The sequence below is a fragment of the Oncorhynchus keta genome, chromosome 31, assembly GCF_023373465.1.
Source record: "Oncorhynchus keta strain PuntledgeMale-10-30-2019 chromosome 31, Oket_V2, whole genome shotgun sequence".
In the NCBI taxonomy this organism is placed as follows: domain Eukaryota; kingdom Metazoa; phylum Chordata; class Actinopteri; order Salmoniformes; family Salmonidae; genus Oncorhynchus; species Oncorhynchus keta.
In genome coordinates, this window is record NC_068451.1 from 6423827 (window position 1) to 6697499 (window position 273673).

The window sequence follows — 273673 nt, forward strand, 5'->3', positions numbered from 1 at the left end:
GTCCCCAGAGTCGAGACAGAGGCCAGGGGGGCCAGAGTGAGGGGACCAGCTTCGACCCTCCACGGCTGACACTGTATCCCCGAAGGGCTCAGCCAAGCTCAGGCAGGAATGTCGGTGAAATAAGCCCCCTAGCTATACCTCCACTTGGGATATGAATTGTGTTAACACAGTCCACCAATCACAGGCTTGAGGGAAAAAGGGAAAGCAGTCTGAAGGTAAAACAATTTAACTCTTTTACTTTCTTTTTTTTCTTCTCCTTCACAAAGATAATTACATTAGAAGTCAGTTTGGGCTATACTTTTGGACACACATTTATATATCCTTTATTTAACCAGGCAAGTTCATTAAGAACAAGTCAATTAAAGGGATACTTCAGGATTTTGGCAATGAAATCCTTTATCTATCTACTTCCCTAGCGTCAGATGAACTCATGGATACCATTTCTATGTCTCTGCATCCAGCATGAAGGAAATTAGAGGTAGTTTGGCAAGCTAATGCTAACTAGCGTTCGCACAATAGTTGGACGTTTATGGTATCTACTTGCATGCTATCAGTTACTATAGACTTCCAGTCAATGTGCTAATGCTAGTTTGCGATTGTGCAGACACTAGTAAGAAACTTCCTTAAACTGCACGCCGAGACATAAAAATGGTATACACAAGTGTATCTGACTGGGGAAGTAGATAAAGGGCTTTCTTGCCAAAATCCATCCTGAACTATCTGTTGAAGAACATGTGCTTATTAACACAGAGTAATGTAGGTACAGTCAATCTAACCTATGACAATGTAAATATGCTTTCTGATTATAAAGGAACAATAGTGTAGGCTGTCCTTGGTCCCTCCAAAGGTTGCACCATTACATTTGGCTACAGTACTTCCCCAGTGACACCCCGGCCAGGAGAAATGTGAGCTCCTTGGCTTAGTAAGCGTTCACATCCTTGGTTTCACATCACCTTCAATTTGAATTTGAATAACCCCAAAACAAGGCGTTACTGTGACTCCTATTTGTATTTTTACTGATATGCTGTTACCAAATATATCTTGCAAGCAGGGGGGAGGCATCTGTCGTTCATTTCATCTGAGGCAATTATGGATTTTTAAGTCTAATATTTCCAAATTGCAGATTGTTATCATGATTTTCTGTCCATTTAATTGAAAAATGCAATTACTGCATACTACCATAGGAAAGCAGTGCCTTGGTAACAAAAAAAAGGGAACAATTGTGTATTTGGGAATTATTGTGAGCACCTATGATTACTCAGCTTTTTACCTCATTCTTATCAATTTTAATATCAGGCCCCGTATTCACATTATTCTTTATTAAATAAAAAGCCAAACTGATCCTAGTTCAGCTGAGACGCTTTGGCTGTGTTTAGACAGGCAGCTCAATTCTTATTTTTGTTCCACTAATTGTTATTTTGACCAATCAGATAAGCTCTGAAAAAGATCTTATGTGAAAAGACCTGATGTGATTGGTCAAAAGACCAATTAGTGGAAAAAATATCAGAATTGGTCTACCTGTGTAAACACAGCCATAGTCTGTAATAATGATAATTATTATTTGTATCATTTTTTCCCATCTACCTAAAGATTGTAACCTTCCACATTCAAAAGACCTATTCAATGAATACTTTACAGCTTACTTGCATGCAGCAAAAATGGACGGTTAAACCACATATATAGAACACTGTTTAATATTGATGGGTTAAACCACCACAATACTGCCGCTGAGCAGACATTTCTATCTAATCAGCTTGTGTAATAAAGCAATTTGCCTAATGGTTGAGTAAATGAAATGTTTGGGGTTTGGTTTCCATGGCAACCAGCTGTCTGTAATTAGTTAATCAAGACAGGCAAGGGTTGAGGCTCAGAGTGGCTACATATGTCAAGAGGTTGTAAGGTACTTGAATCATTTGATCATCAGGTAGTTTGTGTCCATACCACAGAAACAATGCATCGAGCTCTGCCCATATATCTAAGGTAAAACTTGTGGCTCTTGAAAAATGTTTATCTTATTAGATCATGTATTCCTATTGAATTTCTTTCTCTTGCAGTGTCTTTTTGATTAGCTCTGTCTTTGCTGGAGGTTCCTGGTGTGCCAACACGGCAAGAGGTACTCTCCGTGTGTCCTAAATGTTGTCGCTTAATGCCATATTTTGGCTTAAGATGCATACACTAACATTTCTGTTTTGTTGCCGTCTTTTCACTTTAGCCCGAGCAGCTGCCCTGGGTTTGGACCTCCCTAGGACCCAGTTTGTCCCTTACCATCTTCGACCAACACGCCATAGAAGTTTTGATCCCATAAAAACCCACTATGAAAATAATTATGGTCCCAAAGAGGCTGAGTTTGAGCCTATCCTTTCGCACAACGGTGAAATTCAAGGGGCTGGATATCCAAATGACTGGGCCTACGGACAAGTCTTCCCCAGAGGCTTTCAACCCAAACCGTCTACACTAAACCATCACGGTTCTGATCTCAGTTTGGCTGACTCCTCCGTCTACACTCCCAAGGGACAATTTGTTAGCAGCCACAAGCCCAACTTTGAGCAGGTCAAGAATTCTGTGCCTCGACCAAATGTAATGGTAGCCCCTAGTCAGTTTGAGTACTCAGAGAAAGTGGACAATCGAGGCTACTATAAGCCTGTTGTAGTTCAGCCTGTCGCCAGCAGACATAGAACAGCCCAGAGTGTGGTTTCACGACACCAGAGCAGAGGTGCTGTACCCTATGGAAAAAGTATCCTGTGGTCATGGCCACAGTAGACTTTTCCTTTAAATCTGCTCCACCATCCCAGAGTGGACTCACCAGCCCCCGAGCTAAGAAAATTCTGATCCCAGGGCATGATGCTGTCCATTCTATGATCAAAGAGCTGAAATATGAAGCAGTTTGATTAAGTGTCAGAAAAACCAGGGATCCGGTTGGTTAAGATCCTAACGGACAAACTTTCCTTTGCAAACTACCTTTGTCTGAGGAGCCAACCATACCATTGGTGAGCAAATCGGTGACCTTATGCACTTTTTAAGTGCAAAACATGTAAGTTGTGTTTGTGATCCAGTACATTTACTTATACATGACATCACTGTTCTGAATTACTATTTGGTTATGGCTCTTTCCCCCCCCCACTGTGCAGTGTTTATCCTTCAAATAAAATGTCCATTATGTTTTGAGATGGGGGTTTTTATTACTAAGGAAAATTAAACTGCTAGACCAAATAAAGACTAACCATTTGCTACATTTATAGAATTTTGTTTTTTTTAAGACAAATTATCCAGCATTAAGCGATGCACCAGAAGTGTAGTTTAAAATGTACACTTTGAACAGAAATAAAATGTCCTTTTGAAAAATGGTTCAGTTTGCTTGTGACCTTCAACTTTTGATCACCTTAAGTGATTGTGTCCCTGTAAACTCAACCAGAGGTCATATCCAATCTAAATACCTACTCCAAAGATGGTGGATAAATTAAATTGGTTCACTCAAGCTGTTTAAAAATATTCCTCTAAGTGGGTGTTCCCTCTCTCGTGTGAGCATGCTTTCCTATGTGAGCTTACAGTTTCTCCATATCAGAGCCCCACCGTGGAGGTGTCATAGTACCCATGTATATCTCTGGACAAGGTGACTTTTATCAATCTATTTGGCTCGATTTAATTATTCGATAATGCTAATTAGCATCAAAGTAGACATCTTTGCTAACGGCTATTGTTTCAATTTAAAACTTGCACAATACAGTTCATAAAATTGACCATTTAAAGAAATGTAGCCAATTTAGTCATTACTACATTTAGCTAAATTTAGATACAATGGTGTAAAAATACTATAAAGTACTACTTAAATTGTGTTTTGGGGAATCTGTACTTTATATTTTTGACAACTTATTTTATTTCATTACATTCCTGAAGAAAATAATGTACTTTTTACTCCATACATTTTCCCTGACATCCAAAAGTACTCATTTGATTTTGAATGCGTAGCAGGACTGGAAAATGGTCCTATTCATGCACTTCTTCCTCTAATCTGGTCGACTCACTACACATATGCTTCATTTGTAAATTGTGTTGAAGTGTGTTAGAGTGCCCCTGGCTATCCATACATTTTTTTATATATAAAATTGTGGTGTCTGGTTTGCTTAATATAAGGAATTTGAAATTATTTTTACTTTTGATATTTAAGTAATTACATATACTTTTAATACTTAAGTGTATTGAAAACCAAATACTTTTGGGGTCCTATGTGGCTCAGTTGGTAGAGCATGGCGCTTGTAACGCCAGGGTAGTGGGTTCGATTCCCGGGACCACCCATACGTAGAATGTGTGCACACATGACTGTAAGTCGCTTTGGATAAAAGCGTCAGCTAAATGGCATATATTACTATTACTATATATTACTTTGACGCAAGTATTATTTTACTGGGTGACTTTTACTTGAGTCATTTTCTATTAAGGTATCTTTTTCTTTTACTCAAGTTTGGCAACTGGGTACTTTTTCCACCACTGACTAGATAGTTAATCCAGAGATTCTTACCTTTTCCTCGATATGGCAGTCTCGTGTAAATCATCATTGCATTTGTAGTTCTTTCTGATAGCGTATTAGCAGCTAATTAGCATTTTCTTTGGGGGGGATAAACGCAGGTGAATACATTGCTAAAAGTCACCTTGTCCTAAACCTAGAAAGATTTACATGGTTATCAAAATGTCATGGCCAGGGTAAGCCTACACTAAAATCCCCTATGGGAAAATTGAATGTTGGAAAAACGATTGGAACCATTTCCCTATTTGACCGCTAGGTTTTATGGTTAATATGACTCATACTGTACTACTCTATATCTGGTATGCTCACATGAGCGAGGGAACAGTTGGCTCTGGTCTACTTATTGTCCCCAAAGTTGCCAGGATATCATGTGCATCACAGTACATCTGTACACCCGTAACAAGCCAAGCAGTACAAAACTTCTATTAGATCAAATAAGTGACACTTATCAAAATAGCAATATTTTTATCTTGACTAAATTCAACTCTCATTTCCCCCCATACAAAATCTCCTCACTTGCTTAATAATGTCTGCTTAATGTGGGCAGAATTTGAGCAGAGTACATCCTCTCTCTTAGCCTCTTCCTCTCTGCCTACACTTCATTAACCTCAAATGTATTTGCTGTAGGACTCACATCTACTGTTAAATGTGTCCAACCTTACTGATCTCAGAATGCTCGATGCTACCAGAGTGCCATCTATTGGTGCAAGCATGCTGGTGTCATATTGGACTACACTGCTGTCCAACCAGTACTGTGAATCAAACATATTACCCTTGACAAATACCATAATGTCAGCCTCTTGCTTTATCAACAGGATTGTGATGTTAATTTCACCAAGTAGACTTGATCTTTCAAAGGCTCAAGGTTTGTTTTCTGACTTTTAACATTTGAACAAAGGCTTACATTCATTTGCTTTACAGAGTTCTTCAGAAATATCATATGGGATTTCAAGACGTTTGGATTCACTGCATAGGCATTTTACAAGATGTTAAAGGGACATGACACTCCAAAATCAAACTTTGCCACTTTTTTTCAGACCTTAAATTTGTACTTCTGTTAATATAAGTCCACTTCAAACTGGCCATATGTTTAGTAGATCCAGGACAGTATACAGTATGAACATTTCTTTCTGCCTTTTTGAATGGAGAGCAGGCATGAGAAACACAATTTAATTTGCCATTGGTGTGATTAATTAAAGCAAGGCCTCCATTCCCTTTGCCTTCAGTGAAAGGACCTCACACATCACTCCCAGCTTTCATCTCTCCCTGAAAAGCAGTTTGAGGAGTGCAAAGAAGGAGAGACAGATAAGGTTACACTGAACGCGCCATAAATCAATCTCAGGCGCGCAGAGAGCCAGCTATGAACACTCGTCCAGAACGCAAATAGGAAAGTAAGTGACAGAACAAAGTGAAGCAATTAACTGGGTTTTTAAAGGAGGGGTGGGCAGGAGAGTGTGGTAATACATCATTTGTCAAATGGGTGGTGTGTGGGCAGGTGTGAAGGGGTGAGGGACCTGTCATCCACTAGGTGGGATGACTAAGTGAAAAACACCAGGTGAAGGTTCACCTGGCTTGGAGTTATCAAATATAATGTATTTGTATGGCCCTTCTTACATCAGCTGATATCTCAAAGTGCTGTACAGAAACCCAGCCTAAAACCCCAAATAGCAAGTAATGCAGGTGTAGAAGCACGGTGGCTAGGAAAAACTCCCTAGAAAGGCCAAACACCTAGGAAGAAAACTAGAGAGGAACCAGGCTATGAGGGGTGGCCAGTCCTCTTCTGGCTGTGCCAGCTGGAGATTATAACAGAGCATGGCCAAGATGTTCAAATGTTCATAAATGACCAGCATGGTCGAATAATAATAATCACAGTAGTTGTCGAGGGTGCAGCAAGTCAGCACCTCAGGAGTAAATGTAAGTTGGCTTTTGATAGCCGATCATTAAGAGTATCTCTACCACTCCTGCTGTCTCTAGAGAGTTGAAAACAGCAGGTCTGGGACAGGTAGCACGTCCAGTGAACAGGTCAGGGTAACATAGCCGCAGGCAGAACAGTTGAAACTGGAGCAGCAGCACGGCCAGGTGGACTGGGGACAGCAAGGAGTCATCATGCCAGGTAGTCCTGAGGCATGGTCCTAGGGCTCAGGTCCTCAGAGAGAGAGAAAGAGAGAATTAGAGAGAGCATACTTACATCCTTTATCATCTCTGCACCCAGAGTCAAATATTTTGTGAGCTGGCCAGTTACTCCATGTTAAGGCTCTCATGGGAGACTACGTTCTTAATTATACCGACAATATTTAGATGGGTAATTTTGTTGTCACTCACAATATTATCTCACCAAACTTCTGTACCTGTACCTTTCATGTAATCTTAACCAATCATACATGTGGGTTCGTAGACTTCACTTCCTCTAAGAAAATGAATCGTCAACTACTAATTGTCTAATCTCACAGCGAAATTAGTGCCACACAGTATCTACTATATGACACCACCAGTATGCTTCTGTTTCTTCTCAATCAATGAATTAATGACCCGGTTCCCTCCCTCGTACAGCACAGCGAGAGACTACATTGGGGCTGTTGGAGCCAACCTCTGCCTAACCTGAGTGAGGCTAATTAAGCACACTTGTTTCACAAACACGACAAACACTCTTTTATTAGTACTGTGACTCACTCTCAAACACCATGTGACTCATGCTTCAGGGGAGCCCTCCGTGTGTGTGTGTGTGTGTGTGTGTGTGTGTGTGTGTGTGTGTGTGTGTGTGTGTGTGTGTGTGCGTGCGTGCGTGCGTGCGTGCGTGCGTGCGTGCGTGCGTGCGTGCGTGAACACTCGCTTCAAGGTGTGAATGTATTTCCAGAGAGGTAGCAGGCTCTCCAAGCCCTCCAGTGGAGCACCTCTCATCCCCATAACTAGGGAAAGGAAAGGACAACATTATAGACGGAGCTTATTATGTAAAGGACGTTGTTTATTTACTCTAGGCAGGCACACGAGTGGACATAGCCTGAGAGATGAAGGCTGCGTCCCAAATGGTATCCTCTTCCTTATGAAGTGAAATACTTTTGACCAGAGCCTCATGGGCTCTGGTCAAAAGTACTGCGTTATATCGAAAATCAGGTGCCATTTGGACGCTGGCGGAATTTATATGGGCCATATATACACTGAGTATACCAAACACGAGGAACACCTTCCTAATATTGAGTTGCAGCCCCTCCCCCACACATCTCCCCCTTTTGTCCTCAGAACAGCCTCAATTCCCCGGGGCATGGACTCTACAAGGTGTCGAAAGCATTGCACAGGGATAATGGCTCATTTTGACTCTAACGCTTACCACAGTTGTGTCAACTTGGCTGGATGTCATTTAGGTGGTGGACCATTCTTGATACACACGTGAAACTGTTGAGAGTGAAAAACTCAGCAGCATTGCAGTTCTTGACACACACTGGTGCATCTGGCACCTACTACCATACCCCATTCAAATGCACTTACATTTTATGTCCAGCCCATTCACCCTCTTAATGGAACACATATACAATCCATGTCTCAATTGTCTCAAGGCTTAAAAATCCTTCTTTAACCTGTCTCCTTCATCTACACTGATTGAAGTGGATTTAACAAGTGACATCAATAATGGAAAATAGCTTTCACCTGGATTCACCTGCTCAGTCTGTCATGGAAAGAGCAGGTGTTCTTAATGTTTTGTATACTGAGTATTTAATTATATTCCAGCTACCCTCTTTAAGTTGTTGGTCTCTCTTCATCATTTTGAAGAGAGCGGTCCAGTTTGAAGGAAAAGTGAAGTTCAGGTCTGGCACATTGTCAGCATTGGTGTACTCATCTAGAGGTGAAAGCTCAAGTGTGTGTGTGTGTGTGTGTGTGTGTGTGTCCAACCATCCATCCCTGTGTGCGTGCAATATGTGTGTGTGTGTATATATATATATATATATACAGTATAAATCTGGTTCACCCCAAGTTTCTTCACCCTCCTCCTCTATACAGCAAAAATACAATTTGGCCTGTTTCTATTTCCATGTTTTTTATCTGAACATTTGAAGTCAGTTTTGCATTGTAATCAGTCATTGTTGCTCTGGTTTTGGGCAACATTCTCTAACATAGTTGACTCTTTGAATGCACCTTGTCTTTCCTGGAACATGTCGACAAACCCTCAAACACCTCTTCAAACGTAATTATCTTCTTAACACGCAATCCCAGGAGGCACAGTGTAGTTAATAAGACTGTGGTTATCCCCTCTATCCAGGATCCATCCCACACTCCCTACCTCCCTCGTCCCCTCTTTCCTCCTCTTGTCCTCCCTCCCACAGCAGCCTCTCTCTGTGAGCCCACTAGGCTGCCAGTGCCACTGACCTGTGGTAAGGCGGAAATCAATAGTCAATTCCATTTTGCGGCCAGCGTTTGACAGGTACTAGATACGAGTGGATTGGATGCATGTAAGGAGCAGGACCGTGAGTCTGAGCCTGTCTGACCCTCCCTCCCTCTCACCCTCCCCTATGAAGTGCATGCAGCCAAAGTCCTGTTTCCTCTAACTACTGCCAGTTCAAAAACACTAGCCAAGCAGCCGGGGGCGGGGGGACAAAATATGTTTTGATGTCAAACAAGTGAATCACATGTTGTAGTTGTTGTATAGTAAACATGTATAGATAAATCCATGAGGGGAGCTTCACATGTGTATGGGTTTATCTTGAATACATTATGGGTTCATTACCCGTTGCAATAAGAGCTTTGATGTACATGTATCTATTTGGGCTCCCGAGTGGCGCAGCGGTCTAAGGCACTGCATCTCAGTGCAAGAGGTATCACTGCAGTCCCTGGTTTGTATCCAGGCTGTATCACATCCGATCGGGAGTACCATAAGGTGGCACACAATTGCCCCGGGGTTGGTTGTCATTGTAAATAAGATTTTTTCTTAACAGACTTGCCTAGTTAAGTAAAGGTTAAATAAATAAATACAAATAAATGAAAACCAATATACACTGAGTGTACAAAACATTAGGAACACTGTCCTAATATTGAGTTGGACCCCCTTCTGCCCTCAGAACAGCCTCAATTAATTGGGGCATGGACTCTACAAGGTGTCCAAAGCATTACACGAGGATGTACACTCCATGTATTTCACCAGAAAAGGGTCCTGGAAAATATACGGTGCCGAATATTTCCCCTGCAATGTCTAATTTGTTAATTTGCATAAGACGCTAAAGGGGAGAGACAGTCAGTGAGCAGTAAAATACAGTACATACACAGGAACCCCAATCAAGCGAGGACGGTTCATCCTCAGCCCGTGTTCACTCGGGGCCCCAAGCTAATTTTACTGCTCACTGAGGTGGAACATGTAATACCCAATAGATTGAGAGCACGGCGTTCATTAACGCTGATTCAAGAAAATGATCAAGCAAAATATGTCAACTGCACGATAATCAGTTAATGCATTTTTAATTAGTGTCTACTTCTCTTTTCTCTGTTGATTTTCACCCAATGACTTGGTTATGCATTCCTGCAATTCTCTCTCTGGCGCCCTCTGATTAACAGTTAGGATTCATTATGGTTTGTGAGGACGCAGGAGAGCGGGAGAGTGGGGATATGGTAGTTAGATGAAAAGTTGAGTGGGTAAGCCTCTATATTTGAAACCGAGTCCACCGAAAGAAAATAATTTTACAATTTAATAAGCTAATGAACATGACACAGTGATTGCTCCGACTGCCCATGAGGGTCAAGGCACAATTTACAATCATATTTAAGAGCTGTTTCTATTATTAACAAAGCAACAAAAGGTTAGACAGATAGAGAGGGGCCACTACACATTGGAGAAGACAGTGGTGTGTTTGACACTTAATGGAGGAAACTCAAGAATAGGAGTTCATATTAAACTCTTATGTTGTTCCTAGATAATGGAACTGTAGATATGCAACATAGTCTCATGCACTATATGTTCCATTTTAATGTTTATTGCTAAATAGTTAAATATGGAAAATGTGTTTTTTGGTTTCCAATAAAACTTAGCATATGATCGGATTTAAAAATGTTTAGGTTTCTGTCAGAGTTGAGATTTGTGTTCTGTACAATATTACTGGAATCTGAAGCCATGTTTCTTTCTGAAAAATATTGTTTTTAATGTGACAAAGAGGAAGAGCGAATGCCTTTAATGGCCAGTCAATAGTTCTTTTCACACCCTGGCCTTAGTATTCTGTGTTTTCTTTATTATGTTGGTAATGCCAGGGTGTGACATGGGTGATTTATGTGTCTTGTGTTGTCTAGGGGTTTTGTAGTCTATGGGGTTGTGTTCAGTTGAGTGTTCTAAGTAAGTCTATGGTTGCCTGGAGTGGTTCTCAATCAGAGGCAGGTGTTTATCGTTGTCTCTGATTGGGAACCATATTTAGGCAGCCGTATTCTTTAGGTTTCTTGTGGGTGATTGTTCCTGTCTATGTGTTTTGCACCAGTTAGGACTGTTTCGATTTTTCCACGGTTTCGTACTTTGTATAGTGTTCACGTTTTCATCTTTCATTAAAGATGTTTATAAATAACCACGCTGCATTTTGGTCCTCCTCTCCTTCCCAGGAAGAAAACCGTTACAATTCTTATACCTCGTTTCTCTTTGGGAGCAAATATAGCAGCCTTTGTCAAGGCCATACCAGAGAGGAAGAGGCAAAGCGAGATGAGGCTTATACTGTAGCGTTAAGAAGACCAAGTGAGAAGTTATTGTATGGGGGGCAATGAGAGAGTGTCAAATTTGGTAAAGTGTCAATGATGTGCGTACTGGGAGCGGAGTCAGATGCAGGAGAGCAGAGAGTTGTGAACAGGCGCACACTTTATTTAGGCAGGAGAAACCAACAGACAGACGCCACTGCGTTGAAACCTCCATCCAATTGGCAAAAGTACAAACGTACAAACAAACATACCTCGTAAAATAAACACAAAATAAATGCATACTAGTATAGCGCCTCAATATAGACACGTAGCACAAAACAATCTCACACAAATACATGAGGGGGAACAGAATAAATACATGTAGTGTATTGAAAACCAGGTGTGCAGGGAACAAGACAAAGCAAATGGATAAATGAAAATTGGAGCTGCGATGGCGAGAAAGCCGGTGACGTCGCCCGATCAAATACAAGTTTCGTAATACTTATGTTTCGAGTGTATATGTTTATACAAAAGATCATTGGCTAGTAAATGTAATGTAAATGGCTAGAATGTTCCCATCTGATCTCACCTTCTAGGCCATGCTTGTGTGTGCGCATGTGGACATTTTTACTCATTTTGTATTTCATTTTTTACCATTTATTTAACTAGGCAAGTCAGTTAAGAACAAATTCTTATTTTCAATGATGGTCTAGGAACAGAGGGACAAAACTGCCTTGTTCAGGGGCAGAACAACAGAAGCAAATACTTATGTGAAGGTGGATGCTGTATATAACTATTTTTAGATCTGTCGCTATTTTACGAAATGTACAAATATTTCGGATGATTTGTTTTCTATAACTTTCTGGAGTTGGAGCTCGCAGTGTCAGGAGCGCACTGAAGGCTAGGAGCGGAGAAGCAGTTATCGGATTGTAAAACCTGATGCACCTTGGGTGGTGTGAAAATCTACCTTGTTCTACACAACTTCTACTGGTCGTTGCACACCTGTGCTGAAATACGTAATGCCGGTTTTTAGAGGTATCTGTTACAGTACCTGCTCTTTACTCAATACCATCCTGGATTAAATAGGCTGAATGATCAATGGGTGAGTGAATTATCTTTGGCATACTTCAAAAATATCTAACTATTGAATGACTTTGTGTCGAAAGACACTTATATTTTTATTGACAATGGTGCTGGTTCCACTAAATCCTCACGCATTGGCCAACATATATATTGTTATGCTTTTATTGTTGATCTCTGGTAATGTGCAACCAAACCCTGGGCCAGTAGATACCATGCAATCTCTATCGACTCCCTATGATTTAATCCTAGCGCAGGCATTCCACGAGCGGAACACCTCGAAAACATTCCGCTGAAAAGGCAGCGCGCGAAATTCGAAAATATTTTTTTGAAATATGTAACTTTCACACATTAACAAGTCCAATACAGCATATCAGAAACGTGGCTAAAGAAAACTGTGTCAAATAACTTGATTTATATTGATGGGTACATGTTTGTTTTAGAACGGACCGCATGAGTAAACGAGGGGGAGTTGCAATTTATGTGAAATCCGAGTTGAACTCTTCTGAAATTCTCTGGATTGCCAAACATTTTCAATTGCTTACGGTTAAAGTGAACGTGTATAAGGACCCCTGCATCACTATAGTCGGCTGCTACATACCGCCCTCGGCTTCGGGAGAAGCACTTAACTCTCTTTCTGATGTCCTCCACAAGCTGAATGACCTTGAATTCATTATTTTTTTTAGATTTGAACTGGGGACAGGCTTACATCTGTATCGGACTCTTTTAAAGGAAAAAAAAAACAAGTTTGCTGCTGGGTTTTCGCATCTCATTATGGGAGTGACTCTGAATCTCGTTCAATTAATGAATGAGCCTACAAGACTGAATAGCAGAGCACCTAACAAATCAACGCTATTGGACATTATTCTAACGAATACCCCTCACAAATACACATCGATTGGGATATTCTGTAATGATGTCAGTGATAACTGTGCAATTGCTCCTGTTAGAAATACAAACATGACCAAAGCCAAGCCCCGTTTATAATTTAAAAAACAAACATTTTAGACAGTTTGATTAGCAAGCGTTCTTACATGATCTGTACCATAATATTGACAGAGTAAGTCTGATTCCCGATGTTGACGCTGCCTGGGACAATATTTACATGAAATTTGTGTCGATTTGTGATAAGCATGCCCCTGTGAAGAAACTTAGAATAAGTGGAAGGGACAATCCCTGGTTTTCAGATAACTTGGCAGAATTAATTAGAACGAGATATCTCTTAGGCTCAAGCTAGACATACAAATGTTCAATAAAATTGATCTGGTGTGTTAGAAATGCCGGGGACGATTCTGTTCTCAGTCCGCCACTGCATTTAATTAAGCACATAGTTTTGTCATTTGAATACACAACGGAAAACAATCACTTTAGGCTTAGGAAGACAGGTTCAATATGATGCTTGGAGCCTGAACAACATCTCTCCAAACACTCAGAATATACTGCAAACGAAATACATTATTGAAGTGGCATAACTTAATAAAGCAAATATTTTGGAATATTGTCAAACATTGATACAGAAGAACAAACATACCTTCTCACAACACTCGACCACACCCCAAACATTTCTTCAAAAAGACTGCATGGTCCCCAAAATGGCTGCCTTCAGAGAAATCTTTAAGAGGTGCTTTTATATGCCTACATTTGACAGAATGTTCTATGAAAGAGCTCAAAGCAAAACCATTCTCAAGTAATGCATGGATATCTATAGATAACATAATAATCAATAATATCTATTTGACAGTCTTTACTTTCCAGCTCTAAAATGTAAATTTTGTCCTCCACAAGAGTTGGATTAGCTTGTCCTACTTTGAAGAGGACAGTGACAATTGACACCTATGATCCCCCCCAATGTGAAATACTTAAAATATAATAATAACCTTTATTTCAAATAGTTTGACAAATGTATTAATCTCTTGTGGACAAACGCACGGAACATCAAGCATCTGACTAAATTACGTGAGATTTCCCTTCTGGGTTTCCAAGATAACTTAATGAGCAATCTCAAGACGTTTAACTTGACTTCCCTATCTCTACTGTTATGGGCCCCACCACCCCACGTCATGTTATCTTTCCAGTATATGGTGAATTCCAAATAAGGATGTGGCTGGCTGTTCAACTCAAGTGGCCCTGGAACCTGAGCTCCATTCCACCACTGTTCCATCTGATCCTGTCTACACCAGAGTCGGATGGAAGTCTTTCTGGGTGCTGGGGCTGTGTGGTGAGGGGTGTTGCTCTCTAATTGATTTTTCTTTATCTCTGAATCACTCTACCTACCAAGCCTTTCCTTCTGATTCACCTGCATCTAACAGAAGAGAGGGGGGGAAAAGATCACAATATCTGTTATTGGTGAGTGAGTTTGAGAAGCTCCTATTAGGAAATTGAATCGCCATGTTCAACTGTGTGGATATGTCAAATTATTTACTTATTGGTAATTGAATATGATTTAGTGTGTTATATCATCATTATTTGTATCTAATTTGAAATGTTTTGAATCTAACCTGATGCCATGACCTCTTCAGTTTGAATGTAACAATTATACAACAATTTTGGCACTACTAGCTGATCTGCCCTCATACTACTTATACTCTTTTGGAATATTAATGGGAAAAAACTATATCTCTCATTCTGGGATAGGTATAACATGTTTATGTGCTGTGAATATACGCTAAAGACGATTGTGAAAGAGATTATTTTCCTCTCTGACCTTTTTGTTTTTATGACAAATTATTACTGATTGTGAGGTCTACTGTCTCAGGTCACGTTCCAGCAGAGAATATACCTCTAATGGAAAATTAAAGGACAGATTGTCAAATAAGGATTTGTACATATCTCCGATCTGTTCACCACATTAACTAAAAGTACAATTGAAGATTTGCAGAGAAATAGTCATAACTTTAACTTTGTTACCCTGTTAGAGGTTATTGCCTAATTGAGAAAGAGGGACTGTTGTAAACATTTACCACAACGGCTTAAGAGAAGAACATGTTTAAGGAGAGACAGAGGAACGAGGTATAGAACATGTTGAGATGTTGTTCTTGACTCTATTCTATCTTTATCACACATCCATTACACAACAAAGGGTGTCAACATCACTCTGAAACAGTAAGATGCTTTTGTGAGAATAATGTGCCAGTATAGGTAGTTTGGGAAACAACCTTTTTAGGGCACAAAAGTCCACCCCATAAATGACATTATAAAATCCAAAATCCAATCAAATCCAAAATCCATGGTTATAGGCATTCCATAGAATAACCATGGCATCTAAAGGCACTCAAACATTTACATAAATGAAGCTTGTTTATTGAACATTCTGACATTTGTATTATACTGATAAGTTAGCCTATAGATGGAAAATATATCATAACCCTTCAACGGAAAATAGGAAATTGGCATTCTCATTTGCGTTCAAATGTAATAACTTTTTTTTCTGTCCATCTTGCTCTAGGTCTCTCGTTCTCCCACACTCTCTGTCTGTCACTCTCTCTCTCTGTCACTTTCTCTTTCTCTCAAGGCAGCAAGGCACATTTAGGAGCCGAAGGCAATTAGCGCCCTGCAATAATAATTAGGCGAAATACTGCAAAGGAAGAAGAGCGAAGTGGAGGCCTTTAATGCAGACAGCTGATAAGCAGTAAATAGAAGAAGATTTCCGTGGCCTCGCATCATGCATCCACGACATAGGGTGCGTCCCAAATGTAGAGTGTACCTGAATTACAACCCAGCAGCCCCCAGTCAACTCCCAGAAGGGGACAGTCCCACATGACAGACAGGAAATACCCATCCTCTCTTTTTCCTCACAGAACATATGTAAGAACATACACAAGCATGGCCTGAGGGAATCAGCTGGTGGCCACCTTGCCATTGGTGACTGGTGCACTCATCTTTAGACTTTAGAATCAAAGTCTTTAAGTAATTAACACATTTCCTATGACTGTGGAATTGTGAGTATCCCAGTGTTTGTTTGCTTGTTTGTTATAGACAGCTGTCTAATCGTGTTTTTTCCCTCGTGTCAGTTGTGTATGATGCATCTTCTCTCATGTCAGCTTGTAGTGTCAAACAATATGTTCAACAGTATGTTCAGGTTAGAAAAAATATAGTCATTATCGCTTCCATTGCTATTTATACACTGTTGTCCATCAATAACCGGAATTTCAAATGTTGTTTTGATTCCATTGAATGCAATGTAATTTCACCCTTCTTCAAAATCAGTCATTTCACATCTTCCCCTCTCACAGGTTTGTATCACCATGGCATCAGCCTGGATTACAATGTTTGCCACACTGCTGCTGGCATTTGTGAATGGAGCGAAAGATGTGTGTGCCATCTTTGTAATAAATAACCTTCTCTAAATGGCAACACCTTGTCAGCAGTAGAAAAGACAATAGAATAGACACTTCACATCCCAATGTATTAAAAATGTTGTTTTGAAATGTAAATCTTGAAAATATCAATGTAATTTGAGTTTCACTGAGACATGGGAATATAGGCAAGAAATATGGAGCTGTATTTCACAATAAGTCATTTATTTGGTGGCTTAAAGAGCCATTTGTCCACCTCCCTCAATTCTGCTGATGAATTAATCTGCTCTTGGCTCTCTTTCCTTTCCTGACAGAGGTTCACACATCTCCATCTGTGCGGGTACACACTTCCACCCCTGTGGTGGCCTTTGGGTCACCGGTGACTGCCTCTTGCGTCATCAGAGATGACTGGCCCCTCATAAAGGGAGAAGCCATTCACATTGTCTGGCACCTCAACCAACTCTTTATTCCCAGCAGTTCTGCAGCAGCCAATGAGAGTGGTAGAAACACTGCAGCGGCCAATGAAAGTGGTCGCATCTCCACAGTTTTATATTCTGTGGCCAATCAGTGGCTGGAACTCAAGTGTTTATACCTAGCTTCACGGACACCAGTGGATATCTCACGTGCTGTGTCCTCCACACCTTCCCATGCCAGATCGTAGGAGCAGTGGAGATAAACGCTGGATGTGAGAGAGATTTTTTTTCTTTCTTTGTTTCTTTGTTTGTTTATCCCTGTTCAGTGGTGTGCTGTATGTATAGTCTACCATAACTCCATTATCATTCAGAGTAAGGGATATCCCTTACCCCACATAAAAAGATTACAGATGGGGACCATGGTAAAGAATGACATTTCTTTATTTTATAAAAAAAAAATGTAAATGTTGGAATGAAAAAATGCAGGTCTGTCTTGCAGTGCCACACCTCCCTGAGAAATCCACTCCTCCCTGAGAAATCTAAGTATACTGAACACGAAATAAGAATAAATTCAAATGTTTTTACACGGTCACACACAGTATGTGCGCATGTGCACGGGTTCGCCTCACGCTGCTACAGCGTGGTAGCCACAGGACCAAAACAGCTGTGAAGTTGAGCCTCTTAGTTATTGCAGAAATTGACCCACAATGCTGTTTACTTTCTGCATCTACTTCATGTCGCTGAGTCTACCTTTACATGTTTTAAACATACGCTTCACCTCAGATAAAGAATAAAAACCTGAACTGATAAAAACAGTCTGTAATGTAGTTCTGAAGATTTTATCATTTGCTGTTCCAAAATCAAATTAAATGTCATTTTAAGGCTCTATTTATATCAGCAGATGTCACAAAGTGCTTATACAGAAACCCATTCTAAAACCCCAAAACAGCATGCAATAAGTTGTAGATGCACAGTGGCTAAGAAAAACTCCCTAGAAAGGCAGGAACCCCCCAGGGGTGAGCGCTAACTAACTTTAACATTGTTGTGCTCACCCCAATAATTGTTATTTCTATAGTTCCAGCACCATAAAACCTTAGCTGCCTGACTAACCTTACAAAACTGGAAACCCTCTCATGCCAATGGGACCCAGGACAGGACACCCACCTGCCCACACAGTACACTCTTTACACTGAGATCAGGTAACAAGTGGCTATTGGTAGAGAACAAGTGAATATGTTGTATTTTTTAAATATACATTTACATGTCAGATGTATATTGTAATTACGATGCTATTTATTAAATGCTTTCTTGGACAATCTACCTACTTTGCCCCTTAGGGCCACTGTACTATAAATGCCTGTAGATGTGTGGTGGTTATCCAAAGAGAACCTGTTTAGATGTTACTTCAAATATACTTTCTGTGACAACCTACTAATATCACTATGCATAGGTGTGGAGGTTATGCAAAGAGAACCTGTTTAGATGTTACTTCAAAGATACTTTCTGTGACAACCTACTAATATCACTATGCATAGGTGTGGAGGTTATCCAAAGAACTTAAAGTGGAAGATGCATAACTGTTATTTGCTCAAGAAGTTGTATTATTTCTTCATCTAAACAGGGATTTACCAGAGAGCAACACTGACAGTATACCACGTACTGGTTTTGTTCTCTTCTCAGAGATAGAAATATATGTCAAGGTGGTGAATGCCTTGGGTCAAGCCACCTCAACACCTTTGCTTCTGGAGCCAATGGAGTCAGGTAAGGAAGTAGTGATTTGGGCTGTGATTTACAGGATATGGTGTCCATATTAGGACAGCCTCAGTCACACGGACTTGGTGTCACTTGTGACTCTGAAGCTGTCTTAATACAGACACTGTAAAGACAGTTATTCTGAAGCTCACTGTATTCTTTAACCCTAAAAGACAGAACCTTATGTACAAGTACTTTGTGGCATTGTATTGAGATGAAGCTATTCACATCATAGGAGTTTTAATATAACTCTCATATTGCAGCCAAGGTTGACCCTCCAAAAGTTCCGAAGGTCCAAGCAGAGCCAAACAGATATGGCTGCCTAAGGCTCAGCTGGGGTCTCTCTGAACAGCAAGCGTGGGTGACCATTGTGACCTTGGAGGTGCGACTGAAAACAGCAAGCAGTGGAGTGAAGAACCAGTAAGAGAATGTCCATTTCCTAAGTGTCCACATACTGCAACCGTTTGAACAAAAATTATTTGGATTAAACAACATTAACAATAAATAATCATACCAACTGTACTAGGTAACCATAAAAATGATTACATTGTGTGTGTGTGTGTGTGTGTGTGTGTGTGTGTGTGTGTGTGTGTGTGTGTGTGTGTGTGTGTGTGTGTGTGTGTGTGTGTGTGTGTGTGTGTGTGTGTGTGTGTGTGTGTGTGTGTGTTTGTGTGCATGTGTGCATGTGTGTTAGGTCCCAGTGCCCCGCTTAATGCGCCAGAGACCCATGGAGGTGTGTCGTCTGCTCCACGGGACAGAGTACCACATCCAGATACGGGTCGATGGAGCGAATGGAGTAACAGCAATACTGCAGTTACGCTTAAGAGGGGTATGTCCTGCATCAGTTCTGTTTAATGTAACGTCATTTATCACTCCCATGGGACAAATCTTTTCATCTATTTCTTATTCTTCCATTCATTGGGCTTGCTTTTCACTCTATGCTAATGAAATGTCCCACATTTTCTAGCCCACTTTTTACAGCTCTGGTAGAGCTGTATGTATTGACTATGTATTTTACTAGCTCTTTGGTCGTGAATTTCTAGCCTACACCTGTCGAGTCTGGAAGAATTCTCCTCTTCTCCTCACACAACTGAGAGGCACAGACATTTGATGAATTTCAAAATGGCCACTTCTGCTTCTTTTCGGCTCCCACCGGACCACACGACTCTTGGATGAAGGTATCTAGGGAGCAGAGGCAAAAGCATCTCGGTGTATACTTGTTTTGGAAGGTAAGAACAACACACAGAACACACTCAAACTTGACACGTCACAAACTTGAATATGTCCTGTGATAGTGGTACACAATTTGCCTTTCCTCCTTCATCTCCTTTCTTCCTTTTGTAGCCATCGAAGCAGTTCCATGCCAATGGCAAGATCCTGTCCTGTGTTGTCTCAACTCATGACAAAGGGACAGTTGTGCGTCACATTGGATAGCCACTGTGTTTTCTGGCTTGCCAGGGGGGCAAGGGAAGTGTTCCTCGGTGCTGGGAACGCTGCAGGGACATCCAGCCCCTACTGAGGTGGAGGGGTTTCAACACAGAGGTAAAGCTTTATTATTAGATAGATTGTGTATAAAAATATATTTGACTCAATCTTTTAGCATTCTGTTCATTAGTCCACTGTCCACTGTAAAATCCCAATAGTATGTCAGTAGTACATTTTTCAAGATAGAGCACTTTCAGTACAGGGTGAAAACTAAATATCCCTGTTTCTGAATTCCAAATCAACCCTTACCACTCCTGTAGATCTGAGAGGATTGCATATACTGTACCTGTATATCAGCATTATGGTAATAGCTTCATCTGATTGGTTGGGTGGAAATGTCAACATATTTCTTCCACCTATGCATTTCTCTGATCTAGGCTAGGGGTCAATTCAGCCGAAGGTGTTCTGTGTGTTATGGTAGCATCCCAAACACCCTATTCCCCATATAGTGCACTACTTTTGAGTCCTATGTGCACTTTACAGGGAATATGATGTCATTTGGGACTCAATCTGTGTCTTTAAGCTTACCTGTGACATATTGTGTGGTAAATATCTGCATCTGTCCCCAGTTCTGGCAGCAGTCTCTGACGTCAATGTCCTTCCTCATGATGAGAGATCACTGCTGGTCCAGTGGACAAGCATACATTCATCCAGTGTCACAGGCTATGTGGTGGAGTGGAGGCCATTGTGGAAAATGGACCCTTCCCTCATATTGTTTGACCACATTGACAGGAATCAATCCAGCACTCTAATATCAGGTATGGTTTATGTCAGTTATAAGGAATACATACATATACTGTGGTTTCATTCACCTGTCATGTCTCTAGTTCTGTGTTAGAAGTTTGTTGGAGGACTATGTACTTCTTTTATATGCAATTCTCCTGGCTGCACAATTCATTTATCTGCAGGGACAATGACGTTTTAATTGAATTGCATCTACGGTATCAGCATGTGAGTGTGTTCTCTAGTTTGTTGTTTGGGTTGATTTGTGCAGACTTTTTCTTTGCAGGATTTGTCCACATGCTATGAGCTTAAGGACTTGGATCCACTCTTATCTCTTTCTTCTTGTCTACAGAGAGCATCGAGCCATACAATCCCTATGGGATCTCTGTATATCCTAGGTATAAGGACGGAATTGTCCTTCCTCAAACCATCGAGGCGTACTCTAGACAAAAGGGTGAGTCGGTAAACACTAACCCTTACACCTTGGACTTTGTACGATCTTTACAATATCAAAGGAGGTGTTGCAGGCTTCCTTTGAGTCAATGAGGTGTGAATCAGCTGCAAAACATACTGACGAAAGGTGGTACAATGCTTCCCTCTATTGGAGACATAGAGCAAATTACACCTCCGCATACTGCTTCCACCATTTACTATAAGCTTAATCTATTCTATTTATATCAAACACCTACACTATAGCTCTTTGTCAGCATGACAATACCAACAAATCAGAACACTATTAGTGTTATGACATTATATAATTGATATGGTAATCAACACTTTTTTTTATTGCCATTTAATCCATATAGTCCTCAATGTTCTCTATTGTTTCTGGCAACCCCATCTGCCTCCCCAAATCTGAGGGTGCGGGAAACGTTGCATTCTCGTATTGAGCTTACCTGGGAGGAAACGCCGCTATGCCAGAGGAATGGGATCGTGCGGAGCTACCAGGTCTTCTACTGGGATGAGCAGGGAAACACCAAAGGTGGAAAGATGCTTATTGCGATGCTGTTGATGATACAGCTATAGATGACTGACAGTTCATGCAAAAGCCTTATTTTGCCAGGCTGTCATTGTAAATAAGTATTTAGGTCACACTGTATATGGATAGTCTAGAGTAGACACTCTACAGATGCTCATACGATCAACAAACTTGCTGTTGATAACCAACTGCTTTCTAAGGTTGTGGTTAGGATTAGAATAAGGGTTAGGGTAAGGGGTTAAGTTTAGGGTTAGGATAATGGTTAAGGTTAGTGTTAGAGCTTGGGTTGAGGTTAGATAGTTAGTGGAGCATCTACAGATGGACTATCCAAATAAAGTGTTTCCAGTGTTTATTCCCAACTGACTCGCCTGGTTAAATAAATAAACATGTAACCTCAAGCTGCAGTTGCTGTGTCCCTCTTTTACAGTTGTGACTGCTGAGCTGGGAAAGGGGAGGGTGGTTCTAAGAGAGCTCAACCCTTCCTCCTCATACAAAGCCTTTATTATGGTTAGCACAGGTGGTGGGAGTCTGAGCGGATCAGAGGTTACCCTCAAAGCTGAATCAATGGGTTGGTATTAGAATTTTGTCAATGAGACTAAAGTGCTTTTAAATACAAGTCATATGCAGTATTATTTGAGGACTAGTCTCGCTTGCCAAATTCATGGCGCTCCACCCTATGTGAGGTCAGATACCGTATCAGGAAATTGTCTGAAACATATGTCCTAAATCTAAATGCATATATTTTCAGATGCCTTTGCTATCATCTTGATAGTTATTTCCTCTGGTGGTGAGCTGTCATTGCTCATCATTATCTCAGTTCTGGCCTGCTTCTCAACACATGAACGGTGAGAACTCAACATTGACTTCATGTCAGTAAATACTTGTGTGTTTGTGCTATTTAAAAACAATACAAGTTTCTGTTCCCAGCTGAAGGTTGAAAATGTGCTTTTGGCCCAAGATCCACATGGAGCTGATGTTCTGGTGTTTTTACAATCTTATGTCCAACAATGAAAATGCAAAAAAATATATATATTATTATATTATGTCTAAGCTTCTAAGGCAGGGATCTCCCAACTGGCGGCCCGGCCCGTGTGCCAAGTTTGAGCAAAAAAAATAAAAATAATATATTTATTTTTTTGCATTTTCATTGTTGGACATAAGACTGTAAAAACACCAGAACATCAGCTCCATGTGATTTTAATTTGGAAATCTTTTCCCAAGTATTCCCATGCACAGGGGTGCAACTTTCACTGGGGACAGGAGGGTCATGTCCCCCCTACATTCTGAAATATCATTCTTGTCCCCCCAAATTCTATCATTGCAATGTGATACAAAAGTGTGGCCGCGGTGGACTTTAGGACCATGCGGATTCCTCTGAGCAGTTGGGAAGACAAGTTTTTTTCAGTGCAATGTGAGTTTTTTTTTGTTTGGCAATGAAACGTCACTGATCTGTCAGTTTCCCTAGCTAATTATCTACTTTTCACACTGACACAGTAACAAACAGCTTATGCTTTAAATGCTTCACTGCCATGGTGCACAGTAGAGGTCTGTGGGAACGATCTCGTCATCCCACTGCCACCTGTACCTGCTGGCTTTCTGTCCAACTCCCACCCCCTATCAGAAGAACTGGTCCCAAACCCAGCCATGGTCTCAGCAATTTTGCGACCTATAGGCAATATCAAATGAGCAAAAATAACTTAAGTTAAAGGTTAAATTAACAGAAGTTCTCACATGGCCATTATATTGTATTACAGGGCTATATCAGCCAATATGCTAGATGAGGTTTGAAGAGAGCAGAGTTGGAGAGACTTACACTTTCTCTTGAGCTATTTATAAAGCCTACCTTTTAGGAGTGGGAAGATTTTCAGACGAAGAAATATGAAAAATAAATATTTAGGCCTATTTCTAGGAAATGTAGTAAACTATAGCCTATTCATAGGCCTATTTAGGAGGTACATTTCCTTGGAAAGGTAACTGCTCCCCTCATGCATAGGCTATAACCTACTCTATTTGAGACCAAACGCGCACCTGATCTCGCAGGTATGGCTACTTAACTGAAAGTAGCAAGAATGACTGACAGCAACACTTGCTACGTTTTGCATAGGTCTATTGGAAATTGCCTATCTTTTAGGAGGCCGATTTGCAGCCAAAGACAAATAAATGGGTAATGAATATTTATTGAAAATGAAAAGGCACAAAGCTCGCGTCCCATACTAGCCTAACCTATATGCACCTTGTGCTCTTTCCTTTTCAATTATGATTACTTTGTTGTTAATGTACTTCGACTCACATTGGTTGAGCGCCCTCCACACCGTTCCATTAGCAATATTTATTTACAGACACTGTAGTAGACTACAGTCTAATTGGATTGAAGTTGATTTCATATTCAAGTTAACTGCCACGTGATTCTCCGGCCATGTAGGCAGCATATTCTATTTCAGTTAGACCACACATACAAGGCACACTTGAACTCTCATGCCCAACTAGAAGAGGCAGGCTACTGAAGTTGAAGCAGTGAATTCTGAGTGTGTGAGTAGTGCAAAAAATATGTCCTTTTAATACAGTAGGTAGACTAACGTTTCCAAATAAGCTTTGGGAGAACAACAATATTTTCATCCCAAAGTCATCTGTCTGACCGCCTGCTCCTGTCCGCAGCATGAAAAATGCTGACCACACCACAATGATCTCTGTCGGGATGCAGTTCCCTGGGATGTAGCCCTCTAGTGCAGTCAGTACACAACACGAACCTCATCATATCTAAGCAGGATCAGACAGCCAGGGAAGACCCGTCTACGGAGCTCAGGAGAATTTTGCAGCATATTAACAATATCAGTGAATGATACAAAGTTCCATCTGGAATTGATGGGTAGACCTACAGTAGCTACAGGACAGCACTTAAAGCGTAAAGCTACACTCTGGGATCTGGTCATTTCAATTATTGAACCATTGATTCTATTCTTGGATAATATCATGTATAAATGTACTCATAGGTCATTGTTTGCCATGCCTCATTTTAAGAAGATCAGATGGTGACAGTGGACTCAGCAGGGTCGGGCAGCCAGGGAAGACCAGTATGTGACAGAGGTGAGGTACATTTTTCAGATACAACACTTTATTCCCTCTGTGCAACATACACTGGACAAGCCAGATGCTATTTTAAGGCAGTCTAACAAACCTCCAACGTTGATTTCTAAACTGTATCAAGGGTTGATAGAGGCTTTTCTCAATGACACAAAACATGTAAAACAAAGATGTGAGGAAGACCTGGTAGAAACTATTGATGATGATGAATGGATACAGATATGTTTGAATGCCCAGTCATGTCCGCTGCGGTTAACGAATGTACTGTACGTCGGTGAAACTGAATTACATGCACTAAGAAGTGTCATTCCTCTGCTGGAGGTGTAAAACACAAAAGGGGACATATTCAACCAGCCTTCTATATAGGTATGTGTCTGTATATATGTGTATATTTATGCATATGTGTATGTATATGGATATATCTATTTACCAAAAACATATATGGGGGATTGGAAATGATGCAGACAATTACATTGATGGAAGTAACAAGGCTGGCTGCATTCTGGCAAAGACTTTTGTTATTTTATCTCAGCATGTCTACAGATTGTCGTTTCTCCTTGTTTTTGTTTGCTTGGAAATGTTGATTCTGCAAACTGTTATCTGAAGGAACTGTGCAACCAAGCATTTATAGCGGCGAAGAAACAAATGAATGAATGTTTCACTAAGATCCTAAAGCTGAGTGGGGTGTGTTGGGTTGGGGCGCTGCAGGGCAGTGGACCCTTAGGGACAGGATGGGGCGACCCAGCTATATTGTGCGCAAGTAAAAATAGTTATTCAGTACTATTAGTCCTATGAGATGAATTATATGGAGGATTTGCTGATTATGTGTTTGAATGTATAGTTGAGGTATGTGTTTTTGTTTGTTCTTGTTTCCAAACCTTTCCCTTGGGAATGAAACAAAATGTAAGGAGTGAACTGTGAAGGAAATTGTGTTGGGAGAGAGTTGCGTTATTGACTAGACAGGCTGCTCGGGCTGGCTGGTTGAAATTTGATATAGAGGATAACAAACACATTTATTGTATCTTTTCAAGAGTTGTTCATTTGTTAGGCTATTGGTTAAAGGTGCAGCACAATATTTATTATTGAATGACCTTTAATCTCGTTCAGTCTTATTCATCACGTAACCTTTTCATGCTTGAGTTCCAAATATCTCTAACGGTCGCCCCAACATGAGTTGTTTTGTTACACTGGTGTCAGAATGCAGTCACTGTTCCAAAATGTGATAGTTACGCACAGGACAATTATCCCGCGCTGCCTGCTAATTATTTATAGGCTGTTTCAACTTGTGAATTTCTAATTATTTTCTAACAAGTTGTATTTTCTGAACAACAGTATGAATTGAGGTGTATTCCACCTCCTTATTACTTCACATAGAAGTAGCCCATTTCACTGTTGCACGTCATTTATGTTTGAGGCTTTACTGAGCCGGACAAACTTCTGTCTTCAGGAGAGCCCAAGGCCAAGCACTTTCCCAGTGTTTCTGCAGATCAAGCATGCAGACATTTGTGCAGTCTTGCACTAACATTTTCCCTGTGGCATATTCTCTGGCTGGCGCTCGCATTGTTTGATGTTTTCCTTACAAATAATAACTTTGGATATGCGTGCGTTCCTATCAAAGTAAGTACCTTATTTTCTGTATATCGTGTTTCTACTCTAGCATACTGTATATATGTATGGAGCATAATGTATTTAGAGGTTTTTTCATGTTTTCAAGTACTGGTGACATAATGCATTCTGATTCTTGCATAGATTGTAATGGACACCTATGATGTGTGTATAATACTTTTTTGAAGGTTGCACTGATTATGATGAGCTAATGCTAAGCTATTTGCCAGTGGCGCCATGTTTGTTGACATTGTACAATGCATTCTGGGTGTCATGTAAATGTAACATATACGCTGGGAGTCAGGAACCAGGTAAAGAAATGATACCGATGACCCAACATGATAAGCGTACAGAACGTGAGAGAAAACAATACTACTTAATGACTGATGTCAACTGAGGGCTATATAAAGGGGAAGTAATCTCGGACAAAATTTTTATTTTTATTTCTACTTTGCACATTCTTCCACTGCAAATCTACCATTCCAGAACTTGTTCTCAACTTGCCTACCTGGTTAAATAAAGGTGAGAAAAAAACAAATCTGTCAGACCAAAAATTATATAATGAAGTGAAGGAATGGTTCACTCATCTTTCAAGTAAACTTCCCGGAAGTGAATGAAGGGAAGTGAATGATCATAGACGACACACCCCCTTCAACATGCATATGGAAAACAGACCAAAGTCATCTTGTCTCCTCTTATTATCTTTGGTTGACTCTAAGAAAAAAAAACGTAGTGGCTCGCACCAACTACACATCTGCGGATTACTACAATTTTTAGAATGTGATTTATTCAATTATTTTGATAAATGGTGAGCTCACCCGTGATGTGATGCATTGTAAATAGTAATTGCTATTAGATCATTCATATTGTTGTTTCTGTCAGCTGAGAGTTAGCTAAATATGACCGCTTGTCAATCTTTGCTCAGTTATCTCTAGGACTAATGTAGTCTACATTTTCCGGTTTGGATGATTGTGTTATACTACTGCTACTTCAGTGAAAGTCTGAATGTTGCACCCAGAAATTAACTGGTTACTTTCACTCCTCCGCTAATTAGTGAACCTCCACCCATAAAAGGATTGATCTCTGACCTCAGCAGCGATACCAACCCTAATTATGCCATAAGTGAAAAAACAGCCGAAATTGCGAACGCTCTCCAAAACCAACCATCAAACACAGGCTTTGTGACGGTTCTCCCCAATTTCGCACTGATGTATCTCCATAAAAATGTGGCATCAGTCCAATACCACAGTGCACAGCTGAAGCATGTGCCAAGACATGACTAACATGAGGGGACAGGTGGAGAGAACTGAGCAACTTCTGACAAAAGCAGGAAATGAAAACATTCTGCTAGTCGAGGAACTGTGTTTAAAATCTGAACAATTGAAAGTAATTGCAAATACTTATGACGATGAACGAGCACAAACTCTTCAACAAAATAGTTGTCTCCAGGAACAACTCAATTTAGCCAACGAGGTAGTCCACTCCAAACTAGATAAATCTGAGTTATCTAAAAACAGGAGTGTGCAATTTGATAACATGCAGGCAGTTTTGTTGAATGTTACTCAGAGTAACACGGTTCTATTCAAAATTCTGCAGACCAAAGATAATCAATTAGTGAACACAATGACTAAGTTGGATGACAAATCAGCAGAACTCATTGAAGTCGCTGACCAAATGAATGATGCTAGAACTCAGGTGATGAAGATGGAATTCTTGATTTCTAAGCAAGAGGAAGAAATCTCATCACTGAATCTTTCACTCCGTACTCAAGACCTCTATCTGCAAACCATAACAGATAAGTTTGAGACTGAATGGAACAAGTGTGACACTCACGTGTCCAAAATCAGTACTCTAAGCGCTCAAGTGGACTCTGCAAAGCAGCAGAATACCACCCTTAGGTACCAACTGGAGGAAATCCAGAATGGTCACGCTCCACAGCGTGAATACCCATCCAAGCAACAGGAGCCCTGCACTCAAAGGAGTGAAGATGATAGGTTTCAGACATTGCCTCCATTAAGTGTCCCTCAGTCTTCTCCTCTTTGTCACGCCTTGGTCTTAGTATTTTGTGTTTTCTTTATATATTTGGGTCAGGCCAGGGTGTGACATGGGTTATTGTGGTGTGTTTTTGTCTTGGGGTTTTGTGGGGCGTCGACATAGTCTATGGCTGCCTGAGGCGGTTCTCAATCAGAGTCAGGTGATTCTCGTTGTCTCTGATTGGGAACCATATTTAGGCAGCCATATTCTGTGAGTGTTTTCGTGGGTGATTGTTCCTGTCTCTGTGTAGTGTTCACCAGATTGGCTGTAATAGGTTTTCTCATTTTCGTTTGTTGTTTTTGTATAATATAGTTATTTCATGTATCGTCGATTCTTCATTAAAGAACATGAGTAACCACCACGCTGCATTTTGGTCCGCTTCTCCTTCAACTGACGAACGCCGTTACAGTCTTGGCCATTCGGCACTGAGTAATATGGCACCTCTTGGCCAACAAAGCCAAAGCTTGGCTTCTCCTCTTGGCCTTTCGTCCCCACTTTCCCCACAGGATGAAGCCAACCCTCTCCGCCCGCTTGACGCGGAATACCTTGACAAACTCGTCAAGCATTTCCCCACCTTTGACCCCGTTCCAGGTCAGCCAAACGATACTGAGACATTCCTAGCTGACATTACGCATTGGATGGCTATCCGAATGCTACGGGTTTTGACAGGTTTTACCTGTTGAAGAGAATGTCGAATAGACACGTGACAAGGTTCATTCGCCTACAACAGCAACACGTGCTAAATGACTACGCTAAACTTGCCACAGCTTTGAAATGAGAATTCAGTGGTTCTGCAACTCGCAAACACGATAGCTCACTGGCTAACATGGTCAAACAAGCTCGGAACGAACACCCACAAGCTTACTATCATAGGCTTTGTTCAGCTTTGGCCTACTCACTGAAACAGGCATGGAAGTCCTGTTACCATTTAAACAAATGTTCCTGTCAAACATGTATCCTACCTTCATTACCTGCAGCCCACATAGGCAAGCCAATCTTACAACTCAGAGAGCTTGCAAGCACAGCTTTTGAGGCATCACAAGCTCGCAACACTAAGAGCCCTGACCACTCGGTTTTGAAGTTTGACCAGGAGCACTCACTCCAGTTAGAGGGTGCATTATCAGGTATTGGAGCGTTAAGAGATGACGAACAACAACAGTTTCTACCACGAAACTATGATTCCAATAACCTCCGCGGTCGAAATAACTGTAAAGTACATCGCCATCAAAACGACTACCGCTACAATCGACCTTTTCATTACGTTCCTGCACCCAACCCACACAGTGTCAGAGCACAAGGGTAACAAAGGGTTGAAGGATGATAAAAACGTAGACCAAAGATCCACTACATGAAGAACTAAAGCGAGAAACATTTGAGAAAAGGGTAAAAGATAAGTCACAAGGACTAGACAGGGAATTACCGGACACCAGGTCTGCAGGAAATAACACCCATAGCAAGGACGTTAAAATTAAATTCTCACTCTTGATCAAGAAACAAGCCCAAGGGCTTTGTCTATAGACTCTGATACAAAGGTTGCGAAGAAAAAGGTCAAACGCTTCATTAAAGCCAAGCCCTCTCATAATCGGAAAAGTTGATCTGCTTCCACCTTGAACAGAATTGACACATCACATCGTTGCGAACGACCACTCCACTTTGTGGGGAATATGTCCACTAAACACGAATTGAAATGCGCATACCTGGAAACAGTCCTGGAGGACTGCTTAACTTGTCATGCGCTAATTGATTCGGGTGCGACAATATCACTAATCTCTCAAACATTGTTTGATGATCTAAAAGGGCTTTGAAGCTAACTAAACGTTGGTTAAAGGTGGAACGATGCAACACTATACTTCGAGGGGTCACTCAGACGACCTCGCCTCTCACATTGAGAGTCATGCTGAAACTACACTTCCAGGACGTATCGCTCGTCCACCCTGTGTATGTTACCAGCCTCAACTGTACCCCTGCTACTGGAAGCAAACTTGATGGATCGGTTACTCCCATTGATGGATTGGAAAACCAACCAGGTATGGTCACAGGCTACAGTGCCTTCTCCACCAACCACACTGTCCTCCCCTAACGCTAGCTGCAACGCAGTCATTCACGAGGGGTATCTGTCGAAAGCACCCCTTGGGAAAAAGACGTTCAGAAAACACTTGGTGCAGATTCCGATCCAAAGAGATATCACGATATCTCGACACATTCCATCAGCCAACCTGATTGACAATTATTTTCATGATTTCGAGCCAGCTGTCTCTGTGAATGAGCAACTTCCCTCCTCCTTGCAGTCGTGCAATACGGTAGTTGAGATGAACTTCTCTTGCCCTTCGGACACTTCCGCAAACACTGCGGCCGTCTCAGCAAGAAAAACATTGATGCGCAGAGTATACTCTGCTTCTGATGACACCTTCTGCTTTGTGGGGGACTATCAACCCTTACAATGACACTAATGGCGTCAGTCCAGCAACTGACTCGATGACTCCCATTGGTGAAACACTTTGCGATATCACAGACCGATACCCTCGTCTCAGTTTGCAGGTACTGAAGAGGTTGCCACACGCGGACGCGGTGGTGACTGACAGACCTCGACAGCCACTGAGGGTGTTGAAGCACAAACACCAGGAGATTTGGTTGAAAGGTTACAGCCACTCTCATAATAACGCGGCCACTGACAACTCGTACATAGGATCCAAACTTTTAGTTTGCGCCTCGTATACCAACACCCCACGCTGGTGGGGGGGGTCCTGAGACACAAAGGGGGCCCAGACCCATGATGAGCCTTATCAAGGTCGGTGGGGGGGTCGAGACTATGGACAACACCGTACGACGCCGCCAGAGCATAAATCAAATCTAGTTGTAAACTCCCATTTGAGAACAGTGAGGAGCAGACAGGCCCCTAGACGGGGATTATCTTAGAACACATCTAAGATAGTACTGAGGTGTACCACACTGGTCGTAAAGGAAGTCCAGTGGACGTGTCCACCTCCAAAACAAATGGCAACAATAATCATTCCTTGCCATGTGTAGTAGTCACTACACGACAACTAGTAAAATGCTCTAATCATGTATTGCTGTAGAATAACATTTCAGAATAAATTGGTAGGACAACTGGACCCCTTGAGTACCAGTACCAATACCACAGTCAGTCCAGCAACACTCAGTAAGAGAATTAGTAACCTCACAAGTTAAATTGCTTTTGATAACAGCGACATAGGAGTTACTCAGAGTGCAACACGGGGAAGGGAATCTCCATTGCACTCTTCCAATGGTTACACATGCCACTAATAAATAGAAACCTCCATTCAGGAGAAAAGTTATTAGAGTCATGAACCACGATCACACCACGTACTGATTGAATTGACTGGTCTAATACTTAGAGTACTTCCGTCATGAGGTTAGCTCATCTGTGGATAACATAGCTATGAAGTAGACTTCTTCATACCTACCGCCACTACAATAGTGGAAGACAGTGACTGGTAGTAAAACTATTACAGTCTCCCTCGACACTAATTCTGACATCCAGGCATTGACCTGAAAATGACCTGACTACGTCAGACTCATTCTGAACATGTTGTAATCTGCCAGGATACTTGGTTTCCTTCCCTTGACATGTGTGCTTGCGTAAGCATAAACTCACATGCACAACGGAACATTAATTTAGGATTTATGCTAGGATCACTTAAAGGTCCGAGCAAAATACCAGCCTTAGTAAAGTTGAACATTTATTTTGAGGCCTTTAACTCTACAGTTACAGCACTCACCAGTTTTCTTCTCAGAAGTCCATAGGTCATCCCTGTAGACTGCCCAAAACTAGTGCCTTACAGCTGTAGACTTATCATATAGTTATCAACTTAGGATAGTACCCTAAGCAACACCCGGCAAATTACGAAAGCCCTAGATATGACATTAGACAATGCCATTATAGGGTCATTTTGCCAAGACCATGGATGTAGATAGAATACAGTCCAATTAGATGATTAAGGCGGTATAACTATATTTTGTTTATGCTTTCATTCATTTAGTTTAATTTTCTTCAGTACGTAGAAAGTGATAGAGCCATAAGCAACTTCCCCATACAACCATCAGTTAGTGCCACAATGCCGCTCATTTGGGAGGAAATGTGATGATATATTTCATGAGTGTGTGTGCGTGCGTTGTTAACATCTGCCTAAGTTACTGCCCAGATCTTCCAGTCTGGACGACCAGACGACGGACAGGGAACGGCGAGCCCAATCTGGACATCTGCTGTCCAGCCATGAAACGGACTTCATTCGCAGAAACCCTACCCGGGTCGACCACCAGATGGGGACCACAAGAATGGTCCACAACCAGGACAACCCACGGTCATTTTTATGTTGGTTTGCAACATGCAGGTTAAACGCAAGATTGAACCCAACATGGGGGGACTGTCATGACGTTGGCCTGGGGGTAGGTTTATGACAGTCATAAATACCTCTTCCCCCCTTTTTCCTCTCTCTAACCTACTGATGTTACATTTGCAAACCCCTTGGATAACATAGAGATTCTGGGAACATCAGAAGGTGGGGGGAAATGAAATATATTCTGGTAATCCGACCAATTGAACATATGCGGTGGTACTTAATGAATATGATGTCAGTTCGGTTGTCATCTGAGACATTCTCATCGATGATAAGATGACACAAACTCTACAGTGGAAAGTCTACACATCGGAGTTATCGGATTCACATGGAATTGTTGTTCAATTTAAATGTTTGAATATTAAATTATTTTTGATGGGATGAAATGTGATTTTATCTTCTAAAATTTGAGATTTGGGTTTTCATAAGGTTAGGGCTCTGCTCAGTCAGTGGCCCGCCCCTGTGAAGGGACATGGGCTATAAAAAGTTTTAAACACACCCTCCTCTCCCTTCCTATATAAAGCCTTGACAACAACAGTTCCGAGGATGTGAGGACGATGGTCTGATGTCAGAATGGTTCAGATAATAACTACAGAACGAAGCTAACATCGGCATGAGCTTTGGTTGCGAATGGTATGAACTATGGACTCTTATTCACTACAGAAGTGATACCTCCTAGCCGTTGAGTTAGCAACAGCAGCTGAAAACGAGGGTTAGGAAGGAACAGACAGAGTATCCCGTCTATCACACAACGACATTACTACAGCGTATCCAATTGACCACAAGAGACATTCTTGAAAGGACAAAGGACTCGGTTTGGCAACACGGCCTTCCATCTACCACCAACCTACTGAAGCGCAGCTCAGAGTAAATATTTATTGCATTTTCCTTTTCCAAATGGGCGGTAATTTAGAATGCATAAGATACTGTATTTACGACAGCACAGCTTCTTCCTTTGTTACTCAGTCTTCCCGCTCTTTCACTCAAACCCAGCCCCTTTTCTTTTGTGTAACAAGCTGTCATATCTTAACCGCAAGCTAGGGACGTTTTCCTTTATGATGTAATTTGTAATCAAATTATGATTAATTATGTGTATGTGTAATTCTGTGTGATTAGTTAGGTATTTAGTAAATACATAATTAAACCCAATTTTGTATTGCTGATTCAACTTGTTAGCCAGGGTTCGTGAAGATAACCAAGAATTTACAACTTTCAGATGAGACTGAATTAAGGTGAAGATTAATATTGACTGCTATTGCTGTAAAATATTACTAGGTCTTTAAGAGTTTATTCGGAAGTTAACAGCTCTACAAATATTATTTCGTAGTGCCCTGACTCTCTAGTTAATTACATTTACATGATTTGCTCAATCAGGTAATATTAATTACGGATCAATTATTTTATAGAATAGCATGTCATATCACTTAATCCGGCATAGCCAAAGACACAACACTGGTATGGCAACTGCTCAGCCTCCGACTGCAAGGCACTACAGAGGGTAGTGCGTACGGCCCAGTACATCACAGGGGCTAAGCTTCCTGCCATCCAGGACCTCTATACCAAGGTGTGTCAGAGGAAGGCCCTAAAAATTGTCAAAGACTCCAGCCACCCTGGTCATAGACTGTTCTCTCTGCTACTGCACGGCAAGCAGTACCAGAGCGCCAAGTCTAGGTCCAAGAGGCTCCTAAATAGCTTCTACCCTCAAGTCATACATAAGTCTCCTGAACAGCTAATGAAATGTCTACTCAGACTATCTGCATCGCCCCCCCCCCCCTATTTTACACTGCTGCTACTCTCTGTTATTATCTATGCATAGTCACTTTAATAACTGTACCTGCATGTACATACTACCTCAATTACCTCGACACCGGTGCCCCCGCGCATTGACTCTGTACCGGTACCCCCTGTAGTCCCGCTATTGTTATTTACTGATGGTCTTTAATCATTTATTGTTCTTATCTCTTACTTTTTGGGGTATTTTCTTAAAACTGCATTGTTGGTTAAGGGCTCGTAAGTAAGCGTTTCACTGTAATGCTTACTTACAAGTCCTTAACCAACAATGCAGCTGTTGTACACCTGTTGTATTCGACGCATGTGACAAATAAAATCTGATTTGATTTGATTATCTGTTCATAAATTCAGAGCATTTTGCTCTCGGAGTGTACAGTCGTGGCCAAAAGTTTTGAGAATGACACAAATATACATTTTAACAAAGTCTGCTGCTTGGTCAACTGGGGTTGGTATGATGGCAATTTTCATATACTCCAGAAAGTTATAAAGAGTGATCAGTAGAATTGCAATTAATTGCAAAGTCCCTCTTTGCCAAGCAAATGAACTGAATCCCCCAAAAACATGTCCACTGCATTTCAGCTCTGCCACAAAAGGACAAGCTAACATCATGTCAGATATTCTCTCGTTAACACAGGTGTGAGTGTTGATGAGGACAAGGATGGAAATCACTCTTTCATGCTGATTGAGTTCGAATAACAGACTGGAAGCTTCAAAAGGAGGGTGGTGCTTGCAATCATTGTTCTTCCTCTGTCAAACATGGTTACCTGCAAGGAAACACGTGCCATCATCATTGCTTTGCGCAAAAATGGCTTCACAGGCAAGGATATTGCTGCCAGTAAGAGCACCTAAATCAAACATTTATCGGATCATCAAGAACTTCAAGGAGAGCGGTTCAATTGTTGTGAAGAAGGCTTCAGGGTGCCCAAGAAAGTCCAGCAAGTGCCAGGACCGTCTCCTAAAGTTGATTCAGCTGCGGGATCAGGTCACTTCCAGTACAGAGCTTGCTCAGGAATGGCAGCAGGCAGGTATGAGTGCATCTGCACGCACAGTGAGGCGAAGACTTTTGGAGGATGGCCTGGTGTCAAGAAGGGCAGCAAAGAAGCCACTACTCTCCAGGAAAAACAACAGGGACAGACTGATATTCTGCAAAAGGTACAGGGATTGATCTGCTGAGGACTGGGGTAAAATCATTTTCTCTGATGAATCCCCTTTGCGATTGTTTGGGGCATCCGGGAAAAAGCTTGTCCAGAGAAGACTAGGTGAGCACTACCATCAGTCCTGTGTCATGCCAACAGTAAGGCATCCTGAGACCATTCATGTGTGGGGTTGCTTCTCAGCCAAGGGAGTGGGCTCACTCACAATTATGCCAAAGAATACAGCCATGAATAAAGAATGGTACCAACATATCCTCTGAGAGCAACTTCTCCCAACCATCCAGGAACAGTTTGGTGACGAACGATGCCTTTTCCAGCATGATGGAGCACCTTGCCATAAGGCAAAAGTGATAATAAAGTGGCTAGGGGAACAAAACATCAATATTTTGGGTCCATGACCAGGAAACTCCCCAGACCTTAATCCCATTGAGAACTTGTGGTCAATCTTCAAGAGGAGGGTGGACAAACAAAACCCCACAAATTCTGACAAACTCCAAGCATTGATTATGCAAGAATGGGCTGCCATCAGTCAGGATGTGGCCCAGAAGTCAATTGGCAGCATGCCAGGGTGGATTGCAGAGGTCTTGAAAAAGAAGGGTCAATTGACTCTTTGCATCAACTTCATGTAATTGTCAATAAAAGCCTTTGACACTTATGAAAGGCTTGTAATATACTTCAGTATTCCATAGTAACATCTGACAGAAATATCTAAAGACATTGAAGCAGCAAACTTTGTGGAAATTAATATTTGTGTCATTCTCAAAACTTTTGGCCACGACTGTACACTGGAAGCTATGAGTACTATAGGGTTAATCCAAGTGTTCTGACCTCACATAGGTCGTCAAGCACCCAAGCTAACTGGCTAAAGTTTGCTACCTCGCTAGCTACTTCGATACACAAACGAGAGAACACCTCACTCTGACCATTTTACTCCCCCTCGCAGAGCTGGTTGGTCTATTTTCATGTTATGTAGTGTTGGTGACTAACTGTGCTGCTGGCAACAAATTAATTGTGTTTTTTTGACTACGTTTAATGATAACGGTCATATTCAACGGGTGTTATGCTTTCGTAAATTCATCAGTTATTCTGCACTCTGTCAAACTCAGATGAGAGTGCTCTGAAATCGGAGTAGATAACCAGAGTGAATTTATAAACGCACCCTAAGAGTGTAAACTTTCAACACATTATTTCCTCTACCTGATACCCTAGACCCACTCCAATTTGCTTACCACCCCAATAGGTCCACAGACGACGCAATCGCAACCACACTGCACACTGGCCTAACCCATTTGGACAAGAGGAATACCTATGTGAGAATGCTGTTCATCGACTACAGCTCAGCATTTAACACCATAGTACCCTCCAAACTCGTCACCAAGCTCGAGACCCTGGGTCTCGACCCCGCCCTGTGCAACTGGGTACTACTGGACTTCCTGACGGGCCGCCCCCAGGTGGTGAGGGTAGGTAACAACATCTCCACCCCGCTGATCCTCAACACTGGGGCCCCACAAGGGTGCATTCTGAGCCCTCTCCTGTACTCCCTGTTTACCCACGACTGCGTGGCCATGCACGCCTCCAACTCAATCATCAAGTTTGTGGACGACACTACAGTGGTAGGCTTGATTACCAACAACAACGAGACGGCCTACAGGGAGGAGGTTAGGACCCTCGGAGTGTGGTGTCAGGAAAATAACCTTCACACTCAAAGTCAACAAAACAAAGGAGATGATTATGGACTTCAGGAAACAACAGAGGGAGCACCCCCCTATCCACATCGACGGGACAGTAGTGGAGAGGGTAATAAGTTTTAAGTTCCTCGGCGTACACATCACGGACAACGCTGTCTGTGTGGTCCACCCACACAGACAGCGTTGTGAAGAAGGCGCAGCAGCGCCTCTTCAACCTCAGGAGGCTGAAGAAATTTGCCTTGTCACCAAAAGCACTCACAAACTTCTACTAATGCACAATCGAGAGCACCCTGTCGGGCTGTATCACCGCCTGGTACGGCAACTGCTCCACCCACAACCGCAAGGCTTTCCAGAGGGTAGAGGGTAGCAGTGTGAAATTAATAAAAACAAAAATGTAAAGAGATGCCATGGTGGACTCGGTGAAATTTAAAAGTAGCCCAAAACCTGCAACCCGCGACCAATACATTTTCACCCGCATCAGTTTTCAAAGTTGCCCAATTTTGGGAAAACTGCAGACATGGCAACCCTGCTCACACAGCCTGTTCTTTCAGGATTCCTGATAGTTTGAGATGAGAGAAAATGTACACTTTCTTCAATTCTGAGCATTTTAATAGCATGAAAATATTGTGGGTGATGTTTTGGTCATTCAAATGCTATTTTTACTAGGGAAATACGGTGAGTGTGCAGGACCTCGAAAGATTATTCAAGCATCCTTCTCATTTCCCAAATCGACTTCTCCGTCTGATTTAGTTCTGTCTAATCAAAATGGCGATCCTCATGTAGGGGACGAATGCTGTTTACTCATTACATTTTGACCATTAATACCTGACATACATATCAAATAATCTCTGAATCAGCCATGTTATCAAGTATGGCTCTTAAAGTATGGCTCTTAAGAAGTGCTCTTAAATCAACATCTGTCGTTCTGCGAGAATGTGGGGTTTTATCCAGGCTGAAAGGAACCTGTGCGTCTCTCACGTTGAAATATGGGACGTCAACCTCTGTCATCACCTTCACACAGCAACAATGAGACTGTATTGACAGATATATACCCAAATGAAACGTCTTGTCGATGTGCGCGCCTGTTCATTTTCTGCACTTGCTCGCATGCATATCAACTAGCTAGCTGCACATGCCCAGCAAGAATCAATGGAGTCCTTCTGTAGCTCAGTTGGTAGAGCATGGCGCTTGTAACGCCAGGGTAGTGGGTTCAATCCCCGGGACCACCCATACGTAGAATGTATGCACACATGACTGTAAGTCGCTTTGGATAAAAGCGTCTGCTAAATGGCATATATTATTATTATATTATCAATGAACCGTTACTGAAAAAGACGGAATAGGTAGATTTTGCGTGAAAACCCACTTATCATCATCATAACACCTCGTAAAAATGTCAAATAACGAGTACTTCCTTGGGTAGGCCAGGAGAGGGCACTGCAACAATTATCTAGGATATTGAGTGTACAGATAGCTAATCACAACAACAACAACAACATTTATAGACAGGTACACAAGAGTTATTCTCTTTGTGTACACAGTGACACGGGCTTTGTATAGGGACATCAAGCACTACTCCATTGTCCTTATCATCCTGTGTATACTAACTAGGCTAAATATATGGTTACATAAAAATAGATGACATAAAAATAGATCATTATTGTATACTAATGTAGTGATAACTTTAGCTAGTAGCTACCTGTCTAAACAGCTGAAATTAAAGGAATAATTTGTAACCAGACTGGTGGGAAGCTAATGCCATTTTAACCCAGACATATGACTAATCCACTTCTCATCCTGTAATCAGTCAGTCTGCTCGTAAGTGGTTTTTATGAAGAGGATGTGGGAACCAGAGTTATTTTCCCCACAGGCCCCCTGCAATGTGTGCAGCAGCTTTTCTCACTCCACCACTCTTGATCATGTATACAGAACATGACACCCCACTCTTGTTTCTATGATCTCTGCACGACAGTTCACAAAATGTAGGCCTACATCAAAATAAGTACTACTACAGTAAGACATCCTAACTCTTACTGCAAACCATGTTGCTGCTGAACATGCTTTCTCATGCAGGCACATACACCGAACGTACAAAACATTAAGAACATCGTCCTAATATTGAGCTGCACTACCCCCGCCCCTTTTGCCCTCAGAATAGCCTCAATTGGTTTGGGGGCATAGACTGTGTCGAAAAGCGTTCCACAGGAATGCTGGCCTATGTTGAGTCCAATGCTTCCCACAGTTGTGTCAAGTTGTCTGGATGTTCTAGGGGTGGTGGACCGTTCTACACACAGAAAACTGTTGAGCATGAAAAACCCAGCAGCATTGCAGTTCTTGACACAAACTGTTGCACCTAGCACATACTACCATACCCCGTTCAAAGGCACTCAAATATTTTGTTTTGCCCATTCACCCTCCGAATGGTACACATACACAGTCCATGTCTCAGTCGTTTCAAGGCTTACAAATACTTTTTTTGAACCTGTCTCCTCCCCTTCATCTACACTGATTGAATTGAATTTAACAAGTGACATCAATAAGGGATCGTAGCGTTCACCTTGTCAGTCTATGCCATGGAAAGAGCAGGTGTTCTTAATGTTTTGTGCGCTCAGTGTAGTTGCAGGCATAAATCTGGCACCGTCCTATGGTTCATAGAGCAATGGACTAAGAGTCATTATGTATTGTTTGATAATTTGTTTAATTCTTACCAGGTATTGGGAGTTTCACCATTCAGCCTGTGAGAAGCTATACCCGTGCCATAAGAAATAAGAAGCTAGGTATGGAGTACCTAATACCAACTATACCAACTATTTGACCACTTGGATGTTTGATATTTACTGTCTACATTTTTTTTCCATTAGTGATGCAAAGTCAGTTGAGTGATCTTCCTCCGACAATGCTGAAAATGGAATATGCCCCTGTTCCACTCGCTCAAACGTATGTACATTTCATTTGTCCAGACTTAAACGAAGTGTATTTTATGTCATGCAGACATGGCTCATGTATGTTCAACTCTCCCATGTCCAAACAACTACAGCAACGAGATGATGCTGTTTAAAATACTCATTCTTTGTCTTTATTTGCACAATATATAGGCATACTCAGCGGTTGTACTATACCTCTACTATACAGTACATCTCTTCTGTTATCATGTGTTTTACAGAGCTGATGACCTGGTCAAAAGACTTCTGACACTGGAACTAGCAAGCCATGTATGTTCTTTTCACCTTGTTACTATATTATATTCATCTCGTCTTTCTCATTGTGCTCATAAGAATAACTACATAAGAGTAACTACAGTTTGTGTATACCTCTGTTGGTTGCTATAGTTCACATTACGATAAGACCATTTGTCTATACCTATGCTGGATATTGCATAATCAAACCACTATGTTTCGTGTCACCAGAGCGAAAAGTTGAAATTGAAAACAGAGAAGCTGATTGCAAAAGTCTGGAGGGATGAAGCTGACCGCAGCTCTACAGAAGTCAAGGGTAGGTTCCCGTTTTGGACCTAGTGAACAACCGTGCTTTTCCTCTGAGGAACCACCTTATTTCAGCAATCGTTTGTTCACTTCTTAACCCATTTCTTGACCTTCTTAGTGGCCATTTTGACCTCCAAAATCCGAAACTACCAGGAGCACCTGCACAAACATACTAAGGTGGGTATGGTTGAAGGCTAAATGCAAGACTGTGTCATTTTAAGTGCCTATAGTAACCATGACGTGAATGCATATTATTTCCACACGTGTAATTTCCGATCCCCTCCCTGTCTGGTGTGAGGTTTGTCAACAGGATTTCCTGTGTAGTGCGTACACCCACTATGACATTTGACAGAGTAGTAGTGTTGCTGCTGCATGCTGGGAATGTACTGTCACAACGTATACACGTAACATTGTATCCAACATTTCTGCAGACATATTGCAAAATATAACTATCCGTTAGCACAGCTAAAATGTTGAAGCCAAGGTTTGGCAGTCTGTCACTATACTGTATCTCACTTTTAGACCGTTTGGATTTGACAGTCTCAAAATCACTGCTAATTTTAATAAGAAAAGCAACTCCTCTATTATGTAAAATACATGTTCCCAGACTAGGGGTTAGATTCAATCTGTAGTCCTGAAGAGCTCCGTTACAGCACAATACAAATGTAAAGGCAATGTTCCCGTCTTCGCAGAGACTTCATTCACAGTGAGCACTGCATTAGTCAGCTCAATCGGAAATTACCTTTACATTTCAATCACGCTACAGTGCAGCTCTTCAGCCCCACGGTTTGAATCAAGCCTGAAATATTGTTTTCACTTTACGCATATTTTTTTCTCTCCATTTGACCTCTGACTGTGTTTTGCCCCCCACCCCCCCATCTTTGTATCAGGACAAAGCGAACAAGCGATGGATGCTCATGGCCATTGACCGCAGAAAAAAAGCTGCTCAAGCACCTCAGAGTGACGCGCTATGACGCCTTTGAACATGTCTGCTAGCAGCTGGGCATCACCTACACTTTCCCCCCGGACTACAACAGACATGCCACCTGATGCTGGCTGGCCAAGAAGGCCCTGTGCATAAAGGTACACAACAAAATTCCATTCACTTTACTTAGTGCAATTTTCTAGCTTGGTCCCAGAGTAGTTTGTACTGTATGGTTGGCAAGGCGGCACAAACAGATCTGGGACCAGACTAGCAATTGTCTTAATCTTTCTGCTGTATGCAGGGTGTTGAACCATGGCTTTTACCAATAGTCTAATGCATGACTTAATATAAAAGTCAAGGCAAAGTTGAAGACTTTTATAATTTTGTTGTCATTGTTGTTGGGCTTCTTGATGTAGGTTTATATGACTGTGTCCTTTCTTAGGTCTTCAAAGAGGTGCAGAAACAGAAACTGGAGCAAAGGAAGAAAATTAAGCAGACCCCTCCCCCCCAAACTGGCAGAACCAGCCAGGACAGCAGCTACAGGAACCCAATAAACTACTACAGTATCCAATGTCTGTCTTACTCGATGCATTCAGTATTGCACTCAATGGGCAAATTTGTTTTGCATGGCACAGTGCCTCAGGTGGGTGGCGTTTGCTCCTTTTTGACTATTCCATTTGTCCTAAGGAGAAATCTCCACCCACCAATGCCACCAGGCCATGTAAAATACATTTTCCCATGTATTGCTATACTGTTACAAGAAACATTAATAACGTATTGTTTGTAGTACACTAAGTCTTCATTCTTCCTGTCCCCAATGCATGTTGATGCATCATCAAACCACATTTGGCCCAATAAATGCAGTGACGCAGATATGTGGTTTTGGTGTGGGCAATATCTATGTGCTCAGCCGATCAAATAAACCCACAATTAATAATTGAATTTAATCAAATTGATTATACAAAACATTTGTTTGCTCTCTTTTTTTGATTGTTGCGTGTTTCACTTTGATCACGTGTAGTCACTTGTACGGTGAAGTGTAACTACCCCAATTGAAAGAGATAAAACACTACTTGATGCTGATTAAAATACTAATGAAAGATATGAGAAATGAGAACATTACACCCTGTGGTTGAAACGGAAGTGCGAGATTAATCATATGATGACTTCCCTGAACATAGCTTGCAATCGTGTTTACGAGAACTGAAAGAACATCAGATATTGGGTGTTTATCCACCTCATATGTTAAACCAAGGTTACAATCTGTCACCTGTGAATTGACCTTGAAACCTATAATTCTGAGGAATGGTGAGGTTATTAAACAGCTTAGCTGTTCTACTGTGAATTGTTGTGTTTGCACTACTGTTGAGAGTTGTCTTGAGAAACAGTAGGAGTGTGTAACCAGCGCTTGTTCACAGCTTTAGTATCACAACTTCCTGTTAAAGTGTTTGAGTCTCAGATCTGGAGAAGCTCAGCTGCAGACAAGATAGGTGAGTGACATGCTCTTTCCTCTGCTCTCAAGTATGTAGAAAAAGCTACAATAGAGTAACTACTTATCAATAAACTACATAAAATGTTCAGGTTTACATCTTTCTGCGAAAAAGTACAAATTGATCATTACAACATTTGGCATATTTGTACACCAGAGTATACAAAGTATTTGAAGTCGTTTCTCAGAGTCTTAACGTCTTGTCCTTGTACAATTTTGATGATACATAACAGTTATGTAACAGTTATTATTAGTCTTTAATGAAATGCCAATACAACAATGTCTCATTTTACATATGCAATTATATTAAAACCTATTGCAATACATGAGAGGGTTGCAGTATATGAAGTAAGATGGTGGTTCAGAGTATGAATGGACCTGTGTATAAACTTGAGTACCAAAAAATAATAATAACTTGAGTACCAGTGTATGGAACTTTTATGTGAACTTTCCTATATGCAATTATCTCAAAGGAAGGAAAAAACACCAATGAACATTTCCCATCCCACAACAGTTTACATACTGATAGTTTTGTTTTATTGCTGTATTGGGGAAATGATCAAACTTCAACCACTGTGCTCACTGTTGAACGTGGTTCATTTTTAGGTGACTGAAGCTGACCCCATTTGATTGACATGTCGAACCCAGTCATCACCCACCAGCCAGGAGCAGGCTCGTATGGGACAAATGTGCAGACCGGCGAGTGGAGCACTGGGCTGTGCTCCTGCTGCAGTGACATCCTAGTCTGTGAGTATCGAGACAAATAATAAGACCTTAAATATCATCACTAAGTAGGCCTACCTGGTTCCATACCATAGGGTTTAATGGTTGTCAAGTGTTTCAAGTAAAAAGTGTTTCCTGTTTTTTTGGATTTTACAATAAGGTCAAATGTTGTCATACAGGTGCCTTGGGCTTCATCTGCCCACTAGCATTGAGTTGCTACACAGCTAACAAGTATGGTGAGAACGCATGCCTGGCCTGTGTTCCAGGAGGCATGACAGCCATGAGGACACACATGAGATTGACCTATGGGATTCAGGTATGTTACCATTAGGAGCCGAAAGAAATTAGGAATGGTGAGGCATTCATGCATTCAGTATGTCATTTTAATGCACACTAGGGAGAAATGCAACTCATTCCTGTCCCAGCCAGTCTAACCCTTTTATTATGAAAGACAGGAAAGGGACCATTTCATCAGTACACATATTGACAAATTAGCCTAGTGGTTTTCCCTAGCTTGAGGAACTTGAACTGTCAAATATTTGGTTGATTCATTCTCATCATATTGTCTTACAGGGGACGATATGCAACGATGCGGTGATGACCTGTTGCTGTGGATTCTTTGAGATGTGCAGGATGGCCCGTGAAATTCGCATCAGGAATGGCGAAGTTTGACAGTCAATTGAAGACATTTTCAAGTGGATGTTAAATTAACCCCAATGTCACATATTGTTGATACAAATCGTCATTGTTATACTATGTACATTTTAACTTTTGTATTGATTAAATTTGACCCCCTACTCTCAAACAGTACTGCGCAAAGAATTCATAGCACCATGTATGAACCTAAGATGTACAATAAAGTTCCGTTTTTTCTTGTTTCCAATGGCATGTTGTCCTTTTCGGGATCATTTACAGGCTGATGTATCAGGGACGTTCATAACACTGAGGTTTAAATTATCATGAACGGTTACGTCTCAATTTCTGAGGTGAACAAAAACATATCAAATATTTGCACGTTAGCTTACATTCTACCTGATTGGTCCTTTTTCTTCATGACCTGGCAACCAAGTGGAAGCTTACATACGCTTAAACAAGACATAATGGGGATATTTCGCTAGCTAGCTATCCAGCACAATACGACAAATATGTCTTCGAGGACGCTACCCCTGCTTTTTATTAATCTCGGTGGAGAAATGCTCTACATCTTAGATCAACTTCTAAGAGCTCAGAATATTCCAGCTGACAAAGCCAAGAAATCTAACATTATAGTTAGCTAGTTTAGCTGTCTGGTTGTACCTGTACCTGACCAACAGGTGAATCACTGACTTTGTCATGTTCACAAACGGTTGTGTTCACAAACTGTTGTGTTCACAAACTGGTTGCCATTCTTTGGAGTACATTCATTTGTCTCCCTGCCTGTGTTTTAACCTGCAAATTCTTCATTGTACTTGTAGCTGATTGGATAGAGAATGACAGAAGGAGAGGTATTTTGATGTTTCACATGCAATGCATCTCTAGGCCTACATGCTCTGCTTTGAGGCCTTCAAGGAAACCAACAGAGTATTGCATTGGTAGAACAATCTGGATTAAATCTTTGCCCAGAGAAAATCATTCCCTCTGCCCCCAAGATTGTAGAGATTTCAGCCATGGGCTTTATTAAAGAGAAATACGGTTTCTATCTCCCAATCAAATAACTTTGCAAGCTGCTGATGGTTTAAAAGGCTGTTGCTTTCTTGGGAATAGGTGGACGTTAAACCTTGCCTATAGAATGCACATCTGCTTGCTTAAAGGTAGACTCCTTTGAGCACGGGACTTCTTGATTTTAAAGGTAATCGTTACGCCGATTCTATTGCAAAACGTTTTGCAACAGAAACCTCTTACTCCTAACAGAAAACGCAAACGAGAGTTTGTATGGTATAGGTATAATTTGTGGAACGTTCCAACAGGAATCTGTTCCAAGAACGTCATAACAAGGTTGCCAACAAACAAAGCATACAACGTTGTAGGGAGTGGGCTATTTAATTACAGTTTCAACTGTTCTGCCTTACTATTATTGGACCATGCTGGTCATTTATGAACATTTGAACATCTTGGCCATGTTCTGTTATAATCTCCACCCGGCACAGCCAGAAGAGGACTGGCCACCCCACATATGCTCTCTCTAATTCTCTCTTTCTTTCTCTCTCTCGGAGGACCTGAGCCCAAGGACCGTGCCCCAGGACGACCTGACATGATGACTCCTTGTTTGAACTGTTCTGCCTTGTTATTATTCGACCATGCTGGTCATTTATGAACATTTGAACATCTTGGCCATGTTCTGTTATAATCTCCACCCGGCACAGCCAGAAGAGGACTGGCCACCCCACATAGCCTGGTTCCTCTCAAAGTTTCTTCCTAGGTTTTGGCCTTTCTAGGGCGTTTTTCCTAGCCACCATGCTTCTACACCTGCATTGCTTGCTGTTTGGGGTTTTAGGCTGGGTTTCTGTACAGCACTTTGAGATATCAGCTGATGTACGAAGGGCTATATAAATAAAATTAGATTTGATTTGAATTGCGTTTTTCGCAGCTAATTAGCTAGGTGAACTGATCATGCTACTTTGTATGCGTTTGTTTGTTGGCAAACCATGTACTTTCCAAAGTTTTTGGAACAGATTCCTGTTGGAACGTTCCACAAATTACACCCACCCAGTTTCTATTGGACAAATTCAGGTAGGTCCCTCCCCGTTCCATTCTGTTTGCTCAGTTTGCTTCTGTTTGGTTCTTTAACGGTTTCCATATTGAATACACCCCAGTTGTCATAATCAAAAACAAGGGGGCGACTTCACATCTACAAACATCAACAGTTAAAACCAGGGCTCGGATTCATAATACATCTGAGTAGGAGTGCTGATCCAGGATCCGTTTTGCCTTTTAGATTATAATTAATGGACAGGGTGACCTAATCCTAGATCAGTACTCTTACTCAGAGACACTTGTTGAACATGGACCCAGTTCTATCAAGACTGTGTTATATCATGGACTCTTTCCAATTTGCCCGCCTACGTTAGGAAGAGCCAATAATGACAGTCTTGGCAGATTTGTGAAACAAAAAAATGTAATGTATTTAAGTTGGAAAGACCTCCTAATGTTTATGGTGATGATGCCATCTTGATGAGTCTAACTTTACAGACCGACATTATTCCAGTTCCCTAATTGTGACCTGACCTCAACCTTGTGCCCTCACTCTGCCAGTTATGAATGACATCATCACCACCATGTTCAATAAAACGTTTTTGGAGGAGCTGTTCAAGCCACAGGAGCTGTACTCCAAGAAGACCCTCAGGACCGTGTTTGACCGACTGGCCCATGCCTCCATCATGAGACTCAACCAGGCCAGCATGGACAAGGTATGAATGGAATCGTATCACCTGGTTCATGTTCAGGACACGCTGTAGCAAAACATTTCAAAAGGTTTTACAATAGAAAACAAAAATAGGTGTTCCTTATTGGACAAGGATATGTAATCTGTCTGTGTTTGTCTGTTTTCTTCCAATTCATCCCTGTTTAAAAGGACCCTTTATCGGAAGTGAAAGGCCATCGAATTGTTATCCCCTTTCTGAGAAAGGGATTTATCTAACAACATCTAACTATCATTCACCTCATTTTGAAGTCAGCTGAGTAGCTGTCATGACGACATTATCATTTTTATCATTACATTCTCAGAATCACTTCCTCTGTACCCAGTTACGCTTTAATTGTCTTACTTCTAGGTACTTGGGGAAATTGCCCAAGTCACTTAAAACCCCATGTAGACCTATATTTTTTTAAAGCTTTCATCATTTATTGCACCATCATTGCTTGACTATTTTGAAATGTTCTATCTGTTGTTTTTAAAGTTTTATATAGGCTATCAAACAGAATATCTTCAGCATTTTGAAGTATTAATGCTGGTTATAAGCCTAAATGTTGCATAAATCCACCTGCAGAGCATGATCCTAGTTTGTTCAAGTATGCTGAGGGCTCCATCTGGTGTACATTATGAACTGGCTGCAGGTATTTTGGAGCATAACAGTAACCCATCATCATCCATATGACTGTTGTTCATGCACACAGCTAGCTGTATGACTTGATGACCATGGCCTTCAAGTACCAGGTGCTCCTCTGCCCACGGGCCAAAGATATCCTCCTTGTGTCCTTCAACCATCAAGGATTTTGTGAAGGACACCCCACGCGTTCTCAGCCAGGTTGACGAGACATACAGACAGCTCATAGAGGTACAATAAACTTCCCTTCAATTGCTCAAACCTCCGCTGTGTGTTCAGTATGATCTCTTATTCACTGCATGTTTTGTGTTCTTATTTATAGATGTACACACCCTTGTCTAGTGGCGAATTTCAGCTCATCCGGCAAACGCTCCTCATCTTCTTTCAAGACATGCACATAAGGGTGAGTTCATGATCTCGCAGAAGTTTGTCTAGCTTTTTCAACAGAGGATGAGTGTGTTGGGAAGGGGGAGTGTGGCATCTTTTGATGGGTTTCAGAGAATAAAAATGTTAAATGTACCATCACTTTGTGTCAACTGCTAAAATGTTAGCATTTGAAAACAGTGCTAAACCAGGAAGCTAAACCAAATGATGAATTGCTGTAATAAGTTGTCTATAGACTGCTTACAAAGTAAGGAAACCAGTATTTCATTTTGTAATTTGGGTGAACTATCCCTTTACAATGTAATATAACCCCATCATAATGACTTATACACAGTGTAATCTCGGTTAACCCTGAACTAAATTCTTGCGTAATTGGTCAGATCCTAACACCTGCGAAATCTTGATTTGTCAAAAGCACCCCAACTAACGCTGCTCATTATCTCACACATCCCGTTGTATCAGGACAGAACTATGGTATCATTTATGTTTTAGTAGTCTGTCCATGGGAGATTATACAAAGATTATCTGTAACGGCTCTCTTCTATCTCCTCCTCTGACGAAGAGGTAGAACAAGGATCGGACCAAAATGCAGCGTGATGGTGATTCATGATATTTTAATGAAGGAAAACCTATACATACAGAAACTACAAAAATAACTAAATGAAATAATGAAAACCGAAACAGCCCTATCAGGTGCAAACACAAAGACAGGAACAATCACCCACGAAACACTCACAGAATATGGCTGCCTAAATATGGCTCCCAATCAGAGACAACGGTAATCACCTGACTGATTGAGAACCGCCTCAGGCAGCCATAGACTACGTAGACACCCCACAAAACCCCAAGACAAAAAACACACCACAATAACCCATGTCACACCCGGGCCTGACCAAATAAATAAAGAAAACACAAAATACTAAGACCAAGGCGTGACATTATCACTATGTTTTGCTCACCAAATGCAGGTGTCCATCTTCCTCAAAGACAAAGTGCAGAATTCCAACGGACGTTTTGTCCTCCCGATCTCAGCTATAATTGTCCACACCCAAATGACATGGAATCCAACAAAGCCAAGTTTGTTGCAATAGAGCAAAATCTCAATTTAATTAGATGCATTGAATGTCTGTATCCATTGTTGTTGTTTTTTTACTGTGTTTTGTGCTTTTTGGTGGCATCTATTTGCTTTCCTTTCGCAGACGTTGTCGGCTTAATTTAGACCTGCATATCTGCAGCTTATTGCATTACTGAGGGTGTTGAACGAGCAGCTGTCTAAATTTAGAAAAGCTTGCTTTTAGCACAGTTCTATTTGCCAAGGGATTGAGTGCAGCTGTGCTTGAGTTTCTTAAACACAATCAATGAGTTAAGCTCATGTGGCGAATTTTGAGATTGAACAATGTGAAAGTGTAGACAGATGATGTCAGTGTTACGGTTTTCTTCTGGTGAAGGAGAGGCGGACCAAAACGCAGCGTGGTTATTTATCAACATCTTTAATAAAGATGATAACGTGAACAATATACTTATACAAAGAAACGTGAAAAACCGAAAACAGTCCTAACTGGTGAAACAAACACAGAGACAGGAACAATCACCCACGAAATACTTAAAGAATATAGCTGCCTAAATATGGTTCCCAATCAGAGACAACGATAAACCCCTCCAGGGGCCTGTTGCACAAAACTAGGATAAGGGATTAAGCCAGGATATCTTGGTGATCCTGGCTCAATTGATCCGTAATCCGGTTGCACTAAAGATGGATAGGGGGCAGGAGGATATGTTATGGTATAAATTACCATGGAGATTTATTCTGTGGAGCTAGCCTGCTCCAGACCAGGCTAAATTCCAGGATCTATTTAATCTCATCCCTAATGTCAGTCAGCAGTCACCACAAATGGAAACCAATAGTTATTTCACTGCTCACTATACATTGTTATCACATATAACTAGACCCACTGTCATTATTTAAACGTTTGTGATCATTAATTTCAATGATTTTGGATAAAAAATGATTTTTAGATGTTGCTATCATTAGATAATTTACAGTTTCCCATAGACTATATATAAAATGATAGAATATTAGGGCCACAGAGGGAAAAAAAAGACAAGTCATAATATTGTAACCAGTTGTTTTAAAGGAGGACAGTTGTTAAAATGACAGATGCGGGGCATTTCGTGAAATTGTACTTCAGTATGGTTTCATAAACAAAGACATGCTGATGTGCCAGAATATTAAGTATCACATTGTCATAAGTATCAAAACTGTAAAAACAATATGTAGCTTTTCTGCAGAAAGAACCAGCCTCATAAATTTATGACTTTATCCTTTTTCTTCAGTGTGGCCCTAGTACTCTGTCATATAAACAAATACACATTCCATATGAATATAAAAACACAATGTGTAACATTATGTTCCTTTATTGAATAAGGACAAAACAAAGCAGGTAAACCATCAGCTCCTTTCGAAACTGAAGTCACAGTGACTCTACAAGATGGAAAGCACAGAATCCAAGCATATTATACAAAATGATACATACACATTCAAAGGTCTGTATATAACACACCCTGCATGTCTGCACACTAAAATAAATGCAGGACAAATCCATACACATCAACTGAACAGACAAATGAATGGATGCAGTAGCCTCCCTGCAGCCTTGTATTACACACAGTATACCGCACAAACATCATAAGAGGCCAAATTCGTAAAAAACGAACCCAAAAAAAAAACAAATTCCTCTGCCACCGCAGGACATATTTAACCAAAATTGAAAGCACACATACTAACTAAAATAATTCAACACATATTGGTCCCTCAGCAGCCGACCACTGTCGTCATCAGGGAAGATTGCCGGATTGTCCCAGTCCATGGCTGGTGGCACTCTGGGGGCCCTCTCCTTCCTCAGGCAGGCCACATTGTGGAGGACAGCACAAGCCACAGTAATATCACATGCCCTAACAGGGCTGACCCTTAATTTGTGAAGGCAGTGAAAGCGTGCCTTCAGGAGGCCAAAGGTCATTTCAACTCTGGCCCTGGTCCTGGCATGGGCATGGTTGTAGGCCTGCTGTGCTTCCTGGGGGTCTGTGAAAGGTGTCAGGAGAAAAGGCTGGCAGCCATACCCCCTGTCTCCCAGCAACACACCAGAGAATTCACCTGTCAACACAAAATCTCATCATTACTACCTCATAAACACAGTGATATTCTTGACACAGCCATGATGGTTATAAATAGGGGTTGTGTGGCTTACCTTGTGATAGGCACTGATAGATTTCAGAGGCCCGAAAGATTCTGGAGTCATGGACTGAGCCAGGCCATTTTGCCACAACATTGCTGATCACACAGTCAGCATTGCAGACCATCTGAAATCATAAGATGAGGAATATTACACCAATCAATGCACATCACTGGCAGATTTTTTTGCTTATTTTCCTAGGTAATTTTGCTCAAGAAAATATTCAAGATGTTTTTTAGATATTTTTTTTTTTACTGAAAACAAGACAAAAATACTAAGTAAGAAATACATTTTTGCAGTGCAGTGAGCAACCGACCTTGGGTCCTTTGAAAGGCGCTATATAAATTAAAGTGATTATTATTATAGCTATCTATTTATTCAATTAAATTTTATTTATATAGCACTTTTCACAATTGTTTCATTCTGTCAAAGCAGCTTTACATTAATGAAAGCAGGAGAAACAAAAAAAACGGTGGACAACATAAGAAGCAGAGTACAACGGCTAAGATTAAACCGTACTGAGCGTAGTAACGTTAAATAATAATGTAAGGCTTTAATAATAATTTATCATAGCTTTATACAGTGTGATGGACTTACTTTACACAATTTCACTCATATCTGCAGTGCATTTCAATTAAAAATTTAACCGTTTCATAATTACAGTACAACTGCGTTTTTGGAGATGTGAATTAAATATTTGAATTGTAATTGTGATGTTTCAGCGGAGCGGTGAGTGTGTAATTGTGCACTACTTACGCATTCAGGCGGTCTGCAATACTTTGCCACGCTTTTCTCTTTGCTTTATCACTGTGGCGGTGTTGCCTTTCTTCTTAATTATATCTTTTACCTCCTCGTATGCCTCCATGAGGATTTGTGCTTCCGACGGGGAAAAGTACGCGGCTCTAGTTGCCATGGTAAATCAGTTAATCTGTGATCTGTGGCGGGGTCTATTTGAGTGAGCCGTGAGCGCGCACCTATCCAGGATTGGTTTCACCCGGCTTAATGAATCCGTGTCTGCTCATCCTGGCTTGGTCTTTGTGCAACCAATTAAGCCTGGACGCACATGTTTTGGCTTCATTGAGCTCAGTTTAGTCATTTATCCCGGATGTCTTAATTCTACTTTTGTGCAACAGGCCCCTGGCAACCATAGACTTTCCTAGACTACTTCACTAACCACAATCCCATAACCTACAAAAAAACCCTAGACAAAACACACGACATAAATACCCATGTCACACCCTGGCCTGACCAAAATAATAAAGAAAACACAAAATACTAAGGCCAGGGCGTGACAGTCAGACTAGTGACCACTCTGTTACAAGTACATTGCAACTGCTTAGCTAAACATCTGAGACAAGTTCCATCTTGAACAGTAGACACATTTTTAGACGTATCTTCTGGGAAATTATCTTTAGGAAAGTCAGTGAGTTGGAATTATGCTTAATCGCTATGCTGTATTTATTTTCTTACAGGCATTTATCCTGCAAGGCCTTGCATTTTTGCTCATAAATGTAATTTTACTTTATGTCCTACAATATCATATTTTGACAAAGGGTCAAAATAGTATTGATATCTGTATTATTTCATCGTTGATTAGGCTACAGTAAGGACAATTTGTCCAAGTCAGACTAAGCTTAATCTGTAATTAAGCCTTAATTGTAATGGAAACCCGCCTTAAATTCAATGGGAAATGCCCTAAACAGCTAAATCATGCAATTCATGTGTTATGTTAATGATTATGTGCACCTTCACTGTGTATACAGATCAACACAGCTCCAAACCCCCTAGCCAAAGAGGAGCTGAACATGTTGGCCAGGTTAATGTATGTAAGTCCAGAAACCAGGAAATGCAGACAGTGGCTTTCGAATCAACCTCTTTGCCACAGATGAGGAAGAAGAGTAAGTCCTCTTATGTTATGAGCATTGTTTTGTTGTATTTATGCTTCATTGTGGATAAATTTAAATATGGAATTACAACAGTATCGGGCCTCCCAAGTGATGCAGTGGTCTAAGACACTGCATTGCAGTGCTAGCGGCGTCACTATAGATCCGGGTTCGATACCGGGCTATGTCGCAGCCGGCCACGACCGGGAGACCCATCAGGCTGTGCACAATTGGCCCAGCGTCATTTGGGGAGGGTTTGACCGTCCGGGTTGTCCTTGTCCCATCGCGCTCTAGCGACTCCTGTGGTGGGCCTGGGCGCACACACGCTGACATGTTTCTTCCGATACATTGGTGCAGCTGGCTTCCAGGTTAAGCGAGCAGTGTGTCAAGAAGCAGTGCGGCTTGGTGAGTTGTTATTTCAGAGGACGCATGGCTCTCGACCTTCGCCTCTCCCGATTCCGTATGGGAGTTGCAGCAATGGGACAAGACTGTAACTACCGATTGGGTGTCATGAAATTAGGGGGGAAGGGGTAAATAAAAAAAACATTCAAAAAGGAATTACAACAGTACTCCTCACAACATGAAGAAACAAACTGAACCTGATTGTTGAATTATGATAAGTTAGACTAGTGTTAAAAATCAATGTCATTGTTAAGAATCAGTATCAGTGTTAAAGGTCCAGTGTAGCCATTTTCATCTCAATATCAAATTGTTTCTGGCTTACAATTAAGTACTTTACTGTGAGTGTTTCCAATAAAAATGGTCAAAAAGAAACAAAACTAGCTTCTTAGCAGAGCAAATTCTCAACCTAGAATTGTGCTAGGACTGTCTGGGAGTGGTCTGAGTGGGGAGGGGAAACTGAAAACGGGCTATTATTGGCAGAGAGGTTATGAACTGTCTTTCTTATTGGTCTATTAACTAATTTACGCTTGGTGATGTCACCAGGCAATCCAAAACTCTATCCCACCAAAACAGGCTGATATTTCAGCCAGTCTTTTCAAATTGCTCTGCCACTAAAAGGGCATTATTGTAATTTTTACAGTATTACTGTGGAAATGTATACAAATGTATGTGGACGCCCTTCAAATTAGTGGATTCGGCTATTTCAGCCACACCTGTTGCTGACGAGTACAAAAAAAAACAGCCATGCAATCTCCATAGACAAACATTGGCAATAGAATGGCCTTACTGAAGAGCTCAGTGACTTTTAAAGTGGCACCATCATAGGATGCCACCTTTCCAACAACTCAGTTCGTCACATTTCTGCCCTGCTAAAGCTGCCCCGGTCAACTGTAAGTGCTGTTATTGTGAAGTGGAAATGTCTAGGAGCAGCAACGATTCTGCCACGAAGTAGTAGGCCACACAATCTCACAGAACAGCACCGCCAAGTGCTAAAGCGCTTAGTGCGTAAAAATAGCCTCTGGAAGCAGTTTGGAGCACAAGAACTGTTCTTCGGGAGCTTCATGAAACGGGTTTCCTTGGCCGAGCAGCCGCACACAAACCTAATTTCACCATGCGCGATGCCAAGCGTCAGCTGGAGTGGTTCAAAGCTCGCCGCCATTGGACTCTAAAGCAGTGGAAACGTGTTCCTTACTGATGAGTCACGCTTCACAATCTGGCAGTCTGAAGGACGAATTTGGGTTTGGCGGATACCAGGAGAATGCTACCTGCCCCAATGCATATTGCCAACTGTAAAGTTTGGTGAAGGGGGAATAATGGTCTGGGGCTGTTTTTCATTCGGGCTAGGCCCCTTAGTTCCAGTGAAGGGAAATCTTAACGCTACAGCATACAATGACATACATTCTAGACGATTCTGTGCTTCAAACTTTGGCAACAGTTTGAGGAAGGCCCTTTCCTGTTTCAGCGTGACAATGCCCCCGTGCACAAAGCGAGGTCCATACAGAAATGGTTGGTTGTGATCAGTGTGGAAGAACTTGACTGGCCTGCACAGAGTCCTGATGTCAACCCCATCGAACACCTTTGTGGTGAATTAGAACGCCGGCTGCGAGTGCCCGACCTCAGTGACCCACTGCAATGTTCCAACATCTATTGGAAAGCCTTCCCATAAGACTGTTATAGCAGCAAAGGGGGGACATACTCCATATTATTGCCCATGATTTTGTAAGGAGATGTTAGATGAGCAGGTGGACATGTACGTTAGGTCATGTAGTGTATAAAACACAGGGGGGGAAAAAATCACGTTTTTCACTGCACTGGGCCTTTAACAATAATGTTGATTTGTCTTCCTCTCAGGGAGGCCTTGATATCGAGACCAGACGAGTTTTCATATGACGTCATAAAATCCAAGCGACTAAGGTAAAGTTAATTCTAACCTGTATTCTTTCAGTCACAGAGGCTAGATAAATATTCAACCATATAACATGCCTTTATGTAACTTGAAGGGATGATATGGAAGCATTTCATAGATTGAGACTGTCCTAATGTACATGCTGTGGTGTAACTGTCAAAATGGTCCCCCATGAAAACCTGTCACAGGAGACTTACTCCCTCCGTGCAGTCATCTCTTAGCACTTACGAACAACCCATGATCAGACCTGCTGCCCAGTTTGAATAGCTTCTGTAATTGACAGGCTAAGGACTGTAAGTTATCTGACATGCACTAGGATCATGATGGGCCAGTCGAACAAGATGTACCCTAATCGAACATAAGCCCCTCCCCAAACGAGACCTTTCAGATCTGCCATTGGTGGCTTGCCTTCTCTTTCAGAAACATCAAGCCAATGGAGAGCTGGTCAAGATCATTGGGGACTTCACGGAGGAGGCTGGCGAACCGTGCCTGTTGAGTGCCAGCAGTAAAGGGGATGACCTTCTGGCCATGTTGGATGGGCTGTGATAGTTACCATGGTGACCAGAATCCGAGGGCTCAAGGCTGAGTTGGTTAGGAACGGTGTGTTCTACTGTAGGACAGTGTCTTGTCTGCTCTGCTGTGCTGTGCTGTGCTGTGTCGTCTGTCTCACTCTGCAAATATGGCAGCTGTCCAACAAAAGCACACACAACACAAACATCATCTTTGTTTGTCTGTCAAGCTTTTCGATGCTGATGTGACGTGAGCAGGTCACTTAATTTGTTCAGCAAGGACCAACTGTAAACTGTCTGCAAGACTGTGCATTTTGCAAAAGAGAGAGTGGGGAAACTTCATAATCTTGAATATACACTCGGTGGCCAGTTTTGTTTTAGTTACACCCATCTTGTACCGGGTTGGACCCCTCAGTAGCCATGAAGTGATGCACCTGTTTAGCAACAATGTTTTGATACGCTCTGGCATTCAAATGTTGATCAACTGGTATCAAGAGACCTAACTTGTGCCAACTTGTGCCAGGAAAATATTACCCACACCATTACACCACCGCCACCACCCTGCACCGTTGACACCAGGCAGGATGGGGCCATGGACTCATGCTGCTTATGCTAAATCCAGACTCTGCCATCAGTATGATGCAACAGGAAACGCGATTCGTCGGACCAGCCAACGTTTTTCCAACTCCTCGGTTGTCCAGTGTTGGTGATCGCATGCCCACTGGGGCCGCCGATAATTTTTTTGTTCAGCTTATAGGAGTGGAACCCGGTGTTGTCTGCTGCAATCCCTGACAAGGATCGACATGTTGTGCACAGAGATGTCGTTCGGCGTTCAGAGATGCCCTTTGCCACGTAACTGTTGTACTGCTCTGTTATATGTCTGTTTGTGGCCCACCTGTTACCTTGAACAATTCTTGCCATTCTCCTTTGACCCCTCTCATCAGCGAGCTGTTTTTCACCCGCAGGACTGCTGTTTTTACTTTGTTGCACCATTCTTGGTAAACCCTAGACACTGTCGCGCATGAAAAGCCCAGGAGGGCGGGCGTTTCTGAGATCCTGGATACGGCCAATTCAATCAATGGTTTTGGCTCTGCTGATCCTGCTTCAATCAATGGTTTTGGCTCTGCTGATCCTGCTTCAATCAATGGTTTTGGCTCTGCTGATCCTGCTTCAATCAACGGTTTTGGCTCTGCTGATCCTGCTTCAATCAATGGTTTTGGCTCTGCTGATCCTGCTTCAATCAACGGTTTTGTCTCTGCTGATCCTGCTTCAATCAACGGTTTTGGCTCTGCTGATCCTGCTTCAATCAATGGTTTTGGCTCTGCTGATCCTGCTTCAATCAATGTATTTAAAGGTGACATTCCGTGGATGTCACGTTAAACAATATTTCTTGTTACTTTTCCTCCCAGATAAATGGCAACTTTCTCTTTGGGGCGGCAGGTAGCCTAGTGGTTAGAGTGTTGGGCCAGTAACCGAAAGGTTGCTAGATCGCATCCCAGAGCTGACAAGCTGAACAAGGCAGTTAACCCACTGTTCCTAGGCAGTCATTGTAAATAAAAATTTGTTCTTAACTGACTTGCTAGTTAAATAAAAAATACATTTTTTATCACCTCATGATGTTAATATAATGCTGTTTTCTCTATCACATATCTGCTGTAATACAGTATTTACAATTTTGCTAATCTGATTTACTCTGTCTGACTGAGTAATTAAATAATGAACCTAAACTAGAGGGTGTCAAACTCAATTCCTGGAGCGCCTTGTATCTGCGGGTTTTCGCTCCTCTCATCTAGTTCTCTAGGCCTTAATTTGACACACAATGAAAGAAAATTACAACAAACAGCAAACACACGACCTTCCAGGTATTTAGTTTGACAACCCTGAGACTGGTAGAACTGAAAGAAACCCAAGTGCACTTGTCATTGTAATTCAAAACCATGGATCCCAAAAAAAATAATTTGAGAAAGTTCTACTGTACCTATATTTGTATTTTTGTATGGGATAAATATATACAGTATGTTTAGGGTGACCTTAAGTGTCTTCAAATAATGGAAGACAAATAATTTGTAAATATATTGTATGTGAATTGTTACAATATGTCACCATCAAATGGGATGCTATAGGTTAATGGAGTAAGTGTGACACAACACTAATGTAACCACAATGTATCGAAACAGCTGATTCTTTAATGCAGTATGACAGATGGACCAAGATGTATATTTATGGAATTATTTACTTATTTATCATGAGGTGTACTTTTGGATTTTTTTTCAGGTGAAATATTAAATATTACATTTTTAAAAGATATATACAGTTGAATTCAGAAGTTTACATACACTTAGTTTGGAGTCATTAAGACTCGTTTTTCAACCACTCCACACATTTCTTGTTAACAAACTATAGTTTTGGCAAGTTGGTTAGGACATCTACTTTGTGCATGACACAAGTAATTTTTCCAACAATTGTTTACAGACAGATTATTTCACTTATAATTCACTGCATCACAATTCCAGTGGGTTAGGAGTTCACATCCACTAAGTTGACTGTGCCTTTAAACAGCTTGGAAAATTCCAGAAAATGATGTCAGGCTTTAGAAGATTCTGAGGCTAATTGACATAATTTGAGTCAATTGGAGGTGTACCTGTGGATGTATTTCAAGGCCTACCTTCAAACTCAGTGCCTCATTGCTTGACATCATCAGAAAATCAAAAGAAATCACCCAAAAGAAAAAAATTGTAGACATTCCCAAGTCTGGTTCTTCCTTGGGAGCAATTTTGAAACACCTGAAGGTACCACGTTCATCTGTACAAACAATAGTATGCAAGTATAAACACCATGGGACCACGCAGCCGTCATATCGCTCAGGAAGGAGGCGTGTTCTGTCTCCTAGAGATGAACGTACTTTGGTGCAAAAAGTGCAAATCAATCCCAGAACAACAGCAAAGGACCTTGTGAAGATGCTGGAGGAAACTGGTACAAACGTATCTATATCCACAATAAATTGAGTCCTATATCAACATAACCTGAAAGGCCGCTCATCAAGGAAGAAGCCACTGCTCCAAACCCTCCATAAAAAAGCCAGACTACGGTTTGCAATTGCACATGGGTACAATGATTGTACTTTTTGGAGAAATGTCCTCTGGTCTGATGAAAAAAAATAGAACTGTTTGGCCATAATCGTTATGTTTGAAGGAGAAAGGGGGAAGCTTGCAAGCCGAAGAACACCATCCCATGGGGGAGGCAGCATCATTACATTTACATTTAAGTCATTTAGCAGGGTGCATTCACCTTATGACATCCAGTGGAACAGCCACTTTACAATAGTGCATCTAAATCTTTTAAGGGGGGTGAGAAGGATTACTTTATCCTATCCTAGGTATTCCTTAAAGAGGTGGGGTTTCAGGTGTCTCCGGAAGGTGGTGATTGACTCCGCTGTCCTGGCGTCGTGAGGGAGTTTGTTCCACCATTGGGGAGCCAGAGCAGCGAACAGTTTTGACTGGGCTGAGCGGGAACTGTACTTCCTCAGTGGTAGGGAGGCGAGCAGGCCAGAGGTGGATGAACGCAGTGCCCTTGTTTAGGTGTAGGGCCTGATCAGAGCCTGGAGGTACTGAGGTGCCGTTCCCCTCACAGCTCCGTAGGCAAGCACCATGGTCTTGTAGCGGATGCGAGCTTCAACTGGAAGCCAGTGGAGAGAGCGGAGGAGTGGGGTGACGTGAGAGAACTTGGGAAGGTTGAACACCAGACGGGCTGCGGCGTTCTGGATGAGTTGTAGGGGTTTAATGGCACAGGCAGGGAGCCCAGCCAACAGCGAGTTGCAGTAATCCAGACGGGAGATGACAAGTGCCTGGATTAGGACCTGCGCCGCTTCCTGTGTGAGGCAGGGTCGTACTCTGCGGATGTTGTAGAGCATGAACCTACAGGAACGGGCCACCGCCTTGATGTTAGTTGAGAACGACAGGGTGTTGTCCAGGATCACGCCAAGGTTCTTAGCGCTCTGGGAGGAGGACACAATGGAGTTGTCAACCGTGATGGCGAGATCATGGAACGGGCAGTCCTTCCCCGGGAGGAAGAGCAGCTCCGTCTTGCCGAGGTTCAGCTTGAGGTGGTGATCCGTCATCCACACTGATATGTCTGCCAGACATACAGAGATGCGATTCACCACCTGGTCATCAGAAGGAGGAAAGGAGAAGATGAATTGTGTGTCGTCTGCATAGCAATGATAGGAGAGACCATGTGAGGTTATGACAGAGCCAAGTGACTTGGTGTATAGCGAGAATAGGAGAGGGCCTAGAACAGAGCCCTGGGGGACACCAGTGGTGAGAGCGCGTGGTGAGGAGACAGATTCTCGCCACGCCACCTGGTAGGAGCGACCTGTCAGGTAGGACGCAATCCAAGCGTGGGCCGCGCCGGAGATGCCCAACTCGGAGAGGGTGGAGAGGAGGATCTGATGGTTCACAGTATCGAAGGCAGCCGATAGGTCTAGAAGGATGAGAGCAGAGGAGAGAGAGTTAGCTTTAGCGGTGCGGAGCGCCTCCGTGATACAGAGAAGAGCAGTCTCAGTTGAATGACTAGTCTTGAAACCTGACTGATTTGGATCAAGAAGGTCATTCTGAGAGAGATAGCGGGAGAGCTGGCCAAGGACGGCACGTTCAAGAGTTTTGGAGAGAAAAGAAAGAAGGGATACTGGTCTGTAGTTGTTGACATCGGAGGGATCGAGTGTAGGTTTTTTCAGAAGGGGTGCAACTCTCGCTCTCTTGAAGACGGAAGGGACGTAGCCAGCGGTCAGGGATGAGTTGATGAGCGAGGTGAGGTAAGGGAGAAGGTCTCCGGAAATGGTCTGGAGAAGAGAGGAGGGGATAGGGTCGAGCGGGCAGGTTGTTGGGCGGCCGGCCGTCACAAGACGCGAGATTTCATCTGGAGAGAGAGGGGAGAAAGAGGTCAGAGCACCGGGTAGGGCAGTGTGAGCAGAACCAGCGGTGTCGTTTGACTTAGCAAACGAGGATCGGATGTCGTCGACCTTCTTTTCAAAATGGTTGACGAAGTCATCTGCAGAGAGGGAGGAGGGGGGGGGGAGGAGGATTCAGGAGGGAGGAGAAGGTGGCAAAGAGCTTCCTAGGGTTAGAGGCAGATGCTTGGAATTTAGAGTGGTAGAAAGTGGTTTTAGCAGCAGAGACAGAGGAGGAAAATGTACAGAGGAGGGAGCGAAAGGATGCCAGGTCCGCAGGGAGGCGAGTTTTCCTCCATTTCCGCTCGGCTGCCCGGAGCCCTGTTCTGTGAGCTCGCAATGAGTCGTCGAGCCACGGAGCGGGAGGGGAGGACCGAGCCGGCCTGGAAGATAGGGGACATAGAGAGTCAAAGGATGCAGAAAGGGAGGAGAGGAGGGTTGAGGAGGCAGAATCAGGAGATAGGTTGGAGAAGGTTTGAGCAGAGGGAAGAGATGATAGGATGGAAGAGGAGAGAGTAGCGGGGGGAGAGAGAGCGAAGGTTGGGACGGCGCGATACCATCCGAGTAGGGGCAGTGTGGGAAGTGTTGGATGAGAGCGAGAGGGAAAAGGATACAAGGTAGTGGTCGGAGACTTGGAGGGAGTTGCAATGAGGTTAGTGGAAGAACAGCATCTAGTAAAGATGAGGTCGAGCGTATTGCCTGCCTTGTGAGTAGGGGGGGAAGGTGAGAGGGTGAGGTCAAAAGAGGAAAGGAGTGGAAAGAAGGAGGCAGAGAGGAATGAGTCAAAGGTAGACGTGGGGAGGTTAAAGTCGCCCAGAACTGTGAGAGGTGAGCCGTCCTCAGGAAAGGAGCTTATCAAGACATCAAGCTCATTGATGAACTCTCCGAGGGGACCTGGATCATCATGTTGTGTGCGTGCTTTGCTGCAGGAGGGTGCACTTCACAAAATAGATGGCATCATGAGGGAGGGAAATTATGTGGATCGATTGAAGCAACATCTCCAGACATCAGTCTGGAAGTTAAAGCTTGATGGCAAATGGGTCTTCCAAATGGACAAGACCCCAAGCATATTTCCAAAGTTGTGGCAAAATGGCTTAAGGACAACAAAGTCAAGGTGTTGGAGTGGCCATCACAAAGCCCTGACCTCAATCCTTTAAACATTTTTGGGCAGAACTGAAAAAGCGTGTGCGAGCAAGGAGGCCTACAAACCTGACTCAGTTACGCCTGCTCTGTCAGGAGGAATGGGCCAAAATTCACTCAACTTATTGTGGGAAGCTTGTGGAAAGCTACCTGAAACATGTGAACCAAGTTAAACCATTTAAAAGCAATGCTACCAAATACTAATTGAGTGTATGTAAACTTCTGACCCCCTGGGAATGTGATGATATAAAAGCTTAAATAAATAATTCTCTCTACTATTATTCTGACATTTCACATTCTTAAAATAAAGTGGTGATCCTAACCTAAGACAGGGCATTTTTACTATGAATAAATGTCAGCACCTGTGAAAAACTGAGTTTAAATGTATTTGTCTAAGGTGTATGTAATCTTCCGACTTCAACTGTATGTTATTAAACTATATATATGAGAGAGAAATGTCATAATAAATAGATTGAAAAGTAAATAAATATGAAACTCTCATTGGCTTTGTTTAATTTATGTACTGTGTTAATTTATATTTAAAGGGGCAATCGGCAGTTGATACATCCTGTGTTGGACTTATACATTCATTATATTTACCCATTGATTCTACATTTCTCCTGACCCAATCCTGAGCTTTTTACCAAAGCAGGTGAGGTGCCTGCTTTGTTATTGTTTCAATTGTGGATTGGCCCTTTTATGTGCCCTTGATGATGCAATAGAGTGCTTCTCTACAGCTGATTGGGTACTAATGGGGCTCCCGAGTAGCGCAGCGGTGTAAAGCACTGCATCTCAGTGCGAGAGGCGTCACTACAGACACCCTGGCTCAAATCCAGGCTGTATCATAACTGGCCGCTATTGGCGACGCACAATTGGCCCACCAGAGTCGTCCGTGTTTGGCCGTCATTGTAAATAATAATTAGTTAAATAAAGGTTACATTTGTTGTAGTAGAGGAGTCCTGTCGCTAGAGGGAGCTGTTGCTTTATAACTTTTTGCATTTAGTCATGTCTATACTGCTTGACGAGCAGCATGCGAGTGCAGAAAGTCTTTTTTTTCATGAGTTTTCGTTACCTTCAGAGTACAAACAGTTTGCCTTGAGGCAAAATCATGATTCAGCACATTCATTCAATCCCTCCATGTAATTTTCAAGGCAAGAGAGAGGATAATATTGCTCCTCATTTCTTGTCATCTCGTTTATTCTCGCCCACAATGTGACCTCCTTGCCCACACACTGCTGATACATTTAGTTTTTAATTTGTTTTGAATCGAGCAATACTGAAAAAGTTGTTCTCGTTACAGGGGTGACAAGTCTACTCCCACTCCCTGGTTTGTTACTTTATCACTCATTTACCTTTGCATAAAGACACCCACATTGCCCATCTAAAGTCAGTCAACTCATAATACTGGCACCCAGAAACAAATCTGTCACGGAAGACTGTAGTCAACTCGTATCTATAAAAACATCACAGGATTATATGGAACATGGGATTAGTCATCATAACATATAAACATAATATTGTCCAAAACAAACACTGTCCAAATCTCACCCATCCCAAATGTGGCCTCAACTCCCTCCTTGTCTGCACCTACAATTAATATTGCCATAGAAACAGCACAATGCTTTACCTGCATGGGTTTGGGTTATTTGAGTGCCTCCACAAATCAAGTCAAAGAGAAACAGATAGTCTGGGCATGTCTCTGAAGAACCCTCTCTGTCAGTCAACTACTCACCCACACATTCTCTCTTTCAATCACTCACACACACACACACACGCACGCACGCACGCACGCACGCACGCACGCACGCACACACACACACACACACACACACACACACACACACACACACACACACACACACACACACACACACACACACACACACACACACACACACACACACACACACACACACACACACACACACACACATACATACAGAGAGAGCGACACAAGATCAGTGCATACCAAGCAGTCAAAACATGCTGAGACATGGCTGTGCTGAATGGACCTGAGGGTGGGGGATTCAGGTGACGCCTTCCTAACAGTCTGCTGGGGAGAGAGAGAGAGACGTCAGACCAGCGCCTTACCCAAGGGCATGGTTTCTTTGGAAAACAAAGTCACTGAAGCACTCCCTCTCCTCTGCTACTCAGCTCCAGGTTGTTCCTGTGTTCTCAGTCTGATTATTTTCTTAAACAAGGGTTAAATAACAAACAAACCAAGAAAAATATACATTATATTCCTAAACCAATCATTCATTATGTTTCATGTTTTAATTAAAGCATGTAAAAAGAGAATGTGCTATATCCATGGATGCAAATTGCAGCCTCTTACAAGGCTGGGTGACTTCCCACAGAATTCAATAGAACACGAGAAGGACATGGTATGTCCCTCTCTACCTCTAAGCTCACCTAAGGTATGATTCACAGTTTCCTCATCAAAAGCTGTGGGCTGGACACTGTTAACCACACAGGCTGACAAGTGTTTCATGTGGCCAGGGGCATACGCTGTGCTGAGTCAACACTGGAAGACTAGTGCAGCCCAAATCACTTTGTGCCCTTTATATCCCCTGTACCCACCCACTGGATTGAAACTAGTAGGTGGGGGAGGGATTATTGTTCCAAAAGAGGGATACTAAATTTGGATCAGCATGGGAGGATCTGCTTGTAGAAGGATTCATTTTTTGGGGGCCAAAGGAAATGTTAGCATAACAGGTCAGGGAGGAAAGGGAGCACATTTCAGACACATGGAAATATTCTTTTTTCAGAGTGGATCTACACCTATCATTTATGCTTCTAAGATTGATAATCAATCAAATACATGTACTGTATGTATAATTGTGTAATACTCAAATGATCTCGAACAATATGTACGATACGTACGACAGGCATGGATTACAATGAAGGTGTAGATATGTTTGGGAGTTAAACCAAAAGCATGCTATCCATCTGAGTAGAGATGGGGATAATGAAAGGAGTATAACGTTATTGTAGCCTATTCCATTCTCAAGGGACATTCCTCTCCCTTGCTAGATCCTTTCTCACGAATGGAGGAATTGTCAGCAATCAAGGATATAAGGTTAGAATTTCACTAAGGCACCAAGATATCACAGCATGTGAATGGAGTGTAATGCTGGGCTTTTTTGTTGCCACTGATTAGTTATGAATGGATACAATATTTGCCTCCTAGCTCACAATTTACTTTTTCATTTGTGTAAAACAAAGTTGTGAAACCATATGTGCATTTTGAAACTATATAGAATTCGACACAAAGTTGAACACTGAACCACTGCTCAACGTCATGTCATTCCTAGTAATATTATCAAACACATTTCATCAGACGCTCAATCAATCAGCTGCATCTGCTAGACAAAACTACTAAATCAAATTATGTTTTTATTTTTATTGGCCGGGCAAGTCTGTCAGTCATGCAATTTGCGTCATTTCCGTTGTCAGGTGGCGCTGCTATGGAAAGATGCGATCAGAAAGCTGACGAATGGAAGCTGTTCCCGAGTGGTCATTTCGGTAATAGTGGCTAAAACAAACATTGCGCGATATCAACCCTCCATATACGGTCTCCTTTGGTTGGGGGCAACAAACTGCGTATGCACCGAACAAATACTTTTAAAGAAATGTCCATGCTGTAGCATTACAACGCAGACTTTCCTCGGCGTTTTCAGCTCGAGGTAAGTTGTTAAAGAAAAAAAAAGACCTGAGTGAGCGAGGTGGCGAACGAGCTTGCTCTAGCGGTAGTAACGTTAGTAGTAGCTAGCATGTACTTTGTTTAAATGGACTCCCCGTTCTGCACAATGTGTATTATTTTTTTTAGCAGACAATGGGTAAATTGAAAACCGAAAATATTAATTAACACATACATGCACATTTGTCATTGGGGTCGTTCCGATGTGTGAACGGTGTACATTGTTGTAATTCGGGCGAGCTTTGGGTTGCTTGTGCCGAATGGAATTTAGCAGATTTAGCTGACGTTATTTAGGCTACCTAACAGTTTCGCTGACGCCGAGTATCGTACATTATTTTGAAATTAACATAACCACTGTTCCCATGCACTGTATATGCGCTGTGTTTTACTAATTTGTATTCGTTTCGTTTGAGAACTTATTTTGCTACAACATTGCGTTCGGGCGTGGGGCTCGTTTGTAAACGCTCGTGGGTTGTCGGTACTATAAATGGTACCTATTTAGATTTTACTCATGTCATGACACAAGATCAGGATGACTCAATGGCTTTGGGCAAATGGTGATTGTTGGCACTCGTGTCCGTGGTAGCAGTCAAAAGGGGGTCGTGTACACTACACTTGGGGGATTGCATCCCTGCGATGCGTGCTCCTTTTCATTCGTTTCAAATGATCGCCTGATACAATGTTGCAACTGACACCCCCTTTGCAACATGCTGTCGTCGTTCCTGTCTCTAGTTATTTTTTTGGTGACCTTGTATGGCCAAGTGCATTCAAAATGTAACAATAGGCAGCCAGCTGCAAGATGGTATAGGTAACCATAAGAGCGCAGAAGTCAGTTGAGGTTTCATCCAGGTACATCATCATGCCCATTACGAGCTAGCTAGGTATATTTATCATGATGTCCGATATAGAGGGTGATTGACTTGTGCAACCTCAAGTCAAGAAATCCTTTGTTCAACATCGACCACACGTGATTTGTATGAATCATCTCCTCTGACAACATTGTGATAGCTTGGACTATTATTTGTCAATTATTTATCAGGATATAGCCTAGGTTCCCCGGTATGAACGTGTAAAAACTGATATTTGGTTCTATTAGATTTATTTAGAGACGGCTCCTTTAGCTAGTGCTTTAGCTAATTATTTTGTTTTGCAACAGAGCACGGTGTGAAATGCTTGATTCATGCTGCTATAATAGGACGTGAGTGAATCTCCAGTCATCTATGGTGGCCGTGTGTGCTCTCTCTAGCTATTTAAAGAGCGCATGTTCAGCGTGGGAGATTCTCTCTGGTGCCTTGTGTCTGATATGATTCAGTAGGCTATGTTCCTACTCTCTCTCAGTACAGTCAGCATCAGATAAAACTGCATCTTAGCATGCCATTGCGCTGAAGTTATTCTTGCCAATCATTGTGCTTTCCTCGGGTGGTTTGACCTTTTGGTTCTTGAACTATTGGTAGTTGGCTTCCATCATCAAATGCCAAACTAATCTGAAGTCATGTTGTGAGCTGCCCATTTCAGGCAAGCCTAAGGTGCATGCGTTACAGTAAGGTAATTGTTTTGTCAAATGGTTTTAGGGCAGTACAGTGCTCTTGTAGAAATGCACATCACAACCTGTCGGCTCTTATTCAGTTAATAATAGTTCTTGTTGTACAGTCATTTTAGCAGCATACCCTGTGTACCATTCCATCTTTGCAAATTGCAATGGCTAACATTTAGTTTAGCCGACTCGTGTAAATAAATGTTATGTTGATTGATAGAATATGCTGCTCTCCTACAGTTGCACATGTGACTGGGAGTCATGAAAAGCACTGTTCATAAGCCTCCCTGGGTGATTGATGACTGGTTGAGATGGTGAAAGACATGATTACGACACAGTCTGCTGTTTGGTATCTGAAAAAATCCTCATAGAAGTGAGAATTTGTGTAGGCCCACTTTGACTGCTGCAAACTGTCCTGTCCTCACCGGAGCCAAACTGTGACCCATGGTGGAACAGTTTCAAAATGGAAAGATGTCTTGTTTTCCGTGGCTTCGCTGTGTTGGCTAATGTGTGAGTATTTTGACTAGTGTTGCCAGTAATGCATTGAGTTTTTTGGGTGTGTGTCAGTTTCCAATGTCTACTCATGCAGGTAATTCAAATGAATTGTTATTGCCCTCTATGCTCCCACTTTTATCAGCCTGAATCTTCTCGCTCTGGAACATCTGTAGTCGGGTTGAACTTGTACTGGCATGTGTCCACTAAAGATCTACTGTCACCACAATCTTGACCTATCACCTTTGTGCTGTAGTTTCACTACAGGAAGTCGCACATTGTTTTCACTCTGAAACGATGCCTCCTTTTTTACACTCTAGGACATGTCAGTTTGCACTCTTATTGGTGTCATTCCTCTGACATTTTAGCGTTTTTGACAAAACCTACTCCATGATAACCCTGGGGTGACTGAACTGAGTGATTCACCCCCCCCCCCAGTTGGTTCTGAGCATTACTTTACTGTTATGGGAACCAGAGTGTGTTTTATCGCTTAGGAACTCATTTTAGACAGGCAGCAAAAAAGCAAATACCTCTCAAAGATAGAATACCGTAGGTCCTATAGAGGTATGTTACTGTAAATAGATGTCACGATGTCACACACGGGTTCCCCTGGCATGTGCCTTCAGTTCCTTATCGGAAATGGTAGGGTTGGTATTTAATTTTCTGTCATGAAAAAAGCCATGAGCCCAACCTTTTATGGGAAACTGTCTTCTGAGAGGAAGTAGTATCCTTTTACTGTCAATGGTTATAACTCACCACATAGCCTAGGCCACCGATTTAGAGAACCACAAACCAGTGCAGATTAAGTTTCAAGTTTTAATGTCACGTGCACTAGTATAGTGAAATGCCTTTCTTGCAAGCTCCAAACCAACAATGCAGTTATCAATGTAGTACTAAAAATGTCATAGAGAGAAGCTATATAGTCATTTCCGATCAGGATATATCAGTAACAGAGTAGCGGCAGCATACATGCTGAGTGCATGTGTGTGGTGTCCGTATAAATATGTATGTTGGAGAGTCCTGTGAGTGTGTGTGTAGACAGTGCAAAAATAAAAGGGTTAACCCAGTCAGTCCTCGTAGCCATTCTGTTAGCTATTTAGCAGTCTTATGGCTTGGGTATAGAAGCTGTTCAGGATCCTGTTGGTGTCAGACTTGATGCACCGGTACCACTTGCTGTGTGGAAGCAGAGAGAACAATCTATAGCTTGGGTGGCTGGAGTCTAACAATTTTCCGTGCCTTCCTTTCACACCGCCTGTGTGAAAGAGCTGCAGCAGGATTTTCAGAAAGTAATTGCAAAGGATAAAATGAAAAAGCATGTATGCGCAAAATAGCATTCAGCCTAGCCCTATTACATGTTTTGCCATCTTTAGCATTTCACCAGAATTACACCCTTGCAGGATTTTATGTTGCAGTAATCCTACTGCGTTCCGCATCGAGGCATTTGCCATTCAATGTCAGTACATGGATGTTTTGTTTGCTTGCCACATTGTGAGGATTTAAAGCTGAGGTGCCATCTCTCTCACCAGAGAAGACATCTGAATGGACCTATAATGGCTAGCCATTCACACTGTGTTAGTAAACTTGTGGGAGCGGTTTTCTAACGTGGTTGGGCGGGATTAAACCCTCCTCTCTCATACCACAAGACCGTCTGCTGCATTAGCCAAGTCAATAGAGAACTTCTGGAGAGACCCAGGTATAGTCATGCAGTTTCAGGGATGATTGAGAACTAACGTACTTTCTACTGTATGACACATTGACAATTTTGGTCAGAATCTTAGTGTTGGAATTATGCAACTCAAGATGTATTTTTTTCTAGTGGCCTGGAAGAATGTCAAGACCGTATCAGTTTGAAAGTTTTGCTTCCCTATGGTCACATTTCTGTCCCAACACCACTTAATGTGCCTACCTTGATCTGATGTTATCTGATTAGCATTTTGTCTCTGTTCTTCCTGCAGAGCTCCAGCATGTCTAAGCGGCGCTCATTGGAGAGGGGGGCCGGAGAGACCTCAAGCAGGGCCAGCAAGCTCCTCTGTCCTGGAATAGCTGGAAGCAACGCCAAGAGGGCAGGTCCCTTTGTCCTTGGTAAAGAGATGGGGTTTACGCAGGGGCAGAAAAGGGGAACGGTTGGCCTCTTACAACTTGTGCGCAGGAAACTAGGAAAGAGGTGGGGGGGTTCAGTTAGCTTGAGGCAAGAATGTGAAGAATTTTTAACATTGGGTAGATGGCTCAGAATCTATTAAGCAAAGTTGCTATTTCTTCAATCTTTTCCGAAAAATGTCAATTTAACTTTGTTAAATGTTAGCATAAGTTCTCCTGCTGTCTGCTAGATGACGTGTAAAAGAACGTTATGTTAGGGGGGGGTTGAAGTTTGCATGCCTCCTAATGGTTTGCATTAGGACACACACACTCTTTACCTTTTGGTCATGCAGCTGTTGCCACTTCTTCCTTACAGGGCCTCGTTTGGGGAACTCGCCCGTGCCAAGCATAGTGCAGTGTCTGGCCAGGAAGGATGGGACGGATGACTTCTACCAGCTAAAGGTGAGTGGACACACTCAGACTGTTTCTTTTGAATGATTTATTTTCACTGTTTGATGGAGATGAGTTAGTGTCTTCAAACAATAGCTAGTTAGCTACAGTGTCCCAATACCCTTCTGAAACTTTGACCTTCCTAAACAGACATCTTTGTTAGTGTTCAGTTATTTCTTTACGGCCCTATTTGAGTGCAGCAGCCTGCTCGTGCTTTTGGGCGGAAGACAAACTGTAGAGGCAATTTGTTTATTGGGGCAATCCAATAATCTGTTTTACACACAAGGTGTTTTAGGAGGAGGAGTGAAAAAGTGGCCTGCCTCCTGAGTGTGTTGACCGTAGTATATAAGGATGTGTTTTTGCGCTGGATAAAATGAAACCAGCATGAAAAAACATTTTGTTTATTTTAGTAAATACTTTTAATTTTTTAAAATTAAATGATAATTTTCTTAACTGCATTGTTGTTTAGCTTGTAAGTAAGGGTTTCACTGTAAGGTGGAACACCTGTTGTATTCGGCACATGTGACAAATAAAATTTGATTTGATGTGCCAAATATGCAGGCCTGTTTTGTCCCCTCTGGCTCTCAACCCCCTCTTCCTATGTTCTTTCCCAAGGCCTAGATCAGCTGCTGGGGTCAGCTGTTATGGTACATCTTTAGGCATTGTTGTGGGGTGACGACTTCATGTGGTTCATTGTTCAGGGATTTCTCCCCAGTCCCAGAGCGTCTGTGCTTGTGACCTCGGGGTCAAATTCATTAGGGGACACAGTAGTAAGATGTTTTGCAATGGGAAACCAAAAACCAAGTGTTTCTTATTGGACAAATCTAGGTAGGCCCTCCCTGTTTCAGTCAGTTTTCTTCCTTTTAGTTCCTAATGAACACGACCTTGCTGCTGCTTTCTGTTGTAGATCCTGACGCTGGAGGAGCGGGGAGACGCGACCGGGGAGACCCAGGAGGAGAGGCAGGGGAAGATGCTGCTGCACACCGAGTACTCCCTCCTCTCGCTGCTCCATAACCAGGATGGAGTGGTGCACCACCATGGCCTGTTCCAGGTAAATAGCAAGAGTTTACTTGGTGCACCACAAACGTTCAGGTACATCGCTTGGCGCTGCAGCCAATTGTAATGTCTTTCAATGTTGAGAACTTCACAGACCTGTACTGAATTACTGTGATTGTACATTATTCTTTCTGATGAGAGACTTGCATAGTTTTCTACCAACGACCCAAAGACACCCCTTCAGGGAAAAACATTCTATTCCCACCCCCTCCCTACCAACCGCACTGCACGATCCAAGTCAAGTGGAGCTTAGAGATACTTCTGTAGAGATATTGCACCTTTTTTTTTCTAGCATTCACTTTCCCAGCCATCCACTCTCACAGTGACTCAGCCCTCCCGCCCTTCCAATATCTTTATAACTTTGTTATTGTTCCATCTGTCGCCTCTCTTTCACAACCCTATTCCTTCTCGACACGCTCTTCCTAAAATAGCTACATTGAGCCGTGAGGCTGCAGCGTGATTCATTCAAGGCTTCAACAATGGTATTGATTGGTTTATTATAGTTCCGCCTCCAAGCGGACCAGTTAATAATGATTTGTCTCAGAAAGCCTTTAGAGGCCCAGCCATCTAAATCTGGACAAACCAATACCATTGGGGACGGGGACAGTGGTTCGCTCTGAGGTGAATAGAGAAGAATGACCTTTGTTTTTCATCTAAACCCCCCCCAGACTGTGTTCTAATCACATTGGAGATGGGATGGTTGTACACATCACTGAGCCCTGTCATCTCCTCCACTGTTCTCTCTCTCTCTCTCTCTCTCTCTCTCTCTCTCTCTCTCTCTCTCTCATAGCTGATTGAAGCCAGAGTGGAATTTCACTCGGCAATGGAAGAGGTGATGGCTTATGACTCATGCGATTTGGATGCCGTTCAATTGTCATGTCTTTTGTCAGAATCCATATTATTTCTTACATGCTTCTAAAGAGATGCCTCAGAGTTGTATTGTTCATGGCACACCGTAGCAAAATGTTTTGCAATAGAAAACCAACGTTTTATTGGACAACATTTTATTCTGTTTCGTGGCTTTTTGTTTTGTGCTCACTGAACACTACCCATATCAACCGATTGTAACACGCACAGATAAAGGATAGTCTCCTCTCTAATCACCCTAACCAACCCGCTCTCTTCCCTGTCCACTTTAGGACCGGGCGTACGAGATTGTGGAGGACCCGGAGGCCAACAATGGCAAGGTGCGCCGACTGAAGAAGCGGATCTGCCTGGTGCTGGACTGCCTCTGTGCGCACGACTTCAGCGACAAGACTGCGGACCTCATCAACCTGCAGCACTACGTCATCAAGGAGAAGCGGCTGAGCGAGCGCGAGGCCATCGTCATCTTCTACGACGTGGTGCGCGTGGTGGAGGCCCTGCACAAGGTGAGACCGACCAACAAAACACGTACAGCACGTTTGAGGGGATCAGTTTGAGGAAGATGAGACGCAGAATCGCTAATCATGATCACAATGCGTATGCCTAATTATTTGGAATGTGAGGGGATTTGTAGATCAGTGATTTCAACTCAGTCCGACTACAATGTAGCTGTTTTGAACGTTCCATCTGCTTCTTGACTAGGGTTCAGTCTGCTATGTACTTTGCAGATTTCCCAGATTTTTCATTATCTGATGGCCATTTGTTTTGGAAGTTTAATGATTTGTAGATCAGATTATCTGGTCAGTGCCTATTGCCTTCACAGGCTGACCTTCAAGATCAAGTAATTGGTCACTGACTTGACTGTATAGTCATCGAGAGCCAAGATGACGCATAGCTTTGACAATTTGTTTTTGAAAGATGTATTATGTAAGTGTGTTTTCTTTACGGTCTCCAACTTAAGTCTTGGGCCTGTTCAGACAAGTCAAAATGTTGTTACATTTTTGTTATGGAGCCCCTCCGATGAGTCATCATCCAAGCTAAACCGCTCCTATAGAGCAGTAACAGCATTGACTTGAGTTGCTTTTGTACCAGTGCTTCATTCAACAGCAGTCTGATAGTGACATATCTGATCCGTCTCTACCTCTTTCACCCTGCAGAAAAACATTGTGCACCGAGACCTGAAGCTTGGAAACATGGTGCTGAACAAACGGTAAGGACTCAGTCACGCTTTCATATTTGGTTCAGCCATGCAAGACGCCCCATCCAGTGTGTATCCAGTGTGCAACTGGCCTTCATCCCGAGCAGGGTCATGTCCTCACAGCCTCAAGGAAGAGCGAGATATCCCAGCCCAGTCCCCCTTCACCCCTTTCTTTCTCTTGCTCTCTACATTTTCTCCCCCCCCTCTCACGTACGAGTCAGTGACTCATTCCCTGTGGTTGGGTTTTGGAAGGCAGTGATGGGAACCTGGTGAGGAAAAAGAGGGTGCGAAGAACGTGCCCTCTTACTTTGTTCTCTCTGGAAGAGAGGGGAGGTGGAACCGCACATGGTTGGAACTCTGGCTTCGAGTGCACATCCGGTCACAGTTGTGCTGCCGGGATCTGATAGGCCCTGCAGAATGCAGCCAGCTCCTTATCCATAAAGCCCCCTTACCAACCCCCCACTTTCGGTCTTATGTTCCAAAATTTGAGGTTGTGTTTCACATTGAATAAAAGTACAGACTATGGGATTCAAAATGGTATATCATACACTGTAGTTGGAAAAATAAACGTATCCTGTTTAGGAGAAGGGCATTCAAACATTTGGCTGCGATTTCACGTGCTCTACATTAATCCTTGGAAAACGTGTATTTAGAAAAGGAATACTTTCACCGATTCATTGCCAAATTAATTCTATGTACATCTCACCAAGTTTCCTGATTAGGCAAACCATTAACAGTATTAGATTGCCTATTGTTGTAATTTAAAAAACCTTTTACATGGAACTACAGTGCTGCTTTGTTTTACACCCGTTAAGCCTTAAGAACCAACCAAGAATTCACGTCAACACGCGACTGGAAATATTTCAAGATTAAAGTACTTTAACTTCCAAGTGCTAAAGGTAGTAGCCTAAAATTAGAGAACTTAACACAAGGGCTTAGGTAAAACAGTATCTAGGCTTTTATCATGAGATTGTTTGAGTGAATTTTTTTCAAGTTATGTTATGAACAAACTGAACATATTTCTCTCTTGCTCTTTGGAGCAGGATGTGTAATTGTCTGGCCTTTTCATTGCAAAAGTCCTGATCTTCTCAAAAATGTGTTTTGCCTGGTTGTGTCCAGTCCAGAGGATGCTTGCTCATCTCTGGGAGGAAGGACATCATTGTTACGCAGCAGCGGAAACCTAGTTCCATCAGAGTGAAAGCTCCGTGGCCACAACACCAGGCTCCAGACAATTTTAAGCTGTAAAGGAGAAAGGCAGACACAAATAGATGAGGCATTAAAACCTTGCATACCAGCAATAACATTCTTTGAACCCCAAGCAATAAGCTCAAGTACAAAGAAAAAATACCTGAAGTGCTGCTTGTTCGTCTCCTTACACTGCTGAAAGACGAATTCCAGAACAATAGGTAAAAAAAACGAATTAATTCCCCTCCTGTAGCTTGTTATTGCCTGTTACTAAAATGCCCGGTACACACACAACCGGCTTCCAGCCAAACAATGGCATTGCAGACATTACAAGACAATTAGCAGTAGGCTAGATGTATATGGTATTCATCTTGCCTAAACAGACTTACCATGGTTACTCCATGGATTCTTTTTGTCTGACTGAAGTCGCCCTAAAAAACAATGCCATATTCTCTACAAGCCAGAATGTTGAATGAAATTATATTTACACTTTTACCGGTTGTATATGCTGTTGATAGGTGGTGGAGATAGTGATGTTTACCTGACTTTTTGCTGTGCCGGTAGTTTCTGTCACTTGCATGTTCAATCTCTTGACGTGATACACTATGTAAACAATAACCAAATGTAACCGGAATGTTGTCCTCTGACACGTTCCCTCACAATCAGCTGGATGTGTTTGGGGTTTGTTTCATGTGCGAATCGCCTCAGTTTAGAAAATAACAACTGGAAATACAGACGGCGTACTAAAGGTTGGGTTGATAACACTTCCCTGTGGATATTTTGCATCAAATTACCTCTGACATAGGGACAACATCGGTGGACAGCTGGTAAAGTAAGTTGAAATAAAGTCTGTTCATCATTCTGACATTTTAATGGGACTGTTCTGGAATGCTGAGACTACACGTTAGAGACTAGTAACTATTTCACTCTCAAATTCTAAACGAGGCTAGTAATTAAGCTAGTTGAACATGTGTAGATAGCTAGTTATTTAGCCATTTAATGTGTCCCTGTCACTTAACTTGGGGTTTGATTAGCTTGCTAGTCGATTAGCATTCGCATCACAGTGGCTATTTTCGGTAGCTAGCTAGTTAAACATAATAAACTGACACGCATATTATCGTCATGGCTTTGCACATCAGCAATCGACTAACTGCAGAATGCAACTGGCCATCTCAGCTAGCTAGCCGCCTATTACGCTACCTGTATGCAACTGTCTAGCTAGCTAACAATGTAAATTACTTTTTTTATACAGTTGAGACTAACTCTTGGTTTTAACTGTAAGCTCTTAACTGTTTGAATATGATTCATGACAGACATAAAAAAAAAATATATATATATCCTTCCCACTCTGTTTTAAAGCAGAATGCTTTTGCCACAGAAGAAAGAGCTGTGTCGAGACCAGCTGTATTCAGGACCACTGTTATTTAAAGCTGTAGCTACACTTTGCATGTCATTGAAAATTAGTTAATCCAAAGGAGTTTACAAATATCTGCGGTAGCAGAGAGGACGTGCCATGTGACAGGGAAGCCTCGAGTGACAATTGCTCTTTCTTGGGAATGACCCACACCCTTTATCTCAACCAATCATGGCTCGCCAATATTCTGTATTTTCTCCAGGGCGAAACCGCTTCATGATTTCAGTTTATATATATTTACAGGTTACGTACAAGTTTCTTATTAAGGAAGTTGACATTTTCAAAAAGGCATTTCTGCAACAACAAAAATGCATGGAGAAGAGAATTGATTTTTTAAATTTTTACTTTTGAATGCCTCGTGTGATCGGGGCACACATGTGCAGAGTGTGTGTGTGTGAACGGAGTGCATGCTAGTGAGGACGGTGGGGGGTTGTGCACTAGTGATCTGGGAACAAATCAAAAGTTGCATATCGAAGACACATTTCAGTTGAACCCCCTTTCCATGTCAAAATATTATTTTTGACGGTATTGTATCATTTTGACCTTCGCAATATTGTTTTCTTGCTAGTTTGCTGTACCTGCACCAAAACGGAAGCATTTTTCCTTCATAGCTAGTTCTCCTTTCTGTGAATAGGGAGACTATTTGTTTTCAGCACTTATTTCCATGGCTGATCAGAACTTGTTTACTCGTCCTCTCGCTCGTCCCTCTGTAGCAGATATATTTGGAGCATTGAATCACAATACATATCGTATCGGCACCTAAATATCGTATTGTGAGGTCCCTGTCAAATCCCAGCCTTATTGTGCACCCAGAGCCTCTCAACCCTGCTGGATGTCTTTATTTTTGTTGTTGTATGTTTTTAAAGACGCAGGTTTCTTTTTTTTTTTTTTACAGTGAATGTGTTTTTAGCTGTTATCTTGAGCCCATGAAATGTAAGAGTATGCTAGTGACTGTTTTGTAACTGATCAACAGAGTGCTCATAGTATGTCTATGTGGGCACTTGGAATGCAGTTTTGTTTGGTATGACAACTAATGGGAAAAGGGGAGGAGTTGGTATGACAGTAGGAACCAAAGTGTTGGTCAGGGTTTCCCATGGGACCCTAATTAGATTTAAATCGGTACATTCACAAAATTTAATATTCTTTATCTTTTCCTCTCTGATTTTAAGAACAAGCTGTTGTACAACCAATGCTGATCTACTCCCACTGGTACCAAGCTGTATTAGAGCAAAAGTTTGCTAGCAAGATTTGCCTTATCTCAGTGTAGTTACCTAAATTCAGCAGCTTGGTAAGACCAACAAACTTGTGTTTTGCAGAGAGCAAGTTACACAAATGAATAATAGAAAATGTGGATTTGTATATAAGTGAATAGCTACATCGTTCATGTTTGGACAAATCTGAGCTTTCTGTTCAGTCAATACATGCATAGATTGGTTGGTTGTTTAGCAACAAAATAAAGGCGTGCGCAACTATGGAGGGTGGAATAGAAGGGGTTGGCTTAGGAATGACAACATGTAAGCTATATTTCATCTGTTTATTAACATTTGCACCATGAGCAATTCTCTCAAATACATTGTTAGTTATTGGTTAGCTAGCTAGTGATGATTTTTTTTAACCATATTAGCATTAACATGAAATCAGTCAAAACACCTCCAAAACAAGACATTGTATCAATAACATGAAACAAGCCACTTCATTCCCCACATGGCCGTTTTTTATTCTTTCTAGCAATCTGGCCGTTTTTTATTCTTTCTAGCAATCTGGCCGTTTTTTATTCTTTCTAGCAATCTGGCCATCCAGAATTTCAACAACACGCTGACTTCTGCACTATGGAGGCGTGTACATCGTTTTCGTGACGTTGTCAGCTAACCCATCTATAGTGAATCTAGAACGATATGGCAGCCTCTTGCGACGTGGATGTCAATATCGCAATTTTATATTAATCGTGCATCCCTAGTGAGCACCATTCGGCAGCCGTAGTGGTGATGAAACAAACTGTTTTGTTCTGGCCGGTGGGGCTGCTGAACGGAGCAGACGAGTGGAACACTGTCCCAGCTGGAGACAAAAGGAGAGGCCTGCCAAAGGCCCTCCATAGCTCAGGGCTGACTCACCATGGACACACACATCTTTCACTCTCTCTCACACACACACACACACACACCCTGCCCTCTATTTACTTTCCCTCCCTCTGTCAGAAGCCTTTTTTTTCTCACACACTCTGCTCGTTACTCCTTTTTCTGTTTTTCATGATTCCTTTCTTCCATTCCTTGTCATTGTCTTCCTTTTTTGTCTTTCGCCTTTGCTCTACGTGTTTCACGTGTCCTCGCTGAGTGTGCATGCATACATCTCTATCCATCCAGCCCCCATACTGTATGGAGGAAGGCCTCACCCAGATTTGGGATATGCAACAAACCATTTTACACCAGACACTTGTACATGTGTGAAACAGGACAAATGTAAGCACCCCCTATTTGATCTTGGATTACTGTGCACTTTTACCACCCTGTGAAGTTCATAACTTATTTCAGCTGTTGCCTAATAAACTCCATGCTTTCCCCAGTCCTAGTGGTAGGACGACACAACATAGCCTATCATCGTGTGAATCCAAGTTTACATCGATATGATTGCTATCATATAAATATTTGTGTGTAAAAGCTGCCATTTCTCGCATAATTAATTTTAGACACAAAAAAGAACCAACCTTGTCGAACAAACAAATTGCATGCCAACATTTAATGTACCTGCATTTCCTGTTTCCATCAGGAAATGCAGTTCAGGTAATTTATCTGCTTGAAATGGATGGAATGAGGATGTTATTGCATCTTGCCAGCAAGTTGTTTTAAGTAGCTGGTGTTTTGTAGGCTAGTAATTTTTAAATTAACTGTTACCTTGCGGGTGTACTTTAGGCTTGTACGATGTTTGGTTGATTGCAAACTAGAATTTAGAGGCTGCACTTGTCAGGTCATCCCTCTCTCTCTCGCCCGTCTCTGCACAGACTGAGTTGCGAATAGTGCTTGTTTGTCAGCATGCATGCAGTCAGTCAGCTGACACTTGACGATGACATCAACATCTCTGCATATATTCCCACTGACTGTGCTGAAGATCAGTTTACACCTGTACAATCTTCTTCCCTCCACCAACTTCTCCCTGTCCTGCAAAGCTCAGTGTGCTGTATCATTGTCAGGAGTTTGCTTATGCTGGAAATAAACTTTGCAAATCAAATTTTTAAAAGGGTTTGGTTGATGGTGCCGGGTTCACAAATAAGTAAAAAAGCAACATTACAAAAATAGGAACATCTTTTAGTAGATTTTCGAAGTCCATCTGTGTTTAAACCTGGAAAGCGAAGTTCACTTTTTTATAATGTAAATCGTTTGATGGGACAAAAGTCATGCACAGGTAAATCCCCAAAATGTTTGAGAAGTCCTTGACCTCACCAAACTGTTCTGTTTTTCTGAAAATTAAATCTCAAATATGGCTTCAATTGAGGGACACTGCTGCTGAATTTATTTTTATTTGTAGTTTATTTTTTTTTGTGCAATTTGTTGAGCTTCATGTGGAGCCAGAGGATGCCATATTCAACCCCTTTCCCACCAGTCAAGTTATTTTGGGCAGGATGGGGGGAGTCACTGGGGATGTGGAGGTTTCTGGTTTCCTGTCTCCTGGGGATCACATGACCAGAAAGTGGAGACGGTGTGGTTCTTTTGGTCCCTCCAGTCCTAAGGGTCCCTCTCACGAGGCGAACACGCTATCTCATTCATGGAGAGGATACAGAGTAAGAATAGCAACCGCAGTTGTGTGATGCATGCAGGCAAAAAGAAAGGCCCCCTTCATAAAGCAGCTTTTTATCGAGAGCCCTTCAAGCGTCACCTCCTGTCATTGTGAATTCATTATAGACGGCTCATTTTCACAAATCCTTTTGAACAGCCTCAGATGGTAGACTGTAGACAGGTTTCCTCTTCAAAAATGTTTTTACAATGTGGCATTTTCTTCACAGCAATTAACCTTAGCCCAAATGTGGCCTTCTGTCTGTGTGAGCAGAATGTGAACTGAATACAGTGTGCAAGTGGGAGAGAATAGGGGAAGCTGCGTTGACCTCGGTCCTTGGAGAAACGGGATGTGGGTGAGACCGTGATCTTGAGTAGACCATGGTGCTAAATTGCAGTTGTGATTGTGTAGCCTGTGCATGCTTGCGTGTGTGGGTGGACTTAAGCCTGTGTGTGCACTTTTCCTTATGTGCTTTGCATACACATTCGTCAACCCAATGGCATGCAGGATTAGTCATCGAGATAATTATCCCAAACCACAGGTTGACTCACATGTTTGTCAGTGTAGCCTTTTTAAAATTCTCTTTCTCTCCATGTTCTGGAAAGGACAGAGATACTGTATGAAGGCCTACCATTAAACCCTGCCCCCCCCCCCACACACACACACATATACACACACAAACAATTTATCTACGATGACTCATGCAAACATCTGATAGGCCTATGATGTTTCCACAGAAACCAATATGATGTCCCTAGCAACAGTGCTTGAGCGCCAGACTGTCTGGAGTTTACCCTAGCAACGGTGCTTGAGCGTCAGACTGTCTGGCGTTATCACTGTCCTCCTGGTTTGGAGTTGTCCCTTCAACTGGTGGTGGTGGTCGTATTGTCTTGTTTCTTTTAAACTTCCTTAGGTTTCTTTTAAGATGATGCAAAAGAGTCCATAATGCTATGGTCAGAACTGTGATGGTCAAATTAAGCAGTGGGTGAACTATGCCTCCCAATTATTTCATGAAGCTCCCTTTGTCTCCCAGGCCTAACAAACACTTATTTTTTTGTGTGATGAGGCAAACTTTAACAATCAGGAAGTGAAGTGGAGTGGAGTTTCCTGGGTCATATTAGAGCAGTGGTTCCCAAACTTGTTATAGTCCTCTACCCCTTCAAACATTCAACCTCCAGCTGCGTACCCCCTCTAGCACCATGGTCAGCGCACTCTCAAATGTTTTTTGTCGTCATTGTAAGCCTGCCACACCACACACACTATACAATACATTTATTAAACATGAGTGAGTTTTTGTCACAACCCGGCTCGTGGGAAGTGACACAGAGCTCTTTATAGGACCAGGGCACAAATAATATAATTTAGCTTTTTATTTAGCCATCTTTCATATAAAACCTTATTTGTTCATCAAATTGTGAATGACTCGCCACAGGTTAATGAGAAGGGTGTGCTTGAAAGGATGCACATAACTGCAATATTGGGTTTTTGGAGAGAGTCTCAGTCTTAAATAATTTTCCACAGTCTGTGCCTGTATTTAGTTTTCATGCTAGTGAGGGCTGAGAATCCAATCCAAACTCCCAGGGCTTATTTTTTCAAATGTTTATGTGAGTGAATGTTTCGTGTTGCGAGTACTTTTGCGTATACTGTACAGTCACACTGTGGCTGATGAAGGGCACTACTCCCAATATAAGTGAACCCCAAATCAATGTAGTTCTCATATTTGCGCCTCTTTAATGGTCCAACGTCCCTGTCTGTTCGGTGGAGGAATTGATGCAGCTCGGCTAAATCAGATTAGCAACTGTCGGTGTCCATGCCAGCTGGGCTAACAACAAATGTAGAATTACTGATGCTAGCATTGGATGTGCTCATGGAAGCAGAACCACTTGTCGTCGACAGGTGTAATACTGCTTGTAGTAGCAGTACTACCATTAGAGCTGGTGGTACGTGTCTATGGACGCGGGCCTTACATTTTTAATTTTAACCATTTTATAAATTTTCGCCCAAACTGAATGAACAGCAGCTACGTTTTGACTACATAGTGGAATTCCCGCGAGAGAGTGACTGTTTAATGTGATTGGATGTTAATTATTTGACTAGACTACATGTATTTGACATTGTTATTTCGCTGAACACTAGATGGTTTTATTTTGGACAGTGAAACGAGCCTATTCAGGCTGTTTGAATGTTTAAATGGACTGTTTGAAAATGTGAAGAGAATTTTATTGTTGTTTATACCAAAACACAAAATGTGAATCTCATTTTTATTTGGCGTGCCCTTGACGGCATTGCGGGTACTTGTACACCTGTTTGGGAATACCTGCATTAGGGCATACTGTGCTGCATTTTGGTCTTTCGCTCAGTTTCATTCATCTACTGAATATGACCCTGCTGTGTGTTGGTGTGTCTGTACCCTAGAACTCATCGGATTACCATCACCAACTTCTGCCTGGGCAAGCACCTGGTGAGTGAGGACGACCTGCTGAAGGACCAGCGAGGAAGTCCAGCCTACATCAGTCCTGACGTACTGAGTGGTGAGAGGACACACACACAAACACACAGATGGCATGTGAAGGGGAAAGGAGGAGGAAGTTCTCTCTAAGTCTGTCACGAATGCTACTGACTGATGCCAAACACAATCGCATAACAGTTCAATTGAAACTTCCATATCTCCATGCTTACTTTATGTAACAAGAGGATGCAAATCATGTAGGCCTATTGATTTCCAAGGGTAATTCACATGTTATTTTTGTAATGTGGTTTGACTGATAAGCTCCTGTTATATATTTTACTGTTCTGTTGAAAATAAGGGTCAGTCTAGTTTAATCTGGGTCGAGCTGGGAATCTGCGAGTCAGTCAGGAGGCTTGCGTAATGTTTGGCAGTCCACTGTTGGTTTTTCCGGTTATTAGGCAACACCGCCTATTTTGCAAATTTGGAACATTTAGTGCAGGCTGACAGTGGCTGAAAGTATCTCAAGGCTCTTTTTTTTATTTATTTATTGACTTGATCATCTGTGTTGTTGATTTGTTTGGCTTTTTATTGCAAACATGTTACTGTGCTACATTTTGCTATTAGTTTAATTGCTTGCTGCAGAGACGGCACACAATATTCCATCACTCGGTAGTTTGTGCAGGAACGTCATGCATACACTGCAGTTCTAACCATTTGAACAGTTATTCTCAGCCCTTCGGTCTAGACACAATTGGCGGGAAATGTGTGAAAAGAGCAGATTTGTCTGGTGTTTGCTTCCCCTCTCTCCATTAAAACACAACCTAGGCATATATGAGCGGAACATTGACAAGTTGAAAACAGAACAATGAAACTGACCTAGTGAGTCACACTGATGACTCACCGAGAGGGAAACTACTCCAAAGCCCTCCCCCCTGTGTGTGTGTCAACTGCATTACCTTTATTGCCCCATGGGCGGAGGGAGGGAAGCAACTGCCGCCACCTCTTTATAACAACACGGGCCTCTGCTCTTAAAGCAGAGCACCATGCTCATTGCTCCTCCCTTACCATCACTGGCTTCTGACTCATCATGCTTTTACTGTTTCATAGGTTTAGACATAATGGCCGTATGGTATTGCCAGATGTGGTTGGGATTTTTTTGGGAAAGATAAGCCTAAACCTGCAGTTGGAGAGTGGTAGTCGCATGGTCTTCTGTTTGTGTTCCATTGGTTAATCATTCGTTACGTGGTTGATAATGAGATATTCTGGGTATTACGCATGGTTTTAGAAGAGGACAGTGGGTTGAGCAGTAACAACAGACGATGTTCGTGGTTGAATTAAGATTTGAGTGTGATTGTACTGGTTGGTGCATGCATGTACATGCACCATACTGTTACATGATATGTAAGCCTATATGCAAAACATGTTTTTAAGGAAGCGTCATTTTCTCAGTTGCAAAACGTCAAACATTAACCAGGTTTCCATACAAACTTTTTGTGAGAGCATGTGACATTGTCTGACAACAGGCCTGATGGAAATTGTCAGGAAAATGAATTAAGTGAAATGCTAGTTGAAATGCTTTTATGCTCATTAATATAATAACATATTGATAACTTGGACTCAGGCGAAGACATTGTTTGGTCCCACTGACTTCCCACAATGACTGCACGCAGAAGCATGCAGTTTATTAGGCTACAGATGAAATAAATGATTAACTTCACAGGATGGTGAAAGTGCATAATGTGCTTGCTCCTTTCCAATAAATATCAAGGGTCTTATTCTCGTGTCAATATTGTTGATGCTTGGCTGCCGTTTGACTAAAACTTGCAAAATTTTTGTTGTTCAGAACAGTAATCTCATGTAGGCTGTCGCCAATTGAAAAGAGACCGAGCTCGCGAAACATTTTAAATTAATCCAACGTCTTCCTTTGCAGGCCGGCCATACCACGGAAAGCCCAGTGACATGTGGGCCCTTGGCGTGGTGCTGTTCACCATGCTCTACGGCCAGTTCCCCTTCTACGACAGCATACCTCAGGAGCTATTCCGCAAGATCAAGGCTGCAGAGTACTCCATCCCAGAGTAGGTCAACATACAACCCCCCCCACCCACCAATGAAGTACCACATCCCATACAAAACCATACAAGCATTATTGTTCCATGCACCCCCATACAGTGTTGTGTGCTACATGTCATACGACACCTTCCATTCAGCGCCACACAGGCATTGCTCAAGGCCCTTTTTTATACTGCGTTGGTGTGAATTGGAAGACTCTACAATGATGCTTATGACAGTTGGTCTACTCAAGGACTTTGGCAGACTTCTGTAAAAGTTCTGAACTAATAGTAATGTATGCCATTTAGCAGATGCTTTTATCCAAAGTGACATTTTACATACAGTTGGTCCTGGGAAATGGAACCCACTATCCTGGCGTTGCAAACGCTACGCTATACCAACTGAGCTACAGAGGACCATGCTTTTGTTGGTTCCTCCTATGTATTATTCAACAGTTTCTCCTTCTGGTACTGAAGACCATAAATATAACCCTTCCCCCTTTATCCCTCTCTTTCTTCCTTTTCCTCCCTCTCCCCTCAGGGACGGGCGTGTGTCGGAGAACACTGTGGGTCTTATACGGAAGCTGCTGGTGCTAGACCCCCAGCAGAGGCTGACTGCTGCCGAGGTCCTGGAGTCTCTCAGCGGCATTATTGCCTCATGGTGAGTCACGGCCTCCTGGTGGACAGGGAGAGAACTGTAAATATTGGCAGTAGTGGTTTGTGGTTGAAAAAGTGCTTAACAATATACTCATCTGGTGTGAGAATATCATCTATAATGCCATCAAGATGTTTAACTTGGTGCAACATAGCATAATAGGATCACCAGTCAACCCTTGCTGTGTCGATAAACTGTCTTTTGTGTGTGTGCTTTGTAGGCAGTCGGTATCCTCTTTGACCGGTCCTCTTCAGGTTGTACCGGACATCGATGACCAGGTCAGCCACCCAGAGCATCTCCAGGAGGTGAGATCCCTGTGGTCAACAACCCCCTGACCCTCCTTCAGCCTTTAGCATTAGTGCATGGCTAATCCTCAGAACTTCAACTCACCCAAAGCCTTCTGGGGAACAGAGCCAAATGCTCCTCCTTTATTGACTGGTGCCTTGGTGTTTGTTCTCACAGTGCCACCATGAGGCAAGCACTTTCAACACATTTGAATCCAGTCTTTTTAAATCTAAAGGTGTTGTAAGAAATACAAAAGTGTGTACAAGTGTGGCTTGACAAACATTCTCAGTCATAAAGCTGTATTTTCAAATCACAATCTAATTTTATTTGTCACACGTGCCGAATACAGCAGGTGTAGACCTTACAGTGAAATGCTTACAAGCCCTAACCAACAATTCAGACATTTTTTATTATTATATAATAATAAATAAAAGTAACAAATAATTAAAAGGGCAGTTGTAAAATAACAATAGCGAGGCTATATACAGTTGGCACCGGTGCAGAGTCAATTTGCGGGGACACCGGTTAGTTGAGGTAATATGTACATGTAGGTAGAGTTAAAGTGACTACGCATAGATAATAAGAGTAGCAGCAGTGTAATAGTCTGGGTAACCATTTTATTAGATTTTCTAATAAAGAAGTCTTCTGGCTTGGGGGTAGATGTTTAGAAGCCTCTTGGACCGAGGCTTAGTGCTCCGGTACCGCTTGCCTTGCGGTAGCAGAGAGAACAGTCTATGTCTAGGGTGGCTGGAGTCTATGACAATTTAGGGCCTTCCTCTGACACCGCCTGGTATAGAGGGCCAAATTAGTTTGTTGGTGACATGGACACCAAGGAACTGGAAGTTCTCAACCTGCTCCACTACAGCCCCGTCGATGAGAATGATGGTGTAAGTTAATCAGCTCTGTTTTGACAAGGATGCTGATCTCTTGATCATTAACCAGGCTCTCTAACTTGTGTTTATTGTGTCACAGTATCTCTGTGTAACAGCAGGGTCGTGTTCAGTGGGCACCAAACAGAAGACAACTAACAAACTGGGAAGGGACTACCTGGACTTGGTAGACCTGGTCCAACCTGTTGGAATGTCTTAAGACATTTTCCATGTCCTCTAATGCAGGGGTTTTCAAACCTCTCCTCAGGGACACCCACCCATTCCATGTGTTTGAGCTATACCAGATCTAGTACACCTGATTAAACTAATCAATAACAAAATTGTAAAATGTCGGGGTCACTGAAGAGTTTTGAAAGCCACTGCCCTGATGAACACGACCCAGTGTGTAACTAACTAATAAGCATTTGTCTCTCTATCCCAGGTGAAAATGACGGAGGAGTCGTCACAGTACGAGTTTGAGAACTACATGCGCCAGCAGCTGCTGCTGGCCGAGGAGAAGAACACTATTCATGAGGCCAAGGCCAGTTTCCTTGCCAAGCGCCAGTTCAGCGCCATCCCGCCCGTGCGGCGCCTGGGCCACGATGCCACACCCGTCAGCCCTCTGGACGCAGCCATCCTGGCCCAGCGCTTCCTCCGGAAGTAGCCCCTTCACCCATCACCTTGCCCTCTGGGGGACAAGTGGGGTGGGGGACAAGGGTTGGGTCGGGAAGGTACCCTGAAACTAGTATCTATGGGAGCTTAGCCCGACCCTCCCTTGGGTAGAGGGATCCCTAGCTGTGGAGAGTTGGGTAGGTGGAGTGGGAACAGGGGGGGGGGGGACTGATCACTCACCTGACAACCTCTCATAGTTTTCACACTTCAAGTCTGGGTGTCGATGGTGTGCACAGGAATGACATGGCTGGAGAATCTGAAGATCTCAACCAAAGGCTCCCACTGAACCAACCCCTCAGCCAGCCAGCCAGCTATGGGCACATATGGACTCAGCCAGCCAGCTATGGGCACATGTGGACTCAGCCAGCCAGCTATGGGCACATGTGGACTCAGCCAGCCAGCTATGGGCACATGTGGACTCAGCCAGCCAGCTATGGGCACATGTGGACTCAGCCAGCCAGCTATGGGCACATGTGGACTCAGCCAGCCAGCTATGGGCACATGTGGACTCAGCCAGCCAGCTATGGGCACATGTGGACTCAGCCAGCCAGCTATGGGCACATGTGGACTCAGCCAGCCAGCTATGGGCACATGTGGACTCAGCCAGCCAGCTATGGGCACATGTGGACTCAGCCAGCCAGCTATGGGCACATGTGGACTCAGCCAGCCAGCTATGGGCACATGTGGACTCGTACAGGCCAGGGGGATACCAGACACGCGTGTGTGTTTGGACATGGAAAATCCCCCCCCCATACGTTTCTCTCTGCTGAGACCTGGCCATCGCCCTCCTACCTACCCCCATTTATTCTTGAAAACCCTGAGCAATACAGGGCCAGAAGAACCATGTAGCAACCTTCCTCTAATCTCCCTCTCCTCAACTCTCCAAACTAAGATCACTTGATCATGGATGTAATTCACTCTCTTTAGTTTCCTCATAACCAAAATGATCTGGACTAGTCCCGTCTCTAAGCTGAAGACTTCAAATCTACCTCTCTCAATCTTTACTTTGATTTTTTTTGTGCATTTTAAACCATGTCCACCATTCTCAGAAAACAAGGAATTGTCGGGGTAGTGTTGTCACCGTAGACAGAAAGCATTACTATGTTTTGGTGCATAATGGTTTGGAATGTGGAATATGAATAAGCTTTTCCCTTATGACTAATAAGTAGCATTTTATCCTTCTATCTATTCTACATTGAAAATGCTAACTATCAAAGGGTGGCCAAATCGACTACTTCTGTCTTTAAGTCTAGCAGATTATATTGTTTTCTTGCTTTCGCTCTCATCCCCATTTTTTTGCATTTAGGTGTCAAGTACCTGGAAGAGCTGGATGGGGCGACGTTTATTAGATGTTTTAATGTTGATCCTCTCCTGTTATTGCTCTTCTAATTGGCATCTTTGGTTAATAATCACGACGTGGACACTATAATTTTTGGGGGGTGGTGAAATCATGGCGCGTCTTAACTGATTGTTAGCCAAGGAAATGATACCTCCCCCTCGTTCACCACTGAACAACTTCCAGGTATTCAACTTCCCGTTTTATCCTGTGACATCATCATTGTGAGACAGGTATTGGGCATGAACTTGAGTGAATGGTAATGCCAGTGATTGTCATTGTGTACATAAGTGTGATTTGGGCCAGGGGTGTATTAGACTAAGCCAGAGCCTTTTCAGTGGTAGGTGCCGACTAGAGCCACGTTATTGAAGCCCAGTGAGTCAGTGCAGATCCTTAAACTAACCATCCTTCCCAATCTGTTTATCTTGCCTGCCTCAGTTGCTCGCACACACTGAGAACATACAGGTTTTTCTAAGACTGGCTGGACTGCATGTGTCCGCTATGAAAGATGGGCATCCCTCATTTTGCCCCGGTCTTAGTCGTGAATGCTCTAGTGCGTAGCCAAGTTTAAAATCAAACAAAACCGTGATGATCATAGTAGCTCTCCCTTTTAGCTGTTGTAAGTTATATTGTAGTAGCTGAGCATGAAAGACTTACTATGGTGTTGATCTTGGTAATTGAATAGTGTAATATTTCATAGAGAAACTCAACAGTGAGGTTGTCTGTCGCGTTATGCACGTTCTCAAGCCTCCCTCTGCTGGCGGTGCAGTAGTGGTGCCAAACGTCGTGATCAATCCAATCATTCTGCACAGACGCTAACGGCTGTTTCGTCTAAAGTACACTAGTGTCCTTGAAATACGATGACATCGCTAAAGTAGGAAGATATTTAGTATGAAAAATGTTTGCCATTATGTCGGCAAATTTACTTTAGACAGATGGCAATGTTGTCATTTGTTAGCAAAGTTTGTCAAAAATAGCTGCCAATGTTGCTAAGCTACTAACTCGTGAACAATATTAGTCATCTGTTCACATAAGCTTGCCCATCTTTATGGGAATTCGCATTGCTTAGACCTTCACCCTATTTGTATCCAAATTGATCAGGAGTAGAAACTCGAGAGTCAGTTTTGTCCTATTTCATTGTATATTGTCTTTTTCCTTTATTTCATGTATGTTAATTTTGTTATTTATTCACTGTCCATTTTCAGGCATCAAATCTATTTTCCATTTTTATCTTTAAGCAAGAAGTGTTCTGGTTTCATTTGTTTCTCCAAACATTCAAACTTGAGCCGACATTGCAGTTTTTTCTCTATCAGCCATGTTCATTAAAGATCTCTTTTTATATTTTCTTTTACCATTGCCACACACTCGTGGTCGATTTAAGCTACACTAATAATGAGACTGACTCTGCATAGTTCTATTTTTTACACAAATAATCGTGCATTATGATGATTTATGGTAGTGATCTGGTTATTACCCAGATCCCAGTTCTGTTTGTGCAGACTTGCCAACTCCTGTTTCCTTGACAATGACCAGCACAAACCGATCTGGGACCAGGCCAACTGTTTATCGCCCCATACCAGACTTTTGGTCAGTATGTAAGTATAATACCATCATTACAGCGACATCACCAGTAGAGCTTCCATCTAGTGGAACGATGCCAGCTCTGATCAGGGGTACATTCAGTAAGGTGATATGTTGCAGATAGGAATGTGTTGAATAGAACTGACATGATTCCAAATTCAACATGACAGGAAATCATATCTTCATCTGAACGTTTTGTAACATTGCACACTCTTGAACAGCCCCGCTTTAACACAAATTCTATATAGACATGCATTAGAGGCAATGCTAGCCACCACCTTTTGAGAAAAATAAATAAATACATGTAAATTAGATTTTGAGATGTTAGCTTTTTTCCCACCTCAATGTGAATTTCTGGGTATAAAAGCAGTATTGTAGTTGATAGTGTGTCAGTAGTTCATGAGAAAATAGTATTTTGTGAACTCCACGGCCCTTGCTGAAGTTGAAGGCAAATTTGTGATCCAGTCTTACTTGAGGGTGACCATAACCCACTATTGGATATAAATATGCAGGTTTATTAGGTAAGACCCTTGATAGTAATGTATTATCTGAAGCATTATCAAGATAGTGTTCACATTTGGCTGTTGGGCTTGTCCCATTTGTCTATGAAAGTTGTCCCCTTCATAGATGTTCTGTGGACTGAAAGCACCATACGAAGCATGATCTTGAGCTCTTTGTAAAAATGTGATTTTGCATGATTTTTATTTTTTACTTGCAAGGTGGTCCCACAATTATTATTGCCTGAAATCAACCAACCAGGAAGATTTGGGAATTTGAGTCTTATAGAAAAACCTAATGTTTTTCATAATGCATCCGATTTTTCAGTTAATGAACATTCAACTTAAGTTTTCATTTTTACTATAATTCAAAAATATGGAAAATATCTGTCAGTTTAACGATTTATTTGATTTGCTGAATATTACAACTGGAAAATAGATGGTGTATGATGTGGTGGTAAAAAATGGTTGGAAACCAGCAGGATTTGTTGTAAGCTGCTTTGTTGGATATATGAGCATCTAATACAAAAACCTGGCTAATTGTACAGAGATGGGGGAAAAAAAGTTTGTATAAAAGACATATTTTTGTACTTCATCAAATCTCTACATGCATGTTGGCAATAAACTTTGATATGGAAAAGTAAGCTATTCCTACCATTTTATTTCATGTGAAACGTTGAATGTTGACAATACTTCCTGTCATTGCCAGTGGGTGGAGTACTTTCTCAAAGAATAGAAATGCATTTGCTCTATCTATAACCAAGAACACCAGATATTGTGTAGTAATGATAACCCCAAGTGTTGAATCCTAAATCGTCAATGAAACCCTATGTATTCAGTTCACAAAATGGAAAGGAATGGTTATCTTCCTGTAGTTATTACTCTTCAGTCTGTCTCATGCCGTTTACAGAATGTGTATCGACTCCCTGCAGAGAGGTGTGTGTGTGTGAAATACTCAATTGAAACAGTGTCTTTTCTCTCTGAGGGAGTTTTGGACCATGGGCCAAGGTAGATTTGCTCCAACAGGAAGGCCCCTGCTGGTCCCCCTGCACCGCGTGTGGTTATGTGCCCCTTATCCGCTGACTCACCTCAGCCCTTTAAACACACATCCTAGCGGGGGATTAATTTCTTTACACGTCTTTGCATTTGCTAATGCACACAAGCTCCTGATCGGTCCTGTAACATGGATTCCGGTGAGATAATTTAGAGTTATGGATGGGCCTTATTTTATCTTATTTATAGTGGCGGCTGAGCTGGTCTCTGGGATAGGCCACAAGCTGTGGCCAAAGACTCCAGTGACAAAAGATTTTGACTACCTTATGTCCCCATGAGATGAAAAGGACTAAAGTAAATTATTGTTACACTGATTGGATAGCTTACGTCTTTCAGTTCCTGTATGTACAAGAACTCCGCCATGAGGCTGCTTTTCTTTCAACTTGCTCTGATGACGTCCGAGGGATTTGAAACGGAGGTCACCTAAGCTCCTGCCAAACCTCGCATCACTCCGTGACCTAGCAGTCTCTCAGCAACGGCACAATGTATGTGTGGACGGACGAGGGGTTTGACACGCTACAGAGCCTTGCCCATCCCTCAGAGACCCCTAAAACTAGAGTATGTCATGGTTGGCTGGGCCTTGGCCACTGGAGGCTTGGCTGTACCCCACCCTTTTTTCCTTAGCTGGGGGAGAAGGGGGGGTCTCCACGAGGGTCGGCTCAATATCTCCGAGCTGCCAACCATATTAATAGAATTACTAGAATGTACGTCCCCGTTCAAGCGGACATTCTGAGGGTGCAGCCATATTTGTTGTATGAAGATCTTTTATCCCTCCATTCTAGTAAGTAATTTATGTTTCACTATGCAGATGCGTTTCAATTGAAGTGTGTGCGTTTCAGCTGTCGATCCTGTTGGGCTGATGCATTCTCTGGCAGGCTCCCGAACAAAAGGCATTACGCTTTGGCTTCGCCATTGTCATGTCCTGATTTAGCTCATAGGGGTTTGGCTTTCATGCCACTCCAACGTCAACAAAGATGATCTCATTTTGCGGAGTCTTAAAGATGCCACAACTGATCATGTTGAAGTCTATTGTAAACACTTCAGTGTCCAAGGTTGGAAATCAACAGTCGGGTAGTTTAGATTAGAATGATTGACTTAACTGACTACAGGGTCCTATTGATTAGGGCAAACCGTTGAAAACGAAAACAAGCGTTTCTTATTGGACAGATTCAGGTAGTCCCAACCTGTTTCAGGACATTTTATTCCGTTTACATCCCAGTTTTGATGTGTCCTGTGTGTCACCCACTCATCTTATCGTCAGTGTTTTGATGACTTTCCTCTGAGCATCTACTTTGTGTTGCGGAGGTTCTGTTGCTGCTCGAGGCATCTCTTCTTCGTTCAGGATGTGCATAAGGTTTCCATGTGAGCGGCCAGGGAAAACACTTGGAGAAAAGATTCCTGCCCTTAATTTGTTCAAACAACTATCCCTCTAGTTTCATATATTTCTGTCATTTTTTGTTGCCTCACTCTAGTAAATACAGGACATAAACCCAAAGATCTAAGACTGGATTAAGACGCAATAAACTGAAGCATTCATTGTCCACAGGGGAGTTTAGTTGTACAGTCACTGCGGTGACTGAGTGACTATGTGCGAATGAGTTTTTATTTGTTTAGTGATGGTTTATAGCCACAGAATGACATCTTCCTGTTGATTTAATCAGACCTAGATGGATGGACACAGATCAAGTCATCATTGCTGAAGTTGATACCACTAATGGTGTTCTGAATTCCACATTAAATAGGACCTATAAATCCAGCTGGGTCTCTCATCCAAACCACAATGGCTTATTTCTGTCCCCACATTAAAGGGGACAGACAAATCCAACAATGGTTACTGACTTTCGACACATTTGTAAAGCTGGTGCCAGCTAAAATAAATACTTTGTGGCATTGGAGTCAGTTATGGGATGTAGAAATGGGGAGTGTCCAATCGAAATGAATGAAGACAACTGCATAGTCCAGTGTTCACCACAAATCACTGCTCTCAGTGAAATACTTGTTCTGCACAAGACAAGTAAACATGACATGTAAGTGTTTTTTTTTTTTTTAATTGCCTGGTTCCCCAAACTCCTTGCTCCGATCACACCACGCTAGTTCCTTCTCCGCAATGAGTCTGGATCTGAGTACCTCCCCACCGATTTCTAGAACGCAAACAGAACATTCTAACTATTCTGATTGATCCATGTAATGAATGGGTTCGGCAAGAGCCAAAAAATACGTGGGTAAAGCAGTGTTTTGAAAATTCAACATTTTGGCTTTGATACTTTGATTGGTTAGAGATGATCCAATCGCTGATGACTTTGTTTTGTACAACACCCCTCATTTTGATGTCACCACAAACGACTTCAACAATGACAGTCTCCGAATGAAGTGCAGAGGAAGAATTCAGTTTGAGTTGTCAGGCAATGGTTTTGAAGGTGAATTCCTAGGATTTTACATGGTCTGTATCCAGAGTGAGTTTTACCTATTCCACCCCTGATTACAACAGACTGTCTCAATAACTGTGTAATTGACGTAATGTGATACAACAACGTTTTAAATAGGAGAATGTCCAGAGAATATCGAGTGTAATCAATCCAAATTTCCGATCTGTTTTAGCCGCTCATGTCCAATCACAGGCTGATCTTCTCTTCCTGACACATGAGTCCAGCATCATCCCCACCACCCACCTGACTGAGACCAGGGTTGTGATTACGGGCACGAAATGAAGGAAAATGGTCCGAAGCGGAGTGATGGGGCAAGGTACTGTTTGAACATGCTCGTTTTCCGTTGCAGCGTTTTGTTATTGTGTGCCCTCATGAACTCTAGGGATTTTAGAGGCAATTTTTACTAAACCTACACATGGTGTACCTGCAACATAACCACTAAGTCATCATCATCTGAAACACATCAGTAACGGCCTCTTCCCATGACAGATGATAGCTTTCAGCTGCTCCCTCCTGCGCTCTCGCTCTCTCTCTTTCCCTTTGTATTTTTCTGTCTGTTTCTCGCTCAATCTTTTGCTCTCTCGCACTGCAGTGTAGCTATTGCAGCGGCCCTGTATTTGGCCAACTCGGCACTTGTTCTTGTCTGTTTAGAGTGGGCATTAATGATTCTTTCTCATCCCGTTTTGTGCAGCACAGGCACACAGTGTTCGTGTTTGACATGTTGCAGGGCAATGGGGGATGGATGTCCTTTCCTTTCATATTTCTCTCTGGACTCCACTCTGCTCCACGTGGAGAAATGTACTTCTTACATAACTCTCTGGGGTGAGAGATGAGCCAACTGAACTGGGCCGCTCTAGGAATTAGGATAAACAACATGTTTGATTCTTCAAAGAATGGCGCACCGGAGTCTGGTCACTGTGCTAGAGAGGATTGGAATTTGGGCAATAAAGAGACATGTTTTATTTAGTCCTCTGAAGGGGTGAAGATTTTTCGTAACTCGTGCATTCTACCGGTCACTCCTCTGTACCATAGAGATTCATAGATGTCAATTCACTTGTCGATTTCTGCATACAGCAATGTTAGGTATCTTAATACGTGCCACTTAGTGAGTGCATACGTTTTTAGTATGTCTATGTGATCCCTGTGGGAATTGAACCCTTGACATTGCTAGTGCCACCAACTGAGTCACACAAGACGATCCCATCCATTTAGCATGTGTGGTATGCATGGTTTCTCTTCCTTCTTTGCCTGGGATATCTAAAATGGCGTGTGAGCGTATCTGTCATTGTCAAACTGCCCGCTAACTGTGAACATCTGCCAGGGGGGGAGGAGAAGAGGGAACTTTTCAATGGGAGTCCTTGTCCGCGCTGTCAACGCAGGATACCGGCCCACCACAAGCTGAACAAGGAGGTGTGTGTGGCTGTGTGTGCGCACGCTCTGGCTGCCTGCCCGTGTGTGCAAATGAGTGTTTGTGTCTCTGTGCGAACATGCAAGCATGTGTGCACAAAACACGTACAAGAGTATGCATGTTTGAGTTTCTATACATGTATAGGGACACTGTGCATGTTCATGTGTACATTTGTGGAGTGGTGTTTTGTTGGTGTTTGCACTTTTACCAATAGTATGTCTTAGGACTGGTGAAGTTAATCATACAGGTGTGGGCATGCTAAAGTTTACCTGCAGTTCAGAAATGTATTTAACTGCATAGGTTATTGCTCGATGTTCGCTGATGAAGTTGCTGCTTGGCGTCACCCAGCAAGAGAGTTTGTCACAGTAACATTGGACCGTTGCTGCAACAGACATTTTTAAAAGGAACCTTTTTAATATCCACAACTGTACTACATAACGTTGGTGTCTTGTCTCACTTTTGCTCCTCCTACCATACTGGGGTTGGGTTTATTGGGGCACACCGTAGCAAAACGCTACGCAACGGGAAACGATAACAAGTGTTTCTTATTAGACAAGTTCAGGTAGTGCCCTCCCTGTTTGGGTCTGTTTTATCCCATTTGGTGCCTACTGAATATGACCCAGTTCTGTTTCACTTCAGGAATGTCTATCCTTGCCCTTACAGGAAGCCAGTGCGATGGTTCCCAACTGTAATGTATGAAGCCTCACAAATGCAAAGCACCATTCAAATCTACTTTTCTTATTACAAACACATGTTCATGGATAGTTACATGTACCCACTCACATATTTAACACTATGCTGAATTCAAACTGAGGCACATTTTGTGATGACTTGAATATGTATTGGTTGAAAATAACTTTGCTTGAGTTTTCATTTGGAATGAGACACCCAAGCCGATAGAAAGTGAACTAAATTAATCGAGTCTGACATTAAAAAGTGTTTTGAACAAATGGGCCGTTGATGTTTTCCAAATACCAAATGTTGAAATAGGATGGTATCACATCCAAACTTTGTCGGTTTGAAAATAATTTTTTTGGGTGCCAAAAAAAGACTAGCGGTCTCGCTGGATGATAGACCCAAGTGCAGCCCAACTTAATGGATATAGACACACACACACACTGTTACGAATCCCTTTTGGCCCGACGGTCTAGGGGGGATGGTAATGAGACCCGTAACATAACTCATGCAAATTATTATTGTGACAAAGTAAAAGTGTGAACGAAATAACCACGACAACAGAAATCTACCGTCAAACTCTAGGTTTATTTATAAACACACGGTAATGGGGGAGCAGGAAAAGGGGCTGAGCTGGACCCAAGAAAAGAAACAATAAGTATACAAAAACACACCCCTAAGCTAGACTAGCCTACTTTAACAACAGCTAACTAACTAACCAAAAATACAGTGGGTGGTCCGCCCAGTTCTAACTAGTGTATTTAACAAAGTTCACCTACGGGTAGTGTATGCCCATGGGCGACTTGTCTTGGTTTCCCCCTTTTCCCACCAGCAACAAACAAATACCATAACCAAAAATAATACTCACAGGTGATGACAAAGTGCTATGAAGTGCTTTAAAAAAAAGAGAGGTTAAGACACAAAGCGAGAGTGAAACACAGAGACCTACAGACATGGCATTACAGAGAGATTGAGCTGAGCTAAAACAAACAAATGATGGGGTTTTTAAACCATGGGGAAGGAACTGTGATAGGTCAGGAAATAGGAGGTGTGTCTTCTGATTGATGATTGATTGTTGACTGATTGGGGAGTGATGGTTTTCACCTGTGAGGGGAGAAGGAGAGAAAAGAAACACACACAGGATAACTGTATCCGTAACACACACACACACGCCCTCACCTATCCCACAGAGGTCGAGCTACAACCAAATGTGGGGAATGTCTTGGGAAGGCCTCAGAACACTCAGTGATTACGACTCTAACAGCTGGCCCCATTCACACCGTCAGCACACCACACACACACGCACTGCTCCCAGGGAATGGTTCCAGCCAGGAGCATTGGGAATGCTGCGGGAAAGAAACTCTGCTGTCTTTCTTTCCACACTTTCCCTTCCTAATGATGTGTAGAAGCATACTCCCTCAACCTCTCACTTCTTTCTCACAAATTAGATGACACGGACAATTCAATTACTGTACATTCACCTCGTTCGCCAGTGAAATATGTGATGTTTTCATGATGTTGCCGAGCTTCAACATTTTGAATGATGACGTCAATGGTTGCCTACGCTTGGTCCAGTCTTGTTTTTGTGATGGCTGTACATTGCGTGACGTGAATGGTACTGGGCTTGTTCAACAGACAGCCTGAAACAATTGACTGCTAAAACAGATTTAACACCTTTTTATTTAGTTATTTTATGCAAGTGCTCTCTTTGTCTTGGGGCTCATACTTTTCACTTTCATACTCTGTCATGGAACAGTTCTATTCACATGAACCTAATTTACTGGCACCAAATTTAAGGAAAGCTGATATGGGTCTGTTGAATAGATTGAGCACTTTGAGGTGCATGCGGCTCACACTGTAGCTTAGCCTACCGTGTTACCTTCTCACCTTGGGTGACTGTAAGAAACAAAAGGGGAATGGCGACCATATCACAAGTGATTTTCTTTTAAGTATATACGTTGCTTTATTACTTTCACTGGGATGAACATGTATCATTAGCAGCAGAACTGAAGGTGCATGGATTTTCCAACCGTGCCGCTGAGGCTTTCCAGGGCTATGGATGATGGAGTCAGTACAAACAACCAGGGGTGGAATTGGAAGGACAGAGTTATACGATATATAAAAAGTGTTTTTCCTAGGATGTTGCATTGGGAGATTCATGGAGTGATTCCAACCCCCCCTAATTCCACTCCTGCTCTTAAACCAACCTCCTTTTCTTCCCCTCTGTCTAGTGATGGGAAATAGCCCTTGTACTTCCTCTGTCTCAATCTGCCCCTTCAAAAGGAGGCTTTGGTGTGGGTGGGAGGTGGTAGGAGCACATCTCCCTGTAACATGCAGTAAATAGTCTCTAATTAAAGCCCCCAAACTTCAGAGCCCAGCTTATTCTGTTAAAGCCCATCACTGCAGCTCTCATCAAAGAACAGGATGAGCTTGGCACAGGACTGTGTATGTGAGTTAGTGTGTGTGGCCAGCTGGCTGCGTATGTGTATGGTTTTGGGAGGTACATTTTACTGCAACTCAGTTGGCTTACATAATGTGACTATTAATAAGTTACATATTTACCATACATCAACCTACAGTGGTTCCTCCTTTGAAAGTTGCAAGCTCATGCCGTGGGACTTAAAGGTCATTTGTGGTTTAGTACGGTACCCTGCGTCACCACTTCATTGCTCCAGACCAGCACAAGGGGGGAGTTAGAGCACTGATTATGTTTCTGAGTCCTACTGTGTCTCTAACTGACAATGAATGGGCGACATAAACCTAAATAGAAACTGATAATTGTACACGACTTCAGTATTACTTACTAAAACTGTTGTTACAGTACGGTTTTTCTTATTTTATTTTATGATTATTTTGCTCTTACTGTAGTACTGTAGGCCTCTCCCGACCAGTGTTGTTGTACAGTGCCTGAGTGGTGCAATGGTCTGAGACACCACCAGCTGTGTTGCTACAGATCCTGGTTCAATACCCGTGCTGGCCTCACCTGGGAGACACATGAGATGACTGTAGGTTTTTGATATTTCTCCCTCTAAAAACATAAATAAATCATTCTAAATAACAAACTGGATTTATTTACAAATTAGTAACGATGTCTTACCCCATGTTCAATAATGGCCTTTTTCTCGCTCATTTTACATTATTTGAAAACGAAATCTCCAAAATATTTCAAGGGGATTGCACTAATAATGGAGCTGATTCGGGAAACGTTCCCGCTGTTCTGTTCTTAGTGCCAGTCTGCACTTTGAAACTAAAACAATGTAACTAATAATGGCATCTTTATGCTTTCATAAAAAAAAAAATGATACAAATTCTCTTTCAAAATGCTGATGTTTATTTAGTTATGGATCTCTAAATAATTACTATGGGAATAAATATCACTAAATTACAGAAATATCCTCTATTTAATTATTGGCGGAGAGTCACGTCATATTTTTCGATATACTATAGGCCTACCGTAGTCAACATGAGTCTCTCTAGTGTTGAGTAATGTGCTGTTAAAAGTGGTGTAGGTCATATTTATTTAAAGAGCATATTGAAGTTAGAAGCAATAGCCGACAACTATTTTAGCACCGTTTTGCCCTGCTCTGAAACAAGCATGGGGACTGGTCTTGATAAATCAATGAGATTTTTTATTTTAATTTCATCTCCGTTTGGGTATTGGTTAGACTAGAATAAAACAATTAGGTTGTAGAAATACTATGCTCTTAGTGTAACCTTTATTTAACTAGGCAAGTCAGTTAAGAGCTAATTCTTATTTTCAAGGACAGCCTACTCCTTACGCCCATCAGGGAATTGAACCCGTGCGTGCCCGCATTCTCTAGTACAGCCATTATTGAGGGTACTTGAGGTCACCGAGAAAGTCTGGACATGGCCTGCTCTCCCTTATGTAAGGAATTCTACACTTTCCCATGTTTACTACAGTATGTATTGTAGGCTATGTTTACTTGTCAGACTGCACAGTAGCCTAATAAACAAATGCAGGTGGCATATCTCTTCTAAATGCTGTATTATCCAAATATAAAAGCATATACAGTACACTACTGCATTTCTTCATCAGCATCTTTATGCTTTCGTTAATAAAATAAGGATAAAAATACTCTTTCAAAATGCAGATGTTGATTTAGTTATGGATCCATAATGAATTACTATGGGAATAACTATCACTGAATTACAGAAATATTGGAACAAAGTTTTTCTAATGAAGGCAAACAAATAGTTGCTTACTGGAAAGTACTCTTTCAAACACAGATCACACTGTACAGCATCATCATGGCTATTAGCAGGGCTATATTTTGGCCTTTATTCAGATTACAATCGCTCACTGTCGTTTAAAGAAAATTAAATTTAAAAAATATTATGCAGTATATAGCCTTCCCGCTGTGGGTGTCTATTTCAGCACCGTTTCGTGCTGCTCTCAGACAAGCATGAAGAAACTCAAATGTTCAATAATATTCTTAAGATTACAGTTGAAGTCGGAAGTTTACATACACCTTAGCCCAATACATTTAAACTCAGTTTTTCACAATTCCTGACATTTAATCCTAGGTAAAAGTCCCTGTCTTGTGTCAGTTAGGATCACTACTTCATTTTAACAATGTGAAATGTCAGAATAGGAGTAGAGTGATTTATTTCAACTTTTATTTCTTTCATTACGTTCCCAGTGGGTCAGAAGTTTACATACACTCAATTACTATTTGGTAGCATTGCCTTTAAATTGTTTAACTTGGATCAAATGTTTTGGGTAGCCTTCCACAAGCTTTCCACAATAAGTTGGGTGAATTTTGGCCCATTCTTCCTGACAGCTGGTATAACTGAGTCAGGTTTGTAGGCCTCCTTGCTCACACACGCTTTTTCATTTGGAAGACCCATTTGCGACCAAGCTTTAACTTCCTGACTGATGTTTTGAGATGTTGCCTAAATTATGTGGATATATTGTCCTTCCTCATGTTGCCATCTATATTGTGAAGTGCACCAGTCCCTCCTGCAGCAAAGCACCCCCACAACATGATGCTGCCACCCCCGTGCATAACGGTTGTGATGTTTTTCGGATTGCAAGCCTCACCCTTTTTCCTCCAAACATAACGATGGTCATTATGGCCAAACAATTATATTTTTGTTTAATCAGACTAGAGGACATTTCTACAAAAATTACCATCTTTGTCCCCATGTGCAGTTGCAAACCGTAGTCTGGCTTTTTTATGGCGGTTTTGTAGCAGCGGCTTCTTCCTCGCTGAGCGTCCTTTCAGGTTGTGTCGATATAGGACTTGTTTTACTGTGGATATAGATACTTCTGTACCTGTTTCCTCCAGCATCTTCACAAGGTCCTTGCTGTTGTTCTGGGATTGATTTGCACTTTTTGCACCAAAGTATGTTCATTTCTAGGAGGCAGGAATGCGTCTCCTTCCTGAGCGGTATGACGGCTGCGTGGTTTCATGGTATTTATACTTGCGTACTATTGTTTGTACAGATGAACATGGTACCTTCAGGCGTTTGGAAATTTCTCCCAAAGAAGAACCAGGTTTACACTTTTGTTTCTGGGGTCTTGGCTGATTTCTTTTGATTTTCCCATGATGTCAAGCAAAGAGGCACTGAGTTTGAAGGTAGGCCTTGAAATACATCCACAGGTACACCTCCAATTGACTCAAATGATGTCAATTAGCCTATCAGAAGCTCTAAAGCCATGACATTTTCTGGAATTATCCATGCTGTTTAAAGGCACAGTCAACTTAGTGCATGTAAACTTCTGACCCACTGGAATTGTGATAAGTGAAATAATCTGCCTGTAACCAATTGTTGGAAAAATGACTTGTCAAGCACAAAGTAGATGTCCTAACCTTCTTGCCAAAACTATAGTTTGTTAACAATACATTTGTGGAGTGGTTTAAAAACGAGTTTTAATAACTCCAACCGATGTATATGTAAACTTCCTATTTCAACTGTATGTGTTTACTGAATATAAGCAAGTGATGTCTGCTAAATAATCAAGTTAGGTTTCTCCAGAAATAAATCATTCTAATAACAAACTTGCTTTATTTACGAATTAGGGCGAAAGTCTCACGCCATGTTCAAGAATTGCCTTTTTCTCACTCACTCCAGGTTAAATGAAAACGAAATCTCCAAAATATGTTACTTTTTAAACAAAGCATTGTTTAATTTATTTATTTTGAGGAGAGAACCAGGGGAGTGAGGGAAGAACAACCAATGGAGCTCTGTGGCTGGAATAACTACTATCCAGACAGTGTTGTGGGGGTCACCTGGTGCAGTATACGGTCTGTTATGAGGTCAAGCCGTCACTGTCAATCATTTTAAAGATTTGGCTGAGGAGAAGGGGCTCGGTCTGGGCGAAATCATTACAACCCAGCTACCACAGTGGATCTGGGCCGATTCTGGCTGATAGTCAGACTCGGCCAAAGTCATGTGGCCCGAGGCTGGGCCGCCTTCGGCAGTATTACTTATGGCTAGGATGCGGGGATTGAGCTTGGGCCGATTCCGGTGAGCGTTTCTGGCCCAAATATATTACTTGGGGCTCGGGCCGATTGAGGCTACTCTCTGGCAGATGATTACACAGGCTGCTTTATATAATTCATATTTCATTATTTGTTTTTCCATAGTTTGTCATTTTCTGTGATCAAAAAATACAATTAACATTTAATTTAAATTATTTAAGGGTGGTGTAGTATTTTTGTATTTTGATACTTTGTGCAAGGCAATTGATAAGCATTAAAAACTTTGGATGGAGCCTCCTGAGTGGTGCAGCGGTCTAAGACACTGCATCGTAGTGCAAACTGTGTTGCTACAGATGCTGGTTTGAGACACGTGCCGGCCGCGACCGGGAGACCCATGAGGCGATGCACAATTGTTAGGGGAAGGTTTGGCCGCCCGGGATGTCCTTGTCTCATCGCGCTGTAGCGACTCCTGTGGCGAGCCAGGCGCATGCACGCTGACACGGTCACCAGGTGTACGGTGTTTCCTCTGACACAAAATGTTTTCTTTGTGGATGGGTAGAATTTGTATGTATAACATGTATAGTAGTAATATTTAAAATGACTTATTTCGGCTAATTTTGTCTACATTTATTTACATTTGCATGTGGCCGCTTCTGGGGAGATTCTGGTAAGATGCCGGCAAAGTCTGAAGAATTCCGGTAGACGGAAATGGCCCGATGTACTTCGGCCGTTTCTGGGCAGTCATTCATTTTGATTCCGGGCCGAGTCCAACACCCGATTCCGTGTCGACTCAATCAGTTCATGCCCCCCGGAAGAGGGGCGCTTCTGGGCCGATTACTCATTGCTAGCTGGGATGCCTCCTCGACAGTGTCATCACCTCTCTAGCCAAAGTAAAGAAGTGTGTTTATGGGTTCATTCCAGGCGTGTGTAAAAGATGGTGTCTCTGTAGTGTAAAATATGTGCTGTCTTACTTTGCTGAACTGAATGGCACGATACCATTTATATTCTATATATCATAGCTTTCCACATAACCTAGGGTCTAACTATGGAAACATATATGAAATCTTTCAAATACAATCCCAAATAGTTTTAATTTAGATAATTAATTTGTAAATGTTCAGTCTATATCCAATGAGGAGTTGCAAAGTGATCCAACTTCCTGATAGCAGTATATCGCAGTATATTACAGTACATGGGTGGTGTGCCACGGACCTTTGTCAGATTTGGAAAATAAAAACCTTGGAGTTTGATTTAGACATTCTAAGAGCAGTAGAGTTTTATTTTACATTTTGAGTTTTTTTTTTAGGCTGTCGCTTTTGAATTCCTGACAGTCTATAATTTGTTTGCGTTTGGAAGACGTGGTGGAAAGGTCATAACTTTATATTTTCTCTGGGTGGTGACGCAGTCTCAGACTGTTCCATGTTAAGAAACACTGAAATAACAAGGAGAAATGAACTGTTTCTGTCAAAAGCCCAGAATATTAGGCCAATAACATATCTTCCTGCGTTAATTGAATTCAGCTACCAAAGAGGGTATTTCAGCTTCAGCAAACATGAAACCCGATGGGTTTTTTCTCTGTTTGATTTGAATGTGATTGAACTGAATTAAAACCCTAATCAGACCTTTGCTCAACCAAAGAATGGTGTAAGCCGAGCCATGTACGCAAAACGATTTAGTTAACACATTCCCTGAAGAAATGAAAGTACAGGGCTCAGGACAGACTGAAGTTCTGCACATGAAAGAAAGTCAAACCTAGGATTTGAGGCGCTTCACATCTCTCCAAACGGTAATAAAATAAGCCTGTACGCCTGGGCAGTATATCTATCTTCCGTCTGTGGAAATGCTTTGGATATCTTGGCACTGGGGCGAGATTGTATTTTTTGCTGTAGTGCTTTTGTTGAAAAAATGAGAACCCCATTGTAAAATGGAGCTTTAAAGGCAGAGCAGGGTGCTTCTGTTATTTATTAGGCTCCTCCACCAATCACCCTCCATCATCCACATGGTCACCTCTGTCCTCCATCACTGAGGTGTGTGTGTGTGTGCTCATTACGTGAAGTTACGTAGATACCCTCATTCAAAACACCTGGTCCATCCACACCAGCTGATAAACATTGCAGCACAGTAGGCCTGCACACAATGGACGATGTGGAAGGCTCTGCAGGAGAGAGGGGGGAGGAGAACGAGGCACTGTGGTTTACTGCAAGACCTTCAATTCTCTATCAGGCACATACAAGAGGGTGGAGCATACCTATGAATGGACTGTGTGTGTGTGTGCCGGTCTTCATATGTGTTTCTTCGTGTGTGTGTGTGTCTTCATACGCCTGTGTGTGTGTGTGTGTGTGTGCGTTCGTGCACATCCATCCCTGATGATTTTCAGGTTGTTTACAGTGGACCCTGCCAGAGCAGGTGTCAGCTGTGTTTATGCTCTGGCATAAAACTCAGGCAAACCCACCTGGGGAGGAAAGACTTGAAGCTTTACTTATTGCCCCAACAAACAAGCTTTTAGTTTCCAGGGAGTTATTTGTGAGGCCATTTTGTTTTTGTCTGTGTCCTGGAGTGAACTCACCATGTCCCCATTTCCAGGCTACGCGTCTGACCGTACATACGTTTTATTTTTGGTTAGAGATAGAACAACAATGATTTCAATGTGACAAACCCTTTGAGACACAGTGTTACTGTTTTGAATGGTTTGAAAACTGAGAACTGAGAGTTTTGTCTGACAACTTCTAAATATGGATGCTGTAGAACTCATTTCCACAGAACATATTGGGGGTTTGTCTGAAAATCTAATTTGTTTAAATTCTAGGCCAAATAATTTTAGGATGAGCAAAGCTTAGTTTAAATTAAGGAGACACGGGACCGACAGTCCCAGACTATCGGGAATGACAGTGCCAGATCTGACCTGGCAACTGGAGGGCTGCTAGGCTTAGATCCTGACATTGTTTTCCTGAAAAAATATATAAATAATAATGTAATAAAACTATTTTTTGGGGGTGCGGTCTCAATTGACTGTTGAGAATGAGAATAGTAGAATACACAAGGTGCAATTTAAAAATGTGGATGTGCATCAGCAGTTTCTCTTGTTATTGTCAGTCACTGACAAGTTTTAATATTTTTAAAAATCTGCACATTTTCCCACCAGAGATGTTTCCATCTAATTGACTTGTTGAGGATAAAAGGATGTGCATGATGACATTATGCACATAATGACTTTTGCAGGTTAAATTCCCATTTACCCAATAAAAAATACAATTGAAATGGGTTTCCATTGCATTTTCAACTCTGCTAATGGTTTTGTCAACAAATATTTTTTGTTATATTTTTGGTCTTGGTACATGCACTCCAGCGAACAGCTCACAGATAGTGTGTGTAGGTTTTCCTACATGATGAGATTATTTTTTATTTGTCAAAAGGAATCCAAGCATTGATCATAATGTCACCAGAATAAGAATTTAAGATCCTCAGTATTTATTGGAAAGGAGCATCAAGTTCATTAGATGAACTTTAATAATTGATTTAATCTGTAGCCTAATATGCTTTCCCGAGTCGTCGTGGGAGGACAACACAACGATTGAATCCAAAGTTTACTTCGATACGATGATTATTATATCAATATTTGCTCATAAAGGTTTTTTTAAGCCATCATTTCTTGCATAATTAAGTTGACGGCTATCTGAACTTGTAGTTATCCTGGTCGAATTACCGACCAGGGGGACCCCAATGATCTTGTCAGTCACTCGCACTCAGATATCATATTAAAAACTGCAAAAACGTATCTCAACCCTATGGCAAAATTTGTAGAAGTGCATGAAATTTGCTATAAAATTGCTAAATCTTCTCTCCGCCCCATGGCAAAATGTATAGAATTGCAGCAAAATTACGTTAGAACTGCAACAAAGTTTTGCTCAGGGCCCCCAAAAGGCTACAGACTGCTCAACTCTGACTGCATGTGTGGGAATGGATGTGGGTACGAAGACCCGCAAGCCACTGGGCCCCTGATGATTAGTTTTGATTTTTTTGTGGTCCCCACCCTCATAAAAAAATCGACCATTAGCTGGCCAGGGAATGATCCCCATCTTTACTGATCTCAGACATGTGAAATAAAAGCCACTGTGACCAGTGACCTGTCTGTAATACTCTGAATAATTTTTAAAAATGTTCATAATAATATAATCATGTCATTGAGTGTCCAAGCTGTAGGCTGGCCTTTAAATCAAGAATCAAGATTCCATAGACGAATGTAATCCGGGAGTGATGTTTGGTTTGGACTCTGGTTTTCCGCTTCGAGTCACCGTACTACGATACATTCTTAACCTCCCAAGCATTAATCCTGGACTAACTCTCAAATCACATCTTGGCATTTCCACCCAATTTTCCATTTAATGGTTTAGTCCAACTTAAAGGACCAGTGCAGCCGTTTTTATCTCATTATCAACAAATGTCTGGGGAACAATTAAATACCTTACTGTGATTGTTTTCAATTCAAATGTTAAAAAATTTCGTAGCAAAGAGCAATTTCTCAAGGAAGAGTTTTGCTAGGACTGTCTGAGTGGGGAGGGGAAAACTGAGAATTAGTTGTTGTTGGCAGAGCCGTTTGGAACTCTTTCTTGTTGGTCTATTAACTAATTTACTTAATGGTGATGTCACCATGTAAGGCCGAAACTCCATTCCAGCAAAACAGACTGACATTTCAGGCTTTTCAAACAGCTCTTACATTAAAATGGCATTATCATAATTTCCACAATGTCACGGTATTATTACATCCTCATTGTGTGGAAATGTATATAAAACACAGGAAATCACATTTTTGACTGCACTGGGCCTTTAATGATCTATATCCAATATAAATATCACCCTATAGCACCCTCGAGAAATATGGTGTTTAAGTGATGGGGACATATGGACTTGTGCTATCGTTACAAACGATTCAAAGTCAATAAGTGTTTCCTTTGACCTGCCTTGGATGGCAGATGGAAGGGGTTTGCACTTTCCACTGTTCTATTGGTTCCATTGGGCCAGGCAAGCTCAATCAAGCCCAGCTAAAGTGTTTGAAATTATTTGAAATAGTATATGAACCCAGGTCTGTTCGTGAAACTGAGGCACATATGCATCACTAAAGCCAGGCCTGCTTTGTAGATGGTGGCTACAGCTGCACGGATGGAATGCGTGTGCTGTAACAAGAGATGTTTATTATATTTCACCCAGTGGAGCAAAAGGATATTTCCATGGATTGTGTGACTGAATGAATGCCATAGGGTTCATTGTACTGTATGCAGACAAAGCACCCTGGAGGCTCTGCATTCTTTAATAATAAAGAATCAAGGTGTTTCATAGCCCATGCACAGCCCTCTCAAGACTCCATCTCACTTTTGAAAACTTTAGAAGGATAGAACTATACTGAACAAAAATATAAAGCCAACATGTAACAATTTCAATGATTTCACTGACTTACAGTTCATAGAAGGAAATCAGTCAATTGAAATTAATGTATTAATTTAGGACCTAGGAGGCCATTAGGCCTACCCACTGGGGAGCCAGGCCCAGCCAATCAGAAGTTTTTCCACACAAAAGAGGTTTATTACAGACAGAAATTCTCCTCAGTTTCATCAGCTGTCCGGGTGGCTAATCTCAGACGATCCAGCAGGTGAAGAAGCCGGATGTGGAGGTCCCGGGCTGGTGTGTGGTTACACGTGGTCTGCGGTTGTGAGGCCGGTTGGAAGTATTGCCATATTCTCTAAAATGACATTTGAGGTGGCTTATGGTAGAGAAATGAACATTGCATTCTCTTGTAACAGCTCTGGTGGACATTCCTGCAGTCACAGCATGCCAGTTGCAAGCTCACTCAACTTGAGACATTTGTAGCATTGTGTTGTGTGACAAAACTGCACATTTTAGAGTGGCCTTTTATTGTCCCCAGCACAAGGTGCACCTGTGTAATGGTCATGCTGTTTAATCAGCTTCTTGATATGCCACAACTGTCAGGTGGATGGATTATCTTGGCAAAAGAGAAATGCTCACTAACCAGGATTTAAACAAAATTGTGCACACTTGAGAGAAATAAGTGTGTGTATGGAACATTTCTGGGATCTTTTATTTCTGATCATGAATCATGGGACCATCACTTTACATGTTGGGTTGATATTTTTGGTCAGTATAGATGTGACATGCTAATTGCTCAAATAACAATTTTGTATTTTATCTTCATTTAATTAATTTATTTTCTTGTTCTTTTTTAAAAATGAATTACAATGTATCACTCTATGAAATCATATCTTAGTTATGTGTGTTCACATTTCCATCCACTATTGTAGATTTCATTTGATGCCATAAATGATATGGATTGGCAGTTAAAGTCTGATGTATGTGGACCCTCCACAGCAGTTAGAGGTGCCTATTAACACTACCATGTTTCTAGGCAGAGCTTGACCCTAAACATGAAGTCATTGCTGATAAGCAACACACAGCATAGTTAGGGTGAATAACCTATTTGCCAGCATGCGTGTGTGTGTGTATCTTCATATGCAGTGGTGTAAAGTACTTAAGTACAAATATTTTAAGTACTAATTAAGTCGTTTTTCGGGGGTATCGGTACTTTACGTTTTATATTTTTGATTACTTTTACTTCACTACATTCCTAAAGAAAATAATGTAAAAGTACTCTTTGAATGCTTAGCTGGACAGGAAAATGGTCCAATTCACACACTTATCAAGAGAACTTCCATGGTCATCTCTACTTCCTCTGATCTGGCGGACTCACTAAACACAAATGTTTGTTTGTAAATTATGTCTGAGTGTTGGACTGTGCAATCTGTAAAGAAATTTAAAAAACAAGAAAATAGTGCCTTCTGGTTTGCTTAATATAAGGAATTTGAAATGATTTATACTTTTACGTTTACTTTTGATAGTATAGCAATTACATTTATATTCAATACTTAAGTATATTAAAAACCATATACTTTTAGACTTTTACTCAAGTAGTATTTTACTGGGTGACTTTCACTTTTACTTGGGTCATTTTCTATGAAGGCATCTTTAATTTTACTCAAGCATGACAATTGGGTACTTTTTCCACCACTGTCCATACGCATGTGTGTATCTTCATTGGTCTGTGTGTATGTGTCTGTATGTGTGTGTGTCTTCATTGGTCTGTGTGTATGTGTGTGTGCTCTCTGTGTGTGTCTTCATTGGTCTGTGTGTATGTGTCTGTATGTGTGTGTGCTCTCTGTGTGTGTCTTCATTGGTCTGTGTGTATGTGTCTGTATGTGTGTGTGCTCTCTGTGTGTGTCTTCATTGGTCTGTGTGTGTGTGTGTGTGTGTGTGTGTGTGTGTGTGTGTGTGTTCTCTGTGTGTGTCTTCATTGGTCTGTGTGTATGTGTGTGTGTGTGATCTCTGTGTGCATCTTCATGTGTCTGTATGTGTGTGTGTGTGCTCTCTGTGTGTGTCTTCATTGGTCTGTGTGTATGTGTCTGTATGTGTGTGTGCTCTCTGTGTGTATCTTCATTGGTCTGTGTGTATGTGTCTGTATGTGTGTGTGCTCTCTGTGTGTGTGTGCTCTCTGTGTGTGTGTGCTCTCTGTGTGTGTCTTCATACGTCCTGTGTGGAAATTGATTCATGGTGGAGTCTGAGGGTTTTTCAAACTGCTCGGTCTCACTGTAAACACTCTGACACGGCACAAGCCGATTACAAGTGAAGCAGATGGTTGGACTTGTGTTTTTGCATTCCACTGTCACGAGAGAGCTGATAAATGCAATGTAAACCAATCCCCCCCCCCCACACACACACACACACATGCACCCCTACTCAGTGCAGAAAATATGGCCTTCACGTACTGTACTCCGAACTGGTACTCAGTTGATGTATTTGGTGTGCACAAGGGAAGCCTATATCTATCTGAGTTATGGAATTATAGTTGTGCATTCCCTGGAGTGGATCAAGGAGATCTATCTCAGTAAAAGTTGGCTGTGTGTACTACTTCTGTTATGAAGTGATTTGTCGTTAGGCAAAGAATGCTGGATGGTCTGGGCCTGGGGGAAAGTGCCGCACCGGGCTCTATAATGGGTTGAAAAGATGGGTTTCAATTCCCAGGTTTTGGATGAAAGTGCTCAAATTGATATCCACATGCATGGGCTGTGAATAAGGCCTCTTAATATCTTATAAGGCCAATACTATCATTGCATGTACCCTCTGAACTCTCTAAACTTCAGCCCTCCCTCCTAATAAGGACACCGTATGAATACATTCAGTTGGACAACTGACTAGGTATCCCCCTTTCCCTTTATTGGACAGTAATCAGTGGAGGCGGGTCCAGGTAGAGGAGGGAAAGGAGATCCCTTGTAAATGTGATGGACAGTAATGAATAGGCAGTGTCTATTCTCAGCAGGAAGAAGAGCCTATTCTAGAGTAGGCGCCATGCTTCGACATGGGCTAACTGTACACAAAGGGATGAGTGGGTGGAGCAGAGGAGATACTGATTAAGTCATTTTGGTATGAATGCATCCTTTGAGGTCTATGCATTGATGATAAAGGTTCAAACAAGATGTGGCTATGATGGTGATGTGTACATGGCACTGTCAACCCCAATGTGCTGTCAGAACATTTGAGGAAGTTCGTTGCACTTAATATATCTGAGTACAGTTACTTAAAGTGATTTTGTAGTCTGCCCTACAGAGTCACTGTGACCCTGTAGGGCAGAGGTGTCAAACTCTTTCTGTGGAAGACCTAATGTTTGCCGATTTTCCTTTCAATTAAGCCCTGGATTTTATTTTCTTAAATTTCCGTTTCACCTTTATTTAACCAGGTAGGCTAGTTGAGAACAAGTTCTCATTTACAACTGTGACCTGGCCAAGATAAAGCAAAGCAATTCGACACATACAACAACACAGAGTTACACATACAGTAGAAAAGGTCTATTTACAATATGTGCAAATGGGGTAGGATAAGGGAAGAAAGCCAATAAATAGGCCATGGTGGCGAAGTAATGACAATATAGCAATCAAACACTGGAATGGTAGATGTGCAGAAGATGAATGTGCAGTAGAGATACTGGGGTGCAAAGGAGCAAGAAAAATAAATAAATAAATACAGTATGGGGATGAGGTAGTTGGGTGGGCCATTTACAGGTGGGCTATGTACAGGTGCAGTGATCTGTGAGCTGCTCTGACCGCTGATGCTTAAAGCTAGTGAGGGAGTTATGAGTCTCCAGCTTCAGTGATTTTTGCAGTTTGTTCCAGTCATTGGCAGCAGAGAACTGGAAGTAAAGGCAGCCAAAGGAAGAATTGGCTTTGGGGGTGACCAGTGAGATATACCTGCTGGAGCGCGTGCTACAAATGGGTGCTGCTATGGTGACCGGTGAGCTGAGAGAAGGCGGGACTTTACCTAGCAGAGACTTGTAGATGACCTGGAGCAAGTGGGTTTGGCGACGAGTAAGAAGCGAGGGCCAGCTAACGAGAGCGTACAGGTCGCAGTGGTGGGTAGTATATGGGGCTTTGGTGACAAAACGGATGGCACTGTGATAGACTGCATTCAATTTGCTGAGTAGAGTGTTGGAGGCTATTTTGGAAATGACATCACCGAAGTCAAGGATTGGTAGGATGGTCAGTTTTACAGGGGTATGTTAAGCAGCATGAGTGAACGATGCTTTGTTGCGAAATAGGAAGCTGATTCTAGATTTCATTTTGGATTGGGGATGCTTAATGTGAGTCTGGAAGGAGAGTATACAGTCTAGCCAGACACCTAGGTATTTGTAGTTGTCCACATATTCTAAGTCAGAACTGTCCAGAGTAGTGATGCTGGATGGGCGGGCAGGTGCGGGCAGCGATCGGTTGAAGAGCATGCATTTAGTTTTACTAAGAGCAGTTGGAGGCCACGGAAGGAGAGTTGTATGGCATTGAAGCTCATCTGGAGGTTAGTTAACACAGTGTCCAAAGATGTCCCAGAGGTATACAGAATGGTGTCGTCTGCGTAGAGATGGATCAGAGAATCACCAGCAGCAAGAGCGACATCAGAAGAGAGTCTGCCCGAGAATTGAACACTGTGAAACCCCTACATAGAGACTGCCAGAGGTCCGGACAACAGTCCCTCCTATTTGACACACTGAACTCTATCAGAGAAGTAGTTGGTGAACCAGGCAAGGCAATCATTTGAGAAACCAAGGCTGTTGAGTCTGACGATAAGAATGTGGTGATTGACAGAGTCGAAAGTCTTGGCCAGGTCGATGAATACGGCTGCACAGTAATGTCTCTTTCGAGGACCTTCGAAAGGCAAGTTAGGATATATATATATATGTCTGTCTGTATATATATATATATATATATATAGGTCTGTAGCAGTTTGGGCCTAGAGTGTCTCCCTCTTCAAAGAGGGGAATGACCGCGGCAGCTTTCCAATCTTTGGAAATCTCAGACGATACGACAGAGAGATTGAACAGGCTAGTAATAGGGGTTGCAACAATTTCGGCAGATAATTTTAGAAAGAGAGGGTCCAGATTGTCTAGCCCGGCTGATTTTAGGGATCCAGATTTTGCTGCTCTTTCAGAACATCAGCTATCTGGATTTGGGTGAAGGAGAAACGGGGGCAGCTTGGGCAGGTTACTGTGGGGGGTGCAGGGCTGTTGACCGGGGTAGGGGTAGCCAAGTGGAAAGCATGGCCAGCTGTAGAAAAATGCTTATTGATAGTATTATTATATTAATGTAGGTAATTAGGTGTGGGGAGTTCCTTACTAATTATTGTCCTTAATCCATCAATCAAGGACATGGAAGGAGCGGAAACCCACAGACACTCGTCCCTCCTTGGAATGAGTTTGAAACCTGTGGTGTAGCGGAGCCAAATTTGAGTTATCAGCTTGAAAAGCCTCTCCTCCAATATCATTTATTTTTCAAGTTAATTGTAGAGTTGCCACCCATGACTGAATTTGTTAGTGGCCTTCACCATGTGAGTTCCAAAGTGAATATTATCATTATAATTTAACTTGTTATGTCAGTACATTACATATTGTATCTCATAAGGACTTATTTTGAGGCATATCTTTATCCTAATACAGTGGCCACATCAGGCCTGCAAGTAGGGTTGCATAATTCCAGTAATTTTCCCAAAATTCCCAGGTGTAAAAAAAAAAAAAAAAATCCTGGTTGGAGGATTTCCAGGAATCTTTCAACTGGGATTTCTGGAAACCCTGGGAAATTTACCCGCATTTTGCAAGTTACATTAAGCTGCCTTGCAAGGTGATGTGTAATTCCTATTGGAATCCAGCCAGAGTTAGGATAACCAACAGGTGGAATTTTTATTCACCTGGAAACTACATTTTTATTAACTAACAGGATTAGGAACAGTGTGAGTGACTATAGACAATGGGCCTGATTGGAAAGCTCAGTGCTTCTGCTCTTGTCTGTCCGTAAAAACAAATGGATGAGTGGAACAAGCAAGGTAGGCCAGGAGAAAGGAAGGAGGGTTTGGTCAATCAAGGCAAGGAATATGTAGAAGACTAGCTGCATTGGGTGCAGATGACTGAACTGCTCACTTTGGTGTCTGTGTCGGCAGGTATACAGATGAGGAGGCATACGAAGGCATGTCAATTGGTATTAGTATGTGATGCAGATCACATGCACCATCCTTCTCCTTTACTTCTTCAATGACAATCCCATAGGCCTCTACATTATGGACAAGGTACTGTTTCTGTATGATAACCATGATCAAAACAGTTATTTTTAATTCACATTTACCACAAAAATCAAGGAATGGAAACTGTTGTGTGCATGTTTGGTTAAACGTCTGTATAATAACTGTTCTTTGGATTCCCTCCTAACATCTGTGATGAATATAACAGGAAACCTGTTCGATCACCATGCACTACAAAATAATTCTGGCAATGGATACAGAGAACATCAACACATTAACATCAACACGCCAGAGGATATACCCATTGGGGCTCTGCAGGGAGTTTTGTCACACCTGCTCCAGAGCGCCAGGCTGCCCATCATTACGCACACCGGTCACCTTCATTACGCGCATCAGCGCTTCATTGGACTCACCTGTACTCTGTCACTTCTGCTCCCCCTTCATGGCGCTCGAGGGCGCCAGGCTGCCTGTCATTACGCACATCGGTCCCCTTCGTTACGCTCATCAGCGCTTTATTGAACTCACCTGTACTCCTTCACGTTTTGATTGCCTTCTCTATATTTGTCTGTTCCTCTATTTCATCCACGTGTCAGCATTATTGTCGTTTATGTTTTCCCTGTCCACACGCTGTCCGTGGTCTGTTTTGTGCCCGTTGTTTATTAAGTGTTCACTCCCTGTACTGGCTTCTCGTCTCCCAGCATCTGTCCTCACAGGTTTACCTCATATTTGGATGTCTTTATGTTTTGCCACTAAAATCATAATAAACACTGACAGCTAAATTATTGTTATTGTTATGGGTATTATTATTAATAATAATAATAGGGGACGGGGGTAGTACCCCAAAAGGTTCTTCGAGTATCCATTAAGAGGAGTTATTTGAAGAACTTATAGGGGTTCCCCCACAGTTCAAATTTGAAGAACCCGTAAAGGATACTCCAGGAACCTTTTATTTTTTTACAGTGTGTATATGTGAGTAGGGGTAAAAGTGACCGGGCAATCAGGATATAGAATAAACAGAGTAGCAGAAGCATATGTCAAGTGTGTCTATGAGTCAGTGCAAAAACAATTAAGATGAATAAATAATAAAGAGGTCAATGTAAATTGTCAGAGAAACCATTTGGTTCCAACTGTTCAGCAGTCTTATGGTTTGGGGGTAGAAGCTGTTCAAGAGCCTTTTGGTCACAGACTTGGTGCTCTGGTACCGCTTGCCAGGCGATAGCAGAGAGAACAGTCTGTGTCTTGCTGCACTTCTAACATCCAGGCCAGTGTCATATACATCCAAATGAACTCTTGATCTGTGAACATTTGAGGGTTGGAGTTAAAAATCTAAATGAATGGGGATTGGCCATTGTGGGTGACAATCTAGCACTTGAAGAAAGAGGAAATTAGGAATACATGTATAATTATTTAACTGCAGGTACTGAAGATGTGAGTGAAATAGCTGTAAGTAGCAGTGGAAGATGTGTCCTTTCTAGTTTAGTCCAATTAGGGTAGGGATGGTACGGGGAGGAAACTATTTAGAGAAAATATAAATTGGGAACAATAATGATGTAAACAATGAAATTGATAGAACCTACAATCTATCTGCAATATTAAAGCTGATCTAACCTCCATGTAAAAAAAGGAGACAATTGGTCCATAGGATTTTAGACTGTGTTTTATCTATAAACTACCACGGTGACAGAGTAAAATACGACATTTGTATATCCTTACTACAGCCATGTGTAACTAAAACCCATGGTTCTTTGTTTGCAGTACTCTTGCCCTAAAACCCCATTTGAATTACAGTATGTTGCTCATTGGAAAATGCTCTTCACCCATTTCTAAGAGGCCAGACTCCTTTCGCACTTGCCGTATGTCTAAACCCCAATGATGAATGTGGAGTGTCAATCTTTGCCTTGTGGATGGACTGTGATGAAAAGCAGTGCTTCCTGTTGTCATTAGTGCTAGTGTCCTTTGAGCAGCACTCCTGGGTCGTTGAACTGGTGGAGGCCAAATGACCGAGCAGCCACCGTGCAGTAATGACTCCAGCCCAGGAGGATGCCACTAACTAGGTCTGTTTATTTTAATTAACTCTGAGTCAACAGTTACCGGCAGAGGGAGGAAGGGGAGGGTCACAGTGGCGAGGGATTGCATGGGGATTGAGTTAGCCAGCAGCCGTCTGAAGTTGAAAGGAACAGTAAGAGGAAATCTGAGTGATTCAGAAGACAAACATTTTGAGTGTTTCAAATAATTTGGGGATTGGAGATGGAGACAGTTCAGGTTAAATATCTCAATGTCTGGACTTGTTTATACAGTAAGAATATTGAAATACCACACCGAAAAATGTGCATATTGTCTGTCTACAGTGTAGATGTGTGGAATACAACTATTGTAGACTACAGTTTGTGTGTGAGAGATACAGACAGAACACAAAGTTGAGGAACATCCGGATGGGCATGTCCTCTCACTCCCCTCTCCTAGCCTGGGCTTGTTGGGTCCTGTGCTGGGGGAAGAATATGCAGTGAACCTGGTGATCAACTGCAGTAAATGTGCAGTGGGCCTGGTCTGTTAGGCAATGGATGCCAGAGCCAGGTTATCATCAGTATGTGTGTCACCCTGTCATTATCCAGATCATACTCCTCCTCTCTAGCACGCTCATGTAGGCTCCATCTTAATGAAAGGGAGAGTTCTGGTGCTAATGGGTCTGTACTACGTCATCATGACAGACAGACACAGACGCATGCACGTATGCACACACACACAGACACAAGCATGCACGTATGCACACACACAAGCATGCACGAATGCACACACACAACAAATGCCCCAACAAGTGCCTCCAGCACACACAGTATAGTCTACATTAATTTATCGTATAAATGCTAGAATGTGTACACATTTTTTCTGTGTTATTTCAGTATTCATACTGTATACACTATGCACAAGTCCAGGCATTAAACTGTGGGAAGCGGATGACTGGAAACAGATTGTTTGTTATCGGAATCAAATTGTTGCTGCCAGTTAGTTTCCATGTCATTATGTGGAAGGCTGTGTTGTGGTCGTTTGTCTCCTCGGCTGTGGTGAGGCACGCATCCATCCAGACCTGGGTTCAAATACTATTTTAAATCATTTCAAATACTTTACCTGTGCTTGATTGATATTGCCTGTTGCAAAGGAACCAATAAAAATGTCCCAAATGTGCAAACTCGTCTACCTGGTACAGGCTAAAGCCAACGCTGGTACAGATCTGGTCCTGTGAGGTTTATCTCTGTGGCTTTGGCAAGGCATGGGTCTATCCCTTTATACAGTTTATAATCTGCAATGGGGGTATTCCTTTATACAGTCTATGGTCTAAACCGGCAACCCTCATCTGATGCATATGATTGCCTTTGGTTAACATTTCACCTCTTCATCTCTTTCCCGTAACAGATGTGAGAAGCTAAGAAAGAATTAAGAACTCCTTGACCAAAAGACACCCTGTTATAAATGAGCTCTATCAGCAAGGAAATCCTCCTTTGATAAACAAGGACGTTTGCCCCCAGGTGAACGAAACTAAAAGATTGCGCAAGGTTTCACAGCCTTAAAGTCCTACTCTGATATTTACAGGCATTTTTTTTAAACAATTGAATGAATGATACCCATTGATTATCATGTATAAACGCCTCATGATCTTAAATCATAATCCCACTGTAGCCTTGAACAGGGTACTAGTAGACAGTCGAAAAAACACTTTTTTTTGTGGTAAATTCTTTTTTAACATCCTCCTTTTTCTTTGCCATAGACCAGGAATAGCTGGGAATAACTGGGAATCCAAAACATGCTTTGACTTGGTTGGCAGGAAGGCTTGTTTACGTGTTAACCAAATTGCATCCCGGAGTGCCACAAGGCACCCGCATATTGTTCCTGGGGTTCCTGTCTAAGTGGAGGCAGTAGAGTAGAGGGACTCAAACTTGGTGACTCATATACCGTATAGGACATCAACTGAGAGGAGGAGGCTTGGGGGTTGACTTCGCCCGGTGCTGTATCCACTACTTCCACAATTTTTTCCTAGAGATCTACACAGCCTACTCCACATTTTCAAAGTGAAAGAAAGTTATAAAACATATTCTAAATTCTTAGGGCAACATACACTGAGAATACAAAACATTAAGAATATAGGGTGAATGGGCAAGACAAAAGATTGAAGTGCCTTTGAACGTGGTATGATAGCAGGTGCCAGGTGCACCGGTTTGTGTCAAGAACTGCAACAATGCTGGGTGTATCAAGAATGGTCCACCACCCAAAGGACATCCAGTCAACTTGACACAACTGTGGGATGCATACGAGTCAACATGGACCAGCATCCCTGTGGAACACTTTCGACACCCTGTTGAGTTCATGCTGTGATGAATTGAGGCTGTTCAACTCAATATTAGGAAGGTGTTCCTTATGTTTGGTATTGCTCAAGCTCATTCAATTTGGTTGGGAATCATTGATGGACAGCATCACAGCCATATTCAAACCAATATTCAAACCTACTCAACACCACTTGGAAAGCCATTCGGGTGTCTTTGGCATTAAAATTTCAGAAAAATAAAACTCGGGGTTGGTTTTCAGAAGACTGATCCCCCCCTTTCCTCTAACATTTTACCTGAGCTTTGCTCCATTCATATTTATTTTGATCCTGACAAACTCCCCAATCCCTGAAATTACATGCATAACCATGATAACCCATTAAATAGAGGGGGTTTCACTCTGTGTTGTACTGGAATTGACCCAACCATGTAGTTTTTTAATTTATGGCAAAAAGTTTATTTATTTGCTGTGTTGTCTTGCTTGTATTACTTAGCAGCATTTTTGCAAACGTAATGGATGATTTGGAGTGGATTATTTAACACAGGTGTCTTTCTTTTCACATTGTCATACAGGCTGTCACGACTTCTGCCGAAGTCGGTTGCTCTCCTTGTCCGGGCGGCGCTCTGCGGTCAACGTCGATGGTCTCCTAGCCATCGCCGATCCACTTTTCATTTTCCATTGGTTTTGTCTTTGTTTCCCACACACCTGGTTTTCATTTCCCAATTACTGGTCATGTATTTAACCCTCTGTTTCCCCCATGTCTTTGTGTGTGATTGTTTATGGTTCAGGTCGGTACGTTTCCGGCTGGTTTTGTCCGGGTGCTGTTTTCACCCGTGTTTTGTGGCAACCGTTATTGTTCGCACATTGGTACTGTTACTTGTGCTATTTCTTAAGTAAAGTGCGTTGTTCACTCATCTCTGTTCTCCTGCGCCTGACTTAATGCACCAGCTACACCCACCGCCTGACACAGGCCAGTAATATGGAGTGAATGCAATATTGTTGATCCCTTTGTATTTTCAAGTATTGTGGTGGCAGCATCATGTTATGGGTATGCTTGCCCCCGGCAGAGACTGGGGAGTTTGTTAGAATATAAAAGGAGCAAAACCCACATAAAATGTATTCTGAAAAACTAACCCTGGCATATGGTTTTATTTTGTCTGTGGGACAATTACACACATTGTTATGCAAAAGACACACCAAAATGGCTTTCCAAGTGGTTTTGAGTGATCCCGAGTGGTCTAGTCTCAGCCCTGACTTAAATCTGCTTTAAAAAGTTAGTTAGAATTTGACTATCCATCAATGATTCCCAACCAAATTTACTGACCCTGAACAATTTGACCAAAACGATGAATATATGTTGTCCTAAGAGTTGCAAAATTGGTAGAATCTTAATGAAAATGATAACACATCTGTAATGGCTGCTAAAGGTACTTCCAAGTATTAACTCAGCGGAGTGATGACTTATCCAATTATGATATTTCAGTTTTATTATGTTTTCTTAATTTGGACAATTTTCCATAAATTTCTTTCACTTAGAAAATGTGGAGAAGGTTGTGTAGATCTATGGGATTTTGTTTTTATTTAATCCCTTTTTAAATGTAATTTTAAGAGCAAAATGTGAAAAAAAAGTTCAAGGGGTGTAGACTTTCTATAGGCCCTGTATACATGTCAGTAATATTATTTAGCTTGTAGAATATAGAAAAAGTCAATATATAGAGTTTAATGTCCGCAGGAATCAAATTAGCATAATACTTTAATTGACGTTTCATTCATCGAAATCCATGACTTTAAGCTAGAGACTTCTGGTTGGGTTGCGTCTCAATCTACTGCATCCGCCATTGTCGGCCATTTGGTTCTGCGGTGGAAAACAGCTGACATACAACAGAGTTTGTGGGACGAGGAGACAATCCGGAAATAGGTCTTCTCATGAAAACATGTGTAAAGTCTGAACAGTTTGAGATTGTAACTATTTTAATTCTATTTTGCCAGGCTAATGATCTGTTATGTCCCTGTCTTGTGAAATTTAAGTGAGTTAGTTAAAGGCACCAGAGTTCAAAACACAGGTCAACACAGGCATGTGAGCACCCCTCCCTCCCTCCCTCCATGTCTGTCTCCCTGTCTCCCTCCCTCCCTCCATGTCTGTCTCCCTGTCTCCCTCCCTCCATGTCTCCCTCCCTCTCTCCCTCCCTCCATGTCTGTCTCCCTGTCTCCCTCCCTCCATGTCTGTCTCCCTCCCTCCCTCCCTCCCTCCCTCCCCTCCCCCTCCCTCCCTCCCTCCCTCCCTGTCTCCCTCCCTGTCTGTCTCCCTGTCTGTCTCCCTGTCTGTCTGTCTCCCTCCCTGTCTGTCTCCTGTCTGTCTCCCTCCCTCCCTCCCTCCCTCCCTCCTCCCTCCTCCCTCCCTCCCTCCCTCCCTGTCTGTCTGTCTGTCTGTCTGTCTGTCTGTCTGTCTGTCTGTCTGTCTGTCTGTCTGTCTGTCTGTCTGTCTGTCTGTCTGTCTGTCTGTCTCTGTCTGTCTGTCTGTCTGTCTGTCTGTCTGTCTGTCTGTCTGTCTGTCTGTCTGTCTGTCTGTCTGTCTGTCTGTCTGTCTGTCTGTCTGTCTGTCTGTCTGTCTGTCTGTCTGTCTGTCTGTCTGTCTGTCTGTCTGTCTGTCTGTCTGTCTGTCTGTCTGTCTGTCTGTCTGTCTGTCTGTCTGTCTGTCTGTCTGTCTGTCTGTCTGTCTGTCTGTCTGCCTGTCTGTCTGTCTGTCTGTCTGTCTGTCTGTCTGTCTGTCTGTCTGTCTGTCTGTCTGTCTGTCTGTCTGTCTGTCTGTCTGTCTGTCTGTCTGTCTGTCTGTCTGTCTGTCCTGTCTGTCTGTCTGTCTCCCTCCCTCTCTGCCTCTTTCTCTCTGTTTCCCTTGTGAGTTGAACACAGTATGCCTTTGAGAGATTCATTGTAGCCTCTTTTTTTAAAAGGGAAAGAACGCATCTGTCTAGAGTTTTGAGGGAGTCCATTTCTCAGCTGCAGTGTCAGCGCTATCTAGGAGACAAGGTTGAAGAGGAGGGAAGTAGGAGAGTTCAGGGAGGTAGTTTGGGGTGGAGGAGGTCTGACTGAGGCCAAAGGAGCATAATGTTTTAGTTGGGGGGCGACTACAGACGTACTATGTCATTATCACAGGTCAGTCGCCGGTGGGGGGAGGGGAGGGAGGGTAGGAGAGTTAACTGGCTCCAGCTTGCAGGCCTGGTGCTTTGTCAAACCCAAACCACCACGCTTGCTGTTTTTTGTGTTAACCTCAAACAATACATTTGGTATACAAATGTCATTGGCCATGGTTATGCTTAATATTCTCTATCATTTCTTTTTACATCTAATATGAAAGATAATACGGTAGAACTTTTCGTATTGGTTAATTACAAGTTAACTGTAAAAAGACCAATCTTATGTGGTACACAAATATCAAATAGATAAATGTACAGGCTTATATTCTATATCTATGGTGGTAAACAAGATGACACAAGTCAAAGACCTTAAAAATGTTAAAGTCCTTAAGAATATGGAGTTCAATATAAAAGGGCCATGTATAATGGACGCTGCCCAGAGGCATCTCACAAGGTTTAACAAGGAGGATGTACGTCAGACAGAGTGACCACGTGTCACACACCCAAGAAACAACACCCTAATACGCTTTCATCTGTGTGTCTGTGACCAATATAACGATGACTGTTTTCAAGGGCTCTTTGACTTAACTTTGATGATCGTTTATGGCTAAACTGACGACAACTGATTTCAATGGTCAATTGTGTTCAGTGCAATGTTCCAGTTGTCATCTTATCTCACATGTTTATATAAATCATTGCTATGAACTTGTGTTTGTGTCATACTGTATACAGAGCATAAAGTAGTCCAGCTAAGCAGGGTTGGAAGATGTTTACTTACCAATGGTCCAGGTCATAGATTTCGGAATGTGAAAGACACGATCTGTGAATAGGCCTTGAGTTTATTATTAGCTGTAGGCTACAATGAGTGGTGCTGCAGGACAAATGTGGAAGTTAATTGTTTACTCCCTCAGTGTGGTTCACCAGGGGTGTTTTCATTAGCCACGCTCAAGGTCCTAAATGATATCATAACCACCATCATATTCATCAACCTGGCCAAGGCTTTCGACTCTGTCAATCACCACATTCTTACCGGCAGACTCAACAGCCTTGGTTTTTCAAAGGATTGCCTTGCCTGGTTCACCAACTACTTCTCTGATAGAGTTCAGTGTGTCAAATCGGAGAGCCTGTTGTCCGGACCTCTGGCAGACTCTATGGGGGTACCACAGGGTTCAACTCTCGGGCCGACTCTTATCTGTATACATCACTGATGTCGCTCTTGCTGCTGGTGATTCTCTGATCCACCTCTACGCAGAAGACACCATTCTGTATACCTCTGGCCCTTCTTTGAATACTGTGTTAACTAACCTCCAGACGAGCTTCAATAACATACAACTCTCCTTCCGTGGCCTCCAACTGCTCTTAGTAAAACTAAATGCATGCTCTTCAACCGATCGCTGCCCGCACCTGCCCGCCCATCCAGCATCACTCCTCTGGACAGTTCTGACTAAAAATACCTAGGTGTCTGGTTAGACTGTAAACTCTCCTTACAGACTCACATTAAGCATCTCCAATCCAAAATTAAATCTAGAATCGGCTTCCTATTTCGCAACAAAGCATCCTTCACTCATGCTGCCAAACATACCCTCGTAAAACTGACCATCCTACCGATCCTCGACTTCGGCAATGTCATTTACAAAATAGCCTCCAACACTCTACTCAGCAAATTGGATGCAGTCTATCACAGTGCCATCTGTTTTGCCACCAAAGCCCCATATACTACCCACCACTGCGACCTGTACGCTCTCGTTAGCTGGCCCTCTCTTTGTACCCATTGCCAAACCCTCTGGTTCCAGGTCATCTACAAGTCTCTGTTAGGTAAAGCCCCGCCTTATCTCAGCTCACTGGTCACCATAGCAGCACCCACTTGTGGCACACGTTCCAGCAGGTATATCTCACTGGTCACCCCCGAAGCCAATTTTTCATTTGACCGCCTTTCCTTCCAGTTCTCTGCTGCCAATGACTGGAATAAACTTCAAAAATTACTGAAGCTGGAGACTCTTATATTCCTCACTTGCTTAAACCTCTTGAAGCAAGGGGGCAGTATTTTGATGTTTGGATAAAAAACATTCCCAAAGTAAACTGCCTATTTTTCAGGCCCAGAAGCTAGAATATGCATATAATAAACACTCTAAAGTTTCCAAAACGGTCAACATTTTCTCTGTCAGTATAACAGAACTGATATTGCAGGCGAAAACCTGAGGAAAATACAACCAGGAAGTGCTGTTATTCTGAAACTACTCTGTTCCATTGCAAGCCTATCCTCCATTTAAAGGGATATCAACCAGATTCCTTTCCCTATTGCTTCCACAGGGTGTGAACAGTCTTTAGACGTAGTTTCAGGCTTTTATTCTGAAAAATATGTGAGGATGATCACATCGCGTCAGTGGATAGCTAGGTGTCCCCAGATTTGTTAATGCGCGCGACACAGGAACGAGACTTTTTTTTCTGTCTTGTATTGACAAGGCTACCGTTCGGTTGAAATATTATCAATGATTTATTGTAAAAACACCTGAGGATTGATTACAAAAAAAGTTTGACATGTTTCTACGAACTTTACGGATACTATTTGGAATTTTCGTCTGCCCGTCGTGACCTGCACGAGCCTGTGGATTACTCAACAAAACGCTCCAACCAAATGGAGGTTTTTGGATATAAAACCAATCTTTATCGAACAAAACAAACATTTATTGTATGACTGGGAGTCTCGTGAGTGCAAACATGTGAAGATCATCAAAGGTAAGCAATTAATTTTATTGCTTTTCTGACTTTCGTGACCAATCTACTTTGTTGCTCGCTGTTTGTAATGTTTTGTCTAATGAGAGCTATACTCACATAAACGCTTGGTTTGCTTTCGCTGTAAAGCTTTTTTTTTACCTCCCTTATCCTACCTCATTTGCGCATACTATATATAGATTTTTCTACTGTATTATTGACTGTATGTTTATTTATTTCATGTGTAACTCTGTGTTGTTGTATGTGTTGAACTGCTTTGCTTTATCTTGGCCAAGTCGCAGTTGCAAATGAGAACTTGTTCTCAACTAGCCTACCTGTTTAAATAAATGTTAAATACAAAATAAATAAAATAATGTGCAAAATGTTTTAAAACGTTTTGCAACGGAAAACAAATAGTAGCATTGAGTTAAATATGGAACTTTCCAAACTGTGCACTGTGACTACTGGGTCAGACGAGAATGCGCTTGTGGAGAAAGATTGTGTTTAAAGACTTTGCAGTGAACAGTCAATGTTTAAAGAAATATGTATATAAAACATGACAAACAGGATTAGGGGTGTGGCGGTCACTAAATTGCGTCAGCCGGTAATTATCAAGCAAATAACTGTCTCACGATAATTGACCGTTAATTAACATAAACACATTTAGTATCTCCACACATACTGTAGCCTACAAGCCATTTTAAAAAGTATAATAAATCCATGTAATATAGCCTACACCTTCACAATAAACCCATTATTTATTTTAGAAAAGTCTAAAGAAACATGATATGAAGAATGTGTCGTCTATTTCAGAAGAAAATAATAGCATACTCTGAGTTGTGCTTATGTTTGGTCCTGATGTGGCTATGCCAAATGGCTGTGGGCTACACTTGTTCATTTAACAGACTTGGTTTGCTTATAAATTTTGGCATTATTTTATAGCATGAAGAATACATTTGAACAAAGCTGAATATATAATCTTATAGGAGTACCAATTTCTTTGTTAACCACTCAACACAGATAGCCTTGTGTGCAATATTAATGTAACCTTAGTTGTTCTACAAACGTTGGGCTGTATGTTTACTTTTTTTTTTACATTTTAAGGCTGCATAATGATGATTTGAAAAAAGTTGCTTTAAAGGCATGAGCACTGCTTTGTGTTTTTGCGCAGGCTGAACACACTCCAATAGTCTCTCATTCACAATTTGACCAGCACTTGATAATGCCTCGAACTTCACAGTGGCATCCCCTTTGTGGCCGTAATGCTCCCTAACAAAATCCAAGCCTTTTGCGCCCAGAGTGCTGCATTGTGCCCTTCTCCCTGAGGGATTGTGTCTCTCACTCACACAGCTCTGCGTCAAGTGATCAGGTCTTTCAAAGGTGCATATTGAAGATATTGGAGGAACTGTCCACATTTACTTTTTGTCTGCTAACAAGATGAGCAGGCCTAACCAACAACAAAAGCACTAGCCTATGTCAATCTACTGTTCCCCATTGTACAAAAATCAACCTATTCTATTCTGTGAGATAAATAAATATTCCAAACAGTCTGGGACAGTTGTGGGATGCGTTAGATCCCAAATTAATACAACCACTACTATTAAAAAACATGTTTTAAGCAATGTGGCTGACGCAACAGATCAGCAAGTTTAGCTTAAAATGTTGATAAACTATTAGGCTATTTCTTCACATTATAAGCGCATCAATGCGCACATGGTAGTAGGCTATAAGCGGGGATGTTCCGTCAGCATAAAACACCATTATCAAAAGTGACTGCAAATGCAATTATGCATTTAATGATTATATTATGAAGGCGCATTGTTATGGTGGAAATTATATTCCCCCAAACTTGAAACTCACACGCTGCTTATATATGCCAGCGAGACTTTACACCACTTAATTAGTGTGCTTAGTTTTAAGAAGTTATTTGTCCACTTCAGTTGTGATACAAACCTTATTAAAACATATAGGGCTATGGTAATAATAATAATAATAATATATGCCATTTTATCCAAAGCGACTTACAGTCATGTGTGCATACATTCTACGTATGGGTGGTCCCGGGGATCGAACCCACTACCCTGGCGTTACAAGCGCCATGCTCTACCAACTGAGCTACAGAAGGACCATGGTCTAGGCTACATGAGGTGTGTGACAACTAGCAAAAGAGGGCATTGTTTCTTATGCTGGGCATCATTCACAAGTGATAATCTAATATTGTCACCCATCAGACTATTCTTGATTTAATCTTGTATTAACAAATACTAAATAATGTATGTGTGACATTTGTTTTGATTTAGAATGGACCATTGTCATGCACCTGTATGAAAACAGGGGCAGCAGGAAAGAATTACATGTCATCTAAGCACTTAAATAGCAAATGGAAGACACTTTTCCCCGTGGTTTAGTTTCATGCCAGCCAGGTAGGCTATACTCCTGATGTAAATTAAGCAATGTGCTTAGTATTAGGAAAGTTGATGAATAAATATAGTAGGCCTAGCCTTAGCCTATAGAAAGCTGATGGGATCCTCCTCTTTTTATTAACGGCCATCACTCTGTTTTCTTCCGCAATTGCATAGCCTATAGAAATGTTGCGCAACTTGAACTCATGTGCTCTCATGAAGTGTTTGATTAGATTTCGTAATATATTTGCATTGATGTCAGAGTGATTAGAAGGACAATAGAGTGCTGAATACTAGGCAGTTAGCAAGTTTGATAGGCTACTAATGACCAGCAGCAGCATCAGAGCTTGGAGAAGCCTAATTACTGCCTTCATGACTGGTGACCGGCAGTGTGGCGGTAATACAGTCACCACAACAGCCTTAAACAGGATAGAATAAATTTACAAAACAGAAAACAAATATGCAGGAATTAGTAACATTTAACCATTACTCACATACAGTGGGGAGAACAAGTATTTGATACACTGCCGATTTTGCAGGTTTTCCTACTTACAAAGCATATAGAGGTCTGTCATTTTTATCATATGTACACTTCAACCGTGAGAGAGGGAATCTAAAACAACAATCCAGATAATCACATTGTATGATTTTTAAGTAATTAATTAGCATTTTATTGCATGACATAAGTATTTGATACATCAGAAAAGCAGAACTTAATATTTGGTACAGAAACCTTTGTTTGCAATTACAGAGATCATACGTTTGCTGTAGTTCTTGACCAGGTTTGCACACACTGCAGCAGGGATTTTGGCCCACTCCTCCATACAGACCTTCTTCAGATCCTTCAGGTTTCGGGGCTGTCACTGGGCAATACGGACTTTCAGCTCCCTCCAAAGATGTTCTATTGGGTTCAGGTCTGGAGACTGGCTAGGCCACTCCAGGACCTTGAGATGCTTCTTACAGAGCCATTCCTTAGTTGCCCTGGCTGTGTGTTTCGGGTCGTTGTCATGCTGGAAGACCCAGCCACGACCCATCTTCAATGCTCTTACTGAGGGAAGGAGGTTGTTGGCCAAGATCTCGCGATACGTGGCCCCATCCATCCTCCCCTCAATACGGTGCAGTCGTCCTGTCCCCTTTTCAGAAAAGCATCCCCAAAGAATGATGTTTCCACCTCCATGCTTCACGGTTGGGATGGTGTTATTGGGGTTGTACTCATCCTTTTGATCTCTCTCCGTTGATTAGTGATGACTCCTGTAAAAGCGAAAAGTGTAACTATCACACCACTGAAGATTGCAAATGTGTCAGTCAAAACATTCTAAACTTACAGTAGACACACAGACCTATGATCCCAGCCAGTAGGAAAACACACAGGAGCCCCAGCAACTCTTGAGGGTCTCTTCCACCACAAAACATTTGCTAAATCACAGGGTATTCTCATATCAGATCGCTGTGCCCTATCTGGTTGTATTATGTTTTCAGTTTCTCAATTGATCATTAAGAATAACATGTACCACAGTACTCTCACACGTGTCGTCAGCAATATCCATCATCTTCCCGTGTGGCGCAGAAGGCACTGCATCTCAGTGCTAGAGGCATCATTACAGACACCCTGGTTCGAATAAAGGCTCTACCACAACGTGATTGGAGTCCCATAGGGCAGTGCATAATTGGCCCGGGTTTGGCTGGTGTAGGCTGTCATTGAAAATAAGAGTTTGTTCTTAACTGACTTGCCTCGTTAAATAAAATCTTCATTGCTCTAGTTAGATTCTTTACTTTCAATTCCACCTGAATTTGCATAGAGTTTTCTGTTTTACACTCAAACATTTTTACACTTAAATGCATAACAACACAAATTACGACACCCCCATTTAAAACTTCTAAACAGCCAAATCCGAATTCCAATGTTCAACCTAATATGACATCTCCACACGTCCAGTCAGCCATCAGTCAAATTGCTCAATGACAGTGACATCATTCACTCGTAAAACTGAAATTAACCTCAAGGGTTAAATTTAGGCATTCATTCTGAGTGGTTAAGTTTAGAGTAAAGGGTTGGGTTAAATTTAGGCATTCAAATATAAAAACTCTAATAAAAGAAACTTGTGCCTAGTACTGGGATTGAACCAGAGCTGTTTGAAGCCGTAGCTCACGATTGAGTCCTTCCTCAACCCCATCCACAACACCCTAGATCGCTGTGAGAGCAGCCACCTACCGATTTGGCAGTTCCAACACAGTCACACCTCTGACATTGTCAAAATCTAAAATATGCTATGCATTTTCCCTGTTACCTTAGGCTAAGGCAGATCTGATTGAATCTAGGCCTAACTCAAATACTTGAGGTGAGCTTGACTTCGCGAAAAAGTACAAAAGACCCAATGTGCAAACTATGCCGAACAAGTGACACAATACTCCTATTAGATCAAATATTCATATTTAAAACATTAAGTTCTATATGTCTAAAACCCATTGCCCTGTTTGCATTTTGTTCACCAATCAAGCGCAGTCAATACATAGCTACAGTGCATTCGAAAAGTATTCAGTCCCCTTGACTTTTCCACATTTTGTTACGTTACAACCTTATTCTAGAATGTATTAAATTGTTTCCCCCCTCATCAATCTACACACACTAGCCCTTAATGACAAAGCAAAACAGGTTTTTAGAAAAATGTTACTAATTTCTTAAAAATAGGAACCTGAAATATGACATTTACATAAACATTCAGACCACACAGCAAGCAATGAGGAATCGGCCCAGAACTGATTGAATTAAAATTAATGACTGCCCAGAATCGCCCCAGGTACATCAGGCAGTTTCCATTCAGCTGAATTTGCTGGCATCTTACCAGAATCCCCCCAGAAGCGGCCCGATGCAATTTTAAATAAATTAATACTTATGTAAATGCTACAACAGGCATTTTTATCTCTAGGTTGTGGCCAGCACAGGTCTCGAACTAGCATCTGTAGCAACGCAGTTTGCACTACGATGCAGTGTCTTAGACCGCTGCACCACTCAGGAGGCTCCATCCACAGTTTTTAATGCTTATCAATTGCCTTGCACAAAGTATCAAAAATACTAAAATACTACTTAAACAAGACTCTTAAAGAATTTAATTTGAATGGGAATGACATTTTTTGATCATAGAAAAAATGAGAAAATATGAAGAAATACATTTTGGCTAGATATCTCACACCGGAATTGGCCCGAGCTCAATCCCCGCATCCTAGCCATAAGTAATACTGCCGGAGGCGGCCCAGACTAGTGCCACATGACATCGGCCGAGTCTGATTCTCAGCCAAGTACCCAGAGTCTCAGCCCGGAATCAGCCCAGATCCACTGTGCTAGCTGGGCATTTACTCAGTACTTTAATTGTCTTCATTTTCAATGCTGCAGAATGTTTTTGGTCCCCTTCCCCAGATCTTTGGCTCGACACAATCCTGTCTCAGAGCTCTACGGACAATTCCATCGACCACATGGATTGTTTTTGATTGTTTTTGTTGTTGTTGACATGCACTGTTGTTGACATGCACTGTTGTTGACATGCACTGTTGTTGACATGCACTGTTGTTGACATGCACTGTTGTTGACATGCACTGTCAAATGTGGCACCTTACAGGTGTATGCCTTTCCAAATCATGTCCAATCAATTGAATTTACTCCAATCAAGTTATAGAAACATCTCAAGGATGATCATTGGAAAATGGGCCGGCAGGGTAGCCTAGTGGTTAGAGCATTGGACTAGTAACCGATAGGTTGCAAGTTCAAATCCCTGAGCTGACAAGGTACAAATCTGTCGTTCTGCCCCTGAACAGGCAGTTAAACCACTGTTCCTAGGCCGTCATTGAAAATAAGAATTTGTTCTTAACTGACTTGCCTAGTTAAATAAATAAATAAAGGTAAAACAGGAGGATCTGAGCTAAATTTCAAGTCTTTATAGCGAAGGGTTGGAATACTTCTGTAAATAAGGTATTTCTGTTTTCGCTTTGTCATTATGGGTGTGTAGATTGCTGAGGAATTGTTTTTACTTAATACATTTTAGAACAAGGCTGTAACAAAATGTGGAAAAAGTCAAAGGGTATAATAATATATTAAATGCTGCCTGTCTGTGGTCCGGAAATATAAATATAAACTATAAATAGCATTTTAATTTACCAGACATTTCATAAATGTACTGAACCATGCATTGGGTGCTTAATCTGATTAGGACATCCACCCATGGTTCTCAGAATGACAGAAATCACATTTAGATTATGGTCATTCATCTTAACAGAACATGCAAGTGAGGATGCAACGAAGTGCGTCCTTCTTACCGAATTTCGATGTGCCCTTTGAAAATGTTAGAATAACTGTCCACATGTACTTGTCCACAGCCAACAAGACTAGTAACGAACAGCAGAATCACTAGCCTATGTCAATGTACTATATCCCATAGTAGAACAGTTGACCTATTCTATTGTTCAGCTTGTCGAGAAAGAAAATCCTATTCCCAACAGACTCTGGGACAGTTGTGGGACGGTAAGATCCCAAATTCATACAACCAGTGGGCCTAGGCTACATAAAAAAAAAGTTCAAAAGCAATGAGCCTGATGCAGCAGATCAGAACGTTTATCTTAAAACGTTGATAAACTGTTATTTCTTCACATTATAAGCTTAGCAATGTGCACAAGGCCGTAGGCTACGCGCGAATGTTCGTTTCAAAGTACAACAGGCGGAAAAAACACCATTGTCAAAGTGACAGATAAAAAATATCCTTTAGAAATGTAGAGAGGGGAGATCTAAAGATGCAACAACCATGGGTTGCTAATATGACCAGGATTATGCCTTTGGCTACCGGACAATGAAAGAAAGTTGAAAACCAATAGAACATGAGAGAAATAGGCTGGTGGTTTCAATAGCATATGGAAGTCTATTTTCCTCCACAGATACTTTTCCTAGGCTACTTTGAAGCAAGGTAAAACATACCTCATAATGGGCTGGAGTAGTAAAACATTCAGGATTCAAATATGATTTCAAAATGCATACCACCTCCAGCTCATTGTGAAGTAATGTGCGACGCACTGATGAAGCCTGCCTTCCTGGTCGGATATTTTCCTTACCCTGCTAAATAAAATCCCCATGCCTGGAAATCCCAAAAAATGTGTGTGCTCAAATGTATGCAAATGTATCCTATCCAGCACCCCTAACTCACTGTCATGCACTCCACCTGTTATGTCAACATCAGCATCTCCTTTCGATATTTGGCCCAAATAGTTATGAACTAATAGAGCACTGGCTGGTAGGTTCAGATATAAGGTAACAACATGTGGTTAACTTTTCCAGAAAATTGTTGAAAACAGGCAGTATGTGTAACTAAAGTTTAGTCAAGCTCAAGTAAAACTGAATGTTCAAGTTACACAACACTGCACAGAAGTGTTTCATATCCCTCCTCCCTCTAGCACAAATGCTAAAGGGGTAAAAGTTATACTTTCAGTGAAAACGAATGGTTCAGCTACTCCAAAATTCCAACGCTTGGAAGACTTGGAAGGGTGAATGGCAACATGTATATCTTACTTTTAAGCCCTGTCAACTGCCATTTTATAACAATGCTAAGTGTTCAAACTTCGTTCTGAACTTTCTAACCTTGTCCGTGTCCCGACCTACAGTAAATCAGTAACTGGTTGTTGAACTCCTTTCAGGAAGGGGTTTCTAGAATGGTTTTAATCAACAACTGTGTGACCGAACGGCCCATGACAGGCATAGCTCGTAACATCACAGTCATTCAGCAGACAACGTTAATCGTATCCCCATTCACAACAACATTTGAAACCAAGTTTATTTTCAACACTTTCAAAAGTGTCATTTTGACACCAGTACAGTGAGTTAATTCAAAACAACACAGAAAAGTATTAAATGACAAGGGAGTTATTTATAAAATGACATGGAAAAGTATGGAATGGCTTTTAATGTCGTTTTAACTCTAAACTAAAATCAACCCCATGACCAGAGTGGTTCTTGCGCTTTTACTGTGAATCCTAAACTGTTTTCTTCCCTTTGGTGCCTAATGAACATGACCTAGTATTCCCTCCCTGGAATTCCATTCTGCAGGCGTAATAATGAGTGTTTTGGCCTTGTGAGTGTTTGATGCCGGTCCCCATTAAATACTGATAATGACACATACTGTACGGGGGTTCAAAGGTGCCAGTCTGCACCTCCTGCCTCAAGGCTGAATGGAGAAGTAGTCCCATCACATCATTTCCTCACAACGCACAACACACACACACACTGATCTATTTTTGTATGCTAATCTAGTTCTTTGGAAAATGTCATTTTGACAATATCTCAAAACATATGTTTCAAATTGTCATATGAGTTTAGTCCCTGCGCAAACGAAGACTAGTGATGACTGAGATGTGTCCAATCTCTTGAGCTCATTCTGTAGAAAATAAATAGAATGCACGCATTACTGCTGCTCTTAGGTACCATTTCACCCCACAAAGAGTAGTGGATGTCAATGGCCTACAAAGCTCTCAAAATGTTTTCCTTGGGCAAGCTAATTGTTGACAATCCACTCTGTTGAATGAAACAGTTAATACCAAGTAGTATGACGTTAGCCTATCATCTGGACAAGCTGAAGCACAGGAATGTAGGGAGTGCTTCCAACATGCCTGCTGCAACCTTGCAGGGGCCTACAGCCCTGGGGGCTTGGCACAGGGCCATCAAGGAGAGAGATGGAGGGGGATGGGAGAGATGGGAAGAGGTAAATGGATGTCAAGATGCCTAGCTGCCAGGGTGTTGAAGTGTTTATGTAATCCCACCCCACTCTCCTTCCCCTCCACCCTCTCTCCGGAGGGGAACACAGACCTTCACCTCCACCCTCTCTCCCCCAGACCTGTGCCTGGCTTGCACCAGTTCAAACTCTGTCACCCCCTCCTGAGGAGAGGGGAACACAGGGGCCTTATATTCGGCACTCAGCCCTGGGGTTGCATGACGGGACCGCTGCCCACAACCGTGCAGGGGCCGCCCTCCCCAGTCTTCCCTGAGCCATTTCCTGTACCAGCCTACCCAGCCTTTCCCGCCTAATAGACCATTTCTTCAGTCCTGAGGCTTACTGTATCTTTTCCTCCTTCCTTCCACACTGTATGGGTATGCCAGAACTTTCACAGTTCACACCCATTTCTTAATAGATACAGTCCTTCCCCGGAAACATATAGGACTGTAAAACCCCAATGGCTGGGTAACACCACAATGTCCCTGATATATCACAATATGGTCAGTTCACAAGGGGTTAAAACTGGCTATAATAGAAGAATTCAGGCTTCTGTGAGGCTTCTCACTTAGGAGTAGAGGCAGGGGAAGGAGTACCGAGCTGGCTGTAATCACACCTCTAGAATCACAATGTAAGCAATGGCTCAGCAGGGAGTCAAGAGGTAGAGAGTGGAATCTGTGTGTGTGTGTGTGTGTGTGCATGTGCAGATGTTCTGTGTGGGTTCTGCGTATGTTTGTTTGTGTGCATGTCAGCCAACATGCGTGCGTGTATGTGTATAGGAGGAGTTGAAGCAGGGGGAGGTGGAGCCCGCAGATCACAAAACAAGCTCCACGTATGGAACATGGTGCCACTGCCATGGAATCCCATGTGTGTCATAAAGTGGCTCCTGGCAGATTCCTGCAGTTGGTTTAAAGAGGGACCTCCAGGGCCAAAAGACAAAGAAGTGTCTTTATGTACTGGGTGGAGGGTGTAGGTGTGGGCTCTACCTGCAGGGAAAACTGCAGTGCTGTGTGCCAAAGTGTACCTGAGAACCCTTTCAATAGAGGCATGGAGGAGAGGTATATGCCTGCCCACCTTAGGAAGAATGTCAGTGACCCTGTGTGGTTGGACAGCTGGCAGCCCTCCGGTTGCTCCAGCCCCAAACTGTCCAGGCCCACCTAGGTCAAGTCCCCCAAGAGCTCCCCCTGTCTCCGCAGGGCCACTTTGGAGACTGTAGCCAGAGAGGCCACCTACAGGGCAATGGAGGAATTTGGCTCCCTGAACTGAGGCGCAGATTGGCAGCCTACAGCCCAGAGAGAAGCCCCAGCCTGCCTCGGTACTACCAGCAGCAGCCCCGCTGCCAGTCCTGGGGTGGGTCCCCGGTCCTGCCTAGGGGTGCCGAAATGCCGCCAGTCAATGCACGCCTCAGACTCAGACAGGAGCCGTGGTTTGTATGGCCTCACCAGTAGCCCAGCTTCTCACCAGCTCTCTGTTCAAGCCAGGCAGTCCTACTACAACTACACCATGTCCCCTTCAGGGTGGGGCTGTGCTGGAGAACCCTGGCCATGGAGGGTGGCATAGGGTTGAGACTCCCTGGAGTTGTAGCCAGGCTGACATGGTAGAGTTAGCCTGGGACGGGGTGGGGGAGGGAATGAACCAGACGAGAGACAGAAGAAGTATTTCCCTGGCCACTAGCCCTCACATGACTCGTAAGCTGGCTGAGGAGGTTACCAAGCTGTCCACCATCTTCATGGACAGGAGGACTCCCTCCCCCACCCCATCCCAGGCTAACTCCATCAGGCAGAGAGCCCCAAGCCTGGCTACATCTCCAGGGAGTCTCAACCCTACTCCACCCTCCATTGCCAGGGTTCTCCAGCACAGCCCCACCCTGAAGTTAACACCCACACACACCTACAGGACCATAGAAGCTGGACCCCACTCCAGAGAGTCCAAACCAGGTAAAGGACAGGGGCAAGCCTTGCCCTTCTGCTGAAGGAGGAGATCTCCTCCCCTGCTATGCCAGATACGCTGCACCTATTGGTGGCGTCCCACACTCCTATCATAGACCCTCGGCTGCAGAGAGCTGAGCTGCTGACGAAAGACAGCCCCACCCTGCACCGCCACCAGCCCCCACAGTACATGGGAGACCGGGACTCCTCCAGCCTGGAGAGGACACCGTATAACACCCGCTTCAACAGGGGCATCCGAGGGACAACCTGGACAGCAGCAGCCGCCTGCTTATAAGACTTGACATGGAACCGCCAGAGAGCTGGAGCTCCAGGATGCAGCAGTCTTTAGCTAATGAATGGTTGCGAGGTGCCAAGGCATTTTGTTGTATCTTGACATGCTATCTTCATCTTATCATGTCTGACAGTCCATGTAAACTGGGAAAGGAACATGCTTTTTCATTTCTCCTCCCTCCATTCCTTCCATCCTGCTCACTTTTTAAGATGTATATCATTTCAGTGTCAGTCAAGATAAGCAATCACAGATTGAGCCGAGGCTGAGCAACATGTGTTTGGAGTTTGAAAATGTTTCATAGGTTTATGATTTATAACAAAGTATGCTAATTCCCTTAGGGAGCTCTCCCATGATATTCATTTCCAGGGTACTGCATTTTTACAGATGACTATTACAGTGGTGTGAGGTGTGTTTATCCCATGGATTTAACTGTCTCACTTTTGTCTGGGATTTTCAATGGCCATTGAAACTTGACTGATGAAATCATTATAGTCAATTATCAGATTAGTGGCTGTGTAGAAAAATTGTGCAGTTGTTTATTACGATCTATGTTCCTCATCTTGACGCTAGCTACTAGCTAGCAAAATAGCTAACCATGAAACCTTAATCCCTTGTTCTGTTCATGTATGTATGTATGTATGTATGTATGTATGTATGTATGTATGTATGTATGTATGTATGTATGTATGTATGTATGTTGGCTCCAGTGTTTGCCAGACGTTTTTTGTCTTTGTGTGAATGTGTATGTAAAGCAGCCCAGCCCTTCATCACCCGTGTTCCCCAGTACCATTCACACATCCACCCACACAATACAAAGCATCAACAAATGAGTTTAATGGAAATCTTTTGGATCGCGTGGGCGAATCCTTATTCCTTTCTCTCAAACACTGTTCTATGAGGATTAATGTGAGCTAAAGGCTATACTTTCATAGTCTTTGTTCTTCCAAAACCTGCTTAACATTTATCGTCAACCTGGACTCAGGGGTGGACGTAACAAAGTAAACGTCTGTCTCCCTCCATTTTATGATTTACATTTCGTATGGAATGTAAATGTATGGAATGTATTCATTCAAATCAATTGTTATTTGTCACATACACGTGTTCAGCAGATGTTATTGCGGGTGTAGCAAAGTTCTTGTGTTTCTAGCTCCAACAGTGCAGTAATATCTAACAAGTAATATCTAACCATTTCACAAAAATACACACAAATCTAAAGTAAAGGAATGGAATTAAGAATTTGTAAATATTTGTGCGAGCAGTGTCAGAGCGGTGTAGACTAACATACAGTAGAATAGGATAGAATACAGTATATACATATGAGATGAGAAATGCTAAATTTGCAAACATTATTAAAGTGGCCAGTGATTTCAAATATATACGGCAGCAGCCTCTAATGTGCTAGTGATGGCTATTTAACAGTATGATGGCCTTGAGGAAGAAGCTGTTTTTCAGTCCCTCGGTCCCAGCTTTGATGAACCTGTACTGACCTCGCCTTCTGGATGATAGTGGGGTGAACAGGCAGTGGCTGGGGTGGTTGTTGTCCTTGATTATCTTTTTGGCCTTCTTGAGACATTGGGTGCTGTAGGTGTCCTGGAGGGCAGGTAGTTTGCCCACAGGGATGCGTTGGGCAGATCTCACTACAATCTGGAGAGCCCTGCAGTTGCGCGCAGTGCAGTAGCTGTACCAGGCGGTGATACAGCCCGACAGGATGCTCTCAATTGAGCACCTGTAAATGTTTGTGAGGGTTTTAGGAGCCAAGCTAAGTTTCTTCAGCCACCTGAGGTTGAAGAGGTGCTGTTGCGCCTTCTTCACTACACTGTCTGTGTGGATGGACCATTTCAGGTTGTCAGTGATGTGTATGCCGAGGAACTTGAAGCTTTCCACCTTCTCCACTGTGGTCCCGTCGATGTGGATAGGGTGGGTGCTCCCTCTACTTTTCCACAATCAGCTCCTTTGTTTTGTTGACATTGGGTGAGACGTTATTTCCTGGCACCACACTCCCAGGGCCCTCACCTTCTCCCTGTAGGCTGTCTCGTCATTGTTGGTAATCAGGCCTACTACTGTTGTGTTGTCTGCAAACTTGATGATTGATTTGGAGGCGTGCGTGGCCACACAGTCATGGGTGAACAGGGAGTACAGGAGGAGGCTGAGCATGCATCCTTGTGGGGCCCCAGTGTTGAGGATGGGGGCGGCCTGTCAGGAAGTCCAGGACCCAGTTGCACAGGGCGGGGTTCAGACCCAGGGCCTCGATCTTAAGGATGAGCTTGGATGGTGCTATGGTGTTGAATGCAGAGCTATAGTCAATGAACAGCATTCTTACATAGGTATTCCTCTTGTCCAGATGGCATAGGGCAGTGTGCCCATGCGATGGCGATTGCATCGTCTCTGGATCTATTGGGGAGGTAAGCAAATTGAAGCGGGTCTAGGGTGTCAGGTAAGGTAGAGGTGATATGTTCCTTGACTAGTCTCTTTAAGCAATTCATGATGACAGAAGTGCGTGATACGGGGCAATAGTCATTTAGTTCAGTTACCTTTGCTTTCTTGGATACAGGAACAATGGTGGACATCTTGAAGCATGTGGGGACAGCAGACTGGGATAGGGAGCGATTGAATATGTCCATAGACACAGTGAAGTTATTTGAGAACCGTCATAGTATCAGCATGAGGGGGAATATACACGGCTATGACTATAAACGAAGAGAATTCTCTTGGCAGGTAATACGATCATCATTTGATTGTGAGGTATTCTAGGTTCTGTGAACAAAAGGACTTGAGTTCCTGTATTTTCTCACAATCAACCCATTAGTAGTTAATAATGAAACATACACCCCCGCCCTTCTTCCTGGAAATATATTTATTTCTGTCTGCACGATAAACTGAGAACCCAACTGGCTGTACGGACTCAGACAGTATATCCCGAGAGAGACATGTTTCCGTGAAACAGAGTATGTTACAATCCCCAATGTCTCTCTGGAAGGAAATCCTTGCCCTGAGCTCGTCAACTTTATTATCCATTGACTGAACATTACCGAGTAATATACTCCGAAGCGGTGGGTGGTGTGCGTGCCTACTGAGTCAGACTAGACGTCCACTCCGAGTACCTCTCCTCCACCGGTGGTGTTTTGGATCAGCCTCTGGAATCAGTTCAATTGCCCTGGGGGGTACAAACGAAAGAAGCCGATTCAGGAAAGTCGTATTCATTTACATTTTTTTAAACATTTAAGTCATTTAGCAGACGCTCTTATCCAGAGCGACTTACAAATTGGTGCATTCACCTTATGACATCCAGTGGAACAGCCACTTTACAATAGTGCATCTAAATCTTTTAAGGGGAGGGGGGGTGAGAAGGATTACTTTATCCTATCCTAGGTATTCCTTAAAGAGGTGGGGTTTCAGGTGTCTCCGGAAGGTGGTGATTGACTCCGCTGTCCTGGCGTCGTGAGGGAGTTTGTTCCACCATTGGGGGCCAGAGCAGCGAACAGTTTTGACTGGGCTGAGCGGGAACTGTACTTCCTCGGTGGTAGGGAGGCGAGCAGGCCAGAGGTGGATGAACGCAGTGCCCTTGTTTGGGTGTAGGGCCTGATCAGAGCCTGGAGGTACTGAGGTGCCGTTCCCCTCACAGCTCCGTAGGCAAGCACCATGGTCTTGTAGCGGATGCGAGCTTCAACTGGAAGCCAGTGGAGAGATCGGAGGAGTGGGGTGACGTGAGAGAACTTGGGAAGGTTGAACACCAGACGGGCTGCGGCGTTCTGGATGAGTTGTAGGGGTTTAATGGCACAGGCAGGGAGCCCAGCCAACAGCGCGAGTTGCAGTAATCCAGACGGGAGATGACAAGTGCCTGGATTAGGACCTGCGCCGCTTCCTGTGTGAGGCAGGGTCGTACTCTGCGGATGTTGTAGAGCATGAACCTACAGGAACGGGCCACCGCCTTGATGTTAGTTGAGAACGACAGGGTGTTGTCCAGGATCACGCCAAGGTTCTTAGCGCTCTGGGAGGAGGACACAATGGAGTTGTCAACCGTGATGGCGAGATCATGGAACGGGCAATCCTTCCCCGGGAGGAAGAGCAGCTCCGTCTTGCCGAGGTTCATCTTGAGGTGGTGATCCGTCATCCACACTGATATGTCTGCCAGACATGCAGAGATGCGATTCGCCACCTGGTCATCAGAAGGGGGAAAGTATTATTCATGGTCGTAATGCTGGTAAAACTGGTGAGTTAGCGTCGCTTTGACATCCAAACGTTCTTCCCGGCTGTATGTAAAAACACAATAACGTCTCTGGGCTAATAATGTAAGAAATAACACAGAAAAAAAAAATACTGCAAAATTTACAAAGATCTATAAGCACGGCAGCCCTATCTGTCGGCACCAAGAAGGCTTGGTTTTCGCTAAGGTGTGGACAGGGGTGGCGGATGGGTGTAATCCCATGACTCTGTATCAGAAAGTTGTGTGTTTGATCCCAATGATGACATTTATATTTAGTTTTTTTTAATCCTCTCCCAAACCTTAACCCTTAAAGGAGAAGTTTACCCAAAATACAGACACTCCCAAGTGATTCCATACATTGAAGCAAGTTCAGTGGAGTTTGCCCTCTCCTATTACATTTGAGGTAAGACCCAGATGCAGACAATGTCAAATTAACAACCGTTTATTAATCCAACAGGGGCAGGCAAAAGACAAGTCAAGGGCAGGCAGGGGTCAGTAATCAAAATATGTGGGGCAAAGGTACAGGCAGGCAGGCAGGCTCAGGGTCAGGGTCAGGGCAGGCAGATAAGGTAAAAACCGGGAAAACTAGTAAACAGGAACAATCAAGAGACAGGAAGAGAGGGGAAAATGCTGGTAGGCTTGACGAAACAAACAAACTGGCAACAGACAAACGAGCACACAGGTATATATATACACAGGGGATAATGGGGAAGATGGGAGACACATGGAGGGTGGTAGAGACAATCACAAAGACAGATCAGGGTGTGACAGTAACCCCCCCAGTAGTGACTACCTACCTGGGCACATACCTGGTTGACCGGGGTGTCTCCGTTGGAAATCTGTGATGAGGCCTGGGTCCAGAATGTTCCTGTCGGGGACCCAGCACCTCTCCTCCGGGCGATAACCCTCCCAGTCAACCAGGTACTGGAACCCCCTGCCCCGAGGTCAAACCTTCAGGAGACTCCTCACAGTGTATGCCGGTTGGCCGTCGATGAGACGGGGAAGACGGATGGGCCTGGAAACAGGAGACAAAGGACTGTGAGTCATGGGTTTAACTCTGGACACATGAAAGGTGGGATGTATACTAAGGGTACGGGACAACAGAAGACGAACAGCAGAGGGGCTAATCATTTTTGAGATGGGAAACGGGCCGATAAACTGGGAGGAGAGTTTGCGGGATTTATCTCCCCCCGATAAACCGCAGGGAGAGATCCCGGGTGGATAACGATACCTTCTGCCTGAGACAATACAGGGGAGCCGGGGTCCGATGGCGATCCGCTTCTCGTTGATACCTGGAGGTGGTCTTGAGGAGGGCCGACCAGGCTCTCCTCCAGGTCTGACAGCGGTGGATAAACATCTGGACAGAAGGTATGCCGACCTCTTCTTCCTGCTCGGGGAAGAGCGGGGGCTGAGACCACAGGGAACACTCAAATGGCAATAGGCCCGTGGCAGAGCAGGGAAGGGTGTTGCGGGCATATTCTACCCACACAAGCTGCTGGCTCCAGTTGGTGGGTTAATGAGCCTGCCAGGACGAGAACTGAGGTCCCCGGTCGGAGACCATGTCCACGCGCAGTCCATGGATCCAGAAGACGTGCTGCACCATGAGCTGGGTCACCTCCTTGTCCTTGGAAACAGAGATGACAGCAAGAGCTAACTGGTGTTCGGTCCCTGGCTGCACTTTATATAGGAAATCAACGGAAGAAGGCACCAAATTCCACTGTTTTCCGATAAAATATGTCAATCTTACATCGCTGTGTATGCGTAACTAGCACTTCAGCAATAATCCATATGATTGAGATATGTAATCTGAAATTATGGAGAGAGACAATAGACATTGTGTCACCTTACATTACAGAATAGAGTATCATAAAACCATTGTGACAAATAAACATAGGCTATATAGTGTTTTGGGCTAATGTGAAAACATAACCCTGATAACGGTCCCGCTCATAGAGATTTATGATAAGTAATCATTCAATAAAGTAAAGTTTAGCTACTTATTCATTAAATAATTGTCCATATAGCCCATCTGGAACAGGGTTGCGTCACCAATACATTTTTGGTATTCTGAAAATTGTTTCCAGGACACCAGAGTTTATATGGGCAGCACAATACCTGTGGTCGCAAAAGCAACCTTACCTCTCCTCATCATCATAACGTTCCTCTATTTCTGTATGAATTGTAGTCACGTACTCAAATTCTCTTCAGCTCAAACATTCCTCATTCGCTCCATTGGTGCACCATTGCCACATCTGCACCACCAGTCTGTGTTGATCCTGGGGATGGGTTGCGGCTTTGGTCCAGCTGCGGCTTTGGTGGCTAAGGTGGCAGCGACCATTACATTTACATTTACATTTAAGTCATTTAGCAGACGCTCTTATCCAGACCATCTGAAGCTCAATTTGCCTCAATTCTTTGTTCAAATAATCAGGCTTATATGAATACGGTTCAACAACCTTCATCGGTGCCCCTCCAGTAGCAAGTATGTTGTTGTCAGACATTTGTAGGTTGTGGTTTACTTTGTATAACTAACGTCTAACACTGTCTTCACTTCTCTGCCCCCCATAAAACGTGCATCTGTGAATAAGGGCATATCGTGCAGTTTCTACATGGCAGGGATTCCCCCGAGAGCACACATGTGCAGTTGTTACCCATCTCCACTGCTGTGGCAGTCAGCTACATGAAATAATGTTATAAAATAATCACAAATGTTAGTACTAAAACCGACAGTACTTTTGAAAATAATTGCTCATTGTAAGCTTTCAATAAAAACATTTGTCTGAATTGTAAATTCACTGGCAACGGAGCAGAGCGAGGCCTGCATCCTGCAACATTTTTGCAGCTGTTTCAGTACAGCGATACAGGCAGAGAGACGGGAGAGGGCAAACTCCACTGAACTAGTTTCAATGTATGAAATCACTTGGGAGTATCTGGATTTTTGGTAAATTTCTCCATTAAACTTCTAAATTTGACTTTGGAGCAACCTCGGAATTTTCCGTTTGGAGAAACGGAAAATAAACGTCTAATTCTGGAGTGAGACTGTGAGAGCTTGTTGAGCTAACCTTAGCTAGGTTATGGTTAGGGTTAGGGGTTAAGGGTTAAGGTCAGGGTTAGGGTGTAAGGGTTAAGATTAGGGTTAGGAGAAGGGTTAGCTAACATGCTACGTAGCTGTAAAGTAGCTAAAACGTTGTACGGTGTTGTAAAGTTGCTAATTAGTTAAAATGCAAAGGTTGTCCGTGATGTGATTTGAACACGCAACATTTTGGTTGCTCGACGTTCGCATTATATGCCCACCATCTTCCCCATACCAAACGTAACATATCATACTAATTTTAGTGTCACAGATGTACTTTTACTTTGTTACGTCTCGTCTATGAGGCCAGGCTGTTATAGTTTATCACCTCAAGCAGCAGCTCGCTCAATGAACAAGTGCTATCTTGTCTGAGATCTTCCCCTCCTCCTTCCTTCATCCACCCACCTCTCATTTCATTGTCCTTCGTTCATTTAATTCTCCCACCTGGTCTAGAGATAGAACCTTCACATCTCTGAACAAAGTCTCACCCACTCCTTCTTCCTGTGACAAAAGCCTCTCATAATCTATGGTCTACACAACCTTGACTCACTGCGCCCCTCTGTAAGGTATGCTTAAGCAACAGCCCGGAGGCTTCCATAGATTCTACTACCTCTCCACCCCTAACAGACACACATGGTCACACACACACACACACACACACACACACACACACACACACACACACACACACACACACACACACACACACACACACACCCCTCTCTCTCAGTGTTGGAGTGTAAATCAGTCCCAGGGACAGGGGGACATCTGCCAGCCATGAGAAGATCATCCAGGCAGGAATGCGATCAGGGATGGAGCTGCCTGGCGACCTCAGGAAAAAACACAGAGATCCTAGAGCTCAATATAGTATGTGTGTGCCCACGCACGTACGGGACTGCAGTCTTAAAACCAACTGCTCCAACCCAACCCACCCCACACTCCTCCTCTCATCTCCCCCATCTCTTCAGTTGACACGGGGGTGGGGGGTGCTGGAGAGATGCCTTCTGCTGTCTCTTTTTCTTCTCCAACTTTTTGTTATTAGGGACAAGGGAAAAGCAAAACATCTGGGAAGAGAGGCAGAAAGGGAGAATGTTTGAACTGGAGTGGCGAAGGAGTCCAATTGAACTGAATCCATCTCCAGAGCATCCAAAGAGCTTGTGTCCCTTCATGGGTTGTTAAGTTCTGCTCTCTTGTGAGCGTGGGTTAATGAGTGAAATATGTGGACAGAAACCACGGCTACATCCCAAATGGCACCCTAATCCCTTTATAGTGCACTATTTTTTTTACCAGGGCCCATAGAGCACTACATAGGGAATAGGGTGCTATTTGGGACGTATCCCAATACCATGTTTCTTTCTTTTTCCACCTCAGCAGCAGGGTGTATCAGAATAACAGCTTTGCGCCGACATTGACCTCATTGAGAAATTAGGAAACTCGATGACGCACTTCTTAATGCAGCTTCTCAATATTGATTTCACAGCACTTTGTAGAGAAGTCTTCCCCTCCCTTGATTCCCATGGAGGCCTGGTCCATGTTGATGGGAAATACTGTATCTCCATGCCCACCCACTCCGTCTGGCTTAAATTAAATCTGGTCAAGGCTTTGCTTGGTGGCCCAGTGTATTTACTGCTCACTCTCTTCAGTTGGTTGGGGGTTTCCTCCCTGCTAGTAAGTCTGGGTTACAAAACAAGATGAGCATGTGCTGTGAGCCCGTAATGTAGGACTTATGGCCATGTCATGCTGTCACGGCCAAGTGCTAAGCCTGAAAAGTAGGCTTTTTCCCAAAAGTGTTCAAAAGACTATGGATACTTACATGGTTTTGCGTTATTTTGTTATTCAGCAAGGACAGTTACTAGATAGATACCACATTTTATGCAGTCAAACCTCTTCAGTCTTCATTTTCTTCTCTATAATGGATTATAAAATCAAATTGATAGCCATATGTTTATGAGTGTGGCTCACAACTGTGAGGAGGTTGTCATATTTTTCAGACTACATGTTTACTCCTACCCCCCAAAAGTCCCACTTTCCCATTCATCTTCAAATCAAAAAGGCTTAAGCTGCAATACAGTGTGTTTTGTTGCTTATATACAGTTATTATTAATAGCTCCAAAGGTAAACGACAATCCATCACTGTCATGCCTCGTGTTTTGTTTTTGTTCGTGTTTTCTGTACTCAGTGTGGAAAATCAACCTTCATTTGTCGGGGGTTGTGTTTTTCCTGCCCATTTCCTTAACAGAGGGGACGAGGGGGAAGAACTCCCTTCCCAATACTCCCTCCCTCTTTCCTTCTTCCCTCCCTCTTTCCCAAACCCTGCTCATTTTTGGAGGTTCCTCATTCCTCCTTTTTTCTCTCTCTTTCTGAGAGGTTGTATGACAGCTTTTCCTGCTGCTGGCAGAGAGTGGAGACCGTGAGGGAGAGGGAAAGTCTGTTATTCAGAGCAAGCTACCACCTCTTCCCTATAGGTTTCTCTACACGCTCCAGGACTGGAGAACAGCAGTAGTCACACACAAGGAACGAGCAAGATTGACAAAGTCAGGATTGCTTGTTGTGTTGATTTTGTCAACCTGGATGCGAGAAGTGGACTGTTTTGACTGAGGCTAGCATTGAGCCTTACCTTATCTTGACAGGAATGAACTTTCCTAAGAGGACACTTTGACAGTACTACTTACTTGGTGAGTGTGACAACCCCAGTCTGTGTATGTACAATAACATATGAACCTCAACGAGGTATTTAAATCACTGTATTTACAATGTAAAGGCTGTAACTTTTTGCGTTTCCCTTTAAAACCCATAAGCCCTGCTTAAGCCGGGGGAGGGTGTTCTACTAAGCTATATGGAATTCTTTTTGTTTTTGAGAAGGTCATACCAAGGATCATTTTGCTATTTGATTTTGAATTTTAATACCCCTTGAAGTATGCCCCAAAAATATGTTTTAAAATATTTTGGGCCGTCCTGCTATTAGCCCATACAAACGCGTTGAATGACAGATTCACTACATGGAACAACAGATAGTCCCCCCCAATAAATCTAAAGGAAGTGTGTTCTGAAATGTCTCCCCTATATCTGAGAGATATAAGAAAGATCAGGAAACATTTGTAACTTATTTTTTTGCGTGTATTTAACCCTTACTTTTGGCACTAAACAGTCTTCACATATATACATACTTCCATTCATTTTTTCAACTGGTATCATATTAGTGTGTAGCCCAAACTTTTCGGACTCTCCAGACAGAAGTCGACAGATCGGCTGTACTGACTTCAGACGAGTCCCAAGGCACTTATTGGGGTCGTAGAGCAAAACGGAGACCACCATCGTGTTCGTGAAAGTCTCATCTTTCCATAGAGGGGTCATAATAGTTTGGGAAGACTGATTTTTGTGATGTCTCATGGTATGACAAACACCATTCTAGCTCTTTCACCTTTCACCACAGATGTGGAAGTGTGACATAGGCAGATGCAGTGGATTGAGATGCATCTAATGCAAAACCTGATATCTCTAGCTTAAACCGACTGATTTTTTTATGGGGGTGCGACCTGCGGTGTGTGTCTATAGGTACAGCGGGGTTTCAATGAGTGTCTGCTGTTTCATGTTTTGCCGTTTTTGCAGTTTATGTTCCTTCAGAACTCTGCAAAGCAGTACTCTTGTGGTTGCAAGAGTTTGGGAACACTTTAAAAACTCTAATGACGACTAGAGGTTCCCTTTCTGTCAGCGCACTCAGCAGAACACACAGCTATAGGTTCCAGCGCTGTGTGTTGTAGCTCGTTTCCTTCCTTCCGGGAACAGTAGCTATATTCATATCTTTACGTGATCCAAGCTCATTTATAGGGGTTATACTGTTCTTGTTGGAGTGTCCTCAAGAGAAGCAATGCTCACCTTTGAGTGTCTCAACAAGTGTCTCAATGTGAGCTCTTACGAGAGCTAAGAGCTCACTGCCCCAACATGTATCTGATGGATCAGTGCCAGAGAGCAGGGCTGATGCAGCTCGCTGCACAGTGGCTAACCTTGCGGTGATAGATGACTTGACTTTCGCCGCAATAAATGCAAACATCCTGCCGCATTCTGTATTTTGGTGAGGGCCGCATCAACAGCGTAATACGATCTGGGGGAGCCGAGGTGGGAGTGTCATGCTTCACTGATGTGCAGCCCTCCCGTTTCATCAACATATAGGGGTCCTGTGTGTGTGCGTACGTGTGGGTGTGGGTTTGAGAATAATGGTTTTGTCTCACACATGCACACACCGTCTCTACTGGAGTGCTGTGGTCAGCTCCTCTTATCAGTAGGAGATAGCCATTCTCAGAGGTCCCCTCTAATTAGCATTTCTAAGTGGGCAGGCAGCTTGCTGTCCCTCCCTGTGTCAATCTGATAAAGTGACAGATAACAGAGGATAAGTGTGAATGCCTTAAACCCTCAAGCGTGTTTTGGGACAGTTGACTTGTATCTGACCTCTCCCAGCTATGTTCCCCACCATCCTCTTGTTCTCCTCAATCTCACTGCCCAATGTTTTATCACTGGGGTTTTTGCCTTATCTGTGGCCTCTAAGGAGTCACAGGTCAATCCTTGACTTGAAACACTTGTCTAAACTCTAAACCATTTGCCTGGCCCTCTGCTGCACAGGAGACAACAAAGCGTTCAGAGTGCTTTTACAGACACACATACTGTACAGTGCCTTGCAAAAGTATTCATCCCCCTTGGCGTTTTTCCCATTTTGTTGCATTACAACCTGTAATTTAAATGGATTTTTACTTGGATTTACATGTAATGGACATACTCAAAATAGTCAAAATTGGTGAAGTGAAATGAAAAAAATAACTTTATACAGAAAAGTATTTACCTCCTTTGTTTTGAAGCCCTTAAATAAGATCTGGTGCAACCAATTACCTTTAGAAGGCACATAATTAGTTAAATGAAGTCCACCTGTGTGCAATCTAAGTGGCACATGATCTGTCACATGATCTCAGTATACATACATCTGTTCTTGAAGGCCCCAGTGCCTGGAGCAGTTTTGCCTTGAAGAATGGGGAAAAAATCCCAGTGTCTAGATGTGCCAAGCTTATAGAGACACGCCTCAAGAGATTTGCAGCTGTAATTGCTGCAAAAGGTGGCTCTACAAAGTATTGACTTTTTAAATAGTTACGCACGCTCAAGTTTTCTGTTTTTGTTGTCATATTTTGCATCTTCCAAGTGGTAGGCATGTTGTGTAAATAAAATTATACCAACCCCCCTAAAATCTATTTGATTTCCAGGTTAAGGCAACAAAATAGGAAAAATACCAAAGGGGGTAAATACTTATGTAAGCCACTGTAGCCCTGGATCAAGATGAGTGGTGTATTTTATGAGTGGTGTATTTGCTTTATTACCACTACAATCCTGTAATGATGCCTTGGTATTGCTATTTAAGCCATTGGCTTGGTCTTGCTGTTCTCGCCTAGCAGAAACTGATAGAGTAACTCACATCTGACAACTTCTTAGGGTGAGTAAACCATTACTCTCACATGTGTTGGTATAATTTTTGTTTTGTTGTGTAACATGAGAGAGAGTTTGAGACATGCTACCTAAATGAAGTGGGAGGCACAGTATATTATATTTTGTAGACCAGTAGCCATTAAATGTTATAAACAGGTTTTCAAAGAGACACAGAAGCTATGAACTGCCTTGTCCAATCAGATGTAAAGCCAACGAGACTGTATTCGATTCAGATTCGCCATTGACAAATAATTGGATGATGAGTGATTTATCTCTGAAGCTGTGTTTAGCAAGACTCCAACTAAAAGCACTGCTGTCTCATAAAGCCTCAATGCCTTCTAATGACTGCTTCTCCCTGGTCTCCTTAGACTTAGGGGGATGTTTGACATGCTAAATCCACTAGGGTTTGCCTAAGCCTCTCTATCTCTGTACACATGTGAATGTCCAAGAACATAAAGAGCCCTGCAATTAAGGTAGAATTTGTTTAAAACTTTACATGGGAATCTGGGGGAAGAGAGGAACCATATGGTGAAAAAGGAATAAAAACAAGATGACAGGGTTAAGCACACAGGAACTGGCCGAGGTTTGGACCAAGTCATTGTTTTACAAGTTTGAGTTTCGAGTCCGAAACAAGTCATAATGTGCTCTTCACCAAATGTAATACAATTTCATATTTTTAACGAGTAATAGTTAGTATATTACGTTTATGTAAATCATGAATGATTTTAAAAATATATATATATTAACTACTTTCCAAATAAACGTTATATTTCCATGGTCTCTCTCTCTCTATCTCTCTCTCTCTCTGTGTGTGTGTTTACAGTAGGCTAACGTATGTCAGTGGATTTAGGAACAGCAGTAACATCAGGCAGGATTTAGGCTACCAATTGTCTAGCCAGTTGAAGCTCAATCTTGGGTGCAATGATCACATTCCCGCACTGACTGACTGACTGTGTGGAGGCTCATTGATTGAACGTTACGTTTGCTACAAGATACACTAGTAAATTAATCAAATGTATAGCTGTCGGCTATATTAGCCACGACTTACTGTTCTTTGTGCAGCTTCAAATGTCGAACAACGTTGGAAATTGTTGCTCCTCCGTCTGTAATTTTCTTCCCGCATGTTTTGCAAGTTGCAATCCATTTTTTTGTTGATACAGCGTCGTCTTTATATCCAAATGTAATTATTTTGGGTATCATCTTTCCAAGGGCTCCATCTGAATTCACCCGCCGACATTCCTCTGCACTGCAACTTTTTCTCAGCTGACACAATTTGATTGGCTGCTGTCCGATTCAAAAAGTAATGCGCTGCACACTTTTTTTAATAGGATCATTTTTAATATTTGGGCTTGGGAAGGGTATCAAGTCAGGTCGAGTCATAACGCTCAAGTCCAAGTCAAGTCACGAGTCACTGGTGTTAAAGTCAAAGTCGAGTTTCAAGTCATCATATTTGTGACTCGAGTCTGACTCGAGTCCTAGTCATGTGACTCAAGTTCACACCTCTGGAAACTGGTACAGTGACGTTTGTAAAGTATTTCTAGTATTCATTGATTTCACATTAAATAAGAGACACTTGACTCAGAAGCTCAATCTTATGATTGATTCATAGTTTACGGTCGGTTATCAAATAAATATCAAATATTTATGGTCTACACCAAACAAGTCGTTTGTCCAGCCCCTGACGAACTAAAGAGTTCATACCATACAGACTAAAAATGACAGCACGTGTCTGTTTCCCAGAAGACTAGGCTTAATTTATGTCCAGGAAACCAGCTCTACTTGCTTGTGAACAGGACATGGTTAACTCTGCCCAGCCACTCATGGAAAGGGTTAACACATTTTGTGTCATAGGGTAATCACAAGTCTTGTGTAATGAATGCAGTGTGTGGTTGTGGTCGGATGGTACATGCTGGCCCAGATCGATCAAAGATCACAACTCTATTTTTGGAGTTTGAGGTTGTGGATCACCTGAGGGTTACTGTGCTTTAAGAAAGCACAGGGGTGAATATGAGGCAAAAATTAACACACATATGGGTGTATGCATGGACACACATCATCACGCTCTGTCTCACACACACATTCCCGCGCGGACACACACACACACACACACACACTTACACTCTCTCGCACACACACACACAAACTCATTAAGTTCCAATTCTGAGCATCAATGTCCTGGGCCCTGTATGTACAGTATTTTATTAAATGTTTCATTAATTTCACCTTAATTTAACCAGATAGGCTAGTTGAGAACTGCGACCTGGCCAAGATAAAGCAAAGCAGTACGACACAAACAACAACAGAGAGTTACACATGGAATAAACAAATCATACAGTCAATAACACAATAGAAAAAAATATATACAGTGTGTGCAAATGAGGTAAGATAAGGGAGGTGATGCAATAAATAGAACACAGTGGCGAAATAATTACAATTTAGCAATTAAACACTGGAGTGATAGAGACTGGAGTTATAGATGTGCAGAATATGAATGTGCAGAGATACAGGTTAGAGATATTGGGTGCAAAGGAGCAAAAAGATAACAGTATGGGGATGAGGTAGTTGGATGGGCTATGTACAGGTGCAGTGATCTGGGAGCTGCTCTGACAGCTGGTGCTTAACTTCTCTGCGATATGTGGGACGGTAGTGTCCCACCTCGCCAAGAGCTAGTGAAATTGCATGGCGCCAAATTCAAAACAACAGAAATCCAATAATAAAAATTCCTCAAACATACAAGTATTTTACACCATTTAAAGATAAACTTGTGGTAAATCCAGCCACAGTGTCCGATTTCAAAAAGGCTTTACTGCGAAAGGACACCAAACAATTATGTTAGGTCAGAGCCAAGTCACAGAAAAACACAGACATTTTCCAGCCAAAGAGAGGAGTCACAAAAAGCAAAAATAGAGATAAAATTAATCACTAACCTTTGATGATCTTCATCAGATGACACTCATGGTACTTCATGTTACACAATACATGTATGTTTTGTTCGATAAAGTTCATATTTATATCCAAAAATCTCAGTTAACATTGGTGTGTTATTTTCAGTAGTTCCAAAACATCCGGTGATTTTGCAGAGAGCCATATCAATTTACAGAGATACTCATAATAAACATTGCTAAAAGATATGTGTTATGCATGGAATTTTAGATCCACTTCTTCTTAATGCAACCGCTGTGTCAGATTTTTTTTAAACTTCACTGAAAAAGCACACCATGCAATAATCTGAGTACAGTGCTCAGACACAAAAACAAGACATACAGATATCCACCATATTGTGGAGTAAACAGAAGTCAGAAATAGCATTATAAATATTAATTTGATGATCTTAATCAGAATGCACTCCCAGGAATCCCAGTTCCACAATAAATGTTTGATTTGTTCGATAAAGTCCATAATTTATGTCCAAATACCTCCTTTTTGTTCGCACATTTAGTACACAATCCAAACTCTCGAGGCGCGGGCAAGTCCAGGCGAAAGTTCAGATGAAAAGTCATATTACAGTTCGTAGAAACATGTCAAACGAAGAATAGAATCAATTTGTAGGATGGTTTATCATATAAATCTTCAATAATGTTCCAACCGGAGAATTCCTTTGTCTTCATAAATGCAATGGAAAGCAGGTCGCTCTCACGTGAGTGCGCGTGATCAGCTCATGGCACTCTGCCAGAGCCCTGACTCATTCAGACTCCTTCACAGTAGAAGCCTCAAACAAGGTTCTAAAGACTGTTGACAACTAGTGGGTGCGTTAGGAAGTGCAATATGACCCCATAGACACTGTATATTTGATAGGCAATGAGTTGAATAACTACAAACCTCAGATTTCCCACTTCCTGGTTGGATTTTCTTCTCGGGTTTTTGCGTGCCATATGAGTTCTGTTATACTCACAGACATCATCCAAACAGTTTTACAAACATCAGAGTGTTCCCTATCCAAATCTACTAATTATATGCATATCCTAGCTTTTATGGCTGAGTAGCAGGCAGTTTACTATACTCCCCCCCAGTCCCAAAGAAGTTAAAGTTAGTGAGAGAGATATGAGTCTCCAGCTTCAGTGATTTTTGCAATTTGTTCCAGTCATTGGCAGCAGAGAACTGGAAGGAAAGGCGGCCAAAGGAGGGATTGGCGTTGGGGGTGACAAGTGACATATACCTGCTGGAGCGTATGCTATGGGTGGGTGCTGCTATGGTGACCAGTGAGCTGAGATAAAGCAGGGCTTTACCTAGCAAAGACTTATAGATGACCTGTAGCTAGTGGGTTTGGCGACGAATATGAAGCAAGGGCCAGCTAACGAGAGCATACAGGTCGCAGTGGTGGGTAGTGTATGGGGCTTTGGTGACAAAACGGATGGCACTGTGATAGACTGCATCAAATTTGCTGAGTAGAGTGTTGGAGGCTATTTTGTAAATGACATCGCCAAAGTCAAGGATCAGTAGGATAGTCAGTTTTACGAGGGTATGTTTGGCAGCATGAGTGAAGGATGCTTTGCTGCGAAATAGGAAGCCAATTCTAGATTGCATTTTGGATTGGAGATGCTTAATGTGAGTCTGGAAGGAGAGTTTACAGTCTAGCTAGACACCTAGGTATTTGTAGATGTCCACATATTCTAGTGTCAACATATTCAAGTAGTGTTGCTGGACGGGCGGGTGGGCAGGTGCCTGTAGCGATCGGTTGAAGAGCATGCATTTAGTTTTACTTGCATTTAAGAGCAGTTGGAGGCCACAGAAGGAGAGTGGTATGGCATTGAAGCTTGTCTGGAGGTTAGTTAACACAGTGTCCAAAGAAGGGCCAGAAGTATACAGAATGCTATCGTCTGTGGAGAGGTTTATCAGAGAATCACCAGCAGCAAGAGCGACATCATTGATGTATACAGAGAAGAGAGTCGGATCGAGAATTGAACCCTGTGGCACCCCCATAGAGACTGCCAGAGGTCCGGACAACAGGCCTTCAGATTTGACACACTGAATTTAGTCTGAGAAGTAGTTGGTGAACCAGGCGAGGCAGTCATTTGAGAAACCAAGGCTGTTGAGTCTGCTGATAAGAATGTGGTGATTGACAGAGTCGAAAGCCTTGGCCAGGTCTATGAATACAGCTGCACAGTATTGTCTCTTATCGATGGAGGCTATGATATCGTTTAGGACCTTGAGCGTGGCTGAGATGCACCCATGACCAGCTGGGAAACCAGATTGCATAGCAGAGAAGGTACGGTGGGATTCAAAATGGTCGGTGATCTGTTTGATAACTTGGCTTTCGAAGACCTTAGAAAGGCAGGGTAGGATAGATATAGGTCTGTAGCAGTTTGGGTCTAGAGTGTCTCCCCCTTTGAAGAGGGGGATGACCGTGGCAGCTTTCCAATCTTTGGGGATCTCAGACGATACGGAAGAGAGGTTGAACAAGTAGCAATAGGGGTTGCAACAATTTTGGCTGATCATTTTAGAAAGAGTGGGTCCAGATTGTCAATTCCTGCTGATTTGTAGGGGTCCATATTTTGCAGCTCTTTCAGAACATCAGCTATCTGGATTTGGGAGAAGGAGAAATGGGGGAGGTTTGGGCAAGTTGTTGTGGGGGGTGCAGGGCTGTTGACCAGGGTATGGGTGGCCAGGTGGAATGCATGGCCAGCAGTAAAAAATGCTTATTGAAATTCTCAATTATCGTGGATTTATCGGTGGTGACAGTGTTTTCTAGCCTCAGTGCAGTGGGCAGCTGGGAGGAGGTGCCCTTATTCTCCATGGACTTTACAGTGTCCCAGAACTTTTTGGAGTTTGTGTTGCAGGATGCAAATTTCTGTTTGAAAAAGCTGCTTTCCTAACTGCCTAACTGTTCCTGGTTCAATTTTTTTGAATGGGGCTTGCTTATTTGCGATTGTGAGGAAAGCACTCTTAAAGAATAACCAGGCCTCTTCTAGTGATGGGATGAGGTCAATATCCTTCCAGGATACCCTGGCCAGGTCAATTAGAAAGGCCTGCTTGCTGAAGTGTTTTAGGGAGTGTTTGACTGTGATGCGGGGTGGTTGTTCGACCGCAGACCCATTACGGACACAAGCAATGAGGCAGTGATCGCTGAGATCCTGGTTGATGACAGCAGAGGTGTATTTGGAGGGTAGGTTGGTTAGGATGATATCTATGAGGGTGCCTGTGTTTACAGATTTGGGGTGGTACGGTGGTAGTTGCATTGGTAATTTTTGTGAGATTGAGGGCATCAAGCTTAGATTCTTGGATGGCCGAGGTGTTAAGCATATCCCAGTTTAGGTCACCTAACAGCACGAGCTATGGAGATAGATACGGGGCAATAAATTCACATATGGTGTCCAGGGCACAGCTAGGGGCAGAAGGTGGTCTACAGCAAGCGGCAACAGTAAGAGACTTGTTTCTGGAAAGGTGGATTTTTAAAAGTAGAAGCTCAAATTGTTTGGGCAGAGACCTGAATAGTAAGACAGAACTCTGCAGGCTATCTCTGCAGTAGATTGCTACTCCGCCCCCTTTGGCAGTTCTATCTTGTCGGAAAATGTTATTGTTAGGGATGGACATTTCAGGGTTTTTGGTGGCCTTCCTAATCCAGGATTCAGACACGACTAGGACATCCGGGTTGGCAGAGTGTGCTAAAGCAGTGAATAAAGCAAACTTAGGGAGGATGCTTCTAATGTTAACATGCATGAGCTAGATTGCGATGGAGCACGTATGATAAAGTTGATATGGTGATAGAGCATGTGTTTTCTCTTCTGGATTTCCATAGGAGAGCAGCACTTTGTCTCTGTCTAACATCAAAACCATCAACCCCACATCTGGCCGCTATTAACATCCACCCCCATGGGCCCATATCTCCATTACTCCCCATACCCCCACCAGCCCAATCCTCATGGGGTAAAGAGATTGCTCGCTAGATAATTTCTTATGTCACTAAAATACATGCTTCGGTTTGTCACGGATTGCAGTTACATTCGCACTGAAAAGCATAGAGGCTTCTCTGCTGAACCAAGTTGGAGTGGAGTTGAAGATGACACTCTCCATTTAAATTAAATCATCACATAGAGAAGTATGACATAAAGAAACCAAAATAATTTCCTTATTGAGTACCTGCCTTGTGAATTAGATCAGAATGTTTAGTAATGCCTTGGATGAGAAGAAGGTTCTGGTCCTTGAAAGCTACAGTGTTAAAAAGCTGTTGTTAAGTGAGACTAAAGTCAAATTCAACAACTTATCAAAACTGTCCACCCACTGTGCACAAATGTCGGTACAATGTCAATTTTGGATTTATATATGTTTGCTTTGTCAATGAGCGTGAATTGAAAGTGAAATCAAAACAATCTTTGAGCCATGTAAGTGCATTTTGGGTAAAATTTGGGAAAAGATTATCTACAAAAATGGTTGATTCTCTCAGTTTGTGCCTGGTGGGCAGTTTAAAATGGCTCACTTATAACCCAGAGAAAGTTAATCCAAGGCTAATGTTTGGAAACCACCTTCACTGGGTGGCAACCCTGCTCGCTGTTCGGGAGGAGAAAACGAAAAGCAGATTTTCTACGTTTGAGTCTCAGCTCAGTGGAGCGCCCCATACTCTCAGCTGGCAGACATCTTTGGGGTCAGCTCTACCTTGTGCTCCGTGTCACTGGGCCTGATGGCAAACACATGTCTGACTGGGCTCAAACTGAAATAATTCCCCCCACAGTACGAGCCCATGGCCAGGGCACGGTGCAATGGCAAACAGCACCAACACTTAGCACAGCTTGATCCCCGAGATCCCATGTCAAGAGAAAACAAGAAAGGAAGACACTCTCTTTTCTCTGAAATGCCCTTACAACCCTTTACTGTCGTCAAGAAAGACCGGCCGCGCTGGACAGAAAATGCCTTCACCAGATACCTACCCTCTGAATGCTTTTACAGGCCCCGGCGAACAGAGCCCAAGCTCTTAGGAAAAGTGTCCGTGTTTATTGGGTGGAACATTACCGCCTGCACCTCTGCCTGTCTTTCTCAGGGAGAGGGTCATGGCTAGAAGGGATACAGCTTCTGTTTAATTAACATCAAAAGTTTTTGGGGGTGGGGCATTTTTCCTAACCCTAACCCTTTTCTTAACCTTAATATAAATATCCTAACCTGCTACGTATATTCTCCTAACCTGTTGCATATGTTCTAACCTGATACAAAACAAATCTAAATGACAAAATCCCAGAGGGAGCTTGAACTTGAAGTTCAGGCTTTTCTGGACTTGGATGCTGTCCTGCCTTGGTTGGTGGTCAGGGGATCTTGGTTGGCTGGGTTTAGGCTAGAGAAAGCCTGTGAGACCATACACTGCCGTGATTGAAGCCACATGGTAACTCTTTTACAGAAATCTGTTGAAATAGGAAAAGTATGGAAAAATAACATCCAGTAGATATTGCTGTGATACAACTTCAGTTTATGAGCATCTAGGGAATAGCCATTAACCTGCTTTTCTGCTACTTACAGAATCTCACATCATGGCTTTCGGTGAAAAATGGAAAAAAAAATAAGAAAAGCAGTAGCTCTACAGGCTGCACAATTCTAGCATACAGTATTTATTCACGTTGCAAAAGTCAAGTGGAGTATATTGAGCTTAGAACTGCCTCCATGTGCTAAAAACAATGAATAAATTACTCCTCAGTGGTCCATTTGATCCCATGGATCATTAATCACAGACAGATTTTCTCCCTCAGTAGCAGAAATAAACATCTAAGAAACAAGGATCATTTTAATTAACATTGTCAGGGGCAAAGTTGATGAATGCTATAAAATTGTCCTCACTTTGCACTCAAACTCAAAGTGACACCAGCTCTCTCTCTGATCTCCCATGCCAGAGTTGTTGTATAATAGGCTATATCTGTGCATAGAAACAACAGAATGTGATTAAATTCAAATCTGGGCTTTTCAACTCACTGAAGACCTATGCCAGGCAAACCACAGAAAGAGCATCCATTGTGCCAGGGAAAAATTACAGCAGCACAGAAATTCTAGGTATCAAAAATATCCCTATCCCTCTGTGGTTCAAAGTGCGTCATTATCATGAGGAAGCAGGTGTACTCGCTCCCTTGTGGGATTTGTATTTTTTCATGCAGTTTCTCATTGTTATTCAATGATGGCTACACTCCCTGGATAAATTCCTACTCATGGGTTGTTAATGTGATTTCTCAGACGCGGCAGAGGAGTACTATGGTTAGATACTTTATGAATGGTTTATAGTGTACATGTATCTAGGGAAAAGGGCTTCTGTTTGGTAATAGGAGCGAAAAGTCTTGCCTCTGAGGTTGGTCCCTGTGGCTAGTCAATCATTTAGGAACTATCTTTATCTAGAGAGACGGCATAATCAGCTTCTCCCCACAAGACAATAACAGCATGATTATTTCAGACAATCAGACAATGTTATCCTTCACTTTAAAGCTATCATGTTGACTTTGTGGACAGTCAGTCATTGTTTCCATACCTCCATCTATGAATTCAATTTTTTTTTTTTTTTCTTTTACCCAGCTTTATAGCAAACCAAGTGGCGGGGCTGCCGTTTAAGGAGTGGGAGTTAAGGGCATTTGTCTGGACAAGGTTCCGGACTGACAGTACAACCGGATGTAAGGGGGGAAATTCGGTAGGAAAGGAAAAGCTATTGTGCTCTTCTGCAGGATGATAAGAACAAAAATATCACAACTTAACGGACAGGGTTTTCCTTCATTTGGTTCCTCTGTCCTCCCAACCAAAGCAAACAATTGTCAGTCAGAAATAGAGAATGAACTCTTCCCAGGCCTCACAACACCACATGTTGTTTACCTCAGCGTCAGTCTCAGCACTATTTGCCTTACAGTTATTTGAGACTTGGATGAACTTTTCATTGTTTTTGTATCTTGACATGGTGTCAAGATACACTCTTAAGTACACACTGATTGGCTTCAATGTGAAGTCATTGGTTGACTGATGCTGCCCACCATGTGACTGAGGACACAGGAAGTGGATTGTGTGTTCAAATTGTTTGACCTGAGGATATGAGGTCAGTTAGGATTGAATGGCAGGCATTATTTGGTAACATGCGAGGTGACGTAATCTATGATTGAGGCCTTCAAAGCTGAAGCCTTCTCACACAACATTAGCTTAGAGTGTGCCTCCATTCTTTTTCCTGTACCATAAAGGGTCTTTGGCATGTAGGTGTAGGAAAACCCTGTTTGGTTTTATGTCCATTTTTTTTTGTAGTGGCATAATGATCCCGTTAGCATTTGAACCCCTTTAGAGGCTCTTGAAGGGAGTAATATGCCAGAACATTTTCAGCACAGCATTCAAGGTCCCCAAAACTGCAGAACCACTGAAACATATGTGAACAGTGTTTTTCTCTCCAGCAGTGAAGGGGCATGGCAACATCTGCTATTGAATAGAAAATTAAGTCACTTGGAGAACATGACTGAAATTTGAGTCATGGGATTGAGGGAGGTGGAGAGCACGTCTGTTCATAATTTATTCCTCAGGGCAAAACAAAAACAAAACAAAACAACAGGCCCAGGTTAATTATTGTTGAGATTGGCTTTAAACGAGTCTCCGGTTGTCTTTAACCACCCTTCTCAGATGCCTGAGTTTTGACTAATTCCATTCTGGTGCATTCCACTGTGAGAAAAGAGCAGTTAGGCCCAGTTAGCAGTCCAATCATTAGCCATGACCTTGGAAAACTGGTGAAATCACTCGGACCTTACACTTTATTACCTAAGCTCTTTAAACAGTATCCTATGCGGGTACTGGCTGCTTTGCCTAGATGATGCATTGTTTCAAATAGCTCAGCAAGGATCAGGCCAATGTGGCCTGGTCCAAGATCTGTTTTTGTTTGGCAATTACAATGACTGTAGTTGGCTATACATACAACACAAACAGATCTGGGACCAGGCTACAGGAATGATGTGCTGGGGGAAAGTTGACCTTGTCTGTTCAAACACAAGTTGTAGTAATTGAAAAGGAAGGAAGTAAAAACAGGAAGTGTGTGCGGATGGAACCCGCTTCTGTGGTCCAAAACAAAAGGCTCACTGACCATATGACTCTGTGGCCTGGAGTGGAGAGATGCTGTCATGGCGACTGTTCCCTGGGTCCCTGCTAGCCCCGAACACTCTCTCGGCCCAGCATTAGTGTACATAGGGTCTGGCAAGAGTCAGCAAGATCAAAATCTGCACTGGGAAGCAAAGAGGCCCTGCTAAACCAACTCAAACTGGCACTGGGCTTTTTCCTCTCAACACATAAACGGTTTGTGAAAAATGTTTGAATGTTTTTCACGGTCCTCTTTCCCCACCTGGCATTTAAAGAGCTGCTCATATTCTGTGAGATATACGGTGGCTGTCAGGTTTATAGACTAGGATTTCTACTTCTTGGAGACAAAGTGCTCTGAGGATATTGCAGTGGTTTGATGTGTCAGAGATGGGATGAGACTTAAGTTTATGTGTTAAACTGTTTCCAGGGAAACATCAGCCTGTGACTTTATCAGAGATATTTTATATACTTTCATTCATTGTAAGCAGCTTTGACTTCACTTCAAACATATCAGTGCTTAGGAATGCACACAAAAACCTAGTGAGAGTTCAATCTTTGTCATGTTACAAACACCATGGACAAATCCCCCACCAAAAAATGCCTCTTCCTCCTTGCACATCATTTATTGTTGTGTACCCTCCATACATGAACAAGTGCAGTGTTTCAGTGTTTACTTACATGCCTTTTGAACATATGCGTATGTAAATTGTATTTATACAGTATGCACTGTATATGTATGCGTTTGTGTATCGAAATATGAACTTTTGTACTACTGAAAGCAAAGCCTGTATTTTGTCTGCTGCCGGACTGTGTATCCCTCGGCAACAGCAAAAGGCCTGTCATTGTTTGCATTGCCAACGCCTCAGTGAGTTTGGATCTGATGTAGGCTGACGGCTGTGTGAGTGTCTGTGTGTTTGCTCTTGTCTCAGGGCGGCCAAATGAACTGTTCGGCCTGAGGAGCGAAGGGCACGGGCGTAGATCCAGAGAGACAGAGAGAGAGGGTAGCTCAATCATTCAGCAAACCTCTCCACTTCCATCATGAGCTGGGACTGAATAGTTACCACTACAGCTTCATTCTATGGTAAGGTTTATGATACAATACAAGGTGTACATATGTCTGTGCTTCTTATTGCATATCTTTATATCTTAGAGAAAGAGAATTGTGCTTTTTTTTTAAAGAGTCAGGCATGTGCAATGCATATGGTTGACCAATGTTTTTGTTGCATTTTTCAATCCTTGCTGCATTAACAAATGAGCGTGATAACAACAGTATAATATCATCGGGATTCACATGAGTGTAAAATCCATAGACTGAAGAGATCAGCCAACAATGTTTGAGGTGACAGAACAAAAACAGGTGGCCTGTGCCATTTTTTTATGTCAATGATCTGTAGGCTATGAGAACATCACGCCATGTGCTATGACTTAGCTTGTTGTGAGCAATTCCACGGGTTAGTGCTCTATGTGACTGTGCTATAGAGTCAGCCATCTTGTCCTACTTGAACAACATGTTTGTTCCCCTGGGTGCCATAACACAGAACACGTGTAGAATGAAAGGGATCGAAGGCTAATGCTAACACATTGAAGGGTTCAGGGAGACTCGTATTGGCTGGGCCCCTGTGTCACTATCTATAGCGTCTTGGTTTTCCTGTGTCATGTGACTTCCGTGTACCATGTGAGGATGTCATCAAGGCGGGTCGGGGGGAGAACAATAGTGGAGCGGACGAGAAAAGGGCAGAGTCAGCAGGAAAGGGCTATGACAAGGGTTGAGGGTGAAGGGAGGGGGTTGCACAGGAAATGCAGGAGAGACCCAGCAGGGCCTTGTGGATAGAGTGTTCCATATGGGAGAATCCACCCAGCCTCTCACTCTGATTGGAAACAGTCTCTCTCTCTCTCTCTCTCTCTCTCACTCTCTCTCTCAAAAGCACAGGGGCTTGCCTTTATAGCCTAGCCTATGTAATTGACAGAAAATAAAAACAGACCACATAGGAAAAGAAGCAGGACCAGGCGTCATACTTTTGTTGTGTGGCGAGGCGTGGCGCCGCAAGGTTCTCTGTGAGGGAAACTTGAGACTTCCTGGGGAGTCTGAGGTGAGGGAGTAATGACCGGGCCATCGAGGGCCTGCGGGAACACAATGGAGCCAAACAGAGCGTCAGGAAACGCTGAGGAAAAGACTCAGACGACCAGAAAGCGCCACCAGGGATAAGCCCAGTGGCCAAAACTTAAACCAATTAAATTACTTGTCTAAACTCAATCATTCACATTTGGTTCTGCTCTCCAGGCAGAGCTGGAGAGCAGAGCTAAAAAAAGGAAAACCCAGTGACTCTGTTTCAGTCAGGGACAGTAAAAGTGTGACTAAAATACATAGTTAAACAATAGCAACAACACAGGTCTTCCAGGTATTCACCTATTTGTGTCAGTCAGGGAAATTGAAAGGGTGAACTAAACAGGTACTGTAAAAACAACACAGAGGGCCTTAGGCCTTTTAGGCCTTGCCCCCATTGATCCGGGAGGCTCGTTGGAGGAAGTGCTGTTCATTGGCTTCTGAGGAGAGAGTTGACCCCTGGACCCTCACTGTAGAGGCCTGTCACGGCTCACAGGCAGGACCATGTTCCAAATGCGTCATGATCCCAGTTTGCGCTGTTGGTATTTGAGGACGAATAAGTGGAGCTTTTGTTTGCCACAGTTGGACCAGTTAGGCCTGGTCCTCACCCACCCAAGGACATATGTGACCGACTGGCTCAATTCGGTCTTATGTAGAAAAATGTAGTATATCATCCACTACAGTTGAGGAACAATGTGAAAGAAATTCTGCTTTGAAAGCTGATAAACTTGTAATACCACTTTTGAGAAAATGTCTCTATGGAGATATTCTGTGGTCAGTGCGTTTGGCGCGATAGCAAATAAGAAAGCATCTAGTGTGGCACTAGAGGCACTCGTAAAACACTTTAACTACATTTTAAAGGGGAGGGGAATATAGGGGTTTGTGGTAGCAGAAGTGTTTCGGTGGGGTGCATGAGGGTAGCATGTGTCTTTTGGCCAAGTCTCGTTGTGTCAGTTTGTTTGTTGTGGAACTTTCTGTGGTACACAGTGGGAATAACTGAATTCATGCATACATTACTGCATACAGTACTTGGCATTGCATGCATGGCATTGAAGTTGAGATCGCAAGGAATTCTGATGCAGAGGGTGGTGTTTATTTGTTCTAGGTGTAAGCAAAGGCTACTGGACATATCGTCAGCATGGACGCAAAGAGGAAAGAGATGGACCTCCTGAGCAACAGCATAGCTGCCTATGCACACATCAAAGGTCAGTCAATCAATCACTTTAACATCAGCAGTTCTCACATTGCTTTTAAAGTACCACAAAATGAATCAATGAAACAAAATCACCAATGTGCCAGTCATAACAATATTGATTTAGGCTACTAGCACAATGCCTTTTTGACATATTGTGGGGTTTTGTTATACTAGGTGAAATTACCAGTTATCTTTTTCTGTCCTGTAGAGAACCCAGAGAGCTTTGGGCTGTACTTTGTGATTGGGGTTTGTTTTGGCCTGGTCCTCACCCTCTGCCTCCTGGTCATTCGGATCTCCTGCAAGCCCCGCACCAACATCCCGGCCTCCACGCCCGAGAAGAAACACCTGAAGGACTTCAGTGAGGACGAATGTGATGAAGATAGCGAGGATGAGGATGAGGAAGAGGAGGGTGACGTTGAAGCACCTGCCCCCATGCCCACCACAGAGATTCCCATTGGCAACCACCACAACCACAGCCAATCGGACGGGACACTGAGCGTTAACGTGTTCACGTCGGCCGAGGAGCTAGAGCGGGCACAGCGATTGGAGGAGAGGGAGCGAATCATACGGGAGATCTGGAGGAATGGGCAGCCTGATATCCTGGGTTCAGGAACAGGCACTATAGGTCGGGTGCACTACTACTAACGTCCAGTACTACTGGGCCACTGAATGGACATACTATATAGAACTATGGTGCTATGGAATCAGGGGGTACACTGTGGTCCACACCCGCCAAAGACAGATTCCCATGAGGGGTGTCACTCATGCTGTTGTATACAGACAGGTCACAAGTGGCGTGCTACTTCGATCTGGGGTGTATTCAGTGATGTGAAATCTTATGAATGTTGCAGATAGAAATATAATGAATAGAGCTGACAAAATTCACTATTCTACCTGAAAGACAAACATATCTGTTCTGCACGATAAGTTTCTATCTGAACATTCTGTAACATGACATCCCTCTGAACAGGCCCTTGAAGTGTGAGTCTTGACTCTAACACTATGTGATAGTGGTGTGCTGTGTGAATGTATTTCCCCCATCAACATTTGTCACCTACTACCACTGCCATAATACCACAAGGCACCTTTGAGACCAGTTCTGCTGCTTTGTGATTTAGGCATGTGAATGGGAACGTTTATCATAATTGGAGTCTACAGTGTAGAGAGATGCCTGAATAAAGTATTGCCCTTAGAAAAACACAAAGGGAGTAAGGAAGGACCTATACAGACATTGACAAATAGCCAGAGATACTGTAGGGAGTAGGGACCAAGTATTTTGCAATGAGAGGTCACTTTCTTTTGTTTGCTATGGGGCCATGTTTCCCTCAACACTGGTGAGTTTACAGCGGGACAGTGCCGTGAGCTGTTTGTCATTATATTAGGAAATTATCCTCAATGCTTTAGAGTGGTCTTGGAACCTTCTGTGAGAAAATAGCTTTGCCTAAGTAAGAAAATAGAAATAGATTCGGTGAGACCATTTTTCACCTGATGTCAAGTCATTTTGGAATTGGACTGCTCAATTTGCTCAGTTTAAGAACACAGTTTTAGGCTGTTTTCAGAACCAATTACACTAGGGGAAATTAAGTAATTAAAGTGTGAAACTCAAAAGGCCTTGTGGTTGTTTCTGTTACACTTAATGTCTTTCAGACAAACAATGCTCTTTCTTAAAATGTTCCTAGACTATGTATTTTGGATATACTGTACAATATAAAGATTGTCTAGGGCTGAAATTGAACAACTGAAAAACCTCAGTTGAACCATTTAATTACAATGGATTGTAAGGTCACTCATAGTGAATTGTTATTCTTAATCAATTGCTCCCATGTGTGCCTTGAAATGTTAAATAGATATGATTTTTATAGTACAATACCTTGAAAACTTGTTTACTAAATGTTTTGGCAAAACCCAGTGGTCTATCTAAATGAAATAAAGTCTTATTTTATTGTTGGAAATAAAACACAGCACAAAAGGATATTTGATTGCCAACAGAATCATGTTGAATGTTGATGAATAACACAAGCTGCATATGTATCTTGGGTATGATCATTATCCAGTTTGGTTCTCTTGGGCTTTAGCTGTACAGGTTATTCAAATTATTAAAAAACTTCTTAGTGCTATGCGTCCCATCAGCGGGACACCCGTTGACAATTTCGGGTGAAATTGGAGGGCGCGCAATTCAAATAAATCATCTTAAAATTCTGGATATTAAACATCTAGGTACATACAAGTGTCGCATATAGGTTAAATGCCTAAATTCTTGTTAATCTAACTGCATTGTCTGATTTACAATAGGCTTTACAGCGAAAGCATGCCATTCGATTGTTTGTGGACGGCGCCCCACATCAACGTATTTTTCAACCAGCACAGGCTTTATAAAATCACAAATAGCGATGAAATAATCACTTACTTTTTGAAAATCTTCCTCTGATTTGCAATCCAAAGGGTCCTGACTACAACATGCATGGTCATTGTGTTAGATATACAATCCTTCTTTGTATCCCAAAAAAGTATGTTTAGTTGGCGCCATCAATTTGAGTTCAACATGCAGGAATTCAAAAAAGCTACCACTAAACTTTGTTAAACCAAGTCAAACTACGTTTCTATTTAATCATCGGGTACCCTAAAATGTAACTAAACTATAATATTTCATACCGGAAAGAAGTGTTCAATATAAAACATTAGCAAGTGCGCGTCCTCTTAGTTGCACGCCCACATGCTGGTTCACAACTCATGAATCCCTGTAACAAAACTCAAAATTCTGAACAAGCCTGAAACCTTGAACAAAGACTGTTGAGATCTAGTGGAAGCCATAGGAATTGCAATCTGGGAGCTGGAATTGCATAGGACCCATAGCTTTCAATTGGAAGAGCATGGGATCTCAAAAACAAAATTCCAGTTGGTTTTTCTTTGGATTTTCTTCTACCGTATCAATTGTGTTATAGTCTCATACATTATTTTAACATTTCTACAAACTTCAAAGTGTTTTATATCCAATGATACAAATTATATGCATATCCTGGCTTCTGGTCGTGGGTAACAGGTAGTTTACTTTGGGCATGTCAGTCAGGCGGAAATTCAGAAAAAAAAGGACCCTAGCCCCAAATAAATACCTGGCCCTCCAACTAAATATAATTATCAGTGTACCAACTGGGCACAGACATCAATTCGACATATATTCCACGTTGGTTCAACGTAATGTGATTGAAATTACATTTAACCAATGCAGTAATTTATATTGATTACTGCATTGTTGGGTTTACAGCTTGCAAGAAAGGCATTTCACTGTACTTGTGCAGGTGACATTAAAACTTGAAACTTGAAACAACATAGATTCAACCAGTGTGTGTTCAGTAGATATGTCTTCTATCCATTCGACTTTTTGACCAACCTAGCAGCCAGAAGCCTTAATACTGGAGTCTGACTGTGCTCGACACCCATGCATAAAGAGGCCAGGCTAACGTTGCGAGGGGGAAGGCATTGCTTGTGGAGGAAACCAGCCAAGAACTTCTGTAACATGTCTTAAACCTCCTCGAAGTACACAATGTGCTGGAAGAGCAGACAGGGTAGCAGGTTTGCCTTGGCGAGGTTTTCTCTTTTGAGGTCAGGGCTAAACCCTTATGTGGTCCGGGCCGTAGCTACATATAATGACACCGGGGTCTGGACCTCTGGAATTTTTTCGAATTAGAATGAATAATAATTGGGGTCTCAACTTGCTGTTGAGAGTTATAGAAGAATAGACAAGGTGCAATTTCAAAACTTTGTTGTGCGTCAGCAGTTTTCCTGTTTTTATATGTCACTCACTGACAGTCACTCAATTAGCCCATATCAATAAAAAAAAAGTAGATTGGTAAATTAGTATAGTTAGTCTAGCCAGCTATCTAAACTTGAAGCAATCATGTTCAAATTACCGACGGGGCACGAAGGGCACGTCCCCAGGTGCCCTGACCTCCAGAGGGCCCACATTGTTTTTGTAAGTCACTCTCACTCAGATATCATATTAAGGGCTGGATTCAATCAGTATCGCAGAAGTATCACAGAAAATCTGCGTTCAAATGTTAAGGTAATATCCAACAGAGCTGACCGATTGAGCTCTCCGTAACTGCGGGAACATTGCCTTAACATGACGTAAGTCATTAGTCTGGCTGACACCTAACTCAAACTCCTCCTGACTTCTGAGTCTGGAATGGCTCTTTTGTTGTTGTCAGCAGGATGCATCGATAATGAAAGGGGCTGTGCTTCTATACTGATTGGTGCACCTCTGTGTCTTCCTCACTCAAACACCCACATGGACAGCCACTGAGGGGCACCCTCTTCCCAAACCAACTACTTTTGCTGGCTTTTCTATTCCAATGATTTTATTTGTATTTTTTTGTGATCGCTTACTGTGTAGTGGGCCTAGAGGTCAAAATCAATTAAATGAATATATCTTAATATAGTAATTCAGCTAAACTCCATCCAATATATGCAACTACTTCAGAATATTAACAAATAGGCTTAAGCTATATGATGGAGTGGCCCAAAGGTCAGTATATCAAAAACAAATACTGCTTGAACTTCAATAAGCACTTTCCATCAAATTCCGCCCAGAAATTCATCTAATTTCAACCTCATAACTTGACCTTTAACCTTCAATAATTTACAATGACACAGGTCATTATTTTCATCTGCAATGTGCCCACGTGAACTAAAAAAGTAACAATCACAGACAAAATTGCCACCTTTAAACCCCTTTATTGGTGAAATTTTGACATAATTTCAAGATGATGACCATCTAACTCCTCTTGACATGACACAGGTGAAACAGACAGAGGGGAAAGTTTTTACCATCTATGGTCTGAACCCAAGCTACGGGGATGTTACGTTAGCTTTACTGGGGGGGAGGAGAGCCTTGGTCTGGTCAACCACGGTCTGGAAGACCTGCTCCATCTGGTCCTGGAAGTCGTCAGTATCTTGTCGACCAGGGCCATTAACTGGGCCTGCAGGTTGTCAGCCAGAGGACTGAACGAGGCCTGGATGTTGTCAGTAATGGGGTGGCAGTGGACCTGCTTCTCGAGTTCACTGATGAAGGGCTTCTTCTGCTCCTGGATCTTCTCAGCATGCTCCAAGATCTTCTCAGCATGCTCCTAGATCTTCTCAGCATGCTCCTGGATCTTCTCAGCATGCTCCTGGATCTTCTCAGCATGCTCCTGGATCTTCTCAGCATGCTCCTGGATCTTCTCAGCATGCTCCTGGATCTTCTCAGCAGGCTCCTGGATCTTGTCGGTCAGAGGCTTGATCGCAGCCTTACCTTCTGCCATGTAACCCGTATGGGGAGAGTGACACACTTCGTGAGCCATTTTCCAAAAGCTGTAGGCCCATGGAGCAAGCTAGCTTTATAGCGGACTGGTACTGATGTGAAAACTGACATGTTGATTAAAATGTAATATCCTTGTCGGTTACAATGCTATGTATAAATGAATAGCAATATAATTTGAATGAGTACTTATTTAGAATGACTTGATATCTTATTGTGGCTTATACAAGTAAACTGAAATTCCAATTCAATAATTGAAAAGGGGCATCTATTGTCAATGAGTTCTCAATAAACTGAAAATGAGACACTATTTTTGCCAAACGTTTTAGAATTTGTGGATATTAAATTCAAATTACTTCCTGAAGTCACTGAGTTTCATTTGAATTGACCCCAACCCTGGTGTAAACCCTCTTCTAAAGAGCTAGGGCTCTATTAAATCTGTAACACTGAAGCTTTACAGAGTCCGCAACAGAAATGTAAAGGTAATTTCCAATGAATGTCGTCTGGTGAAGCGAGAACATTGCCTTTAAATTTCAATCACACTGTAAAGCTGAAATTCCACGATGCGTAATGAATAGAGCCGTTAGTCTATATTACACGGCCATTGAACACACATTTCTTAGAAAAAGACGGATAGTAACACGACTAACAATGCCTTTTCTACTTTTCAGACCGGACATTCCCTTAGAACAGTAATGGAGAGTGGGGTAAGCTGAGCCAAAGGGGTCAGTTGAGCCATCTTGGTTTCTAGGAAACCATACACAAAATGTATAATTTGACCAAACATTTAGGAACAGGTCATAATTCCATGGAGAGGGTTCATGATGCTTGTATCTAAACCAAAGTAGATCATTGTAAAATTGTTCTATACATCAGTTGGGGCCTATATAAGCTCCAATACGAGCTCCTAAATCTAGCATACAAGTGCATCCTTCTATCTGTGTGGGCTAATGTAGCCAGAGTGTTTGCCTTGGGGTAAGTTGAGACAATGGTTGTGCCAATGGCAAGTTGAGCAATATCCTGAAATATATGTAGATATCTTTGTTAGAAAGAATACTATAAATCAAATCAAATGAGAGGGTATGTCAGTACATTACAGAACATTAAATTAGATTAAATAGTATGGCAATTAAACTGGAAATATATGAACGTTATTCAGTACAATTTTCACGGTCCAATGTTGATCATCGAAGACACTGAGGTATTTATTTTCATTGAATAAGGCCTTAAATGCTTAATGTATAATCGAGTGTCACACCATATAAAGGGTGGCAGAATGGTCATGCCACAATTTGCAAAGTACCAAATGTGCAGACCTGTTATATCATCACCCTTACTGTATATAGTGACATTTGCTTGTAAATGATTTGTGACGCATCTACGTAGGGCTTCATCAAGCTGAATAAGTTATTGTGTGACTAAATGTGAGTCAATTGCTATTTTCTTTCCATCTGACATGTTATCAATCTCAGTAGTAGTCATTGAGTTGAGTTGAGAATAGAGGTTCTTCCCAGCAAATCTTCCCAGCAGACAATTTCTGGTTACCTTCTTATTCCCAGAACATTAGCAGTTTTGAGAATGTTAAAATGACAACGTTTGACAGAGGTTCCCGGGGACGATCCCATGACATAGCTATAACGTTTTCCCCATTAATGTCTCTGACGTTGTAGTTGTTAACTGTTTGACTCATACCGATTATACGACTGTGAAGAAAAACACATGGACAAAAAAATCAATGAATGAGACAAAGAGGAGTTTCAAAACGCTAAGATGAGGAAACTCCAATCAGGATGGACCACACAGAGAACCACAACGCTGCGGGAAAGTTTCTGACTCGCACACCGAGAGGATCTGAACATCGTAGAAAGGGTAAAACAACAACAGCAGCACACGCGCTCTATTCCTCCCCAATGTAACGGGTTAACCCCTTCATGTTCTTCACCGAACCACAGACGATTCTATAGACTAGCATAATCGGGCAATTTTGCAATTGAGAATCAAATCAAAATGACACAAACCATACATCTCTGGAGTTCCATTGTTTCCTTGGAAACATCCTCCCTTCCTCGTTTCCTGGAGGTAAGCACAGATCTATAAGTGATTGGATAGGTGGAAGCAAGGTTACCACCTTATTAGTTTCACCAATGCAACCAAGTCAGATCTGTGATTACTTCAAGGAAGATAGGAAGGAATGTACTTTTCTTGTCTTTTTTTGGGGGGGGGGGGGCAGCTCCCTTGGAGTTTGCCAAAAGGCACCTAACGGATTCTCAGATCATGAGAAACCAGATTCTCTGGTCTGATGAAACCAAGATTGGAAGTAGCAAAATGGATCAGATTTGATTAGATTTTGATTGAATTATTTGGCCTGAATGCCAAGCATCACGTCTGTAGGAAACCTGGCAACATCCCTACGGTGAAGCATGGTGGTGGCAGCATCATGTTGTGGGATTGTTTTTCAGCGGCAGGGACTGAGGGACTAGTCAGGATCGAGGCAAAGATGAACAGAGAAAATTACAGAGAGCTCCTTGATGAAAACCCGCTCCAGAGTGCTCAGGTTCACCTTCCAACAGGACAATGACCCTAAGCACATGACCCTAAGACAATGCAGGAGTGGCTTCGGGACAAGTCTCTGAATGTCCTTGAGTGGACCAGCCAGAGCCTGTACTTGTATCAGATCAAACATTTCTGGAGAGACCTGAAAAAAGCTGTGGAGCATGTAAAGGGTCTGAATACTTATGTAAATGTAATATTTCTATTTTGTTATTAGCAAACATTTCTAAAAACCTGTTTTTGCTTTGTCATCATGGAGTTGTGTGTAGTTTGATGAGAGGGGTAAATTATTTAATCCATTTTAGAACAAGGCTGTAACCTAACAAAATACATACATACATATACATACACCACCACTCAAACGTTTGGACACACCTACTCATTCAAGGGTCATCAAGGCAAAGGGTGCCTGCTTTGAAGAATCTCAAACATAAAATATATTTAGATTTGTTTAACACTATTTTTGGTTAATTCATGATTCCATATGTGTTATTTCATAGTTTTGATGTCTTCATTATTATTCTACAATGTAGAATATAACAAAAATAAAGAAAAACCCTTAAATGAGTAGGTGTATCCACATTTTTGACTGGCACTGTACATACATACATACATACATACATACATACATACATACATACATACATACATACATACATACATACATACATACATACGCACATACATACATGCATACATACATATAAATACACGTACATACACTACGGTTCAAAAGTTTGGGGTCACTTAGAAATGTCCTTGTTTTTGAAAGAAAAGCAAATGTTTTGTCCATTAAAATAGCATCAAATAGATCAGAAATACAGTGTAGACTATGTTAATGTTGTAAATGACTATTGTAGCTGGAAACAAACGTCTCACAAGGCGTCAACTGGCAGCTTCATTAAATAGTACCCACCAAACACCAGTCTCAAAGTAAAGCGTAAAGAGGCGACTCCAGGATGCTGGCCTTCTAGGCAGAGTTGCAAAGAAAAAGCCATATCTCAGACTGGCCAATAAAAATAATATAATGGCAAAAGAACACAGACACTGGAGGAACTCTGCCTAGAAGGCCAGCATCCAGGAGTCTCCTCTTCACTCTTGACGTTGAGGCTGGTGTTTTGCTGGTATTATTTAATGAAGCTGTCAGTTGAGGACTTGTGAGGCATCTGTTTCTCAAACTAGACAGTCTAATGTACTTGTCCTCTTGCTCAGTTGTGCACCGGGGCCTCCCACTCCTCTTTCTTTTCTGGTTAGAGCCAATTTGCGCTGTTCTGTGAAAGAAGTAGTACACATTGTACGAAATCTTCAGTTTCTTGGCAATTTTTTGCATGGAATAGCCTTCATTTCTCAGAACAAGAATAGACTGACGAGTTTCAGAAGAAAGTTCTTTGTTTCTGGCCATTTTGAGGCTGTAATCGTACCCACAAATGCCAATTCTCCAGATACTCAACTCGTCTAAAGAAGGCCAGTTGTATTGCTTCTTTAATCAGAACAACAGTTTTCAGCTATGCTAACATAATTGCAAAAGGGTTTTCTAATGGTTGCTGATAATGGGCCTCTGTACGCCTATGTAGATATTCCATTACAAATCAACCGTTTCCAGTTACAATAGTCATTTACAACATTAACAATGTCAACACTGTATTTCTGATCAATTTTATGTTATTTTAATGGACAAAACATTGGCTTTTCTTTCAAAATCAAGGACATTTCTATGTGACCCCAAACTTTTGAACGGTAGTGTATATATATATATATATATATATACATCTTTTTTTCCTGTATTATTTTCCTCTAACCCTCCCACCCCTCCCCTAATTGGAGTAAACTATTGAAAGACAACCCTTAGGCTTCTACTTCCAGCTTATACATACTATATACATTTGACAGGAAACAATCTATATTACAATAGTTATATTTTGTTTGTTTTTAGTCCTATTCTTCCTCTACCCTCAACCTCTCCCATCTATTTCTAATGTTTGACATTTGACATATATTTTTAACTATTCTGTTTCACAAAAGTTCTGAACCTATATAGGAAGGAATGATTGACAAAGGCATTCAAAAAGGGCCCATGTCTTTTGAATGAAATGACAGTCACCAGTGACAACTGTACTGTTTGTGACTTGTGGCTCCTTATCAACGCAATGACACATTTAAAAAAAAAAAAATCTTTGTTGTCATTTCCTGGAGGTTAACCAGCTTATCTATGTAGCTCGTGCCCTCTCCTCATCCCTCATTTCCTCTCCACAGAAGAGGAAAGCTGTTCTCTTTCTGTCCGTATCAGACCCTTTTTTATGAAGGCTAATTTTAGTTTACATTTGACCCTCCTCCAAATCTTATATCTGGCTCCATGCCTCCATGCCTGATACCATTTCCCTCCTCCCAAATCCCTCCTTTTTAACAGTAACTGTTTCCCTTTAAAAAATATTGTTCTGGACTAATGAAAAGGCTGTCTATTTTCTCTTTGGTTGATTATGGGGTTTCAAGAAGTTGCAAAATGTATGTGTTTAATGGAAATGCCTGTGCTGTAACAGTTATGATTAGTGTCCTATCATATACGTTTCATGAAGTCCAGTTTTCAGTTGTCTTTGCAGGTCCGTAAGGATGAAGGATCACTTTCAAAAGGCCTTATGTGAAAGAAATTATGAAAATCCTGCCGTACCAACAAACCCTATTTATTTACTTTAGTTTATTTCATGTTACACTAGCAGTTTTAGCCCAAGAGGGAATATGCAGTCCATCACACGTATTCAATGCCATTTTTAAAAATAGTTTGTTCCCATGGCAGTTTCAGAAGCCCACTCTCTCTAATGTGTTCCAGATGCTCTCCAGATGTGCTTTCCAGCTCACAGACTTCCCGGGCAGTGCCAGAAGCATGTCGCCAATGCCGAGACGGGGGAAACAGATCTATAGGGCTCACTCAAGAGAAGCCAAAGGCCTAAAATGGTAACAACAAATACTGATATCTCATCAAATATCCGACAGTAAATCTCTCCTTGTTTCTCTTCCTTCATCCTCTGTTTTTGTTCATTGTGATGAGTCAACTTGTATTCAGTTTCAGTATGCTGGTATGATGCTTTCGGTATGCTAAGTTAATGTTCTGGTGTGACTGACGCAAACCACTTTTATCCAGCTGAAAAAGTATAATACCGACATGCTTCACTGGCGGATCACTTCATTTCAGTGTGTCTGTATTTTCAAGGTTTTAATTAGTTTCCCTTGACCCTTTATATGACTAATTTAACATTTAGATCACAAGTGTGACCTCCTGGCACCTATTCTTAAAGACACATCCAAAAAAGAGAAAAGGGTTCATTTACACAGAATTAACTTGTATAGTTTTGTTTTTGTGGCCTGAAAGCCAACTACAATGCAGCACTGAATTCACAACAGTAGTACAAAGGTGCCTCCCAATGGATGCATGCAGCATTGCAGAATAGTTGCTGAGTCACTGGAGTATTTTGGACAGGTATTATTTTATATTTTATAAAAGAGACGTAAAATAGTTACTCTTATATACAATGTTTACACAAAAGATACAAGTAGTTTGTTAAGTTGACTCATGTTCCGCAAACACAGTGCTTCAAAATATGGCAAACACTTGTTCTTCAAAACATGCTCATAAAAATAAGAGATATGCTTTTACAGGAAAATAATCACTGAGAAACGTGGCCCACATTCAATGTATAAAACCAGTCCTCTGTATTTTCGGTTGGTGTTGTTCTTTCAATGAAATATACAATATCATCAATATAAAATAAAACATATTTTCTATGCCAAAGGCCGGGATTCAATACAAGGCATTGAGTGTGCCGTGTTAAAACACTATAGCATACTTTTAAAAGTGATTTAGGCTTGGTCCAACGTGTGCAGTTTTACCATGTAAATATTGGGTGAAAGTCCTTTAAAAGACACATTATCAGTTGTATTGTGCACTGCGCTGTAACCCACCTTGAATTGAATCCCGGCTACAAAGTATTTTGGTCGATCTATACAAAGCATTTTGGCCCCCTGCCAATTTTGGTCCCTTGCCAATCAAGTCCAGAATGCCCTCAAACAAAATGGAAGACTACAATCTATGTCTGTATTCACTCGTTATCGCGAAAGTATCGCGGAAGGTCCGTGTTAAAATGTAAAGGTATATTTCGGGATTTTGGCAATGAAGCCCTTTATCGATTTCCCCAGAGTCAGATGTACTCAATGTTAGAGGTAGTTTTGTGAGCCAGTGCTAACTAGAGTTAGGCCAATGGCTGGAAGTCTATGGTATCTACTAGCATGCTAGTAGATACTTCCAGTCATTGCACTAACGCTAGTTAGTAATTGCACTAATGCTAATGCTAGTTAGCAAATTCTTTCAAACTGCACATAGAGACATAAACATGGTATCCACAGGTTCACCTGATGCCGGGGAAGTAAGATAAAAGACTTCATTGCCAAAATCCCAAATTATCCCTTTAAAGGTAATTGCCGATGCAGCGTTTACCTTAAATGCAAACGTTGGAACATTGCCTTTACATTTTTAATCGAGCTATAAAGCGGATCTTCCGTGATACTTCAGAGATACGGATTGATTCCAGCCCTTAAAGTGGCCTCAGCTGGTTTGTCTGCAGAGGAAGCAGACATGCATCCTTTCTTTCTTCTCTTGCACTCCAACGCCAGGAACATTTGAATTTCACTTCAAGTTTGTGTTCAAGGGAATGACATTACAGAGCCTGACTTAGATGTACCGCCCGGTCATTATGTCAGTTGGGATTAATGTTTAGTCCTAAGACCATGTACCTCCTCCTGCACAGGGGAAACATTGTGATAAGATTCAGTTAAGTCAAAAGCTTGTGTTTATGCTCCAAACATTGTATGTTCAAAACAAGTCATGCTAACCTCTCACTATTACAATAACAGGGGAGATTAGCATGTCATGGGGGTATGCTATTTGTGCGATATTTGTGCAATATTTATGTGCTATTTAACAGTCTGCACTTTAACCTCATAGTCATAGTATCATTTCAAATTCAAAGTGCTGGAGTACAGAGCCAAAAGAACAAAAAATGTGTCACTGTCCCAATACTTTTGGAGCTCACTGTAAATATTCCACGTACCTGCAGCGCCACACGTTTGTTTCTCTCGTCTCTCAGTTCCTCTTTCAGTTCCTGTATGTCTCGTCTACAAGGAGAGAACAGAAAATATATCAATCGATGCACTAAGAGGTCAAAGAAGAGTTCGAAAAGGATGGAATGGTTTACATTTTTGGCAGGAGAGATGTAGCCTGGCTAACCCACACTGAATAGTTTCGACAATGGTGAGCCCAGCATTCAGTCTGATTTAACCAGGCGAGGAGAGGTCTGACTGGAAGTGTGCAGAGACTTTTTCCTGTGTTTCCAGTTTTGCATTTTGCCTTCAGCACCTTCAATAATCGTTTTTTGGGTGTGCTGTAGATTCCACCTATTATCAAAATCGTTGAAAATAGCTTGGTGGAACAATTGAACCAACGGGTTATTGTCCCAGATTCCTCAAGTTTTTTCCCCCTGGTTATCTAGAAGTCTGAATAAATGGGTAATACTACTTACTCATGTCTGTTTTGCAGCAGCTCCAGAACCATCTTCAGCTCCCTGACCTCAGCGTATAGGCTGTCCAGACATGGCTTCTCCTCCTGGGTTGCCCTGGCCTCCACTACAGCCTTGGGAAGTGCTAGCCTGGAAGGTACTGGATTCTTGGTAGAATGCTCAGGCTTGGATGGTGGTGAATGACTTTCTGAAATCTGCAAAGTATAGGCAAGGTATCTCTCAGTTTGATTGTCAAGGGTTGACAGGTCCAGAATTCAAGCCCTTTAAAATCTATTCAATCCCAGTAAGCCTATTTAAAGTCAGTTGTTACTTTGTGGCTAATTGATACTTTGAGAGAGATACATTGCCGTTATGTTAATTTTGTGGTCTATGTACTTGCCAGCAAGGCCTAACATGATGATAGAGTATTCATGTATATGGAATCAAAGTCAATTTTGCAAACCTCCAGCAGTTTAGGCAATTGTTCTGCTTCTGTCTGGTCCCTGCCACTCAGAGCCTAGGGTTAGAACAACAACAATGACCTTAATGACGATTTCTTTTTAAGAGTCATTCCTCACATCATGGCCTCACTAACCCTTCATGGCATGCAACTTGTCAAGCCACTTATGAACAGGCCATCTCTCTCTCTCTCTGGGCGGGTGAGTTCAGACTTAGTGGGCCAGATGGGCCACGTCATACGAGCGAATAGTCCTCAGGGAAACTATGGAGGAATGTAATCTAACAGGGGCCACTATTCTCCACTGATATGCCCCTATGACTGTGATGACAATGATTCCTCTAGGCAGATATGTACTTGTGGCGTGACATTAGAAAATGACATCAGACTAACCAGGGAATGTATCATCATCTCTATGCTAACCTGGGGTTGTGGGTTCATAATGTCACAACATGATGAGTATTGGGCCACACTGCCCCCCTGTGGTTTCAGAGTGGATGTGGAGTATAGTGTGCACCTTTGGGCAGATAGGGACTGGTAGCGTCATGACAATAGACAAATCGGGGATTGTATCATCATTGCTTTGATATCCTAAAGGTTGGGGGGGTCTACTGTCATGCGTCATGTGATTAAGCCCCATTGTCTCCCTGTGGTTTCAGAGGAAACATAACTGTGTGTGGTGTCCATGTTAGGACACACATACCACAATGGCACTAACTCAAAGTAACTCTGACAGATTCCATGGATGTGTGACTGTTCTAACATGCGATCTGTCCTAAATCAAATCAAATACCATTCTTTTGGTTGCATACACATATTTAGTAATTGTCATCATGGGTGTAGCGAAATGCTTCTGTTCCTAGTATGTCATAATATGTACACTGTACAGAGGTGCATTCTGTACCATAATAATATTAATAATAATACAATATGGAATACTGTCGCCATACCTGTGGACTGGTGACGAGGGCTGATGGGGGTCGTCTCTGTGGGGGTTTGGCTCTGTTGGCTGTGGGGTGACTCAGTTTCTCAGGGGACACCTCCACTCCGTCAAACTGGTCTGAGTTGCTGTCCTCTGAACATTTTGGTGAAAGAGGAAGGAGATCACCATTGGCTCTAATGGGGGAAAATAGGCATTTCTTTCAGAGAAATTAAACTTTCATTATTTCAGGCCTACACTGGTTGATTCATAAGGTTAACTAGACCCAAAAATCTATGATGTAAAGAAAGAAAAATGAAACATATGCTTCATATTCTACAGTTGAGATTTTCTTTTGATGAAAATTGTTGTGGTTCAGTGTGGAAAAAGTGGCATCCTGTTTCCTGTTGCATGTTTTAAGAGGCAGGTGGTGATATACTGCATATTGAAACCTCAGTGAGTTAATGTTTAGCCAAGCATTAAGACTTCCCCTTTCAACTACCAAACACCCTCACTAGAACAAAAAGACGCAATAGCTTTTAATAAAAATATACAAACTTGTTTGACCTGATAGTCGCTCTGGATAAGAGCGTCTGCTAAATGACTTAAATGTAAATGTAAATAATCCAAAGTGAATTTGACAAATAAGCAAAATGCTTTTAGCCAAGGCCACACTATCATTGCATTGCCGCCAACATTTGACAGTTACTTGGAAAGAACAGTCCGAATGGCTTTTTCTTCTTTGTTTTCCCAGTCGTGTTTGTGTGTGTGTATGTGTGCGTGTGCGTGTGCGTGTGCGTGTGTGTGTGTGTGTGTGTGTGTGTGTGTGTGTGTGTGTGTGTGTGTGTGTGTGTGTGTGTGTGTGTGTGTGTGTGTGTGTGTGTGTGTGTGTGTGTGTGTGTGCGTGTGCGTGTGCGTGTGTGTGTGTGTGTGTGTGTGTGTGTGTGTGTGTGTGTGTGCGTGTGTGTTTGTTCAGGAAACAGGAAATGGGCTGCTCTCGTCTGTTTAGGCCCACACTGACTCATCCGAGAGTTTCCAGTGAACCACTCAAGGTTTGGGAATCCTGGCAATTCAGCATTAAGACATGAAGACTATGTGCTATAGTAACCTAGGCACGAACCAAAACTCTCCTCCACACTCTCCTTCCTTGCCAGTTTAAATAGAATCAACAGTTCCTGTCTTGGCAGAGACCTTTTGCTTTTCTTATTAATGGCTTTTGCAATTATATAACTACTAAGTCTTCCATATGAGTGCCCTATTTGTACATTCTGATCAGAAACAAAGTCTGAAAGCAATCCTTCATTTACAAGTCTGAACTATTTACATTAATTCTTGATACTATGGAGTGATATTAGTGTCAACATTGGATTAAGCTTGCATTCATGTTGGCACTACTATACCTCCATACTCTACCTAAATAGTTGGTGTTGACTGAGAAAAAATGTAGTTTGTGAAACAGACGCCTCACAAGTTCTCAACTGACAGCTTCATTAAATAGTACCCCGCAAAACACCAGTCTCGATGTCAACAGTGAACAGATGACTCTGGGATGCTGGCCTTCTAGGCAGAGTTCCCCTGTCCAGTGTCTGTGTTCTTTCGTCCATCTTAATCTTTTCTTTTTATTGGCCAGTCTGAGATATGGCTTTCTCTTTGCAACTCTGCATAGAAGGCCTGTTCACTGATCAATTTTATGTTATTTTAATGGACAATGACATTTATAAGTGACACCAAACTTAAAAACAGTAGTGGATATTCTAGAATCACTCACTTGCTACTACCAAACTTCAGAGGCTTGTCCTTCACTGGAGGTGGTTGTGCAGGTCTACTTGGAGCAGGGAGCTTGACTTTGGTTGGGGGATTGCTTCTCAGGTCTTTACTCTCTGGTTTCTCATCTGTGTGCACATGTGCACATTTAAGCATTGCTAGTAAGCAAACTGTACTCATATGTACTTATTAACAACACACACAAACCTTGGTACAATTGTAAAGCCTCATCTCCTCTGTATTTTAAAGTATCATCTAATACAACATCTGGTTAAATGAGACTACAGACACAGTAAAACTGTACTTTAATTGAATGGTATCAACATACTGTATATTACCTTTTGCTTTTGCAGGGCTGCTCTTCTCCATCGCTGAACCCTCTGCCTTGACTAGAAGACCATAAGAGCACAGAATGCACACCATATTATACCCGGCCACAGCTATCTATCTTGCTACTGGTGTGTTGTTCTCTTCGCTACGACAACGGTGAGTGTACATCAGCATCAAGACGCAGACCTCCAGGGTCAATAATTCTCTGCAAAAATGTACTTAGCATAATTGCATTAAAATGCAAATGAATATTCATGTAGCGCAGAAACTTTGTTCATTTTCTTCCATTTGAGTTTGATTCAATTACAACCAGTATAGTGGCATGCGAAGCCAAGATTCTGTATGTCATAGGAGCAGGCTAGTTCACAGCTGTGTCCAATAGAATCCTACAGAATCCAACATACTGTAGTTACTGTTCCCAACAATCTCCCTTGAGAAGGCCTTGGCTTGGAGGGTGGAACTAACTTATCACAAAGGAGATCCCTCAAGTGTGAACAGATAGGTATCATAGACTTATGGGAGTGTCTTTTGACAAAGCACAATATTCTGCCTTTCAATTACCATTTAGAGTTAACCAAGCAATTATAGTGTTTAATAAAAAGAATATTTAAAAAAGATCAACTAGAGTGCAGTTAAGGGAACTGACCACAATACAGCCAAGTCAATAATAACATGAATCTGCATTATAGCTTTTAGCACATCTCTCAAGATACAGAGGAAGAACATGCTGAGTGTCATGCTGACATGTAAGACAATAAACCACCAAAAGAGACTGGTGATGATGAATTCCACAGACTGACCAATAGTAAATGAATGGGAATAGAGCCTACCTTCTCAGTTCAAAGCACATGTACAACTCCCTGACCAAGCCCTTCCACCAATGTGAAGCACTAGAGTTGTTGCAGAGTTGGCTGCTTGGGCCGCTTGTGAAAAGCCACTGTGACAGACAGAGCTCTCTACGGTCCCCCACCCACTGGCTTCCTCCAAGGCATCTCAGCCAGGTCATGTGACCAACTGTATTACATTCCCCTCTCCATCATGGTGTATGACTTCCTGTGACATAACTGCAACCCCCCAGTGACACTAGACGCCAATGGGGTAGTAGGAGCGATGGGGTTGGGTGGAGGGATTCAAGTGCAGTTTTGAGTTGGGATGATATTATCTCCAAATGACTGCCAGGCCTTTTAATGTTTGAACTCAAACAGCAAGATATGCACGTTTGTTATTGTTCAGCAAGAGCCAGTGCCTCAAAACATCAATCAAAGGGGTCTTGTAGCAATAACAAACTTTTATTGAGTATTTGTGCACAGATTTCATTATTAAAATACATTATGTGATTGAAATATTGCATCTTAATGTTGTGTACTCTTTGTATTCAATTAGAAAGGCTTTATTTATTTAAAGCTGGGACGAAACATCCAGCAGCCTAACAGCTAACTAACAGTTAGCGTCTTAAACACAAGTTGTACCGTCAGCAGAAGTGTGTTTTGAAGCCATATCTGGTGCACTTAGATAAAACCTGCATGTGAACCACATCCTGTTATGTATGCTACTGACAGTCTCAAGATTGGACACCCACATCCTCCTGTTTTAGGTAAAAACATGTGTTACATGCGGTCTATCCCTCCCCACTGGGAACAAACTGGTTGAATCAACGTTGTTTGAATGTAATTTGTCAGCCTATTGTGACATGGAATCTACATGGAAACGACATTGGATTTGAAAGAAGTAATCCACGTCAACTCTAGTTTAGAGGGTTTACAACCACAGGATTATATCATCGGCAAATTTCAACATCAAATATGTCGCATTTGTATCTTTAAAACAATTTCAGATCATTATGGTTCTTCTGTTGCAGTCATGGGTTGCTTTAAGGCAGAGATATGGTTCTTCTGCTGCAGTCATGGGTTGTTTTAAGGCGGAGATATGGTTCTTCTGTGTTGCAGTCATGGGTTGTTTTAAGGCAGAGATATGGCAGCACCTCCTGCTGGATAACTTATTTATAGCTCCCCTGTGGTCTCCCATCCAGGGTTTAAACCAAGCCCTGCTTACAGTACCAGCCAAAGGTTTGAACACTCCTAATCATTCAAAGGTTTTTCTTTAGTTAAACTATTTTCCACATTGTAGAATAATAGTGAAGACATCAAAACTATTAAATAACACATATGGAGTCATGTAGTAACCAAAAAATATATATATTTTAGATTTTTGCCTTGATGACAGCTTTGCACACTCTTGGCATTCTTTCAACCAGCATGGGATACAGTTAATTAAGTATGGGAGGAGAACAAATTGAAGAAGTGGCAGAAACCAAACTATTGGGAGTGCAGCTAGACAACTGCTTATCATGGTCGTCTCAAATAACTAATCTATGTAAAAAAATATATATATTAAAACAGCATGCATAATCAGAAGGATAGCTAAATATTTACCAGGGAAAATCCTTTAGCAAATAACACAGGCATTGGTTGAGAGTCAAGTGAACTATTGTTCGGTGGTCTGGGGAAATGCATCATCTAGTGAAGTTAGGAGGCTGCAGAATGCACAGAATAAAGCTGCAAGGATTGTTTTAAGGCGGAGATATGGTTCTTCTGTTGTAGTCATGGGTTGTTTTAAGGCAGAGATATGGTTCTGCTGTTGCAGTCATGGGTTGTTTTAAGGCAGAGATATGGTTCTTCTGTTGCAGTCATGGGGGTTGTTTTAAGGCAGAGATATGGTTCTTCTGTTGCAGTCATGGGTTGTTTTAAGGCAGAGATATGGTTCTTCTGTTGCAGTCATGGGTTGTTTTAAGGCAGAGATATGGTTCTTCTGTTGCAGTCATGGGTTGTTTTAAGGCGGAGATATGGTTCTTCTGTTGCAGTCATGGGTTGTTTAAAGGCGGAGATATGGTTCTTCTGCTGCAGTCATGGGTTGTTTTAAGGCGGAGATATGGTTCTTCTGTTGCAGTCATGGGTTGTTTTAAAGGCGGAGATATGGTTCTTCTGTTGCAGTCATGGGTTGTTTTAAGGCGGAGATATGGTTCTTCTGCTGCAGTCATGGGTTGTTTTAAGGCGGAGATATGGTTCTTCTGTTGCAGTCATGGGTTGTTTTAAGGCGGAGATATGGTTCTTCTGTTGCAGTCATGGGTTGTTTTAAGGCGGAGATATGGTTCTTCTGTTGCAGTCATGGGTTGTTTTAAGGCGGAGATATGGTTCTTCTGTTGCAGTCATGGGTTGTTTTAAGGCGGAGATATGGTTCTTCTGTTGCAGTCATGGGTTGTTTTAAGGCGGAGATATGGTTCCTCTGTTGCAGTCATGGGTTGTTTTAAGGCGGAGATATGGTTCTTCTGTTGCAGTCATGGGCAATGTTCTTGGTTGGTCATCAATCGACAAGATAATTGAAAAAAACATGCTTATCTTGTTTTATAATATACATAATTTAAAACGGCCAAGTTCTATTCACAGTGGTATTCAGTTGGTAAGAGACAGACATTCCGTAAATACTAGGAATAGATTGTCCACCATCCATGCGTTATCCAGACAGAAAAAATAAATGGGCAAAAGAACATTTCGATTTAGAGCAATAAAGAAATTGAATAAATTAACTGAGCAAACTAGAAACCTTTCAATATATAAGTTTAAACATTATTTTAAAACAATTTAAATATAGTATATAGAAATGTTGTGGGACTATAGTAGATGAAGAATCAATATTTATTTATATATTTTTTAAAATTTTAGTATTTATTTATTTATTTATTTATTGGGTCATTATGCTAGTGTATTATGTATGTTTGTAATAGTGTGTTATATGTGAAAGTGTGTTTGTATTATAAATTGTATTTTAATGTTCAGGACTCTTGGAAGATTAGTCCAAATGGGGACTAAAAGAGATCCTAATAAAATCAAATAAAATCATGAGGAATGATTTTCCAACCGTCTTAAAGGAGTTCCCACATATGTTGGTTGCTTTTCCTTCACTCTGCGGTCCAACTCATCCCAAACCATCTCAATTGGGTTGAGGTCGGATGATTGTGGAGGCCAGGTCATCTGATACAGCACTCCATCAGTCTCCTTCTTGGTCAAATAGCCCTTACACAGCCTGGAGGTGTGTTTTGGGTCATTGTCCTGTTGAAAAACAAATGAATGTCCCACTAAGCGCAAACCAGATGGGATGGCTTATTGCTGCAGAATGCTGTGGTAGCCATGCTGATAAAGTGCCTTGAATTATAAATAAATCACAGACAGTGTCACCGGCAAAGCACCCCCACACCATCACACCTCCTCCTCCATGCTTCACGGTGGGAACCACACATGCGGAGATCATCCATTCACTTACTCTGCATCTCACAAAGACACAAAAATCGCAAATTTGAACTCATCAGACCAAAGGACAGATTTCCATCGGTCTAATGTCCATTGCTCGTGTTTCTTGGCCCAAACAAGTCTCTTCTTACTGGTGTCCTTTAGTAGTTGTTTCTTTGCAGCAATTCGACCATGAAGGCCTGATTCACGCATTCTCCTCTGAACAGTTGATGTTGAGATGTGTTTGTTACTTGAACTCTGTGAAGCATTTATTTGGGCTGCAATCTGAGGCTGGTATCTCTAATGAACTTATCCTATGTAGCAGAGGCAACTCTGGGTCTTTCTTTTCTGTGGCGTTCCTCATGAGAGCCAGTTTCATCATAGCGCTTGATGGTAGAAACGTTCAAATTTCTTGACGTTTTCCATATTGACTGACCTTCATGTCTTAAAGTAATGATGGACCGTCATTTCTTTTTGCTTATTTGTGCTGTACTTGCCATAATATGGACTTGGTCTTTTACCTATGGCTATCTTCTGTATTTCACCCCTACCTTGTCACAACACTACTGACGCATTAAGGAAAGAAATTCCACAAATTAACTTTTAACAAGACACACCTGTTCATTGAGATGCATTCCATGTGACTACTTCATGAAGCTAGTTGAGACAACGCCAAGAGTGTGCAAAGCGGTCATCAAAGAAAAGTGTGGCTACTTTGAAGAATCTCAAATATAAAATATATTTTGATTTGTTTAACGCTTTTTTCGTTACTACATGATTCCATATGTATTCATAGTTTTGATGTCTTCACTATTATTCTAAAATGCAGTGGTGGAAAATGTACTACGGTAAAGGTACCTTAATAGAAAAGTGACCTAGTAAAATACTACCTGAGTAAAAGTCTAAAAGTTTTTGGTTTAAAATATACGTAAGTATCAAAAGTAAATAGAATTTCTGAAATATACTTAAGTATCAAAAGTAAAATTATAAATAATGTCAAATTCCTTATACTAAGCAAAGCAGACGGCATCGTTTTCTTTCTTTTTTTTCTCCAACACTCAGACCTAATTTACAAATGAAGCATTTGTGTTTAGTGAGTCCACCAGATCAGAGGCAGTAAGAATGACGAGGGATGTTCTCTTGATAAGTGTGTGAATTGGACCACTTTCCTGTCAAAATGTAACAAGTACTTTTCAGTGTCAGGGAAAATGTATGGAGTAAAAAGTACATTATTTTCTTTAGGAATGTAGTGGTAAAAGTATCCAACAAACTACTTAAGTAGTACTTTAAAGTATTTTTACTTAAGTACTTTACACTACTGTTACAATGTAGAAAATAGTAAAAAAAATAAAATAAAGAAAAACCCTGGAATGAGTTGGTGTGTCCAAAATTTTGACTGGTACTGTAGCTATGTAATTCATCACTGACTATTACCAATGTGCTATCGTGAGAACGATGGTCGAGTGTTCTCCACTTAGAAAATAAATAGATTCGCTGTTGCTATCAAAGTCATTCCAAAGGGTAGGTTAAACAGAGCAAATGAAATGTGACCATACTTTACCACTCATTTAACATCAATGATGCTATTTATGCCTATAGCATTTGCAAAGTCATCAACAGCTCTTGTTGCTGATTGGTTTCAAGCTCTAGTTGATTTCAAATGTAATGTAGAATTGAATTGTGTTTCGTTGTCAACGCAACCAAATATTAACATTTGAAGGAGAGTTTTTTTTGCTTTGCTTCCATCTGTGCGACTGACTCTGTGCGACTTCATTCCAGTTTGTCTGATATGTCTGATATGTTGGATTCACGACTCCATCTCAACCAAAAATCTAAGTTAAAAAGAATAGGATTAAATCAAATCAATCTTCATTTAGTGCGTTCAAATTTTTATTTTATTTCATTTAGTCCTATTTTTAAATGTAGATGTTTGGTTGAGATAGAGACGTGAATATAACATATCAATTATTCATTTGTAGACAAACTGGAATTAAAGTCAGAAGTCAATGGCACAGATGGAACTATCCAGGTGTTGACAACCGAACACAATATCATTTTTGAAATATAATAAATGAACTTGTCGACAAGTTAACAAATGATATGTTGGATTCACATCTCCAATTCAAAAATAAAAGTTAAAGAATGGGATTAAGCTAGTGGCTCAGATGGAACTATCCAAGAGGTAGATGCATTCTCTTTTAAATGTTAATGTTTGGTTGCGTTTGGCTACACATTTCTTCTTATGTAATCACATGTTCAAGATTGCATGCATAAGTTGTCGCAGGTCTGTGGAGAGCTTCACAATCGCTATAATCATCTGTTCAGAATCTTGAACGCCATTGAAAACGTCTTATCCACATTGAAATGATGTGGTGTGGCCAGTGGGTCTATTCCTTCGTTGAACAACATGCAGTCATCAAAATGTTGAGACTAAATATACCACATATTAAAATGCTAGAACTTCAGGCCAAGAAAGGTCAACTTGAAACATTTGAACAGCTTTGAAACTTCAACAATGAACAATCATTTATCCTACCCAACTTCGTTGTATGATGCATAGCTATAGATAATTGAGAGGCAATAAAAAACTAGTATCTGAAATAGGGACGATTGGGAGCTTCCATTAATATCACACAAACCACATTTTAGATTGTCAAAGCATCTAACCTGTTACCGGTTACATCCGTGAATTTAATATAGGTGTGGTTGTGTGAATTTGACGCCAAAATAACTGAGTATTCTGGGGCTTTCCTGCATTATATTGATCTTTAGGGGGGAGGTTTCACTTACATAAGATTTGCATATGTAGTCTGGACTGAAGAAATGTGAGTGTGTCTGTGGTCTGGTTTGCTAATAAAAACCTCAGTGTGGTTCAGTTACAGACAGCCGACAGATGGATTGAGTGGATGTTAGCACAAGGCCAATATGAATCATCATCCTATATTCAAGTGTTGATGTCATAACTTTCTTGGGGAGAATAATATGATGGTCTCTGTGAAGTAGCCAAGATCCTGATGTGGTTTCAGTCTTTGCAGGATTTCCTGTAGGTCTTCATGGGTGTTAAGGTTCTGGATGTTTTGGTTGAGTAGAGAGGAGGTGAGGTATCAATGGCACAGGTGTCTCCCTGTGCCATTGTCACTCAATTTTAAAAGCTACTGTAACTTGACCGTTAGGGTCACCATACTCCCTCAACCTGAGTACAGTATTACATGTTTTGTAACATGCCTATGTTAATGTCTGTTTTCCATCCACAAGAACAGTATCTCTAAAATACAAAGACCTTGATTTGGAAATATTCAGGAAGCCATTTGGACCACACAAAATCATCTCATATTCGGCTGCTAAAACAACAACCTCACACACCCTAAAACATGAACACCGTGCCAGACTGAACACCGTGCCAGACTGAACACCAACAGTAGCAACCGTAGCCATTTCATTGTGTGAGAATTCTCTAATTCATCTCCCATTAGCATCTCTAAATCATATTGGTGTTCATATTGGTGTGTCACAGATTGGTGTCACCATAGAATTAGGAATTAAAATACTAATACACTAATACTAATTATAATAGTAATTTATTGTGAGCTCTATGGGTGTCACAGTATGTTTTGTTGCACCAGCTATTCTGTTAAACCTCAAAAGCTCCATCGTCAGCATCTAAATCACAAGACATTCTGTACTGTCATATTGGTATCATGGATTAACTTGTGTAACCGTATATCCTATTGCACTGGACTCTTTGTTAAAACAGGAAATTGCTGTCTTTACCTGAGCGTCTTTCCGTGCCACGGCGCGCAGGTGGTTGGCTGGTGCTCCCAGACTGGAGGAAAAGGGAAGGAACACACTACAGGTTGGCTCAGTCTCTCTTTACTGCCTATTTGCAGTAACACACACCCACTGATTAGAGCACCCAGTGATGCGAGCGGCCATTCGTACTGTCTTGTATTGTTTTATATATATATATATATCTATATATATAAAATGAATACAATTAAAATTAAACTAACACTTTCCACAGGCAGAAATGTTTGTCAGTGACTCCTACACTGCGGATGTTGAAGAGATCTTTGAGTCAGAAACCTTTATAGGTTAGTTATATAAGAAAGACCTGACTGGAAATGTTTTTTTTATTTTTATGTCAGTCAACTGTAGATGAAGGGCTTTGTTTTTATTGACCTGTTGCGGTCTAATAAATACTGGTTGGTGTCATAGCTGCTTAGGTCCGTGTAATGTAATGGCTAAAACCACCTGGAATGTGTGGGGGGGAATTCCCATTCACAGGGCGAAAGCAAGACTATTGCTGAGAACGTTTCCCTCACTCACTTGGAGACCATCTGTCGTCGGTATCACCATGACAAAGTTGTCGGGGAAAAAACCTCTGCGTCCGTTCATCTCTCCCTCCCACCAGCCCTCGTCCTCTGTTTCCTTCAGAAGGAGACATTGTGTAAAGAGCAACTCAAAAAACTACACATAGTTCAAAAAACGACAATGTCCATGAGGACCATGGTCATTGCCCACAGTGGACACTAATATTTGATCTTCAAAGTTATCATAAATCTTATAAACCTTCCACTTATAATTTGGCAGTGTGGAAAAAAGTACTCAATTATCATACTTGAGTAAAAGTAAAGATTCCTTAATAGAACATTTCTCAAGTAAAAGTAAAGGTCACCCAGGAAAATACTACTTGGGTAAAAGTCTAAAGGTATATGGGTTTGAATAAACTTAAGTACAGTGGTGGAAAAAGTATTCAAAGGTAAAAAGTAAAAGTTAATGCTAAACATCAAAGTGCTTATTTTTTGCAAACCAGACGGCACGATTCTCTCTTTGATATATACAGTACAAGTCAAAAGTTTGGACACACCTACTCATTCAGGGGTTTTTCTTTATTTTTTTTAACAGTTTTCTACATTGTAGAATAATAGTGAAGAGATCAAAACTATGAAATAACACATATGGAATCATTTTGGAACCAAAAAAAGTGTAATGATGGACTGTCGTTTCTCTTTGCTTATTTGAGCTGTTCTTTTCATAATATGGGGGCTTTTTTCTGTATACCACCCCTACCTTGTCACAACACAACTGATTGGCTCAAACGTATTAAGATGGAAAGATATTCCACAAATTAACTTTTAACAAGGCATTAATTGAAATTAATTCCTGGTGACTGCCTCATGAAGCTGGTTGAGAGCATGCCAAGAGTGTGCTAAGGTGTTATAGAGGGTGGCTACTTTGAAGAATCTCAAATATTATATATAACATATTTTAATTTGTTTAACACTTTTTTGGTTACTACATGATTCAATATGTGTTATTTCATAGTTTTAATGTCCTCACTATTATTCTACAATGTAGAAAATAGTAAAAAATTATGAAAACCCCTTGAATGAGTAGGTGTGACGATACATTATTTTGATACTGTACATGCGTGAATTGGGCGACATTATTGTCCTACCATGAACATTCGAAATGTAACAAGTACTTTTGGGTGTCAGGGAAAATGTATGGGAGTAAAGTTGTCAAAAATATAAAAAGTAAAGTACAGATACCCCAAAAAACGACTTAAGTAATACTTTAAAGTATGTTTTACTTAATGTAGTTACTTTACACCACTGTAATTTGGAATATAATTTATACCATCAGATTTTTGTATGTTTTCCCCACTTATGTAATTGTGCATGCTTTGTCGTCTAGTGGCACATATTTTCACGGAATTGCTCACAAGTCACTTAACAGGTTTGTCTGGTTGAAGAGGAGAAAAAATATTTATGAAATTGTATAACCATGTTTATACTAGTCCAAAACTGGAGCAGAATATCCTTGATTTTGGTCCCAAAAGGCATAAAGTCATGAAGGTACAGTATATTGCATTGGGGAACATGGATGACAGCATTCGTACAAACCTTGGTGATGATTGTAACAATGTCTCCCTTCTTTAGATTCAACTCGTCCTCGGTCAAGGCTCGATAGTCGAACATGACTTGACAACATTCCTTCACTGAGTAGACATAAAAGAGAAGGGAGTGTTATATAGAGAACCTAAGCAATGCATTGGTTGTAAGATCATGTTGAACAGACGCTGACAGTAATTTATCACAATACCTCATCATGACCAGGGGTAGGAAAAGTACCCAATTGTCATACTCAAGTAAAAGTTAGTCACCTAGTAAAATATTACTTGAGTAAAAGTCTAAAAGTATTTGGTTCTAAATATACTTAAGTATCAAAAGTAAAAGAACAATTATAAATAATTTCAAATTCCTTATATAAAGCAAACTAGATGGCACCGTCGTCTTGTTTTTAAAATGTGAAGATAGCAAGGGGTACACTCCAAAATACATAATTTACAAACAATGCATTTGTGTTTAGTGAGTCTGACAGATCAGAGGCAGTAGGGATGACCACTTGTTCTCTTGATAAGTGCGTGAATTGGACCATTTTCCTGTCCTGCTAAGCACTCAACATGTAATGAGTACTTTTGGGTGTCAGGGAAAATGTATGGAGTAAAAAGTACATTCTTTTCTTTAGGAATGTAGTAAAGTAAAAGTAAAAATTGTCAAAAATATAAATAGTAAATTAAAGATACCCCCAAAAACGACTTAAGTAGTACTTTAAAGTATTTTTACTGAAATATGAGATTAACCTGTTTAGCCTGTTTGAACCATTTACTTTTTCCCACATGAAACTGTGACATCAGGCCAGGGTGAACGTCAAAGTTTCTGTGGGCCAACACCCACATAGCCTATTAGGTAAACAGTGGGAATTACTGGCAGTCACATGCCAATGATGTGGCTGTCTATTATTTGTGGACACCTGCCTAAAGTGGTAGTTGGGTCCAAAAATAGAACACTTGTCACAAGCAGAGGTCTCACTGTTGTTGTAGTACATCAGAACATTTCTATATTCAGTGGAGACATTGCTTTGCAGTTTCATTCAATGTATCAAAAAGTCTCTCCCACAAGGAGGATGAATTTGATGAGGGGTACAAGGATGGACCTTTTATTTGACAATTTAAAATGTATTTCAAAATGCAGTCCACTCATTTATACAACATACATAAAGTAGGAATAAGAACTATAAAAACTTACCATTTTTTGTTTTGTTCCTAACACTCGTCCTCTGAGGTAGCTTTGTCTTAAAAAAGAAAAAAAAATGTATTAAATTCATCAATGGCATCTCACACCTACGTTTTCAGGAGAAAAACATCCCATGTGTATTGTATTTTGATTTATCTTGCATTCCATACCTCTTTACTAAACATTGTATCTGAGAGTTTGGGTCTGGTTTTGCTCTCGTTATGCTTGACATCTGAAAAAGATTGAGAAGGAAGTTCTATAAGGGTATATTGATTCAAGTCCACTCTCAGAACATGTACAGTAACTCCGCAGTGCAAAAAAAACAAAAAGCCATTTGAAAATCCCACCTTTTGGAGAGACAAATATCTCTTTGGTGAAGTTTGATGGAAACGCTCCCACTTTACCACTTTTCATTCCCATCCACCATCCATCTTCAATCTATCAGGTGTTAGAAGAGAGAGAAGAAAAAAGAAGAGAAACAGAAATATAAGAATAGCACCGTGTAACAGAGAATGTTTCACCAATCATCCACATGCATAGGAATTCTCAAAACAGGTTTGGTCAGCATAGCGTTTACAGATGTAGGATCTTAATTTGATCGTCCGGTTGCAGGAGAACATTTCCAGGTGTGTGTTTGAGGTTTGAGGTTTAAAAAGGTGTCTGAAGTTTGTAATTTGTTGTGAAATATCCATGAATTATATATGAGGGGAGGACGGCTCATAATAATGTCTGGAACGGTGAAACCATTACCACGCCCATGCTCCCCAATTAAGGTGCCACCAACCTCCTGTGATCCACATAATAACTATAATTTCCTGTTACTGCTGCAGGATTATTTTCCTGCTGTAGCAAACTGGCTCAAATGAAGAGCCTACATCTGTACACACCTCAGAGTAAAGTTGTTATGTGTGCGAGAAACGTGATTTCTTCTGGATAATCTTGGGGAAATATCACAATGAATATGCATTGCTGGAAGTGTCTGTGCGACTATTTGTTTTTCTGAGCTTTTGGAGGTGTGACATTTTAATATCATATCTAGCTAGGCAAACAAGATAAATGATTTGTGGTTGTTTCCTCATGCTCATGAATTTGCCATTAGAGATATGATACAACGAAAGTAAATATGATATGCCACTCCAATTATGAAGCAAAAACATAAACATATCCTTCTAAAGAGAGCAGCTAATGTTCTCTCCAACAAACCTACAACTCATTTACACTGACACTATAGAGCAGGGGTCTCCGAATAATTTGGGTCTAGGGCCTCGTTAAATTGCCTTGTGGGATATTTGTTGGAGATTCCTCCTCTAGTATGTTTGCAAGTGTTTTCCCATCCATCGATAGTCTAGCGTCAGTACTGATAAAAGCAGCACTTTACCTCTCTGAGGATCTCAATGGTCTCCCCGACAACCAGCTCCAGCTCGTCCTCATTCAAGGGACTGTAGGCAAAGGCCACCTCACACTTCCTTGTTTGTTTAATCATCCTCGCTGCTTGAACAAAGCATTGTACCAGCCACAAGATTAGTCAAAACTCTTCTTATTTTTCTAAAGTAATAGTTCAAACTAATGATGAATAGAAATTCAGTAGAGAAATGTAGAAGTCAACAAATACAGACGTCTCAACATGATCACTTATAGACTCCAGACTCAGAGCATGACTAGAAGAATTGACGCTTCGTCGTGTTGTAACTAATTGAATCCCTCAAAGGGACTGTGCCTTAACAGTAGACTCTGTGTGCATTATAATTAAGCTTGGTACTAGCAGGCGAGGCTGTATATCTGCACAAGGCCTTTAATTACTTGTTTGAGCCTGTCGTGCTGACAAAGTGTGTGTGTATCTCGATGGGCACGAACCAAAACACTTCCACATTTCAGCACAACACAGGGTTTGTGTTCGATAGACTGGGAAACATATCTGGATCCAGTTTAAGCTACAGATCCAAGTTATGGGAAACACAATGAACAGAGTGACATGGTAGTGGAGGTTTAAAGCCATTGGAGAGTGACACATACATTTCCGTAGGCTTCTTGGTTCCCTCTTGCTGTCACCAATCAAATACACTGGCACCTCCTGTGTGGGAAATAAAAGATACAGACACATACAATGAAAAAGCTAACGAGTCAAGTAATACAGTATGCAACGGGTAGTTCATGAAAATGCACAAACAGTAAGCTGATCAGAGATGTGGTCGAACCGATTTCAAATCAGTCAAGGAAGGAAGTAAACTGAAATGATGGAATTTCAGTTCCTTGACAGAATATCATTTCATCTGACTTCCTTGGTTGACTGAATTGAAATGGTATTAATCCTAATCCTGGGACTGAAGGCATGAAGGCAAACTCTTGATTGACATACCGTACCTTGACGAAGTTAGAGGGGAAGATGCCCCTCTTGCCCCTCAGTTCCCCCTCCAGCCAGCCCTCCTCGCTGGCATTGGAGACACTCGTCACTACGTCTCCCACCTGCACCGTCATCTCATCTCCCATTGTGCCCTCAAAGGCTATCAGCACCAGCACCTCTGAGACACACAAATAGGGGAGGAGGGGGAAGAGAATATGATGTTGCAAGTTTCATTCTCTTTTCAAACAGACCTAACAACATTGCTTGAGGAACTGCAGTTAATTAGAGTCATTTAACAAATAATGTGGCCCAACATCTAGAAGGTTAACACCATAGTCTGGTAACTCAAACACATGGGGAGGGGGAGAGAGATTACGTGGACCCTTTTCACACTATTGTGCTGATCCAAACCGTACTGTGCTGGCATGGATATTGCTTTTCACATTGTCCTCTCTAGCATGGTTTTGGCAACTATGGTGGGTATATAACCAGCTTGTTTGACTCAGCTTGGCTGCATAGTGTGAGAAGGGTAATGGTATTGCGAGATTATTTGGACTCATTAGACAGGTAATGTGCCCCAACATCTAGAACGGCAATGCTTGTTTCAACAGGCTATGTGGTATGTTCCATGCAAGGCTGGAGGAGAGTAGTAGAGTTGCAATGGACAGCAATGTGATTTCAAGGTTATTGTGCTTGGAACATACAGCAAATCATAGGCAAGAAAAGCTTTTATTTTTTCTGACTAAACACCACGGCCTTTGTAAACCAAATCAGTCTCCTGTAGCATATTTGTGTTTGAACAACATGTACAGGTATGTAAACCAAGGTTACAGTACAGTACTGGGGCAGCAAAATGGATATCAAACATTACAGTTTGGAATTTGCCCTGGGATAGTGAAAAGATGTCTGTTCAAGTCGTTTTTATTACCACACACACCCATTGCCTACACACCCATTATCCACTGCTAGTACTAGTGCTAACCTGTTTACCTGGCTTTAGGCATTTATGTCAATGTTAGCTATGAAGCAAGCCTGCAACACCAACTGCAAAAGTATAGTGGACACCCAGAGACCTACTACCCCTTTGTTTTCTGGATAATAAATAAGAAAGATCATTATCTCTGTTGTCTGTTTAATGACAAACAGGGTGTTTAAACTAGACACACGAACAGGCTCTGGTATACTAAAATCACCTCCACTCGCAACTATTATTTGGGAATACAAAATGACCATACATTTTCTAAACTATAGTTCTTGTCAATTGCCCTGAACATAACTGATTGATTGACAGACATTGTAAACATTCCCCAAAACCCTTCTAGACCCTGCTGAATGGACCACACAGTTACAATGCACTTACCCATGACTTCTTAGAAAGCTTTACTCTCTCTTCTAGACGTTTATGTAAATCCTCTTCAGAGGACAGACAGACACCTCATGCTACAGAAGGAGAACTGAAAGAAAGTATTGCCCAAGAAGCAAAGCTATATATGGCTAGCCAGGGCCCTCCTTCCCTCTAGTCATTCATTAACATCTACTTCAGCTAGTCATGACAAGCCACCAGCCAGGAGGACGACGGGTCAGAGAGAGCAAGCGAGAGAGTAAGAGGAGAGAGAGCAGGTGGGACAGGTTTCTATTTGGAGAGAGACAATAGGCTAGGGTGAAAAAGAACATGGCCACATATTTTCAGCTGTAAAAGTAACTGTCATACATTGTATGGGAAAGAAACAAGACAGTCACAATATGTCAATGTGATGCAATGATGTGTGTACTGTGTGTGTGTGTGTGTGTGTGTGTGTGTGTGTGTGTGTGTGTGTGTGTGTGTGTGTGTGTGTGTGTGTGTGTGTGTGTGTGTGTGTGTGTGTGTGTGTGTGTGTGTGTGTGTGTGTGTGTACTCCTTACGGTAGAATAGGTGTCCATTCATAGAGAAGCTTACATTGGAGATGGCAGATTTCGGGGCGGCAGGGTAGCCTAGTGGTTAGAGCGTTGGACTAGTAGCCCAAAAAAGTTGCAAGTTCAAATCCCCCAGCTGACAAGGTACAAATCTGTCATTCTGCCCCTGAACAGGCAGTTAAACCACTGTTCCTAGGCTGTGATTGAAAATAAGAATTTGTTCTTAACTGACTTGCCTAGTTAAATGAAGTTAAAATAAATAATAAATAAAAGAAAACGAGCATGCTTGACTGAACAACGTCTGCAATGGCGTGCATGAGAAGGACATTGCTGCAGCAAAGAATAAATCAATTGCATTACTCTGTCAAGGTATTGAACATGTGTCTTGGAGGCTCCAGCCGCAATATGTGAAAATGTTCACCCTCCATTGCTAATACTGTTTCACCACATCGAATGGTTTCCCGTTAAATATTATCTAGCTCATGTTTACTCATGTTGACCTATATCGTCACAGAAAGAATACTACAGCAACAGGATTGAAATGTTTAGTCCATAACGTTGATTGAATGGTGGCTAGTAGGCTACGTGAACGCGCAATACTGGTAAAGACGTCCTACAGCGATTTTGAACTTTTCCTGTTGAAGAGCGATATCCCAAGCATAAATACAGTAAAGTACACACACTAAAGGGTAACTGCAAACTTCAAGGAGTAGGGCATTCAAGGAGTTGGTTTGATGGGAATCTGTGGATGTCAACAGCTGCTTGAGGAACAATAGAGTAAAAGAGAAAAGGCCCACCGCGTGCTATGTATGTCATGTAAATCAGGTGTTAAATGAGGTGAACAGGAAACTGGAGTGCCAACTGTGTTTTAGAGTGGGGTTTCAGTGAATTTATGGAAATGATGAAGCTTATCTGCAGCGCAGGAAAATTCTCAGCGACAAAAAGAGGGATCGAATTAAGATCCTACATCTGTAAAATCAAAGCTTTCACCACTTCTCTTCCCTATACACAGAATGCAATAATGAAAGTGAGTATAACGACTTATACATCTCTGCACTTTTATGTCTTTTGTGTCTAGTGCATGTACTGCGTGGCTCTTACAACCTTACCTTTCCAGTACAATAGACAGGTGTCAATAATGTAAATGTTAGATTTTCAACTCCTTATTGAATAAAGATACATAAAATAAGCAACACAGAAGTACATTTAACAGATGTTAAATTAACCAAAGTTCTTTTTAATTTACATCTGAAAAACATTAGCTACAGGAACCATTTAAAAAAGTTATTGCCCCCAACCACATAGAATTGAACATGAATGTGTCAACCACAAAATGTATCATGCACATTAAAGAGTGCACCCCACACAGTCTACTCTGCAATCCAAACTTAACATAGACGTTACACAAGGGGGAAAGTCCCCATTCAATGAAGAAAACCTATCACATCAAAGCATTGAGTGTGCCATGATCTAACCAATCACCAATTTTTCTTAATATACAAAGGAAGCTTTAATTACTACAAATGATTACAAATTGTGTCGTCTAATCAAAAGTTGAATGACTTTGCACAGGTATTTCTGAGGCACAGACTTCCAATGGTGAGACATTAATAAGTAGTACACACCCAACCCAAGACCAAGTTAACAGTTCTGAAATGTACAAGATATAACAATCCAATACAGGATTCTGAACAAACTAGACATGATAACAAACATCCAGGTAGCCTATTGTGACTTTGCAGACAGGGTATGCCAATTCATGTTATTTAACAGTCTCTGTTTGCCAGTGGTGTAAAGTATTTAGGTAGTACTTTAAAGTATTTGTATTTGTTTTTTGGGGTATCTGTACTTTACTATTTATAATTTTGACTTCACTACATTCCTAAAGAAAACAATGTACTTTTTACTCCACACATTTTCCCTGACACCCAAAAGTACTCTTTACATTTGAATGCTTAGCAGGACAGGAAAATGGCCCAATTCACGCACTCAAGTAGAATTTTACTGGGAGACTCAACTTTTACTTGAGTCATTTTCTATTAAGGTATCTTTACTTTTACTCAAGTATGACGATTGGGTACTTTTTCCACCACTGCTGAGCCTCTTGTTTCACTCCACAATGCAGGTCTGTAGAATAGAACCTTTGACCCGATTTGGTCCCATTGTCAGAGGGGTCATTTGCAAGATGCTGGACTAGCAAGACCACTATAAACCATACGATCTAAACCATATAGACCATTAGGAACTGGCCCAGTTGTCATGTAAAAAGGGGATTCGATTGCCTCTTGCTGTACTTTAGCATGTTTTTAGATTCTACCAGGCTACAAAGTTGAATGTTACGTAGTTGAATTTGAAAACAACTACGTATGTCACGTAGTTGAACATGCAGGTTACGTATTTTAATCCATAGGTTACATTGTTGAAACCTAAAACAGCATACTGCATTTTCTGAGGTTGATGGCTAAACTAGTCTAAAAATATATCTACTGTATAATAGTGTATGATTTATCACTACTATATAATAAATAAATAAACTGTTTATCTTCTAGTATTAATCGGTTTGGCCTCAAAAGTAATTTAATTAGATAAATATATCTGTCTGACATATTTGAACAAATCTATGGCACAAAAATATCCTCTTGTCATGCTCTGCAAAAAGGTGTGACATTCTCGCAACAAGATATAAAAAAAGTGTTATGCAATGTTGCATCAGCCCTGTACTAAGAGGCATAACACCCCACAATGCAGTGTTCATAGTGCTAACCTATCAAGCGCAGAGGTTGGTTATGTATATTTCCTATTCCAACACAGCAGTTCACTGTCTAACAGTGTTTCTACTATAAGCAGATAAAACACAAGTTAGCTATACCCTGACAAAAGTATAACATAATGTTGCGTAAAGATATTGTGTCAAAGAGAGTCCTGATTGATTCCTAATGTGTGTATTTGTGCACGGGCAACTCTCCCCAAAGTCCGGCCATTTGATGGATAAAGGCTGAGAGCAGGGTCTTTTCTTATTGGATAAGTCCAGGTAGTTTCTTATTGGACAGTGTTCGTTACTGGACAAGTCCAGGTAGTCCTTTCCTCCCCTGTTTCAGTCTGTTTTCATCCATCTGAACACGACCCAGATGACTTGAGACAATAGAACATTGCCACTGCGTTGGTACAATGTTTCACTCTCCCTGAGCTCCCTCACTGCTCAGTGTTTTCCATGTCTTCAGACTTCTCCTGGTCTTTGTGGTCCTTCTCCGTTTCCTCCTCCTGGGGCTCGCCCTCCTCCTCCCCCCTGTTGACCTGGAACTTGTCATGTGTCAACTTGGGGCTGCTGTTGTTGTTGGTGTGGTTGTTGGGTGGGCCAACGCTGGCCTTCCGGATAATGAAACGGCCCCTGCTGCCACGCAGGAAGTTCCCCCGTCCTCGGTTGTCCACCCACTTCCTCTCGCCCTCCCTGTCATCATGCTGAAGGAGAAATGGAAAGACAGGAAAAGACAGAAAGAGTTAATATCTTGAAGTGAGCTTGAAGGTAGTACCATTATTAGCAAGTTCAAAGGAGCTGTGAATTTGGTGAATTCACCGATTTGGTTTGAGTAATGAATTAATTTGAGTATGGAATTGTATATATAGGCAAGGGGAAACAAAGATATATTTATAATGGCATGGGTACAAACCTACCAAGTAGTATTTTCGGCTCTTGGGGGTGTACTCCGGGTCCCAGTCCTCATTCTTGGGGTGAACTGGTATGCCCATGTTAGGGGGATTACCGTTGGCATTGTTTTCCTGGTAATTTCCCCTGTTCCAGCACCTTCCTCTTATTCTAAATTGCTGCAACATGAGTCAAACACAGAGAACCCAGATCACACAAACAAGAAGACAATTATTGCACAAATTAAAATAACTATCCATGAGTTTGATTTCCCAGAAAAATCTTTCCAAGTGCAAAGCCAAAGAAGAAAATAAACTGCTAATCATGGCATATTTTTTCGATTTCAAATGGGGTTTTCTTTTCAGGTTAGTTGTGGTGGTACTTTGTCTTGTTCTCTTGATGATTCTATTCTTTATCAGATCCTTTACTTTCCAAAATTAATATGAGTGCACGTCCATGAGCAAACTTACAAAGCCTCCGCGTCCTCGTCCCCTCTCCATGGGGCTGCCATAGTCCCCCCGAGGCCCCAGCCTGGCCTTGTTAAAGCCCTCGTCTTTGAGCTCAGGCTCCTTGTGGGGATAGTCTCCTCCCCTGTGAGATTCGGCAGATGAAGAGGAGGAGCGAGAGCGAGATTGCTTCTTCTTGTTTTTCCTGGAGGAAGAGCTTAAGGTTGAGGGACCAAAATAACTTTAAAAGTCAGTTCATTGTTAGCTCCATTGCTTGTCTTGTAAGACCCTGGCTAGTTGCAGATATGTACATGACTTGTAAAGTAAATGTGGTAAAGTAAAGTGATTGTGATGCTTGTGATAGAGAAGTGGTTCTAAAAACTCTCAGGGACCATCAGACCTTTCACAATTTTGCTGTAGCTCTGAACTAACTCACCCGATTCACATTGTCAAAGGCGTGATAATTAGTTGACAAGTTGAATCAGGTGTGCTAGCCATGTAATAAATAAAATACATGGAACTGTTGGGGGCCCCGATGAGAAGTTTGAGAACCACTGCTATAGAGTGTGAGTTGGTTGAACATACTTGGACTTCTTGTGGTGCTTGGAGGATTTCTCAGCGGACCTCTCCATGCTAGCCTCTGGGGAGTCTCCTGAATCTCTCCCCCCGTCCTGTTTATAATCTCTCTCCCGGGTAGAATATTTTTTACGGCGCTCAATATCCAGACGAAGGTCCATTGAGTCACCCTTCATTTTTTTACCTTCGTCCTGTGCAGGAAAAATAATAAAAAGAACACAAAGACATATGGACATGCTATGGGTTAGCATTGAGATGTGCCGTCAGTCTGCAATCAGTCTTGTTTGCACACTGCATGCGAGGGGCCGGGAGAACTGTTACAAGACCATAACTAACCAACAAACTCTGGGAACGGCCCGTTTAACGGCTGCTGTGTAACATTTGACCGGCATAAGTGAAAACAGACCATTCTGGAACTACACTGAACACAAATCAAAACGCAACATGTTTCATGTGCTGAAATAAAATATCCCAGAAATCTTGTATACGTACAAAAAACATATTTCTTTCCAATGTTTTGCACACGTGTTTACATCCATGTTAGTGAGCATTTCTCCTTTTCCAAGATAATCCATCCACCTGACAGGTGTGGCATATCAAGAAGTTGATTAAATAGCATGATCATTACACATGTACACTTGTGCAGGGGACAATGAAAGGCCACTCTAAAATGTGCAGTTTTGTCACACAACACAAAGCCACAGATGTCTCAAGTTTTGAGGGTGTGCAATTGGCATGCTGACAGCAGGAATGTCCACCATAGCTATTGCCAGAAAGTGAATGTTCACTATTGCCAGAAAATGAATGTTCATTTCTCTACCATAAGCCGTCTCCAATGTCGTGTTAGAGTACATCCAACCGGCCTCACAACCGCAGACCACGTGTAACCACGGCAGCCCAGAGGACTTCCACATTCGGCTTCTTCACCTGCGAGATCGTTTGAGACCTGCCACCCGGACAGCAGATGAAACTGTGGGTTTGCACAACCAAAGAATGTCTGCACAAACTGTCAGAAAACATCTCAGGGAAGCTCATCTGTATGCTTGTCGTCCTCACCAGGGTCTTGACCTGACTGCAATTCGGCGTCGTAACCGACTTCAGAGGGAATATATTCATATTGCCACTGACAAGCTGGAGAATTGTGCTCTTCACAGATTAATCCTGGTTTCAACTGTACCGGGCAGATGGCAAAAGGCATGTAAAGGCGTCATGTGTACGAGCTGTTTGCTGATGTCAATGTTGTGAACAGAGTGCCGCATGGTGATGGTGGGGTTATGGTATGGGCAGGAATAAGCTACAGACAACAAACACGACTGCATTTTATTGATGGCAATTTGAATGCACAGAGATACCGTGACGAGATCCTGAGGCCCATTGTCGTACAATTCATCCGCCACCATCACCTCACGTTTCAACATAATCCGTACACAATTCCCGGAAGCTGAAAATGTCCCAGTTCTTCCCTGGAAACCCATTTCATTAAGCTCCTGACGATCAGTTATTCTGTATGTATAGTATATCTGTGACCAACAGATGCATATCTGTATTCCCTGTCATGTGAAATTCGTACATTTGGGCCTAATTCATTTATTTCAATTGACTGATTTCCTTATATGAACTATAACTCAGTAAAATCTACAAAAGTGTTGCATGTTGCGTTTATATTTTTGTTCGGTGTCCTTTCCCAGGTCTGCACAACACAATGTTGAACCTCTGCAACACAACTGAACATAATGCGGTTTCAAACTCCTGGAGGAGCTGAGTTCATTGACTTTCACACGGTTTCATTCCCCTAAAATGTTTCCGTTTTGAAGAGAGTTCAATGTAGCCATACCGCAAAATGGTCTCAGTCAGATGTCATCAAGTAACTAGGCCTAGAGACTGTATAAGCACTCTACAAGTACAACAGGTTTTTGCTTTTGACTATATTTCCCCTTATTTGTTGAAGAATAATACTTACTATGACATTTGTTTTAGAGTCCTTTGAATGGCTTGGACACAGGAGCAATTGGCCGTTTCCATTTCTGACCCCTCATGTTTTTCGACTCAATGGCCTCAGGCAGGCTTGTACCCACAGTATAACCAAATCATCATACGTGGAGGGGGAGTATATAACACACAACAAATTGAATGTGCCTCGTTTTGCATTTGCTTTGCTTTTAGACGTTATGCATCTCCCTTCAAAGACAAGCACAGGCTTAGACGGAGAACGCAGTCTAAAGGTGGATGGCTCGCTCGCTCGCTCGCTGTTGTTTTTGTCAGTTTTCCCAAAATACTTCATATTTCAAAATGTTCAGTCACCTTGTAACTGCCATCCCCGGAGCTTTTCATCCCCTCAAACAGGTGAGAGTGTTTCTTAAAAGCACCGAGAGAAACATCAATTATCCTGCAAGAGAGAAACACAATGTCTAACTTTGCCACAGCTCAGGTGGCAAATACAACATAAGCAAGATTACTCTAAAACATTTTTAGGTCAGTGCTCTTCAGATGAGGACTGAAATGACTGCCAAGAATTACTCTTAGTTTCACGTCTGTGCTGCTCAGGTGAGTACTGAAATGACTGCAAGGAATTATTCTTATTTTCAGTGATGATCAGATGAGGACTAAAATGAATTGTCTACGAGCAATGTATAGACCCGGATGACTCCAGGATATCACATAGCAAACAAGACCACCAGTGAACGTGCACCGATTGACAAAAGGCAAGACAAATACCTTTGCAAGCTTTGATAAACAAAAGGTGATGCCACAGCACACTGAAGGTGAGATGGTCACTCAGAATGGAGACTCTACCTGTGTATCTCTGGGCTCTTTCTTGGCTTCATCATTTCCTTTTGTGCAGCTCTTCTTTGGTACATGGCAAATCGCTCATTTAGAGTAATTCCGTTGGATGGAAAGTGCTGTGCTGTAATCAACAGGAACCACAACTTGTTACACAACAGATATGACAGTACATGCTGTGCCAATGCACTTTTTTATTACTTTAAATTCATAAGTTACACACAGTGTTAGCTTGTGACCATATAAACAATATTTTCAGCTGTATCAAAGGTTATATATATATTTTAATGTGCGTTTATTAGCCTCATAGTATCATAAACGGTACAATACCCATGCAAATGTTTCATAGCAATGAAGAACATTTTTGGAAAACTTCTCGAAACCAAATTCCTTTAGATAACATTTGTGCCTGAAAAACCACTCCATGTTTTTTTGGTGAACAGCAATATTTCTCCATAATCATTCCCACACAGGATTGCAGGGCTAGATAGGCATACTGGCCAAGCTATTTCACAAGCATTTGGTAACCCTTTTCAGATTGACCTATTTAATGATATACTGTATAGGCTATATAAACCTTTTGATATCGCAATTGCACCTTAACTTGCACCTGTGTTAAAGCCCAGCTAGCAGAGAGACTGGTCAGTTGCAAAGGATCAGGGGTGAGAGAGGTCAGTCACCTTTTATGTAGTGGACAATGGTGACAATGTGCTGTGCAAACAGCTCTGAGGGACTCCTTTGTAACTGTGTGGCCTGAATGTGCTGGAAGAAAGAGCGAAACTCCTGCTCCTTTTTAGTAGGATGCACAAGATCCCGTGATAACCGTCGCTCACCAACCATAACACCAGAGGAGCTGGGGAAGAGACAAAACAACAACAACAAAAATGTCATTTGATGTTTCACCTTTGCCCTTTATGCCGGAAAATAAACAGAGAACAAAGAGAATGGGATCTTTCTCATGAGACTTTTATAAACGACACCTGAAATATTTAATCTGGAGGGGTCATTTCATTATCTCAATTGTCATAGCACACATCTTTATTCATTTTGATAAAGCTCATGGTTTCATAGAACTATGACTCAAAGAGGCTATAAAACATGGCCCAGGCCTGAGCCAAAGAGTGTGTCTCATGATTCATGACTTCCTGCTAATGGAGATTGAAACCTATCCAAGGCGTTAAGGCATCAGAGTCCTCTGTGTGAATCTATGTCGTGATGGTGCATACTGCTTACCTTGCCACGTCATCTCTGAGAGAATCCATTCTGACACTGAACTCCGCTCCTCTTTTCTCAGAGGCCCTTGGGGGAGAGTCCTCCCCCCTGACCATGAACATCTCTCGGTCAGAGTTCCTCCGTGGTGCGGGTGTGGGGGACGGGCTGGAGGCAGCTTTCTCCTTCCTCCTGTCTTTGCTGACGTTCTCCGGGGAGAAGCCTCTGATCATGCCCGCTATGGCCTCTCTCTTGGCCAGGGCCGCAGCTATGGCCGCAGCCTTCTCCTGCTTCCGGCTGCGGTAAATCTCCTCCGCCATGGCATCAAGATCATCATCTTTGGCAGCCACCTGCAAGTAGGCCAGGTCCTCCCACTTGCCGAAGCGCTCCTCAAATAGCTCGCGGGCCGAGAGGGTGACTTTGCTCTTTGGCTTGGGCGACTCATCGTCCTCCCGGTCATGCTCTTTGCGGAGCACCTTGGGATGGGGCTTGGGTATCAACTCCTCTTCCTCGCCACCGCAGGAAAAGAAAGGGGAGGCTTTCAACAAGCGGTTCAACGACACATTCCCCTCATCGTCAAAGTCTTCCTTGTACTTCTCGTTCTCCCCTTTGTCGGGCTCTCTGTCAAAGATGCCCCCAGAGGCCTTCATGCCATTCCCTTTCTCCCGCTCCACATCCTCACCATTGGTTTTCATCTCTCTGCCATTCTCCCAACTGGACTGCGTTTTCTTATGATTGTGCTCTTCCAAGAACCTAGACAATGGCGAAGAGAGAAAGAGAAACAACTGTGTTTAAATGCATCTTGAACAACAGTTCAGGTGAGTGCCCTGCAACTTCATTACAAAACCATGCGAAATAAATAAGGATGCTTGTCAATGGTGTAGGTAAAAATGGAAGACTTAGGGTAATGGAGGATAAAGTTATAAACATAGAATATGACGGCCAGCAAAAGACCTCCCTTCTTCAAAGGCCCAAGCCATGAGGGATTTGTCATGGTTAAGTGCAGCGTTGACTGGCCAAGAAAACACACACATCTCAAAACTCCCAAGGGCCTGTAATGCCTTCTCAACTTACAAACTCCTGTTTCAGCATGCTATGACGACGACCACCACTTCCCCAAGGGCTTAGGGCCAAGAACAAATACCAGGGACAAATTATTCTATGGTGCATGACGCATTGGGAAAGAACCATGAATTCTAAATACATTTTTTTTTAAAGACCCACATTACAACTATCTACTAACCTCACTAAATGAAAGGTGTCAATAAATATGACAGATATTTCCAAGCCATGAAAAGGGTATTTGTCCAAAATGTTGACAATAATCATGTGCTACAACGTGAACTTGGGGGCAGTAAATTCTTGCACCAAAAATGAGAAAAACGTGGTAGTGTGTGTGTTAACCTTTCACTTCTAAAGATATTTCATAAGTGGCAAAGAGAAAAGGAGACAAATAATTGTATTACCTTTTGAACACTGAAGAGATAGCTGCTTTATCTCCTGCCAGGTTGTCGTCTTTAGAGAAGAAGCCAAAGCCAGAGAACACAGGTGTGGGGCTTTTCTGAGAAGGGCTTTTGGTGGAAGGTGAACTGCCCACTGTCTGAATCTGCCATGAGGGGGCACCATTGGAATTGGGGCCATTAGCATTAGTGTTTTTAGGAGAGGGACTAGACAGGGTCGAAGCTGGAGCGCCCTGACCAATGATAACAGCTGAGCGCACCTGAGGACTTGACCCCTTGGGGCTGGTGCTGTTGCTGTGATCCGTCACGCCCTGCCAGTTAGCCTTGGGCCTGTCCCCACTGGCGCCCCCATCAGGCCCTGCAGACCCCCCTGTGATCTCCACAGGCTCACCATGTCCTCCTCCTCCTACTCCTTTCTTCTGGACCTCCTTGGAGGCAGAACGCTCCTCCTTGACATCCTTAGAGTTCTGCGTAGCCGACCCAGATCCCGACCTGCGTGTGGGAGAGGAGGAATGTGAGGAAGAGGAGTGGTTGGAGCGCCGGGATCGGGGCGAGGAAGAGCGGTCCGAGTACTTGGAGTGGCTGTGGGAATGAGGGCTACCAGAGCGCTTTTTAGGGGTACGGGATCGTCCCCGTCTCGGGCTGTGGGGTTGTTGCTGCTGCTGTTGTTGCTGTTGCTGCTGTTGGGGGTGCTGCCTGTAGTTCTGCCAGTTATTGGGGCGGTAGTTGTTATAGCCGCCTCCACCACCCCTCTGGAAGCGTCCCCGTGGGAAGTAGCCACGCCCTCGGCCTCTGAAGTAGTAAGGCCTCCGGAAGCCTCGGTGGTAGCCCCGGAACTCGCGGTTATTATTCTGGTACTCCCTCGGGTAGTTCCGCTCTCGGTTATTGTGGGATGGAGAATGAGATCTGGAGCGCGAGCGAGTGCGGGACCTAGAGCTTTGAAAGTGGGAGAAAGAGAGAAGGCAGAAGGGATACAGAGATGAAAGGGAGGGAAGACGAAGAGAAGATGACTGATTACACCTTCCATTGTATAAATATCATTAGAAAAAAGTACTTTGAGGAATAGGTGTGCAATGCTGTTTTTCTCAAGACTATAAACAACCTTATAGCCTGAGCAATACATTTGTTTGTGTTGCTTAAGAAAGTGATGCTGTCCTCCTTCCAAGACCTTCCAAAACAACTAGGCCAACACATTTTGTTTCCAGTTCACATGGGGTCTACAGCTTAAAAAATGATCAAGTGCCTGTTGGTTACAGGGGGGAAAAAAAGAAAAAGTGACAGATACTCATGTACTTAGCTGTTTTGTTTCAGTAAAGTACATCATAATCCCATGTACATGGCACACTGTGACACATATGTGTGCATCTGACAAATATATTAACAGAGGTATAGCAAAACACATCTTAAAATGTAACTGCTGGGAAGTGGGAATACATGGGTGCACAATGGAAGCAATGGAGAAAAACAGACTTCAAGATTCGTCTAGAGAATATGGCTGTGAGGTCTACCCAGTCCACATGGTGGCTCCATAGCACCATGGACAGTAAAGCATAACAGAAGAAGTTTCTCCAGTTTCTAAACAATCTATCGCCTCTAAGTATTAAAAATGAAGTTGACACCTATGGTCCTCTTAGCTACAGTAAAGGAAACAGTCTCGTTTAAAGAGGATACATCGGAGACTACTCATATATCAGCACGATCCAACAATACATAGCCTGGCAAATAGTCAGAATCCTTTGATAACACGAGTTAAAAGTCATTAAAAATCTCAAAGTGCTCAGCAGCTTTGCACTGCAGTCAATATCCCTACACAGGCAAAGATGGGTAACTTGCACAAATATCAAGGAGAAATTCAAACTACAGTCAGCATTACAGAAAAATACCTACAATTACATCACTAAAAGCACACAAAATCGAAAAAGAAAACCACCATTGACAGAACAATCTAGTACGCCTAAGTAAGAGGCATCTGGAAACCTTTGAAGTAAACAACAAAGCCCTGCGGTACTACTCACCCAGTGTGTTTTGTCATTGGAATAAAGAGTGAGTTGAGAAGGTAGTGCACCGAGCAGCATTGCACACTCACATTGAAAGCAAGACACTCGGCATCTCTTATGCTGAGCACTAGTGGAAAGAGGCGGTCACATGGGCCATATGGGAAAAATGTCTAGTCTAATCCTTCAAAGCAAAAGGACTGGGCTCGGCTTGCCAATTACTCTGGCTGGCCAGTCTGCCCAGAAACATAGGCTAAAAGGAGAAATTCAGTCAGCCAGCTACTATATACAGGGATTTAGGACAGCTAAAATCACAGTTTTGTGATGGAAATGGCCTAATATTACATAATACAGCATTTTCAAACCAAACAATGTAGGCTATCTTTACATTGGATTTCAATTTCACTTGAAATGCTAAAGATTTGTGGGTAAATGCAGTACTTTTGATGAAGGAACATTTCATGGAATGCTTACATCTAAAATAAGTCATGTTTGTGCGTGGGCCGTCTTGTACTGCGAGAGGGTTACATTTCATACACTGTACACAGTGATAGGCCGATCCAGGTCCAGCATTGACTTGCAGGTTCAAGCCATCTCTTTTCTGAACTCATAGAACTCAAGACCATGGCTTAATAGTGCCATGCAGTGCCACTCCAAGGAGAAGAGCTGCCATGCATTTCAGACTCCACAAAACAATTCTGCCAGCAGCAAGAGTGGCCGGTGGTGTCACACTCAAACTAGTTTCCCTTGCAAATGAACATTGTAGCCGAATGACAGATTCATTTCCATTTAGGGCTACACATCATAGTAAAAGCACTAGGTAGATGTTGAACATGTAGCCTATTAAGGAATGCCAATATCGTAGTAAGGGAAAAGGGGATACCTCCCGAATCAGAGAGGTGCGGGTAATGCAAATCATTCTGAAATGTTTCTGGTGCAAGTCAAAGGCCTGTGTAGTAGTGGGAGAACTCGTTACAATAGCCAAGAACCAAGTCTCACTGAGGCAAGTGTGCCATCACAGCACCAGAGCTCTTTCCCAGACACATCAATTTCCTTTGTATAAAGTGCACTAGATCCTGGGTAAGTCCATCAGAAAGCTGTTGTCGCTCTGCAGTTAATATGAGTGCCAATTCAACATAAAGCACAGGAAATGCATGGGTTGAGGCAGGAAATCAGAAAGTGTATGCTTCAGCACCACTGCAACCCCTTCCAAGCACACTCAAATATAACACCATGGACAGCTGCAGAAAGACTGGGGTGTCAGCTATGACATGACACCTTGACTGTACGAGTCCGCTGTGCGTCGGGAAGCAAGTTCAGGGAGTGAGTGAGTGAGTGTTTTAATTCATTAATAAACCAACCAACCAACACTAAACACAAACAACGCACCGACATGAAACAGAGTCAATAACACCTGAGGAAAGAACCAAGGGGAGTGACAGATATCGGGAAGATAATCAAGGAGGTGATGGAGTCCAGGTGAGTGTCATGAGGCACTGGTGCGCTTGGCGATGGTGACAGGTGTGCAGGATAATCAGCAGCCTGATGACCTAGAGGCTGGAGAGGGAGTATACGTGACATTGACTTTGAAAAAAATCTATTTTGGTTATTGAACTACACTAAGTGAAGTGGATTTACACCCATTAACAAAATTGCCTTAAAGGAATTTCATCATGGGTCTCTGATCTGACCTACACATAAATGCATAACTATGGATATGAATGTCATTCTCTTCATGGTGATGTATCCTGAATAGGTACACAAAGGTGGAAATATGCAGTATCCTCCTTTGCATATTTGGATATTATTTTTAATGAGCTCCGCCACCAAACAAGCCCCTATTTGGTCGGTCCGGACCGGACCAAATCTGAACCAGTCATTGACGTCTATGTTTCACAAGTTTGGACATCAAAGTACAGCACAGTAGAGCTCAGTAGAGTATAGTAAAGTACAGCACAGTAGAGCTCAGTAGAGTATAGTAAAGTACAGCACAGCACAGTAGTGCTCAGTAGAGTATAGTAGAGTACAGCAGAGTAGAATTCAGTGCAGTACAGTCGAGTTCAGTAGAGTAGAGTATATTAAAGTAGAGTAGAATTTAGTAAAGTAAAGTATAATTCAGTTCAGAACATTATTCGGAAGTGTACAGTTCAGTACAATACATTATAGTGTACTCCACTCTAGTGTGGTCTACTGTGTACTGTACTGAACTCTACTCCACATATTCTCGAGTACCTAACAATACACTGCTTTTCTTTTACTTTACTGTACTCTACTGTGTTCTACTGTACTGTAATGCCTTCAAATTTTGTGTAACATTGATATCTATGATTGGTTCAGATTTGGTCTGATCTGGGCCAAATGAAGGATGAGGATGCTGCTGGTTACAGTAAATGGAAAGAGAGGTGGCTCATGGGTAGATTTTTATGTCAGTAAGAGCTGTGAGAGGTGACATTAATTGTAGGTAGAGAAGGAGAGAGAGAAGGGGAGAGTTGTCCGACTCTTCACACTCTTGCCACCACCTGACGACAGAAATAGAAAGGAAACCGTTCTCAGCTGAACATAACCATATTCCAGTGGAAGGAAGGACAGTAGCAGGTGACCCAACCGTGGTTTGTGACTACTATGATTTCCCATTTTTGCCTATTAAAATAGCAGAAATTCTGTTACCGATCTTTCTGAAATTCTGTTACCGATTTGGTCGCAGAATTACACGTTTTATCCACTTAATAATTCGTAAACAAAGTGTATATTAGTAAAAACACTATAACTCATTGATAGGTCTACCTTTACTTGTTATTTCTGCGAATTTTAATTATCCTCTCTCCTCTTATTAGAAATTAGAAAATATCTTAAAGTTAGAGTATGTGGGATATTGGTAACAGAATTTAAAGGCCCAAGGCAATGTTTATTAAACTTACTGAAGGCAGAAAACATGTTAAGTGTTGATATTATTTGGCAGGGGTCTTCAACATTATTGTGTTTTTATGTATTTCTAATACCTTTTATGACTTTTTCTGGTAGACGTTTTATAAGACCCCCTTTCCATGTTTAACAAGAAATCAAACCCTTCGCTTATTCCAGCTTTAAATAACGTGCAGCTTATAAAGGCTTCATAAAGCATTCATAAACACTACATAAATGTGTTACAAATAATCTATATATATATTTATTTTTAACCTTTATTTAACTAGGCCAGTCAGTTAAGAACAAATTCTTATTTTCAATGACGGCCTAGGAACAGTGGGTTAACTGCCTTGTTCAGGGTCAGAACGACAGATTTGTACCTTGTCAGCTCGGGGGTTTGAACTTGCAACCTTCCGGTCCAACGCTCTAACCACTAGGCTACCCTGCCGCCCCCAATAACTATATGTCATGCCTTATGAAGGGTTCATAAATGTGGCATAGCTGTGTGACATAACCCCCAATGTCATATTTGACATAAACCTGTACATTATAAAAGGTGGCATAAGCACAGCTTAATAAACGCCTTATATATAATATTAAATTGAGGCTTCGCAAAGCATTTATAACCCTGTCAAGCATCTTGGTAGAGCATTGCAATGCCAGGATAGTGGTTTCGATTCCCGGGGCCACCCATACTTAAGCAATATATCAAGCATATTCAAGCATGACTGTAAGTATATTAAAAGCATCGGCAAAACTTGATATATTACATTATTCTAAAACATTTCTAGGATGGCCCAACTTATTTCCCTATATTGGACCTGACCTCAACTTCCCACAAAATGCAGTCACGCACAGCCAAAAAAACATTGGTGTGGCCTTTTAAAATCAGTTAGAATTTTCACCTAATTCCATTTTCTCAGTTTAGTTTTTCCAGGATTCAGATGTCCTCAATATTTTCAAGTTTTTCCTCAGTTTTTCCCCCACTTTTTTAATAGAAAAACAACAACCTTAGATTTTCTGTGTCCACAACAATGCTCAAACCACATCAGGGGATGAGTTTAGAGGTCTGTGAAAAATCTAAGAAACGTACATTTTTTTGTGTAGTTGCCCTGTAATTCAGTGCTCATGCCCTGCACTGTTGTTTGGTTAGAGGGTTTTCCGTAGTGCAGTCATCGCACATGTGATGATTCCATATACAATGATTTGTATTGTGACCGCCAATGGAATGGGTGGAGTAAATGGCCAGCAACACTTCATATTATTCAGAACCCCAAGAAATGACACCATATATACAGTAACAGTCACCAACTCATTCAAGGGTTTTTCTTTATATTTACTATTTTCTAAATTGTAGAATAATAGTGAAGACATCAAAACTATGAAATAACATCATGTGGTATCCAAAAAAGTGTTAAACAAATCAAAATACATTTTCTATTTGAGATTCTTCAATGTAGCCACTTTTTGCCTTGATGACAGCTTTGCACACTCTTGACATTCTCTCAACCAGCTTCATGAGGTAGTCACATGGAATGCATTTCAGTTAACAGGTGTGCCTTGTTAAAAGTTCATTTGTGGAATTTCTTTCCTTCATGAGGATAGGGGGCAGTATTTTCACTTTGGATTAATTGCGTGCCCATAGTGAACTGCATCAAACTCTGTCCTAGATTGCTAATATATGCATATTATTATTACTATTGGTTAGAAAACACTCTGAGGTTTCTAAAACTGTTTGAATTATGTCTGTGAGTATAACAGAACTCATAGGGCAGGCAATCTTCCAAACAAGGAGTGAAATTCTGAAAGTTGGAGCAACTTTGACGTCATCGTCCCCTCCTTTCTCAACAAGATATGGATCTGGAAGCACTTCCTACGCCTTCCACTAGATGTCCTCATTCAGTAGAAAGTGTAATGGAGCATTTGCTGGGAACTTTGACCTAATGGGAGGGAAAGTAGTCAGTGTCGCAACAGAATGCCATTTTGCTGTGGCACATTTCTCTGTGGGTGCTACGGCTGTTCCATTCGGCCCCAGATGAAAACGTATGATCCGGTTGGAACGTTATTGGATATATATGATAATAACATCCTGAAGATTGATTCTCTACTTAGTTTGACCAGTTTATTCGACCTGGAATATATCTTTTGGAAGTTTTCGTGCGAGTTATCTTGGATCAGCAGTCAGTTTTTGGGCACGTGAGCTGAAAGTGATAGCAAATGCAGCTACTTGGACACTAGTATTGGACATTATGGAACAAAACAACGATTTATTGTGGAACTAGGACTCCTTGCACGACATTCTGATGAAAGATCATCAAAGGTAAGGGAATATTTATGTTGTAATTTCGTATTTCTGTTGACTCCAACATGGCGGTTACGTCTGAGCGCCGTCTCAGATTATTGCAATGTTGGGCTTTTTCCGTAATGTTTAAAAAAAAATCTGACACAGCGGTTGCATGAAGAACCAGTGTATCTTTAATTATATGTAGAACATGTATCTTTAGTCAAAGTTTATGATGAGTATTTCTGTTATCTGACGTAGCTTTCTATAATTCCTCCGGATATTTTGGAGACAGTTCTGAACATGGCGTAAATGTAAACCGAGATTTGTGGATATAAAAATGCATATTATCGAACAAAACATAAATGTATTGTGTAACATGTTATATGACTGTCATCTGATGAAGATTTTCAAGAGGTTAGTGATTCATTTTATTTCTAATCCTGCTTTTGTGATTTTATCTTTGGCTGGAAAAAATGGCAGCGTTTTTTCATTGGTTTGGTGGTGGTCTAACATATATATATATATGTTGTGTTTTCGCTGTAAAACATTAAAAAAATCTGACATGATGGGTAGATGAACAAGGTGTTTATCTTTCATTTGAGGTATTGGACTTGTTAATGTGTGAAAGTTAAATATTTCTAAATAATATTTTTGAATTCCCTGCGCCACCTTTTCAGCTGAACGGGGGGATGGAGTTCCCTGGTTGCCCCAACAGGTTTTAATGCGTCTGAGCCAATTAGTTGTGTTGTGACAAGGTATGGGTGATATACAGAAGATAGCCCTATTTGGTAAAAGACCAAGTCCATATTATGTTAGCTCAAATAAGCAAAGGAAAACGACAGTCATTCATTACTTTAAGACATGAATGAACATTAGACCGGTGGAAATCTGTCCTTTGGCCTGATGAGTACAAATTTGAGATTTTTGGCTCCAACCACCGTTTCTTTGTGAGACAGAGTAGGTGAACTGATAATCCCTCCATGTGTTGTTCCGACCATAAAGCATAGAGGAGGTGTGATGGTGTGGGGGTGCTTTGCTGGTGACACTATCAGTGATTTATTTACAATTCAAGGCACACTTAACCAGCATGGCTACCACAGCATCTTGCAGTGATATGCTATCCCATCTGGTTTGCGCTTAGTGGGAAGGCCCTAGAAATTGTAAAAGACTCCATACATCCTAGTCATACTCTTCTCTCTGCTACCGCACGGCAAGAGGTACCGGAGCGCCAAGTCTAGGTCCAAAAGGCTTCTCGACAGCTTCTACCCCCAAGCCATAATATTCCTGAACAACTAATCAAATGGCTACCCAGATTATTTGCATTATATATAGCATTGCTACTGTTATTTTACTGCTGCTCTTTAATTATTTGTTACTTTTATTTCTTATTTTTTACTTATCTATTTTTTACTTAACACATGTTTTTCTTAAAACTGCATTGTTAGTTAAAAGCTTGTAAGTAAGCATTTCACTGTTGTATTCAGTGCATGTGACAAATACAATTAGATTTTTATTTGTATTTCAACAGGACAATGAACCAAAACACACCTCTAGGCTGTGTAAGGGCTATTTGACCAAGAAGGAGAGTAATGGAGTGCTGCATCAGATGACCTGGCCTCCAAAATCACCCGACCTCAACCCAATTGAGATGGTTTGGGATGAGTTGGACCAAGGAGTGAAGGAAAAACATCCAACAAGTGGTCAGCATATGTGGGAACTCCTTCAAGACTGTTGGAAAAGCATTTCTCATGAAACTGGTTGAGAGAACGCCAAGAGTGTGCAAAGCTGTTTAACACGTGCTATTTCATAGTTTTGATGTATGCACTACAATTCAACAATATAGAACATAGTAAAAATGAAGAAATACCCTTGAATGAGTAGTTGTGTCCAAACTTTTGACTGGTACTGTACATTCTATAGACCCTACAGAGTACCCCCTACAATACTGCGGCACCCAGAAAAGTTCTTGCTCTATAAGCCAATATGAATTCCATAAACAGTGATTTGCATTGGGGGCATTTATTTGACCTTGGAACATGTTTTAAAACCCAAATTTAATGCATATTTCACTTAAATATGAACAACTGTTGTTAATGTTTAGACAATCATTTTTTCATATATCATTAATATCATTAATAAAATGTATGTTGTTGACACTTTTATACTGTTATGTCGGGGGACTTTTATTTTTAAACTTTTTGAAATTCAGTTACTCTGAAGTACTTTTTTAGTGTTGCTGATGAGACGCTGGTCATGTGATCAGTTTGCAAATCAAATGCCCCATTGTGGTGCCAACCGGACAGCAAAAAACAAGCAAATAAACCTTTATTTACTGTAATTTAAAGTAGTTTAAGGGTTGAATTAGATTATATACTGTAGCTACCTCAGTCGTTATTTAAAATAATTTTGGGGACTTTACGGCAATTGCTAGCTAGATTAAATTTAGGAAGCTAGCTAGCAGGCTCAGCTAAATAAAAATCCCATTAGATACATCCACATCTCATAGTTACGTCATGAAATGTGTAAATGAAAGAGGAATATAATAATATGAATCGAATGGAATTTCCCATCTCCCCATTTCGTTTCTGGCTCTGCACAGAAATGCCCTTATCCAGATGATGTGACAAAGACATTTCCTAACAGACATGCTAACTTTCTTTGTTGTTACTTTTAAGGTAGGAACCAACATCCAGTACCTCCATGAGGCAGAGAGGCAAGAACCATTTGTCCGCCATCTCAGGGACAAGCTGCACTATTCACAGTTCTGTGTAATGTTCATTGCTGGACTTGAAACTTAAGGAATTTGTATTGTTTAAAAAATGTGCATATGAAAGGACATGTATGTGTTAAACATGTCTTTGATGTTTATTTGTTAGTGATAATTCATTTGCGTTTACATCATTAAGCCTTGATGTATGCGTTAGGAATGACCAAAGGTGTCTGACTTTATAGTAAGTACAGCATCATATGACTTTATTGTTATTTAACTAGGCAAGTCAGTTAAGAACAAATTATTATTTATAATGACGGCCTAGGAACAGTGGGTTAACTGCCTTGACAGATTTTTACCTTGTCAGCTCGGGGATTCGATCTAGCAACCTTTCAGTCACAAAAAAAATTCTGTCTTTAAATTAAGTAAAGCATCATGTGATGTAGTCTTAATGGATGTGCTATGAATGACCGAAGATGTCTCACATCAAACAAAGTATTACAGGACACTACATAGTGTCAATCAATAAGTTATTAACGTTCTGCTGATTTATGAAGGTTATCTCATGATCCACAGGTTACTGTAAGGTATTTAAATGGGTTAATGGACCTGCAAAGCTTTTGTGTGTGTCAGAGTCTAAATGATTTGGAGTAAGTCCAACCTGAGACCATCGCAACAGGCATTCCTCTTCTGTTCCCATGCTGGAGACCAGGGCTTGATTACAACCTGTTACAATGGTGCCAACCTTTTGTGGCTGATCTTTCAGAGGGGGAGTGGGTGAATGTGTCAAAGACCTGATGGACCCAACACCGCGCGGTATGGCTCGTTTTTGTTGTGTGCGTGTTTGTGCACTGAGGAACATGTAACTTGGCTCCAGAAGAAAGACACTTTCAATTTCTTTAGGTTGGGAGCTTTCATCAAGATAAGTGTTTCTTGGTGTACCATCGTCTCCAGGCTACTGCACACACAGCACATATAAGCCTGGGATATCAACCATTCCAAGTGGGATAAGACTGACCATTTCATTCTAAAGGAGTGACCTGACTGAGTAAACTATTTGTCATTGTCACTAGCTAACACAGTAAAAAAACAAATATTATGGCAAAACCCTGCCCACTTCCACAATTTATCTCCTTAAAATTAGATTTGAAATCTAACCATAACTAATAAAAGCCACGTTTGATGCGTTGGTCCTCCAGAACTTCCTCACATTTTGGGCGGAATTGTCTGCGAATGAGATTAGGGGTCTTGTGACTAACATGACTTTATTTTAGATCGTAATCCAATCCTTCGACCCAACACCCTTCATAAAGCACATGGTTATATCACATTCGACATAGTGATTTATGCTACTTTTGACATTGGTGATTATGTCACACAGTCATGCCACATTTATGGACCCTTTATAAAGCATGATATAAGGTAATAGATACTTTGTAACACATTTATGACTCAGCTTTCATTTGACACCCAATTAGACATACTCCTATGAACTTCACATGTTGGTGATGACAAATTCAACATGCCATGCACACAATTTGACATGCTCAAATCAACTTCACATGTTGGTGATGACAAATGAAACAGGTGAAACAAATGAAACATTGAGGCCCAAACATAGCATGCATAGTCCACACATAACTGTTGGAGGTCAGCAACCAATCAGGAGCATTTAAAACATTGACTAATCAACATAGCAACAACCGTTGTCGGGTCAAAAGCATTTCTTACAATCTATGTGTAGCATATCTGTCAAGACGCTGTCAGCAACTCTTATCTCGTTTCGATTTATCACTCGTTGCTTTCCAGATAGACAAGACGGAAACAATCTTTCTCAGAAAAAGTGTTCCCTCCCCTCTTGTTTCTGTTTCAAAATCTTCTTCAGGCTCTCTACGCATGTGATAACCTTTTGTGAAATGTATTGACAGAAAATAAATACTTCATATGTCCTTATAAGGTGGAATATGTTGCCTCATCCCTCTTAACCTGACAATTTATAGACAAAATAATATGAATTCATCACAATGCCCTAGTTTGAGGTGGTCCTAGTTTGAGGTGGTCCGTAATTTGTAGGTAAGCAAGTTAGATCAGTTACAGTAAGTTACGTTGTTAGCCACCTGTAGCGATGCTTCCGAGATCTGGATCGTGAGCTGCTTCTGGAGCGGGACTGGGACCGAGACTTAGAGGCTGACTTCATTGCCTTGGACATCACTGCAAGTTACCTCTTTGAGACAACAGCCTGTCAGACAAACAGAGGGGAGTCAGTGATCATGAGCATCTACACAATTTCAAAATTTCACCCACCTTTTAATAGGCCCACATAGGCAACATTGAATAAGTAGAACAAGGAAAAATGTAATCAGCTAAAGTGCTGGGCATAGGATTAATAAACATGATTGACTATGATTTCATTTTTGCGTACAAAACTGATATTCTTCAATAAGGCCTACTACATAGGAGATACCCACGATTTAATACAATTTAACAAGATCAAGGATTCTTCACAACATATTTGAAGATTTAGAGCAAAATGGCTGTCAATGAGTAAAAGTGGGCAAATCTGTAAATCACTGTGACCGAAGTGTCAGGTGGCAAACTACAAACAGACGGCTAGGCCGCTGAATGATTATCTACAGTCACTGCAGAAACAGAGGGATTAAGATAAAGAGATGTGACTCCAGAAAACCATGACAACGATACCTCCAAGAGACAAAGCTTTTGCGCAAAAATGTACAGTGAAGCAACTTTAAAAGAAGTGCAAAAAAGCTACTAGCGTACACTAACTATTACTGCCAAAAAACTGTTGGAGAACAGTGTGGATCCTGCAGCAAGTAACATAACCAGTTTCATGTAGTCAGTCAAACCAGTTTCATGTAGTCAGCCATTTGCATTAAGGAATCTGTTTCATTCCAGTGATGAGACTAAACATTTGACTCAGACTCAAGCGGAACCTTGCAACCTTACAGTTAACTAGTCCAACGCTCTAACCACCTGCCTCTCATTGCACTCCACGAGGAGCCTGCCTGTTACGCGAATGCAGTAGAAGCCAAGGTAAGTTGCTAGCTAGCATTATACTTATCTTATAAAAAACAATCAATCAATCATAATCACTAGTTATAACTTCACATGGTTGATGATATTACTATCAATACACAAAAGTATATATTTTTAAACCTGCATATCTAGCTAAAAGAAATCCAGGTTAGCAGGCAATATTAACCAGGTGACATTGTCACTTCTCTTGTGCTCATTGCACGCAGAGTCAGGGTATATGCAACAGTTTGGGCAGCCTGGCTCATTGCAAACTAATTTGCCAGAATTTTATGTAACTATGACATAACATTGAAGGTTGTGCAATGCAGCAAGAATATTTAGACTTAGGGATGCCACCCGTTAGATAAAATACTGAATGGTTCCGTATTTCACTGAAATAATAACGTTTTGCTTTCGAAATGATAGTTTCCGGATTCGACCATATTAATGACTAAAGGCCCGTATTTCTGTGTGTTATGTTTTAATTAAGTCTGTGATTTGATAGAGCAGTCTGACAGAGCGATGGTAGGCAGCAGCAGGCTCGTAAGCATTCATTCAAACAGCACTTTCGTGCGTTGTTCCAGCAGCTCTTCGCAAGCACAGCGCTGTTTATGACTTGAAGCCTATCAGCCTAATGGCTGGTGTAACCAATGTGAAATGGCTAGCTAGTTAGTGGGGTGCGCGCTAATAGCATTTCAAACATCACTCGCTCTGAGACTTGGAGTAGTTATTCCCCTTGCTCTGCATGGGTAACGCTGCTTCAAGGGCGGCTGTTGTCGATGTGTTCCTCGTTCGAGCCCAGGTAGGGGCGAGGAGAGGGACGGAAGCTATACTGCTACACTGACAATACTATAGTGCCTATAAGAACATTGAATAGTCAAAGGTATATGAAATACAAATGGTATGGAGAGAAATAGTCCTATAAATACTATATTAACTACAACCTAAAAACTCCCACCTTGGAATATTGAAGTCTCATGTTAAAAGGAACCACCAACTTTCATATGTTATCATGTTCTGAGCAAGGAACAGCTTTTTTACATGGCACATATTGCACTTTTACTTTTCCAACACTTTGTTTTTGCATTATTTAAACCAAATTGAACATGTTTCATTATTTATTTGATTTTTATTGATGTATTATATTAAGTTAAAATAAGTGTTCATTCAGTATTGCTGTAATTGTCATTATTACAAATGCATTTTTTTAAATCGGTATCGGCTTTTTTTGGTCCTCCAATAATCAGTATCGGTATCGCGTTGAAAAATCATAATCGGTCGACCTCTACCGTGTATACCATCCCTGGACAATAAAGTAAACAAGTTCAGGGCGAGGATCTCCTTTCATAAGAGACATCAGGGAATGTAACATACTCTGTTTTACAGAATCATGGCACTCTCCAGATATATTGTCCCCATCCATTCAGCCATCGGGGTTCTCCATCCATCGCGCAGACAGGAAGAAAAAACTCTCAGGGAAAAAGAAAGGCGGAGGGGTTTGTTTCATTATTAACAACTCATGGTGTGATTGTGGTAACGTACACAAACTCAAGTCCTTTTGTTCTCCCGATCTGGAATACCTCCCCATCAAATGCCGACCACATTACCTCCCAAGATAATTTTATTTGGTTATCATCACTGCAGTGTACATTCGACAGTACAGGGACAAAGTGGAGTTGCAATTCAAAGGTCAGGATTTGGCATAAGCAGCATGAATCCATGGACCCATCATGCCTTTTACAGGCTGGTGGCAGTGGTGTACTAGTGTGGGGAATGTTTTCCTGGCACACTTTAGGTCCCTTGATATCATTTGAGCAACAAAAGTTTCCAACACCTTATAGGCCCCGAATAATTTAGTCTGTTCTGGAGGCAAAGAGGGATGCGACCCGGTACTACATGGGCGTACCCAATAACTCTGACATTGCTCGTTCTGATATTTTTTTATTTAACTTTTTGGATTATGTGCGTATAGTTTCATATTGCTAGGTATTATTACTGCACTGTTGGAGCTGCATTGTTGGAGGATTTCGCTGCACCTGCGATAACATCTGCAAATACGTGTACGCGACCAATACAATTTTATTTGATTATGCAAAGTTACAAGACATTACTGGAGAGCTTTATACGTTTCACAACCTGAACTGGGCTGCCAATAAAGAGAAGGGAAGAGGTCATTCTGGCTCACCTTGAATGTCAACAATGTGTGAAAAACAGTCTCCGAAATAAACTAAATGAAAGGATAATGGTCATATGGTGCCAGACCAGCAAGTGGATTGGCTCATGAGAGTTGAGAAGATGATCTTATTATTGGGCCTAATGCAACTGCCAATCAGTGGCCCGAGAATGTCCATTCTAGAATACCACAATCAATGCCTAACATCTTAACATGTTCCTTACCCCTGTGGAGGGTAAATACGATTCTGGGGATTCTGGCTATATTCTGAGAATGACTCATATGATCCAGCAGATGAGGTTATTCAGTCTATGGACACTCTCCATGGCATATGATCTTCGGTCTAAGTGAGTAGGGATCAAAACATTTACTTTTCATTTTGAGGAGCATCTGAGGGGGAATGCCGTGAGGAGGAAATTGCAGACTAAACATTGGGAGGACTTCAACAACGGTGCACCAGCATCAAGCTGCACATGCTAGTCACGGAGTATATCCCTGCTACTATTTTGGTGAGTACTGAAATGGATCCCTCCTCCTGCTACTCCTCTATGGTGCTCCTTCCCTCGCTTTTCTTCATTGCAGACTGCGCTTGTTATTTTTGGCTTCCAGGGCTAATTTCCTGAAGGCACTGGAATATACTTTTATTCTTACCGGGCACATTTCATGACCAGCATTCAGAGCGTGCTCCCGCATCCACATTTGGAAAATAAAGGGAACCTAAACCCTGGTCAACAGATGGTATGGCATATTATGAAATTAGACATTTTGCAAAGTACTCTCCGCAGAAGACCTTTATCTCCTAGTCATACACAGTTGACTTAATACATGTAGCCTATGGCTGTGTAAGTGCATATACTGTAATACCAAGAATTTGTTTCAAACTCATTAAACAATCAAGAAAAACATATATTTTAAGGGTTCTCTCGGGACAGATTTCATATGGCTGAGAATAAACCTTTCTGAAAGCTCTCAAATGCCTGTCAAATGAAACAAAACAAGATAGGGGCCATAACTGTGCATTCATCCACTAGGTAACTAGAGTATAATCACTTCCTTCACTTAATTTTGTGTGACTGGTTTATCTTACAGGTAAAACTGTGTAGCGCATTGCCAGGGCCAAAACTGGGCAAACTGGGCATTCACTAGGTAGCTCTTGTATCATGTATCATCATTTTTAGCTTAAATAGATGCTCCCCTGAATTGTGTGTGACTGGTTTATCTTACTGGTCAAATGGCAAGGATATGTGTAGCCCATTCCAGGTGTAGTTAACTGTAACTTAATAAATAATAAGTGTCAGTAAAGTGGGATGAATCATGGGTCCATTTCAGTCAGAGCACAGTGACCCACTTCCAACTGATAACCAGAGGCAGCTGCCTGTCTCCTCCTCACAGAGTGTGCTTCCCAGCCTAATCACTAGGATTTAAACATCCAAAAGGCTGTAACAAGCATCTACACTAATTATGTACCCTCTACTGGCAGACACAAAAAAACACCCACCCTGGTGCAAAGAGTGACAGCTGCTCAAGCCCGGTCACCTGTTCGTTTTATTTAAGGGCAGAAGTTGTTGCGAACAATGGTTGGGCAACTCGATACAGCAGCAAGAATATAAGCAGACACACCCCGCTCAATCAACTACTCTATCATTAAGACCTGGATGCCTCAGAAGCAGCTGGAATCACATTTGGCAACTATATGGACCACTGAGACAACTCTCTCAACAGCAACTGTCACTGAAATGTGGGCATCATTGTCAGAGTGTCAGAGTTTTCCCTCAAGACGTGGCTTTGTAGAGGCGGTTCATGGATTGCCAAGCGGACTCTGCTGCTGGAGTCAAGATACACTGTGTTAGCTTCCTTCCATACAGTTCCATGGACATCAGAGGATAATTATTATCTTTCTTAAAGTTGCCTTATTACCAAATAGGCTCATTGTAACTTGATTTAGGCCTATTGATGATGGAACTCTCAGATAAGAATTAACTCAACCAACGACTGCGACATTGTGATTTTCTGAGGCAAACTCAACACTGACCGAAGCTGACAAACCAACATTGAATTGGACAATGCAACAATAATCATTAATACCAAACAAACAAATAAAATCACTTAGTAACTGAAAGCCTGAGAAAGTTATGTGGTTTATTTTCTCAGACTGAGAAAATGCAGGGCCCCATAGCAGTGTCCTCACTGAAAGTGCAGTGTCTGTCTACGTGAGACAGTCCCTCTATTGGATGCAAACCGCCACAGCGAATTCACATCCACTCCCACCAATGGAGTCGGATCCATGTGCAGTACATATAATCACTCTTTGTTCCTACTTGAGATTTCTTAAAAACCTCCTCAGTCAGCACTATAATCAGTATGTTTATTTCTTGCTGTAAATAGGTGGAAAGTTCATATCTGTGTGAGCTTTTGAGTTACACAACTGTTGTCCTGAAAATACATAGCAGAACATTACTGAGGCATCCTCAAAATTGCGAGGACATGCTTCTCAACTTGCTGCTATCAAGATGGAACTCAACAGCTAAAGGTTCTCTCTATTTTGGTCCGTTGTGAACAGCTTGGCAAGTGGCCAGCTATCGTTCCTTATATCAGCAATGTGATTAGATGATGTATATGTTAGGTATTGCCCATTGACAGACATCTTCATTCAAATGTAGTCTAAAGCTGTAGATATCTCATGTATTTGGTCAACTTTCAGTGTCAGCCATTCTACCAGGGCCAGAGTCGTTACATTCACACACAAGTGACGTTACCCCAGAGTTGACAGAGTCAAAAAACGCCATATCAAATTGTCGACTTCTACTGTGAACTCCACCTTTTCTCATCACATTTTGCGACTGTCTGAAAAGAAATATCACGTAAGTTGTGAATCCTGTGAAAAGACAAGTGTTGACACAACATCCTGTAGATACAACACCTTGACACTGGAGAGTGCCCATTACAGGGGTGTCCTCAAATGTACACCACACAGAATAGAAGGCGTCACCCATGCATTCACAGCATCAACTGCAGACTAGTCAACAACAGAGCATACAAACTGTAAAAGACCACAAGGCCGATTACTGTAAATCCTATTGCTTTACAATGATCCCCATTAACAGCAAATAGAAGTACAGCAAGTACAGCACAGCCTCTTTGTTATAAGGACCTGTGTCAGGATACAGGTGGGAATGTGGCTACACCTTTCTTATCTGTGTACATTTGAACAAATATTATTTGCATTAAGAGAACAATAAACCAGGATCTTAGAGCAAACTGCAACAGGATATGCTATGATGTAGTGATTATTTACATAAAGGGCGGCACAATTAAACATGTCCCATTTTTTACTCATAAATTATTAGAAATTATAATTAGGGGGTGAACTATGAACTATGACTGGGTTTTGCTCTATGCAACTGATGCATTTATGAAGAAAGCTGGATACCTCACTGGCTGACTGAGCTCTATCATTGCTGATCAATCAATTGACAACATGAAATGCATTTAAAGTGACATCGAGCTGTTGACTTTCTGGGGCTTCACGTGATGGTCATTCCGGTTCTTTTCAGTGAGCCGGCTCGTTCGGCTCAGCTCACCAAAAAGAGCAGGCTCGTTTGGCTCCCAAACGGCTCTTAAAAAAAAATGTTTTGTATTGTTTCAAGTCAAAATAGTTTGCGATAGTTTGACTATGATTGGTGTTAAAACAATTCTAATTAAATTTTTAAATGAAACCACCTCTACCTTAACCACAATGTATTTAAAAATTCATTGGTTTGCTATGAAAAAAAATGCTATTAAACATTTGCATTTCAAGTATAACTTTTTAATGTATATAAACAAAGTGCATATAAATCTAATCATTCAAAACAAATACAATCTGAACATCATATTAATAGAATATTGCACCATATCAAAAAAGAAATACATAACAATGTGCAAAACTGCAGCACACCACTTAAAACATTAAACTGGTCCCTCTTTTCTCTCTCTTCTTTATTGCCATGTTATAACCAGCAGCACACAACAATGCTGACCATATTTTGCTTTTATGAGAGATTTGCATTCAGAAATGCAAGCTGCCTCACTTTCGAGGGGCTGATGCGGTTGCTTCTCTCAGTAATTATTTGTTTCAAGAAGACCCTCTTGAGGTTACGGATGTGGCAACTATTCAGTCTCCCTGTCATGACTTTAGTAAGCCGTGGGTAGACAGAGGCCTTGTTCAGAAGATCTGCAGATCTTTCAGAACGAATGTGTGCACTTGAGTATTTAGGACTACATTATTTTATTTATTTATTCGTTCTTTGAATTAGTTCATTTTATTCATTTAAATCTTTTGATCATTCATATCTTATTTTTAAACCATTTTTATAAATAGATTCGGCTCTTCTGATATATGAGCCGGCTCCCAACGTTCACCAACAAGAGCCGGCTCTTAGAGCTGACTCGTTCGCGAACGACCCATCGCTAGTAGCTTGACAATGGTGTCGAAGAAATGAGAAATACAAACATAACATTACACTCTATCATGCCATGAGAATAACCTCACAAGTAATACATTATAGCATATATAGTAGCTGGTGGGAATAAAAGGACATACTACAAGCAGGGATAGACAGGCTATAGCTTACCTCTGATATTTCTGTTTTTGTTTTCACGCTCCTCTGGTGGGTCCGGGTCGTACAGCTTCTTGGTTGACAGTCGGCGGAGGATCCGTTGCTGTCACACTGTCAACCAAGTAATTTTCGATGATAGGTTGCAGTCCGAACAAACAGGCCAGTTGAGCTAACTTTGGTTACTGTGTGTCAAGCATCTTATTGACCGAAAAATGTGCGGGAATGACGTTTATCAGCTCGTTCAACAAGCCTTTTATCAGGTCCGTTTTGTATTCATGTCACATTAAATAACTACAGCAGTTGTAATGCGACACTGCGCTGTGCGCTCACGAGGAATGAATTCAAAGTGGAGAAATTATCCGAGAACGCATACAATACGAAGCTATGGTACTGGCTACAGTAGAACCTTCCTTCGCAGCGCAGCAGGGGGTGTTAGTGCTGTCAGTGCACGCAGGTCAAATTTCCTTCCTGGTATTCCCTCGTCAAACATACACGGAACAAAAATATATACGAAACATGTAAAGTGTTGGACCCATGTTGCATGAACTGAAATAAAATATTCCAGAAAATGTCCATATGCAAAAAAAGCTTATTTTCTCTCAAATATTGTGCACAAATGTGTTGACATCCCTGTAAATCAGCATTTCTCCTTGGCCAAAATAATCCATCCACTTGACAGGTGTGGCATATCAAGAAGCCGATGAAACAGCATGATCATTACACAGGTGCACCTCTTGCTGGGGACAATAAAAGGCCACTAAAATGTGCAGTTTTGGCACACAATGCAATGCCACAGATGTCTCAAGTTTTGAGGGAGTGTGCAATTGGCACGCTGACTGCAGGAATGTCCACTAGAGCTGTTACCAGATAATTGAATGTTAATTTCTCTACCATAAGATGCCTCCAACGTTGTTTTAGAGAATTTGGCAGTACGTCCAACCGGCCTCACAACCGCGGACTACGTGTATGGCGTTGTGTGGGCAAGCGGCTTGCCGATGTCCACTTTGTGAACAGAGTGCCCCATGGTGGCTGGTAGTGTTATGGTATGGGCAGGCATAAGCTATGTACAATGAACACAAGTGCATTTTATCGAGGGCAAATTGAGTGCACAGAGATACCGTCACGAGATCCTGAGGCCCATTGTCATGCCATGCATCCACCGACAACACCTCATGTTTTAGCCTGATAATACACAGCCCCATGTCGTAAGGATCTGTACACAATTCATGGAAGCTAAAAATGTCCCAGTTCTTCCATGACCTGCGTACTCACCAGACATGTCACCCATTGAGCACGTTTGGGATGCTCTGGATCGACGTGTACGACAGCGTGTTCCAGTTCCCGCCCATATCCATCAACTTCGCACATCCATTGAAAAGGAATGGGACAATATTACACAGGCCACAATTAACAGTCTGATCAACTCTATGCAAAGGAGATGTGTCGTGCTGCATGAGGCAAATGGTGGTCACACCAGATACTGACTGGTTTTCTGATCCACGCCACTACTGTTTTTATTAAAGATATCTGTGACCAACAGATGCATATCTGTATTCCCAGTCATTTGAAATCCATAGATTAGAGCCTAATGAATTTATTTCAATGGACTGATTTCCTTACATGAACTGTAAAACTCCCTAAAATCTTTGATATTGCTACATGTTGCGTTTACATTTTTGTTGAGTATAGTTACACGTTAGCAAAATGTTTTCTGTTTCAACTCCAGCTGCGAGTTACACTGTAACAAAGTCCACCACAACTGTTACAATTTGCAGTCACTACAGCGCTTCTGCAGAAATGTCATTGGTCATGTACGCTGCATATACAGTATAAGAAAGAATCGTATAGGCATGTTCCATCATTTGTTGCCATACTACAGCAAGTTATCTCAGTCCTGGCAGAAATTGGACAGGAGGAAACATCATTAGTCTTGATTAAGATATATATCATAAAGACTGAAATGATGAAGGTGGCATAAACTTTGCACTAATTGTTCAATATCTACCATAGGCACTCGACGTATTCATTTATCAACAGACCTGAGTGCTTGGACCAATTGGCTGCACTGACAGTTCAGATGCCGGGGTTACAATGACATTGCCTTTAGCTGTGTATTTGCAAGGCAAACATGGGTAGACATTAGGATGAATCAAACTAACACCGTCTGGAAAAACAGGAAACAAAACAACCCCTTAGGCAAAGTTCTGTTGAGTAGTTCTGAGCCCATTCAAATCACAAGAACCAGAACCCCAACTACGGAATTATATTACCGGGGGATGAGACAACACAATGAATCCATCTAATCCTGGGAAAGGGAAAACACCTGGCCCTAGCAATACCAAAGACAGTAGCCAGATGAATTGAAGCCAAATGAAATGAATAAAAATAAAATAACAGGAGATAGAGTTATAACATCAGCATAATGCACGTGGAACTATACTTTGCAGTTGGACTATTAACTGTAAACATCCATTGCTGTGAGATCTTTTCATCAAGTTGGCTGTCACACTTCCTTTTCATCTTTGTTCTTTATCTTGACATCGACCAGATGGAATGTACAGTACATAGTGATAATGTTCCCGTGCCAAGTAGGCCTACAGCTTTCCAGTGGTAAGCCTACAAGTAACCCACAAGTAACCCACAAGTAACCTACAAGTAACCCCTTGCGTAGACCCAGCTAGAAGACAATACCCAAATAGTAACTAGGCAGTGTTGGAATAAGTACCCAATCGTCATACCTGAGCAAAAGTAAAAAATAACAAAAAAATTTAAAAATGACTCAAGTAAAAGTGAAAATCACCCAGTAAAATACTACTTGAGTAAAAGTAAAATAATATTTGGTTTTAAATGTGAGTATAAAAAGTAAATGTAATTGCACAAATATACTTAATTATCAAAAGTAAAGTATATTAAGCAGACCAGATGACACAATGTTCTTGTTTTTACATTTACAGATAGCCAGGGGCACACTCCAACACTCAGACATCATTTACAAACCAAGCATTTGTTTGTATTGAGTCCGCCAGATCAGATGCAGTAGGGATGACCATATGTATTGGGGCTTTCTCCTATAGGGCTCCATTTTTATGGAACGGTCTGCCTACACATGTCAGAGAAGCAAACTCAGTCTCAACCTTTAAGTCTTTACTGAAGACTCATCTCTTCAGTGGGTCATATGATTGAGTGTAGTCTGGCCCAGGAGTGGGAAGGTGAACGGAAAGGCTCTGGAGCAACGAACCGCCCTTGCTGTCTCTGCCTGGCCGGTTCCCCTCTTTCCACTGGGATTCTCTGCCTCTAACCCTATTACAGGGGCTGAGTCACTGGCTTCTGGGGCTCTCTCATGCCGTCCCTGCAGGGGGTGCGTCACCTGAGTGGGTTGATTCACTGTTGTGGTCATCCTGTCTGGGTTGGCGCCCCCCCCCCCCCCCCCCCCCACTTGGGCTGTGCCGTGGCGGAGATCTTTGTGGGCTATACTCAGCCTTGTCTCAGGATGGTAAGTTGGTGGTTGAAGATATCCCTCTAGTGGTGTGGGGGCTGTGCTTTGGCAAAGTGGGTGGGGTTATATCCTTCCTGTTTGGCCCTGTCCGGGGGTGTCCTCGGATGGGGCCACAGTGTCTCCTGTCCCCTCCTGTCTCAGCCTCCAGTATTTATGCTGCAGTAGTTTGTGTCGGGGGGCTAGGGTCAGTTTGTTATATCTGGAGTACTTCTCCTGTCCTATTCGGTGTCCTGTGTGAATCTAAGTGTGCGTTCTCTAATTCTCTCCTTCTTTCTTTCTCTCTCTCGGAGGACCTGAGCCCTAGGACCATGCCCCAGGACTACCTGACATGATGACTCCTTGCTGTCCCCAGTCCACCTGGCCATGCTGCTGCTCCAGTTTCAACTGACCTGAGCCCTAGGACCATGCCCCAGGACTACCTGACATGATGACTCCTTGCTGTCCCCAGTCCACCTGGCCATGCTGCTGCTCCAGTTTCAACTGTTCTGCCTTACTATTATTCGACCATGCTGGTCATTTATGAACATTTGAACATCTTGGCCATGTTCTGTTATAATCTCCACCCGGCACAGCCAGAAGAGGACGGGCCACCCCACATATGCTCTCTAATTCTCTCTTTCTTTCTCTCTCTCGGAGGACCTGAGCCCTAGGACCGTGCCCCAGGACTACCTGACATGATGACTCCTTGCTGTCCCCGGTCCACTTGACTGTGCTGCTGCTCCAGTTTCAACTGTTCTGCCTTGTTATTATTCGACCATGCTGGTCATTTATGAACATTTGAACATCTTGGCCATGTTCTGTTATAATCTCCACCCGGCACAGCCAGAAGAGGACTGGCCACCCCACATAGCCTGGTTCCTCTCTAGGTTTCTTCCTAGGTTTTGGCCTTTCTAGGGAGTTTTTCCTAGCCACCGTGCTTCTACACCTGCATTGCTTGCTGTTTGGGGTTTTAGGCTGGGTTTCTGTACAGCACTTTGAGATATCAGCTGATGTACGAAGGGCTATATAAATAAATTTGATTTGATTTGATTTGATTTTATGTACTCTTGATAAGTGCGTGAATAGGGCCATTTTCCTATTCCTGCTAAATATTTGAAATGTAATGTACTTCTGGGTGTCAGGGAAGTGTATGGGAGTAAAAATTAGATAGATTCTTCAGGAATGTAGTGGAGTAAAAGTAAAAGTTGTCAAAAATACAAAGAGTAAATTAAAGTACAGATTCCCCCAAAATCTACTTAAGTAGTGCTTCAAAGTATTTTTACTTAGTTACTACCACAGTAACTAGCAAAGGGAAGTTAGACTTTTCCACTCATGGCAAAAGCTTTTTGTTCAAAATGCAACACAGCCTATAACAGTGACTGCTAGCAAATCACCTAAAGACAGTAGTTGCTTTTGTCTTTGCGTCCTGTTTTCTACGGTGTAACACTTGTTCTGCCAATATTTGAAGAGCAGGGCCTGTATTCATAAATCCTCTCAGAGTAGTAGTGCAGATCTACAGTAGTAGTGCAGATCTAAAATGTTACACATTTTGATTTTGAGGGCAAAACTCCTACATCAACACTCCTACTCTGAGATATTTTGTGAATATTATCAAATTATCCTCATGTGTGATAAAAGAAGAGGCCTTGAAAGGTTTAAACCTTGAAACAGACGTTGGACAGCGATGATGAACCAATTTTTCCTTTGCAAACACAAATACCTCTAACCAAATGTGTGGCATGTATAGCACAAGTCAATCTCAAAACAAATAGTGCTATCTGAGAGCTTATTTGATTCATTTAAAACAGGAAGCCAAAAGCAAATGCCTACAGTACATTGTTCACCTCATGAGTAGATGTGAGAGCAGGCAAAGTAGAGGTCAGTGGTTGTAAAGTGGTTAAAGTGTCAAAGAGAGATGTCTCTCCATCAAATAGGGGTTGTTATGCAGTGTTTGCGGTTGGACGGGGTCACCAAAAGGCCTCACTATCCTACCCTTTATCCACCAAAGTAATTTAGCTGCAATACTTTATTTAACAAGCTGTATCTCAGAATATTTTTGGGGGTTGGGAGTGAAATGTAGTGTATAGGTGTTAAACTGTCTTCAGGAACACCTTCCAAAAACGTTTAACACTTGAGTTTTACAAAGTTTTGTGTACTCATATCTAAACAAATATTGCATATGATTTTACGATCCAATTGACAGAATTCATTTGTATGTGTTCAGAGCCCAGTCTATGGTTCAGAGCAGCTATAACACAAGTATTTTACTAGTTCAACACATTTCAATACATAAATGGAGACACATTTGTCTTTATTGTAAATTAATGAATAGCTATCCAGTGATATATATCGATTCCAAGGATATTTGGGTTCTCTTTGACTGAACAGAGCACACTTTACAAACCTTTTTGGACAAAATCCCAAACACAGGCCACATTCCCTCCTCAACTGTGGTGTGTGTATGTGTATGTACTAAAGAGTGGTTTTGCATTAATCCTTACAGTTGAATAGTTGCTCCCTGAGTCACACCCAATTCGTGGACTGTGACCCACAGAATTGGTATAACCCACGAGTGTGCAGACAGCAGGGAGGTTTATTTTTGGGCGACCCCTCTGACACCACTTTCTTAATCTGTGTCTGGATAAAAGAGGTCCCACTCCCCCACATACAGCCCACCTGTTGGAGCCGTTTGCTCCCTAACTGACAGGTCAGGACACACAGGTCTTTACAATATCCAAACTAAGTTCTATATAACTGCCCTCATCTGCAGGGGGCCACAGACAGTGCAGCTTTCATAGTAACGAATAATATAAGATACTGAAGCAGGAGATGCTTATGGACAACAAGCACAGACTCAACCAACACCTATTCTGAACCCCAAGAAGAAAATCATCTCAACTCTACTGTGCAACTCTACTGTTCAGAGTGTAGTGTATAATGTCAGAACACCTGCTGTCTCAGCCACTACCTGTCACCAAGGTTGTACCCCAAGGCTCGATCTTTGGCCCCACGCTCTTCTCAATTTACATCAACAACATAGCTCAGGCAGTAGGAAGCTCTCTCATCCATTTATATGCAGATCATACAATCTTATACTCAGCTGGCCCCTCCCCGGATTTTGTGTTAAATGCTCTACAACAAAACGTTCTTAGTGTAAAACAAGCTTTCTCTGCCCTTAACCTTGGTCTGAACACCTCCAAAACAAAGGTCATGTGGTTTGATAAGAAGAATGCCCCTCTCCCCACAGGTGAAATTACTACCTCTGAGGGTTTAGAGCTTGAGGTAGTCACCTCATACAAGTACTTGGGAGTATGGCTAGATGGTACACTGTCCTTCTCTCAGCACATATCAAAGCTGCAGGATAAAGTTAAATCTAGACTTGGTTTCCTCTATCGTAATCGCTCCTCTTTCACCCCAGCTGCCAAACTAACCCTGATTCAGATGACCGTCTTACCCATGCTAGATTATGGAGATGTAATTTATGGATCATCAGGTAAGGGTGCTCTCAAGCATCTAGATGTTCTTTACCATTTGGCCATTAGATTTGCCAACAATGCTCCTTATAGGACACATCACTGCACTCTATACTCCTCTGTAAACTGGTCGTGTCCGTAAACCTGTCACAAGACCCACTGGTAGATGCTTATTTATAAAACCCTCTTAGGTCTCACTCCCCCCTATCTGAGATATCTACTGCAGCCCTCATTCTCCACATACAACACCCGTTCTGCCAGTCACATTCTGTTAAAGGTCCCCAAAGCGCACACATCCCTGGGTCGCTCGTCTTTCGCTGCAGCTAGCGACTGGAACGAGCTGCAACAAACACTCAAACTGGACAGTTTCATCTCAATTTCTTCATCCAAAGACTCAATCATGGACACTCTTACTGACAGCTGTGGCTGCTTTGCGTGATGTATTGTTGTCTCTACCTTCTTGCCATTTGTGCTGTTGTCTGGCCCAATAATGTTTGTACCATGGTTTGTGCTGCTACCATGTTGTGCTGCTGCCATGTTGTGTTGCAGCCATGCTATGTTGTTGTCTTAGGTCTATCTTGTCATGATGTGTCTTTTGTCCTATATTTTAATTTTTTGGTATTTTTAATCCCAGGCCCCCGTCCCCGCAGGAGGCCTTTTGCCTTTTGGTAGGCCGTCATTGTAAATAAGAATTTATTCTTAACTGACTTGCCTAGTGAAATAAAGGTTAAATCAACTAAATAATAAAATACTGATTGAGACCAATGATTAAGCAGTACCTTTGCTAGGGATCAAGGACATACTTTGAATAGAAAGTGACGTGTTTGGCAGGCTGTGTAATTTCCCAACATTGCTGTGTGGACACAAGTATCATAAATGGGCATACAGTCTGAACCAAACATGTTTTCTCGGAAGCACTTCTGAACTCAGAAGCACTTCTCAGTGTCTACGTGCCAGTGACTTTGCATGATATTGATTTTAAAGCCTTTTGACCATCTGTTAATGGTTACCGCGTGGCGGGATCTACAGTTCAGCAGTACAGTTGGCCATGTTTCGATTATTAAACTACAAAGCATTGTGATGACATGAAGGCATTATAATGACTGTATGTCATTTAACAACGTTCTCAACATTCACATCAATTTATCCGTAAAGCCCAAACTATGTAAGTGATGCATAGAGCAGTCATACATAGAGCACATAGTGCTACAGGCTTGAACCGTTTCCTGCCCGGTATTGGCGGCGTGGGGAGATGGGGTTGGTTGGAGCCATGAGGCCATGCTATCGTCAAATCACACGTCAACTCCCAAATCCAGCCTCTACTCACTTTCCTACTCCAAGCTGACACAACCATGGCACCTGTTCCGCCCTCGACAGAACGCTGCTATTCAATTAAAGGCCTTTTTATGTTCTCCTCTTGCAACTATCCAGCTACCCAGGAGCCCAGAAAGATCAGCTTCAAAGGAGAGGCCAATGAATTTCAATTGGATTTAAAGGATTCAAGGTGAGGACCCATAAAGGTAAACCATTTCACCTAAGTACAGAGGCATTTAACCTTTCTAACCAAGATTAGAACAACTACAAGGTGAAATCCACAGATTTCACAATGTCCCATACAAATGAATAAGAGAAAACAAACAAATGAAACACTAGTTCAATGTCCATTACCCTCCATTGACTGTCACTACTATTCAGCCCCCAAACGACATTCGATTATGGTTGTCTGATCTGCTGTTGTTTGCAGTGCATTGAAGGATGGGTTCTTTTTGTGCCACAAGGCTAGAATTAGTGACTGCAATAATATAAATGTCAGTGTGGAGGAAAGTACATTTCATCATTTCAGTTGTAAACTCCTAAAGCCACAGACCTCCATCAAATGTGTTAAAAATCTTTATATTTCAGGATGGTAGAGTTAGTTAGATGTCATATTTGTTCATAATGAGTCCAGTAAATTGATATGCGATGTCTCTACCATCTGGCCAGTCCTATCGTAGTCATTATAATCAACAGTCCAAATTTGATGAGAAGACAGATGACAAGTAAAGTTGAAAACGCAGATTTACGATCATCTTAATTGACGCAGTTCTTTGCCATTCCATATAAAGAAATGTGGAACAAAAATTAAACCTGGTATATGCTCCCAAAGAGATAGTTTAATCGGAAAATATTTCAACCCTAACTGGGTCTGCACCAGCATAAACTGGTCAGCAGCATACCATCATAAACCAGCATCGAAGTGCTTAATTATTTAAGACAATACATTACATACAGCGAATCATGAAAATATTCAGACCCTTTCACTTTTTCCACATTTTGTTACGTTACAGCCTTATTCTGAAATTCCTCATCAATCTACACACAATACCCCATAATGACAAAGCAAAAACAGGTTTTTAGAAGTGTTTGCAAATGTATTAAAAACAAAAAATAGAAATATCTTACTTACATAAGTATTCAAACCCTTTCCTATGAGACTGTAAATTGAGCTCAGGTGCATCCTGATTCCATTGATCATCCTTCAGATGTTTCTACAACTTACAACTCCGTGACAGGATTGTGTCAAGGCACAGATCTGGGGGATGGTGACAAAAAATGTCTGCAGCATTGAAAATCCCCAAGAAGGCAGTGGCCTCCATCATTCATGAATGTAAGAAGTTTGGAACCACCAAGACTCTTCCCAGAGCTGGCCAACTGGCCAAACTGAGCAATCAGGGGAGAAGGGTCATGGAGGTGACCAAGAACCCGATGGTCAGCCTAACCAGCTAGACCATGCTAGTCAGACCAGCTTGACAAGCATAGACCATTATGAACCAGCATAGACCAAGCTTGACATTTTGGCTAGTCTATGCAGTTTTTTCAGCCTGGAAGTCTGTCTAAGTCGGTTGTTGTGAGTTGGTTATTGTTCCGTCGCTGGCATTGCTGTGGTTCAGATTCCCAAAACGGCCCAAATTTCATGCTGCTGTAAATCTGGATTACATTTGCATAGCGCCAGATTAAATATGAGTCTTCATTAACATGGCTACCCTTTTTCCTGAAAGCTCATTCAGGAGTCCACTGGTGAAGGTAATTAAAGGCCAGGCAAATCACTTACATTTTTTTACCGTGCTACACTTGTCCAACCACTCTGAATCTAAAGACTTTTGACAGACATCATTGCTGTTACAATAGTTTCGGAATTGTTCTACTTTGCTACATTCAAGGCATAACAGTAAGACGAGTGAGTACAGCTCAGCTGTAATGGCATATGAATGTCAGCAAGTCTGCTATTGTGTAAACGGTTACATGCAGTAGAAACAAGAAATAAATGTATAGTACTGTCTGTATGTACAGCTGTGAGGCAGTTTTGGCCAGTCATTAGATGGATGGACTGCCTGAAGATGCTTTCATCCAGGGACGTGGTGTTAAAAATATTTTTAAAACTTAAGTGGTTTGACAAATGTGATAGAAGCTCTTGTCAGCAGGAAAGAAAACAAAGGACGCGACTGTATTTAACTGGGCCAAGGACAGTGTATACAGGTGGACACAGTATCAGTAGGTTTGTGGATTAGCACTGGTTTCACAATTTATTCCCTCATGAGAATAACCATCATACCAGGGTTTTAGAACTCTGATGGAACAAACAGAACTTGTTTCATGTTTTTTTCGCATTGGAAAAAAACTGTGAATGATGTTTCTGTTTCTAATTGTGACAGGGATGAAAAGGGCTAATATATTCCAAGTAAACAGCGTCATTAGACAAAGAATAAGAAGTCCATACAAGGGAGCTAATGTGTTTTCCAAAGTATGCCCTTTGCATTGGAAACACGTGGGAGAAAATGAAAAAATAATCATGTTTTGAAGAGAACCGACCAACGCATAATAAGACAGGCATTTTATGCACCTTTACAATATTTCATTTCCTCTGTAGACTAGACCCACCTAGTTTGTATTTCAGACTTAAACAATAGACTTTGTCACGTTGAACCTGAGCTACAGTGCCTTTAGAAAGTATTCACACCCCTAGACTTATTCCACATTTTCTTGTGTTACAGCCTGAATTACATTTGGGGTTTTTCTCACCCATCTACACACAACACCCCATAATGACAAAGTGAAAACATGTTTTAAGAAACTTTTGCAAATGTATTGAAAATGTAATATGTCATTTACAAACGTGTTCACATCCCTTAGTCAATACTTTGTAGAAGCACCTTTGGCAGCAATTACAGCTGTGAGTCTTTCTTGGTACATTTATAAGAGCTTTCCACATCTGGAATGTAGAACATTTGCCCATTATTCTTTAAAAACATATTCAAACTCTGTCAAATTCATTGTTGATCATTGCTAGTGTAACGGATGTGAAACATTTACATTTACATTTAAGTCATTTAGCAGACGCTCTTATCCAGAGCGACTTACAAATTGGTGCATACACCTTATGACATCCAGTGGAACAGCCACTTTACAATAGTGCATCTAAATCTTTTTTTGGGGGTGAGAAGGATTACTTACCCTATCCTAGGTATTCCTTGAAGAGGTGGGGTTTCAGGTGTCTCCGGAAGGTGGTGATTGACTCCGCTGTCCTGGCGTCGTGAGGGAGTTTGTTCCACCATTGGGGGGCCAGAGCAGCGAACAGTTTTGACTGGGCTGAGCGGGAACTGTACTTCCTCAGTGGTAGGGAGGCGAGCAGGCCAGAGGTGGATGAACGCAGTGCCCTTGTTTGGGTGTAGGGCCTGATCAGAGCCTGGAGGTACTGAGGTGCCGTTCCCCTCACAGCTCCATAGGCAAGCACCATGGTCTTGTAGCGGATACGAGCTTCAACTGGAAGCCAGTGGAGAGAGCGGAGGAGCGGGGTGACGTGAGAGAACTTGGGAAGGTTGAACACCAGACGGGCTGCGGCGTTCTGGATGAGTTGTAGGGGTTTAATGGCACAGGCAGGGAGCCCAGCCAACAGCGAGTTGCAGTAATCAAGACGGGAGATGACAAGTGCCTGGATTAGGACCTGCGCCGCTTCCTGTGTGAGGCAGGGTCGTACTCTGCGGATGTTGTAGAGCATGAACCTACAGGAACGGGACACCGCCTTGATGTTAGTTGAGAACGACAGGGTGTTGTCCAGGATCACGCCAAGGTTCTTAGCGCTCTGGGAGGAGGACACAATGGAGTTGTCAACCGTGATGGCGAGATCATGGAACGGGCAGTCCTTCCCGGGAGGAAGAGGAGCTCCGTCTTGCTGAGGTTCAGCTTGAGGTGGTGATCCGTCATCCACACTGATATGTCTGCCAGACATGCAGAGATGCGATTCGCCACCTGGTCATCAGAAGGGGGAAAGGAGAAGATTAATTGTGTGTCGTCTGCATAGCAATGATAGGAGAGACCATGTGAGGTTATGACAGAGCCAAGTGACTTGGTGTATAGCGAGAATAAGAGAGGGCCTAGAACAGAGCCCTGGGGGACACCAGTGGTGAGAGCGCGTGGTGAGGAGACAGATTCTCGCCACGCCACCTGGTAGGAGCGACCTGTCAGGTAGGACGCAATCCAAGCGTGGGCCGCGCCGGAGATGCCCAACTCAGAGAGGGTGGAGAGGAGGATCTGATGGTTCACAGTATCGAAGGCAGCCGATAGGTCTAGAAGGATGAGAGCAGAGGAGAGAGAGTTAGCTTTAGCAGTGCGGAGCGCCTCCGTGATGCAGAGAAGAGCAGTCTTAGTTGAATGACTAGTCTTGAAACCTGACTGATTTGGATCAAGAAGGTCATTCTGAGAGAGATAGCGGTAGAGCTGGCCAAGGACGGCACGCTCAAGAGTTTTGGAGAGAAAAGAGAGAAGGGATACTGGTCTGTAGTTGTTGACATCGGAGGGATCGAGTGTAGGTTTTTTCAGAAGGGGTGCAACTCTCGCTCTCTTGAAGACGGAAGGGACGTAGCCAGCGGTCAGGGATGAGTTGATGAGCGAGGTGAGGTAAGGGAGAAGGTCTCCGGAAATGGTCTGGAGAAGAGAGGAGGGGATAGGGTCAAGCGGGCAGGTTGTTGGGCGGCCGGCCGTCACAAGACGCGAGATTTCATCTGGAGACAGAGGGGAGAAAGAGGTCAGAGCATAGGGTAGGGCAGTGTGAGCAGAACCAGCGGTGTCGTTTGACTTAGCAAACGAGGATCGGATGTCGTCGACCTTCTTTTCAAAATGGTTGACGAAGTCATCTGCAGAGAGGGGGGAGGGGGAGGGGGAGGAGGATTCAGGAGGGAGGAGAAGGTGGCAAAGAGCTTCCTAGGGTTAGAGGCAGATGCTTGGAATTTAGAATGGTAGAAAGTGGCTTTAGCAGCAGAGACAGAGGAGGAAAATGTAGAGAGGAGGGAGTGAAAGGATGCCAGGTCCGCAGGGAGGCGAGTTTTCCTCCATTTCCGCTCGGCTGCCCGGAGCCCTGTTCTGTGAGCTCGCAATGAGTCGTCGAGCCACGGAGCGGGAGGGGAGGACCGAGCCGGCCTGGAGGATAGGGGACATAGAGAGTCAAAGGATGCAGAAAGGGAGGAGAGGAGGGTTGAGGAGGCCGAATCAGGAGATAGGTTGGAGAAGGTTTGAACAGAGGGAAGAGATGATAGGATGGAAGAGGAGAGAGTAGCGGGGGAGAGAGAGCGAAGGTTGGGACGGCGCGATACCATCCGAGTAGGGGCAGTGTGGGAAGTGTTGGATGAGAGCGAGAGGGAAAAGGATACAAGGTAGTGGTCGGAGACTTGGAGGGGAGTTGCAATGAGGTTAGTGGAAGAACAGCATCTAGTAAAGATGAGGTCAAGCGTATTGCCTGCCTTGTGAGTAGGGGGAAGGTGAGAGGGTGAGGTCAAAAGAGGAGAGGAGTGGAAAGAAGGAGGCAGAGAGGAATGAGTCAAAGGTAGACGTGGGGAGGTTAAAGTCGCCCAGAACTGTGAGAGGTGAGCCGTCCTCAGGAAAGGAGCTTATCAAGGCATCAAGCTCATTGATGAACTCTCCAAGGGAACCTGGAGGGCGATAAATGATAAGGATGTTAAGCTTGAAAGGGCTGGTAACTGTGACAGCATGGAATTCAAAGGAGGCGATAGACAGATGGGTAAGGGGAGAAAGAGAGAAAGACCACTTGGGAGAGATGAGGATCCCGGTGCCACCACCCCGCTGACCAGAAGCTCTCGGGGTGTGCGAGAACACGTGGGCGGACGAGGAGAGAGCAGTAGGAGTAGCAGTGTTATCTGTGGTGATCCATGTTTCCGTCAGTGCCAAGAAGTCGAGGGACTGGAGGGAGGCATAGGCTGAGATGAACTCTGCCTTGTTGGCCGCAGATCGGCAGTTCCAGAGGCTACCGGAGACCTGGAACTCCACGTGGGTCGTACGCGCTGGGACCACCAGATTAGGGTGGCCGCGGCCACGCGGTGTGGAGCGTTTGTGTGGTCTGTGAAGAGAGGAGAGAACAGGGATAGACAGACACATAGTTGACAGGCTACAGAAGAGGCTACGCTAATGCAAGGAGATTGGAATGACAAGTGGACTACACGTCTCGAATGTTCAGAAAGTTAAGCTTACGTAGCAAGAATCTTATTGACTAAAATGATTAAAATGATACAGTACTGCTGAAGTAGGCTAGCTGGCAGTGGCTGCGTTGTTGACACTACACTAATCAAGTCGTTCCGTTGAGTGTAATAGTTTCTACAGTGCTACTATTCGGGGCTAGCTGGCTAGCTAGCAGTGTTGATTACGTTACGTTGCGTTAAAAGAACGACAATAGCTGGCTAGCTAACCTAGAAAATCGCTCTAGACTACACAATTATCTTTGATACAAAGACGGCTATGTAGCTAGCTATGTAGCTAGCTACGATCAAGCAAATCAAACCGTTGTGCTGTAATGAAATGAAATGGAAATGTGATACTACCTGTGGAGCGAAGCGGAATGCGACCGGGTTGTTGAGTGCAGAAGTTATATTCGGTAGACGTTGGCTAGCTGTTAGCTGTTAGCTAGCTAGCAGTGTCTCCTACGTTAAGGACGACAAATAGCTGGGTAGCTGTTAGCTGTTAGCTAGCTAGCAGTGTCTCCTACGTTAAGGACGACAAATAGCTGGCTAGCTGTTAGCTGTTAGCTAGCTAGCAGTGTCTCCTACGTTAGGACGACAAATAGCTGGCTAGCTGTTAGCTGTTAGCTAGCTAGCAGTGTCTCCTACGTTAAGGACGACAAATAGCTGGCTCGCTAAACTCGGTAAATTAGGATAATCACTCTAAGACTACACACTCTAAACTACACAATTATCTTGGCTACGAAGACAGCAAAGACAACTATGTAGCTAGCTAACACTACACCAATCAAGTCGTTGAGTGTAATAGTTTCTACAGTGGTGCTATACGGTAGACGTTAGCTATGTGGCTAACTGCTGGGCAGTAGACTACGTTAGGACGACGAAATACGATAATTACGCAATTATCTTTGATACAAAGACGGCTATGTAGCTAGCTAAGAAGAAATTGCTAAGATTAGACAAATCAACCGTTGTACTATAATGAAACTATAATGTACTATAATGAAATGTAATGAAAAGTAATACTACCTGCGGACCGAAGTGCGAATGCGACCGCTCGCTCCAACCCGGAAACGCACTAGACAACCATTTTCAAGCAGATTTTAGTCGAAACTGTAACTCGGCCACTCTGGAACATTCAGTCCTTTACAAGAATTACGATGACAAGAATACCCATAACATGGTGCATCCACCACTAAGCTTTAAAAGATGGAGAGTAGTACTCAGTAATGTGTTGTATTAGATTTGCCCCAAACATAACAGTTTGTATTAAGGACAAAAAGGGAATTGCTTTGCAGTATTACTTTAGTGCCTTGTTGCAAACAGGATGTTTCTTTTGTGGAATATTTGGATTATGTAGAGGCTTTCTTCTTTTCCTTCTGTCAATTAGGTTAATATGTGGAGTAACTACAATGTTGTTGATCCATCCTCAATTTTCTCTTATCACAGCCATTAAACTCTGTAACTGTTTTAAAGCCATCATTTGCCTCGTGGTGAAATCTCTGATCAGTTTCCTTTGGTGTCCACATCACCAACAAACTAACATGGTTCAAGCACACCAAGACAGTTGTGAAGCGGGCACGACAAAACCTATTCCCCCTTAGGAGACTGAAAAGATTTGGCATGGGTCCTCAGATCCTCAAAAGGTTCTACAGCGGCACCATCGAGAGCATCTTGACTGGTTGCATCACTGCCTGGTATGGCAACTGCTCGGCCTCCGACCGCAAGGCACTACAGAGGGTAGTGCGAATGGCCCAGTACATCACTGGGGCCAAGCTTCCTGCCATCCAGGACCTCCATACCAGGCGGTGTCAGTGGAAGGCCCTAAAAATGTTTAAAGACTCCAGTCATAGACTGTCATAGACTGTTCTCTCTGCTACTGCACGGCAAGCAGTATCGGAGTGCCAAGTCTAGGTCCAAGAGGCTTCTAAACAGCTTCTACCCCCAAGCCATAAGACTCCTGAACAGCCCCAGCCCCGGTCCCGACAGGAGGCCTTTTGCATTTTGGTAGGCTGTCATTGTAAATAAGAATTTGGTAAAAATAAAGGTAAAACAAAGAAACAAAAAATATATATATAATAATAAATACATCCCCTTTTTGGCGAGGCATTGAAAAACCTTTCCAGTCTTTGTAGCTGAATCTGTGTTTGAAATTCACTGATTGACTGAGGGACCTTACAGATAATTATGTGTCGGAGACCGAGATGAGATGGAGTAATTCACAAATCATGTTAAACACTATTGTCTATGCAACTTATTACGTGACTTAACAAACTTATTTAGGTTTGCCATAACAAAGGAGTTGAATACTTAATGACAAGAGTTCAGTTTTTCATTTTTCATTAATTTGTAAAAAAAAAAAAAAAATGGAAAAACATATTTCGACTTTGACATTATGGGGTATTATTGTGTGTAGGCCAGTGACAAAACACGATCAATTCAATACATTTTCAATTCAGGCTGTAACACAACGAAATGTGAAAAAAGTTGAGGGATCTAATACTTTCTGAAGGCACTGCATATAACATGTATCCAAACAAAATGTTCACATGCTAGAGACCAATTTGAGTTGTTAACTTCTCCCATTGCTCTAATTGCTCTGGAGCCTCACATGGGCTCTATCGCGGCTCGTCATTGCAGAACGGAGGACAATTCATGGCAGAGTCAGAGAGCTCTGTAACACGGCACTGTTTATCCACATTTCAGGAGCTAGCTTTGATCGAGCTGAAATAGGCCTTTGAGAACACGACTTAAAGACTGCTGGTATAGAATGCTTCACTACTTGTATGAGCTTCAGAATGCCTTATACTTGAACGTTTCAGTAAAGTGTTAGCAGGCCTTTTTGTGCACAGAGTCAACGGCCTGAGAAGGCTTAGCAACAGAGGAGATTCTCTCTCTCTCTCTCTCCTGGCCCAGGCCTCTTTCCTCATCTAAGTTTGGTTCTTAAGCCCCTACTTAGAGGTCTCTGCCAAGAGCCCAGACCTAAATAGACATCCCTCGTTATAATGCACTACGGTGCACTCATAAAATAAAGAACTCTCCCCGCGTGTGGCTCACACACACAGCAGCTGGGTCAGTTGGAGTTACTGCTAAAGAGCAGAATTTACGTCAAGCAGGGGATGAGGAGAGTGGTGGTATTGAGGGGAACAACCATTTTCCACCTGGGGGACTTAAGAGGGAAAGCGTTGAGCTAAAATTGAATGGCAAAATATTAGAACTATATGAATCCCCCCCCAAGGTGGAAAGGCCTCTGAGCGGGTAGGGGGGAACATGGGAGAGGTGGATTCTGCCCTAACATGATTAGATTTATGTTGTTTATGGCTTTGTGCTGTGGCTGTAGTCTTAACTCATCTCAACGGAAAGGGGCCGGCATCTAACAAAGCCATTCAAACCTCTCCACCGTTGACCAATAAATGCTCCAAACCTGAACTCAGAGGTGTCCAAGGCCACATGACACCTCTTGTGGTGGATTCGTCCCAAAGTAATTCATGAGATGCGAAATGAAAACATGCTGTCTGGTTGCCCAACATTGCAATGGAGTTCCTCCAATTCGATAGATCCTCGACCATGGAATACCGGAGAGAGTAGCGTCACCCCATGATCAACTGGAATGTTCATCTTCAGACCCAAAATTCAAGGAAGCACTTTGGCATGTCCCGGGCCTTCTTCTATGTAAGGAACAGACCATATGGCACAGATGTGAAGCATGATGTCGCACAAGTAGCAGCTGACACATTACATTTCCATCCACTATGTGCTGATAAAAGACATTTTCTTCTTCATTGCGTTCAACGGGGTTTATATAAAACCCAGCTGATCCATATCAAACCCAGATCAGACCAAATGGAATGGGAATAGACATACTTCTGTAATTGACGGAAATGCTTCTGCAACAGCCTCCTTCCATGACTAATAAGGCTTCAGCTTCTTCACAGTCAATATCTAAGTTTCTGTTGAAAATGTTAGCGCTAGTCTCTGGAGAGTTTGTGTGTAGAGAGAAAAGAGAACAACGCACACTTCCAGCATAGAGCTGACATTATGCAAATAGTTATGGTTTTGTGAAGCTCATTCCTCTGAGGACGGTGAGTGTTGTAAACAATACAGGTGGGACCACACAAAGGACACAGTTCTCCAGTTGTGCAGGTTGTGAGTACATGTGTGCATACATGCATGTGAGTGTGTTTGTAAGGAAGCATGTGAAAACATGGTACAGTACAAACCAGCTGCCTTCCCAAACTTCTAGGAAGAGCCAGAGACCCTAGGGGAGAGAGATGCCCGGGTAGGGCAGCTGAGACCTTGATTCTACGAGGGTTAACAAACTGAACTGTTTGCTCCATAGCGATAGGCTCAATCCCATGTTGGGAAGGTTGTGATCTGTTATTTCAATAAAGAAGAATACAAGCAGGCTCTATGGTCTGATGCTATAAACAGGTCTCTCTTTGCTTGATGTGAAACATCACAAACACATCCCTGATGGAAGCCCATCTGCCTACACATTCCACATGCACACACACACACACACACACACACACACACACACACACACACACACACACACACACACACACACACACACACACACACACACACACACACACACACACACACACACACACACACACACACACACACACACACACGCAAACACTCCACACAGACCCTTATCACAGGTGCACCCCAATGAGTGCTCGCGCAAATCCTACCCTACCTCGGACACCCTATCTTCCAGGCCTGTCTGTCAACATTTCAGGCTATTAACGGTCTCGCTTACCGTTACTGTTCCAGAGTATCACTGGTAACCGGAGATCGCGGGAGAGGGATGGGGCGACAGTGAACGCTCCCTATGGTTTCCGTCATAAAACGTTCATATGGCCTCTGCTGACACCCGAGAGTCCAGTTTGCTTTTTTGTCTGGGAGGTTTGAGAACCATATAGCACATCGCTAATGCACCTCTAACACACACACAGAGTGAGGTTCAAGGGGAGTTCATTTAAACTTAGTTCGAGGATCATTTGGTCTGTGAATCTACTATCATACCACAAGTCGCTTGTTGTTTCTTCGGGTCCCCTCTGCCCTCTAGAAGTGGCCCCAGAAGTCAATCAATCTCACTCTCTCTCTCTCTCTCTCTCTCTCTCTTTCTCTTTCTCTCTCTTTCAACAGAAAGCATTCTGCTCTTTTCTTGTAACGGTGAAACTGATTCGGCGGGGAGGGCATGCAATAAATCACGTTTATTTGTTGGTCTTTCCCTCTCTCATTTATTAGACAGCATATTTTCAAAAGGCCATCTCCTTAGCCGTAACTTAATCGCAGCAATCAATGACGGACATACAGTACTTTATGCCAGTCTCTGGGAGCTGAGGGCCTAGGCCCCAAGGTACTAAGTCATTGCCTGACACGCTCCACACCAGCACACAGACAGAGCCTCACACTCTCAAGGAAAGCTACAGTACACGACAAACACGATTAAGCACCACTATTACGGAAAGTTACAAAGGCATTGAAAGGGACCTAAAAACTCAGTTCTGTTGTGTGTGAAGACATTAGCTGCTCTGCTACTCTTGTTCTTTAGAAAAAAAAACTAGAACCCTCTATGAACCGTCTGTAAATGGTTCTACCTAGAAACCTATCAATAGTTTGCACCTGATGTCATAAACAGTGGTGCCTGCCACAATACTGATGACCAATTTGTTAGCATCGTTCCATTAAAATCAGTTGCGGAGCATTAGCATTCACACTATTTTCCTCAATAGTTTTATCTAAATTGCTGAATTAGCAAACATGCCTGTAATATGTTGTGCTGTCGAGTGTAACAATTGCACTTTAATGGAAAGGGTTAAATTCCATCGTATCCCAACCGACTTAGACAGCCAGCAGAGGTGACTTGCTGCCTTACGGAGGAATGAATAGACACCCACAAAGCACTATCATCTGTGCAGTGTACATTTCATGTCTGGTACGTCTTGTCACAGTTTGCTGCCTAGCTATGTTTTCTGTTGTAAATCATCAACTTCATTAAATTCAACTTGTTCAGCATTGATACTGTAATCAGTTAGCCACAATTGCTTTCTGATTACCTACCTAATATTAGCTAGCTACATGACATAATCAATGCTGTTGTATCAAGTTGAATTTAATGAAGTTGATGATGCCATCTTTACATGACAACTGCCACCTGAGGAATGACAACGAGGAATGATGACAAAAGCTTCACGCTGACTACAGCCAAAATGAGGGCCATCCATATGCGTTTACCTACTATCTATTTGCATTTTAATGAAATAACCTGCTAATCTATCTCTATTTTAAGAGTGGAAATTGGAGTTGATCTTGTGATTTCACTGTTAGCCTGCTAGCTACAGCAGTGTTGCAACTATTAAACTTACTCTGAACTACTTACTATAAGAATAACAGGAAGCAGATTCTTCTGAATCTTTTCACAAGGAAAGTTATAATCCACTGAGCCCAGACTACGTGCCATCTGTCTTTGCCCACCTTACATCCCATTGGAAAGACACCTGTCACTACATCCTAAACAAATTTGAAGCTAGACAGGAGATGAAGAGGAAAACGAAAAGGGGTAAAGTTCCCGCTAGAGGCAGATGTCACAGGAGATCCACCTGGAGGTGGGTGTCACAACAAAAACGCATAAAAAATTGTGAATAACCCACCACGGGTTAATGAGAAGGGTATGCTTGAAAGAATGCACATAACTCTGCAATGTTGGGTTGTATTGGAGAGAGTCCCAGTCTTAAATCATTTTCCACACGCAGTATGTGCCTGGATGTGCAGTATGTGCAGTATGTGAAATTGTTAGGTTATATTACTTGTTAGATATTACTGCATGGTCGGAACTAGAAACACAAGCATTTCGCTACGCTTGCATTAACAACGGCTAACCATGTGTATGTGACAAATACATTTGATTTGATTTGGATTTGATTTAGTTTTCATGCTAGTGAGGGACGAGAATCCACTCTCACATAGGTACGTGGTTGCAAAGGGCTTAATGTGTCTTAATGCAGACAGAGCTTCAACTTCTTAATCATAGCCTCAATTTTGTCCCGCACATTGAATATAGATGCGGAGAGTCCCTGTAATCCTAGATTCAGATCATTCAGACGAGAAAAAACATCACCCAGATAGGCCAGTCGTGTGAGAAACTTGTCATCATGCAAGCGGTCAGACAACTGAAAATTATGGTCAGTAAAGAAAACTTTAAGTTTAAAAAACGTGTCAATAACTTGCCCCTTGATAACCAGCGCACTTCTGTATGTTGTAAAAGCATTACATGGTTTCTGCCCATATCATTGCATAATGCAGAAAATACACAGGAGTTCAGGGGCCTTGCTTTAACAAAATTAACCATTTTCACTGTAGTGACTGTAGTGCTGCCAAGGCATTCCCTCCCAAGCCTCTCAGTGGATGCTGCAGTGTACCTAAGTGGCATCGGGAGCAACTGTTTGCACGCGAGTTACCACTCCCCTATGTCTCCCTGTCGTGGCTTTTGCGCCATCAGTACAGATACCAACACATCTTGACCACCAAAGTCCATTTGGTGTCACAAAGCTGTCCAGTACTTAACAAATATCCTCTCCTGTTTTCCCGTGGTTTGCAGAAGAGAATGTCTTCCTTAATTGACCCCTTATAAACATAACGGACATATACTAGGAGCTGTCCCAGGCCCGCCACGTCTGTTGACTCATCCAGCTGTAACAGACATATACTAGGAGCTGTCCCAGGCCCGCCACGTCTGTTGACTCATCCAGCTGTAACAGACATATATATACCAGGAGCTGTGCCAGGCCCGCCACATCTGTTGACTCATCCAGCTGTAACAGACATATATATACCAGGAGCTGTGCCAGGCCCACCACGTCTGTTGACTCATCCAGCTGTAACGCATAGAATTCACTGGCTTGTATGAGAAGCAGTAATTGTTTCAAAACATCTCCTACCATGTAACTGATGCGTCATGAAACAGTGTTGTTTGATGAAGCGTTTGTCTGTAATAGTTTTTGGGGCCTTTTCCCCCAGCATTATCCTAGCCATATCTGCAACTTCAGGAAGAAGTCCTCCACAATACTATGGGGCTTGCCTGTCCTAGCCACTCGGTAGCTCATCATATAAGACGCTTCTAGCCCCTTCTTATTAATGGTATCTGATACTTTTATACATGTCTTACTACTCGAAAGTCGTCTTAGTTCTCGCTCAAAAAACTACCGTGGCTTATTTTTCCAATTGCCATGTTTCCCGCGAGAGAGTAACGGTTAATGTGATTGGATGTTAATTATTTGACTAGGCTACCTGTATTTGACATTGTGTTGTTATTTCGCTGAACACTAGATGGTTTAATTTGATTTTTGGCACTGGGGGTACGTGTACCTCAGTTTGGGAATAGTTGGTCTAGGGAAGGTGGAGGTGGAGTTGGTATGGTCCTTAACTAGCCTCCGAAAGCACTTTATGATTAGTCATTTAGTTCAGTTACCTTGCTTTGCTTCTGGGCCAGCAGCCTTGCAAGGGCTAACACTCTTAAATGTATTACTCACGCCAGCCATGGAGATCGGGAGCACGCCAGCCATGGAGATCGGGAGCACGCCAGCCATGGAGATCGGGAGCACGCCAGCCATGGAGATCGGGAGCACGCCAGCCATGGAGATCGGGAGCACGCCAGCCATGGAGATCGGGAGCACGCCAGCCATGGAGATCAGGAGCACGCCAGCCATGGAGATCGGGAGCACGCGGTTCTCGTAAGCGGAGGGGGTCCAAATCGGTGGCTTGGTGTCATTTTCCTCAAAAACAGATTCTGTGCGGAGGAATTATTTACAGTAATACGTTTTTTTTTTTGTAACAAAATGACACAACAAAAAAAAACATGTATGCCTTGTTCACATTTTAGGCAATGGTCTTATCCAGCGTGACTAGGATAAAATGCCTTGCTCAAGGAAACATTGGCAGATGTTGTCACCTAGTGGGCTTGAACCAGCAACCTTTCAGTTACTGGCCCAATGCTCTTAACCACTAGCCTACCTGCCACCCTAGTCTTGTGCTAACGGAATTCATTCTGTAGGCCAACTCATTTCCAATAGGCCATAGTGAAGCTGAAAATGTTAGAAATATGGCTGATTAACCTTTTCCTTGTGAAAATGGTCCCATTATTTTGAGTTAATCGAGGAGAAAGAGAATGTTTTAGTCAAATGCCAACTCTGGAAAGGCAGCATGGATCTGTTCGTCCAGAAACACCACATCAAACATGAAAAGGCATCTGGAGGGTGTGCACAAAGGCACAAAGCTGGTTGCCAAATGCGTGAAAGAGGAGAAATCTATACACATTCTGATAATAAACAGATATGCATCAGTAATATTTCCAAGTGTAACTAAAATGGCAATAATTAACATACATGGAGTGTACAAAACATTAGGAACACCTGTGAAAGCTATGATCCCTTATTGATGTCACTTGTTAAATCCACTTCAGTCAGTGTAGATGAAGTGGAGGAGACAGGTTAAAGAATTTTTAAGCCTTGAGACAATTGAGACAGGGTTTTTCATGCTCATCAGTTTCCTGTGTGTATCAAGAATGGTCCACCACCCAACTTTCGACCCCTTGTGGAGTCCATGATCTGATGAATTGAGGCGGTTCTGAGGGCAAAAGGAGGGTGTGCAACTTGGTATTAGGAAGGTGTTTCTAATAGTTGGTATTGTCAGTGTATGTGTACCATTCAGAAGGTGAATGGGCAAGACAAAATATTGAAGTGCCTTTGAATGGGCTATGGGTAGTGGGTGCCAGGCGCACCAGTTTGAGTGTGTCAAAAACGTCACTGTTGCATGGTTTTATACTCTGAACAGTTTTCCGTATCAAGAATGGTCCACCACCCAAAGGACATCCAGCCAACTTGACACAACTGTGGGAAGCATTGAAGTCAACATGGGCCAGCATCCCTGTGGAATGCTTTTGACACCTTGCACAGTCCATTCCCCGACAAATTGAGGCTGTTCTGAGGGCAAACTCAATATTGTGAAGGTCTTCCTAACATCTTGTACACTCAGTGTATATCGCTAAGAATGTGAGAGTAGGGCGACTCAACTAGCATGTATCGAACCCAGGCCACCACACCGAGGCCACCAGCATCTTAAACGGACTCCATAAAGATGATTTAGCAATACGCAAGAGACTGTGTTTGAATTACAGGAATTGGTAGAAAGTCTGAGAATGGAATTCTAAATGCATGTGTATTTACTATTATAAAATGTATGTATTCACATACAACACATTAATCTTAAGTTACAAAGCATTAACATGCATTTACAAGCCATTATTTCATGCATGATCGGAGACGGAAAGAGGGAGAAAATAATCCGTGGCTTGTGCCATGGCCCAAAGCTTTTGGTGGAGAGAGAGAAAGCGAAAGAGAAGAGAGAGTGACCACATCAGGCCAGGAACAAATAGAGAGTGAGAGACAATCAACCCTTTTGTATCCATTTTGCCATGTTTAGATTCTAGATCTGAGCTGTTGACCAATAGCATTGCTGTTAACTTCCAATCAGACATCAGACCTACAGGTTATCACAACAGGGATAGCACAGAGAAGGCTGAGAAGTCCTGAGAAGACAACAAAACCTCTCGCAAAGAGTGTTGATAAAAGTCATGTGCAACATTAGACAACTATACAGAAAGCCCTTACATCGCTGAAGTAAGTAAATATAATCAATGATTAGAGAATAGTCAGATTAACTAATGCCTGCCCTGGACATGGTCGCGTAGCAGAAAGATCGGAGCACCGTGAACTAAGAAGTTGTGAGTTCAAATCCCAGGGGGAGACATGTTGAATAATATTTACGGAATAAATGAACATGCACAATGTAGTTAAGGTGTGTCGAATATGTACAGTAAATTGAAATCACTGTGTGTGTGAGTATTTCTGATCTTGCCAACAGACAAAGGTTCACCAGTCAGGGCCTTAATTGGCTTGGCAACAGTAACAAGACTTGATGTGTAAGTAGTTTTTTACACGTACATTTTCTTGCAATGTTCCAATGAAACATGTCTTGAACATTTTATGTTCTAAGAACATGACAACCATGTTCTGGGTATGTTTTCTGGGACGTTGATGGAATATTCTCCTAACCCACAGAAAACTGGACACGTTAATGTTTCTGCCATGTTCCCATGAAACATGTCTAGAACATTAATATCTTATATTCTGAGAGCATGGTAACCACGTTCTGGTAAAATTCTATTTGACATTAAGGGAATGGTCTCTTGGAAACATTTTCTGCACATCACAGGAACATTCCTATGAAAACGTTAGTTAATGACCTAATGAGAATCTTAAGGGAACATTCTCTAAAGTTGTGGGAATGTTTGTCGTTAGCCGTAAAGAATCTTCATCTCATGAAGACGATACAGATGCCCACTGAGTTCAAACATCGGTTGATATATGCCTACTGCATTTAGAAATAGCTTTTATGATATCCAAAACATTGCCTCAGTGGTTTTCCTCTCTCGGAAGTGTGTGGCTTTTCGAGGAAATCAAAATGGCCGCTCCCTCCAGGAGACATATGGTCAGAGAGGAAAACTTTGGGAAACTTCTAGTTCCTTCTAGAATTCTCCTGGGCTGAATCTCCGACCGCATTTTCAAAGAGAGAAAGAGAGACAGAGAAACAACAAAATGAAAAAGATGTTTGGTTCTGATTATGCCACACTCCCTGTCCCAATCTTGCCAGTCATGGGATGGGATAAAGAGGTGAGCATGCATAGAAATTAAACATTGGCGTCAGTCGTCACAGCGCTGGAAATAGCATCTGAAAGATGGCCAGACCATTCCAGTATCCGCTGGTGTGGATCCGTTTAGGCTTTAGACGGTGGTCTAACTTGTGGGAAGAACACAATGGCTTTTGGAACACTGAACTCATGCCATGTTTCTTCCAATGATGGATAAACAATATTTGTATGTATATGGTTTTCTCTGTTAAGGTACACAATGGCTCTCTTGGGCCTCACAGTGGCTGATAGAGAATGTTGTTGTGAAAACCCTAGTTGTGTAGGGCTCTGAGCCTATTCTAACCAAAATCATTCTGAATCTGATCAGTGCTCAATTATCCCAATTGGAGAGCAGAAAAATGGTGGATGAAAGCGGGCCAAAGCCAGAGACCACAACCTCAATGACAAGGGAGGAGATCACATTTCTGGGTCTCGAGTCAACATGGTAACGAGAAATTGGAGGAAGAAAAATAATCCTAAACAATAAAATGAAAGAGGAATCTTCCTTCAACCATTAACAACCTCAGTTCATAGTAAAATGCAGTAAAATGTTGCATTTCAGCTGATAATACAAAGTCTATTTTCCATCCAGGCTCATTAGTATTCTTCAGTGTCGACTGTTCCATTCAGCTTGGCTTTGCAGGTATTGTGCATGGCTTTGGGCTGAGCACGGACTGTGACCTACAGACTTAACCACCCTTGCAACTCCAGAGCCAAAGTAGGCATACATTTAGAAGTGTTTGCCAACTTCAACGGCACCTCACATAAGTGGTGGCTTTGCCACTTCAAAACTTGTTTCCATAACACCAACTCCCTCAGACACAGAGCACATCACAAATACGTTTACAATGTTAGGTCTTGTGAAATGTTCCAAAAGCGACGCCTCTTCATATTACACTCTGTAAAGATGACTGAATAGATCAATGGACACTACTGTGTGGTCCTGTAGTTTACGTTTCTGGAGTGGAGCTCGACCTGCAACTGTAACCAAGGAGACATCACTACCAGCTGACTGGAGTTGTTTACAGTAGTTGCCCCAGGCCTCGCCATGCCTCTAAGTGGATACTGTCATCCTTGAAGTGAGACATGGCACTCCCTATGGTTGTTTGTTCTGTTTTGGTTTGATCAAACTCATCAGATTGGGTCGGCTGGATGATCAGCATAACTTCATGACTCTGTGACTGATCCTATGACTGGGATGAGGTTGACAGTGTGATAAGGGAGTATAAGCTCATTTGAAACATTGTTTCAACAGAATGCGATATTCTTTGAGGACATGGGTTCTACTAGAGATAGCTTAAAGCTGACAATGGATTGATGTTGGTGACAAAAACCTAAAAGCTGGCCTTCTGTAGACAAGATTTGGTGTGTGTGACTCGCGATAGAGAGAGCCTGGAGGAGTTGAGAACAGTGCCTCATTGTCTCATCTTCCTGGCACCTGGGGAACTAAGTAAAAGACCATCCTGTGCAGATAACCAAGGTGGCTTATGGGAAGGTTAGAAATGACTGACTAAGCAATCTTGCTGTCAGCTATATAAAAACGGTGCATCGTCTATAAAGGCTAGACTCTCAACCTAACAGTCAGTCAAGACCGGTGGGCTGACGGTCTCATTATTGCAACAATCAATCAATATTAAATAAAGACGATTGTTTGAAGAAATTACCAATCTCTCTCACTACTGAATTTCCATGATGAATTTCCACAACATAACCCAATGTATTCACTTTGGTGATCTATTCTTTTAATCCTGGAGGTCGTCCGACCCTGAGCCACGAGAGCCAAAGCAACCCATCTGGCTTTGATGCCGTACCACATTTGGTTACTTAACTAAAGATAATCATATAATTATTTCCCACAGGCCTAGCGCTCAGAATAGAGCCTGTACTAAAAACCTAATAAGCTAGCCATTCGTATCAGATTTTGTGTTGTTAACATCCCCCGCCCCCTATCTGTCCATCAAAGTGGTCCGGTCCAATTATCACCTTGTTTGGCAGTTGGTGCTGTGCAGGCCATAGAGCCTTGGCGTTCAGGGTTTGATGAGGGCATTCAAAATGTTCAGTTCAGAGTCTTAGCTACAGTGTGTACCGGTGCGGTTGTACCAAACAGACGCTGTTTCTCTACACATGGCCAGAGAGGGAGGGAGGGAGGGAGGGAGGGAGGGAGGGAGGGAGGGAGGGAGGGAGGGAGGGGGAGGGAGGGAGGGAGGGAGGGAGGGACGGAGGGAGGGGGAGGGTCGAAGGGCAATCAGACTCATAAGAAGGGATTTATTCTTCCACTCCCCTATCCAGATGAAAACAGTTCATGCCTCCTGCACTTCTGAAATGAAACAACCCAATGAGGAGTGAATAAGGTTCACGGTACTATTTGCATGCAACCGAAAAAGAGACCAATGTTTATCTCTCTCTCTTGTCCCCATAGCTATGCCATTGCCGTGAAGCAAAACTGAACTGTAAGACACAATAACCACTGCTGAGCTGCTGTTTCGGAAAGGAAAATACTTTCTTTTCATTTTCGCTTGATGTTTTTTAAATGTGAAAGAAAACGGTGGTCTCATTTTATATCATTTCCGAATACTGCTGGGGGAAAATAGTTGGTTTGAATAGACCCACTGTTCTGCTCTACTTGGCTCTGTTCTGTGCACAGTCTCACTCCCACTAGGAGTCTGTGATGCTGGATCCAGAGCTCTACTCTTGTGGCTATTGGGCACAGTCCAAATTTAAGTTAAGCAGCGTTAACCCCATTCCTCACCTCTGCACCATGGTGCAGACACATGTACTGTAAATGCACTCTCCGTGACACACGGGGGACCATCCAGGGGCCAGATCGAAAGGGCAAGTTTTCTGTCAATAGACAGAGGGCTCAAAGGCTCTTGGTCTTTACAAAGTAGCTGTGTCAACATGTGACACCATTGTAAAGAGTGCCAGGCACTCTTAAAATCGTTCCTCTCATAAATGGCTTTATAAGATCTGAACGATGAAATAGTATACTCTACATCTGGTTCAATCTAAGGCCAGATATACAGTGCCTTACCTCTTTTAATTTGGCTCTATCACGTAAACATACACAGACATGCGCGCGCGCGCGCGCGCACACACACACACACACACACACACACACACACACACACACACACACACACACACACACACACACACACACACACACACACACACACACACACACACACACACACACACACACACACACACACACACACACACACACACACACACACACACACACACACACACACACACACACACAGCTTTCATTTTCAATTGCCTCAAAGCAACACCAAATCACAGGCAACACCATGTTAAACTTCCATTCCCATTAACTCTGATTCATAGATCCCATAGCTACATGCCATTGAGTCATCATGGCCATTGTATGTTATATTAATTCAACCACACAGCCAAGCCTTGGTTCTTTATAGACTAAATATACCACACACAATCATGCACTGAACCACACCCAGTATACTTTATCAGCAATATCCCACACATGCAACTACCCACTAACAACATCTGCACTCCACAGCTGAGTCATACTACTGACAACGAAGATGTTGAAGAACACAACACTACATGAATCTGGTCTTCCTCCAGTTTGCATAATGTTAGACTGTTGTTACCCCAGTCCCTTGATCCTACTAAAAGACAAGATGTTGCACAAGTCGGACATCTCTCTGAATTCACAATCATCTTTATTCAGGCTGATAATTCTTTACTCTAGTGATATGGAGAGTTTTACTACCATCATGTGCAAAGAGATTTGGCATTGCATGGGTATGTTATATTACAAATGTAGGATATTAATTTGATCTCCCTTTGCAGGAGAACTTGCGATGCAGGAAATATGAAGCTTGTATTGTATTTGACATTTAAAAAGGCTTCTTGTCACGCCCTGACCATAGAGAGCTGTTTATTCTCTATGGTGGTTGGGGAGTGACAATGACTAGGGTGGGTTATCTAGGTGTTTAATCATCTATGTTGGCCTGGTATGTTTCCCAATCAGAGGCAGCTGTTTATTGTTGTCTCTGATTGGGGATCATATTTAGGCAGCCATTCCCCCTTTTTGCTTTGTGGGATCTTGTGTTTGTGTAGATGCCTGTGAGCAGTCCAGAACGGCACTTTTCGTTTGTGCTTGTTTTGTTTTGTTTGGTGAGTTTTGATTTATTAAAATATGTGGAACTCTACGCACGCCTTGGTCCATTCCTTGTAACGATCTTGACACTTCTGAAGTTTGTAATTTCCACTTTGACATTTCGGACTTGATTTTCCCTTAGGAAAAATGCATAAACCCCTACAAAAATGTCCATGAATTATAATCCACATAATCATTCACATTTCCAGTTGCTGCAGGATTATTTTCCTGCTGTTGCTAACTGGCTCAAATTAAGATCCTACATCTGTATCATGTGACTGCCCTGTAGATACAGTAGGTGGACTTGTAGATCGCAGGCCAGTTCTCATCCATTCTCTCCGGTCTGACTTCCTGAGTCCCAATGCCTGTGGAGATTGCCTCTTCCTATAGAATACTGATTTGGTGCCTCTTTCACACCAGATGAAGAACACATGTCTAGAAATCCAGTCGTTCTCTCTTCCCAGTTCTTTTCTCCCTATATTTTTATGGAAAAGACAAACAGATGACAGAACAGAACAATTATATTTTGTGCAGAGGAGGGAGCATTCTCCCATGGTCATTTTAATAGGCTCCTAGACAGAACGAGGCCCATGAACTTGAACTTAAGCAGGTTTATTGATTTTTGTACAAGATGCCTTGTGAGTGGCAATGGTCTGAAATAGCCTGCTCTTAGCATTGCCCTGCTTAGCCTGGTCCTCTAGAATGACAAATGGCCTTCAGACCTACAGTACGGTGGTCCTTGTTGACCTTTTTACGTGCAGTAAAGTCTGCACTTTGCTGCACGTGAAAAGGTCAACAAGGACCACCGTAGTGTAAGTCTGAAGGCCATTTGTCATTACCACACGTAAAATTGCCAAAGGATATTCTCACCAGTATACATTACAAGTTGTCTATTACAGAGCACTTTTTTCTCCTTCTATAATTTATTCAATCTTTATTCAACCTTTATTTAACCAGGCAATTCGGTTAAGAACTCTTTTTTTTAAGTTAAAGGGATACTTCGGAATTCATGCATTAGCACAATGACTGGAAGCATATGGGTATCTGCTAGCATGCTAGTACTGTGACTGTTCATACGTGAATGCATGACGCAGTGTGCGCGAGTGCACAAATGTGTATGAATCTGTGTATTTGTATCCCATCATTCCGCACTCTGGATTGGCTTGGCAGCACCAGAGGCTCCTCGACGATTCAATTGAAGTAAACCAAGTCCAGACAGCCAGGCAGCTAGAGGGTCCACAACATCCAATGCCAACCAAACTGCTTTATTATCGCAAACCATCAGCAGTTATTTATTAGCTTGGCAAATTCAACTGTCGAACAACTCCACTTTAAATCACAGAAGTCTGGAGCCTATTTATGATGCAAATGTTCTGCTCACAATGTCTAGGCAGTGTACAACATCCATACTAGGGTCCCTGTATTGCTTCCAATGTGAGTGTACAAAAGAAGTCCGTTGTAACATTTTGAATCTGTAAGTACATCTGTAATAATACTGAGCCAGACACAAAATTTGAAAATAAAATGGAGGGTGGTGCTGACAGAAGTAGGGAGATAGTTGAAGAAACCTTGTTGCCGGAGAGGGGTCAGAATGGGCCCAAAGTTTGGGGGGTTGCTGACTGCTGACGGCATTTCTATGAAAACACGAGCTTCATCCAATGCATACTTACTTGTGTATCCTAAAGAAGAAGGCCTGCATTTCTTAGCCCTGGGGGAGAAACTTGACTTGTGGCCCCAGGACTCGCCACCTCTGTTGGTGCCCTGGAACTGTTTATTTTTAATGAAGTGGGACCCGCCAAGGGGTTCTGTCTAGATATGGATGGGATCCATTGACAAGCTTTACTAGGTTGCCATGAGGTTCTTTGAGGCACTTTGTTGGTTCAATTCTCTACCCTTGGATTTGGATACCACCTCATAGATTTAAAAGCATTGGAAGGTGTGAGCATGGGGTAGAGGGAGTATACACCATATTCCCTACAACAATGGCATACTTTTAAATCTATGAGATGGAATGAACGAGTGCACACTTAGGGGAGAAGGGTACTATATCAAACCGCAACCAGTGTTTAGACGTTTAGTGCGAAAGGTTTACCTGATGAGGACTCTCAGCAGCTGGACCCTAATGAGAGATAGTTGGGAGAACTGGGGGGAACCAGACTCAGACACCATCAACCATACTCAGACACCATGTGTGTATGTATGTATGTATGTGAAAAATCCACTCTGCACTGTGTCTAGGCAATGTGTGACGTGTTCATATAATGTTAGCATTTGCGAAATGTTAAGTCCATTTGGGTTAAATGTGAGGGAACAAGGGTGCTGTATTTTTTACTTCAAAATATGAGGTTAATTCTAAATTCAAAGTCATACATTCACTATAGTATTATTAGCCTGACCTACCACAGAGACATACAGTACAGTTGTGCACAAAAGTTTTGAGAATGACACAAATATTAATTTTCACAAAGTCTGCTGCCTCAGTTTGTATGATGGCAATTTGCATATACTCCAGAATGTTATGAAGAGTGATCAGATTAATTGAAATGAATTGCAAAGTCCCTCTTCGCCATGCAAATGAACTGAATCCTCCAAAACATTTCCACTGCATTTCAGCCCTGCCACAAAAGGACCAGCTGACATCATATCAGTGATTATCTCGTTAACACAGGTGTGAGTGTTGACAAGGACAAGGCTGGAGATCACTCTATCATACTGATTTGATTTCGAATAACAGACTGGAAGCTTCAAAAGGAGGGTGGTGCTTGGAATCATTGTTCTTCCTCTGTCAACCATGGTTACCTGCAAGGAAACACGTGCTGTCACCATTGCTTTGCACAAAAAGGACTTCACAGGCAAGGATATTGCTGCCAGTAAGATTGCACCTAAATCAACCATTTATCGGATCATCAAGAACTTCAAGGAGAGCAGTTCAATTGTTGTGAAGAAGGCTTCAGGGCACCAAGAAAGTCCAGCAAGTGTCAGGACCATCTCCTAAAGTTGATTCAGCTGCGGGATCGGGACACCACCAGAACAGAGCTTGCTCAGGAATGGCAGCAGGCAAGTGTGAGTGCATCTGCACGCATAGTGAGGCGAAGACTTTTGGAGGATGGCCTGGTGTCAAGAAGGGCAGCAAAGAAGCCACTTCTCTCCAGGAAAAACATCAGGGACAGACTAATATTCTGCAAAAGGTACAGGGATTGGACTGCTGTGGACCGGAGTAAAGTCATTTTCTCTGATGAATTCCCTTTCCGATTGTTTGGGGCATCTGGAAAAAAGCTTGTCCGGAGAAAACAAGGTGAGTGCAACCATCAGTCCTGTGTCATGCCAACAGTAAAAGCATCATGAGACCATTCATGTGCGGGGTTGCTTCTCAGCCAAGGGAGTGGGCTCACTCACAATTTTGCCTAAGAACACAGCCATGAATAAAGAATGGTACCAACACATCCTCCGAGAGCATTTTCTCCCAACCATCCAGGAACAGTTTGGTGACGAACAATGCCTTTTCCAGCATGATGGAGCACCTTGCCGTAAGGCAAAAGTGATAACTAAGTGGCTCGGGGAACAAAACATTGATATTTTGGGAACATGGCCATGACAGGAAACCCCTCCTTAATCCCATTGAGAACTTGTGGTCAATCCTCAAGAGGCAGGTGGACAAACAAAACCCCACAAATTCTGACAAACTCCAAGCATTGATTATGCAAGAATGGGCTGCCATCAGTCAAGATGTGGCCCAGAAGTTAATTGACAGCATGCCAGGGTGGATTACAGAGGTCTTGAAAAAGAAGGATCAACACTGCAAATATTGACTCTTGCAATCAACTTCATGTAATTGTCAATAAAAGCCTTTGACACTTATGAAATGCTTGTAATTATACTTCAGTATTCCATAGTAACATCTGACAAAAGTGTCTCAAGACTGAAGCAGCAAACCTTGTGGAAATAAAAATGTGTGTAATTCTCCATACTTTTGGCCACGACTGTATATCTGCCAGTCATTCATTCCAGCTGTCAAAGCAAATTAAGATACAGGAGAAGATAAAATCCATAAAGTGGCCATACATTAATAACTTCAAATCCAAAAGGTCAACTATAATCTGCAATAGAAACATGTACTGTATATTTTTCCAGTTATTTTGTGGCCAAGTAGTGTTACCAAAAATGCATGTTGAATCAGAGAGGCCAATCAGAGAGGCCAATCTGTGAAGGCCAATCTGTGAAGCAGGATGCCCTATATTCAGATACAGTAGTGCAGCTCCTTGAGGTTGTGCAATACACTCTGGTTACTGATATGAAACATGATATACTATATGCTTGAGAGAGTTCTCACTGCACATTTCTGTCACACTCCTCCCATTCCCTCTTAACAACCTCTTAAAATGGTATTAACATACTGTACATTAAGAAGATTAAATAAAAATTCATCTAATTGAAAAAAAATAGACCGGTCTGCAATGTTGAAACATTTTCACGTCCAGTCATGTGCACGTGTTGCTTATGTAATAATCTATTTTCATTCAGAATCAGATTTGGACAATGTGGCAGTCAGTGACAATACATCTTTGTCTGTACGAAGGCCATATGTAAGGCCGGCCATGTCACACAAAGGCACATCATCACACCAAATACTCAGACCAGCAGACAGCCATCCCCTGTCTTTTTGGTGAGATGACTTCCTTTCCAATCACACGTCAACAAGAGAGAGAGAGAGAGAGAGATGAGGAGAGGAATGCCAGGGGGACTTTCCATTTTTAAGAGTTAGAAGCCTCGGTGTCTCACTCCCCATTTGGGAGACGGTGCAGAGCATAAATTACGAAGGAGAGAGAGAGGGGAGAAAGACTTTTCCATGGATCAGTGGAGAAAATGACAGGCCGGGGGAGGGGGTCATCCTGATTTCATACCGTGAGTGTCCCTCTTTTGTTTCTGTTTTTATGGAAATACATCCACATTGGACAACAACAACCAATGAAACATTTAACTGAATGGACGAATACACTAATTCAGTGACTGAGTTCATCAGGAAGAGTGTGTGACTATTAAAACCTAACCTAACCGGAAACTGTGAATAAATGGTAGCATTCGTGCTAAACTGAAAACCTGAACCCCCGCATTTAACCATGGCAAGGTGACTGGGAATATGGCAGAAAACAAACAGTGTAGTTATTCCCTCCACAAGGCAATCGAACAGGCAAAACGTCAGTATAGAGACAAAGTGGAGTCGCAATTCAACAGCTCAAACACGAGACTATGTATTTGAGGACACCGATGTCTTACTTCCAGACAAGCTAAACACCTTCTTTGCCCACTTTGAGGCTAACACAGTGCTACCGACGTGGCCCGCTACCAAGGACTGTGGGCTCTTCTTCTCCTTGGCCGATGTGAGTAAGACATTTAAGCTTGTTAACCCTCGCAGGGCTGCTGGCCCAGACAGCATTCATAGCCGCATCCTCAGAGCATGCACAGACCAGCTGGCTGGTGTGTTTGATCATATTCAATTTCTCTCTATCCCTGTCTGCTGTCCCCACACGCTTCAAGTTGGCCACCATTGTTCCTGTACCCAAGAAATCAAAGATAACTGAACTAAATGACAATTGCCCCATAGCACTCAATTCTGTCATCATGAAGTGATTTGAGAGACTAGTCAAGGACTCACTTCTGTCATCATGAAGTGCTTTGGAGAGACTAGTGAAGGACTCACTTCTGTCATCATGAAGTGCTTTGGAGAGACTAGTGAAGGATCATATCACCTCTACCTTACCTGTCATCCTAGACCCAATAGATCCACAAACAATGCAATCGCCATCACACTGCACACTACCCTATCCCATCTAGACAAGAGGCAAACATATGTAAGAATACTGTTCATTAACTATAGCTCAGCATTCAACACCATAGTACCGTCCAAGCTCATCATTAAGCTTGTGGCCCTGGGACTGAACCCCGCCCTGTTCAACTGGGTCCTGGACTTTCTGACGGGCTGCCCCCGGGTAGTGAATTTAGGAAACAATACCTCCACTTCGCTGATCCTCAACACTGGGGCCCCACAAGGGTGCGTGCTCAGTCCCTTCCTGTACTCCCTGTTCACCCATGACTGCGTGGCCAAGCACACCTCCAACTCAATCACCAAGTTTGCAGATAACACAACAGAAGTAGGATGGATTACCAACAAAGACGAGACAGCCTACAGGCAGGAGGTGAGGGCTCTGGGAGTGTGGTGCCAGGAAAATAACCTCTCACTCAACATCAAAAAACAAAGGAGATGATTGTGGACTTCAGGAAACAGTAGAGGGTGCACCCCCATATCCACATCAATGGGACCACAATGCAGAAGGTGGAAAGCTTCAAGTTCCTTGGCGTATACATCACTGACAAACTGAAATGGTCCACTCACACAGACAGTGTGATAAGAAGGCACAAATAGAAATCTAAACTGGAAGGTCTTCAGAGATAGATGGCAGGGGTTGAGGGTAGAGGAAGGATGGGACAAAAATACTCTCAAACTATGAGAACCAAGATTCTCTGGTCTGATGAAACCAAGATTGCACTCTTTGGCCTGAATGCCAAGCGTCACGTCTGGACGAAACCTGCCACCATCGTTACGGTGAAGCATGGGGGTGGAAGCATCATGCTGTGGGGATGTTTTTCAGGGACAGGCACTGGGAGACTAGTCAGGATCGAGGGAAAGGTGAAGGCAGCAAAGTACAGAGAGATCCTTGATGAAAACCTGCTCCAGAGCACTCAGAACCTCAGACTGGGGTGAAGGTTCACCTTCCGAAAGGACAACGACCTTAAGCACACAGCCAAGACAACGCATGAGTGTGGCTTCGAGACAAGTCTCTGAATGTGCTTGAGTTTCCCAGCCAGAGCCTGGACTTGAACCCGATCGAACATCTCTGGAGAGACCTGTGCAGCGACGCCCCCATCCAACCTGACAGAGCTTGAGAGGATCTGAAGAGAAGAATGGGAGGAACTCCCCAAATTCAGGTGTTCCAAGCTTTTGGCGTCATACCCAAAAAGACCTGAGGCTGTAATCGCTGCCAAAGGTGCTTCAACAAAGTATGGAGTAAATGTGATATTTGATGAGGGGAAAAAACGATTTAATACATTTTAGAATAAGGCTGTAACTTAACAAAATGTGGGAAAAGGCCAAGGGTTCTGAATACTTTCCGAATGCACTTGTACTTCTTTTCATTTTTTAACTGGTACTGGTCTGCCTTCAGGCGAGTCTTGTAAGGCTTGTGGATGTGTTCATGAGAGACTCACCTGTCCATAGAGGTGTCATATTAGTGTTTGTGAGAGAACTGTTTTTGGGATGTCTCATGGACTGAATACCGCTGTACTGTAGCTCGGCCAGCTTCCACCACAGATATGTCTAGCTGAAACAGACTGTTTTTTCATGCCAATTAGTTTTCCACAGGGCCACAGAAATTGACTCAAGGCTGATTTTGTGAAATAGCACAGTTACAAATAGAAATCAAACTGGAGGAACATCAGAAATAGAGGAATGACTAAAAACAAACAAAATATAACTATTGTAATATAGATTGTGTCTGTAAAATGTGTATAATATGTATACACTGAAGGTAGAAGCCTAAGTGATATTGTTTATTAGTTTACTCCAATTGGGGGAAGGGTGGTAGGGTTTGCGGGGAATAATAAAGGTATATTCTAAAAAAAGTATGTATGTATGTATGTATGTATGTATGTATGTATGTATGTATGTATGTATGTATGTATGTATGTATGTATGTATGTATGTATGTATGTATGTATGTATGTATGTATGTATGTATGTATGTATGTATGTATGTATGTATGTATGTATGTATGTATGTATGTTTACCCAAAAATGTATGGGGGACTGGAAATGATGCAGACAATTACATTGATGGAAACAACAATCTATCCGCAATAATAATGCTGATACACCCCTTCAGAAATGTAATGGCTCTCGTTGGCGGTAGGAAGAGTAGACCAAAGCGCAGCGTGGAAAGTGTTCATGATTATTTTTTTCCAAAAACATTTAAACAAAATAACAAAAGCGAAAACGAAAGAGCACAGTTCTGTCAGGCAAAGACACTAAACAGAAAACAAGATCCCACAACCTACTGGTGGGAAAATGACTGCCTAAGTATGATCCCCAATCAGAGACAACGATAGACAGCTGCCTCTGATTGGGAACCACACTCGGCCAAAAACAAAGAAACAGAAAACATAGAATTTCCCACCCGAGTCACACCCTGACCTAACCAAACATAGAGAATAATAAGTATCTGTAAGGTCAGGGCGTGACAATAAATTTAAATAAAAAGAGGGTTAATTGATGCACCCATCCCGTTAGCCGGATCATTTTCGTCAACATCCGCTGAATTGCAGAGCGCCAAATTTAAAATTAAAATACAAAAAATATTTAATTTTCATGAAATCACAAGTGCAATATAGCAAAACACAGCTTAGCTTGTTGTTAACCCACCTGGCGTGTCAGATTTCAAAAAAGCTTTTAGGCGAAAGCATACCAAGCATTTATGTAAGGACTTCTCTCTCAGCAGACAAAACATTACAAACAGCTAGCAGCAAAGTAGATTGGTCACGAAAGTCAGAAAAGCAATAAAATTAATTCCTTACCTTTGAAGATCTTCGGATGTTTGCACTCACGAGACTCCCAGTTACACAATAAATGTTCCTTTTGTTCCATAAATATGATTTTTAAATCCAAATTACCTCCATTTCATTGGCGCGTTATGTTCAGAAATCCACAGGCTCGAGCGGTCACGACGGGGCAGACAAAAATTCCAAATAGTATCCGTAAAGTTCGTAGAAACATGTCCAAGTTTTTTATAATCAAAACTCGGGTTGTTTTTACAATATATAATCGATAATATTTCAACCGGACCGTAGCTTTTTCAATAGGAGTGAGAGAGAAAATGTCTGCTCCACTCTGTTGGCGCATGCAAAACGCTGCTGGCACCCAGCCATCCAATGATGCGATGTGATCTTTCTCACTCATTTTTCAGAATAAAAGCCTGAAACTATGTCTAAAGACTGTTCAGACCATGTGGAAGCCATAGGACAATGAATATGTTTGTTATCCGTTTAAATGGAGGGAAGGCATGTAATGGAACAGGGAGCTTTCAAAATAAGAGGCACTTCCTAGTTGGATTTTCCTCAGGTTTTCACCTGCAATATCAGTTCTGTTATACTCAAAGACAATATTTTGAGTGTTTAGAGTGTTTTCAATCCTAATCTGACAATTATATGCATATTCTATCTTCTGGGCCTGAGAAATAGGCAGATTAATGTGGGTACGTTTTTCATCCAAACATCAAAATACTGCCCCCTACACTCAACAGGTTTTAAGGGAGTGGGACATTTTGGAAGCAATTGAGAACATCTGTGTTGTTGATCTTAGCACGTGTTGATGGTTTAAAGATGCACTATGCAGAAATCGCTCCTCCATTTCCTGGTTGCTGGAATTGTAATAGTTTGCTTATTTGAGTTTGTGACAAAACAAGCAAGTATAGTGCAGAGAATCATTGCACCATCTAAATATATTTTCCATAACCAAAAATATTGTTTTTTTCAGCTACTTGAAGCTGGTGTTCAAAAGTAAAAATCCAAATTTAAGCACAGGAAGCATAAAAATAGTGCACATAGAACAGATCTACCGCTTCTTAGAATTGCTTTCGATGAGAATGACATATCTATAACTCACATTTCTCTGTGGATTTGGTCACATATTAAGTTACATAATGCACCCCCCAAACAATGGAGTCTATTAATGAAGCCCAGCGTCAATCTAAGTGGCATAATAAAGAAATCAAAATATGTCAGAATAAACTAGAGATATCTGCATCGAACGCATCTGTGGTAAAAGGTGGCCGAGCTACAGTGGTGTTTGTCAGACCCTGAGACATCCCAAAAATCAGTCTTCTCACAAAAATGTCTGTAGCGTCCAAACAGTTTGGCCTACAAACTAATATCATCAATCTATGGAAATATGAGACTCTCATGAACCTGATGGTTTTGCAGTACATTTTTTTGGGGTAGGCACAGAACCCTCTATACTTCCATTCATTCTTCTAACTGGTACCGGTCACCTTCAGATGAGTCCCGTGACACTTGTCGCAGAGCAAAACAGAGGCCACCGTCTTGTTCGTGAGAATCTCATCTTTCCATAGAGACAGACACTTCAAAACCTTATTCCTTATGATTCATTTTTTTACTGTCTTTTTTGCCGTTTATGAATGTGTTATTCAATTAGTTTCTATGAGCTATAGTAGTAAAGTCCCCCCCAACGGCTTGGACTTTTAGAGGTTAATGAGAGATCACCTCAAGATAGAACTGGGGCTAGCACAGGCTCAACATAGGCCCTTCATGTTTTTGGTTCTTGATTTGAAAAGGGCCTTCTAAAGGCTGTAACTTTGGCAAACATGGAGTCCAACTAATATAGACTGACATTTAAATGGGTATGCTTCGTGAAACAATTGGTTTCAGGCTACTAACAGCCCATCTATTTGCAAAAATATCTAAAAACATGTTTTCACCATGTCATTATGGGGTATTGTGTTTAAATTGTTGAGCATTTTTCATTGATCCATTTTGATCCATTTTGAATTCAGTTTGTAATGCAACAAAATGTGGAATAAATCAAGGGGTATGAATACTTTTTGAACCCCCACGCATCAGACTTTGCCATATAATCCACCCACCTGCCCACCCATCCCTGTCCCATCACTATCCACCCACCCCTGTCCCATCACTATCCAACGGTCCCTGTCCAGGATTGTTTAATTATTACATTGAACAAAACCCTGCTAGTGCCAGGGGTGAAAAGGTGACGTTGACACAGTGTGTGTGTTTAGGTTCTTCTCGTCACTGACAGGAATAGGTATCTCAGTTTGGCCCATTATCAAACACAGGCGGACCCAAAGATAGGGTCTACCCAGGGTTACAAGTTTTCCAGGTGGATGTTTCTCGATAGGTCTTGTACTATGCATCTGTAGGCCTCACAAATGTATGTATCCACTTGTGTGTGTGCATGTGTGTGTGTGTGTGTGTGTGTGTGTGTGTGTGTATTCCACATCTGTTGCGATGGGGCAATTATGTTAGGGACAATTCAGGACGATTCACAATAATTGTTTTTTTCCAAAATAATAGTAATAAATGTATGTTTCGTAATGCCAATCCGGGTTATAGGTAACACTCCTTCGTATGAACTGCCTACATTTTTACACATATTATCCATTAATTGTGGAAATGCATTAAGATATGCAGTTTTTATTATATACTGAACAAAAATATATAAGCAAACATGTAAAGTGTTGGTCCCATGTTTCATGAGCTGAAATAAAAGATCCCAGAAATGTTACACAAGCAAAGAAACTTACATCTCTCAAATGTTGTGCACAAAATTGTTTACATCCCTGTGAGTGAACATTTTTCCTATGCCTAGATAATCCATCCACTTGACAGGTGCGGCATATCAAGAAGCTGATTAAACAGCATGATCATTACCCAGGCGCACCTTGTGCAGGGGACAATAAAAGGCCACTCTAAAAATGTGCAGTTTTGTCACACAACAAACTCAAAAGGGGTGATGATATTAAATAACAATAATTTTATTCCGAACGTGCCAATTGTTCAAACAGACCCGCAAGGTAGATGGATACTTTTAAATATGTTATTGAACCACAAACAGATTTGGCTCATTAATCTATACGTTCCAAATCATAATGATCAACGCTTCATTGGAAATATATATCATCATTTATCAAGCCTACAAGCAATTGAATAATCTATTATTACGGTGGAGATTATAATACGGTTTTAAATGGACCGTAAAAGAAAATCACACTACAAACTATCACCCTTGTGCACTTAAGAAAATCACACTACAAACTATCACCCTTATGCACTTAAGAAAATCACACTACAAACTATCACCCTTATGCACTTAAGAAAATCACACTACAAACTATCACCCTTATGCACTTAAGAAAATCACACTACAAACTATCACCCTTATGCACTTAAGAAAATCTCAAATATCATATAGATATATTGGAACTGGTTTATATAAGGAGGATTAAATATCCTGACCTACGGAGATATACATGGCGGAGGCTCAATATTAGCAAGTCGTATGGACTACTTTCTTATGTCATTCTCGTTGGCACCAAAAGTTTAAAAAGTGTTCATAGTGGACAGAATGTGGTTGTCGGACCATCAACTATTTGGCATATACATTACTCTTACAGAATGTCCACGTGGGCAAGGATGTTGTAATTTTAATCAGGACAGAATATTTTATAACTAACGTTTTCCGACATAACGAACTGTAGGTATAGCAGATCCACTTATTGTATGGGCCATTTTTTAATGTGCCTTTAGAGATCATGAAATTCACTACTCATCTTTAAAACAAGAGCAATTTAGGTCAAAATAATTCAGAATTAAAAATTGAAAGAGGGACTAACAGTATATATAGATAGCAATAAAAACGGTATCACAGAGGCACAGAATACGTTAGAGGAAAAACAAAAAGAAATGGAGGTACTTACTCAAGAAAGATCAAATGTAAAATATTATAAAAAATAAAGCAAACTGGATGGAATATGGGGGAAAATGCACCAAATTAGTTTCTTCAACTTCAACATAGAGAAGCGAACAACATTTCTTTCCTATTAATAATGCAAAATTAGCAGAGTATAACTTTTGTGAAACATCACAGCACAGCTGAAAAAAAACTTGGAAATGGATCAAAGAAAATGTATGGTGTTCAGAGATAGATGGGAAGGGTTCAGTGGAGCTGAAGGGTGTGACTAAAAATAACAAGATAACTCATGTAAAATATACTGTGTCCATAACATGTATATAGGCTCAAAACAATTGTGAAACAGCATAGCTGAAAAATATATGGCAAATAGAAATCAAAACAGGTGTAACGGCGTTCGTCTGTTGAAGGAGAAGCGGACCAAAATGCAGCGTGGTGGTTACTCATGTTCTTTAATGAAGAATCGACGATACATGAAATAACTATATAAATACAAAACAACAAATGGAACGTGAAAACCTATACAACCTGTCTGGTGAACAACTACACAGAGACAGGAACAATCACCCACGAAAACACTCACAGAATGTGGCTGCCTAAATATGGTTCCTAATCAGAGACAACGAGAATCACCTGACTCTGATTGAGAACCGCCTCAGGCAGCCATAGACTACGTCGACGACCCCACAAAAACCCCAAGACAAAAAAAACACACCACAATAACCCATGTCACACCCTGGCCTGACCAAATATGTATAAAATACTAAGACCAAGGCGTGACAGAACCCCCCCCCCCCTAAGGTGCGGACTCTCGGATGCACCTCAAAACCATAGGGAGGGTCCGGGTGGGCGTCTGTCCATGGTGGCGGCTCCAGCTCGGGACGTGGACCCCACTCCATGAATGTCATAGTTCCTCCCCCTCGCGTCCTGGGATAATCCACCCTCGCCGCCGACCATGGCCTAATAGTCCTCACCCAGAACCCCACTGGACTGAGGGGCAGCTCGTGACTGAGGGGCAGCTCGGGACTGAGGCAGCTCGGGACTGAGGGGAAGCTCGGGACTGAGGGGAAGCTCGGGACTGAGGGGAAGCTCGGGACTGAGAGGCAGCTCGGGACTGAGGGGCAGCTAGGGACTGAGGGGCAGCCCGGGACTGAGGGGAAGCCCGGGACTGAGGGGAAGCCCGGGACTGAGGGGAAGCCCAGTACTGAGGGAAAGCCCAGTACTGAGAGGATGCCCAGTACTGAGATGAAGCTCAGGCAGGTAGTTGGCTCCGGCAGATCCTGGCTGGCTGGCGGATCTGGAAGAGTCTGGTTGACTGGCAGATCTGGAAGAGTCTGGTTGACTGGCAGATCTGGAAGAATCTGGTTGACTGGCAGATCTGGAAGATCATGGCTGACTGGCGGATCTCGCTGCTCTGGAAGATCATGGCTGACTGGCGGATCTAGCTGCTCTGGCTGCTCCATGCAGACTGACAGCTCTGGCTGCTCCATGTAGACTGGCAGCTCTAGCTGCTCCATGCAGATTGGCAGCTCTGGCTGCTCCATGCAGATTGACAGCTCTGGCTGCTCCATGCACACTGGCAGCTCTGGCTGCTCCATGCAGACTGGCAGCTCTGGCTGCTCCATGCAGATTGACAGCTCAGGCTGCTCCATGCAGACTGACAGCTCTGGCTGCTCCATGCAGACTGGCAGCTCTGGCTGCTCCATGCAGACTGGTAGCTCCATGCAGACTGACAGCTCAGGCTGCTCCATGCAGGCTGACAGCTCTGGCTGCTCCATGCAGACTGGCAGCTCTGGCTGCTCCATGCAGTCTGGCAGCTCAGACTGCTCCGAACAGGCAGGAGGCTCCGGCAGTGCTGTAGAGGAGGAAGGCTCTGGAAGCGCTGAACAGGCGGGAGACTCCGACAGCGCAGGAGAGGAGGAAAACGCTGGCTGCGCTGAACAGGTGGGAGGCTCCGACAGCGCTAGAGAGAAGGATGGCTCTGGCTGTGCTGAACAGGCGAGGCGCACTGAAGGCCTGGTGCGTGGTGCTGGCACAGGTGGAACTGGATAGAGAACACGCACAGGAAGCCTGGTGCGGGGAGCTGCCACCGGAGGACTGGTGTGTGGAGGTGGCTCTGGATAGACCGGACCGTGCAGGCGCACTGGAGCTCTTGAGCACCGAGCCTGCCCAACCTTACCTGGCTCGATGCCCACTCTAGCCCGGCCAATATGAAGAGCTGGTATGAACCGCACCGGGCTATGCACCCGCACTGGAAACACCGTGCGCTCCATAGCATAACACGGTGCCTGCCCACTCTCTCTAGCCCCCCGGTAAGCACAGGGAATTTGCGCAGGTCTCCTACCTGGCATAGCCATACTCTATGTGAGCCACCCCCCAATAAATTTTTGGGGCTGACTCTCAGGCTTCCACCCGCGTCGCCGTGCTGCCTCCTCATACCAGCGCCTCTCCGCTTTCACCGCCTCCAGTTCTTCCTTGGGGCAGCGATATTCTCCAGGCTGAGCCCAAGGTCCTTCACCGTCCATTTCGTCCTCCCATGTCCAGTCCCTCTCTCGCTGTACCTTGGTGCGGCTTCACTCCCCTGGTTTAGCCCAGGGTCCTCTTCCGTCGAGGATTTCCTCCCAAGTCCAGAAATTCTTGTCGCGCTGCTCCTGCTGCCGCTGTTGCCTGTTACCACGTTGCTTGGTCCATTTGTAGTGGGTGATTCTGTAACGGCGTTCGTCTGTTGAAGGAGAAGCGGACCAAAATGCAGAGTGGTGGTTACTCATGTTCTTTAATGAAGAATTGACGATACATGAAATAACTATATAAATACAAAACAACAAATGGAACGTGAAAACCTATACAACCTGTCTGGTGAACAACTACACAGAGGCAGGAACAATCACCCACGAAAACACTCACAGAATATGGCTGCCTAAATATGGTTCCCAATCAGAGACAACGAGAATCACCTGAATCTGATTGAGAACCGCCTCAGGCAGCCATAGACTAGGTCGGCGCCCCACAAAAACCCCAAGACAAAAAAAACACACCACAATAACCCATGTTACACCCTGGCCTGACCAAATATATAAAGAAAACACAAAATACTAAGACCAAGTCGTGACAACGGGATGGTCTTCAGATATAGATGGGAGGGGTTGAGAGTAGAGGAAGGATGGGACTAAAAGACTCTCAGACCATGAGAAACAAGATTCTATGGTCTGATGAAATCAAGATTGCACTCTTTGGCCTGAATGCCAAGCGTCACGTCTGGACGAAACTTGGCACCATCCCTACGGTAATGCATGGGGGTGGAAGCATCATGCAGTGGGGATGTTTTTCAGGGACAGGGACAGGGACTAGTCAGGATCAAGGGAAAGGTGAAGGCAGCAAAGTACAGACATATCCTCGATGAAAACCTGCTCCAGAGAACTCAGAACCTCAGACTGGTGCGAAGGTTCACCTTCCAACAGGAGAATAACCTTAAGCACACAGCCAAGACAACGCATGAGTGGCTTCGGGACAAGTCTCTGAATGTCCTTGAGTGGCCCAGCCAGAGCCTGGACTTGAACCCGATCGAACATCTCTGGAGAGACCTGTGCAGCGACGCCCCCATCCAACGTGACAGAGCTTGAGAGGATCTGTAGAGAAGAATGGGAGGAACTCCCAAAAAGTGCTTCAAAAGTGCTTCAACCAAGTACAGAGTAAATGTGATATTTAATGAGGGGGAAAAATGAGTTAATCCATTTTAGAACAAGGCTGTAACTTAAAACCTGTTAAGCCCACCCGACACGCAGGCATCTCATCTAGCCATCTGGAAATGCAAATGCGCTACGCTAAATGCTAATAGCACTCGTTAAAACTCAAACGTTCATTAAAACACACATGCAGGGTACTGAATTAAAGCTACACTCGTTGTGAATCCAGCCAACAAGTTAGATTTTTAAAATGCTTTTCGGCGAAAGCATGAGAAGCTATTATCTGATAGCATGCAACACCCCGAAATACCTGAAGGGGATGTAAACAAAATAATTAGCATAGCCGGCGCTACACAAAACGCAGAAATAAAATATAAAACATTCATTACCTTTGACGATCTTCTTTGTTGGCACTCCTAGATGTCCCATAAACATCACTATTGGGTCTTTTTTTCGATTAAATCGGTCCATATATACCCTAAATATCGATCTATGAAAAGTGTGTGATCCAGGAAAAAACAGCGTTTTAAAACGCAACGTCATTTTTTTAAATAAAAAAAGTTGACGATAAACTTTCACAAAACACTTCGAAATACTTTTGTAATCCACTTTTAGGTATTAGCAGACGTTAATAATCTATCAAATTGATCACGGGGCGAGTATTCAATAGCTCCACGTCTTGAAATCATGTTCGGAAATTTCTTCTCCAAAACATCCTGTCGGAGACCGGAAGGAATGGGCTCTCTCTTACTCGTTTGACCAAGAAACAAAGCCCAGGCAATTGACAAGACTGGCGACATCGTTTGGAAGCTGTAGGACTTGCAATCTCAGCCCCGTGTAATTTGCTTTCCAATAGACAATACATGCAAGTGGCGCATTGATATATTTTCCAGATTTTGGTGATCAGTTTTTCTTCCGCTTTTCGATGAAACACACGTTATGTTATAGTCACAGCCGTGATTTAACCAGTTTTAGAAACGTCAGAGTGTTTTCTATCCACACATACTAATCATATGCATATACTATATTCCTGGCATGAGTAGCAGGACGCTGAAATGTTGCGCGATTTTTAACAGAATGTTCGAAAAAGTAGGGGGTAGGCTTAAGTGGAATGTGGAAAAAGTCAAGGGGTCTGAATACTTTCCGAATGCACTGTACTTCCTTTCATTTTCTTAACTGTTACCGGACTGCCTTCAGGAGAGTCTTGTAAGGCTTGTGGACGTGTTCGTGAGAGACTCACCTGTCCCTAGAGGTGTCATATTAGTGTTTGTGAGAATACTGGTTTTTGGGATGTCTCATGGGACTGAATACCGCTGTACTGTAGCTCGGCCAGCTTCCACCACAGATATGTCTAGCTGAAACAGACTGTTTTATTATGCCAATTAGTTTTCCACAGGGCCACAGAAATTGACTCAAGGCTGATTTTGTGAAATAGCACAGTTACAAATAGAAATCAAACTGGATGAACATCAGAAATGGAGTTAGGACTAAAAACAAACTAAATGTAACAATTGTAAAATAGATTGTGTCTGTAAAATGTGTATAATATGTATAAAACGGTATGTATTTACCACCGCATCAGCCTATGGCCTTTTACCCATCTGCAGTGGAAGGAGGCCGAGCTACAGTGGTGTTTGTCAGACACTGAGACATCCCAAAAATCGGTCTTCTCACAAAAATGTCTGTAGCGTCCAAACAGTTTGGCCTACAAACTAAGATGATCACTCTATGGAAAGATGAGACTCTCATGAACACGATGGTTTCGTGGCTACCCAATATGTATCCCCTAGAATTTTAAGAAATGGGCTATAGTAGTAATGGCCAAATTCAGATTCAATGTGTGTGTG

General features: G+C 42.2%; 7 protein-coding genes, 1 long non-coding RNA gene and 3 pseudogenes across 17 annotated transcripts; 8 read left to right on the top strand and 3 right to left on the bottom strand.

The window, feature by feature from the left end:
• Window positions 1–1832: 1832 nt before the first annotated feature.
• Window positions 1833–3232, top strand: LOC118364118 (uncharacterized). The gene is made up of 3 exons (XM_035745350.2): window positions 1833–1980; window positions 2055–2113; window positions 2213–3232. The coding sequence occupies exons 1-3, from the start codon at window positions 1883–1885 to the stop codon at window positions 2758–2760; spliced, it is 705 nt and encodes a 234-aa protein (XP_035601243.1). The 5' UTR covers window positions 1833–1882; the 3' UTR covers window positions 2761–3232.
• A 13247-nt stretch (window positions 3233–16479) lies between these two features.
• Window positions 16480–24598, top strand: LOC118364031 (granulocyte colony-stimulating factor receptor-like; annotated as a pseudogene).
• A 257-nt stretch (window positions 24599–24855) lies between these two features.
• Window positions 24856–43102, top strand: LOC118364272 (28S ribosomal protein S15, mitochondrial-like; annotated as a pseudogene).
• Window positions 43103–43352: 250 nt separating this feature from the next.
• Window positions 43353–45111, top strand: LOC118364273 (PLAC8-like protein 1). The gene is made up of 4 exons (XM_035745677.2): window positions 43353–43511; window positions 44117–44257; window positions 44413–44549; window positions 44807–45111. The coding sequence occupies exons 2-4, from the start codon at window positions 44146–44148 to the stop codon at window positions 44903–44905; spliced, it is 348 nt and encodes a 115-aa protein (XP_035601570.1). The 5' UTR covers window positions 43353–43511; window positions 44117–44145; the 3' UTR covers window positions 44906–45111.
• Window positions 45112–45378: 267 nt separating this feature from the next.
• Window positions 45379–59813, top strand: LOC118364032 (protein OSCP1-like; annotated as a pseudogene).
• Window positions 50282–52177, bottom strand: LOC127914280 (putative nuclease HARBI1). Its single transcript, XM_052489375.1, has 2 exons — window positions 51885–52177; window positions 50282–51790 (listed from the first exon to the last, which is right to left on the bottom strand). Exons 1-2 carry the CDS (start codon window positions 51994–51996, stop codon window positions 51420–51422), a joined length of 483 nt encoding a protein of 160 aa, XP_052345335.1. The 5' UTR covers window positions 51997–52177; the 3' UTR covers window positions 50282–51419.
• A 6288-nt stretch (window positions 59814–66101) lies between the features above and the next one.
• On the top strand, window positions 66102–91424 carry LOC118364274 (serine/threonine-protein kinase 40-like). Its single transcript, XM_035745678.2, has 11 exons — window positions 66102–66340; window positions 70336–70462; window positions 70833–70918; window positions 71814–71957; window positions 73102–73332; window positions 73984–74036; window positions 82804–82919; window positions 84768–84912; window positions 85427–85546; window positions 85761–85845; window positions 87137–91424. The coding sequence occupies exons 2-11, from the start codon at window positions 70345–70347 to the stop codon at window positions 87356–87358; spliced, it is 1320 nt and encodes a 439-aa protein (XP_035601571.1). The 5' UTR covers window positions 66102–66340; window positions 70336–70344; the 3' UTR covers window positions 87359–91424.
• Window positions 91425–94138: 2714 nt separating this feature from the next.
• Window positions 94139–164941, top strand: LOC118364275 (protein eva-1 homolog B-like). 2 transcript variants are annotated; one of them, XM_035745680.1, is made up of 5 exons: window positions 94139–94286; window positions 94432–94575; window positions 160600–160751; window positions 162880–162979; window positions 163178–164941. In XM_035745680.1, exons 4-5 carry the CDS (start codon window positions 162913–162915, stop codon window positions 163612–163614), a joined length of 504 nt encoding a protein of 167 aa, XP_035601573.1. In that variant the 5' UTR covers window positions 94139–94286; window positions 94432–94575; window positions 160600–160751; window positions 162880–162912; the 3' UTR covers window positions 163615–164941. The 2 variants fall into 2 exon arrangements, with proteins under 2 accessions (XP_035601573.1, XP_035601572.1); XM_035745679.2 differs by lacking the exons at window positions 94139–94286; window positions 94432–94575 and adding an exon at window positions 145549–145881.
• An 8528-nt stretch (window positions 164942–173469) lies between these two features.
• On the bottom strand, window positions 173470–195052 carry LOC118364276 (SH3 domain-containing kinase-binding protein 1-like). 3 transcript variants are annotated; one of them, XM_035745682.2, is made up of 17 exons: window positions 194889–195052; window positions 193549–193706; window positions 193201–193258; window positions 192566–192675; window positions 191535–191625; window positions 191358–191419; window positions 191200–191245; window positions 190015–190109; window positions 188435–188536; window positions 187880–187931; window positions 179834–179884; window positions 179500–179623; window positions 177763–177928; window positions 176819–176872; window positions 176380–176570; window positions 175912–175975; window positions 173470–175600 (listed from the first exon to the last, which is right to left on the bottom strand). In XM_035745682.2, the coding sequence occupies exons 1-17, from the start codon at window positions 194890–194892 to the stop codon at window positions 175568–175570; spliced, it is 1461 nt and encodes a 486-aa protein (XP_035601575.1). In that variant the 5' UTR covers window positions 194893–195052; the 3' UTR covers window positions 173470–175567. The 3 variants fall into 3 exon arrangements, with proteins under 3 accessions (XP_035601575.1, XP_035601574.1, XP_035601576.1); XM_035745681.2 differs by having other exon boundaries at window positions 192566–192678; XM_035745683.2 differs by lacking the exon at window positions 176819–176872 and having other exon boundaries at window positions 192566–192678.
• Window positions 195053–196637: 1585 nt separating this feature from the next.
• On the bottom strand, window positions 196638–228685 carry LOC118364278 (thyroid hormone receptor-associated protein 3-like). 7 transcript variants are annotated; one of them, XM_052489376.1, is made up of 11 exons: window positions 225248–228683; window positions 217546–217667; window positions 205543–206466; window positions 204101–204829; window positions 203548–203720; window positions 202880–202991; window positions 202388–202472; window positions 200096–200277; window positions 199535–199727; window positions 199094–199243; window positions 196638–198880 (listed from the first exon to the last, which is right to left on the bottom strand). In XM_052489376.1, the coding sequence occupies exons 2-11, from the start codon at window positions 217635–217637 to the stop codon at window positions 198614–198616; spliced, it is 2907 nt and encodes a 968-aa protein (XP_052345336.1). In that variant the 5' UTR covers window positions 217638–217667; window positions 225248–228683; the 3' UTR covers window positions 196638–198613. The 7 variants fall into 7 exon arrangements, with proteins under 7 accessions (XP_052345336.1, XP_035601577.1, XP_035601578.1 ...); XM_035745684.2 differs by having other exon boundaries at window positions 205543–206472; XM_035745685.2 differs by having other exon boundaries at window positions 199535–199715; window positions 205543–206472; window positions 225248–228682.
• On the top strand, window positions 218364–230511 carry LOC127914281 (uncharacterized). Its single transcript, XR_008087877.1, has 3 exons — window positions 218364–218479; window positions 221019–221143; window positions 229019–230511. It is a non-coding gene; the product is annotated as an uncharacterized LOC127914281 (long non-coding RNA).
• The last annotated feature ends 43162 nt before the right edge of the window (window positions 230512–273673 follow it).

Coding starts and splice junctions, on each gene's coding strand:
- LOC118364118 (XM_035745350.2), top strand. CDS start 1,883: ATGTCAAGAGGTTGTAAGGTACTTGAATCATTTGATCATCAGGTAGTT. Junction 1,981..2,054: donor GCTCTGCCCATATATCTAAG/GTAAAACTTGTG, acceptor TTTCTCTTGCAG/TGTCTTTTTGATTAGCTCTG. Junction 2,114..2,212: donor GTGTGCCAACACGGCAAGAG/GTACTCTCCGTG, acceptor TTTTCACTTTAG/CCCGAGCAGCTGCCCTGGGT.
- LOC118364273 (XM_035745677.2), top strand. CDS start 44,146: ATGTCGAACCCAGTCATCACCCACCAGCCAGGAGCAGGCTCGTATGGG. Junction 44,258..44,412: donor CTGCAGTGACATCCTAGTCT/GTGAGTATCGAG, acceptor GTTGTCATACAG/GTGCCTTGGGCTTCATCTGC. Junction 44,550..44,806: donor GATTGACCTATGGGATTCAG/GTATGTTACCAT, acceptor ATTGTCTTACAG/GGGACGATATGCAACGATGC.
- LOC127914280 (XM_052489375.1), bottom strand. CDS start 51,996: ATGGTCTGCAATGCTGACTGTGTGATCAGCAATGTTGTGGCAAAATGG. Junction 51,791..51,884: donor CTATCAGTGCCTATCACAAG/GTAAGCCACACA, acceptor TTGTGTTGACAG/GTGAATTCTCTGGTGTGTTG.
- LOC118364274 (XM_035745678.2), top strand. CDS start 70,345: ATGTCTAAGCGGCGCTCATTGGAGAGGGGGGCCGGAGAGACCTCAAGC. Junction 70,919..71,813: donor ATGACTTCTACCAGCTAAAG/GTGAGTGGACAC, acceptor TTTCTGTTGTAG/ATCCTGACGCTGGAGGAGCG. Junction 71,958..73,101: donor ACCACCATGGCCTGTTCCAG/GTAAATAGCAAG, acceptor TGTCCACTTTAG/GACCGGGCGTACGAGATTGT.
- LOC118364275 (XM_035745680.1), top strand. CDS start 162,913: ATGGACGCAAAGAGGAAAGAGATGGACCTCCTGAGCAACAGCATAGCT. Junction 162,980..163,177: donor TGCCTATGCACACATCAAAG/GTCAGTCAATCA, acceptor TCTGTCCTGTAG/AGAACCCAGAGAGCTTTGGG.
- LOC118364276 (XM_035745681.2), bottom strand. Junction 191,626..192,565: donor CCATTGAGATCCTCAGAGAG/GTAAAGTGCTGC, acceptor AACACCTGATAG/ATTGAAGATGGATGGTGGAT. Junction 179,885..187,879: donor TGGCACGGAAAGACGCTCAG/GTAAAGACAGCA, acceptor ATGGTCTTCTAG/TCAAGGCAGAGGGTTCAGCG.
- LOC118364278 (XM_035745684.2), bottom strand. CDS start 217,637: ATGTCCAAGGCAATGAAGTCAGCCTCTAAGTCTCGGTCCCAGTCCCGC. Junction 206,473..217,545: donor TCTCGGAAGCATCGCTACAG/GTGGCTAACAAC, acceptor CCACTTTCAAAG/CTCTAGGTCCCGCACTCGCT. Junction 202,473..202,879: donor AAGAGCCCAGAGATACACAG/GTAGAGTCTCCA, acceptor TCTCTCTTGCAG/GATAATTGATGTTTCTCTCG.